The sequence below is a fragment of the Cyanistes caeruleus genome, chromosome 2, assembly GCF_971803275.1.
Source record: "Cyanistes caeruleus chromosome 2, bCyaCae1.hap1.1, whole genome shotgun sequence".
NCBI lineage: Eukaryota > Metazoa > Chordata > Aves > Passeriformes > Paridae > Cyanistes > Cyanistes caeruleus.
The window spans coordinates 103,034,153-103,322,510 of NC_141702.1; the positions used below are offsets into that span (position 1 = coordinate 103,034,153).

The 288,358-nt window shown below is 41.2% G+C and overlaps 7 protein-coding genes and 6 long non-coding RNA genes across 40 annotated transcripts in view; 5 read left to right on the forward strand and 8 right to left on the reverse strand.

Moving 5' to 3' along the window:
* Positions 1-10,857: 10,857 nt before the first annotated feature.
* LBR (lamin B receptor) lies at positions 10,858-28,419 on the reverse strand. Of its 5 annotated transcripts, XM_086878864.1 has the most exons (15): positions 27,286-27,814; positions 26,592-26,756; positions 23,825-24,005; positions 22,136-22,330; positions 20,720-20,803; positions 20,126-20,300; positions 19,361-19,554; positions 18,561-18,615; positions 17,095-17,289; positions 16,448-16,551; positions 15,910-16,035; positions 15,644-15,812; positions 14,431-14,511; positions 14,202-14,324; positions 10,858-13,228 (listed from the first exon to the last, which is right to left on the reverse strand). In XM_086878864.1, exons 3-15 carry the CDS (start codon positions 23,987-23,989, stop codon positions 13,068-13,070), a joined length of 1,827 nt encoding a protein of 608 aa, XP_086734990.1. In that variant the 5' UTR covers positions 23,990-24,005; positions 26,592-26,756; positions 27,286-27,814; the 3' UTR covers positions 10,858-13,067. The 5 variants fall into 5 exon arrangements, with proteins under 5 accessions (XP_086734990.1, XP_086734988.1, XP_086734991.1 ...); XM_086878862.1 differs by lacking the exons at positions 26,592-26,756; positions 27,286-27,814 and adding an exon at positions 28,210-28,419; XM_086878865.1 differs by lacking the exon at positions 26,592-26,756 and having other exon boundaries at positions 27,621-27,913.
* On the forward strand, positions 27,984-32,727 carry LOC147655062 (uncharacterized). Of its 2 annotated transcripts, none has more exons than XR_015283758.1 (3): positions 27,984-28,109; positions 28,760-29,313; positions 31,173-32,727. It is a non-coding gene; the product is annotated as an uncharacterized LOC147655062 (long non-coding RNA). The 2 variants fall into 2 exon arrangements; XR_015283759.1 differs by lacking the exon at positions 27,984-28,109 and adding an exon at positions 28,467-28,540 and having other exon boundaries at positions 31,173-31,605.
* Positions 32,728-38,680: 5,953 nt separating this feature from the next.
* LOC111926263 (uncharacterized) lies at positions 38,681-40,589 on the reverse strand. Its single transcript, XR_002862805.2, has 2 exons — positions 40,131-40,589; positions 38,681-39,537 (listed from the first exon to the last, which is right to left on the reverse strand). It is a non-coding gene; the product is annotated as an uncharacterized LOC111926263 (long non-coding RNA).
* A 520-nt stretch (positions 40,590-41,109) lies between these two features.
* LOC147655063 (uncharacterized) lies at positions 41,110-42,082 on the reverse strand. The gene is made up of 3 exons (XR_015283762.1): positions 41,996-42,082; positions 41,291-41,388; positions 41,110-41,200 (listed from the first exon to the last, which is right to left on the reverse strand). It is a non-coding gene; the product is annotated as an uncharacterized LOC147655063 (long non-coding RNA).
* Positions 42,083-55,097: 13,015 nt separating this feature from the next.
* On the reverse strand, positions 55,098-144,854 carry ENAH (ENAH actin regulator). 8 transcript variants are annotated; one of them, XM_086878874.1, is made up of 15 exons: positions 144,669-144,854; positions 100,628-100,793; positions 99,037-99,214; positions 87,825-87,909; positions 73,527-73,846; positions 71,511-71,621; positions 69,406-69,713; positions 69,023-69,159; positions 68,582-68,636; positions 68,234-68,282; positions 66,064-66,130; positions 63,601-63,663; positions 60,153-60,231; positions 58,906-58,963; positions 55,098-58,136 (listed from the first exon to the last, which is right to left on the reverse strand). In XM_086878874.1, the coding sequence occupies exons 1-15, from the start codon at positions 144,671-144,673 to the stop codon at positions 58,099-58,101; spliced, it is 1,719 nt and encodes a 572-aa protein (XP_086735000.1). In that variant the 5' UTR covers positions 144,674-144,854; the 3' UTR covers positions 55,098-58,098. The 8 variants fall into 8 exon arrangements, with proteins under 8 accessions (XP_086735000.1, XP_086734997.1, XP_086735002.1 ...); XM_086878871.1 differs by having other exon boundaries at positions 71,511-72,311; XM_086878876.1 differs by lacking the exon at positions 71,511-71,621.
* Positions 144,855-148,334: 3,480 nt separating this feature from the next.
* Positions 148,335-178,962, reverse strand: LOC111945443 (uncharacterized). 3 transcript variants are annotated; one of them, XR_015283766.1, is made up of 7 exons: positions 178,853-178,962; positions 177,612-177,709; positions 168,340-168,447; positions 166,830-166,892; positions 163,244-163,299; positions 156,157-156,224; positions 148,335-149,262 (listed from the first exon to the last, which is right to left on the reverse strand). It is a non-coding gene; the product is annotated as an uncharacterized LOC111945443 (long non-coding RNA). The 3 variants fall into 3 exon arrangements; XR_015283765.1 differs by having other exon boundaries at positions 148,335-156,224; XR_002871659.2 differs by lacking the exons at positions 148,335-149,262; positions 156,157-156,224 and having other exon boundaries at positions 157,451-163,299.
* Positions 178,963-179,038: 76 nt separating this feature from the next.
* SRP9 (signal recognition particle 9) lies at positions 179,039-185,532 on the forward strand. 3 transcript variants are annotated; one of them, XM_086870289.1, is made up of 4 exons: positions 179,084-179,252; positions 181,881-181,949; positions 182,274-182,407; positions 183,211-185,532. In XM_086870289.1, exons 1-3 carry the CDS (start codon positions 179,094-179,096, stop codon positions 182,403-182,405), a joined length of 360 nt encoding a protein of 119 aa, XP_086726415.1. In that variant the 5' UTR covers positions 179,084-179,093; the 3' UTR covers positions 182,406-182,407; positions 183,211-185,532. The 3 variants fall into 3 exon arrangements, with proteins under 3 accessions (XP_086726422.1, XP_086726415.1, XP_086726406.1); XM_086870280.1 differs by having other exon boundaries at positions 182,348-182,407; XM_086870296.1 differs by lacking the exon at positions 182,274-182,407 and having other exon boundaries at positions 179,039-179,252.
* Positions 185,533-189,854: 4,322 nt separating this feature from the next.
* On the forward strand, positions 189,855-214,785 carry EPHX1 (epoxide hydrolase 1). 10 transcript variants are annotated; one of them, XM_086870211.1, is made up of 10 exons: positions 192,530-192,724; positions 195,088-195,179; positions 203,178-203,362; positions 204,749-204,929; positions 207,116-207,343; positions 208,132-208,261; positions 208,889-209,103; positions 211,119-211,227; positions 212,194-212,319; positions 213,769-214,785. In XM_086870211.1, the coding sequence occupies exons 3-10, from the start codon at positions 203,183-203,185 to the stop codon at positions 213,992-213,994; spliced, it is 1,395 nt and encodes a 464-aa protein (XP_086726337.1). In that variant the 5' UTR covers positions 192,530-192,724; positions 195,088-195,179; positions 203,178-203,182; the 3' UTR covers positions 213,995-214,785. The 10 variants fall into 10 exon arrangements, with proteins under 10 accessions (XP_023778678.2, XP_086726382.1, XP_086726318.1 ...); XM_023922910.2 differs by lacking the exons at positions 192,530-192,724; positions 195,088-195,179 and adding an exon at positions 189,855-190,482; XM_086870256.1 differs by lacking the exons at positions 192,530-192,724; positions 195,088-195,179 and adding an exon at positions 191,869-192,240.
* On the reverse strand, positions 209,989-218,887 carry LOC111926269 (uncharacterized). Its single transcript, XR_015281275.1, has 3 exons — positions 218,758-218,887; positions 215,721-215,828; positions 209,989-210,092 (listed from the first exon to the last, which is right to left on the reverse strand). It is a non-coding gene; the product is annotated as an uncharacterized LOC111926269 (long non-coding RNA).
* A 3,087-nt stretch (positions 218,888-221,974) lies between these two features.
* On the reverse strand, positions 221,975-254,737 carry TMEM63A (transmembrane protein 63A). Its single transcript, XM_086875217.1, has 25 exons — positions 254,699-254,737; positions 254,265-254,393; positions 253,148-253,670; positions 251,150-251,292; positions 249,151-249,230; positions 247,605-247,671; positions 246,453-246,490; positions 245,116-245,258; positions 242,657-242,708; positions 241,380-241,488; positions 240,917-240,987; positions 240,100-240,180; positions 239,344-239,467; positions 238,867-239,000; positions 236,456-236,593; positions 235,195-235,348; positions 234,331-234,437; positions 231,947-232,033; positions 231,265-231,327; positions 230,212-230,374; positions 229,246-229,351; positions 228,139-228,306; positions 224,690-224,805; positions 223,682-223,744; positions 221,975-223,086 (listed from the first exon to the last, which is right to left on the reverse strand). Exons 1-25 carry the CDS (start codon positions 254,735-254,737, stop codon positions 222,916-222,918), a joined length of 3,069 nt encoding a protein of 1,022 aa, XP_086731343.1. The 3' UTR covers positions 221,975-222,915.
* A 3,067-nt stretch (positions 254,738-257,804) lies between these two features.
* LOC111945593 (left-right determination factor 2-like) lies at positions 257,805-272,011 on the forward strand. Of its 3 annotated transcripts, none has more exons than XM_086870314.1 (9): positions 257,805-257,911; positions 258,446-258,622; positions 260,261-260,955; positions 261,687-262,156; positions 265,065-265,131; positions 267,852-268,358; positions 269,246-269,492; positions 270,272-270,511; positions 270,814-272,011. In XM_086870314.1, the coding sequence occupies exons 6-9, from the start codon at positions 268,094-268,096 to the stop codon at positions 271,151-271,153; spliced, it is 1,092 nt and encodes a 363-aa protein (XP_086726440.1). In that variant the 5' UTR covers positions 257,805-257,911; positions 258,446-258,622; positions 260,261-260,955; positions 261,687-262,156; positions 265,065-265,131; positions 267,852-268,093; the 3' UTR covers positions 271,154-272,011. The 3 variants fall into 3 exon arrangements, with proteins under 3 accessions (XP_086726440.1, XP_086726449.1, XP_023804027.2); XM_086870323.1 differs by lacking the exon at positions 260,261-260,955 and adding an exon at positions 264,653-264,762; XM_023948259.2 differs by lacking the exons at positions 257,805-257,911; positions 258,446-258,622 and adding an exon at positions 264,653-264,762 and having other exon boundaries at positions 260,794-260,955.
* Positions 272,012-278,472: 6,461 nt separating this feature from the next.
* On the reverse strand, positions 278,473-284,565 carry SDE2 (spliceosome associated SDE2). Its single transcript, XM_086870341.1, has 7 exons — positions 284,345-284,565; positions 283,384-283,501; positions 282,697-282,808; positions 281,994-282,163; positions 281,198-281,309; positions 280,204-280,600; positions 278,473-278,761 (listed from the first exon to the last, which is right to left on the reverse strand). Exons 1-7 carry the CDS (start codon positions 284,468-284,470, stop codon positions 278,543-278,545), a joined length of 1,254 nt encoding a protein of 417 aa, XP_086726467.1. The 5' UTR covers positions 284,471-284,565; the 3' UTR covers positions 278,473-278,542.
* LOC147655064 (uncharacterized) overlaps positions 284,518-288,358 on the forward strand; it is a 15,358-nt gene continuing 11,517 nt past the window's right edge. Inside the window, exon 1 of the long non-coding RNA XR_015281277.1 lies at positions 284,518-288,358. This exon is cut by the window's right edge and continues 954 nt beyond it. This is a non-coding gene — a long non-coding RNA (uncharacterized LOC147655064).

Consider the following 288,358-nt stretch of genomic DNA (forward strand, 5'->3'; position numbering starts at 1 on the left):
ACGGGAACTCAAATGCAGATGTGAAAATTGTGTTCCAGAGTTTTCAATTCTTGTGCTTATCTTTTGAAAATCAAATTGTTCAAGTGATGCATATGGAAGGGGGAAAAAATCAGGCTACTATAGAAGAATGCAAATAAACTTTTTTCTCTTTGCATCTTGCCCGTTGAAGAATGTTCTCTGGCCATGCAGTTTTGCGTGTATGATGACAGAAATTTGCTGCAGCTCACTCAAGATTTATGTGAAGAGGAAGCACTGTCTAACTATAATTAACAACTGAAATGCAAAGATTAATATAATTTACTTTGTTATGGTTTGATTTTATGGGGTGTTTTTCTATGCACAGGCTAGAATTAGCAGTCCTAATTATATGATATAACCTTTTCTACCTCCAACAGTTGGTTTTTTTTCCATTTGACAGCTGTAGCACACAAAATGATGGGAAATACTTCTGGCAAGAATGTTGAAATTAGGAATTCAGAAAAATTAAATTTTGTGACTGACTCTTCTAAATAATATTTGCATATTCTGAATTGTACATAGGGTGCTCAGTAACAACATGCCTAAGTGGGACAGACCAAAACTTTTCTGTCTCCGGGTTATGGGGTCCATTGTGACTGCAGGTGGCTCGGTGGTGTTTGAGAATGGCAGAAAAAGGAGCTGTCTCAGGTCTGTGCAGCGTGGGGCAGCGCTGGCAGCACCTGAGAACACCCTTGACAAAGGGCTTGCTCCAAACCTGGACTACCCAGCAGCAAAAACAATAACAGAGCTCCTGATGCCAGGCCATCCGTGCCTTGGTCCCTCCTTTTGTGCTCACAACCATCTGGCAGGAGGCTGCCTGCTGGTATGCTCTGGCTTTGGAAATAGCATCCCTCCTCCAGAAGAGGATGATTTTAGCACTTCTGGGAAGCATAAAGCTGACTGTCTCATAAACTGTGCCCCAAATTTGACAGGTTACCTACTGAGCTCTGTGCCAAATAACTGGATGGCAGATATTGGATCTACGTGAAAATTACTGATATTTTCCTGTTTCCTGCGCTCTCCCCTCACTGTGATTAATAATTGCAGTGAGGGAAAGGGCACAGTCACACAAGAACAGCTCAGGCAACCAAACACACTGGGTTTATTCCTTTGATTTCTTAAGCTCAGACTCGCACGTTATCAAAAGCTTTTTGCCAGATCTAAATTTAATGTCATGACATTTTAAGGTTATATCATTGAGCTCCAGAGACAGCTCTCCTAGCTTCCTGCTCAGCCTCCCTTTTAGGCTGTGATAAATGCTGATTACAGTCTCTTGTGTCTTGGGGGTTCATTCCTTCCTCATTATATCCAGAGAAGCCATCTGGATTTCAGCTCCCCTCGAGTAATCAATATGTCAGCCAGGGTCAGTGCTGTGCTGGGCAAAAGGGCATCAAGGTTTATGTTTGTATAAAGAGTTGCAAGACCTCCCTCTAATTTATTGTGCCTTTATGGCATTTGGTATCACCTAAATAGAGAATGAATATAATAAATATGAGAAGTAAATTTGAGATAATTCATTATAAGGTGTGTTATAAAACTTACTTCTAGCAAAACTAACAAAGTTGGAAAGGAACAAGTATTATTTCAGCAAATGTGTTAATGGACTTTGTCTGGCTCCAACAGCAAACTTTTATAACAATAATGAAGTGAAGCTGAAAAAGTCTGTGACTGAAATATCACATGTACTAAATTTAAAGCTTGAATTCTCTTGTCAAGCAGGAAACCCAGCAGAAGGATTTAATTTGCTTTTAAAAAGCTTTTTCTGACAAGTGCATTTTTAAATTAAAGTCCTGAAACTGTTAAAATGCAGGGTTTTTTCTTTTGATGGAGACAAATACGACATCTTCATTCTATGATGTGTCTCATCTCTCTTAGGACATGACATTCAATTAAAGGCAGTATTAGAAAAAAATGGTTTTCTGTAAAAGAAGCATACTAAAGGCATTCTTTGCTCTGCAAAACTGTGGTTTTCTGTACATTCTTCAAGCCATCAAATAGGTGATTGGTAGGACAGTCATTTTTAGTGTAATCAAAGAATGATTTATAATTTACTTGCAATCCAAATAAGACTGTTAAGTTATAGACAGATGCTGCTGTTTGTGAGCTCTGTGTGTTTATCACATATATTTGTGACATGTGTACCTGCATTTTTAACAATAGGTTATTATTGACATTAAACATTGAAACTGTAGAAATCAACAAAATGTTAGTGTCAAGTAAATTTCTGACTTAATGGGGTTTTCAGGTTTTTATGATTTCCCATTTTGCTCTGACAAATATATGTGGGGTTTTTTTTAAATTTAATAATCTCTTTTTCCACCACAATTTTACACTTGCACATTTCTGTGATTACATTGCTGGGTTGAGCAAAACTATCACCAAATTCAAGAAGGAAGAAGACAAAACTGTCATCCCAGAAATAGCACTGGACAACATGGTCACTCAAGGACATATTTCAGTGCTGCACTCCTGTCCTGCTGTGTCTTTACTGTGAAATGATGCAGCAATTTTATTGTTTACCCCCTATAAAAAATAATCAATATGCCCTGAGGGACAATTAAACGTTGTAGCAAAGAGGTAGCATGATTAAATCTAGTCTTATTCCAATTTTTTTCTTCTATTTAGTGGTTGAAACTACAAAGTAAATATTAATGCAGTGACTTAGAGTAACTGGTGTCTAACTGTTCACTTGTATTTTTTCATGGTCTTTTAGGAATCTATAACAATAAACATTTACTTAAAAGCTTAGCCATATGTATATTTTTACACAGATTGTAAATAAATTCAAAGACACAATGAAAAATATTCAGTACCAAATAGTGAAGGATGGGAACCCTTCACTGTGAAAAGCCTGTTATTAAAAGCTCCAAAGAATTGTTCCACAGGCTTAATAATTTGCTTCAACAAAGTTTGGAAAAGTGACAAAACTTTTTCTATAACCACAAAAAAATTTAAAAAAATAAAAATAAAAATGTTGCAGACATTTCTGTTCCTTAGAGATTGTGAAAAGTCTCTGATGGTGGTGTTGGACAGATTAAGCAAGCAGTAAACATTAAAATGGTGTCTGGTGATTTCAGCTGAGTCAATCTAGTTTTCATTCAAGATTCACCTTCTAGGTAGCCTTGGCTATTTAAAGATTGCAAAGTGTGCTGGGGGATAATCAAGGTGAAGCCCAGATGTAGCTGATGGATTTTCTTTAAGACCCTAAGCCCCCCCATGGAGGTTCAAGAACATCTCTGGAGCTCCTGGATCTCTGCTTATATTTTCCAATGAATGACAGCTTTACAGAAGTTTCAAAATTGGGTTCTGCATGCAGGAAATTGATCCTGTTTGACCTGAAGGCTAATTAATATCATAACCCATGGGTTCCATGCATTTTGAACTTCTGTAGCACGACTGCAAAATTATTTACCCTCTTACTCTTAAAACTGATTTAATGTTTCATATTCCATTTGACTTCTAATATTCCAAAAATACCAGCCAATTACTGTATATTTTTACAAAACCATGTGAACTGTATTGAAAAGTTGTAATGTATTACAACTTTTATTTCTATTAGTTTATTGCAGTGAAATATTTGAAGATTATTGACTTCTTTTCTCCTGTTTTATTAATTGGGGGGGAGGGGACTGGAAAAGTGTCCTGATGAGTTGTAGTCATTATCAGGAAAACTTTGTATCTATTTACATGTACTTTGGCAACTACAGTTGTTTTGGGATGAGAGGATGAGAATGAAGATGATTTTCTGCTTTGCATAAATACTCTGCAAGAAACTCTGACCAAAAAAAAAAAAAAAAAAGCAAGAATAACTTTTAATAATTTTGTGCATGACATATTTGAAGAACTATCCCTTCATATTTATATATATATATGAAACATACTGTATGTCACTCATCAGCATTACTGTGTTTCTGCTATGCTATTCAATTTTTCCAAGACCAAAGCCTTCAATTAATATGTACGATTGGTTCTTAAGGCCTTTCATCTGAAAATGATTTTGTACATTTAAGAAGAAAATCCAATAAGTAATTCTCTCTCTATTTTCAAATCCAGTGTCAGATCATCTTCCACAAACCACATCTGTCATTATAAGGATTAGACACAGTCATATTCAAATTAATAGCATGGTTGAGAATAGGTAGAGAATAGAGAGTATCAACCATGGTTTCTACTCTGATGGATATTTTTTTATGCTTGATGAACATCGTTCTCAAAGCAGGAGATTATTAAATTCTAATAACTTTTCTCCAAGTTGTGTTTAACAACTCACATAGTCCAATATGTCCAAATAAAAAATACTGGTAGTAGAATCTGAAAAACACTTGGATTCTAAATCTGATTTTCAATGAGAATTACAGCTTTTGCTCTCACATTTGCCTTTAGACTTGTATGTAAAATCATGGGGTTATAAATCACTTCACTTCTTTGGGTCTGATCTAAAGATGATCAGTGTCAAAGGGTTACTGCAATGGCACTGTGGTCAAAGTTAGCTGAAGGGATAAAGCAGAAATCATCTGTATTCTGCTTGTTCCTCATCATAAGCAGCTTTTCATATTTATTCATGTGAGCCCCAAGAGCCTCACGGACTCCTGTGTGTTGGAGAAATCCAGGGTTAGCTGGGAGCTTAACTCAGGTCCTTCTCCTTCCTCTCTCTGAGACATGAGAGAGCAAAGGTGTGAAGGCTTTTTCTTTGACCTAACCACAAGGCAGACAAACCAACTGTGTTCTGACCTTCAGCTCCAAAGGCCTCTGAAAGACTCTGCCAGATCTGCTTCTGTCCAACCCTAGAGGGAAAAAAGCAGAAACAATTGCTTTTTGGGGTTTGTGAGTTCTGTTTCTCTAATTTTCAGCAGAGCTTAATAAATATGAGACTAAACAAATATGAGGGGTTGACATGGATCAATTCTTACCTACATACAGAAAAACACAACAGTTTAATGTGAAACTTGGAATCACTAAAATTTCACTCTGTAGCCAGCTGATTCTACAGTACCTCATATTTTATCACAGAATGGTGTATCAGACAGAAATCTTAAGAAATATTGCTTTATGGTCTGCTAAGATAAATCAATGTAGGTGACAATGCAAATGGTAGTGCAAGTGGTTATTTAAAATCTCATTTTTCCTACTTAGCTGTAATTTTGATAACGAATACATTGAAAATGTTTTCTGTTAAAAGCAGTGATAAAAGTTCTTGTCATTTTGGAAACCATAAAAGAATCATAACAGAGCTGAGAAAACAAACTTTGACATCTAGAATTTTTTGACAGTTAGGCAAACGATGGTGGTGGAATGTTACAGATATAATAAAATAATACAGAAAGTCAGAGTGGTGATTTATCAGCTCTATTTTAACTTTTAACTTTGCATGTGGCACAGAAATCAGCACGAAGCTGCCTAAATGGATGTTTTGACAAGTGAAGTTGTTACATAACATCATTAGTTGACTTTAACTTTGGACCTCATGATCAATCTTCATCAGTCTTTTTGAGAGCAATTCTATTTCCTAGAGAAGGAAAATATCAAATCTCTGATCACTGATTTCCTTTACACTGGGTTGTTTTTCTTCCAGGCTGAAATAACTCTCAGGACCCTTCCAAGCACCTTGCATGTGTCTGTATTCCAAGTGAGTCACAAAATTAATTTGTCTGCAATTTCTTCCAAACCCTTATGAATCCACTGCAGGAGCTTTCTGTCATACACTGAGTACCAGCCTTGCTTTATCTTTTTATAGCAACAGGACAAAATCCTTTAAAGGCATTCCTTATCTTTCAGTGTCAGATGGTGGGATGTGCTAAGATTTACATATTTCATTAAAGAGAATTTCTCTGTGGTATAAATGGCTTGTGCAAACACGTTACAAGATCATTAAAAGGAGCCCTCTGCACCAGTCAAGGTTCATTCAGAAGAGCACAGGCAAAAATGGGACTGATACTTTCCTTCAGTGGGGTGCATCTGCAGATGGAAACTGCAAAGAAGCCATTTGAAACTCCACTTATTTGTTAATTCGCAGTGTGCTCCCACCGAGCACATTGCAAATGTGCTAAAAAAACAAGCTAAACCTGAATTCACGGTAATCAGGACTAGTTTTACCCAGTGCTTTGCTCCTGTCAGGCTTGTCCTCAGTGTAAAACCACTCTGTCTCCCTTTTGTGATGTCAAATGCCACAGAGCACCTGGAAAGAAGCCCAAAGTGTAGCTTTAGAAGTGCAGTTATTAAATGGCCACACAGGAGGGTTTTGGGGTGCTTGGGGAGGTCCTTTCACTTCTTGAGCTCTATTTGGGCAACTTAAAATTGGGGCAATTATTCATTAGCTGTGCTAAGTTCATCTCCACCCACATTGCTCAGAACCTGCCTGAAGACGGAAAGAGAGAGACATTTCTGACCTGACCACAGTGAGACCCCCCCTGGGGGTATCCACAGCCAAGGCAAACTGGTTTAGGATCCCTTCTCAGGAAATTCAAATTCACTTCTTCTAGCCATCATGGGGAAACCCTTCATTGTTACTTCACTTGCCAGTGTCCTTTCTTGATGCTGCCTCTTTCAAAGCAGCAACAAAAATCACTCCTCCTGTTGCTGATCTGCTCATTTGGGATAAGATTATTATTAGGATGCATCCTCAGTTTCTCCCTATGGTGGACTCCGAATTTTATCTTAGTCAGGAATGAATTTGCTGTTGTTTTTTCCTGGACAGCTCCAGCTTAATTTAATCTCCTCAACTCCATACACACCCTATAATTGTGTTTAGGAAGTAAAACTCTTTCAGCAGGAACCATTGCTGCTCTTTTTCCACAGAAGATATATTTGGATGTATGTGTCTATGTGAGCAACACATCTTCATCATCCAGGTGCTGACAGCAATTGTTCTCATCCTTATGTCCATTTTCTGTAAAATATGAATATTTTGGTCATCCATTTTTTATCCTGGATCACAAAATCTTGTAGACCTTGATGTTGCTATTAAATGTGTATTGTCCCAGCATGCAACTACTACAGTTATCCAAACCCAGTGACAAACATGTATCCTGTCAGACTGGAGACCAATTTCTTTTTCATGACCATAAAGTACATTCCTGTCCTCTGCTGATGCTTCCCTGATGTAGGAGGAAGGCTGCAGGACACTCCCTGGAACAGCAGCTGAGAATAAACAAATTGCACAAAGCAGGTGTGAAGCACAAAGACCTTTATGAGAAGAGGCAGGCTGGGAGAACCAGATGTAAGATTTCAGCAACTATTTCACAGGTTCTCTGCCTGTTGCTGTTTTAATCTGTTACTACTTAGAAGCTGGTTTTGTTGATGGGATTTTTTTTTTTTTAATGGTGTTTTCTTATTTTCTCACTTATTTCACTTAGAAGAAGCTGTGAAAATCGTGTATTTCTGTAATAGTGCACACACAGGCACAACACATGACTAATTTGATGGAAGAAATTTCAGGCAGGCATATTCGTGGAGGAGCTTATGAATCAATCCCTCATGGAATATTCTGTAGTTTCTCAAAATAGAAATGTATCATGGAGAGACCTGATGCAGTCTTAAATACAGTATAGAAAATGCCACACTGCTGTAATTCAGTAAGTCATGTTACCTATAGCATAATTATCATTTCAATATTAATGAGGAGTTTTTATAATGTCATGAGGAAATACTTTCATTTCATCTGGTTCCATTTGTTAAATGCCATTAAATGGAGCAACACCAGGTACATTTAATAAAATGGTTATAATGGAATAGATTGGATTTTTGTATCACTTCTCTTTTTCCTAATTACATCTGTGAATACAGACATATGTTATCAGAAATAATAATGAATGCAGCAGAATATGTATTTTACACATCTATAAACTATTGGAGCCACGTAGATAAATGGGGACTCTGCATTACAGTAGTATAAAGGTGACAATTTCAGACAGAGAATGCTTGGCTAGCAGACTTTTACAGCTCAGATAATGGCTCTTTATAGGCAAAAATTGCTGTAAATTGTCTGGACCATGAAATATCAATTGGAGAAGAACTGCAGCCAAAAAGAACTTCATAAGGTACAGCTAATGTGGCTCAAATGATATAACCAAGCCCTTTCTTCCAAAGTTAATGAGGTTTGCAGTAAACTACAGCTTAGATTGCTGATGAAAATGAAGAGGATGCTGAGCAATTTTTGTTTCCCAGTGCTCTGTAAAATACCAGCTTCATCAAAGGAACTGAGCACATAAAGACACGAGGTTAAGCAGGGACGTAAGGAGACTGGAAATGTGGGGCTTTGCTATTAAATACAAAAATTATAATTTTTGTCTTAATATTTAAGGAAAGTATCTGTATTTCTTTAGGTCAGTGTGGGAACACTGACATTTATAACAATGTTTTTACTTGATTAGAACAATGTTTTTACCTGAGGTTCAGAGGTGTAAGATCAGCATTTTTGTCTAAAGCTTAGGAGACATTAAAGTTGTTCTTTTTACCTCCTTAACTTAAGCAAGCAAACCCACCAAAGAATCCCTGCAAGTTTCGGGAATGCCCTGTGGGAACAAAACCAAAATTTTTCATTTTGATTTTGTTTAGTTTAGGAAGGGGGTGCGGGGAGGGGGATATGTCACAACTGATCACTTGGGCTGTGATTATTTGTAATAAATTCTCACCAGGCTGAACAAAACCACCAGGCCATGGGTCAGGAGCTCTTATTCTTTACTGTGTAGTCATTCAGCTGCAGCAGCAGCAGCAGCCCACTATTGTGGCTGAGGAGCCCCTAAATTTATACCATAGACTTCCACAAGTTGTGGTTAACAAGCCTTTAATTTTGTACTGTACACTTCCATAAACTCTCAGCTCCTCGCAGGAAACTTCCCAAAGGTTTATTTTGGTTCTCAGCCTGGCTAGGTTCCATTCCCTGAAGGCTGTGATAAGCAGATATAAACACATGCAGAAATTGCTGTATGATTCCAGTGTTCACCTTTTGTCTGCAGGATCAGTTTGCTTTCAGAGTCTTGACAAGATTATAAAATTACACATAGAGAAGAGCGTGAAATAGTTCTGCTTTGGTTTTTTACATCATCATTTGAGCAGTCTTGCATGAGCATCGTCTGCCTTGCCAGTAGAAAGGCTTTTCCATTAATAGTTACAATATGAGGGGGATTTTTGAAGCTGTGTTGCCAAAAGCTAATGGTTTGAATTTGAATGTGGCTTTGAGTTCAACATTTTTCCCTTCCTCTGGGCATTAATTTCTGCTTATATCCCCCAGGATCTACCATTTATTAGAGCTCTTTTCACAGGAATTCACTTCATCTGACTCTAAGCTTTAGGTGGATCCCCTGTCTGGTCAGTTCATTAACATTAAAGTTTCTGCAGTTGGAAATACAGGGGCAAGAAGGGCTTAAGTCAGGCTGACTAAACCTAGTGATATCCAGCTCCAACAGGGAATAAAGGAGGCATCAGGAAGCTCCTGGGAAGCTTTTCCTAGAGGAAGGGCAGAAAAATCTGTGTGATGAGCACAGCACCGAGCCACTTCCATTTGCATTTCCCAGGTCCCCCAAGAGAGTGCTGTCCCCCACTTTATGCACGAGCATCTTTCCCTTCTTCAGCCAAGAGTCAGGAGGGAACTGAAGAGCACAAGGACACAGGGAACTGCTGCCCTCTTCCAGTCCTTTAAGCAGAGGGCGGGGAAACCGATGGTTGCCGTGGAAAAACGCGTTCTTCCCGCAGCAAGGCAGGTGCTGCTCCTTGGGAACACAGAGCTGACAGCGTGCAGCAACAAGTGAATAACCTGCTCCACCCAGCGTCTGCAGGTTGAGATGCAGCACTGGGGGAGACAGGAAAAGGTTTTGCTAGAATCCCTGGCTCTGGCATTCCCTATCCCTACTCAGAGGGCAGGGGAACAGACTACCTCGAGGTACAGAAGGAAAATTACTGGAGACATTTGGCTGCAGCACCAGATCGTGTCCTGTGGAGGAAGATGGATGAGATGTTGACATGATGGGAATATGATAACCACACACACACACTCTTACCTAAAAAACATAAACACCAGTCCAGTTTGGCCAACTTCCAATTTTTCCTTCAAAAGGTTTCCCCACTCTCACGATGGGACACAAAATGTTTCTCATGACATTTGGGAATGCTGTTATTGCTGACACTCACATATACAAAAAGGTAGAGAAGATGTTTGAAAAATATTTGTTTAAAGGTTTGCTGGTTAAGACTTCTTTTTAAAATACTAAAAGAGTAAAAGCTCTATCAAAGTATTTCCTTCTAATTTAAGGGAACTTCCCCAGCAGAAAACAGCTCTGTACAGACAGTGCAATATGTTCTCCATCCACACACAGGAAAGGATTTCCACCCACTCCCCCAAACAGCTTTCACTCCCCAAGAGGCAAGAACTGTGCTTCAGGAAGGTTTTCATGAGCTCTGGTAAATGTAATTTCAGCAAACACTTTTATTACCTAAGGGTAAATATCCTTCTGTAAAGAAAACTATCATTCCTGTTCCACTACAGTCTTGTAGGCCAAACTTATATTTATTTCCCATGCAGTAACACTTTGTGTGGATACAGCCCAATTGGTTTTGGTCTATTTGGTCTATTAGAGGCTGTGGGGGAAAATACAATATCCTATAGGCAAAGTGAGTGTTAATTCTGTATTTTTGCACCTCAGATTCAAGGTTTTTTTGGAGTAGCAGAAGGGAAGAAGAAAAAAATGCCCAGACAAAGAGAAGCACCCCACATGAGCTCTTAACACTCAGCCCACAAGCACAGGTACAATAGGAACTCCAGCAAACTCACACCTGTACTAAATATTAAAAAATCAATGTAATTTTTATCAAATAGCCCCATTAATTGGAAAAAAATTACACTACTTAGTTTTAAGCAAAACCTTTATTTTAGCTCATAGGCTTGTTTGTATTAAAAACAGTTACTTCAAAATCAAATTCACATAAAATTCAGCATGTAAATGAACTGAAGTTGTCATTGGTCAGGATTAGGTTCTGAAAGACAAGTGCTCTGAATGACATCTGAACAACAGCAGATTTTAAAAAACAGCTGCACACCAGGGCCCTTTAATGATTTCTCCATTTCCCATAAATTCACTCAGTGAGGATTGAAAACAGCAATATCCCAGTTTAATCTGCTGCTTCACGCGAGTGAATTCTCTCGAGTCTTGTTAGAGGCACTGCTATTTTCTGCCAGCAATCAAAGTACTTGTCTTAAAATAATTTCCTTACAACACCAACAATCAAGCTACATTATATACACTTCAATTGTACAATTATCTTTAAAAAATGCCCGTGTACAAAATAGGTTATTTTATTTTAAAAAAAAAAAAATCACATGCTAGATTTCAATTACATCAACATTTTAAAATAACTGAAAAAAATGATAAATAACATTCCAATTTATTAGGAACACTCCTGCAAGCAAGTGCAGAAGTATCTGCACTATATTTAATATTCTAATAAGCTGTTTAGGGCAACTTGTGCTATAAACCCCATGTACAAAGTGTGTGAAAAGCTCTTACTTGTGACAACAGAATAAAAGCTAATTAATTAAGCAAGAGTATTTCAGTAAAATTATTCTACTGATGAAGTAAATACCACAAGGGCATCTCATTTACAGCCAGTTAGACAAAGAACACAGCTAGTGACCAGAAGACATACATTAGTTCAAAAGTCAAATATATACAAAAATATATTAGAAAGTGGTTGAGTTTAACCACAGGCTCATGTAAAAAATGTTGTTTTAAATAGCAATAGCAAAAAAATAGCTATTTCTCTATCTGCAACAGTACAAAAGGCAACACCTACATATGAGGTAGCAATGCCAAATTAAAAACAAAAAGAAACCAAAAAAACAACTTTGGATTGAGGAGCATTTCCTATATTTTCATAAGCATATCTGTCAATACAAATATTTAAATGAACACTTCAATTGTTTCAAGAATTAACTACATTAATTTACAAAACCCTTTATTCAATTATTTTTTTTTTAAATTACTGGAAATTTGTTTCGTTACTGATTTCTCCTGTTTCTAAAAAAGCTGTTGCATTTTTCAAATCCAAACACTGTACAGCAAAAAGTTGGAGGCTTTATTATACACACTTGGTAAACACTATGGTACATTAAGACTTAATTTACAAAGATCAGAAGAAGCCAGCTGTGGTCATTTTATCCTTTTGTGCCCAACAGGCAGACACGGCACAATTTTTACCCCATGCTCAGTGCTAAAGGCAAGCTGAAGGTTCACTACTCCCTGCCACAGCCACAGCAAGTGTTTGAAGTGTTTCCCTCCAGGAGTGTGAGCCACAGCACGGCTTCCATCTCTAGGGCCGGGGCACTGCCAGGCAGCAGCTCAGAGCTGCGCCCAGGCTGTGCTGGAACTGCCTCAATGTGGGGTGGGAGAAGGGAACAGCTGTGCCCCTTCTCCCAATTCCATCTCTGTCCTCCTGCAGGTGCAGGGTGGGAGAGGCCAGCTGAGCCTCTCTGACCAAAAAAATGCGATCAATGAAAAGCCAGGAGGGGAACAACCATACAGCTGAGCTGTGCCAGCTCTGGCCATGGGCTGCAAGGCCCCTCACTTGAGTCAAATCCTGTTCCCAGCTCCCCTGACCAAAAAGACCTTGCTGCTCCTCCAATTCAGGCAACTAAATTGGACATTTGAAGTTAGATGGTACAAGTAACACCAAAAAATGAACTGGATGGAATTTCAGCATTTATTGTATTAAGAAAATAATATACTTTACATCACAGTGCTTAATTAAATGCAATAAAAAAATGTAAACTCAGAATTCTAGATAAAATTTAGCTTGAAAAATTAGGGCTCAAAGAGTTTCGAAAATTCACAATTTTTTTAAAATTGAAGTCACAGACAGTCAGTTCACATAACTTACATGTTAAAATTTACTCGTAAATAACACCTTTGACGCACTCCAACATTGGGTCGGGTTTTGTTTGTTTTGTTTTCTTTAAAAGCCTAAATAACAAATGACCAAGTGCAAAGGTAAGAGGTATCTTTTTCTCTGCAAGGAAACTAACTGTAGCAATAATTTGCCCATCAGGCCCCTGGAGTGCTCTAGTAGATGTAAGGGAAGATGCGGTACGGGACGCGCTGGCAATACCTCTCCCAGGCCAAGCCATACTTTTGCTTACAGTGGTGTTCATCACGAGCCTCTCGATGAACAAGCAAGCAGATGAAATAGATCACGTAGAAATAGGGTAAAATGTGATTAAAACCTGCAAAGGGAGAAAGTTAACTTAGATACAGGACAAAAATCTAGAGATGGTAGCTATTAACATGTTTAAAGCTGATGACACTTGTTCAAGGCTGAAGCATTTTATACTCCTAAAGCATCAAATATTCAACAGAACAGTGCAAAGATTGTGAGGTTATGTTCACATGCAGATAGAAAAAGACTCATGAATGCACAGAAAGTAATTCCTAAAATTCAGAGTCACAAAATCTACCAATTTCACCCCCAACGCATGCGAAGCTGGCACACATTTTAAGTTCTTCAGTTGCCAAAACCAGGTTTCCAGTCAAATCTCTGCACCTTCAAACTCCCCCACACAACAGCTTCTCTACTTTGGCTGCGGACATGAGCCCATGGAAACTGGAACTGACCCAGAAACGTGAGACTGCAGCCCAAAAAGCCAGCTGTATTCTGGGCTGCATCAGGAGGAATGTGGCACCAGGTTCTGATTCACTCTGCTCTCCTGAGACCCCACCTGAGAGTTGTGTCCAGCTCCGGGGTCCCCAGTACAAGGAACACTGTATTACTAACAAACACTTTGAAAGATAATTTCACTGTGTTTGACGACCTTTCTTTAAATGCATTTCACTTCAAGTCATCCCTGTATATGGTAGCCTTTGTCTCCAAGCAAATTCCCACTTTTGAGGAATTTCAGCTGAAAACACACTCACTAGCCTAGGAAACTTGCAGAACAGCTGTATAGCAAGTAAGTCCCATGGTTATTGAATGATAAAGTGTCAGAAAGATGAGTAAATCTTTAGTATATGCCAAATCTGCACCAAGTTAGAAAGGGTAAAATGGAAGAGAAAATGCATTGCGTTAGACTTATGACACAGAAATCTGCAGTTCAGTAGGGTTTGCTATCTCAAATAATTACCACTTGGCATTTCAAACCCAGTCAGATACAAAACATAAAAGCATTTTTGCTCAAATCCACTTTAGCCACAGAAACTCACCACAGGGTAGGGACCATGCCAGAGCCATGATGATGTCACCGAGGTAATTAGGGTGACGAACAAAACCCCACCAACCCGTGACAAGAAGCCCTTTTCCAGTTGCAGTGGGTATAAATTTCAGATCTGTGAACAGAACATTGTGGTGAATGCAGCGATTGAAATATGTATTTAAATATTACAAAGAGCCATCAAATAAAATCACAGCCAATGGAATAAAAAATTTACTCACTGGCCAATTTGGGATCTGCTGGATTCCGTCGGAAATTGTTTTTCTGAGAATTTGCACTACGGAATATGTAATACCCAATACCTGAAAATAAACATGATGTATTTTGTATTTTCAGTATTTTCCAGTTCTCTCAGATTCAACAAAAGCACTCACATGCCCTCTGCCACACTTATTCCATCAAAGTTTTCTCCCCAGTGATTCAAATGATATTTTCTGGTTCTCAGAGTTCTAACAAGATAGAAATACCATTGGAAACCTGCATTCCATGTGCTCCTTTTTGTTACTGTCCTGGTTTAGGTCACCCCAGGACAGTTACTAACTTTGAAGAGATTCTGAAGAACCTGAGCTTTTTAATGTAATGCCGACATACGGTGACATACTGAACTTTGTATGGTTACAGCTCTATTTAGCAGCCTAGCACTTTGTTATAGCACCTTCTCCATAAACTGACTACCCATTTACAAGATCATGATAATAAAAGAACCAGGCAATGAATGATCTGGGTCTGAAATTCATATCCCCCATAATTTTCACACAACAGCTTAAAGTTACTTTTGCTAAAGCTGCATTGAAAAAAGATGATCACAACATACTTCAAATAAAGGTGCCATTAAAAAAAAATAAATAGAAACCCAAGAAAAAACATTAGGTGAAGATGAAAATAAATTTTCTGGTTCTCAGTATTGCACATATTAAGTTGTACGTCTTCTCATTTTTTCCAATTCTTTGACATGTCTACAAAATATGAGTGGGTTTTTTTGTGTTTCCTGTGCAGATAATAGAGACAACAAGGCTATGTTGCTGCAAATTTAATGTTGTCTAAAGATGTGAGATCTTTTCTCAAAGCACTCAGCTTTGATAAAAAAAGATGTTTTCTACTGACATGTGTTTGTAACTGTGGTCATCAGGGAAGGAGATGCAAATAGTTACTTTCTCCCTAGGTTCAGTAGAGAGTTGCCAACTAGGTACTATTTTTTTTAAAAGTGAACTCAGAAGTCACTTCTTCAACTCCAGACAGCACCCACCTAGAGCTGCCTCTCACCAGAACAATTAGGTGTTTAGTCTCACCTATCCTTCATTTGCTAAAATGATAATTTATTATATTCTTTGTATTTCACAGGAGCCAGACAATGACTGCTGCATCTGAGCTAAAACTTCACCTCTCACAACTATGTTGTAACCAACAGAAACAATGGCATTTACTGTAACTTACAGTTCAGAACAGTAATTGCAGCAGCAACAGGCCAAGTAATTGTGATGGGATGACCCACTAAGTAGAAGGCCTGCAGGCTGTAGACAAATGGAACCCACACCAAATCTCCAAATGCCAGCATGAATCCAAATCCATCATGGGTAATATCCATTGTAGTCAAAATGGCTTCCTAGAAACAAGGAGAAAAGAATATTAGCATTTCCAAAGCTTCTCTCTCTTAACATTGTAATTAGAAATGGAAACAGTTGAAGGGGATTGACATTTACCTCATTCCAAAGAGCATCCACCACATAGAGAAGCTGGAAGCTGTTGACAAGAATCATGGACAGGGATGGCACACTGAGATTGTGGATCTTCATCTCAGCCAAGAGCATTGCCAAGTTTATAACAACCTAAGTTAGACAATATTTTAATTTTAAAATTACTTGCAAAAGAAGGTGGTCTTTATTATTACACTACAGGCATTTTTGACCAATGTTTAGGCTTAAAAACACTATAAACTATATCACAAATCAGTTTGCAACTAACCACATTTCTGAAGCTGTATAATCTCGACATATTAATACTTTAAAAAGAGTTTCCATTTGCCACAAAACAAAGGTAGAAACTTCCTTCAAGTGAATAAAAATGGTCATTAGAAAACTAGCAAGGTGTAGCTGTTTTTCAGTACTCATTATAAATATATACGGTGTTTATAAATACATACATATGTATTTCCTTAATATCAATTGTATGTGTGTGTGTGTAAAAAAACCCCTCTGTGTCATATTTTAGCAAATAAAATAACTCAGATTACTGACTCACCCAGCCAATTAATCCTGGACGCAACTCACAGAAGTATTTGAGGTCAAAACTGCCAATACGAGGGTTTAATTCATGTCCAGTAAAAAAATCATAAATAAAATATCCTGCAGGTAAGACACAACCTCTGTTAGCAATACTCTTCCTTTTTTTATCTGCCACTACACTCCTCCCCATAAGTAAAATCCCCCTTTCCACTAATGTTCTCTCATTACAAGTTTTTAGAAGTCTTCAGATTGGAAAAAAAAAAAATTTCAAGTGCATGTGCAAAATACAAAATAAAATCTACACAGTTTGTATTTTAAGATGCCCTATTTATTAGGAAGACTAAGCACTTTAAAAGTTCTCCCTGACACTTGTTCCTTCTATTTAATTGCTTTTGTCTGGGAAAAATAATTCCTTTTAGCTGTGACAATTACCCATCCATCAAAAAACGCGAACAAGAAGCAAAATACCATGCCCTGACTTCATGATATGTGGGACTGGAATTGCAATAAAAATAAATAAATATAAATAAATAAAAAGCACTTCACAGAAAAAAGTAAAAGTCACGGTCTTATTATAACCAGCCCTACATCTAGCCTTCAATTTGTAAAAATGAAACTACAACAAACAATTGGAAAGAAATTATCCAGAATGTTCTAACTCACCAGAATTTCCACCTGGTGCTAGTTCTTCCTCAGGTGCTTTCAGGGATCGAACATACAGATAAATGCTCAGTGCCAAAGAAAATGCTGCAGCTGCCACTGCAAACTGCATGAAGTGGTCATACAAATAATGAAGCTCAAATTGAAAGTATAACAAAACTCCAATAGCTGCAGCAGTCAAAATAAAAGCATAAAATCCTAAAGGATGTAGAATAAAGGCATATTAGTCAAAATTTAAAAAAAATAAAAATAAATTGTTCTAATAGGACCTACGCAATCCAACCTTTTTGTATTTTTACTTCTTACAATATTTGTCTATATCCCAGTAACATCTTGGAAATCCCACAGTTCAGACCTCTAGGGCACAGCAATATAACTAAGAGACTCTAAGCCCTGAAACTGCTCATCAACACGACAAGAGGCAAGAGCACTCTGAATACCTGTCAATTTTTTATGCCATAGGATCCAATTTCAGATTTTAGTGGAAACATGGACACTGACACTACAAATGGATAATGATAGCAGGTCACAAAACCTTATCTGTGGGACAGCTGAGACAACCATATTCTCATCTCTGAATCATCTTCATATATACCTTGATACAGATAGCAGTAATTAAAGTACTAAGATGATTTACCAAGTGATAACACAAAACCTTTTGCATATGTTGAGAGTATAAAATCATGCAGAATGTATTGATGCCCAAACAGGAGCAGGTAGTTCTCTGCTGCTCTCAGCTAAGAATTTTCTATAGATCCCTTCACAGGGTCACAGGGGTTGAGGTTAGAAGGAACCTCCAGAGCTCATCTGCTCTAGTTCAGATGGAACCTTTTTGTACTTCACTTTGTATCCCAGTGCCTCCTGTCCTGTCACTGGCCATCTACTTTTCCTCAAAAAAAAAAGCTTCTAAATTTGCTCATAAAATTAGCCTTTGAAGCACCAAGACAATGTAGTTTGTTTTTTTAATAATCCAAATTACATAGCTTATTTCCTCCCTTTACCAGAATGCAGAAAGAATAGCAGCACTATGGCACAACTGAAGACAAAAAAAAAAAAAAAAAAAAAAAAAAGAGAGAAAGACAAAACAAGAAAGAGAGACGTCCAAAACCAAGACAGGTATGAGACAGCCTCAATGAGACTCACTTGCAGGATGTAATTCTCCTTGTTTCTATTACTTACCGCCCTACTCCAACTTGAAAATGGTGCATCTTACCAAACTATGACAAAACTCAGCTTTTTCATGTGGTATTTGGATTCCACTACCACCCCTGTACAGTGTAACATCTTGCTCTTGGGCCACTTAGTTCCTGATGATTACCAAGAAAAGGCTCATCCTATTTTATCCAAGATTTACAACAGATACATTCTCTGGTCAAACCGTATCTATCAACTTTTGTATTTCATGGTGCTGAGCACTGCAAATCACACAGTGGAATCACTTTTAGAATAATCAATTGCAACATGCTTACCATTTATCCGGTACTGCAGTTTCCTTCCACTGGAAAGGGGCAGGCCTTCTACAACCTAGGAAGAATAAAATCTTGATGTTCAACAAAGTATCTTCTGTGGGCCCTTCAGGGGAGGAAAACCAAGCTCAACTCTGCCAGAAAGACATTCAGTCAAAGCAACCATCTGGAAACATTCAAACCTGAATCTCATGCATTGTTCTAAAAAACACTCGGGAAATAAAAGAATAAAAACATTTTAAAAAATAAACCTCTTCCTAACCAGCTTGAAGAAAACAGAACTGCTTCAATCATTGTGAACATGTACAGCAGTAAAACATAATTCATCTACTTCAGAGTGTCCTTTCGGAATCTGCCAGTAACCCTCAAGTCACAAGAGAGGGAAGGAGAGCCTCTGCCTCATATGCATATGGCTAGAATGGTTTATAGCTTCCTGTAAATAAAGATTACATTCCAAAATGCTGGATATATCTATAAGAAACTGAATATTGAAATAGTTCATGAATTTAAAAGTCAGATACCTAAAATTTTTCTAGAATTCTATCAAGCAAAGTTTATCCACACTTTGATCTGAATGCCTATAAAATGCCTTCTGCCTTCTCTACTGAAAGGCTCTGAAACACAAAAATTCTTAAGCAGCTGCACTGTTTTACTTACAGAAGTCTGCAACAGCCATATTCCAGTTTATTATGAAAAACTGATTAAATTGCTTTCAAACTCACTGCATTTAGAACATGCCCCACCTTCCAGCCTAACACACAGTTCAGTTGCACATAAAGACCCCATTTCTCCCAACGGCCTACCTTTCCAATTGGCAGCAAGTAAAACACAGCTTGAAGGAAAAACCACAGAAGAAAGACACCAAACACTCTCCCGTCCCAAAGACTCTCAAGTGCTGGCAGAGGAGGGAAGTTCAGAAGGCTCGGATCATCTTGTTTGCACATCAACAGCAAGTAGAATACAGTAGCAGGCAGGAGAAATATCAGCATGAAAGTCCCTGTAAACAGACATCATGGAATGTTAGAAGGTAAGCACAGAAAATTTAAAAAATTGTTTAAATCCCACTAAAAAAGCTCAATATTAACTTCAGTAACAAAGACAAGGTTGTCATTATCTTCTCCTGAACAAGACAGCAACAATGCCAAAGTCATGTCACAGGACACTGAGACATTGCTCTCACTCCCATACAAGGTCATCTACCGCAGGATCACACTCATTGCATCCCTCAAAAATAATCAAAAAACTGTCGAAAAAATACTTTACTGTCAAGTTTCAAGCAGCTAGGTTTTGAAAGTGTAAAAGCTTTGCTGGCTATTCTTAATTTTAATCTAGAAATATATACATCTTAATGTGCAAAGAAAGGCACAAGATCTTCACTGTACTTCATGCAAGAACTAAGTGCAACAAATGTTCTTTGACTGCCACCAAATCAAGTGAAACACAACAATTTTACTCTGAATTCTGCAGCCAAGGTCCAAAAAGCAGTTGTTGACACAACAGTATGGTCAATAAGTAAAAACCATAAAATAGTACTAATTTTCAACTATTAAGACAATTTGCACACGTACCAATTCTTCCCCCAAATTCCAGCTCCTTTGTTTTTGTTGGTACTTTCTCAATTGGTTTTACAGCCACCAAAGTCTTTTTCTCTGAATAGATCTCTTCTTTTTTGTCATCTTTCCTCGAACGCAAGCTGTACTGCTCAAGCACACGCTTGATTTCCAGGTCTGGTTTTAACTTTTGCTGTGAATGAATAAAATTAATTTACTAAAGAGTTGCTCAGTGATTTTACTTTATTGTAGTTCAATACTGTATATTTCAGAGGACATTACTCACTATAAAGCACCAATGCACAATTATCCATTCATATAAAGAAACTTCTATAACCAGGCACTGTAACCTGTTGGGCCATAATTACAGATCATCAGCAGTTCCAGTACAGACTATCCACTGCCACCCTCCTCCTTTCCCTTCCGCCATATGCCTGGGCAACAATCAGGACGAAGGCAAAAAAAAAAAAAAAATCACTTTCTCTGTAGCAAATTTACTTAACCTCTAAGTTTTCTTTTTGCTTGATTATTGTATTGCCCTTTTCTAGGAATTTCTGAGAGAGCCAAGCTAGGAACATGACAAAAAGCTAAGAGCAAATTCCGTATTCCTACCTCCAAGATGATGCAGGATGTGTCATTTTTTTCTGTACTTTCAGGTTCACCATTGTACCTCTTGGTGTTATTCTCACTCGGTTTCTGGTTAAAGGAAGAAACACAGTTTAAGCTTTCAGGGTCCTGTACACTGCACTGTTCTGCGAAACTGAAATTTTGGTTTTCCATACAGTATCTCTGAAGAAATAAATTCTCTCATAAAAATTCTTCTCACAAGTCTAGCTTACACAGCTCTGGGAAGACATGACTTACATGTTTTATTTCAACCAAAGTTTTGTTGAAGAGAACCCGGTCTTTCTAGTCATACAAGAGCCAACAGATCAATCCAACTCCTCATATAGAATCCAGTACAAGACCATCAAAGATTTTTGAACCCTTTTATCCCAAAAGGTTAAAAGTACAAAAAGTAAACAGCAGCTGCTGGCTAAAAAACTACTTACAACTAGCTTGTGATCCACAGGCACTGGATCACACAGTTCTAAAGGAGTTTACTGCAAAACAAATCCCACAACTGTCCCAGTGCCGAAGAGCAGCAATTTACTAAACCTATCTAGCTAGTTTATATTAATCTGCTTTAGTTTAGCTGAAACCTAAATAAGCTATGATCATTTTCAATAAATCAGCAGAATGCATTTCCATTTCAAGGGACTGTGCCTCAGACAAGCAAGAAGCCATCTCAAGGGCACAAGAGGCAGAAGAAATGCTGTTTGTCTCCTGATAGAGAAACATCACCTCTACTCCTCTTCACATAAAGATCACCAGAACCATTTTTAGCACTCAATCTTCACAAAAATGCTATGAACAAACCTAATGAACTTCAGCTAAATTACCAGATTTTGGTAAATTCAGAAATCCTTACAGTTTTGCATTATTATCCATCAGCAAAACTGTATTTATATTTTCCACACTGCATGTTTTTCACTACTATTGCAATAAACTGTATATGATAATAGAACTCTTTTTATTTCAAATCCAAATACATACCTGCTACATACCAATTAACACACCAAAAAGTAAGCTAATTACCTTTTTCCCCATTTCACATGTGGAAGCAGATGGCTAATGACTTCAATATTAAATATAAAAAAATTTGTGTTTGTTTGGATTCTGAGAAGTTTGCAGTATCACCAAATTCAAGTGGAACTTTATAATCCTGGTTTACCTCTCAAGAATTTCCTCAAACTTTGCAAGCTAGAAACCCTATTTCTAAAGAAAAAAAGGCAGTTATGAGATATATTTTTGCAGGTAATTATGCTGTCCAGGGAGCATGAACTGCAGCTGGCTTTTACAATGATAAACCCAGCCTCCATTAAACCAATCTTACACAAATAGCCAAAGATTCTTTTAATAAAAAAAAAAAAAAAAAAAAAAAATCGAGCAAAACCACACAAAAAAACCAAAAAACAAAAGCAATACCGGTAGAGCTAAGCTGGTCTCCTGAATGGTTTTCTTTTTGTCATCTTTGTGTTCTCTGCTTTGGGAAGCAGAACGACGTCTGCCCCTTGCTGGCCGACCAGGAGACCGAGACCGAGAGCGAGATCTGCTGCTACTTCTTCTGGAGGGAGAACTTGAAGAAGACTGGCTCTTCCTGTGCTTGAATGCTGACTGTGACTAAAAGAAAGATGGAAAGAAAGCAAAATCTTATCCACGTCCTAAAGAACAATTTTAGAAACATGGGGTGTTTTTGTGCTGAGGACTCTGGCATACAGTTCTATAGATCTGTCTCGTATTTCCTCTACTGATGCTCTACAAAGGCTGTTGAGAAAGAGCAACTGCAGAATACTCATTTTGCTGGCAATTCCCAAACAAGCCTGTTCCAAGTCCAACTGCTGCTGGCAATTTCTGTTGAGCTACAGAAAAGAGGATATGGATGTAAACTACCAAAGTGAGCACCAAGCTGTTAAGCACACCACCCTCTCAATCCTGTGCATAGGGAAAGGAATTGAGAGCTGTCTCTTAAGTCCTCAGAGGCTGCTCTCACTTCCACTACTCAGCTTTATTAATACTTTTGAGATAGCAAGGTTCATCATCTGTGTGAGTCAATACAGAGCAAATCAACACTAAAAAAAAACAAGTCATCCTAAGCATTTCACTGTATCTTGTAACTATCTTCATGAACAGCTTACTCCAAAAGCACTGTTTGATTTCTCTGTGAAGTCTACGATGCTGATTTCCCCATGTAGAATTCCCACAATCAAATTTTTATAATGCATAAATGTTTCATGACAAAGAAAGGCATTTTCCCAGCTTGAGTCTGCTAACCTGCATGCAGAAGTAACAAGTCAGAAGGTCTTAAAACAGTGAAAACAGTTGTATACCTCAAGGCAGAAACATTTTGGTCCCAAAAGAGAAGGCCAGTTACTGGGCATGGACACTGCCACCAAGAAGTGACACTGTAGTTCACATAAAGACACACAAGTTGGCTTTGAAACTATGCAGGTTTCAGAACAGGTCATGGAAATGGACTACAGTGAATATTCAGACAGGGTTTTTTCCTCCTGCATTACTCATTTTCAACTGAAACTTCTACCAAGTTTCAAAGGCCTCAATGATATTAAATAATAACAATATGTAAAGAGGAAGGAATGTGTTTATATTACATGAACCCTTCTCAAGGGCTTGTAATTGTAATTAATACAGCAAAATACCTCATGAAGCTTTTGAGGACCTAAACCAATAAAAGCTATTTGCAGATGTTTTAATTATGTGCTTGAAGGGCATGCACTGTTTATATTTACAGCGACCTTTAACTACATCTTCTCATTTGTGACCAAATTTTCTTATTTAGAGATGGAAAACCATCGAATTAGTATCAACCCACTGATTACTACCTTTCTAAGGCACCCAAACCAATTTTTCATGAAAAATCATGCTATAGAGCTCCTGAAGGATCAGATTTGGTTTCCTCAAAAATATTACACTTTTTTTACAGAAACAGAACAACCATGATACTTTAAAGATGGAGTCATTCTGAACTTCTACTTGAGGCGTCACGTAAGAAACTAATTTAGTGCAGATTCCTTGAAGACACAGATAACAAGAATTTGCAAAATAACAACCCAGTCCTAAGTCGAAGTACTGATAATTAAAAACATGTGTACTCACCCTTATATCACTTTCTTTCAGTGCAAGTTCAGTTCCATCTTTGTACTTGACAGTATAAAGATGAGCAACATCATCATAACTGGTCACTTGTACTTCATAGTACAGGACACTTCCCGGCCAACGGCCCATCACCACCTCGCCATCAGCAAACTTCCGGCTTGGCATTTTCCAAACAGAATCCCTAAAAAATAAATCTGTCAGTCCACATGAAAGCTAAACATTAGGCTTCATTTTCCCCTACTCTTTCTGTATCATGTAACTGAAAAGGGGACCCTTACAACAAGTCTCCACTTTAAATAGGGAAAAGGCTGTGTGATAAGAAAACAGCAGTGATCTCTTTTCCAAATCAACAGGAGACAGAAGAAATAAGTCTTAAAACAGAGAGAAGATTGAAGCTGCATGTTCTCAAAAAGCATTGAGATGTATTAGACTAGTACTGAGCTATGATATACAATCTCCAGCATCAGGCAAAGCACATCTTTGACCAAAATTACATAATGAAGCTCATCTTATCTAGAGGGAAATGCAAATTACATGGTATTGAAGTGTCCTCTAACCCTGCCTTCTGTGGTTCTACAGAAATGACAGAAGCAACGATTTCTGAGCATCAAACATCCCCAATCTCTTAAACACAGCCACATTACACACTTTCTTCAATTTATTGTGTCAAACACTCAAAAGTTAGGAAACTTTGGAATTTAAGCTCTTGTCTGGGTTGAATATTTTTCTTTTCCATCTCTTTAGCACAAGGGCATAATGCCTTTTCCAGGGCTCCATGGGAAAACAAAGCACAGCATCAGAGCAATGACAAAGTAACCTGAAAAACTAAATTCTATTCCCCTGTCTGCACCATCAGTTTCCACTTGATATTAACAAAATGTGGTTTAAGTGACTACTACCCTTGGTTCACCCCACCAGGTGCTGGGAAAAAACACAACTATAACTTAAATAAAGTTGGTTTTGAATGTAAAGTCCTGTATAACAACTGTTTGTAAAGTGCTTTGTGTTTTGTCATTGCCTTCTGAAAACAGATATCCAAAGTAGAAAATACTTTTAATCTGAATGTATCAAGTGAGACTACCTCAAAAGTCTAAGGTAAAATGTACACTAACATCTGTACCGGCACCATGTGTACAACCTACACGGGAACTCAGAGGGGACTGCAGGGACAGGGCCAAAATACAAACAACAAAATGTTAGCGTCAAAGCATATCATTTTAACTTGTTTGCTTTATAAATAAGATATGAAGCCACACAAGCTAAGGTAAATACGAGTCTTTAACTAGATAATCATTACATATTAACTAACCTGCAGTGAAAAGTTAAGATTCTCGGGGAAAAAATACTGTTAATATTCAATCACAGACCTTCATCACATGTTGGGGGATGGGGATCAGTGAGGTTCTACAAACAATATTCATTTGATTTCCTGCATTTTCTGATGTTGCTGCTGTTGTTAAATTTTACACCTGTGTAGCTCTCCAAGTCAAAAAAACCCAAAAAACTCATCAGAATTCCCTCATGTGATTTTTATTACTAATACTCCAAACCGCTTCAGAACAGAAACATCTGGCCATCTCCTTTGCTGTATAATATTTGAAGGGGAAAAAAAAAAAGTTTCATAATTTGGTTTCACTGACACTTGCCAGTCAGAAAAATTACGAGTTCCAGTCTGTGCTTGTTAGACATGTGCTATTCCAGCTCTTCTGCCTTCTAACTAGTGTTTCTTGTCCCAGTTTCTTTTTTCTGTCTTATTCTTTCTGGATTCCCACTCCTCCAGCTTTCTTTTATGCCAGTCAGCTTACCCCTTCAAATTCATAGCCCTCTTTCTTGTAACTTCCATATTTTCATTTCAAACTCTCCATTCTCTCCTTATCTCCCCATCTTGTGTGGATTTTCTGCCTTCCCCTTTACCACCTCTGCTTAAATCTGATCTCAATCCCCATTTCTGTCTCCTTGCCCAGTCTTCTCTACCTAAAAGGCACTTTAGGAGATCCACATCTACTACTGCTCTTTCCTAGTCCCTTGCAGCCAGTTTCCTCCTGCTCTTCCATAAATAGTCTGAATACTGGAGCTCCCCCAAGTGCACTCAGAGCTGTCACCAGATGTCATACCCTGACCCATGACTTCATTTCCCCTCTGCCTGCTGCACTTCCTACACCCCAGCTAACTGGTTCTTCTCCTGACCTGCAGCACCTCAGGAATCAGCTGCAAACCTGGAACCTGACCAGGACAAGGCTGGCGGACCCTCAGACAAAGCTGTAAAAATCAGAACCTTTGGAGGATAAATCTTTTTCAAAAACAGTAACATTTTTTCTTAAAGTTGTTACTAAGGACACCTACACTGTTTTTTCCAATTTATAGCAAGTACTTCAAAATTTAGGTGCGATCTCATGAGATAATAAAATGCAATTCTTTGCCACATTTCAAAACCCAGCAGTTCTGTACACAATCACAAAGCCCAAATTAATTATTATGAAAGGCAGAAAGACCTTCTCTTCCTCCAACCTTGTTCTCAAAAGGAGCTGAAGTTAGTTTGAAAAATGTGGTTGAAAGACTGGTAGCTAAATCAGTATCAAGAAGTTCAGCCTGAGGTAGATTTCACCAATATGAGATTCCAAAATAAACAAGTGGAAATATCTTCTGACTTAAAAGTAACATACAATTTTATTAATGGGAAAACTTAGGTATTTTTCAATTTTTTTCTTTAAATATTACAGCTTAATAATAAGCTCAAACATTAAAAGAAGTAAATGCAACTTCTTACCCTATCAAAAATTATCACCTTGTTCTGCACCCCAGTACCTCCTGTGAGGGAAGTTTGCAATCCTCATTCCTTATATCCCACTTCAAAAAGCTGCACCTTTTAAAGGCAGCCTTCATCTGTTCAGATAACCAACACAATTACTGGCATCGAGAAAAGACAGGAAGTCTTAAAAAAAAAAAAATGGTTTAGAGATTACATTTTTAATTTACTGCTGTTTCAAGCTCTACACACCCCTGATCATTTTCATAGTATCAGCTGGCATCAGCCTAATATTCCCAGTAGTTCTGCACAAACTTCTGAATTCCCAGGGCTTCAAAACATGAATCCAAAGAAAATTATCTTATCTGATGAACCCTGCACTGTACAGACACCTGACTGCAAGTTTAGTCACTTATCAGGAAATTAAATTAATGTTTTCTGAACCATTACTATTTTCCTTTAGGAATCTATAGTCTAAGAGAAAGGATCAAAAGGACTTTGTATCCTATACTAAGCCAATTAATGCAAATCTCCCTGAAGCTTAAAAGTTGGTAAAGAATAAAAGTTTCTGCTGACTCAAACAAGAATGAAATAATTAAAAAGAAACTTGGCTGCGAAACATATTGCCCCATGCATGCATTTCTGGTCTTCTTAATGACTCTCTCACTAGATATGTGGGAAGATATTTCAGCGTGGAGAAAGTGATGATTGTTACCTTGTAGCCACAGGGAGAGCACACCCCATCAGCAGAAGTTTGGTACAGTTTTAAGGATAAATAAACACTAAACAAGTTTTCGCGCTTGGAAGAGCAAAGCTCACACACACTCAGTGATTCCATTTCCTAATTCTGACATCTCACCACTGTTAGATAACGTTCTTGATGTCAGAGGAGGGAGCCAGTTGAATGCAAGAAGAAATGCAGGAAAGTAAATGAAATGCTGACAGCCAAGGCTAACAGTACACAGAAAGTTACTACTGAATACACCAAAGAGAGCTTTGCAGGACGTTTTCAGCAACACCGTTACTCTCTCCACATTTCTAGCTCTTCACCTTCAGAACGGTGGAGGCACCTATCCCTATCCAAGCCAACTTAAATTCACCACTTTAAATAAGCGCAAATAAGCCTCGAGGCAAAAATAACAATCCATCAACCCTCGGGCTGGGACTCGAGGATCTTCCCTTCAGCTTTCCAGCAGAAACCCCGTGAGCGGAGGGGACACGGCAGGACCCTGAACTCCCGAGGCAGGGCCCGAGAGCGGCGGGGCGCTGTTGACAGGAAGGGCCCCACGTGCCGGCGGAGGCCCGGCCCCTCGGCCTCGCCCCGCCCGCGGCCCGGGCCTGGCGCGGGGCCTCCGCCGCGGGGGAAGGGAGGGACCGCGCCCCGCCTCGGCGGCCTAACGCCGCTCGGAGGCCGACGCGGAGGAGCCGAACAAAGCGGAGGCGCTCGGCCCCGCCACCTCCGGGGCCCCAAGCGAGAGGCCCGCGCCGCCCGTCCGCCCACCGGGAGCGAGGCCCGAGCGCGGGCGCGGCGATAGGCCGGTGCGCTTCCCGCCCGGAAAGCCGCCAAGGAAAAGCTGGGGGAGGGGAGGGGGTGGGAGGTGGGAGTATCCCGGCCCGCTCGCGCCGCCATTCCCGTTACCTGGAGCCCGCCCGCGCCGGGCCGGGCCGGAGGCGGTTCCGCGGAGCGGCGGGACCGGGGCCCGAGCGCGCGCCGCTCTCCGCTGTGGGGAACAACCGCCCCGCCGAGCGACGGTTACGGCCGCGCGCACGGCCCCGCCCCATCTCCCGCCCGCCAACCGCGCCCATTGGCCGGGACGCGCCGTTTGAATCGCGGGGTGGCCTCGCGCCATTGGCTGCGCGAGCGATGGCGCGGTCCGCCCTCCCCGCCCCGGGGCGCGCGCCCGGCCCCGCCCAGTCCCGGCGTGAAGGGGGGGGGAAGGGATGCGCTCGCCCCCCCGCGCCTCCCAGAGGTGATGGCGGGAGGGGAGCGGAGCGCACGGGAGGGGGAGCGGGGCGGAAAGGTCGCTGTCGTGGCGATGGGGGCAGGCTCAGACCGCCTGCGCCACCCAGGCCCCGCCGCCCGTGTAAACAAAACCGAGGGTTTTGTTTACGGAGCACTCGCGGCGCTGGAGGCGGCGAGACCGCGAGTATTCCTACGCTCTCCGAACAACAACCCGTGTTTCTTCCAGGCCTGCACCTCCAGCGCTCAACAAACCACAAAATGTGGTAAAAATGCAGAAAACAACATCCCCTCTCGCTCAAAAAGAAAAAAAAAAGACGAAAAAGCGGAGGTGGCGAGGCAGCGAGTGCTTCTACACTGACCGAACAACAGGCTGTGCTCCGTCCAGCAGTAAACAAAGGCAAGATGTGGTGAAAACGCATTGAAAACACACGACATTGTCCAAAAGAACAATAAAAACGGGCAAAAAACCAGAGGAGGCTTATGAAGCAGTGGGACGGCAAGTGCTCCTACTCTGACAGAACATCAGGCTGTGCTCCGTCCAGCCCTGCGCCTCAAGCACTCGACAAAGCCAAAATGTGGTAAAAATACGGTAATAAAAGTGCAGTAAAAGCACACCCACTCTCTCCAAAAGGAAAATAAAATGAGGGCTAAAAAACAGCAGCGTGTGGCGTGGTTACCCCTGTGCTTCTGGGGCAACTTTTCCAGAAAGGCCATTCGAGTTCCCGGACAGGTTTTGAAATCAGGAAGTCGAAGCAATACTTGAACAGGCAGAAACAAAATGTATTGTGAAAAAGTTAACAAATCGTTCTTAACATTGAGGTTTGGTGTTCAAATAAGCTGCTTCCAGTGTTGGGATCTTAAAAGGGGTGAAGTGCTTTTAGAGTGAAATACAGATGTGTTTGTGTCTGCACAAGCATATATCTTAATGGATCTCCCAAATTTTCTAAATTTGGCTAACAAGTGATGCTCTGTCCTAATAAAGCTTCCTAAAAGAAGGGAAATTCCCTAAAGACAAGATCACCATTGTCCCATACAGAAAACTGCCAGTGCCATGCAGACACAACAAAAATCTCAGATAAAAAAGAACCCTGAAACAATAGCAATATCACCATGAAATTAAAAAATAAAATAAAATAAAAACCACAGCCAAAATGAACTGACATGAGCAGGCCTCATGGTAGTCATGAGCTGAACTTGTCTGAGACATAATTGCCTATATTTGGGGGTTGTTTTTATGGTTGTTGGTTTGTTTGTTTATTTGTATTGGGGTTTAAGTTTCTAGCTATAATTTTTGAATTAAGAGTAGGGCAAGCTTTTTTCCTCTAAGTGGTTGCAGGAAATGGGAGTTTCTGGGTGAATTATAAAAAATATTTATTTTTTACTATTTATTCTTCTTATGTTCTCCTTGATTTTTTAAATTTTCGCAAGCAATCCTTTTTAAATTACATTTTGTATCTCCCCTATTTTTGTACCACAGAGGTCCAGTTTAGTTTGCCAAGCATTCATTGTATTTTTCACTACATGATGGAGTAAAAGATGTCTAAAGGAGTTTAAAAGTTACTCAGTCAAACCAAAGTCACATGTAAGCATAGACTTTAATAAAAGCAGTCAGGGTAAATTTGGTTTTTAGTTGTGTTAAGGCAATCAGCTTTATCTGAGAGACATTTGATAACTTACTGCACAAAAGAATGCAAGTGAAGCTTAATTTCTGGTTTCAGATAATGAATATTTTGGCTCAAGCTAAGATTTCTGCTTTATTTACTATTGCAAAGTTTACAACTATAATTTTAAGAGCTGTTCAGTCTAAATTACAGCAGGTATTTCTGGGAATGACCCTGCTTCATTTTATTGGCAGCAGAGGCCTACAATTAACATGTTTAAATATGAAGGATTTCAGCTGAAGTCTTGTTTAGAGGATAAACTTGCCTTCAGAAAAATGGTTTGGATTTGGGATTGTTTACTGAAAGTGGATTAGAAACCTCTTGGGACACTAAGAACAGTTTATTGCAGTTCTGTCAGTGATAATTGGTATACATTTAAGAGATTATTTCAGAAATATTTATGGGATCATCACAGGACAACTATAAAAATGGGACAAGTGTGAAATCCAGTCAGCATCACTACCACCAAAATTATCTGCTGCAAATTAGGTCTGAAATTTGCCAAGATCTAATAAAGCATCTCAATCTCACAATGTAAAACTAAGAAAATAATTCTCTAGGCTTTCATTTTAATGAGAATCCCAGAATCATCAAAGTTGGAAGAGCTCTTTAATGTCCCCTAACCCAGTCATCACCCCAGCACCGCCATAATCACCCATAACCCCTAAAAAGTTGCAAAAACCTAAAGCTGCCAACACAAGAAATTTGAGAAACATTCTGATAAATGGCTTTAGCAGAGGCTACAGGGTGGGTGGGGTAATAAGCTTCTGTTTCCTCTCCTGATTAGGCCTTTACTTCAGTGGAAGAAAACACCCATAAGACTCATAACAATGTGGAGGTTTTTATCTCTGTTAAACAACCCATGTATTCATATATATTCATATATATGTGTCTGTGTATATTCTATGTGCATATGTCATATACACACAAATTCATATATATTTATATATATATGCTTCTCTTTCTCCTTCTGTCTAGTATCATATTTGATCAAAGCATCCCAGCCTGTCCATATATGAAAATATATCTACCTTTTGCAAGAGTGGAGGAAAATTTCAGGCTGGCAGCTGTGTTCCTGACATGAAGCCAAGCATTTACCTGCTGCAGCCAAGCTGCTGATGAAGAACACATGCACTGTCACACCACAAAACATAACTGGAAGGGAAGGAAGACTAAATTCTGCATGTGGACAAAACACTTCTCTCTGCTTCTCAAACATTGAAAAGATAATGATCCACTTCTTAAAGGCGTTGTGAGTATGCTCAGGCATTTTGGGGATTATTCCATTAGTATATGTAATCTTCTTCCTATTTTTTCAGTGGTAGAATGCTTCTTATTAAAGGAGAAAGAGATTTGGGATTAACCTGTGAATGTTACCTAACTAAATCAATAAAGGTTTTGTTTGCACAGACCTCAGTAAGGCAGGGATTCCACCCTTGACCACGGAAAAAGTTTCTCATTATATATTCATTGATGGTGTAGCTTGGAACTTCAACCTGCCTATAAAGGAGCAGCCTGCTAACAAACAGTGCTCTGGGCAAATTAAGTTGAACACTTGCATTCTGGGAGGTTTTGCAAAATGTTTATCTTTAGAAACAGCTTTAAAAAAACACTCAAGGCTATCAACCATGCTGGGCTCAGCAAGAAGAAGAAGAGGGACACAGATACATGCAAACTGACTCCAGTTCTCTAAACAGGAGGAGAAAAAAAGCGCATTGAACCTTTGATCTCCACAACAGTGCAACAAGTTTCCTTTCTGTGTTGTATGTGAAATTATAAATAAGACTTGTTATTGACTGAGGGAAGTTGATGCAATTCTCAGAGAAATGGGTCTTGAGATAAGAGTTTTGGCTACTGTATCTTCTGCTGGGCTGCTTACCTTGCCATGTTTGCAGCATGGCTGTTAAATTACTCCAGCAGAAAGCCCTCGGGACAGTCGAGTTTCTGAAGACTTATGGAAAACACAGAATATAGGATTTCCGAGTATTGGAAAGACAGACCCATTTATTTGTGGCAAAGTTATATGCTTAAAAGAGTCGTGAATGTTTAAACAGAAAGTATCTTATTTCCTAGAGAAAGATAGAAAACTTTAAACAGATTATTCTGAATACAAAGGAAAGCCACATTCATCCCCTGGGTACTCACTGACTCACAAGCAGTTTCCCAAAAGTCTTCTGGCTTTTAAACCTGTATTCTTGGTCTTCAGAAAGAGGTTACAGAGCAGAGTGACTTCTGCAGGGATCTCCAAAGGATAGGAGAGACAGAACCTACCTTTTCCTGATTCCTGTGTGACAACCTGCCCTGCATGAGGGGAGAAACTTGGCCTCAATCCCCACTTCTGGCACACTGACAATGTTACATCCCTAAACATGAAGGCACACTGGTACCTGAGGAAAAAGAAACAAATGAAACACGTGGCAAATGCAAAGCAGAGCCCAAATGCTTTGAAGTGCTAACATAAACAAGTATACATGTATGTATGTGCATGTGTATGTGTATATAATGCACATAAATATATGTATAGATAGATAAAGAATGAAGAAAACATTAACTTTCCTGTCTTATTTTTGCAACAAGTGCATGATTTTTATGCCCATGGCTGCGCACAACTCTCTGCAGTAAGATGAAACTAACATTTCAAATGTATTTATTTGAAAAACAGGCTGGAGAGGATGCTGGTCTGAACAGGCATCAGAGCCATGGGACACAGACGGGCAGGGATCAGCAGTGAGGCTGCTGACTGGGCCAGTGGCAAACAAGGCCCTGCATCAAGGCACAATATTGCAACCCCCTCCGGTTTTCTAAATTGTGTTAAAAATTCACTGCAGTGTGGGGGAATATTTAAGGAAAATAACTCGGGTAAATTTGGACACAAAATTTGTAACAAATATTTATAACACCGGGATATGTAGAATAGGTGATAATTCTTACCAGAGTACAGACACCAAAGATATGATTTTATTTAAAATGGCATTCACATTCTGTCTCTTGTATTTGGTGCTACTGCTATCCTCCTACCTCTCATCTTATTCTAGAAAAAAAAATTAATTACTCCAAACATGCAGGCCTAAACCAGAAGTGATAAATGAAGTTATCAGCTCAATGCATCTAGTGAACGATGAGCTCACATACTTTGACTTTAGGAGCTGGTATCACTTAATATCTACTCTCAATAAAATTGACTTCTACTCTGATTAAACCTGTTCAACTGGTCCTGCTTATAATTCTTTAAAATACGTTAATTTAAATATTAATTAACTCTTTGAATTTAAACATGTATCTTTCTAATAACATGTTAAGATATATATACATGTGCTTAATGTATCCACTGTGGTTTATGAAGATGGAAGGTTTAAACTGATTCAGACCTGGTGTTTACTTTTTAGAAGAGATTTCTAAAAACCAAACTAGAATATACGCATCAAGTTCAGCATTTCCAGAAGTATTAGTAATAAATGTTAGAGAAGGGCTTCAGTATGTGTGTGATCTTAGGCATTGTTCATTGCTTAACATTTAAAATCCTTTCTTCAAAAAATATCCACATAGATTTAGTTTTGTTAGAAGCAATTTGAGTAAATGAATCAAGATGCTTCAGGGCAGAATTTGTATGTACAAGCCTACACCTCCCTCATCTCCACAAATCTCTGTTACCTTTCTTCCCTACATTTTACAGTCTACCTGTGTATATTCTGGCTATAGCTTTATATGTGGACCATTTCTAGCACAACAACAAATTTGTGTCCAGATTCTTGATTAAGCACTGAGCATCCAACAGCTGGGACAGAATTGCTGAAAGACACTGTCAGTGTGAAAACTTTCCGTGAGCCGGTACCTGGAGACAGATAAGCAGCAAATAGAGATACTTCAGAGTCTTCTCTTTGTCTCTCTCCCCTGTTTCTCTCCACTGTTCCCATTTACCAGGCAGGACAAACTCAGCCCAAAACATGAGTTATGGCAAACAGCGCCTAATGGCAGACTTCTCATTTAATTAAAGGAGAAATGATAGGATCATTCCTAACCTAAACTATACTAAACACCAAATTCATATTGAATTCTGGCACTAGGAAGGCTGACAGTTTTCAGACACTTCCGTGCTTAATTTTAACTGCAGAACCATCCCTGATGTTATTGCAATAATTATCTGTTCCCACCATGAATACGTCTGTAGTTCTTGAGTTTCACGGTCACAGGCATTCCCAAGGGTCAGTGTTCTGATAAAAAAAAAAAAGTGACTTAGATATTTAAAAAAAAAAAGGATTTCTGTTAGGACCAATTCCCACACAATGTTTGTTTATTCAGCATACAAAAGGAAACTGTACTTTGTTCTCCAAGAAAGCTGGTGGTGCTGCAGACATCATTACACTGACTGAGAGTCCCAGTAGGGAAATTCAGATGGCTCACAGGATATTTTTTCCAACCTGTACAGAGCTGACCAGTCCACCAGTCCCAGAGAGCTTTGATGAGGTTTCTGAGGCCAAAATGAGACTGCTGTGCACACACATCTGGCATTGTCATGAGCAGTAGGTGGCAGGATGCTGGTTTAAGATTCAGTGTAGTTAAATACAGCGTTAAATACAAAAAGCAAAATCTTGGGTGCCTGATACTGAACTGCATGAAATTGTTTCCCCCTGCCAGGTAGGATGGTCAGGCTGCTGGGGCAAGACCTTATTTTGCTAGCCAGAAGTGCACCTCAGTGATAACCTGACCTGAGCCCACTCCCCTGCGCAAAAACAAAGACACTTCCTGCTCCTAAGTACTTTGCATTTGTGCCAACAGGCAACATGACTCACTGCCTTTACTTTTAAATTGTGCTTTCCCTTCAAAATGGCTCTGGCTGACCTGGTCTGGATGGATCCTTCCTTCTACAACAGCCAGGCCTGCGGTGGTGCCCAAGTCCACCTGCTGGAACACCCACAGATCTTAACTGTGCATAACATTGTGCTGCACTGCAGTTATTTACCCTTTTTCTCACTTGTTTCATGAAGAAAAATCCACTGTTGTGTGGCTCAGAGGTTATTCCTGTAAAGCACTGGTGCTACTTGTCTTACACAGCCCTGGTGAAGGCACATGGCAGGAGGGCCTTGTGGTGCAAAGGCGATGGGGCAGGCAGGGCTGAAAACCACAGCAATCGAAAGATACCCAGCTCACTTGGTTACTTCTCCGTTCCCTTCCTCTCTGCTATATATAATGACGTTTCTCAGAGCACATTTCCCCCAGTTACAACCTCTACCGACATTGCACCAGCCTTTGGTGAAGCTGTGGTAGCTGCACATTTCCTGGCCTGGCTGAGCTCAGGCTCTGTGGAGGTGCAGCAGCCACCCCATCTTCACCTGTCACTTCAGCACTGAGACACCACGTGAGCTTTCACCCAAAGGAGGGAGAAAAAGATGAAATCCAGGTGGAATTGTGGAGCAGCTCCTCATGGCCAAAAAAGCTAGGACTGCTTTTGCAGGCTGCAGCAGGCAAGGCTAAACAGAAATCAGGAAATCATCCCTGAATCCTCAAGCCTTGCTTCAAAGCTGGAGTTTTACAGCATTTTCAAGTTTGACATAGAGTTGTTTCAGGTTTTTTTTCTGTGCATAAATCAGCATCACTTGGCTTGAAAATATGTTTTTCAGAAACACCGTAATATTCAGACCACTCATGCCAGTTTGTAGACAGCTATTGATCCAGCATCTCTCGTAGTTCCCCCCTTTCCCTGCAGCCCTCACTTCAGAAAGGTCTGTTTCATAAATGCACAAAGTCAGGGGAGGATTCTCTCATTCCTTCAAAGGAAAACCTTGGGGAAAAGCCTTTCTGTATATCCTTTCTTGCCTACATATTTACATTTCAGTGAAGGAACTGTGCAGGTCACCCAAAATGCAAACTTTGCCAGTGACGCTGCTGCTCTGCTGTTCATTTGGAACCCAGTTTTGCTTTCAAGTTCAAAATGAAATGTTTTTCTCTTCCTGCACACGGCAGCCAAGCACTCCTTGAGCCTTCTGAGGCGTAGCACGTTTCCTTTGCTGGGAGAGGGGAATTTCCTCTTTTCAAAGCATCAAACCCCTCCCCACACTGCAGTCTGTCCCTGGTTACTCTACACACCCTCTAAGAAAACTGAAAAAAAATGTGAAATACAACTTGTTTGACCACTTTGTATTTATTCAGTTGTTTTGCTTGTTAGTTGTATTTGTCTAAACTTTCCTTTCCCAGCAGGGGCATGCAAAAGGAGTTAAAATCATCTCTTTTAAGACCAAAGGGAGCCCAGTTTCTGCTTTGCTTCCCTCCATGCTCCCCAGGTGTCTGTAAGTCAGCACCAAAGATTTCCACTGACTTCCCTTTGCAAAATGAGAGCCCTGCTAGTATTTAGTGACTTATGCCTACTCATCCTCTTTCTTCTCTCTTTCCTCTGCCTTATTTTTATTAGCATGGTAGAGCTGTTTTGGCTTTGCCATAGCTTTTCATGTGCAGGCAAACAGACAAACAGACACAACTCTCAAGGGGCCTGGGAGGAATGGAGTCATACACTGGAGACAAATTGTCTATAACTCAATAGTTAAAACAAATCAGAGCTTACAGGCTTATAAACATGCAAGAAACTGTTTATAAATACATAAGAAATCTGTAGCTGCAAATTTATCTCATTATATAGGTTATATATTGCAAATAATCCCAAATACATTACTGCTACAGAATTCACAACTATACACTTATGCAGAATAATGTGATTCATAACATAAAACCCATGTGTTATACATATGTGTGTGTGCAACAGAAACACTTCTGAAATTTTATAATACAAAATTTATATGATAAAGACAGCTATGAGCCTTCTCTGAAATTCCTGAAAGTACTTTTTACTTGAAATCTGTTCAACCCTCTTAAAACCCAGTTTATAGTTTCAGCACATTCAATGTGTAAGAAGTTTGCCTGTGTTTCCAGAAGCCATGTGTTTGAGCCTTATTGTTTTGTTTCTCAGACAGGAAAAGTATTGTGTCCCTGGCATCCTGAGCAGCTGCTCCAGGGAGAGCAGTTCTGAGTTACAGTCTTCAGCTATGCTGCCTGTCACACCAATTTCTCCTAAGCTCCTGCAATTTACCCCGTTTGAGAACATGGCATAGTGCAAATGTGAAACAAAACACAAAAAGAAAGGGGGTAAAAAAGAAAGAAGAAAAAATAAGAAAAGAGGGGGGGAAAAAGCACTTCAAGCTTATGATTTTAATCTATTTGGTTGCTTTAATTACTTGTTTGCGTATTTCTTCCCAACTCTCATTATCCCATTACAAAGCAGCCAAACTTGCCGAACACCTACGGCAGCAGCACAGTAGCAGAGCTGAGCTTTCATGTTGTGCTCTGGATATATGTAACTCCATGTGAGGAGCAAAACAAACCCTCAGCCATTCCTGCTCCCTCAATTTCATGCTCAGAGTGCGAGCGCTGGGCTGCAGAGCACAGCAGGGGCACAGGGAGGGAAGAGGCAGCACCGTGCCCTTCCCAGAGCAGCATTACTGCAGTGACACCACAACCATACAGTTTCCAACCTGAAGTACTGGGGGGCTTAGATTTGGGACCATCCCCACAAGTTATATCTATATATCTATATATCTATATATCTATATATCTATATATCTATATATCTATATATCTATATATAGATATGTATCTATGTATCTATGTATCTATATATCATACATATATCTTTTTCTTTTTTTTTTTTTTTTTTAATACAAGCTGTTACCTCTCAGTAGAAATAGCTTTTAGAGGTATTCTCAAAGAAACCACAGACAGCAGGATCATGGCGAGCTGCCTCTGGGCTTCACCTTGCGGTCTCAGGGGATGGGTCCTGCAGGACCGTACAGATGGGAGGAAAAATTGGACAAGGCAGAGTGGAGAAACTCTATAATGAATTAGACATCTTTTGCACAAAACGCAGCGTTGGGGGTTGGGTGTCTTTCCTTTTGTTCCTTCTCACCTTTGGAATTTTTTTGCCCATTAGTTGCGGGGAAGCCTGATTGCTGGATCTTGTTGGGTGCCTGAGTAACACTGGGAGTTTGGGCTGGGCCCGGGGGGAAAGGGGAGCAGGGGATGGGGAGGGCGGGGGCAGCTGGGTGTTGGCTGATTTCTTAGGCTTCAAAGCACGATACTATCGGAGATGCTGAGGCTTGGAGAAGGGAATTTGCCATCACCCAGATGGAGCTGCTTCTTTTGCTTCTTCTTTTTCATCTGCGGGCCCCCGCGCCCCCTGTCCTGCGGGGACGTGCGGCAGTGCCAGGCACCGCCGCGGAGCTGCTGCTGCATCTCGCTCGTCCACTCGCCCGGGATTTCTACTCATTCCTGCCGTTCCAGCCGGTTGTTCAGCAGAGCTCCGCAGTGTCCTGTAGGAGCGCCGGGACTGACTGCCCGAGGGGTTTGTGAAGCAAAGCCTCTCCTCCATCCTTTCCCGTCTCGGCCGAGAAGGCTGTCACGGGGTCCCTGGTTCTGTTTTGTTGCTAATGCTGTAGTTATTGTTGTTTGTTTGCCTTGTTACACATACTAGTGAAGAACTGTTATTCTTATCCCCAGATCCCTGCCTGAGAGCCCCTTGATTTCAAAATTACAATAATTCGGAGGAAGGGGGTTTACGCTTTTCACTCCAAGGGAGGCTCCTGCCCTCCCTAGCAAGCACTAGACACTGTGTGTCTTCCAAACCGAGACACACAGCTACTTTATTCACAGCTGTGCTACCCTTGCAGTCTAGTCCATGCAGTCTAATCTAGGCTGTATTAGCTCTCTGGTATACAGGATACAGAACAAAATCATTTTAAAATAGCAGGGGTAAAATTAACACAGATCAGTTAGGAAGAATCTGGTTTTGGCAATGAGAATAAGACCTCCACCTATATTGGAGTACTATGCTGGTAAGAAACACGGGAGCATTATCCATATCCAATAGGACATTAAGACTGTGGGCTACCCCATGCCTCACTAGGATAATTCCTTGTTCCTTTGGAATACATATTTCTGTATGTAGTTTGTGTGTGATTGTCACTGAGCAGATCCCAACAGCCCCCTCACCTGTCTACTTTATGTGCCTACACTGAGGGCCTGCCTGCCTCGGTGACCTAGTGACATTGGCTGCTGCAGGCTGGCAGCTTCTTTTAGGCATGAACAGCCCACACAGTGTTCACTGCTTGGAAGGAAAAGGCATACACAAATTATTCTGGTTTCTTCCCTCTCCTTTCTTCAAAGTTGCACCTCTCAGCTGTCCCCTGCAGGACCAGGTTGTTGGAGGGTCTTGGCTCTGAGCTGCCACTCGCTGGGTTTAGGGGAGGATCCATCTTCCTGCTGCTTCCTCTCCTGGGCTATCTGAGGCCTCTTGGAGAAGCTTTCACAGAGACAAGAAGAAAGAGAGCAACTCTTACACCACAGTTTATTTTTCCCGATATCTGGACAGCCCCAGGAATTGTTGGGACCTTAAAAAAAAAAAAAAAAAAAAAAAGGCTTTGTTTCACTAGCTTGATAAATTATATTTTCCAGGAAACAAAGTTTCCTTTCCATTTTATCTATTGACATTGTAGCAGCAAATTCCATCTGTAACAGCTTCGGTGTCTGTTGCAACTCTCCCTTCAAAGACCTTTCATTACTAAAGCTTTCAGGGAATATTTATCACTGGATAAAATCACACAATTCAGTGACTGCAGAACCAGAATTGGGTAACTTCAGGACATGACTTCTGAACCTGCATCTACTGCTCTCTCAACATATGTATTTATTTTATCTTTTCTTTGAGGAAGCCATCTGAAAGCCACCTCAAGTACAACTTGAGGCAGACAGAGGTAAACCAATTTTTCCACGTTTTACCTAAACAATAGGATTTATTTCTTGTGTACATCTAACAAGCTGATGATACAGCAATGGGATGAGTTGAGAAATTCACTCTGTGCCAGTGCTATTAATATATTATTAACTGAAAGATACCTCCCAGTGTTGAAATGGCCTCACAGTTTTTTCTTTTCAAATGCTCTTGTGGGGATCAGAGATGTTCTCTGGTTGCTTTTGTGTCCAATACCAGCAGTCTGCAATAGCCTCTGGGTCTCACCAAGCAGCAGGTTGGCCAAGGCTGTGCTTCATTCTTGGATCCACTCCCCTCGTTAAAAATCCTTAGGAATCAGCAGTTCACATGTGTGTGCACGAAGCCAGACTAAAGATCAGGGCTGTGGGCAGGGTTTGCATCATTAGCAGCCCTTCCTGATGGAGGACCACACAGTACTGAGAGAGTTCAAGGTAAATTACACTTTTCTCAGCAAAGCCCTCGTCCACAGCGTCTTCACACACAAAACCAGAGGGGCTAACACTCTCAGAGCACAAGAGACTATTTACCAGACCCTGCCTTGCAGGGAGCACGAACCATGAACATGTGGTTTCTGGCTTGACAGGCTGCAATTAGACCGGGGGAAAGCAATCAGTGCAGGCTGTGACCTCTCACACTAGGTGTGTGTTAAACACATCGCAATTAGCATGCTAATTACCTGTGAGGAAAACTGCTGTAAGGCGTCCAGCCCTGCCTTCCCCTGGGAAGGGGAGAAAGTACTCGCTGGACACAAGGTATCTCACGGTATTCAACTTTTTTTTCCTATTTTCAGTGGAAGTGGATGCCACTGCTTGGTAGAGGGAGGACTGAACAAAAGGCTTGAATTTCTTCATTTTCCTCTATGTTTTCTTTAGTCACTGGCAGATCACCGAGGGCTCATCGGCTGAGAAAGGCAATGCTTCCTTGCAAAGCAGTTTGACCTGGCTGCCACCAAGGCATGGCCCAGGTTTCACTCCCTGCAGTGTTCTCCCGATGCACCCCTGGGCTCGATTCCAAAGCCGGGAGCCTGTGAGAGAATGTGTGTGTGTGATGTATTTGGGAGCCAGGGATCGTGCTGTCTTCCCCAGCACACAGCTGTGACCTCGTCCTGGCCTACTTTAGATGTTGTTCTTGGGCTTATGCTTCACTTAGCCAAGTAAAACCGAGTCTGATTTACAAGGTGCTGGTCTTTAACAGGCTGTTCAAAAAAAAAAAAATACCAAGGCTAAGATACTTCTCATCCCTGCTCCTTCTCCCTTCCCACCCTTGTTTGTGGGAAATAACTTACAGTATAAAATCTTGCTCTGATGCTTCTTCCATGGTCTGTTCCTTCCCAACCTGTACTTGATGCTGCTTAAAGGCCTCCAAGAGCAAAGCCTGCATTTGCTGTGCCACAACACCAGTGTGTTATTTACTATATGGTACTTCTGCAACATGGTTTTGATGACCCGAAACACAGAAATATTTGTCTACCACTCTACAAGAGTAATTTCAGCCTGTGGTGATAAAAGGAACCAGTTTTTGTCTGTGATTTCACAGTTGTGAGGTCAACTGTTTGCACATAGGCTAATGCACACGTGAAGATGCTGAACAACACAGAAAGGATTGGTCTTGTGCTTACTGGATCCACCCTCAGCTTCCACGTGGTGCCAAAAGCAGGGAAGGCTGCTTTGGCTGGAAAATTGGAGGAACTAATTGGGCACACTCTTTCATCAGGAAACGGCATCCAGCTCAGAACAGCATGCTTTGAACAAGCAAATGAATTTTTATCTGAAGAGAGTCCATGAAAACACCAGCCTTGAGGACCCCGAGGGATCTCAACAGAAGCTGCAGGTGCCGCACAAATCAAAAGGTACAGCATAAACACACAAGAATCTGCTCCTTTTGAAAGCCCAGGAGACTCCAAGGGAAACAGTTGTTGTAAACCCAGTGCAAACCCCCCTCGGCACCGTCACTGCCCCCACAAAGCGATCCCGACACCGCTGTGACCTACATTGCTCTTCCCAGCCGCGCTCCCGCTCCCAACGCGTTCTGCAGGGTGAGCACGCAGCCCTCGCCTCTCGCAGCACCAACAGCCAACACAGCATCATTAGTGGGTCTGGCAGCCCACAGAGCAATAATTGCAGGCATTATGAAGCAGCCACAGCGATGACAGGCTCAGAGGGCAGTGCCATAATCAAGGGAACGTATAGACGGGAACAATAATAGCATACGGGAACTCGGAGGAAGATAACAAGAGGGTTATTGAAATGTGCTTTGAGGAGTAGAAAGATAACTCAGATAGGAGGGAATCAAGCTGGCATTTATTTTAATTCAAATGCAATCTCAGCTATAATCTATACATTCAGGACTAGCTCTAATCCAGACTACCAACAGACCCATACACACCCCACTCTTTCACGTATGGAATTGAGCTAGATCGCTTCAGACCTCAGCTGCACTAGAAATATTTTAAAATGTGGATTTATATATTCAGGGGTAAATTTATCTCTAGAAGGTTTTTGTGTTGCTAGGCAAAAATGCAGGAAGCATTCTGATCAAACCTTAGACTCAGGGGACAGAATGATTATTTAACTTTCGATTATTGAAATACATAGAAGAGATTTTTAAAGCGTTGACAGTGTTCAGAAAATTAAAAGTTTTAACATACTGGAAGCTACACATGAAAAAACAGTAACATCCCTTTAACATTACACCTGTGGCCTCATCAGCTGCACTTGATAGCAACTTGTGCATATTTTGATTTTGGGGTGAGATACAGCATTTTATGCTACGGTCCAAAGCCTGCCAGGTTTTATTGTATCCCACTCACAGTGGGATACTTCTAGGTAAATATGCAGCAGGGCAGCATCAGTTCTAGAAGAACCTGCCTCAGAAAAAAGGAACAGAGGCTAGTTCCTGTGATTTTCTGGGTGCAGGTACACCCATAGTACGGTCATTTACTGCTTGCTTTCCTCCCGTTCCCCAAAATAAACAGCACACTCTAAAACATCACGTATTTAAATTCCTGTAATTCCAACAACCAGGGCAGGACCTTCCCAAAGCACAGCTAACCCGAGGTACTGGCAGCAGCCGTACCTCCAGGACTCCCCATCCATTCCTCCCCCTGGGCTGCGGGAATTCAGAGCCTCTTCCCCAGCCCTCGGATTATCCAGGAGAGCTTTGCTACCGAAAACCAGAAGAGACGCTGGGTATGGAAAGTGCGGGTGAGGTTGAGAGCGAGTTCACGGCTGGAGTTTGCAGGAGGGGCCAGACCCGGAGCGCGGCTCAGCCCCGCTCTGCAGGAAATGAGTTCCCCGGGGCCGAGCCTCTGCAGCGCCGCTTGCAACTTCATCCGGCCCCTGCTGGCCCCCGGACACCCCCCGGTGGCACCTGAGAGGGGTGTGGCGAGCGGCCAGGGGTTTTGTCCGGGTTTTTATTGGACTTTTTTTTGTTCTGTGGCCGATGAGAGCGCTGGCAGCGGCGGTCCCCGCGTCCCCCCGATGGTTTCCTGAGCGCTGCTCTCGCCCTGCAGCCAGGGGCTTCCCGAACAAAAGGAAGTTTCAAGTAATCTGTCGGGAATCGGCCCCCCAGATGGCAGGGCAAGAGTTTTTAAAAAGGAATATATTGGATTATTTAGGTCAGCCTTAAGCTGCTTTGTGCCTTTTGTTCTTCCGTTCCCGAGCAGATCCTTTGTAGTGTTCCCAGAGTGTAATATACTGTATCAGAACGTCGGTCCTGTTGAGTTGCCTTAATGAAAACCTCAGACACTGCTCAGACAACAATTTCTCTCTATTAAAATAGTCTGAGCTGTGCTGGGTTTATGCTGTTGCAGCTCTGAAATGTAACACTGAAAGCAGTTTGGTTTGCAGTGCACAACAGGCTTCATAAAAGTCCAGCAGTGTTCTGCTGTGTCATTTCTCCTGTGTTTCCTGCCCTAGAGGATAACTTACACATACAAATGGCACCTGAAACTCTGCAGAAAAAGGTAAGCGGTACTGTTATGCACTACAGCAGTAGGCCCATCTAGATAATTTAGTGTTTCACCCTATAATTATAAAACAAAGGTAGATATCTTCTACAGAGATCTGAAACACTGAACCCAAAGAGCATCTGTGCAGGACTACTATGCCAAGTCAAAATTTTCCCAGGGGAAAAAACATGTATTTCAGATGATTGCTTTTCCCCCCCCCACTTTTTTTGTAATTACTTATTTACTACTATAATAATTACTTATTATTTAAAATACATTTAGTGCCATTTTAGATGAAATATGCAGCTTGAAACCAAACATATAATTTGGGCCTTCAAAGACAGCCGTACCAGACTGCTGCTTTGAATTATACAACAAAATGAGCTATGAGGATTTTTAAGTTTCTATTACAACTCTTTCTCATTTGGCAGTGATTTTGCATATAAAGAGGTGTGTTAACTGAACTGAATGCATCAAATGCAGCCTTTTACATCACCTGGAGAACAGAGAGTCCCTTCTGCTTTTAAAGCAAACGCTGTGTTCTTTCACATGACGTGTGAGATTCAGATGACTCCGTATCTTTCCTGGTGGGGAGGCTTGGGGGTGAATAAAGCAGAGTTTTTCTTGTTTAGTTCAAATCACTGAATCTTTGTTTCCAAAGTGACTTCTTTCAGCACTTAGAACAAGGTCTGTCTCTGGTGGTGAAGGACAATTCCCCAGGCTTGCACAGTGTTTGAAGGGTTTTCACAGCAATCTTAATTCGAGCGTGATTTGCATGACATCCGTTCTCTCTTCCACACATGCACATCAGCGACTTAAGGCGACCTCAGAGAGAGCACACATCTGGATGAGTGCCAGGAAAACGCTTACACAGCTGGAGATGTGCTCAGGACCCTTCAGTCCCTCCTCTTGATTACATTGCTCCTCTCCTGGGACATATTCCTTCCTTGGACAGTATCCCAGTGAAGAGCATTGAAATTAACCAGCCTGACTAGGGAAACACATCTGCCATTTCTCATTTGTGGCAGACATCAAAGAAAAGTGGCTTCAGTTGGGCTGAGATGTTCTAGGACTGACATTGATTCAAGGAAAGCAAATTCTTAAAGTAAATAAGAACCAGTGGGTTTAGTCCATGATACTTAAAGCAAAGAATCAAACTCATAAAATGGACTGCAGGGAAGTTCCAGCTGGAATAACCCCAAGCCTCATCTAACCTTCATCTCAAAACAAGGTCAGCTGCTAAGGTCAGGCCTGCTCACTCAGAGATTTAAAGGCCCTTGATATGGCATTTTAAGTAGGTCAGCAGAACACTCCTTAGTGCCCGTGTTAACACCCAGCAGTCCCACCCTGCATCACATCCCTGCAAACGCTGCAGGTGTTAACCTTGCCAGCAGGTGCCACTGCAGGAAATTTGTTATAAAATACACAAAACAGTCAAGATTAAGAGTTTTTGTTACTTGGTACATCACCTACTCAGCAGCTTTCCAGAATTGCTTAAATCAGAAGCTGGTGATTGGAAAAAAAGGCCTAAGTGCCATATCACTGTCCCCCCTGCCAGGGGACTGAATTCTCTTGGGTTTGGTGCAGAAACCACAACATGGCAAAGAGTGAAGGTACAGCAGAAAGGCTGGGCACGACAGATGCTGCTCACTGCATTTAACCCTTTCTGGCAGGTGGACAATGAGTGACAGAAACATTGAGATACAGCCATGTTTGGAGCACCCTTCCTACAGTTTGTGTTGCCTGAATCCTGCGACCTGCTGGTGCTCAGGCAGCCTGAAGTATCCCAGAAGCATGGAATAAGCTGAGCTGGATGGTATCCATCAGGGTCACTGAGTCCAGCTCCTGGTCCTGCACAGGACATCCCAAAAATCCCACCCTGTCTCTTAGCTCCTTCCATAAGGAAGGGACTAGGGAAATGCTTGGGTTTTTTGTTAGCTTCTTTCTGAAGTTTCGCTGTGAACTGTTGGTTCTTGATACAAGAAACCTGGCCAGGCACACACACGGAAATCCAGCAATCAGCAGGCACCAGCAGCCACCTGTGGGGAAGATCAGGCTCCACCTCTGCTGGAGCACTTTCCTGGTGAGGCTCTCAGTCTCTGCACATCCTGACACTGCTCAGAGTAGGAAAGAGCCAGTAAACTGTCCAGACAACGCTTATCTGTCCCTCAAGAGGTGGTGGGAGAGTGGTGGGAGAACCCATCTGCTTTTCTTGGCCTACATTCGCTGGAGACAGACACTCAGTGACAGCAGAAGCCCAGCTGCTGGAACACTCCCGCCTGCTGCCAGCTCAGCAGCCTGAGAAGCCTTGATAAAGTTCAAAACGCCGCATGGGGCTTGGCAGTGTCAGCCTGTGACTTATCCAGGCAGCAGTTCACTCCAGCAGCCAGGCAGGAATCACCACACCCCAGCCACCCCCAGCTGCAGCAGCACCTTGGCTTTGTTTGTAATGAAACTCGTGGGTGTGGAGGTGGTGGTGGGAGATCAGGTGTGGTGGGTCATGTGCTGGCATAAAGGTTGGATGACGTGGAGGCAGACCTGCAAACTGCAGAGCAATAATTAAGGGATTGCTGCTTCTGAGGAGAGTGGTGGTGAGCACAGGAAGGCAAGAAAACCCACCTGAGAAAGGGGAATAGGAACAAGACAGACCCTTAAACAAGGTGTCCACACAGCTCCTGGACATCCTCTGAACTGAGGGAGCTTACCAGCTTCTGAACGAGGTGGAGAGGGACATAGGAGAGAAGCACTCACCTCCCAGCAGAAAATTCTACCCCAGGTTCCTGGATTTTTCAGAAGGGAATTTCTCCACAGGTGCATCCACAGGAGTGCACTCCTTGTGTAATGGAGCCTCTTTCCCTTTGTAATCTCACTAATTTCAAGTTAAATGATTAAAACATCCTTACAAACAGCACCCAGACCACCCACCAGCAGCACAGCAGCCAGGGAATTGGAACAAATTCTTTAGGATAAAATGCAGCCCAAAGGCTCTTCTTGAGCAAATAAGGCCCCCTCTTGTCAAGCCACAGTCAGACAGATGAAGGCTTCATCCTCTGGAGATGCTGTTTCTCTCCAGTGCTTTGTCTAGGCTGGGCAGTTTAGAGTTGGAGGCCTAACCAAGATAGGAAAGCTGAGATGGTGCCAGTCCCTCCTGGAGCTGTAGGTTTCCTTTAGGGCTACCAGCATGACCCTTGGCATCTTTAGCTCATGACTTTTTCCTGTTCCCAAGATGATTTCTTCCAGTCACAGGAAAAGAGGATGTCTCCTTTTCCTCAGCACCACTCCTGAGTTACTCCTTCATCACTCCATGGTCAGAGCAGACTTTCAGGCAGATGTAGATGGCATCTGTTCTGCAGCAAGGTGTAACCCCCCAAACACACCCCACTGTGTAGCAGCACCAACATTCACTTAAAAAGTAGTATTTCCAGGCTCCTGTCAGCAACAACTCTCACTTTATCAACTCCCCAAAGCCTTTTTTCCCTCAAACTCCCCTGGCCATGGGATGGTACCATCTGTACATCTCTGTTCTGAATACATGGGCAGGGTTAGGAGCTCACAAGACCATTTTCTGCTAACTTTGATTAACTCTGTGTTTGTAGCACACAGAGACATTGCCTCATGGCAGGAAATAACTCAAACCGCAAAAACATTTCCTTTTCTTTCTTTTTGTCCTGAAATTTTAGCAGCAGGTTTTGGGGTCAGCCCCTTAGAAATGTAGCAGTATCATTCTCAGGCTCATGCTAGAAGGTAAAATACTTATTTTTTTACTGGGTGATTATTTGAAGGATGGTTATTTTTGCCCTTCAGAAAATTCTACCTGAATGTAACACCAAGAGCTGAGGTCCAGTGCCACTCAGTCACTGGAGTAAAACAAAAGAAGCAGAGGAATCATTTAATAAAATCCCTTAGAAGAATGAATGCACTTGAGCAAAACCATCACTAACATGCACCAACTGCACATTTGGCAGAACTGAAGCAGCAGATGCAGATTTTCCCTTTTCCCCCAACAACTATTGGTGTTTGATTGTGCCCTACCATCACCACTTGACATTTTAACAGTTTTTTTGGAACATGACACAGTATCTGTGCATGCTCAATACAAATTTTGGTCTATGGGCAAAGCACACTAAACACACAGGGTACATCTGGCTGTCCAGAGACAGTAGGTTGTCTCATCTGCATCTTTTTTGCACTCGAGAGAAGTGGAAATTGTTAATTGTGCACTTAAGAGTTCAGATTTATGGATTGAAAGCCTATCATGAATTAAATTGTTTTGCTAGACTAAGAAAAAAGCAGATGCTGATGCAAATAGTGGAAATACCCTAAGTTTCTTGTGAAATCCCCTGTGTAGTTTGCTAGGAATATTTAACCTGAGTATGGAAAATTCCTTTTAAACAGGAGTCCTTGCACAAGCAAAACTTTGGTTTTGAATGAGAACAAAAGGATCAGATCCTCTAATCAAAATCTATTGCCATGATTTACTTTGTGTTCATACATAGATTTTCTTTGGACAAATGTAAGAGAAATGTGGGTATGGATGGATCATGTAGGGAAACTCCACTCATTTCCATTCTTTTCTAAGAAAAACACACCGTAAGACAGAGAGGCTGGGAAACTACAGTGATATCAGTCATTTCTTGTAAGAAAAAAAATAAAGGATGCAATTTTCCTTATTGCTGTCTTGGTCCAACACTGCCAGTGAACCTTTTGTCTCTATCCCACACAAACTGCCATCTCACCAATTCCATTATATCCTGAGACCTTGGAAAGATCTTTGATCAGCTTTTCACTTTAAACAGAATCTTGCGTGTTTGGGAACAGAGGTCATACACAGGAGCATTTTCTCCTAATGGTTCCATTGTATTTTTCTCTGAAGCTGGTATAGTGTAAACACACACACTTCACCATTTGTACCTTGGTTCCCACAGACCTTATTTTCCTTCTTCATCAGCTCCAGCTATTTTATACCTTTCCCATGACACAGCACAATATTGAGCATTGGAGCGGAACCACCCTGCCATTCACTCCTGCTGCTGCCTTTGCAGGGGGATTTCCCAGCAATAATTTACTTCTCAATGCACGATCACCTGAGCAACACTCCAGACTGAGCATTCCAGAGGGGTATTCTGTAGGATTTTATTTTTAAGTTGTATCCTTGATACTGAAGTACTTGGATGTTTGTACTGCTGTGTCCTGAGGCTTGCCAGGTGTTTTTCCTGCTTGTCCAATGGCAAAGAGCATTATGCCAAGCAGCACAGTCCACACCACCTGCCTCCTCTCTCCTTCCCTCCACAGCTCCAGACTATTTTCCATTCATTCCAGCATCACTGTTTTTGGGTAACAACAGAAGAAGACCCTGTTGTGGTGGGAAGAGAATGAACACACCACTAACACAGGTTTGTTAATAAACCCCCAGTAAAATCCCAGGGAGGAATAGGTTTTCTGGAACCTAAACTTTATTACTGATAGCCAATAACCCAAATCACCTTGGTCAAGTGTCATGGTTTAACCTCAGCTGTCAACCAAGTACCACACAGCTGCTTGCTCATTCCTCCCTCGGTGGGATGGGGAGGAGAATCAGGAAAAAAATAAAGAGTAAAAACCACCAAACTCAGAGGCTGAGGTATTGATAGTACTACTACTAATGGAGAGAGAAAAAAACCCCAAGGGAAACAAGTGATGCACAACACAGCTCAGGCTCTGCTGTGAGCTGAGAAGAACCTTCTCAGTGAGTGAGAGGATGCCGAGGGAGAAGATTTAGGAAGTCTGGAGGAAAAACGTCAGTCTATATTCATGTGTCTACCTTTAAAGGTGAATTTAGGCTTTAAAAGACCACAAACAGACTGAACAGTCTCCTCCTGCCTTTTCTGAAGCTGTTTTTAAGACTAAAATCACTTTGTGGAAATTATTCTCCAGAATCAGAAGGAAACAGTTCCATTAACAGTTCAGTGATGCTTCAGCTGCTCCAAAGGGGATTTTCAAGGGGAAGAACTGAAATTAACTGGAACATGAAACCTATATGCAGTTCACAAAATACAAAAACAGTTTTTAAGTCACAGTTTGCAATACAGAATCTCAGTCTGGCTGTGATGCATCTGTGCAGCACTTCAGTGAAGTTTTCCTCTGGGAGCATGAGCTTTGGCAATTAAAAATCCCTTCTGAGATAAATCTGTAATGGGAGAATTTTCATTCCCTTTAAAGCAGGCCTGTAGCCATTTCTGAAATTCTAGTGAGGAACCTCTCCCTAAAAAGGACTTTCCCTTACTTGTTGCAAATTTAGTGCTACTAAAACTCAGTAGCAGAGCTCCAAATTCCCTCAAGGCTTGCAATGGTTGCATCCCTCTGCAACGCCTGTTCCAAACTGCATTAGCTGGAGATGCCATCCAGCTCCTTGCTCAAAAAAGAGCCCTTACTTGTCAGTATCTGTATCTAGAGCTATTCCAGCTCTCCAGCAGATCACCAGTAAAAAAAAAAAAAATTAAAAAAGGTGCCATTTCCTGCAATTCACATATTTTATTGCTTAAATTATTTTTCATAGATGCATAAAAAATGCTGGGCAGTATTTACGGGATTGTAGTAACTACAAGACGATTACATCTGATGGCTGGGAACATTTCAGACTGAAAAATCCCAAACTAGTATTGACTTCAGAGAAGCTGAGAATACTCAGGGCTTGAACATGAGCAATGTTTTTCTTCCTGATAGCTGAGAGCACACAGGGAAACCTTCACGATTTGGGTCCAGTAAACAAAGCACAAACCCTTTTGCCTTTAGAGTAACATAAAAGATAAATTTGGTCCTTTTATTGACTTATTTCTTATTGACTTATTTCTCTAAAGGTTGCAGGTTGACACTGAGGAAGAGCAATGACTTCATGGCAATGAAGCTGTCCTTCAGCAGATACATAAAATTTAATTATTACACAATGAAAAACCCCTGATTTCCTGATGGTGCTCAGGGCTTCAGGGCCAGGCTGTGCTGGATCCTGCAGTGCTCAGCCCGAGTGATGTCCCTGCCAGGCTCTGCCTTCAGACCTGAACTCATCTCCCTTTATGCTAGTCAAATATGTAAAAAGCATGACTATGGTTATGTAGTTCACCTCTAATGAAAAAAAAAAAATCATAAAAGTGAAAAGTAATGCATCAAGAAATTGCAGTAATTTTGATGCATTCCCCTTCTCTTATTCTCCTCTGGCTTTCCCCACACAGTGCTTGGGAACACACGAAACCCAGATGCTCTAATCAACATTAATTGTTTAAACCATGCTAAATGTGCCACCATCTTTGAAGCCTTTTGCAACTCTATTCCTTCCTTTTCAATGAAGGAATTTGCATTTTTGGCTGTCAGAATCCCTCTCTTCTGCAGTCTTCTCATTTGCCTACCACTGCTGTGGACTTGTGACTTCCCTACATACTTGCCCTAAAGGTGCAGCACCCAATTCCTTCCCTAAGTGAACCAATAAATTGTATAACTGTCACATTTTCAGCTTGCAAGTTATTTTGTAAAAGTCCTCCAAGACTGCTTTTGTTTTTATTTTTTTTAAGTAATTTATTTAAAGAGTACTTGAAAGCTGTCACTGGTATGCAATGTGTTCCCCTTCCTTGTATTTTGAGATCTGTGTGGGCAAATCTTCTTGTGAAGATTTCGTGTAATTTTGCCACCACAGATTCACAAATGCTCTCCTGACTCCAGAGTACCTGAGAAGAGCATTGAAATCTCTGAAGGATTTTGTTTTCCCCCCCATGTAACAAAACAACCAAAGCAAATTTTAAGGCCTCACTCAGCAATGCTGCCTCCAAAAATATCTCAAGCACACATGGAGCTGCCAGGATAGGGAGATACCCCAATCTCTAGCTTTGAGTATCACTTACCCATCTCTTTAATAATAGGCTTTAGGGTGAAAACAAAAGAAAAAGGGTGACAAGCAGTGGATTTCCTTTCTCTGCTGGACAAAGGCCTCCTGATCATCAGACAAAGCCTGAACCTTCACATCCACAGTGGACTGCACTGGAGACACAGCATTTATTAGGCACTGCACCTCCCAAGTCCTGAACTTCCAGAGTCCAACAGGATTGAACTCCTGGGCATGGTGGTCACCTCCTCCTCACTTCACCAATCCCAGTTTTCTGAGTGCCTGACTCCAACTTCTCACCTCTGGGAGGTGGAACACATTAACTGGCTCTGTGACTGAGACATTCACTCCCACACAGCTAATAGGATGGAAAGTAAGAGCAGGATATAAAAAAGGTTCTCACCTCTGAGAATCCAAACACTCTGGCCGCATTTCTGTCATCACTCACTCTGAACAAGTGAAGGATTTTTCACTTACCCCATAAACTCCTTGATGAACCAACTCCATCAGCACTGGGCTCCTTGGACCCCTCTCTGCTTCCTACACTGCAGTGTTAGCCTGGCACTGAGAGCCAAGCAGAGCTTCTCTCATTAGTGGAGCAAAGATTACCGAGCAGAATTGGCCTGGCACTGGCAGAGAGAAAGATTTCAGTCTAAAAGCTGTGTACAATTCTGATTCTCAGCTTCTCCAACTACAAGGCTTCCTGGCAGTGACAGACACCCCTAGATCCAGTCAGGATGCATTTTTTTCCTCAGGGGGGCTTTTGGGGCTGGTTCTGCAGTATCACAGGGCTTACTGGGCTGTGTAGAGTCTAACAGGTTTCACAATAACAGGACTGGGGAAAAAATGTCAAATAACAGAAATTTTTAAAAAAAATTTTTAAACTTCCTGTTTAAAAAGTGATGGGCAAGCAGCCTTCAGACTGCCCAGAAAGCCACCCCTCCTGACTATCTCAATTTGTGGATTCCATCAGCATCCAGAGTAGGGTTAAAAGCTGTTTGTGTTTTCAAGCCTCCTGCATCCCTGTTCATTCCAGCAGCATCCTTCCCTGCAGGTAGCCTGAACGCTTCCAGAATCCCTTACACTCCTCTTCCTGTACCCACTTCCTCAGTACTTTTTTTCCCTCTGCCTGTGTCAGCAGGACAATTCCAGAGAGTCTGCAAGGGAAAGCAGTTCAGCATACTTAGAGCACATTAGCACAGACAACTTTATTGCTGAGTTGATGTTGTCAGGGAATAGCTGGAGGCTTAAGTGGCTCCAGCTGGTTGGTGATGAAAAGTTACATTAAAGATGGTAAATATCAGATGATGATGGGAGATCCCTTCCAACTCCACTGTGCTTGAGCAGCTGAGGGAGAGACCTGCAGTCACAAAGAGAAGTGAAAATGTCACACAGGTGACAGCTCTAAAACAGGCTGAGAAAGGTGGTGCCCATCACTGAGTTGCAATGATGGCAAAATTATGCATCTCAGAGAAAGTATCAGCTTGCAGCTGCCACAGCCAGAGCAGCAGCACAGCCCAGCTGCAGCAGCTGCTCCACATCTTCTGCACTGAAGAGTTTATCAGTAGGACATGAGAATAATATTCACTAAGATCCAGGACAACAAGCTCTACAACACAGATGTTAGAAAACACAGTTATATAATGACAGAGTTCAACTGGGATCCAGTTATAAAAGGGAGGCAATTTCCAAAGGTCCTTGACTTTCAGCATCACCGTGACAACCAACAACCCAAGGAAGGCCCTGAGCAATGGAAGGTGCTGAGTACCAGGTATCCTGCAGACTGGGCTGTGACTGTAAGGTTTGCCTGAGCTCTTCCAACATCCAGAACCATCCCTCCTCTGCCATATCTTGGAAAATTACATCAATTTCTATTGCACATGTTTTTAACTAAGATTATATACATAGACTGACTTGAATATATCTCCTGATGTATCAATTTCAACAGTCTCATTGACCATTTCCATAGTGTTTAAATAAATATTAACTCCTGGTAGGTCCTTATAAAGACTGACTTAAAAACATGCTCTTCTGATCATGCAAATACATGTTGTGACAGTATTGATTAAACATACTACTTCCCCCTCCTTTAAGATTCCAAGATAGCATGTAAAAGAAGCCTCATTTCTCAAAACCTAAGAGAAACAATTTAAGTGATCTTTAGCCTGTTTGTCATGAACTTTGAACTGGCCCCACCCAGTTCCTCTAAATCACCCCTTTTTACCCTCTATCCATCACCTCCTACCCAGCAACAGCCTACAGAATCAAGAAATTTACAGCCTTAAAAGGAACTATTAAGTCTTTGGTAAAAAGCCAGTTTGGGAAAAATTTTTCTTGGTTCCCATCTTGTTCACCTACTGAAAACTGAGGGAATCCTCTTGATTTCTCATTTTCTTTGTATAACTAGATATAAAAGACATTGGCAAGAAATACTCAGCATTGGAACTGAGCCAAATTAAACCCTTTCAGAAGAGCCCATGAAAATCCCCACTTTGACCAACCACAGACCATCTCCCTTCTTTTTAATGCACAATTTTAAAAAGTAGCTACTATCCGTATCTTGACACCGATGGACTGAGTTGGTAACACTATTAGGACATTTACATCAGAAATGTTTACACTTGGTGCCTAAACACTGCCCCAAGAACAGCAGACCATTTTAGAATCTAGTGATAATTTAATTTAAAAAATCCCAAACCTTTAAAACTCACTAAGGTTGGTGCCAAACTTGGCACTGGGACCAAGGTTTGCCAAACAACAGCAGCAGCCAAGTCAAGTCAAGGACATCTGAACAGCTCTGCTCAGTATTCTGCTCTAAGACAAATTGAGCAAAACTGTCCTTAGTGCACAGAAGCCTCTGATGATCTGCCATGGTAGGTTTGCTTTATTACAGGTATTGAAAATAAGTCATGAACATAAAAGCAGCAAAAGAAGTCAGACTGACTGCAATTATTTCCCCCCCTTGTCTTTCCTTCTCCCTCCCATGTTCTCTGTGGACACAGAGACCAAAGTGTGTGTATACCATGTGAGAATGTAAATTACATCGTACATTTGAAATGAATTTTAATTTATGTACAGCAGTTACCATTCATGAACGTACACAGTCCCTGCAGTTACATTCTTTATAAGGTTAAGTCTTCACTGCTCTCTACTGGACCTTCTGATGGAGAAACAGAAAGGAGAGGTGGAATCAAAGAGTAAGGAAAGATCACCGTCATTAAAAATTTGGGGACTTTGAGTGGTAAATCTCTGAGGGTCTTATACGAGGTTCCAGAAATAAATGGTGGCAACATGTATATATTGCAATTTTATTTCATTCGCTCAAACAAAACGTTAGCATGTAAGAAATTTAAAATGACACAATATGATAAAAATAGCAGAGAATGAACTGAGAAACTAAAAAGAAGGTAAACCTAAATGCATGAAAAGTCAACATTCATTAGTGAACAGCTTCAGTCTTTGATTGACACTTGATAACTTTAAAACAACGAACTGGAAATCATTATGACTGTCTGAAGAGATTTCAGCACCAGCACTAAGGGTTTTACATTCAGTTGGTTTGCAGTTGACTCGGTAGCCACTTGTCTATAGTGCAGGTTTATCACAGGTCAGATCACAGTGTTGAGGAAAGCAACGCCCTCCTGGCATTAGGAAGGATCCCTTAAACTGCCCTCAGCTTAAGACATCCATTGTACAAAAGCACAGAACCACCACAATATGGTTTTTAAAGAACTTAGTCACCAGTAAGCAAAATAATCGTAGCTTCTGCAGTTCATTTTCAATACTGAAATCTCTGGAAACGGCGCAACTGTCAGTAGGTCAGGAAATGTCTACAGTAATCTTTAATTCAATCAGATTTTCTGGAAAGAACCAGTTCTTCAGACTGGGATTACAGAAAGTATGAATGTAGAAGCAGCACAAAAAGACAACAACTGTTCCTTTTTCTTTTAAACAGAAATCATGTTAATTGTAGACCAAGGCACAAAACGTTTAGTGCATAAGCCAGTTCCTTGCACAATCTAGAAGTTCAGCCTTTAATTTTGGACCACTTATAGCCATCCATGCTATTCCACTATGTAACTCCTGAACCCTCCTAGAAACGAATCAAACGTGATTTCTGACAAGGGTAAACATCCTTACTGCTCAAAAGTCTGTGTAAAACAAAAAGCTACATCAACAAAGATGAAAATGCCTCCTCTTGTTTTGAGAAAAAACAGTACTTGACAAGCTTACTATGGATTTTTTCTTTTGAATGCCTTCAATAAATGCATGCAGAAAAGTGATGTTGTTTCTCCTCTTTATTGAAAAAAAAAGAATAAATGGAGTTAGGCAATATTTCCACTGTCCTCTTCCCTTAAAATCTGAACCTGTAAGATCAGGCAATGTTTGAATGGGAGACAAATTTCCTATTGAAGCCTTTCTGAAGCTGTTAAGTGCTGTTTTGCTTTGGTGCTCAGCACTCTAGACAGTCTGTTATTGAAAACATCTGTGCCACGAATGGAGCTGCCTGTACTCATAAGCAAATCTCTCCACAAATTGTAGGTAAACTTTTCTTCTGGATCAGCACAGATCCCAAAGCAAACACAGCTTGGAAAAAATGGATAGTGCAAAGGTAATGGGAAGATTTTGATCCATATTCTTTGTCCAAAGCACTACAGAGCCAATTTGCAGAATTTCTATCCCACTGAACTTTACCTCATTAAAAAACAAAATTAAAAAAATAAAAATTTACACTTGTAAGATTGAAAACCCTGGGAAAGAGAGAGGTATCACCTCCCCTAAAAATGATTCCCAAATTGTTGAGCAAAATCAATGGCATATCATTGCTGGTTTTTTTTTTTGGGATTTGCATTGTGTGGAGCTGCAGGGGTTTTTCGTTGGTTTTGAGTTTTTTTGGAAAGGAGGGTGGCGGATAAATTAGGAGGAGAAGGGGCCATTTACTGTGACCTGATCGCTGTCAGGTAACTACTGCTGTTCTGTTTGTTCTACATTAAACAACCAAAAAAAAAAAAGTCTCAGAAAAGAGTGAAGCAGAGGGTCATGGTGAAAAGGTGAAGGACAACGCACTTACACAGGGGCACCCTCAGCAAGTCGGATGCCTACAACATTTTTTCTCTCACCGAGAAACGAGTTTGGTTCACCTGGGAGTTTCAGAACCATACTGGAAGTTATTACTGAATTTCAAATAGAAAACTGAAAAAAGATACAAAAGGATCAAGTACCTGGTTCCATTAACATGGTTACTGATAAAAGTCATGTTTTCCTCATTATTACACATGCATGTAAGATGAAGAAAAAGTGTAGAAAGTAATAAAAATGTGTCACCTTCCCCCTCCCTCTTCCCACATCTTTCTGGGCATAAATTAAGCCTTACAAATGAAAAGGCTACTCTGTGACATGCAATTTTTCTTTTAATTAAAAAGCTGGCTGTGTTGTGTTACATTACAAAATGTCCACATGCATAAATCTAAAAAAAGCCCCAAAATCTACTGTAAATCTACAACATACTAATGATTTACATTTGACTGCTGATTCGCTTTATGTCGAAGTCTTAGATTTGGTAAAGCATCGTAACAATGTAGGAAGGCATCTACATCTTTAAACTCTGGACTGTATTTGCTTTTTTTTTATTTTTTATTTTCCTAGAAAATTGCATGAAGGCTAACTAGAGAGGCTTCCTATCATAAAATTCCAAAATCTTGATATGTCATCACCGTCTAGGTCATCCTTACTTACAAATATTGCCCTTTAAAAGCACACATCTCTAATTGTTCCTTGTCTTGTGAACCGAACCTCTACACATCTGATCTCTTAAATTACTCATGGAAATGTCAGATATGATAGGAAGACAAACCTGAGATACATTTGAAGTACAACAGTATAACTTGCTAACTCCTTCATTAATAAAGAAAACCTCTCTGAAAAGCCTTCCCAAGCTTTTCCCTGTTTTTTTTTTTGTCTTGACAACAAATTCTGAAACATGTGCAATTTTATCTTGACATGAGTAGACTTCAAAGCACTGTGATCTTGTCTGATAGATGTAGGAATTTCTGCATAATCATTACAGTAACTTTAAGAGTCTTTTCCACCCCGCTGTAAAGGTCAGAAAAAAGCTGCAAACTAGGAGGGGAATAGCATTATCACCAGAGTGATGTGTCTGAAGCTTTTCAGAATAGGTTGTTCCTCCCTCCTTCCAAGTGTCTGTCTGTCTGTCTCCGTTTTCTTCTAACAGCTCACAAAACGTAATCAGTTTTATATCAAGTTAAAGAGTCACATCGGCTTAGTACGAGTCTTTCTATGCAGTGTTGGACTTGCTGAGCTCCTGCCTGATAGCTGCAGAGAGACAGAGACAGAGTTAGCAAATCAAACAAAGGGCAGGAAGCTGGAACACAACACTGACCCCTCAAAGCAGGCTCATCCTGCTCTTACAGCAGCCCCATGTGGCTTCAGACAAGCTGCATTATCAACCAGGCACTAACTTTTTCTTCCTGTAAAATTTATGTTGGAATCTTAATTTTTAGTTCCCACTTCCACCAAGGTAATACATCATAGACAGAGTTTTATTTCATTCCTGACAGGTGGACCTTTAATATTATGCTTTCTCAATGATTTCCCTTAAGTACAGAAGACTACACAGGAAAGTAGCTTCTGTTAAAATAAAAATGAAAACTGTGAGAATTCTTTTCTTTGACTTTTATGTTACAGATCAAAGAGGTAACTGAAAGCTGGAAACACAATTCTCCTCTGAATGTTACTAGTTTTGAAATACATGCATGCCTCAGCAGCTCTGGATTATTTAAAAATAACCCACCTACCACCACATGATACTAAAGGTAACTTCAAATCACTCGAATACAGCATCACTTCAACCACTCTTCAAAGACACATTGGTGTCAATGTTTCACTAAAACCCCCCAGAGAGAAATCACTGAAGCACATCAATTGGAACAGGTCTGGTACAAGTAGGTTTGCCACCAGATGAAGAACAAAGCTACTTTTACCAATAAATCACTGTCAGGCTACCAATATATTGTATTTACATTTTAGAGCACCTGCAGCTACTCTAAAACTGAGCAGCAGCAGTGAACAGAGCAATACTTACCATCAATGAGTTCTTCCTTTAATTTTGTTAACTCCTTTCTCATTTCATCTAAAATGTCCTAAAATGTGTCAGAGCATAAATAACAGATTAGCAAACAGGTTAGTTTTGCCACCTTTAAATTTCTGCAGAGACAAATCTAGAATTCTCCCACTACAATCCTTCCCATTAATCCTTAACCCTTACAAGAGGCATAGCTTCTGAGTTAATCCTCAAAACCTAAGGCATCCCTACAAGATTATTAGTGCAGGTACAATGCAGAAAAAAACAGTCTCTAGAAGTGCCACAAATTGATTCCTGTAGAATTTATGAAAGGAGAAGGGAGAAGAGTGAGAAAGCTTTGCTAGAGGTGAAATATGATGTGGAATGCAAAGAAAGGTCACTAAACACCACAAGCCAAGGAAGTATTCCAAGGAAAAACAAACAAACAAACAAACAAGAGTAATCAAGGTATCAAGGTCCCAGTCCCTGTGGAATGTGATGGAATGAAGGCAACAGAGGGAAGTGCTGTCCCTGCCTTCTTCTAAGCTCCTCCAGAACTACTCATCAGGCCAGAAGCCACTCTAGAACTACCTGTTCAACCAACCAGAACCAATCCATGGCCCAACCTAAAGCCAACCACTACGTGGGAACACGGTCTAGAAGCAACCAGAAGTTGCTACCCAAGTAAAACTGGCTCTAGAATTACCCAGCAAGCTGCAGCCTGCACCAGAATCTCCCTCCCCCCTTGGGGATGGACCCACTGATCCAAACACTGCTTGGAGATCCTTCACCTCCAACTCTGCAATTCCCACAGGATTCCTCTGCTCTTGAACTGGAGAGTTACACAAAGGACAGCATCCCTGGATGCTTTTCCACCACCAAACTTGTGACCACGGGTGCTCACATCTGATATTAGAACATGGTGACACTTGTTCTGCTGCAGCTGCCCCAAGGTCTTGTTGCTTGTTTGGGTACACAGAAGAGAGGGAGAGGTTTCCAGGCAAACTGATTTCCCAGTTCCATCTCTAATGTCAACACCATCCTGTGTGTGCTGCCTCATGCAAAAGCAGGAACTTTGGCTAAGCCACCATCCTAAGGCTCCAGCTCCTCAGAATACTGACACATGGTCAGGCAAAAATAAAGACTAGTAATTGCTAAATCATTGACTTTAGAACTGGCTAACAAAACAGTTAAAATTTGTATTGGACAGCTGCAAATCCTTATATTCAATTTATATAGCAATCTTTTTTAAAGCATTGTACACATACCTGCTTCAATCTGTCATAATCTAGACCTTCTGACTGTACTCCGTTGGCACTGGGCTGTCCCGTGGGTGTAGATTTTGGTCTGCAGCACAAAAATACATCCATGAGTTACTGGCTGCTCATTAATACAGGATATATAGAACTCCCCCATCAAAACTGATGACATTTGATAACAAAAACATGGTAAAAATCAGAATGGAAAAAAAAAACGTTGGGAGTGGGAGGATGGGAAGAATCAAGCAGACCCAAAATACCACGCAGAATAGAAAACACCACCCAAGAATGTTTTCCACACACTGGGAATATTAATTATCATAAGGGTTATTAGTTCAAAACAAGAACTTTCAAAGCAGCAGACAGATTTCACTGTCAGTGGTTTCTGACTTCTTCATAATGGGCATGAAAAGCTGAATGCCTTCAAATGTCAAGTACTTTCCTTTTTTTAACTGCTTGCTCATTCAAAAGAGGCTCTTCCAAGGAAGCACTCCCACCAGCTAATGACTGCATGTTGATTCTGACTGTATGAGTGCTGAGCAATCACCCTGGGGGATTTTCAACAGTTGACAGACCCAAGCAGTGTTATCCAACTCCTCTGCAACCTCAATTATTCCATCAGTTGCTTTCTAAAGCTACTGAAATCGAATACTGTAACAGTAGCAAGATTCATCAGGTGACACTTGAGAGGAAGTTCTAATGTTTTGGACTATGTCACCTTTGATGTTTGCTTATGAGATGCTCTGTTTTAGACATCAACAACTTGCTTACCCAGATCACCCTGCATTTTTAACACAGATTCCAAAAAAAGGGAGTTTCCTGCCTTTCCACTTCTCTTTCCTGATCCCTGCTTTCATGCAAAGGTAACTCAGACTCATGGACTCACTAGAGCTATGAGCAGAGACAGAGCCTGGATGTTTCACAGCAGGAATACCAAGAGTTCCTCGAAGAGGGAGGAATATTCTTCTGTTCTTAAATACATTTTACATCTTGGCTAGCATTCCCCCTCCCTATAAAACTTCAAGCCAAAAAGGAGCTGTAGATAAAATTTCTGACAATTCATCTCAAGAGGTTTCCCCGATGTTTAGAATTATCACAGTAGGCTAAGCTTAAGGAAGGGCAGAGTATAAAGCAGACTAAGCTGGGTCCTACTTCACTGCCCTTGTACATGGCATCTCTGAACAAAATAGCCTGGCCTACACTCAGTGTGTCCCTTCAAAATTCATACACAGGAGGAATTCATTTAGCACTGCATTTTTCTGCATTTGTTTCATGAGGGTGCAGACTGATTTACTGCAACAAAGGTGGACAGGAACAACAACAACAAAAAACCCACTTTATTTCTTTTTTTGTTTTAAAAAATCACTGCTTTGAGTTTTCACGCATTTTCCCTTACAAGACAGGAGTTTATCCATAGGGAAATGATCCTTTGTTCATTAAGAGCTGAATGAACCTCACACTAGATTGTCTTGTTGATTTTTACAACCTGACAGGACTATTTTCTGACTTGCTAACTGAAGAACAACACTCAGAATGTGACTCCCAACAGAAAAAGGTGCACACATCAAAATGTTGGTTTGATACTTGTTCTTCCCTTGGGATCACAAGCCTCAGCTGTCACAGCTGTAAAGACTGAAGTCCACACAGTTTAAATGTAAGTTATCAGAGAGAAATTGCTAATTACTATTGCTTGAAACACACCAAAGTTAAGCACACAATCCACCGCATTAGACAGAAGATGAAATATTCGATAACTTGATAGAGAAAGAAGCTGGGAAACAGAATTCACCTTGTAACCACCAGAGAACCTACTACTGTGTGCACTAATGCTATGAAGGCAAACCACAGCTTATGATCTTTTACAAAACTCCACATGTTACAGTGCTTTGTTCAGTATGGAAGAATTCCTTGCTCAAAAACATTCATCAGCTGAGATCTTTGGCAATTGCTGTTTCATCAGGTACCTGGTATTTAAAGAGTTACTTGAAGTTTACACCTGAAATTGTGAGCCTTGACCTACTCCAGGCAGAACAGCTGAGTTTTTCAGGTAATTCATATATCATTTCTGATCATTTCCACTGACTCTAGTTCTGTTCTCATACACTATGGCATGACATTTATCCAACATGACTGAAAAAAATCCTCTTAAATGCAGCTTCTGGCAATTGGTAACAGGAACCTTGCCTTAATGGAAAAGCCCAAATAATAGTGTACTTTAATTTTTTTTTAAATTACTTATGAATTTAATGTATTAATAAGATGACTTCAAAGAAAAGCTCTATGGAAACTGTTTCTTCATATTTTTAGAACAAAAAATCAGTTTTACCTACCATAACTATCTACTGCTGCTAAAAATCTCCACAGGAAACCTTCTTTATGAACACTGCCCCTCAGTCTTGACAATGTGTTTGTTCCCTTTTTGTTTTCCAAAATGCAAGACATTCTTAATTCAAATACTGAAATACCATAATTAGAAAAACAGATGATTTCTAATCTCAGGAAAATCCAGCTGTATTCCTCCCCAAATTATGATTTTTTTTTTTTTTTTTTTTTTTCCTTTTTTCAGCCTGAATGCAGTTGTCATTTAACAAAGCATTAACTATTGAAACTTAGTGAACAAAAACTTGCCAGCTATCTGATCCCAATGTGGCTAAAGAGCTCTCCCGTGTGGTTTTTCATAGCATTGCCTCACAGGACAGTGAAGCAACCCTGAGTGCCTAACACACCTTCAATCAAGCATGCAAAGGAAAGATTTTATTCATGCCAACATGCAGAATACACCACCCAAGATAAGCAGCTAAAAGGGGAACTTTTCATACAAAAAAGATTAAGTAATCACCACAACAAGTGTCTTCATGTAAAACAAAGCTGGAATTTGACTCGGTAATTCTGAGGGGCTCTGTAACACAGTTACCTCTGGAAAGGTCTCAAAACCTGAAGGGTTTCAATGTCAGTACTTTATGATCACTAGAGAGTGAAACTTAGATCTCCAGTAAAAATACACATGATGTTAACTAATTTGTGAATATGTTCCAAATAGAAACATTGATTTAAGTTTTGAAAGTCTTTAATCAAAAAGCAGACGTGAAAACACGCCTAGAAAATTAATTCCTGTTCCTCTATATCTAAACTCACAGTTTTGAAAACCGGCTTCTTAAAACACTGCAAATGGTCCACTAAATCCTGGCAAATTCAACAGGAATTTGGACCTTTGTAGGTGGAGACTGCCAGAAAACCAGTATTGTATATTAATTCATACTTGGTTCTTAAGCCATCTCAATTTGCCTTTGACACCATCTGCTTTTAACCAGTCCAAAAATGGGCTCACCTGGACAAACAAAATGTGGAGGAGGAATGTGGTGGTGCATGTGGTGATTACCAACCCATGTAGAAAAAGTCCAACCCTGAACTGGTCAAAGGGGTTATTAGGAAGTCTCAAATCCCAACAGGATGATACCTGTTTAATGAATCATAGAACCTGTTTTCAGAAGCAAGCAGATTTTTCCATGGAGATTCCCGTCTATTAGGGGGAGAAACACTACCTTTAAAAGCTATAATAGGTCTTAATTTTGTTCAGTTTTAGCACCTTTAACACCATGGGGTTTCAGTAGATTCAAGAGTTCTACTTGCATGTTTCAGGAAACAATAAAAGCCTACAGCTTAAGTCTTTTCTGTTTGCTACAAAGAGAAAAGGCCTGATTTTAGGCAGGACACACTTGTTTTAAAATACTTATTGATTCTGAATAACAACAACTGCATCATCTAGCTCTGTGGAAGCTCTGAGGAGAAAATTCTGCTGACTGGCCAGTTTCTAAGTGTGCTTTGCTTAATCCCTGTAAATTATCCCTGACTTCTGCTGGGAGAACTCACACCCTCCCTGCAGAAATCAGGAGCAGGCTCTCCAGTCCTACCAGGTGAAAGAAATCCCATTCTGGCAAACAGAGTACTAGTGTTTCACACAGCAGCTCCCCGTGACTAACTCACTCAAACAAAGCTAGTTTAACAAGCTGCTTGCTGAGAGAGACTTGGCAAATGTAGAGAAGTAGGAAAAAAATCCAAGGCTATTCAAGAGAGACTTCTTCTAACACCTTCTCTTTCTATGAAATTTTCCTCATCCTGGCAGAGCAAGCCATCAACACTGACTAGAAAATTGTATCAGAAGGCCTAAAGTATGTGCTGTGGCACCTTCCAGCAGGTTCTGACAGCACTGGAAAAGAATATTGATGTTAAATAAACACAGGACTCTTATGTTGGAAGTACTTTTACAGTATATACCCAGGGGAGCTCACATCAAATTAAATTCTATCAGCATTTTCCACTGGATGAATGAAGACAAAAGCTTGTTGGAGAGGGTGCCCCAATACATCTAAGAGAAATCTCAAAAATCCTCTGTACTCCTCTAGGTCAGAAAACATTTTTAAACAGACCTCAGCAACCTCTGAATTTCACCATCTGGAAAAAGGTAAGTGAAACTGGATGCATGAAACAGTTTACAAAAACCTACTGCTGTAGGGGCAGGTAGAATCAAGACCTCAGAACAGCCCAGGCTCCCTAAAAGAGTCTGATATTGAGAGATGCTCTACTTATTAATCCCTTTGCCCTATGGATAAGCAATTTGAGGAAAGTATCTATAGCCAAAGGGCCAGATCAGCAACTGTTTTACACAATGTGAACTCTAAAAGTGCTCTTTAGGACTCCTTACATCAATGATATCTGCTCCCCCTCAGTGCCACATTTTGAAGCAGATCAAGGCATCAGCACAAGAGACCTTGGTTAAAGCAGGTCAGACCTACTGGGGAAGAGGGGTGAGAGGGCAGGGGAAAGTCAAGGCCAAAGGTGATGCAGTATTTTGTTACACTGACAGTGTAGCAGAGAACATCACCACCAATGACACCTGCTCTTTGACAAAAATCAAAGCAAGCAACCAGAACCAAGGCTGCAGACACCTCAAAATCCTGGATTTATTCTGAAAGACAAAGATACTCATTGTTTAGGGCTGCATTTTACAGGTGAGAACCTCAAGGGCAACTGCAACTACAAGTGAGGCCACTCAGAGAATAATTGTTTTTAATACTCTGATCACCCCATCTTCTACAGCTGTTTCCAACAGTCAGATTTTAAGGAAAATTCAAGTAATTTCAAACATTCCCAAGCTGAATATGTTCTTTTGTTTTCTCTCAAGAAATTTTGCTAACTTTCTCAAGATTATTGGGGGTCAGAACCCTTTAACCTCTGCGTACACAATACACAGGAATTAAATGAACCACAAACCTTCTGCTTAAAGTAAACAACAATTAAATATACCTCAAAAAAATTGCTAAAGCAGCCATTTCACTTACTGAAAACGCCTACCAAAACACTCTCTGCCTACCAAAGTTCCAGCTGACAAGTTACCAAAGACTGGTTGATGCACTGAAGGATTTAAAATATTGCTACACTTCTTTAGGATGGACTTTCTTAGATTGGTGTGAGAGTTACTGAAAATTGTCACAGAATCAAATCTTAGCAAGATGGCTTAAATATCCACTTAGGCATTTTATGAGCAGCACAGAAACAGAAAGAGCACCTATTCTCTAGATTTACTACTGAACATGTGAACTGCAGCACTGAATTTGGTTTTCCCTTGCACGAAATTTCAGACTACAAAAAAAGAATTAAACATTGCTGTAGGCAAATACACACCTTATTAATTCAGGTTATACACCAGCAATTGTTAAATAAACTTTTGGGTACTACTTTTGATTTTACTGTCAAAAATTTCACTTATTAGCATTGCAGTTTCACAGCAGTAATTTCAAACCCATACATTTTGCTTTTAACAGTATCAAGATGATCTTTACTATTCTAGTCCAGTACCTTTAGCAGCATGTGCAACAAGGACAAATGTAAGGAAAAGACAGCTGGTACAAAAGGGGAGTACCTGGAAATAACAGGTGACTTGCTTCCATTCACTGTATTTGTCCTTTCCCAAGGCTTTCTTGTTAGTTCTGGAAAACAGAGTGAGAAGATAAAAATTTAACTTGTTCTAATAACTGTGCAATTTATGTGAGGAAACTTCAAGCACTTGGCAACTCAAGTTAGCTGCTTGGTGTTTTGCTCTTTTTCCTACATTGCTTTAGCTCTTTCATATTAAGCTTCCTCCTGTTGTATTCATCTGTGAATGCATCAAACAAGAGCATCCTAAAGTCTCACTGATCTCCCAGACACTGTAAATGCCATTTGATTCTTAATCCAGCTGGGAGGTCTGCCTACACTTTATGTATTTGATTGCTTCAGCTATGAAACATGGAATCCTGTAACCAGTCAGCTTCAAATACTTGAGGAAAAGGTTTTTAAGCTAAAGGAGTTTTCCTAAACTGTTAATGATCTAAAACATTATACAATTAAATGCCATTTTCAGTGACATGCCAGCAGACACCTGACACAACTAGAGTATCTTTCAGCAACAAGAAAGAAGAAGGTTCATTCCTTACGATCTGCACAGATTAAAACAGCCTTTCTGTAGTGTGGATTGCTATTACTTGCTACCATTACTTACTCAGGATTTCAGTGTGCCACTGATCAGTCTTCATTTCAGATTTGGAGTTTGTTTGGTCTGCTCTCTTTATTTCATATTGCTTAGCTCTGCTAAGCTGGGCAAGCAGAGAGGCAGAAAGGCCCTTTCAGAGTCTCATACTGACCAGAAGATTCCCTGGGATGCAGCAGGATACTGAGAATATCTAAATTGCAGAAGTCTGCCAGCATAGTCTGCAACTCAACCAAGTACAGGCTACTTATGCTAGTAATAAGCCTTAAACTTAATTTTATACACCAGTCTTCAGGACTTGCCCTGCCATAGGAATTATTTTAGCAGGATTTTAGCTGTGTCTGCAAAATTGAGAAATTTCTGCTATGGTTGCAGTTTGCTCAAGGATGCCAAGCGTTCCTCTTAAAACACTTTAAAGACCTGTTCCAGTGATGGGGCTCAGCATTACCAGAGCATCTCACAGCAAGGAAGGAAGAAAAATTCTCAACTGGAAGGGAATGGTCAAATTCTTAATGCATTTGACATTTTTACCAGGTTTGATGAGGCTTCTTACCATCACCAATTAAAGGAACAACTTCCACTGGCTTTAATTTCTTTGTTTTTGGGCCTGTGTTATCAGAAGTGTTCCAAAAGCAGTCATTTTCCTAAGGCTAATGTCCTTTCTCTTTAACAGAATGTGTTTAACAGAATGAAGCAGACTCTCTTAAAAGAAGAGGAAAAAAAAGGGGTGTGTGTGAAAAACTTGATTTGTGTGATGTCATTTATTTCCTTGCAGTCTGACTTCTCTAGATGAGTGCCTGTGTCTCAATCCTAAGTTTGCCAGTTATTTCCATCTGGACACACAACTCCTAGCACTCCTTTTTATTCCCCAGCCAGGTGTCACCTGGGTTTTGTTCACACTACTACAGCAGTGGTTTTCAATATTATAAAGCCTGCACATCGTCAAGTGGATGAATCATCTAGAGAAGTGCACACATGGGCAAGCAATCAGCAGAGGAAGCTGGAACAGACTGAATGCTGGTATATTCATTATCCAGTTACTTCCCTTCTGCTTCCACTGCTTTTTGGGATGACAAGCTGCAGGGTTATATGGCACAGCCCTCCTTCTTCTGCAGGTATGTACTGAGAGGTGGCCAGGGCCACTGAGGGTACAACAAGGTACTACTGAAGAGCAGGAAAAGAAAGTCTTGAACATCTCTTGAGAGACAACAATTTACAGTATGACTACATATGCCTGCTGACAATACCTCTTGGCCAGCTGCAGAATGTGTAAGTAAGTTCTCCTTACTGAATGCAGCAGAGGTGCTGGCTATGCAGCTCCAAACACTGCCTCTTCAGCAGAGGGATCATGGGCAAAGCATTTCAACACTCTGCATTTAAATTCTTTATTCACTTATGTTCTTTTTATCCATCATCTTCTGAACCAGGACCCATTCTACAGCAAAACCCCAGGGTGTAATCATGGGAGAAGAGGAAGGCTCCAAAATTCAGCAGAGTTGACTGAGATCTGTCATTAGATTTTAGCATGACAGAGTACCAGAGTTCGCAAAACTGAGCTACTTACCAGGTGTGCTTGTTGAAGAAACCTTAGAAGATGAAGACTCTGATTCTTCCTGGTTAAAAGGGAGAAGAGAGGGAATGGGGAGAGAGAAGGAAGGGAGAAAAAAAAATCTTTATAATCTGTTCAATTCACAAGAGTCAATCTCAACTGTTAAAATACTTCAGTTTTTATATATATTTAAAATGGTTCTGCTCAACTGTATATAGAAAATGAGCAAGCATTTCACAAAGCAGTGGTTATATGTGTGTATATTTATACAGTAAAGTATAAATAATCTCTTGTACACCACCGGAATCTATCTGATAATCCTTGTATTGAGTAATGTGAATTAGGTAAATTTTCTCAACTCACAGTTTTATCTTCTTTCTGCTCAGGTTCTGTTGATCCCTTTTCAGCAATTCTTCTCCTGTAAGCAGAGACAAAAGTTACCAAGCTCATCATGGCTTTAAGATGGAAGAATGTTGTTTACTGCAATTAAAGACTTATACAGCCTCATGAAAATTAGTGTTTTAAGAAGTGCTTTCAAAACACCTTCAAAGGCAAAGCCCTCCTGCCAAAGCAACTGTGCAATTTGAAGTCTGTATGCCCTCCCCTACTGCTGCACAAAGGCTTACACAGAAATACTGGGTTACACTCAAATAAAAATGGCTATTCATGAAACACCATCAGCTTCCCAAAGCAACCACGAGCTGCTGTCTATCTGATCCTCAGCCAGCTGCAAGCAGGCAGCCCAAATCCCACCTGTGTGAAGGATGACTAAGCAGCTGGAGCAGAGCAAGAACAGCTCCTCACCTCCTGGCCAGCAGGGCACTCATTTCTTCCATCAACCCACTGCCTCCCAAGGGAAGGGGTCCATTTCCACGGCCACCATCTGTTTTGGATGAAGCAGAGCCTCCTGCTCCTCCACTCGAACTGGAGGAGTCTTCACCCTTCAGAGTGCACAAAAAAACAGCAGATGTGCCAACAGAACGAGAGCTGACTTCATGAAACCAGAGAAGTCCACGTGCAAGAAAGACACAACTGCATAAAGAATGGGATGGGCTGGCAGCACATCCTGCAATGCTTTTTTTTTAATGAATTAAGCCTACCCCAAATGTCTTGATACTGCTATTAACCTTGAACAAAGGTTAGAACCAGGGACAGGAACTGGAAAAAGAAACCAGAGTTATATTTACCCGTGAAACTTTCCTAAGTTTGGCTCCAGCAAGCGCAGCTGCTAGTCCAGTTAAAGGGCGATTATCCTCGGACACGAATCCCGCTGAAAATCCAGAGGCTGGGAGGGGGGGAGCAGGAGGTGGCAGGGGAACGGGAGGAACTTGGCTGGGCAGTGGAGGAGGCGGCGGTGGCGGCGGCGGCGGCCCCGAAGGTGGGAGTGGAGGAGGTGGTGGAGGGCCAGGAGGAGGTGGGGCTGCTACTGAAGACTGAGCTGGGCCAGGGGGCAGGGGAGGTGGAGGAGGAGGTGCAGGTGGTCCTTGGACAACACCTAGTGTCAGAGAGAAAACAAACAGAAGACGTTAAGGATTTAGAAAGCAAAGGTCTTGCTTCCATTGAAATGGTGGTTCTTTTGCTCAATGTATGAGACATTAAAACTGGGAAGATATTGGGCAAGAAAACACTGAATTTCAGCAGGAGAGAAGCATTCTTATTCAATCTACTAAAAATATTACACAATATGCTGTGAGAGATCAGACAGTTCCAGAGACATTTACATGAAACCCCTCCAGTCAGGTTCTGTGCTGCAACCAAGAACAACCTTACACCAGGAAACAGGCAGAGTCAAGTCAGGCATGAGCATTGTAGCAGGAGAACAATAGAGTGTGCTCACATGGTGCTAAACAGTATCTCATTGTATAAAAAAGCACTAACACATCACCCAAATATCTGAACCCTTGAACTGTTAGAGTGCCAATGCTAATTTCTAAGCTGTATGCAAATCTTTCCTTTAAAATAATTCCAGCAATCAACTTTTATAATTTAATACAAACACTAATTAGTGAGTTAGAAGATTGACATATTTTAAGCTGATGGGAAGAAGCTCTTCTATTTTTATTTATCATTCTTTTACTTCTTTAAATTCACATTGTTATCCAAAGTGTGCTTTGAAAAAAGAATATTCTGATGATCATTGTATTATTATTATTATTATTATTATTATTATAAGAGTTGAAGAAATTTTGACTTAGACAACAGCTCCACACGTCCACAGATTCTACCTCTGTCTCACCCAAGCTGCCATAAGGCAGGAAATTGCTGCATAACTACCTTAAACTCTGAAGGCAGGAATTTCACACACCAGCCTTCCTGATTTCCTAATCTGCTAACCACTGCAGAAATTTAAAAGCCTGTTAAACCCTCTTGGCATCACTCACTGTCTGAGTGCACACTTTTATTCCATACTAAAGTGAGGCCATTCACTCTATTTCCACTGCATCCCAAAGCAGCTCAGACCTTCATTTCAGACAGGAGGAGATAAACAGGGTCCATTCTGCATGGCTTGTACCAGGCTGCTTACCCCCTAGGAGCCCCTCTGCCCACACCTTCAGAGCTACTGCAGAGTTCTGTACAAAGACCTACGTCTATTAAAGCAACCTAAATCTGTTAAATCAATATAAAAGCAGGATTCAGGTCAACAAAGACATGTATTGCCATGTAAAACTCATTTCTATCATACTGGTGGAGTGCTCACTGAGGCTGTCACCTGCTTAATCAAATTTTTTGTCTGAAATCATCTTAGCTATGCTGGTAAAATACTGCAGAAAGACCTGTCTCTCTATATCTAAATACACACATACGTACGTATGTGCACACAGCCATGTATCAAAATACAATCACTGTCCAGAAAGAAATGCTGTAGGTGTCATACACTACTTTCTAAATTTGAATTATTCCTCACTGAAGGTCATTTACATGTCCAGAGCCACACATATGCCCTTCTATGTTGGCTGCCATTAGGAAACTAACGATCCTGCCTGGTAACACCACTTTCCAAATAAACCAACAGTGCAGGGTTTACCAAGCAAGAATTTGACAAACTCCACTCTCAACAGGTGAATTCTTAAGAAATTAGAATTTTACTCATGACAGGCCACAGAACATCGGCTCCTAGGCAGAGATCTGTTCCATTTCCCTTACCCCAGTTTTCCAAAGGGCGTTTGGCTGTGGCATTAGGATCGCTGCAGCTTTGGAAGCACTGTGTTAACTCCTGGGGGCAGTTAGGGGCTCTGACACCCACGGGCTCCGCCCTGCTTAGCGCATTAGTAGCAATAACAGAAAGCCTTACCCTGCTGGCTCGGAGGTTCAACCGGCTGAGAGGCTGCCTGCAAGACTGGCTCAGAAGCAGAGGAGTCTCCCAGCACAGAGTTTAGAGAGTTCTCAACAGAGGCAGGGGTAGCTGCAGAGGGAGAAGGGAGAACACTAGGCTTGGATGAGGGAGTCGAGGCATTCGGGGAGTTGGGAGAAGGAGAAGCTTGAGGTCCAGAGAGTGACAGAGGCGGAAAGGAAGGCAGTGGGGGGGGAGGAGGTGGCGGAGGCGGCGTTGGACCTGAGGTAGAAGGTGAAGGAACCGGATAAGCCAGGTTTTCAGGAAGCCCGTTAGGAGCCGTGGGAGACGTGGACATTTGGGTCACCGGATTGGAAGCCGACACTGGGAGGACAGGTCTCGGGCCAGTAGCTTTGCCTGGTGGGCTGCTTATCATGACTGGAGGAGACGGGGGCAGAGGGGCGAAACTGGGCGCGGACCAGGCAGCGGGCTTTGTGTTGGGAGGCAAAGTCGCTGCGGCACTGACGGGAGAAGGGGGCCGAGAACTTTTGTTCAGCGGACGAGGAACCGTAGCGTAATGGGGGAGAACGGGGTGGAAAGCTGAGCCTAAGGATGTAGCAAAACGTGATGCAGAGTGCCTTAGAGGCGGTGTAGGGGGAGTGGAAGTCGGTGGTGCAGAAGTCACTACAGCGTACTCCGGTGTGGCCTCTGCCATTGGTGCTGAGACTGCTTTTGCATATGATGGAGGAGGTGCTGAAGGAGGCTGGCAACTGGAGTATTCAGGAAGTGGAGTGCTATACGGGGAGTTGTCGAAAGATGGAGCTGGACAGAAGATGGAAAGCAGCAGCAAAGGCAGGATAAAAAAAGGAGAAAGAGAAAAAGGGAGCTAATGAAGCAACAAAACCAGCATTCAAACAAAATGTAAAAATGTAGACTACAGTTAGTACCAGAGGATTAGGCACAAGTGAAAATACTGTTAGGAAAGTTTTACATATTATCAACAGCTGCTCTTAAATTTTACCAACTCTTTTTGTGCCAACAATTGAATTTATAAGTACGTTTTAGAGAAAGTTTTCTCAAATCCCATCTGTGAGATGGATTAGATATAGGGCTGAGCAATTGGTCTTTTACCAGCTTTTATCTTCTTGTTTGGTTGCAAACTGCAAGCAAATGTAGTGATCTTAACATTTGTTTCAACTCCACTAATAAAACTCTTACCACAGGCAGCAAGTGTCATCTCTCTATTCCCCAGAAAAAGCTCCATAGCAAATATTGAAAGTACTGGGAATAAAACGACCAATAAAATCCTCTGCTCTAAAATGACTTACACAGTATTCCTTGACTTTCACCATGAGCTGACTTATGCAAATTGAGTTTGAGACCGAAGAACAACCAAGCACTTGTCTAATATTCCATTATATTACCAAAATGAGAAAGCTTTCAGTTATCACTGGATACATTTCCGCAGGCAGTGCATTATCTTATCTACAAATACACACAACACGTTTCACTGAAATGTTACTACAATGATACATTAAGCAAGACCTCAGACTGAAAAGCATTTCTCACACTGTTACTTTGCCTCATAAAGGAACATACCTTCTATGTTAACACACTCAACCTGATACCTTTTAGGGGTCTTTTTCCAACTTATGTAATGACAATACATTTGTTGAATAGAGCAAACAATGATAAGGTATTTAGAAAGTTTAACTCATCATACTTTAACCAATGCTGGAGGTGCCCAAAATGACTCAAGTTCTTCCACGTAATCAGAGTGTGTGGCAACAGAGTGAGCAAACAGTGCAAAAAAATTTATTTCAGAATTAATGGAAAATTATGGCAGGAAAGTCAAAGCTCTTGGACTTCTTGCCATAAAAAAAAAAGGGAAGGAATTCCAGCAAAATGAAGCCTAAAATAGTGACTGTTGCTACACAGCTACACTCACTGCCATTTGTTTGTTCTCTCACACTCCATCACCCAAACACATAAAGAGCAGTCTGATGGTAGAATACGCTCGGGTTTTGAAATTCTTACCAGCATTTGAAATTCTTCTCTCTCTTTCCCATTCCAACTGTTCCCTTTCCAACTGTTCTTGCCGTTCTCTTTCTTGCCTCTCCCGTTCGAGCCGTTCGAGTCTCTCCCGGTCCTGCCTCTCCTTCTCTTGTCTCTCCCTTTCTAGGCGCTCTTGCCGTTCCCTTTCTTGCCGTTCTCTCTCCAGTTGCTCCTGCTCTAGGCGCTCTCTTTCCAGTCTTTCCCTTTCTAGCCTCTCTCTCTCCAGCCTCTCCCGTTCCATTCGTTCACGATCCAGCCTCTCCCGTTCCAGCTCCTTCTGCCTCTGTTGCTCTTGCAACTGTCTACAACAGTGAAAAAAGGAAAGAGACTAAGCTGCAAAGCGAAAACCAAAAATATCAAGCAACTGTTTACAGGACAAAGGAGATAAACTAATCAACAATCTTGGCAGCAGCGAGAACAAAAGCACAGCATTTGTACCTACGTGGAAGTCTTAATTCTAACATGCCATTTTTCTGAGCTGGATAATAGTTTTATTATGTTTACAGCAAAAAGGAATCACATATCCGATTTCCTCTTAACTAATTGAACATTCTGAGAGACAGCCTTCAAGAGGTAAGAATAGAAAGCTGATGCTGCTAATTTTTTACTAACTGATACAATCTTCCCAGTTTGGGATATGGAGTTACATTTGTTCTTTGCATGGTATTTTATACTCGAAGCAGTGAATAGAAGTACAGTGAAATAGCAGTAACACAAATACTCATTTAAAAAAACACCCCAAATAAATTATGTTTTTTGGACTAACTAGTGAGGTAGAATTTACCCAAAATTTACAGAAGCATCAAAATGCACACATGTCCATCCCCACTTGCATAGTAACACACACAGCTGAACTGGCAACAACATGAGAACACCCTGAAGGCACAGAAAAACTGGACATGGTCAAAAAAATCCAGGGTGCAGCAGCCAAAGAAACACTGCAGGGAGCTGGCAGGGTTTCCAGCTCATGGGAGTCTTTGCACAGCAAAGCAGAGAGGGGGAAGACTGAAGAGGAGGAAAACAAGTATAAGCCAGGCTGTGGAAATATCCTAAGGGTAAGAGAAAACCTTCCAAAATTCTCTGCCAAAGCCACTGGCTTGGCTGAAAGGACTTTCCTGGAAAAAAAAAAAAAAAATACAGTGGGAAAAGCTATATACCACCTTTTTGATCCTCTCTTCTCACCTTGTTTTACCTTTTCTTTAGGGTTGTTTAGGGCTTTTAAAAAGCTGTACCTTTCTAGTTGGTTAAAATACAGTTTTTTGATTTTCAAAGCTTTTTCCTCTCTTTGGGATACCTCGCTGCTGAAACAAAAATTAGGCAGATCTTCCTCCCAGCTGTGGCCAGTATGTTCCTGTCAGTACATAATACTGAAAATGTTGGTAGTTGTTGCTCTCTATTTGAATTCTTGTTTCCAAAAAAAAATATAAAATCATAACAGTTGGAAAGAAAATCTTGTCTATAAAGCACAGAGCCATTTCTTCTGCCATGTTTCAGATGCAAACTGATGACAGCTTCTCAACAAACACAAAGCACAGCCAGCTTTTAACTATAAAGTAGAGAGGAGACCTGAATTTTGAAACCTCAAGCTACCAGATGTGTGATTTCTATACTATGCCACTGGGCAATTTTAATTTGGACAGTCATTGGCAATACTCTGCTGTATAAGTAGAGTTGTAAGGACTGAATTCTGAAAAGGAACTTCAGCTGTTTCACTCCTTTTCATGCCCAGAAAATAATGAGCATAACTGCAAACCCCAGCCCATGAACTATTGTTATTGAATTCCAGCTGATGTTTTTCCTTTACAAACAAACAAAAAATTGAAATTTCATAATTTCTTTAACGAAATAAGTTCCAGTTATGCACAACAAAAGGACTTTTTTCACTACTTAGCTCATTACCCATCAAAAGCACAAAACCAGTTCTGCTCCTTTATAGTTTCTTCTCTCAGCCATATAGCAAAGCTGTAAGAGCAGTCACTATGAAATCAGAGCTGCAACTCAGCATGAGTCAATGACTGATTTTTTAGCCTCTGAAGCCCACTAAAAAGTCTGGTGATTGACCAATACACATTTGGAAGCAATGGAAGATTTCTATAAACGTTAAGAGAATATAATATAAACCACATAAATTTAAGCTCCAAAAGGTATTAAAAATATTTTTGACATATTTTTGCTTGTTCTGTACAAAACTGATTTGACTATGTGCTCTTTTTTCCCCCCCATATAAAACCTATTATTAGAGGGAAACAGGGTTTTCATCAAGGCTTACTTCAGCTTGGCCATGCTAAAAATTTTTTTTTTAATGTTTTTTTTGTAAAGGAGAGGTGGATGCACATGTATCTAAAAGGCTATTGAGAGCAGAAGACAACACTGACAGACTCCAAAGCAGCTTTGTTTATTTTTGTCATTCTTTTGCTTTCATTTGCCAGAAATGAGCATATTCTACCTAGAAATGTACACTCTGTTCATACTAAACCTAAAAAGTAGATATGGCATTTGGAATCATAAACATTTCATGTTATATTTAGTTTATAATACTGGAAGGTATCAATTCACTGGGTTTAACAGCACATCAAGCAATTGCCAGAAAATTTCTTCTGCTTAAGTTCTTCATTTCTTCACAGCAATAGAAGCTCAATATAGGTCACTCCTCACACAAGGGCAGCACTGCCAAGGCTGTTTTGCAATAAGCCAAACCAAGAGCTCTCCCATTTCATATTTCCATAAGCAAACTGGAAAAGAAACAACGAGATGCTCATCATAAAGCTCCTCAATAATATTTAGTTATTTAGGGTAGCAAGGATGATGGCTGATTATGAAGAATTACTGATAGATCTTCTAATTCCAACTAAGCTGCGAATAAAAATGGCAAGTAAAACTCCACTCAAGTGAAGCAGGGCAGAGAGAGGGAAATACCTGCTAAATTAGTTTCCAAAGGGCTGGACTTTGAGTTGTCTATGGACTCAGGAATAAGATACTAGGGTTAGAACAGGCAGTTCTACAACAACATCCATTCATTGATGTGTCCTGTTCAAAAACCTCAACCAGATGCTATACATCAAGAAAGGATCACAGAGCAGTTCAGAAATGGCACCATCTTGTCTCACAATCCCTGCATCCCTGCTCCCAGGTCAAAACAGAGAGAACAGCAGAACTGAAAAGATTCAAAGAGGAGCAACCCTTCAAAGGTAGTTCAAATGTAGCCAACACCTTCCATTTAAAAACAGTCCAGAAAGCTGGAACTCTGCATTCTGGGAAAGACAACTGGAGCTGTATGAAATCCTGAGTGATGAGGACACTCCTTCACAACAGCTGGGAGGAAAGATTCGATGCAAATAATGAGAGCAAAGCTCAGAGGAGAAGAGCAGCTCTGCACATCAGGCAGATGAGCTATGGAACTCCTTGCCAGAGTGGTTCAAAGAAAGAGGAGGAAAAAGCCCACAGGAAAAAAAAAAACCCAAAACAATCCAGCAACCATGGGAAATCCTTTAGAAGACAGAAATTGCATCATGCAGAAGCTGTTGAACCAAGGGATGCCCAGAGGATGGGAGAGCAGCAGAGGGAAGTATTCCATGTGTTCAGCCTGGCCCAGAAGGATTTGTGTCGTAACAAAATGCATCTAAGTGTTTAAATTGAAGCAAAAATTATTTCAACTGGCAATGAACACTATCAAATTATATTGGTTAAGTAAGATCTAGATGAGAAACAGTTGAGATACCCATTTTTATCCACACAGGACCTGAATAACAAAGTACTCATTATTTAGTAAATATTGAGTGACACAGTATTAAATCTTTTTTTTTTTTTTTTTGTAAAAGAATCCCCATTTTCCATTTCTTCAGGAAATAAAAGGAATAAACCCAGAATATTTTGCTAAAACAAAGTAAAGCACTTTACTTACAATACAAATGCTCTACCAAGAGAGGGCAGCAAAATACCTTGCAAGCATATCTCATATATATGAGATTAAATACTCCATTGTTGAGAATAATTTCTCATTATATGTCACTGAAGTATCCCTTTGTCAACAAAGAAAAAAAGGAAGCCGAAACAACAAGCAAAAAAAAAAAAACCCAGCCAAAAAACCCACCAAAAAACCCTCACAACTCACTACATTTCTACTGTCATTTTAAAAATTTTAATTAACCTTTTGAATAGCAAACCAAAAGGTGCACAGGTCAGAAGATCAGTAAGCCAGTAATGCAATTAAGCTGCTTTAAGACACTAGATCTCAGCAAGTGTTACAATTGTAGCTAAAAAAGATTAAAACCACATTTGATTATTAAAAAAATTTGCATCAAATCCCTCTGGTTTTGTTTAGCTGGCATTAGATAGCATAATTTTATTTTAAAATTTTGTCAGAGATCAAAATTATATTAGACAAAAGCATCAGTAGATTAAGGAGAGTCATCACACATCAATTAAAGTACATCTGAATGTCAAGACTGGTAGTTCAAGAACCCAGTGAAAGCAATACCTGAAAATCCTTCAGTCTTAGAAAGCACATCTGGCCACCAGGACAACTTCTGAAAAAGCTAAAGAGGTACTCAAAATGCCCCAGAAAGCTGTCTTGTAGAGAAATACTCATTATATTAGACAATGTGATCATTCTAACTATTTTAGAAGTGTGACTTATTAAATTGAAGAGCTAATTACATGAAATAGTTGAGCCTGCTGTAAAACTGCACGTCAGTCACACACCAGGTACTGTTACTCATATTTAGATTCAGAGTCAATTCCAGAATCTCAGAATAGCTGCCAGCTTTATCACAGGGACTGCTCATGACATTTTCTTTGTGGATTTCAATTAGCTTCATGTCAAAAACGTTTTGGGAAACTTCACTTTGGGGTGTTTTGGGGGAGGCTCTTGGTTTTGTTATTTTTTTGTGGTGCTGTTTTTAAATTAGCTTACTTTAATACTGCATCAGCTTTTAAAATTATTTCCCCTCTTGCCCTTATACTTCTGTCCAGTTAAGGAGGTACTGGGAGATGCTGTCTGAGGATAAAGAAAGAATCATATTTACAATACTAACTTGTGACTTAATATGAGCATTAATCCTGCAGTTCTTTGGGCAGCCAAGCAGCAGGAGCATGACTACATTCTTGAAATAACACATGGAGAAAAAAAAAAATGCAATGAGCAGAATTAAGCACACACTGTTGCATCCCTGCTGAAAAAAATCCCCCCACATTCTGTGATGGTGAAAGTGTTTAGAATATCTCCTACACGACAACTGCAAAACAAAATTGCAGTTAATTTACTTACTCAGGTACACACAAAGCCTTCCTGGCTTGCTCTTGATCATAAAAGGAATAACAATTAAGAAGTCCTGCTGTCTCAGCTCCTGTTATTATATGAAATGAGCCAACACCACATGCACATGGAGATCACTTTCCATTTAGCAAGTAACACTACTTCATTCAAAACCCAGTGTGTAAGATGAGTAACTAGGAAGCTATCTCAAATTAATACTATCCATTATTTTTTGATCTGTATTGGGGAGGGGAAAGGGAACAGGTGGGGTTTTAACTTCTGCTCCTGAAGGTGAATGACTGTGAGATCCTGTGATCCTTTTGCTGAAGACCTCAACAATTAAAAGAATTGAGTCCTCAATTAAATCTCTTAAAATATGGCCATTACCATACAGGTTGAAGAGAAGACAAAGATCTCAACTAGATTAAGAAACTTCAGTGTTTACTGGTAAAACAATACTCTGTTTCAGAGCAGACTTAATAGTCAGAGGAAAGCTGTCCTTTTCTGGGACACTTTTCACATTCAAGCCTCGGTATCTTTGTCACCTGCAGCAGAATTACTGTATTTGTGGAAAGACTCCTTTCACCAGAGCAAGGGTGCCTTGAAACATGAAGAAACTCCCACTGTGTCAAAACCCAGAGCTTCTGTCACAAGGCTACCAAGAGAAAAAAAAAAAACTGTGAGTAACAAATCCAGAGTTGAAACAGTTTGCAAAAGCAAAGAGCTGCCTGCTCTGGCAGGTCACCTTGCATCCTCAAGTGGAAGTTGTGCGGTACATTCACATAAATCCTCAGGATTTTAACACTAGCTTGCTTTGCTCTTGGCTGTGAGATCAAGCCATTACATTTTTTCCTAAAAGGATGATAGGAAACTGCACTGGGAAGCCCATATATCAACTTGAATAACAGAGTTCAGCCACGAACCTGCAAGGCTTCTTGTCACAAAGCCAGATACATTAAAAACAGAGGTATTTCCATGAACAGTACAAAGGCATCTTTGTATCACATCCAAATTCGGCAGGCACTGAGCTGACAGACATTCCAAGATGAACAGAAACTTGTTTGAAGTATTTAGTTTTAAAACTCACTGTAGAAAACAAAGATCCAAGACAAAGCCCGCAGAAAACAAAATATCTTGAGGAACAGACCTGACTGAAGTAATTGCTGCATTGAATGAAGAGGTCAGCTGCAGCAGATAATACATAATATTTGACAGCTGTTAGTTGTCATTTATGAATACACCAATTTCATATTTCATTCTTTGCTGCCAGAAAAGCTGTGCATCAAAGCAGGGCATCAAATCATTCAGAAAGGTCAATATGAATAATATGCCCGTTTTGTCTGCTTAAAGATACCCAAAAAAAAGGCAAATGGGGGAGAAAAAAAAATACCACTAACGTACTGAAAGAAGACAGCAGAAACCATCACTTGAGTCATTAAAATACAACATGGTCTTAAAAAACACACAAATGAGGGGAGATTTTCTGTGTCCCACATGATTTTTTTTTGCTTTTTTTGAAAAATGGTTACTTGCTTGTGCTTTACTTTTCTGAAACGACAAGGTGTGGCAGAAGAGAGACGCAAGGATGACACCCAGAAGGCAGCATGAAGCTTGCCAGACTATTTCTGGCTTCAAATATTGCAGTAATATTCTGCGCTTATTGTTCTGAAAGTTACTATTAAGGTATTCAGTGTAAGAAGCCAAATGTGGCTCTAAGAAAGTACTCAACAGAGTATGCATCTTTATTTCTATGCTTCACTAGGGGTTTCTTTATGTTTTAATGAGAAGAAAACTCGGAATAACCACTGTGCTGAAGTTCTCCAAGTAAATGTATCACATCAGCTACGATTAAAGCTGGGCTCATCAATCCAAACCAGCTGAGTTGTTCAGCCTGGAGTGTGTCAGTGTACCCAAGCTTTCGGGGCTGCCCCGAGCTCCTCTAACCCTGCCTCAACTGTGGAGCAACAAACAAGGCAGCAATGTTTTGAGTTTTATTCTCAAACGCTGTTAGCCCCAGCATGTGGGCACAGATAGCATTATCTAATCCAACAGTCACTACTTACTAGAATACATCTCACATGATGCTTCTCCTCCTCCCACCACTGAGTCACTGCAACAAACAGAGCAGCTGGCTGCAGACAGGCTACACAATGTCTGGCTGAGCCACAGGCACCAGCACCAGATGCAGGCTGACCTCAGCTCCATCTGAAGCACGCTGTCCTCTACACAGAAGCAGCTATCTTCTGATCACCAGGAACTCTGGACATCAACAGAAGTAGATACAGACACAGCCAACCTACTTTATTCCTGTTGAAACTATTAACAGGGAGAAAAAGGGCTTTGACACATTATTTTGAACTTAGCTCCTAGCTTGATCTTTAATAGTTTAATCCTCTGATCATCTTCTGCACAAGTTCAGGGAAGTGTGTCTGTTATGGCCCTTCAAATGTGCAGGAATTTATCTGAGTAATCAAAATGGAGTACCAGCATTAAACTTGCTCTTCCATCTTTAATATTAAATATTTATTCACCACTCCAAAATTCAGCATTAACCACAGAGCTTGCTCTCCTGTATGGTCACGCAAACCTACTGAATACATATCCAGTGCCTACACATTATGTACCATGGAATGAACACACACCACCCCCTAAATTTCATAATTCATGTACAATTCTCATCTTAGAAATTTGCAATCTGTATTGACATCAAACAGGCAGCCTCCACAGAGGCTGAGAATCTTCATAAATAAAAAGTACACGGATGCACCAATAACATAAGCTCAGCAGAAGTGATCAATATTTAACCTCTCTCCTAAGCAATCTCAGCTGCATAAACTTCACTTTGCGTTACCTAAACTAAACTCCTGCTCTAAAACTCTTACCAAGTCAGCTTTATTTTCTGTCAAGTGCTTGACAGTCAGGATAGCTTCTACCTGAGCATAATGCACACGGTGTCAGAGAAACCCAGACAAGACTTAGCTTGGTACAATGACCAAGAAACAGGGACTCAGAAGATCTGCCAAGTCTGACTGTTAAAGGCCAGAGGTTTGTAAAGTGAGTTTATGTATATGCTCTGGAACTGACAATTACTGCCACTCTGAACAGTGCTGTGGACCTTTGGTTCTCTAAGCAGCAGTAAGAGGTGAGACTGTTTCAAATTATGGTTGTTTTTTTAAAATTTGTATCAAACACTTTACACAATGTGAAATGATAAAGGCACGTAATTGACTATATGTATCATGATTTCAAAATACTGCAAAAATCTAGGTCCTTACAGCTGTATTTTCCAATGTTCAGGCAGTTTGCTCTTGATCAGTTACCATTACATGTAACACTTCCAATATCTCTTTGATTTTCCTTGTAAACTAATGTGGTCCGCAGGTTGGTGGTTTTCCCCTCTGAAAACAGGACGCCTACTGTGAACTCTCATTCTATTCTGATCATCAAAATCTGCAATATCATCCAACTCCTCCTGTTCTCCTTCATTCTCACGTGTCTCATCAGCAACAAGGACTCGATTAGTTCAGCAAAACACCAAAACAAATTTGATTGTTACAGATCCCACTGATGCCTGTTCTTGTGCTCCTCACACTTCCACAGAAATCCTCCTCTCTTCCACATTAACTAGGAAATTCCCTCTTGGTATCTGTAAAATGCTTTACCAAAACCCAGGAACAGCCTTTCTGCTTTTGCAAATACTGTCTGGGTCCAGTTTACTGTCCTGTGCTTTATCTGTTACCAAAGTCAAATTAACAGGCTTTCATTTCCTTGATCAAAAGGGATTTAAGAAGCTTTTATGTTATAAGCTAAACATGCATTAGCTGGAAATAAAAAGAGCTAGGTTTTATCAGTCAGGCAAAAATAAGTAGCCAGCCACCATGATAAAGACATGAAGAGACAACTAGAAACCTGAAATGTATTAGAGGAATTCTAATAGACTAAGGGATCTGTTAATGTTCTTGGATCAAACCCCATTAAGCCTAACTTTCCTAATCTCCATCTTTTCAATATATTATCTCAAACTAACAGAACATGAACTTTCCTGGCAGAAGCTAGATCACAGAAAGACACCTGTAATAATGGAATTTTAGAAAAAAGAAGGATCTCAGCAGTAGGAAAACCTACTTTAATTGGTGACTTCCTCTCAGTAGCATATTCCACCGAGTACAACTGGAACACAATTTTGTAGAAGGGAACCACAAGACCCAAAAATCTGGGAAAACATAGAGCAGCTTCTAACTCCAATTTCATGTTTTGCATTAAGCAGAAAAAAAGCCACAAAGAACTGAAAGATTTCAAAGACATTCTATCGATGTCATCAGAGTACTGCTTGATGGAAAAATGCTCTTCTCAGTCTTCTGAACAGATCAGTGTTACCAGCATCTACAGTTATGCTTTAACCATACAGCATCTATTACACCTATCCATGAAGCCAGGTGAGTCTCTGAAAACTTTATTACAAGTTGAAAGAAAATGAAACAGGCAAAAAACCCAAACCAAACAACCACACACAATAACGAAATGAACAAAACCAAAAAAGCCAACACAAACAAAAACACAAACAAAACAAAAAAAGCCCCTTTTGATTCCATCTAAACCATGTCTATGCAATTACAAACAATATGATCACATGAGTGGGACCTCTCAAACCCTACATCAAAAAGCCAACAACTCCATCATATTCACATGTATCTCTAGAGCTGTGTGCTCAGTTATAATCTAATCAATCCATATTAAATCCATTTTAAAGAAATCCTACCTCCTTGAAAGAAGCTGTTGGATAAACAGCACAATTTCAGAAGCAAAGGAAAACTGGAAGCTGTACATCTGGCCACTAACTAGGCAAAAGTTACAGGCTGTAGGAAATCAGTAGAAACAAGGCTACCAGGGACACAGCTATGGGCAAACTTTCATTCCTTTAAACTGCAATAGCTACATTGATACTGAATTGCAGGATGCAAATTTTTTTCTCTTAACATTTCTATATACGTTTTCAAAACAGGAGTATGTAATAATTACTAATATGCGGGGGGGGGAAATATAAAATATTTTTTAAAATAAAAATATTATTTTTACTGTAGTTAAAAATTAAGATTAGCAAAATTCAGAAAAAAATTGTTTTAATCTGTAAAATAAGAATTTTGCCTTCGAGCCTCTTAGTAAATAAGAAACTGCTACATCTGACAGTCTCTGAACTTGCACTAAAACTAAGAATCCTTCCACAGGATGTTATGAAAACCACACCATATCAATACTAAATTCTAGCACAGGCACACCCTGCATTCTCTTGAACAGTATCATCATAAACCAAACTAATCCTATAAGCAAATGAAGTATTTAATAACTACAATATCTCTTAATATTCTGCTGTTGCGTTTTGCAAACTTGTAATGTTTTCAAGTACTTACGAAAGAATTCGGTCAAGTTTTGGTCCATGACGTCCCTGAAGGACAGTAGGGGGCTTGTACGTCCTCATCATTCCTTACTATCTGTACAGTTCCTCTGTTCCTGGAGCTCCTGGTCTCTTTATTTATGAAGTGGTGACCATTTTGAAGTTATTTATAAACATTAACTCATTAAATTCCCAAGTGTCATATTAGATACCAACTCAGTGACTCATATTCCTGACAATGTATTTACCACGGCTGGGAGAGAAGGTAAATTTACATGCACGAGTAGCACACGCAGGCATGCCATGAACTAATCTTGTATTTTAAAATGGTCTTTGGCCTTAGGTAACTCTGGAGTTATTAACAAATACGTATGTCAACTGAAGCTGGCTCATTATCAATCAGTGGAATTTGGAAACGCTGCCTGGCCACCATTCTGACAAAATGAAAAAGAACCCACAGAACAAAATACCCCTTCAGTTTTGAGGATCAAAAATGGAAGCTGGAGTGTTTTAAAGCTTGCTATTACTGTACTTACTTGAGTGCAAGTTATGGAAAATTACAGCTAGCTTCAAGTACTCCCTGAGAGGGAAAGCATGTGCCATTTGTTAAGGTTTCTTAAAGGACAGTAACAAAGTTATCAATTCACCAGAAAAATTACTTCATTACACCTTATGTGTAATCTTGGCTTCATAAAAACCTTAGTGTTTCAGATGGCACATCTGGTAGCAGCCTTAGAAACTGTATCACTGCACAGCGAGCAATACAAATATTTAAGTAGGAAGCTCTGCAGCAAAATAAACAAATACTTTAGCACTTTTACCCAAAATGCAAGGGCATCTAAATCCTTTGTAGAATAAAAATCTCTGAACCAAAATAATGTACTTCTGCTGGCAATGAACTAATTTCACTCTTCAACTCCCAATTTTCCCAAGATTCCTGAACACTGGTTATGAAAGCAAAGGCAAACATCATATCGGTTGAAGAGCTCTCTTTGTCACATCACTCCTCACTGGTCAGTCCTTTGGCAAAATATTTCTGAAGAAATGTTTCTATTTCTGCCTAGGAAAACCCTGAAGGTCCAAACCACATAATTTAACTTTGAAATTAGTCCTTCTCTGAGCAGAGGGTTAGACTAGACCTCCACAGGGTCCCTTTTTCAACTTTTAATTTTCATGCAAGCAGATACTTTTCTCCAGCTTAGAATGATTTAAAAGAAATTTTCCTGCACTTAAATGGGAGTCAGTTACACACTACTAAATCCAGGTACACCTAAGAGGAGAGACATGAGAGCAGAACTCAAAGACAACTATTATCAAGCCACATTTTAAAGAAAATCCCCACCCAACAGACACACATTCCACAAGCCATAGACTTGGCAAAGGCTTTCTTCTGATCCATCACAAACCCCATGTTCCTTCCCACGCAGTAACATTTATTCCCATTTCTTGCATTCCCTGTAGTCTTACTGCTCCCCACAGGATTCAAGTCTGCCCACACTGCCTTTACCCTTCACTGAGATTGGAAATGTCACTTGTAGATATGTTAAAAGTAATATATACTTGAACCTTTTCTTTCCAACTATTTACTACTCTCTACATTATGGTAGTAACTCTTGTTCTTACAGTCTGAAAGCTGCAAGAAAGTTACTACAGAAGACAAGTTCTAGCTTAGAGTTCATTGAACTTTATTGTAACCATATAGTTACAGGAGTAATGAGACTGAAGGAGCATTTGTGATATGTTTTAACAAAATTACATGTTCTTCTTAAGCTTAATGACACAGCAGCAATAGTCTTTCCACGGACAATCTGTCTAGCAGCATGAGTAAACACTCACTCCAGTGCTACATCCTTGTTTCAGGGAAAAACAAAACAAACCCAGAACCAGACTTCAAAGAGGACATTGCATTAAATGGAAACAAGTAGAGCATACTGATCAAAAAAGCCAAGCCGTAAGAATGCCATCTGATAGGATGTCCCTCACATACCAAAAATTTCAGGAGACTTTCAGAGCTCTTAATATAGGGCCACACTTTTTTTCTGAGGAGATGCCAATCTACAATGCTTCTCTCAAAAGCATTTCAGCATTATAAATTTCAGATAATGCAGCCTTCTAAAAGAACAGACAGCAAATTAAAATACTAAAAGCCACTAATGTAGGACAGAAAAAAATATCAAAAGAAAAAAGGCTTTTTAAAAGTCTGTCAAAATAAGTGACATAAAAGACTTTTATCATGACAGCAAACTTGCACATAAAAACATCAAACAGACAAATTTGTAATGAGCTTCTTGCTATTTGTTTTTAAACAAGGTAACTTTCGGATAAAGTGATTCCTGCTCAGATTTAAGAACACACAGAAGAAAAGAAAGACAAGTATGACCAATTTTGATGTCAACCCTTTGTGTAACATACATAGCTTGTTTATCAAGTGAATTATTCCTAAATTGGCAATCTAGTTCTGCTCACCTTTTCATGAACAAACTAAACGCTGAATAGCAAAATAGAAAAAAACTTCTAATTAGACCCAGCATGTTTAAGCATTCTTCCAGTTACCAGAAGAAGTTATTGAGTGCATTTACACCATCAGTCTGGACCACCTCCCATTTATTCAAGGCTCCTGGTTCCCTGTATCTGTCCTGCATGTTCCCAGCATCCCTTCAGGAAGGGAACAGCTAATCTCCTCGAAGTATTTCGATGGTAAAATAATCCAGGACAGCACCACAGGCAATGTGCTTGGGACAGCCCAAGGTCTTACTGTTTTCTCTTAGCCCAGTGCAGCACTGTCCTACAAGACTTTGCCACTTCATACACTCATAACCCAAACACTCACCATACAGCACCACCCCATATTGCCACAAAACAAAAGTGGGAATATGGAACCAAAGACAACGTAGAAATTGGGTGCTTCATCAATACATAATGATTATTAAAAGAAATAGGAAAAAAACCCGCATGTTCAAAATGCTACAGGTCTGAAAAAATATCCCACAGGGATAGAAATGGAATGGAACAGCTCAGCTTGGAGGAAGCACCCGCTGGTCAGGGGAACACAGATCAGTCACTGAGGGCAGCACAGATACAACCAGCACTGTTCCAGCTGAAAATTAAACTGTTAAAGGCTCTATCAATTTATATACTAAAAAAGCAGAAAATTAAGTTTTTTTGCTAAAGAATAAGGTGTAAAGGCAAACAAGATTTCCAATAGAATGTTCTGATTTCGTACATCCACACTCAGGACAAAAACCCTGTCATTCATGATGACTCAACTCTCTGCTTCTAAAACTTCCTCTCTTGCTTGCTGCTTTTTTCAGTGTCAAAAACTGAACACACAACAGTCACTGGAAAATTAATTAGCCTGGTTGAAAATGACAACAGTGAGATCTCCCAAGGCTTCCCCTCTGATCTTCAACTATTTCCTGGCATGCCAATTCCAACTGCATTGTTTGAATGGGCAGAGAAGATGAACAAGGGATTCAGAGACAAAGCTTTTACAGAGGGGCGCTAATGAAAACTGTGCACATACAAATGCTGTCCTCATGCAGGACAGCAATACAAAGTCCTTGACATTTATTTTCTCCTCATTAGGAGTTATCACTTCCTTGACCTGAACAGCTGTTTGCTTTTAATACCATACCTTCTCTGGATTTCCATTTCTTCTTGTGATGGACCATTTTGTACTTGAGGGGGAAGCTGTGAATTCTGTCGAGGCAATGTAGGACCTAAGAGCAAAGACAGATCGTAAATTAATGGTTTGAATTTTTACCATGCAAAAAAAAGCACAAAATAAGGAAAAAGGCCAGCCATCACACAGCATTTTAAGAACTGCTCACTTCTGCTTTTTAAGCCAAACAAGCTCAACAACATAATGCAGCAAATAAAAACTGCAACCTCACGCATGTAGAATGTTACCTCACACATCTGCAGAATGAATTCATTTCACATGGATGGAAAAGTCCCACAGAAATGCAAAACAAACTTTCTATATAATGGAATTTGACAAAAGCTTTGAAAAGCACTCCAAGTCTGAATTTTTCTTAAAACAACAAACAAATATTCTTGGAGGAGCAGGAAAGGCTCAAAAAATTAAAACACTCACCTAAATAGAACACTGGAAAAGGGGGAGAAAACAGAACAAGGAAAAAAACACAAAAGAACAGGAGAAAAATCATCAGAACCATATCACCACATTGAGAGAAGGAAGATAAAGTATGCTTCTACAAGTCACACCAAAATTTACTCAGATTTCAGGTCATCAAATTGGATCAAAGACCTTTTTTGCATAGGTAAGTATTGTGTCCAAAGGAATGGGGGAATATAAACAAATGTGCAAACTGTGAATTCTGCTAAGCATAAGAGAGGCAGAAGGAAAAGTCATGTAAAATCATCTTCAGCCTTTACTGATGGGAAATTCTGAACCAAACAACTTCCAAGTAATTGTCTATGTGAGACCTGTATTCTAGGGAAAAAAAAAAAGCGCCTTACCATTTTAATCACAAATGTATTTACAGCACAAAAAAAAAGTGTGAAAAAAAGTGAAGGATGAAGTGTGGAATGGAATGGAATACAGGAGACCATGAATGCATTGCTGCTGTCAGACTGTATCCAGGAAATTATTTAGACTATAGCTATGCTCAAGATTATGGAATTTATAAGAAACAAGAATTAAAATCAATTAAAATGTCAAGTTTTGAAAATGTCCAAGAGCAAGCAGCAATTTCTCACTGAAATTCCACCAAATTAGTTAGAGTTACAGAGTTGTAATGAGATCTTCCCTGTCTGAAATATCAAAACCCAGAATTTTTTCCTATCTGGACTTGTGAAAGTCACCGAAACCCATAAAAAGACCATGTGTAATACACTGACACATCATGGACAGGCAATTTCCTTGAGACACAGCAAACAAGTCCCTTGTTTAAAAGCCATACAAAAAGATTAATTTCCTCAGAATGTCATAGTACTGTGTCCACTGTGATCTTTAATCATGAAAATTATAGAAGTGTACACTATCTATGTACCCTGCAATTACAAAAAGTAATGGAATTTAATTGTGGAAGATAAAAGCAGGCAGTGTACTACAGAGGTGGTGTCTTCCTTTAGTTATTTTTCCAGCAAGCATTAGGCCCTTATACCTAATGGCTTGTTGCTGCTTGGGATGCACTATTTTGGCTTCAAGTATCTCCAAGAGACACCCACAGGTATAAAACCTATAGTATTTTAAATGCAAAACACTGAACTGCAATGATAAATTAATAATTAAATTATCATTATGTAGAAATATCTGCCACGTGGCTCATCTTGAAAATTCTTCTACTTTAAAACTTCCATAAGATGCATGTCCTCCTCTCCTCTCCCCTGTGTGACAGGTGGAAAGCTTTAATGCCCATTAAGCCATGACTGCAGCTCCCAGGCAGCTGGGCTATTTGCTGCACCAGGCTGCAGCCTTTCATGGACTTTTACAAGTAGACACAATCCAGCAGCAGTTAAAGGTGCTATAAGCACCACTGCTGCTGCTTGCCATGCCCAACAGAACACTTGGAGTAAGTCAAGGCTCACACCTTGAGCTGCAAACTGCAAGCAACACTAAGTATCAGGTATGTGAAGAAATTCCCATCCTATTCCTCAGAAGGAAACACACTGATCTAAAAATTAATAATGAAGAACAACAAAAAAAAAAAAAGGTTACAAGGTGTCTGTATACCAACCAGAACCACTTTGTACTAAAAATGCAGTAAAAATGAGAAGTTGAAGCTTCTACCAATTTAATCTTTAAGAGTATCTAAGTTTTTTTTTTGAAGAAGGTATTATCATGCTGCAGTAGCTGGATGCAGACCACCACTCTCCAACCTCTCTACCCTTAGTCCTTCATTATCCAACATTTCCAGAAAGCAAACACCAAGCTTCAGCTGCGCTGGCTATTCCAACATACCTAGCTATGAGAAAACCTGTTCTTGCAGCCTCCAAACTTTGTTCCAGAGCACTGTCCTTCAGAAAACCACATTATCCATCAATTCTACACAAGGCAAACAAGTCAGCTTTAAAATGGCCACCCTACTCCAGTGATGGGCTTCTTTCACAGCTATGCACACAGGAGACAGAACAAAATCACCTGCTGGCAATTAACCTCGTGGTTCCAGTACTTCTTATGCATTTTTGCCACAAGGAAATGCAACCTGAGTATACCAAAGGCTTTCAAGAAAGGAAAGTTCAGCTCCCAAGTCATCCATCCTGTTTTCTTATGAAATTTCCCTCTGCAGCCACCCTGCTAACAAACATTAGAAAATTAAAGGCACATGCCAGGTGGAAAAGTGTGTTTTATCCTGGCAGGTTTATTACAGCAAGCAAAGACTGACTACCACTTCATTACTAAAATACAACTGCCTGGGTAGCAGGACAGGTGGTATATTAAATAAACAGGAACTAGCTAATAAAATCCTCTCTCAGAGGCTTTTGAACACTTCAAGATACTTCAGAAACATCAACCCCCATGAGAAATACTCAGATACTGCCTGGAAAAGAACTCTGATCCTCCTACAGGATCACTTTATCTTCAGAAGCCAATATAAGCCAAGTGAGAGATGAGGCTGAATGGTCTATTCATTCTGAGTTTTAAAGAAAACCTAACATCTCTTTTTTTCTAAAAAAGCACAGATGGTGCACTCTGCAGCACATTCTGACAGACAGAGGATATAATTTCATACTAATTTGTTCAGCAGCCATTCCAGTTTCAGTGCTTTCTGTTTTTCAGCTTATTCTCACCTTTGCATCACCCTTCCTCCTCTATGACAGTTCAGTCAACTGTATGGTGAGAGATGGACTGGAAATCTAACACATTAAAAATCCCAGGGAAAAAAGCCTGCATTGAGCATTCCCACCAGCTAGATGACAGCCAGACCTGGTTCTTCATGTTGTCACACAGACAATTATAGTGGCATCAACATCACACATCAGAACATCAACATTAGACTGCTGGGGACTGCTTGAACCAAACCAAGCATCCCAAACATCACCCTTTTACACCACAACCAGAGTTACAGTTTATCAAACTCCTCAATTTTTCAGCCCTAATCGACTGGTTACCTTGTATCTCTATTCAAAAGCCAAGCCAATTGCAGTTGCACAACCCTATGAAAGCATAACTGGCAATCTGGGGAAAGAAACACATGGTTTGTCCTCCCTCAATGTCTTTTGTTCCTCTGCTGCTTTCCAGTTACCTTGTCTGTTTTGGAGTGTCACACCACACCCTACCCCACTTTTAATGCCAGCTGCATTGTATGTTATCAGTGTTGACACTGGCTGATATTGAAAATAGCACATTCCTATAGCCTTAAAAAACCCCAAGCATCAGCTGTTCAAGATTGGCACAACACATGTCCTGCAAGTCATACACTGAGCTACAGTTTGTGCTTTCATTTGGCTGGACAGCCTTACATGGGAGCTGGTAACATAAGGATGGGTGAAATGGGGTTTGGGGGGGACCAGTGGGGCAGTCAGATCATGGGAAATCTTCCTCAGAATGCCACATGCTCCAATTCAAGAAGGCAAAACCACAGAAAACCTCACTCCTGCAATTACTGTATTTCAGAGTACAGCAGAAAAAGACAAGCCCTAATTTCTGAATAAATCTAGAAAAGCTGGTCAACTATCCATGTAAGAATTTTAGTTTGAGGTGAAGACCTCCATTTTCTCCCCAGAGAAACAGTTTATATAAACAACTCAGTAACTAAGAATTTCCACTTGTTCACTTCTCAGTATGTTAGTGCCAAAACTAAGCAGTGTTCCAATTATACAGCCTGACATCCAAATCGAAGTATGACTTTTTTTGACTGAGATATGTCTTTTAGAAGTCTTTTCAAAGACTGAAAGTGGACAGCAAATTTATTTGTACACGTATATGGTATAAACATAAGGGAACCGGCTAATCACAATCTTTAGAAAATATTTTCTTTAAGGACAGATTGAATACTTCTATTAATCAAAGCCCACACCTCAGGCAAGAGTTCAAAGCTACAGCAAAAAAATATGTTTTTTTTCTTAGGGTATATAAGCTTATTTTTTTAAAAAGTGTTTTACTAAATGGTAAAATGTATTCTGAATGAATGGAAAGCAGGCTTTTCAGAGATCTGTGTAAGAAGCAATAGGAACAATGGCGAAGTATCCCTCTTTCATGTGTTTCCAGCTCCTTCTCCCACTCAGAGCCTGTCCTGCTCTAGGCCATGCCAGAACAAAGTCTGGGCTGATTTGCTAACCAGCCTCAAGCAGAACCAAAACCACGTCACTCCTGGAGCCCTGGAAGTGTGTTACGGGTTCACGTGCAAGACTACGATGGCCAAAAACAAGGGCATTAACTAGTGACAAAACTTTCTCTCGTATTTCTGTCTGGGTGAATCATCTTCCAGCCAAGACTTCCCTTCAAACTTCCTCACTCACAGTTATCACTCTGGAAATACCTTCAGCTGAGTTAATTCAATCATCACTCCAAACCTGAAAGTAAACTCTTTCCACTCCACAAGCTGTTTTAACTTGATCAAGGTAATAAAAGGCAATGAGAATAACAAAACTATGCATTAAAACACACATGAATTTAAGTGGAGGTAAGCCTTCTATCAGTGCCAGCAGAACCCCCTATCAGTGCCAGCAGTGCCTTGGAAGGCAGGCACTGATAACCTGGGAGCCAGGCTTGGCTCAGCACCAGTGTGCTGGGGGACCTCAGCAGCTTCCAGCTTCCCTCTGCCACCCTTTCATGCTGGGGGACATAAAGCTCCACCAGCAGGCAACTACTGCTGCATAATGAGACTACAGTACCACAAACTTAAAGGAGCGAGTACTGAAGTTAAACATCTCAACACTATCTACTGTGGGATATTTATAGCTTCTCCTCCACCCTTAGCCCTGTCAAAATTTGTTTAAATAGCAATGTTATAGGTGATGACTGTCACTATTGGTAGATACTGTATAATACTAGAGAAATGAGCCTAACCAAGGTATATTTCACAACTATCTTCATGACTTTTATGAAAACACCCTGCTCCCAAAAGGCAGATTTAATCTATCTACAACTTCTACTGATATCATTTTTAAAGACAACACTATAAACCCTCAACAGTAAAACATGCTGATATTCCTCTATGTTTAGTAAACAAAATTTTATTCATAAATTAATGTACTTCTATTTATATTTGCCATTCAGTTTAGACCAGCTACCAGATTTTAATTAAACTCTTCACCTAAAACTTAATGCTTTCACACAATGCACCACTAATTCTGAAGAACCAAAAAAAAAAAAAACCCAAAAATCTAGAAACACCATACAGGCAACCCTAAAAGGTCTGTATAACTCTGAAAACCTAGCAACCCTCCCTTCATTTCCAAACACCACAACTAACACTTAAGATGCTTTCAATAATCTTATGTGCAATTACAATGAAGAGGAAGTACTCTGTCCAATGAACAGGTAGAACGTCCTGTAAGGTCAACATTTTGCTGCATAAATCAGGATTACCTAAATCAGTATTAGCTATTATAAACAAGTAGTAACAACCCAAAAATATTTTTAATCAATCCCACATTTAAAAGGAAGGGGAAAATCTTGCTAGCAAGACCAGAGATATTATCCAACTTTTGACAACACAGGTAATAAAAATACCATCATGTTACTCCTGTTCTGACAGGGAGTGCTGACAGCCTGTTCCAGAGGCTTGCTAAGAGTGCAGGTATAGCATAATTACTTCATTGCTGTAGAATTTTTCTTCTCCCAAAACAAGTTTTAGCATGACATGAACCAAAACAGTACAAAGAAAAGCACCCCCCAAGCTCCACATACACTTTTCTTATTTCAGTCTTCTGTATTCTCTCTATATATTCCAATTAGGCAACCCCAATTTTTGTTTCAGTTTGCATTTCCCAAAGATATTAAATTATTCAATCCATGATTCGACTGCATTCCCCTATCAGCAAGGATTTAATTACCTATCTCTGCTGGAAGAGAAAGGACTGCACATCAATATACAGCTGTGAATAAAGATTTGTTTATTTAATAACTGGACAACCTAACTTCTAGAGTTACTCATTCAAGAGGAATTCAAAAACCTTGAACCACAGGGGCTTTTTCCCCTCCAGGGTCAGAAAAACAAAATAATGACACCTTGGAAACAAAAAAACTCCTCTGTTTCCTAAGTTTTCCTCTGAATTAAACTGTGGTCTAAGGCAATACTAGACCAGATTCACTGAAGCTCTTCCTGACCTTGCCTTCATATCCAGAACAATTAAGAACTTCTACAAATTAGTACAAAAAACATCTCAAATCTTACATCTATGTAATTCTATAGAAAGAATTAAAATAGACTTATTTACTGTTGTGACATCCTTTCTTCAGTTCTTTTGCCGCTTTCATCTTCTGCAACAAACAACTCCGAGGACCTCCCCAGACGTAAATTACACATCTATAAACCTCACACTTGGTTTCCTATTCTCTTAGCAAGGCTTTCCTGAGGCTGAAGATAGATGCCAGACAAAGCAACACCAATTCCAGCTGAACTAGAAGGTGCCTTTTGCAGCAAAACTGAGTATGATACTCCTTTGTTCCTCCCAACACAAGCTTCCCTTACATGACCTTATTCCTTCAAAGAAATAATCCATTGTCTCACATATCAGAGAATTCTCAGCCGTCTAATTTCCTTTCATTGAAGCTTTTCTCTTATTCCAGAGCTACTTTGATTGCAACAATGAGCCCTACTTAATGCAGATATGAAAATTTTCTTTGTAATGCAATGTAAAACCTTTGCAGCAAGCTGTCATCTCCAGACAAGACCAATTACTGAATAACACTGCACACAGCCTTAGAGCCAGAAACCCTCCTCATCTGACCTCTTATTAAACTTGATGACATGCACTTGTCATTTGATGAAGGTGTCACTTCTGACCACGATGAACAGTTATTTAACTTAACGAGCACTAAGTCTTTCAAAATTTTCCCAAATGAGTGCCAGAAAAAAACCTTGGTTCACTTTCAATGCATTTCTGAAACAGTGTGGGGCAGGAATCTGCAGTATTTAATTCTTTAAAATTCCAGGACAAAGTCCTGTGTCGTCCCTTCTCTTCCGGATTTGCAGGTTGCCTATAATCTGCCCAACTAGCTAGCAGGAAAATAGGGTTTGCTAATGCAATCATTCAAACCAGAATGGAGCTAAAACACTTTGACATTTAAATAACTAAACAGAGTTCAACCATTCGAGAAGTTAGGACATTCATTTTATCAGTCCTATAATTCAGGGGGAAGATAAAATCCTAAATCTGCAGCACATTTGGAGCAGTTTCACTGATAAGGCAGCCATTGCTTCTGAGTCCTTTGAGACAAACCTGCACTGTTTTTTTAGCAGAAAGCTGCCATTTGCAGTAAAGCCTTTACTCTTAACTTCAGAGATTTTTACTCTGCATTCTGAACTCATCAGAAGGACAAAAAGCCCGTCCCTGTGAGCTCAGCAGTGCCTTGACTCCAGCAGATCCACTAGAGGGAGATCCTAAATTAAACAACCTCCAATTTTGCCAGCAGCCAGCAGAACAGCTGAGGATGCCAACTAAAAGATCAATGACATTTTTCAAATATATGCAAGAGAAGGAGACCATGATTTAATTTTATTTTAAAAAGTGCAAGAGAGCCATATCCAACAGCTGACTTGCAAACCAAAAGGATGTACACAACTTAATCTTTAATATCCCTCAGAAGTCCTTTAAGACTTCTATGAACCCTCGCTTAAAATTTAAAATTCATCTACAGCTTTATGAATTTCTGAATAGTATGCTCAGCTAACATTAAAACTGCTTTCCTTTTATGAATAAAATACAACGCAAAATAAGCAAGCTGATGAAATAAATTGCTAAAATGAGAAAGCACAGCAGAAAATAAGGATACTGCAAGAATCTAACCTTAACTGGATTTAATTCTAGAATAAAAGGGAAGCTATCTATGTAGGATTCCTTTATTTTATTTGAGTTGGAGATTCTAGATGCCATTTTGGATACAGTAGAAAACAAAGGAATTTATTTAAACTAGTAGAGACAAGTTGTCATCTTCAAGTACAGATTTTTGAAGCAGTATCAGCAAAATACCAACGAGAACTGCATGTGTTGGACATTTTTAAAAGCCAAGCAGATACAATGAAAGAAACAAAACTAACCACATATAATGTATTGATCATCACATATCAGTGTAAGTTTATTTTATGACACATACCCTCCCAACACCTTTTCAGAAAGAGTAATTTGTTTATAAAAGGGAGGCAGTTGCAATCCATTTCCTAAAATGAAGAGCAAATATTAAGAGCCTCAGAGCCAGTGACCCATCTAAGTAAATATTCATCTATTTCAGAGATGCTGGGGGCGGGAAGAACCCTAACACCAAGGATTCATTTCTAGCTGCACTTTTGGGAAATTATACCAATTACAGAGAAACAAAATTTATTGAACTTTGAGCATGGAGCACAATTAGTTTGTTTCTAAACTGCAAGCCACTTAGCAACCTATTTCCATTATTGAAGCAGCATGTTCAGAAAGATACTTGATCTTTTTTACTTCTTACACTGATATGGGTCAGAAAAGTAACATCTAGATTATTGACAAACTTACCAGCTGATAAACTTAGGAGCACTTGTTGACAGTACTCTAACACAGAAACATTATGAACATTTATCTTTAAACACTGGACATGATATGAGGCTGAGAGAGCAATTCCATGTGCCTTATTAGGATTTTTGTCTTTTTTTTTTTTTAAAGCAGCAGTGCAAAACCACTCCTGCTGAAACAATGCTGATAATGTTAAGGTTTGGTTTTATTTCATCTTGATGGAAGCTAGGGCACCTATCTGTCTGTCACACAGATGACAGCTGATCTTAAACCGCTATAGCCCTTGGCTGACAGGAGCCAGGGAAGAACAATTATCTCCTGTGCTCACCATTAGCTTGTGATGCAGCTAATTAATGCATTTTGACTTGTGCCTGCTGCTACCAAATCAAATTCACAAGAAGGAGAAACAAAGTGACTACCCTGTAATTCAAAAAACTTAAAGGTTACACCCAGGCACTTTCAAACTTTCATAGTTACAAAGCTTAATTCATTTCCATCTCAGAATTGTTGAGAACAAACCAGAGGACAACAGCACTGTAGTCAGCACCCAGGCTGTGACAAATCATATACAGTTATGAAATTTAACAGTAGTAAAATTTTGGTTTTATCCAAGTCTTTACAAACTGAAGTGGCATCTCTGTTTAGTAAAGTTTCTACTACTAAACAATATAACGATGCAGCAGCCCACAAACACCTTGCATAAAGTAGCAAGAGAAAGAGTCATTAGACAAATTACAAGCCAGAAAAACCAAAAAAGGACACATTGTCTAACTAAAAAATGAGCAATGCCATCCCTGCCTATGTCATTTCAGCCTCTCTAGCAGCTCAGGTTTAGCGTTATGAAGAGTTAAACTAAGCTACGAAGGTATGGATATGCATATATACACACTGAAACACATAACAAATTCTTCAAGTACAGGTAATGGGAAAGAACTTAAACCCTTCAAACCTGTGGTAATTACCATTAATCAGGCCTTTTCATCAGAAGGGTACAAACCAACACTTCACGTGTTCCCAAATGTTGGTCGGGAGACAGGAGATGAACAGTCAGAATACATGAAAAGTTTACACCTGAGTAACCCTTAGGGAAAGCAGAACTGAGGAATTTAGAAGAGAAAACACCCAGCTGAGAGGTAGGAGACTGGGAATCACAACTGGGTTATTTTAGCAGGCAAAAAGAAACCTCCTAACTCTAGCTATCAAAATTTCTATTTTGGCCTCCTAAGTTGCATAACAGTGTAAGCACCGCAGAATGTACCATCCACAGTCTAGACAGCTTAGTTTCAAAAGGTAAGTCTTGAAATGACTACCAGAATAAAAACCAACTTGATAAAGCCACCTTTTTTGCTGTAGTTGAGACAGCCCTAGTATAGTTATCTATAGCCTCTCTTCTACACAGGAGAAAGAAAACTGGCACACAAGTACTATCTCTTGTTACATGGGCAATCTTTAAAGTTTAATAAGGACAAAAGAATTCTATTTGGTTACAAGAACACAAAAGACTCTTAGTCTTTTAAAAGAAACTCTCTGTGTGTGTGTCACAGTGTTACACTGATCATTTTGCTGTGGAGCTTACCTAGAATATGTTATAGATATCAGCAGAAGACTGAAAGCCAGGCATTTTTCCACCACTGTTTTATAAACCTATGCCAACCTGGTCTTCAAACAAATGAAATTACAGACCAGGTGTTTAAATAGTATGTGCTCATCTGAATGTTAACCCTGGATTCAAGGCCTCTGAGCTAGAAAACTCTGTATGGTAAGAACTGCCAGAGAAGATTACCTGAATTCCAAAGTTTGGAAGGAAAAAACTTCACATTTTTATAATAAACCAGTAATCAGTGAGAAGCAAAAATACTAACACACAGTAGGAACCTGGATGTCTCTAGAAATCCTGAAAAGCATCCTTGTTACAAGGTACATGCTTCTTGGGCAGGTCTTTTTGTTTTGCTTCCTTAAAAAAAAGGCAAAGACAGCAGTTTCTGTATCTAATACAGAAACATAAAAATTGATTTGCTTGCTAGAAAGTGCAATTACAGGGATGTCAGTTGAGTTGAGAAGCACAGTTAAGAAATAGTCATTAGTTAGACAAAACACCCAAATAATTAAAACACCTAGAAGCTTAATCATGATTAGAAACCAGACTTACAGACTTTCATGCATAAACATTTGAATTTTTCTGTATTTGAACAATCTTAGGAGAAAAAAACTATTGAAGAGACTCTTACCAGCTTCCTGTGAATTTAATACTTCTAAGGCATGCATCATGGCACTTGCGAAGACATTGGCATCTTCTTTGCTGCCAAAATTCAGACCATACACCTGCCTAGCATCACGCCACTGGTGGAAGGTCTGTGTAGCCTGATTGTACTTCAGCCCTTTTGGAATGGCACAATTTATGACCACCTATAATCATTTAAAAAAAAAAATACATAAAATTACTTATGTTCAAAATTGCTGTTCCAACAGAAGTTTCAGCTTTGTGTAGATTTTAATTCCTTCACCACACGTGTTAATTCACAACCCATAATCTGTGAAACACAATGCTGAAAACACACAACCATTTCAATTTTCAAATTCCAACCCTGTCTGTAATCAGTGATGGGAATACAGAAGGGGACTAATGAGATATTTTCTATCAACTTTTGTAGTTTAAGTGTCCTCACTTCAAAAGATGCAGTGATGTTTCCTAACAGCGACGTAGTAACATCAACAGCTCTGACTTCCAGCAACAGACTACTTGATGTCAAATACACATCTGAAATTCAGGAACTCAATTTCCCATGAGTTTCACAGGGTATTTGTTAGGTTTCTTTTTTAACCAAGTTATCACTTTCTCCCTGTGGCTGCTGCACCCTTTGGCCTGCAGGGCTTTCAGCAGCAGTTTACTGAATTTGTACCAGGACCATAGGGTATCATCTTGCAAGATTGTTGTAACTCACAGAAAAGATGATAAATTTGAGCTATTAGGGCAACCATTCACTACAAGCCATCCACTAAGAGGATCCCATTGCACTTGGATAACTCACCTCTCACCTTTTTCTGCTGAATAATGGGAGAAAAAAACCCACATTTGGTATCAGATGAATGCACAGAGAGCGTTTATTACTTGGAGTAAGTGTTTAATAACAAATCACACAGGAGATTACCAGTCTAGGCTTCAGGTATGTGATAAATGACCAAGAACAGACCAAAAGAATTCTATGAAATGCTGGGAGGGAGGGAAACAAATAAAAGAAGCTTGCCTCAAACAAAAGATTAGTTTTTTAACCCCATCCCAAGTATCATATGGCAGAGCACCTTTACAGACGGAGCACTAATTTGCCATTTAATCATGATCCAGTAATTTCATCAAGGAAATTAAGATGCAATCCCTGTTACTCCCTTCTCACTCCCTTAAAGTGGTAGATAATCAGCATTACCAAGTATCAGAAGATTTTTTTGAACAAGATGATCTGGGGAAATGAGATACCATGCATCCAAGTTTGGATGAGATAGGAAGAGCTAAAAGAACTGCTGGTGTCTACACAGGCTGCAGCTCATGGAGTAGAGTGGGGGAGAAAAGCTTTCAGGTTGCCACTTTGCCTTAAAAAGAACCAGATGACTTCTGTGTACACCACTAGCCTTTATAAATAGATATCTGTAGGAAGGAATGGCAAAAGAACTATTGCCTAGGGGGTATGCAAAGTGCTTAGTTCACAGGGAAAAAGCAATAAAAGTTCTGCTACTTCAGTTAAAAAAAAAAAATCAATTTATTTTTCATTGGTCCCATAATTTTGCTGAAGACTTAATATTCCATATTTTTATAGATTTCCTCACCTGATGATCCTGAATCTTCCTGCCCACTACTCTGAATGTGTTGTTGCCTGTGTGATGATATATGTGAACTCTGCTGAATCCAGTTGATCCACCAGCTGGTACCCATTTCTTATTGGCATCATCGTAGACCATCACAGCAGCTCGTGCTTGGCAGATACTCTGTTCACTGTTAATATACAAAGTGGAGAAGAAAATAAAATTACTTGTGGCAAAGCATCATCTTTCTGGTTGACTTGTTGGGTTGTTTTTTACTCAAAATCTTAAAGCAGTACTCCTTGCAAGCTGCTGAAACCTCCACCTTTCTGAATACAAAACCACCAGGCCTTTGACATTTTGCTTACATGCATTCATTCTGAAAAGCTGTGGTCCAGGCAGACAGGCCTAACAACTAATAAAAGAGATCAAGAAGGTATTCACTTGTTCTTTTTGCACTTTTTTCCCCTTACAGTTTTTTTTCCCCTCCTTTTTCCTCACCACCAGCCACAAATTTTAAGTAAATGCCATAACCATACACAAAGCTTTCTGTGAAGACCAAAGAGGAAAGATCTGGAGTTGCACTAGCTTCATAAAATCTACACTTTCCCAGTGGAAACTACTTCTACAAGAAGTGAGAACTGGAAGGCTCTTGCACCTTTTAACATACAGAGAAGAAAACAAACATACAGAATAAAGTCCAGCACAAAAATTTCACTGGCTCATAAATGAAACACATTTTGGTTTTGACACATTTTACAACAGTTGACACACAGATGTAACATTTTCTCCCTGAGAAAAGGTTCTACTGATCACCAAAAAGTACAAACTCATCAGGAGACTGCCATCAGTAGCTAATCCCGATTATGCCAGTCATCTGGAAGCTGAGCTACAGCCTGAAGTTAAAAAGGAGCATATCATGAATGTCATCATATAAGAAACACATGAAATCAGGCCATACCAAAACCAGACTATTTATTAGGAGAGGAAAGGGTGATACCATGCAGGCTTGTCTTTGCGGGAAATGTCCCACAGATGCAGACAGGAAATAAAAATAGAAAGGAATGATTTCTTATCAGTAAGTCAGACTCTCTGAACATACCAGCCCAGCACATCCAACATTATAGAAAGCACATGATGCCTGCCTTGCAAGGAATGTGGCCTGCCATTTGGAAAACTGAGAAGGCTGAAGAGACATATATCCCTTAAGGAAAGTAAAGGAGCATTTCTTCATCTTTTATGGAAGAGGGAAAGGATGTCTCCTATGGCCACCCATCTGTCTTGGGGTTTTTTGTGGTTTTTATTGGTTAGTTGGTTGGTTGGGGAAGGGGTGTGTGTGTTTGTTTGGTTTTTTTTTTCCTCAAAGACCATGTTGAATTTCCTAGTATCTTATTCACATCTCCCAACACATGAAAATTCTGAAGTACATCCAGCTGTTTTGTTAACTTTTAATACTGACATTTTTGAGAAAACAGACTCAATTTCTATTACACTTTCCATGGCATTCTAATAATTAGAAAAGTACTCAACACTGGGATGCTTTTCAAGGCTCATGGAGAAGAGAGAATACTGAGACCACGTCTTTCATGCACGTGGGAGATTCATGATCAAATGAGGAAATAGGTTCTTAATTTTAAAAATGCACGTGTTCTAATCCCATCCCCTATTCAACAGCTAGATCAGAATGGGATTACAACCTCTAATTAGACCACCCTTTTTCTAGTTCCATTTAGGGATATTTAAGTCCTAATATACATAACTAAAGTGCTTCTTTTCTAAGCATATTTTATAGTTTAGAGTGGAAGGACCACATCTGAACCAGGAAGAAAGATATAATGCAAAGAAAATAAATTTTGGTAGAACTTTTAGGCATTTCACAGTCCCATTAAATATATGCCACAGTGAAATACGGTTCCTTCACTTGAGGACAGTGCAAGAACCTACTGGATTTCTTTATTTTTAGATGTTTTGGCACACATCTTAAAGTTCAAACCTAGAAACATTCTGTACCGTTCACAAAGTACATCACAAACAGCAGTGGTTTTTCTAAAATGCTTGACAGTAAACTTGGAAAACTTCATAATAAATTTTTGCTGTATTTCAATTTGGATCAATCACAAGCATGATAAACCATAGGTGACAGGACCTAGATACTGATTTGGAAGCAGAGCCATGTGGTTTGCAGAGTTCTTGCCAAAAAGTAACTTCTACTCAGTCATGTGCCAGACTAAAAAAAAAAAAAAAAAAGATTCTGTTAAAAATTGAGACTATGATTCTAAGCTAACATGTTCCAATTACTGCAAAGGTAGAACCAGAGAGGGACTGAGTAATGGTACAGTGAGCAAGAGACTTAATTAATAGACAGACCATCAAATTTCAGGTGCTCTTATTCAGCCTAAATTTATAAAACTTTTTACATGTTTTTATTTAAAATACTAAAAACATAAAGAAATAAAGAGTAAGGAAAACCTATTCATTTTAGAACTATTCGGTATTCAAGTGGCACTCTTCACAAGTGCAAATAAGATGACCTTGAACCGAATTTCTAGCTTTTCTTTAACAACTGCTAAACTATTTTTAGTTCCACTTCTCAGGCCATGTCTTATAACTGGAAGTATTAACCAAGTCTAGATCTCAAGTACTTCATGCTCTATTTAAAACAAAACAATTTTCATAACAGGGAATTATTCTTATTCATATAAAAATATGAGATGATTCACAAACTTTTAAAAATGACAAATACAAACAATTTCCAGCTGACCTTTTCAATCACTACACAATAAACCTTCTGCCTTCATTCCATACAAATCCTATGACTAAAATTTCAGTGTTCCAGGTGTGTAATTTTGATGTCCAGGTATCAATTTGAAGGTGACGTACTCCTCTCCTGCCAACAGCTCCCACCACACAAGCACTTTGTTTATCAGACTGCAAGAGTAAGATGGAAAAATGAAAGAAAAGATCTCTAGCAGAAAGAAATTAAACCATCACAGGATGCTAGCCTATTTTCAGGGTTCAACAATGATACATAGGTAGGTAAAGGAGATATTTATTCAATTACTCTCTCTTATTAATAAGGTCTCTAAAGTGACTACAATTCCTTCTGAAGAAAAGCATGGAGGCATGAGTTTAGCTCTGCTCTTCAATGGCCATTTGATAGCTTAGCATCTGAACATAGTATAGTATATTATATACCCCCCAAAACGCCCCCCCCCCCCCCCCCAAAAAATATAAAATGCATACTAGAAATCCATTAACTTCAAAGGGTTACACCAAAGCAAAAATTGACACTGTTAGCTCGTGACTATCTTTGACAGGTCTAATGAAAAATAAGGTTTATGTTTTTCATGAAGATTCACCTTTTTCTAGGAAAATTCTGATTTTAGCATACACAGTGTTACTAGAACCTGAACCAGTCTCTTGTATGCTACAAATATATATGAACTTAAACTTCAGTGCAAAAGAACAAGAGCCAAGTGAATCAGAATGATACCAGAAATGGTATCATTTATTGTATTTCATGCTTTTCACGCTTATGACACTTTCCTGCTGTACTTCTAAGAGCAAACAGGTCTTCACCCATCTCAGTATTTATATATGAGCTCTTCCCAGTCCCCAGGGTTTGCTGTAACATGTGTGTCCCTCACATGACCTGTGCTAGGATGGTTTCCTCCATTCACTTCACCAGCATCACTTTGGCCTGATCACAAATGCGGATTTTTTACATATTACCTTACGCTGGTGGCAAATAAATTGTCTCCAGTCATGTTATAAGAGAAAAAAAGGGTCTTCATCTCTTTGCCATGTCATTAGGCCTTCAAAAGCATCCTACTGGGTCTACTTGCCTATCTACAAATTTTCCTCTTCCTGGTGGGGTGTAATGATTCCAGAAACCATTAGACTTGGATTAGCCTGCACCTTTTCAATATGTGAGTTGATTAGGGGATGTGGGAGATTGAGCATCTCCAGCTTCACATGCTACTGCCAAAATGCACAGCTGCTCCAAGAACTGACTGCTAAATTATCACGGCAGTGCATTGAGGAACTACGGTAAAATATTAACAAAGGAAAACTGAGAAATCCTATGTTCCCAAGTAAACTTAGTAAACTAAGTATATGAAATTATTTGCAGAAAACAGAAAATTCATACGAGGGAACATTCATGCAAAAAAGTGCTTACCAAACCTTAGGAGACAAAGTGTACAAATCTCTCTTCCCAAAATGTAAAGCTTGATAAATAGCTGGATAAATATATGTTAGGAGGAGTTATTCTCCAGACAAAGATGTAAGGCTCTGATTGTTAAAGCCAGCCATTATTCTGGTTAAGTCCACCTACATCAATACCATATAAAGCCAACGACAGGGTGGCTGGTTTTTATTTGGGGTGGAAGAGTGGGGGGAGGTCTGGCACTCAAAAGGCTCACACAAAAAACCACAGTAGTAATGAATCATAAGTATAAGATTATTCTTATGGGAGAATATACTTTCCTCCTCCAGTGATGAGATCATACAAAAAGCTCAAAAACCATAGCAAACTGAACCCTAGCAGACATCATTCTTCTGCCCAGATGGAATGTGTTCATTCTTTCACATCCCAAGTTCTTAAGCTCAATGCACAGTGACACCAATCCAGTCTGCTGACCTAAGCCATTTTTTTTTTTCTCCTCTCCACAAGAAGTGGATACTTGGTTTTCCTCTCTCAAGAACTAAAAAGGATAAACACACTTCAAGGATCAAACTCTTATGTAAAACAGCACAATTGCAGCCAAGAAAAGATCATTTAAAAATACTAACAAAAGCAAGGAAAAGCTGTGATTGATCTGATTTTCAACCTTTAGTATTTTCATCAGTAATGTAACAATGAAGGTTTTGAAAAATAATATCCCATTACCACTGCTTCTGATGATTCAGGGTTTTTTTCTATGTTCTCAATTTACAGAGACATAACAACATGTTCTTAAAATGTGCAGTCTTTGCGGGGCAGAAGGAATGGAAAGAGACACTGATTCATCAAACGCCTGTTTAGGATTTTCAAACCATGTGGCACAAAGCTAGAAAGAAACTCTAAACATTTCCAATTCTAAAATCTTAAAAATACACATTTTTGAAAAGCAGCTAAATGCTGGTCCAGATATAAAGTTCTATATCTTAGTGGTGGTGGTTTGCAATGTAATTTTTCCTGCTTGTTCCTGAACCCCAACTGGCACATCACAGTGAAAATGTATGTTCTCTGTTTTGCTTTTAAAGAGTTAAAACCAATCAAAACCAAAACAAAATCCCACATATACTGTACCATTACTTTCTATTAACTAAAACAGACACTGTAGACAAAGTTATCATGTATGCCAAGCTGCTCATCTGGCTTAACAGTTAAGCTACTTCTTAGCATCTTGAAGTTAACACAAAAATGTTTCCTATGCCCTCAAATATGCTCCAGATTGACCTCAATTACATAGCTTAATATTTATTTTTGGGAGTAGGGGAAGGAGCTTGGATTTGTTGACAGGGGAGATGTGAGTGAGGAGACAGGGAGAACTTTGGGTTACTTTAGGTTTTAACTCTTAATCAGCTGCTTTAATTTTATTCATTTCTTCAACTTTAGCACTTCAGCCAGAAGGGCATCTCAGAGGAGGCTGAGTGTAACAGTTATCACCTTCTCTTGCCAACAAGACATCCATGCCATCAACAGGACACCATGGAAAAACAGAAACCATTAGGGCTCTGCAGAGGTTAACACAGCCATTCAGTAAGTTCAGTAAGTTAAGTTTCTCTAATACATCCTCAGCTGAAAAGCAAGAATCTCAATGTTCCCTGCATTACTAAAAGCCAGTTAAACATGCTGCTGGCAAGGGAACATCACATGTTTGGTACAGCAGAAGGAATTAAGCTGTGCTGTGCCACTTGTACCCAACTCCAAATGATGCAGCTTGCCCACTCCAACACTTCAGCCAGTACAGAATTTACTTGCTATTTAGGTTTTAAAAATAGGACTCCATTAGGAGCAGCTGATTAATCTGACCTGTTTCCATGTGGATTCTTCTTCAGACTCTACAACCCCCCACAGGACAAGAGTCCTTGTTGATTCCTTCCAGCCTATCCAACTCAAACAAGAGTGGCTGCTAAAACAGGAGGTGAATGCGGAGGGAGAAATCCCAGATTGCTTCACTAACAGCTCTCCTGTACTTGCCTGTGCCTAGAAAACTTTTGATTGATAACTGAGAGCTTCATTCATTCATCTCTCCCACTTTTCCGTCTCTGATAACTGAGAGATTCATTCATCTCTCCCACTTTTTCTTCTCATGAATTACTCAGAATACAGATTAGATGTACCATCAGAAACCAGCAGAAAATCCTGCATGGGAAAGTCCCAGCTAGAAATAAAACTAGTACTGCCGAGAAGCAAGGGAAACTGAATCGTTGGGATTAATAGCTGGCAAAGGAAAGGTGCTTTGCTTTTGGCACAGGATTCTTCAACACTCCAGAGTTTTAGCTGGTACACAGTTTGCTGAGGACAAACTTTCTTTGCTCAGTGAGCACCTTCCACTGAAAGAAAATTGGTTTTCATCTTGTGCATAAAAGCATTTAACATTAATTTAGGAGAAGTCTGCTCTCGGAGCCAGAAAATCCTCATAAATTTCTCTTGTTGCTATAAATCTGTTCCTTGATGATTCTGCATTTGTAGCTTGTTCCACAGCAGCAGGTGAATATCAAACAGTTGAAAGAAATCATTACAGGACATTCAGGCAGATAGAGAAATATTATTTAGAACAGCAGGTTGATGTCAAATGAAGGCCTACTTTTCACACAGAATTCTCAATTTAAAACCCAAAGAAATTTTATCTATCCAAACATTTCACATGCCATTATTTCACATTTCATGCAATGGACAAATTCTGTGTTGGCAATTAGATATTGTCTCTAGGTTTGTCATATGCTGGTTCACATAAAAATTCACCTATTTCCCCAAAGGAAATCAGGAATATCTAGGAGAGAATATGACAAGTCAAACCAACAAATACTGACACTACAGAGACAAACCTTAAAAAACCCAGAAGTATTAATAGGAACTAAAAACAGCAGACTGAAAAAACACAGATTTTGAATAGCAGGAAACCGGCTGTGTTAAAAATGGCTAACTGTATATGCAATAACATAATATTAATAAAATATACATATGTGACTAATTTTATCTACCCTTAAATTCATAAATAATCCCTGAACTCCAACTAAAGATCATATTAAGACACCTCAGTTCTCTCAGTTTAAATAGACTGTGTAATTACCCAAAACCAGATACCAGTTTTTTAAGAGAAACAGACACTAAAATCCTTACATACACAAAGGTAGGGGGTGTTTTTTAAGCAATTCCTTCAGCAGACACAAGGAACGACCATTTGCTGTCTTGTTCCTTTAAAAGGTATAGAATACTGAACTTTCATTATCCATCATTCCAAGCTTGAGACAGAGAAGAACATGGATATGTTGCAGTTTTATACACAGATTTGGTCTTCACCTTGTATGGAAACTTAGTGATAACTTCATGGAAATACTTTGTTAGAAGCCTTCATTATTTTAGCTTGGAGGTAAGATTTTTAATGAAACAACCTGCAAGGGACAAGAGCAACATTTTTCCACTGTCCTTCACTATTTTCTAGATATTTTCATCCCACAGAGTATCATGAAGATTTTTTTTTTTTTCAATAAATGTTTCCAACAGATGCTTTGAAAAAAATTCAGGACTACACAGAGGCCAACAATTTCATTATAACACATTTACAATGACAGGAGACATCTTTCTAGCCATTATTTTTATACTGGTAAAATAAAGTCCTGCATTTAGACTCCACAGAACCATGAAATAAGATAATTCCGTTTACGCTTGCTCCATGCACTCATCCATATTCTTGTTTTCTTTTATCCTCTTACACAGGGGTGTTCCCTTAGACATGGCATCTTTAGTAATTTATCCTGATTTTTTTTCTGAAAATATTACATTGTTATAATCAAATCCATTTTTCCACTGATTCTTCAAACATGTTTCTTCAGGGCATTTACTACTTTGCTTACACTAAAAGGATGTGCAGAAACCATGCAGTAATTGAAGTAGATTCCATTTCCTCAAAGCAGATTCAATACAGTGGCATCACAAGCCAAAGGTTTTGTCACAGTAAAGGCTAATTCTGCCTGGGTAGTGATTTTACTCAACAATAAAACAGGAGCAGAAGATTCCAACCATGATCTTTCACCCATCTCAAGACAGATTTTTATCAAAAATCAATTTCTTGGTTTGTCTCTGTTGTCAAACTTAATGGAAAAAAATCTCTACAGCAAAATCTGGGAATTAACCAATCTGCAAGCACCAGGGTACCCTGTAATTGAACAAAGCCATCAACCATAAAATCAGTATCTTTACTGAATAGGAACAATCATGACAGATTGAAAAGTTCGAAGCTTTTAACCTGAAGGTCTTAAAAGGCCAGGATCAAAAGCTAGCCAGACACATTAGTTCTTTCCTACAAATAGTCTATTTTTCGAGGGCTTGTTGCTTTCTTTGCTTTTCTTTGATTTCATGAATCTGAGCCCAACATACTGCGGAAAGCCTTTTTAAGCAGTCATGAAAAACAACATCTCCAACAACTAGACTGATATCTGATGACTTCCTGTGAAAAGCCACTTAACATACATGCATACATTTCCTATTTACTATACATATCTTAACAAAAAGTGACTTTCTTCTGTTATTTCCTAAGTTTTCAACACATGGTACAACAAATCACAGCTTTCAGAGCCCAGACTCCCCAGGCAATCCAAGTTCCCGAATGTGCTGCAACAGAATCCATCATTAAATTACCTGCACCACAGATCATGTAACTTATTTTACTTTCAGATAACCAATGCCCAGCTCCTCTTGGAAGAGCAAGAGAGCAGCGTTTTTACATTACCTGTTTAGTACAGGGGCAGACTCTGATGTAGAGAGTTGTGTAAAGGAAAGGTAGTGGCTAATCTTTGAGTGACACATTCTATCCCACGTTAACATCAACATATGAATATGCAATTCATGGTTCATTACAAGAAAGATTCATTACAAGAAGGAATTGTCTTGCTAAAACTTAATTTCACCTGAAACAAAACCCAAAACACCACCATATTTTGTTAATTTAACTCCTATTTTTAAACACCAGGTTGACGTTGACATTAATTAAAACTAGGCCAGGTTGGATGGGGCTCTGAGCAATCTGGTCTAGTGGAAAGACCATGGCACAGGAGTTGGAACTGGGTGATCTTCAGGGTCCCTCCCAACCCAAGCTTTCTAATTTTTATGGATTAATCATGCAAATGTGAGCAGCGGAAGTCCAAGAAAAAGCCTTGGTCTTAAAACAGAATTTTGCTCTCGGAGTTTCCAAGTCTGCACGAGTACTGCATGCAATAGAGGGAAACAAAGTTAGGGGCTCCAGTTTGATGAACTGCATACAGAGGGTCCATCAAACTGAACAGCATGCACCCAACACAGGTGAAGGTACCAGATGGTGACAGCATGAGGCCACTCTAACAGCTTTATGGGGTCATCAAGGTAAGTTCCTGACAGCCTGAAAAAGACAAATGTCATGACCATCTCCCAGCACCAAGAACCAAGCTATGGTTGCAGAGGCTCAAAGGGCTGCAGGGAGCAGTTTGACATCTACCTGGTAAGCTGTTACTAGTGCATTTCTCAGGGGGGGCAATACCAGCTATGATGCTGTTTAATGTGCTTGTTGATCAACAGGAAAATGGGATGTAATGAAACTTTGGCAAGTCTGTGGATGCATTTCTGTAAACTGGGGTAGACTGGCATGCTGAGCTGCTGTTCAGAGGTTTCTCAGCAGGCTGGAGAAATCAGGTGACAGAAACCTCAAGAAATCTGGAGGCAAGGGCTAAAACTTGCACCTGGGACAAAATAACCTCAATGATTTAGAAAGTGATTATTCCCCTCTATTCAGACTGCATCTGGCATATTGTGCCCAGTTTGGGGCTCCTCAGTGGGAAGAAAGACTTTGACAAATTAGAGCAAATCAAAGAGAAAACTATTAATGGGGTGAGAGGAAAAGATGCACCAGGAGTGGCTTCACAGCTGTGCTTGTTCAGTCTCTAGCTAAGGCAAGAACATAATGGCCACTCTCAACTACTCAACAGGGAATTGCAGGGAACAAGAGTCACAATCTTCTCAGAAGTGCACTACAGAAAGGTAAGAGGTAATCAAAAAGTGCAGAAAGGAGCTTTTAACCAGGAAAGGAAAAGTTGCACCAAGAAATCAGTGGGAGAGGCTGCCCAGAGGAGCTGTGGACCATCCTTTGAGACTTCAGAATTCAACCCAGCCAAGGTGATGGGAGCAGATGAACCCCAAGAGCTCCCACCTTGACTAAGACAGTATGTGGCTCTAGAAAAAATAAAATTCTTTGAGAACATGCCACTGAAGTTCAGATATACAAGTATCTTATTTTTGATGATTTCTGCCTTAGGACCTCATTTTATTGGCATGCTCTTCCCAAAAATAACAGCATGCATTTCACACTTGAAGTTTCAAGCAGCCTCTCCTTCTGTAGCCTTTAAATCAAGATCTTAAAGACTGCTGGTAGAATATTCAAAGTCTAAAAGTAAGAGGTTTAAATAAACAACATAGTAGTTCTATCACTGACGTGTACTACCAAATAAATGTCTGAATATTTAATAATAAGCAATAAACCTTATTTCTTGCATGCTCTCCTCCCAGCAAAACACCTAAGACTGATTCATGAATTTCTGACATCTCTTAACAAGTCTGTACTACAAAATACTTCAAATATAAACAGAGCTCTTGACAATCTTGTCCTCATTTCCAAGGGCACTAGGATAAGGCAAAGTTCTGGGCCTTATTCAAGCAGCTCTAAACAAATGAATTCTTAAGCAATCCAAGATCTGTCACAGTGTAGTAGGCAGACACTGATGTGTAAAAATTAGCCCAGTTACAACTGATTCCTTGTACACGAAAATCTAATGAGCATTCTTACGTTGTGCATTCAGTAGAGACATTTATGATAATGTGTAAAACAAAGGAATACTAAAATTCCACTTAAATGCCTCTCTGCAGTACAACTCTGTTCTCCTCTTTGAGCACAGGTTTCCACATACAAATTTTACAAATCAAGGGGAGGTTACCATCATCAAGTTGACACAATCTGGAAGCATTCTGCTTTCACTTCAATTATGGGTTATTTACATTTGCTATTGAATGCAGTAAAAGTTATCACCCATATCGAAATATGGATTCAATTTTCATGCCAAACTGCTGCAGTTACTCATGGAACAGCACATTTTTCTTGCACTCTTCTCTTCTTTGATCCAAATTACTTTTTGGCAAGGCTATGTCAGTCTTATTTTGAATAACTATGATTTCTTTCCAACATCATTTTATCTCTCAATATCACTTTTTCAACCACTATTTTTTCACTCCTCCTATACCCTACATATTAGCAATATCCTTCCTGAAGTGGCTACTCACACAGCTACTTCAGAAGCTCTTTTTCCAAGTCTCATTGCAAGTCAGTCAAGATTTTAACTTGAACAAATTCCTGATTCCAACTCGTACACCACCCCCCAAATTCCTCACTTCTTCCAGCAATGCTCACTAATACACTTCCCTCAAGGTACTAAGGCTTGTCATTAAATTCTAGTCCCTTAAGTATAATCCCAACTACTCACCCTTTTCTAATAAATGCCGTTTAAATTAACCTATAATCATTCAAACCTGTGATCAGTTTTTCCTCTGAATATTCTTCATACAGTGCTATTTCACAACTAACAGTAAAAAATTCTGCATTTCCCCAAGTCTGCGTCTTTATTTCATCAGTTATGACTTTGATAACACCAAGGTGGTAAAGGTAATGTGAACTAAAAAATTCTACCACTATGCAGATGTTATTTATAAATGAAATCCTTTTTCTGGAGCTGGCAGAGGGATTCAGAGGAATTGTCCTGCCGTGTATGTGCTACTGTAATTCTAACGGAAGGGACACGTTACTTGTACAAGCAAAAGGCTTGAAGTGCTCTACTCTTCCTCTCCAGACTTGAAGGCAAAGAACATCTCAAGGAAAAATTGGAAAATCAATGCTAGAATTCAGTGCAAAAGTATTTTGAGACTCAGTGACCCACTTTGAACAGCAACAGATGACTGCAGTAACTAATTCAATCTAGTTAATAATTAACATTTGTGCATTCATTATATCTAACGTTCTGTCCTAGAAAATTGGATGATCTAGATGCACCATGAAACACTGAGTAGAAGCTGTTTGATTTTCCCACAATGTCAGCTATTTCAAGCATCTCTTGCAATAAAAATCAAGGAGCTAGAGTGCAGTGACAGTAAGCACACAGCCCTCGAACAGAAGTGTACCAACGCAGATGTGTGCTTGAAACACTTGCTTGGAGGGGTTTTACCCACACAGAGCAGCCAGCTCAAATGGGCATTTGCACCATCATCTCAATGAATAAAAACAAAAACTATTTTTTGACGTCTCTCACCTCTCTGAAATAGGTCTGTATCAAAATTCTAGCAAAATGGTTACACAGTGAAAAAAAGAAAGAGCAGTCTCACTCTAGAGCAGACAACACCCATATATTAAAAAAAATACTAAATTATTATGCAAGGTCATAAAAGTTACTATATTGATCAACATCTTTATCATGAATTACACACTGGGTTTTCCTCTAGAGAGCAGCTCTTCTACTATTTCAAACCCCTTGGCAAAGTAATTATTGCTTCAGACTGCAATACTTTGTTTCCCCCATTTTAGGATGCTTTGCTTGTTCGCTTCTTAAATGTTGTCACTGAGATCTGCCTTCACACCAGAAAAACAGTTACCAAGTTAAACAGTGAGAAACTGTGTTTGCCTTGCTTTCCTGGTCCCAATTCCTAAGCAGTTCAGCTGTCTCTCCAGTTGTTCTCTTTGCTTTGCAAATGCTCATGTTTAGAGACAAAACCTCGATTTTAAGACTCAAAAGGCAACTCTCTTTCACATTTACTTTAATCTTGAATGTGCGTCCCAGCTGGAAAACCGGAAAACTTGCTAATCTGTTAAACAGCAGGATCTACAGTAACAGGGACACATCCACGTTCTGATCCATTAAAATACCACCTACCTCTACCCCCAAGTTTTAGAACAAATTGCATCACATCTATTGGTGATAGCAAAAGGAGATTATATTTCCCAAGAGTCCTTTCATTTTAAACTTTCCCAGACATGACAAATCACACTTTCAAGTACATCTGCATGAACAAATACAAATAATTATTCAACAAATCCAAAACCTCTGCATGTGAATTTCTATCTGTACTTGGGCACAAGACTTGACTCCAGAACAGCCAAAATTTGATTAAAACATCACACAGAAGAAAAAAGTCTACAGATTTTTATATTTTCGTATATTTTACACATAATGCATTATTTTACAAAAAAATGCCACTGGGCAAGTTCTTTATAACTCAGTGGTATTACCAGGTCGGGAAGTCCCTTAAAGTCCTGATAAAAATATTTTTTTCCTTTAGGGCAAGGACAAAAGTAGTTACTGGCTTCCTTTACTAGAAAAACAGGAAAATAAAGTTTTCAAAATAGCAATCAGATCCAAAAAACCCCTGATTTAGCAAGAGTACATTTATTACATTACTATCAAAACTGGAAGATATGTTTAGACACTTTCTTCTAATATTAGTTAGAATTGGATGTCAGCTATTCTATTTCCTCCTTTTCAAGGAGCATAACTGACTACACCTTATCTCACCCTGAGACGCCAGTATTTAAACTGAAAATACTATTACTTTGTACTTAATTTTACTGCTTATCATTTCTTACCCAAGTTTATTCAGTGAATCATTACATATAAGGAAGTAATTCTCACTAAACTGGAATTAGAAATTCAATTTACAAAGTAGGAATACAAACATCCCAAACAGAACAGCAGCTCTAGCCAGTTCAGGCTTTTATTCTGTGGTTTTAAGTATTAAAAATACATCAGAAGAATAAAAAGATAGAGGCCTATACTAACCACTATACATTCCAAATGAAAAAAAAAAAACAAAACAAAAACTTGCAAACTCCAACTGGGAAAAGAGTATTTAAAAGCAAAGTTATATATTCATTGATTATTTGCACTAATAAATTATTTAGAGGAGAAACTACAACGCAAAGGTGAGCTGAAGAACAATTTTGCTCACACTAGGAAATTAAGACTCCTTATCAGCATATCCATTGTTTAGGTTTGTGCTAGCTGCAAGTGCCAGAAAGCTTTATCTGAACAGGGATTTTCACTAGTTCAGCTAATCCAGCAGTAATTATCGGAAAACGCTATTTTAACGCATAAAGGCAGCACAATCCAGCTGGCATCCCAGGGGCCTCTCTCATTGTACAAGATGGCTGTTGCTGGGCTCCAAATGGAACGTGCTTTTCATCACTCCACATCAACACTCCAACCATTGTATTATCTTCCCTCTCCAGCTTCATTTTAGAAACCACCTTTTCCATGCAACCTTGCCTTGCTTTAACCAGCATTTTATGATGTTACTGTCTCTCGTACTCGTTTCGGTGCTAAGATAACTTAAGCTTCATGCCAGAGAACATTTGACTGCTATTTACAGCCCTTACTACTGGGCTGGGCTTTTCCAGCGTCTCGACACTCTTTTCACGGCTAAGCTCAAAGGTTTCATCTTTAAACCGCACAGGGAGTGTTCTGCATCTTCCCTCTTCACAGAAGCTTTGGGAATCCTACTCTCCAACCAGGGCCTTCAGGTCTGCTTGCAAACAAGGACTTCTGAGGCAGTCTGGGTGGGGTTTTTCTGGTTTGGTTTGGTTTTTTCTGGTGTGTTGATGGGTGGTTTTTTGTTTTTTAACTCAAGAATACTTCCATGCTGTAGCACACGTGTCAGTTTGGTAACATCAGCTACACACACTTAAGATTTAGTTCTCTTCAGCTGTTACCTGCATCTAATGAAAGCTCTCTTTTAGGCCAATGATACACAAGACAAGGGGATCAACAACAGACAGCATTTTCAGACTATTTCAGAATACATTATGAGATCAGCTGCTAACCTGAGGTAAGCAAACAGACTGCATGGCCAACCCTAAATAGGTTTTTTGCAGGGAGACAGAGAGAAAAGAGAAGTTTTATTACCAGCTTTATGCCATATGTGGTCATATGTTAAAACCACGGTTTAATTAGCTGGTCCCTGATAAAGTCTAATCCAGTTTCCATTTCTGCATATCCAATTGTCCAAATTCATTTCTTAAAAAGCAGACAACGAAATATAACCATAAAATTTGGTTAATGTAATGTGACACAAAGTCAACAGAACTAAGTTTACACATCTTCGTGCATAAAATGAACAGGTAATGTTCCAGAAAACACTAACAACCTTAATTAGGCTGCAAAAAATCACATACTTTCAACTTTTTTTCCATTGTGACCTTTTTCCTCCCCTACATCAGCATATTAGTTGTGAGGGTTGTTTTGTTTATAGGGTTTATCTTTAAAAGTAAAAAAGGTAAACTGCTTGCTCTCCCTCCTCCCATGTACAAAGAACAGCATTCACTGCCTCTATGAAGGACCTAAGGGCTGTGAGTCATTTGTTTTGGAAAAAAGCTCCCAAAGGCTATCAAGCAAGACTGTTGAGATAAAGCCTTTCAAGACTTACATCAGGGTTTCCCAGACACTACGTGTACCAGTAAGTGCAGACTAATCATATTTTGTCAGACTGCACACTACTTCTGAATCCATCTACCAGCATGCCAGCGAGGATAATGTAACCATAAACTATTAGAAGCACATGCTACCCCATGTAAGAGTCCTGCTTCTGCATCCTCATGCAAGTTGCTTCAGAAGTGCTTCGGGGCTTTTTACAAAGCTGAGACAAATAGGAAGCAAAACCAAACGGGGGACTCGAGGTTCCTACTGCCAGCAATGACAAAAAGAAGTAGAAAGCTGCAGAAAGGCTGTTCCAGGCCAAAGGAGAAAAGAAGCCCCAGCAAACTGGTTAGCTTCCCCACCAGCACAATGCTCTGAATTAGCCAAAGTTCTGGTTTGGTTTAGAAACTTTTATTCCAGGCATCTAAGGCTGCCAGCAACCTAGGCAGTCTAATCAAATCCAGGCCTTGTTAGAAGCAGTAGTTTGGATGTCAGTAGCTGTTTTCCTTATGGTTCTGTGTCAGAACTACAGCAGCATTTGCACTCAAAGCAGGACAGAGATTATTTAAATCCAGTTATGGCAACACATCTCCCTCCACCAGCTGGGACATCAGGCAGTGTTTTTGAACAGCTAATATCTACTAAATTAAGTGGACACACGCAGATGTCCACAGGAGCAAGACTTGTCAAAAATTAACCCAAAACCAACACAAAAAGCACAGGCATTTTGAAGAAAATATTCAAATGAAAAAATACAATAACAAGTGCCAGCATGCAGTCTTACCTCTTCCTGCCTAACAATGGTCAGAAAAGTAGCCAACACATTATAAGGCAGCATTCAAAGCAAATTGGAAAGTCTGGGAGCAGACTGAATACTATTCACAATTCCTCACAAAATACAGCATACAGCAAGACCCACCATGAAGGTTTTTCCTTCACCTCAACAGCTAAAGAAACAGTTAGAAAAGCCTTCAAAGGGGTAAAGCAGCACCCTGAAACACCTAAAAATAGTGCTGCATCACATGAAGACAGTTTATGGAAGAGCCTCAAGAAAAAACATGCATGACTTACATAGAGCAGTGTAAGCCCCTAGGGATACCGTCGTACAAATTTAAGAAAAAAAAAAAGATAAATAATTGTACAAAGTGCAGATGTATAAAACAATTTCCTCACCTCCATTAAGTAACCAGCATTCACACTGCAAGATCTACTTAGATTAACAATGGCTTGGCCAAAACAATCCAAATAGTATCGTTACTGCCAAGAGCAGAGACTTCCTGCTGAGAGGCAAATCCACCTCCAAGTATGAAAACCATGCTCATAAAAACTAAGATTCCCAGTTACCTGTGGAATGTATGATTTGCCACTTTATAACCTTTTCTGTGACAAATCCATTGATGAGTAGTTTGTCATGAAATAGTGTATGTAGTGGGGGAAAAAAGCTGTAACTACTAGTGGTCATTTGTTTGTAATAATTTGGCTCAGGTAATGTGGCCATATACAAAACTACCACCAAAAATACCACCTTCCTACCAGGAAGGACAAAAGATCACACAGAAGTGACAGGCACTGCATTTCATCATTAACCGACTTTTTTAGGGCAGGGGGAAGCACTGCATGCTAAGTATATGGTATTGATACCTATTCACATAATGAAAGATCTAAAGCGTGAGGAAAAAGTAAGTTAAATTTGCTTTCTTCAAACATGAGCACAAAGTAGCACACTTTGGACTACAGCAGACATACAAATGGAAAAACACTTGGCAAGGTAAAAGTGCATAAAAAAAGGAGTTACAGGCTTACAAAATAAAAAATAAAACCATTCCACACAGAGGAAAAAAACCTGAAGATGTACTAACAACATCCTCCATAAACAAGAATAACAGGAATATTCCTCTAACAGTAACAGCAGTGAAATACTATGTAAAAATATTGTGAAATATCATCAAAGATTCTGAAAAAAAAGTTATACATGTCAAGATAAGTATTGGACTCTTTATTCTCAAGCTGCTATTTTTGGAGCACCCTTGTGCACACACAGACATCCCTTGACCTCACAGCCAGCAGAGCACACTTTGCAGGCAGAAGGTGCCAGCACCCCCTTCTGACACTGTGGTGGGGAGGGACAGACCCCCATGACATGAAACCCCCCAGGCAGTGATGCAATTCCACAGGTATCCATCACAGGTGAACCCTGCCACAAGAGAGAGCAGCCCTGGATCCATGCAGAACAAGGTCAAGATCCAGCAGCAGAGTTACAAAATGTATTGCAGCACTTAGGTGCTGGTTTTATCGCTCCCACAGCGGCAGGAGGCTGTCTCAGAAGGTACAGAGTAAGAATCAATCAGCCAAATCAATCTGGCTCAGATGTTCCCAGACCATGGCTCCGCTCCCACATCTGAGAAACACCCAAGGAGCATGCATAACTTTATTAGGATCTGAAGCTACAGCTCAACTAATTTGCAATTACAGCACCAGCTGGTGGCCTAAAGCACCGTGCTGTGTCATTTGAGCCTCTCTATGTCTGTGGCAGTAAAAAAACCCCGATGCCTACAGTATCCCAACTTCCTTTAACATTTGAGAGACAAAGTTACGTGTAGGAAATCAACTGAGCAAGGATCTAAATACTCACTTATGATAGTTTAGGAAATGAGAAGTCTTCTCTGAATTCAAAATACCTCATCAACATAAGCGAGACACAGCTCAGCAGTGTTCCTACTGTTTTTACTCACACTTCTCCAAGTGATTTGTATTTTGACTTATCTGCCCAGTATAAACAGTCCCTCAAATGCAGCAGTGTCTAGAAATGATCCTGGTAAATTATGAGCAGGCATCTGATTAATTCAGAGTCCCAGGATAACAGATTACAGAACAAACTCCTCATGGTTAGAGCAGAACGTTCTGCCTCCTTACACGTGTGACTTCCACAAGATACACCAAAGACTTTCAGGTTGCTGACAAAGGAACAAACAACCCCTTCCCACCAAAAAAAGAGGACAGTGCTTGCATAATAATGATTTTAACTCAAGTGTTTCCCATACACTGGCAGAGACACTAAATTGTCTGTTTTCAAGCTCAAAAAGCAGCATTTGTCCTAAATATTTCAGACAAGGTATAAGAGACAAATATTCCAAGTTTCAAATATTACACATGACAGCACATGCAGAGAGAACTTTTTGGGCAGGGGGGAAGAAAAAGAACAGAAGTTCTTCCTTTACCATCATAGGAGGCATTTACTATTCTGAGAACCAGAAACCTGGTCCTCATAAACAATGAGGGAGTGTGAAAAGTAAGGCTGGAGTTACCCGTTTTCATTGTTTCTGGAACCTATTAGCCTTTAGCAATAACTTGCCTTAAAATGAAACAAAATGAAACTAAATTAATCCCAAAATTAAACAAAATTAATCCCTAAACAGTCTAGAAACAGACTCCTGGTTGTAGTTCCCAACAATTTTTAATACAGTGAAATCATAATTTTGTTTTTAGTATAATTCCATGTAAGTTTCAGTGGCTTCAATTATTAAGGTGCCTAGTGAAACTCATTCCACTGTGGTTACTCAAATGGTATTTGTTCCAGCTGATAAGAATATGCAAAACTTTTGGTCAATCAGTCTGGATCTTTATCTGCTTCTTTTAAAAATTCTGGATTACAGATGGCTTTTAATAAGTCCTGAGCACGTACAGCTTCTTTTCATGTATTGTGCCCCGTCAACTTTGCTGTCTGGAGCTTCTCCCTTCTGAGAAAAGGCTGAGAGAGCTGGACCTGTTCAGCCTTGAGAAGAGACGATGCAGAGGTGACCTCATCAATCATTTCTGTCAGCACCTGAAGGGAAGGTGCCAAGAGGAAGGATCCAGCTCTTCTCAGCAATGCCAGGCAATAGGACAAGAGTCAACGGGCAGAAACAGAGGCACAGAAAGTTTCACCTGAATATGAGGAAAAACTTTTCCTGTGCAGTGACCAAGCACTGGAACAGGTTGTCCAGAGAGGTTGTGAACTCTCCCTCACTGGGGGCATACAAGAACCATCTGGACACAATCCTGTGCCATGTGCTCTGGGATGACCCTGCTTGAGCAGGGAGGTCGGACCAGACGACCCACTGAGGTCCCTCCTGACCTGAGCCATGGAGTGAAACATGCTGTGGCACTGAAGTTGTTCTAGAAACCCAAGGATGTCAGGCACCACAAACATCTGCAAGTGCCTGGTAATTCCAGCCATGGCAATTTGTGTCTGTTCACCACCCCCAGACATGCATTAGCTTCTCAGATGCTGCAGTCCATATTTAAGCCTAATTTAACTTCAATTATCAACCACTTCAGATGTTTATCCTCCAGCTGCTACTACTTCTGTCAGAGCAGTAAGTGACAACAAATGCCCGAGCCATCAATCTTACCAATGTCCCTGAGAAACCTGGTATCAGTTGTCCTGTGTAATTCTAGTGTCTGGATAAATTCTTCTAACACCGTGGGACAACTCTGACAATTATATTCAAATAACTGACCACTGAAGGCTGAACAATTATTAAATCACTCTTCCCAAAAAGAGAGCTTGAGAATTTTGGGCTTGTGGTATTTGGTAGTGGTCCTGAAATCAGCTATTGTTCTCCAAAGATCCAGGCCCTATGAGTGGCCTTTCGTACCAGGTGTATAAATAAGTATAAAGGATGAAGAGGAGCGGTTGAACCTTCTCTTCTGCTTTCTGTAACAGAGTGGTCTGAATCTGTCTGCAAAAAAGCAGAGAAGAAAATTGTGTAGCAAAGTTTGCACAGATGTTCTCTGTGCTAGAATTAGGTCGGTGCTATCCATGCTCTGCTTTCACATACGAAGTGGCATTTTTAGAAATACTGGCTAATGGAAACTTAGAGTTAAAACTTGCACATATCAGCAAATTTGTATTTTTGAAAGTTTTTACTTCAGCATATATGGAGAAGCTATATTTTTAACAAATTGAATTTAAAAAAAAAAAATTGTCAGACGGTACACAAGGTCTGTTTGCAGAATGACTGCACAAATTCCTGCTCCGTGCATGCCATTTGACTCAAAGTGCAATCCCAAAGACAACAGGTCCCTGTTTTTCACATACCAATTGTTGGCTTGAATCAGTGAATTCATTGTCTGAGTCTGCATGACCATAGCTGTAATGTAATTTAAATGAAGTTCTTGTTCCCCAAACTTTTAAAAGTACTTCAAATACCTTCTGGTATCATAACATCACTTACTATTCTAAAGCAGTCTCCAGACTTGAAAACTAGATAACTTTGGGAGGAAACAAAAGGCACCCAACAAAGCCCCACACACTTGATAATGAGGCCATTTAAAGAGCTTTCTATCAAGTCCTACACCTTAAGAGACTTGCACTCTGTTTCTGAAGGTTCTTTACAACCAGAAGGCAAAGCACTGACTTCTCCCACTGTGCCACATTTCAGGTGGTGCCTGCTGGAACAGTGGCTCACTGCAGAACCTGCCAGGGCCTCTCCTGGCAGCCAGGTAAGCACCAGGGTGTGGCACAGCACCCGGGACAAAAAGCTCCTTCCAGATCCTTCTCCAGTTGATAACAAGCCTGCTGGATGCTTACAAAGGAGAATTGCAATACACCAGCCCTTCCTCCAAAGAGAAAGCCATAGCACTGAATTAATACATCCTGTAGTAGTAACTGTATTCTAAGTTTAATTTATATGATGCAGCCTAGATATAACTTACCCAAAATCTCTATGCATACGTTTAACTAACAATCCCATTCCAGCATTTCGATTTTCAATGGAAAAAAAAAAATCTTTCTTCTTGCTTAACACTTTTTCTTCGACTCCTTTGCTGTACGCGGTGTAGAATCCCAACAGCTAAAAATGCTGTTCTTTGCAAAATTTATGCTGCAACAACATCCAGAATCATGCCTACCCTTCATCAATATTCAGTTCTGGATACTCCAGTGATAAAACTTAAACCAAGTGATTCTGTTATAATAGCAAGTGCCTCTAGACAGCATTTCATTATCAATTTGCTGTCACTACAGTTTGAGTAGGAATCCAAATTTATTGGAGTACTTTTTTTATTTTAATCTAGGTTATGGTATTATCCCCCTATAAAAACAATTAGCAGAAAAACTATTCATTAATTAAAAGGCCCCAAACAAACAGTGAACACCCTTTCAGTCAGAGTTCCATTTCCCAGGACAAAAAAAGAAGAAAAAAAGGCATGTGAAAGTAAGTCATGTTCAAAACACCTAAGTACACTGATTTTTGCAGCTAGCCATCAGCAACAATACTACAGAGAAATAAAACAGCTAAATACAAAGTTGGGCCTCTTAATTGGATCAGAGACGTAATGAATTAAGTTCACAACTGCTTTTAAAGGAAACAAAAGGCAGAGGTTTTCTGTATTAAGAATTACCCACCTTAAAATGGGAGCTCATTTCTAAAGGCAACTCACTGTGGTCAGCAAATATCCTCACTAGGTGTTATCCCTCTGTAATTCTAAGAGACAAGACAAGTAAGGCTTCCTGCATCATTCACTGTTCCATTTTACAATCTGAAAGAACCTAATTTGGCCTAAAGTTAAATTACATAACCTCCGCTCCTTTCAATGGGAGCTTTACAACCGTAAATAAAGACAGCTTTTGGTCCTGACATGGAAACATAATTGAATTTTGAATTAACTAGAACACAACCACATTTTCTTGTACACAGTTACACTCTTTACAGCCAGCATCAAACAGGCAAAAAAATAAGAAATCTGCTGTAACTAACTGCACCTTCTGAGTGTTTATTATCTGTGAAGATTTTAAATAGCATTTCAGATTCCCCAGAACAAATAAGGAACTCATCAGCTTCTTGCCTGTACTTCAACATTAGATTGTTAACCTCCTCAATATCCAAAGCCCACAAATTTCCATTTTTCATCACTGAAGAATTACTCCTACTTCTGATCATGACAAGCAAGGATGTAAGAGAAATCAAGCCAAAAACCTTCATTAGTATCAGATTAAGACTTAAAAACATCCAGAAATGCTATGAGAAAATTCCTGAAGTAATCCTAACATTTACAATACATGGACTATGCCAATCTACAGACATAAGCAGTAAGAATGAAATGGCCAGCATACAACTTAAAAGAGGAGTAAATTCAAACATTTCACTGGACTTTACCAAATCACAGATGTTGGGGGTTTTCTTCAGTCAATATATCTCTTACACTGAAAAACTCAAGTGTCAAGGAGAGCACTTCCATCAAAGTCACAGTATATAGAGTGCTGCCACCGTAACTATCTTCTGAGGTCACCATGCTTCAGTTTTACAACTCTCATATCAAGGAGATAAAGGGAAGGCAGGTTAAAGAGCCAGCCAACGACACTATTACACCATAAAAATCTACTGACTTTTCTCCTGACATACAAGGGTCCTGGGAATTTAAAGTTTAAGGACTTAGTACTCACATTCCTGCATTACAGGTTCTAAGCTTGCAAATTTAATATTCCATTATGCCACAGGATTTCTGTTCAGTTTTCTGTGCTTTGTTCTAAACACAGCTACATAGGGATAGCTGAAAAAAAGAAAAAGGGGGGGTGGGGGGAGGGAGAAGAAAAACCAAGCAAAACTGACCTGTAATCTGAGCAATGAACCAGGTTCAGCAGCAGGACAGTGACCTGATGCAAGAGCTGCAAGGAATAGCTGCAGGAAAGCCCTGTTCTTGCTCAGGGTAAATCATACACAGGAGCTGTGCAAGTTTCAGGCTCTTCCCTCCAGCCATAAAAATTACGCAACATGCACTGCCTCAGTGCTAGACACACAAAGAACACTTTTATAGAAACAGTGCCATAAAAATATTACAGACTGCTAGAGCAATCACCAAAGTAACCTGTCAAAAAATTGTCAAAATGTTTAGAAAGATCTTCCCTTACTAGTGCAGACCTTTATTTGCTAAAAGGAATAAATTGGAAGGTGCTGTTTGGATACTCTAAACCCCTTCATCTGCATATCAACTTAATCCACACTGAGGAAAATTAAAAATGCCCTTTTGGTCTTAGGGTAGCACAAGCAACATGATTGCTCCTCCTTTTCATTTTACTTGCAAAGAAATGCATTTACTGTACTGTACTGCATACCATGAACCAGGCTGCTTCACAGAAGCAGAATTCACAGAATGACAGGGCAAAGAGAAGCAGTTGCAAATCTGAACTTGTGATTTGACTTCATGTAAATAAACCCCTACCATCCTAAAGGTTAAAAAATTCCATACAAAGATAGTGAATTTCTGGACTTTGTTGTTACAGGAAGTTATGGCAAGAGATAAGATCAGCAAGCTACAAAGGAATTAGAGGAATTCATGGGTAACAGGTTCTTTTAAAAATATAATAAAAGGAACCTATAGGCATGTTCCAAAACATCTCAAAGTAGACAATGGATTCTAGATTGCTGGCAGAGGGACAGGAAAGGGGATCCCCAAGGGGCTGCTGGCAATTTCTTCCAAGCAGCTTCTCCTATTGCTACTCTCCAGGATGGTGTATGGGCCTACACTGATCAGTGGTTTGTCCCAGCAGGGCACTTCTCCAATTTTAATGCTACTCTAGTACTGAAATCTTTGCAGTTCACACAAAACCTCACTCCTTCCATAGGCAGGGAATCACAGAATCTTGGTATCTGTCTTGTTTAAATTACACATCCTGTTTTCTTTGTTTTGTTATCAAGGCAGTTAAATCTAAGATAGGAAGCAAAGTCTTTTAGTTAAAAAGTCATTTTCTATTGTTTTAAGTAGTCAGAAGGAAGTCCCAGTTTAAATAAACAGCCACTCTGCTCAGGGATCACCACTGGGGATGCGATTTTTGGGCAAGCTTTTTGAATCTGACATTAATTTTAGATGTAACAGCTCTCAAAGCCATTTGCATTATTTCATAAGTAATCTACTGATACACTACTTTTGATATATTTTTATCTAATATTCCATAACCAACCAATCAACCTCAATCCAGTCCCTACAAGCCCTGTTCTCTGTTTATCAGGTAACACCATAAAAGCCTTGCTCCGTGCTCCTCCAAGAGCAGGCTATCAGATGTAAGAAATTCAGAAAGCTCAATGCAGAGTAAGACTGAATTTGAGACAACTAACAGATCTGTGAACTTTGTGAAGAAACTGTGAGGAGTTCAATATCCAAATTTTATGCTGAAGAGAAAATAAAAGAAAAAAGAGATGATGATTTCAGCAGCAAAGGAGCACATGTATGTGTGCTAGTGAGGCTGGTGTGTTTACAGGCGAGATGTGACAATGTTGCCCTCATTACTATCACACACACAGTGTTTAATCTCTGTGGTAAGGAATTATCCAGGAAAAGCGCTTAGACTTCCAAGAGACACTAAACCCAACAGGAAAGCTGAACACAGTGAACTTTACAGGCTGGCACAGAGATACTGTCTGCAGTCCTCTGAAGAATTTTAAAGCAATCCCAACTACCTAAGGTATGATCTCCCACATCTCAGCTCCCCCAAGGCTACTAAAAGGATGGGAAGTTTGCCAATCCCATCACCTTTAACTACTCAAGACTGATACAGCAACGTCTGGCCAGACCTGCTGCAATGTCAAAAGAGAAAAACAACTCCAGCTCTTGCTTCAGCTGGAGAGCTAACAATAGATGCAGTGCATTCCACGGATCAAATAGAGCTGCAAATAATCCCAGCATTTTTTGCCATGGTCACATGGAGTACACAGGCTGTCACCAAAGTTCTCCCCAAACTGGGGAAATACGGGGGGAAGTCTTGGGGCTTCTGCAGCCGGCAGACACTTTTTAAAATGGCTTTTTATACCATTATCTCTGAAGATGAGCAAATAGATTCTGAAGTGGTTTGAGCTGACCAAGCCTCATGTAAACCATAGAGCAAGACATTCTAAAGCCAGGAAACAAAAATTCTCATTTTTAGACAATAACCTGTTTTGCAAACAGGGCATATGAAAGATCTTTTAAAATGCAAACTAAATTTAGGATTGATACTTCAGTTGCAGTTTGTCCAGTTAGTCCCAATCACAGAAAAAAACCCTAAAGATCTCTAGAGGAATAAAATGCTTTTTAAATTGTTTTAATTAACATTAGAAAAACTGTTCCATTAACTTCAAAATTTTTAGGAAAAGAATGGCAAAAAAACCAGAACAGCTTCACAAAAAAATTCTGCTTCTAATTTCTACAAAGCTTGCAATGAAATACAATTTTAGCAAGTGCTAGACATCATTTATCAGCACTTAGTGAAGCTTAGACAAAGCACTAATCAGGTAAGCCCTCATAGCAACATTTATTTTGACCAAGCATAATTAAATTCCAAAATTTAAGTTTGGAAGTTAAGCTAAGTTATAGGTAAAACACAGAAAACAAGGAGGATGGCTATATGCATCATACAAGCTTGTTAAACACCACTACCAATGAATTCCTCTTTGCCCTATTATATTTTTTGGTAGCAGCTCCACAACAGCTGGGCTGTAAAGATGGCCCTGAGGACGTTCTTCTGATCATCCCATCAACAGGTACCTGCAACTCTACAATAATCACCTGGAAAGCATCCTTGGCAGAAAGCTGACAGAAAGACACTCCCTGCCAAATGAACATATGCTTCGTTAAGAATACCACTGAGAGAGGTTTAAAATGCAAGTATCTATTTCAGGTTTTCACTTGTGCCTTTGATGGCCCCCCTGGTTAAGATGTGTGGCTGGGAGCAAAAGGCAGTGCTCGTTTTTGAAAGGTACGCGATGCTCCTGATACAAAAAATGGCCACTTACCTCACACATCTGGATTTTACGTACAACAGTAAGTTAAGCTCTCTCTGTACGTGGAATTAGCTGGATAAAAAGCTTGGGCACTCTCCCCACTCCAACTCCACTTCTGATTTCTTCTTTCATAAGGTTTATGAAGCCTTTTAAACCCAACATCCAATAGGGAGACAACCAGCATGAAGTCACTCACTTAAGCCTAAAGATACTCAGCGGTGTACAGGAGATGAAAGGAATCCCATGAAAAGCCCATAACTACACATAGTAGCTTCTTGCAACACAAAAGGGAAGCAAAATGAGAAGGTTCTCACATGTGCAGGCTATTTTGCAGACACAAGTGGTCATATTGTCACTTTTTAATAAAAATTCAAATAGTTTCAAATAGAAGTAAATAATCCGTGATTACCAGTTTAAAAGCTTATCCCCTAAGTGTACCAAGTAGCTACACAGAAAATTAGTATTTGATAACACAGTCTAACAGTATTTCCAACACTTTCAGACAATTATGAAACACAAATAAGCCATGTACAAAGGAGACAAACCACCTATCTCTTCAGGTAGCATTTTTGCTAGGTGCAGAAGCCAGGAGTACTGCTACTTAAATCTCAGCAAAACTATCTCTCATTGTACAAAGCTTCTCCAAGCAGAAATTTATTTTCACGTAAAACATTTTTTTTTAAAAAAAATTATACTTACAAACTTTATACTACAGAAGAACATAGTATAAATCACAAACCACTCCATAATGCATTAGACTTCCTTATACGTTTCTAAACGATGCAGATTCCTGTTATGACAATATACCTCATTCTGATGAAAACATGGAATTTCAGCTGAAAGTCGGAGCAAATTTAAGATTCAGTACAGAACTCTGCTACAATCCACTGCAGCAAACAACAACCTGAACCAGACTGAAAGGATTTTAATCAGGTGCCTGCAACACACTGGTACCACGGTAAGGGAACAAAATCAGAGGCATAGTGCAGTTGTGTAACTACAGCAGGAAGAGTTCACAGTAAAAAGAGGGTTATTCCTACAAAACCAACCTCCTCCCCCTCTTTCAGGCTATCTTACCCCATAAAGATAGCAGGTTGTCTTACCCCATTAACTGGTCCACCCTGCTTGGATCCCAAGAGGGTAATCCTTTGCAAAAGAATCCCTGAGCATTACCAGGGGAGCTCACACCATTCTCTTTACGCTTTAGTCTTTTCTCTGCAGTACTATCAGTGGTACCAGCAACAGATTGCTCCACACTGCTTTTTACAAAGCTCATTTTCTCAACTGTGGAAAAATTTGCAAGCTTCAACCACGATTGATGACTTTTTTTGTATCTGCACTTACTATGTACCTTCTTCCCATGAGAAAATCCTGAATGTCATAGCTACAAGCCTCAGTTTTCAGGAGACTGCAGTTGTCAGGCTTACACTGAACAGATAGAATTCCAAGCTGAGAAACTCAGCAACGTTTTCCACAAAACTACTGTATTTCAGTTGGTGTTGAGAACCTCAGCCCCTGGAGGGATGTCAATCAGGTCTGCAGAAGCCCATGGCCCAGATTTACACGCAGAGCAGATGTGAGGTTTTGAATGGGGAAGGAAACAGGCTGTCATGTCTATAAAGAACCTATGTTTAACTTCAATCACAAGAAAAACATCAGCATAAACTATTAGTAAAAACCTGCTAAAAGATAACAAATGCATCTTCAATGCCACTTTATGAACTAATGATGTAAAATAAGTTTAATTTCCTCCAGTTCTTCTGGAGTCCTACACTAATTGGCACAGAGGGCAGATGCCGTCGAATGACTTTGTTCTTGACTGCATTCACAGGGCATTTATGTAAGAGATGTATACACAAAATTACTGTAAGGAGAGCAGAAAGGAGATGTGGAAACCTTATTCAGACACCAGATGCTACACTCAGAGAAAATATATCAAGTGCAGCTTTGCAATGCCTGTGTTGCAGCACAACCATAAAGAGATGGATGAGTATTCTTGCTTTCAGAGAGGACAGGAGCCCAGAAGAAGATGCAAGCAGGGTAGGAATTCTGACTAATATTGGCATACTGGAAGAGTGACAGAAAAAACAACTTCAGGTCTACATTTAGATACATTCCAGTGAATAGATGCAAATCAGTATATGACAGACTGGACAACAATCAGCGTTAGCTTCCAAATGAGGTGGACCTAGTAGAGAGTAACAACTGGCAGGAGGTCTTAGAAACAGACCACAGTGAGAGATGAATGAAATTGGTGGGCTAAATCTTGAAAAGACTCAGGAGAAACACAAAGCCTCACATACACTAGAGCTAGCTTCAGAGAGAATAAGCTGGTCTGTACTGTGCACAGTTAGTGAGTATGGAAGCCTTAATATACAGAAGGAACATTTAAATAATGTAGTGAGACAATACCTCCAAGGATAATTCAGAATATGGAAAAGTTTCCCAATAGCGGTGATACCATCTCAGATTAAAGATACATTTAAATGAGGTGCTGAAACTCCAACCTACAAACCAGAGTCTACAGGAAAAATCTGTGTGCCTGGATGGTCTCTGGCATAATTTTTCTCTAGAGCCTCCAAAGATTTAGGCAGAGAACGTGTACAGTTATTCTGAAAAGCTGTTCCTTGCCACTTAGGGGGTACCACAACAACTCCTTCCTTAATAACCCAGCCTACATTTGCCATGTAGCCAAAACTCACAAAAGTGATCCATCTCATCATTTACTATAGACCAGGTGCACTTCCAATTATCTAAAAGGAGTCACTAGAGTGTCCCACTCAGTTGAACATTACCCATCTTTTAGTTGTATGGTAAAGGAGAGATCAATTTAGTCCAATCCAAAGCATCTTCGGAGAAAGCCACCAGGTCTAACCTACACAAAACATTAGGACAATGAACAAAGTGTTCCAGTCCTGTCTTAAAAGCTGACAGATAACTACTGATGGATGTTAATTGGCTTAAGTTAGCAATTCTGATTAAGCACCGTACAAGGAGACCACAGATCCCTGGAGTTTGGGTTCCTCCCTGGCAAGCACACCTTGTTGTGATCACAGTTTCCTTCATGTGCATGCTCATCTAACAGCACCAAGAACTACCGAGGGTTACAGTGATTTTAGGGAGCACATACAGCTGACAATCTACCTGTTCCAAATTTATGAGTCTTTCAAATATCATGGCACATTATGTTTGGCCTATTTCAATTTTTAAAAAACATGAAAAATTACACTGTATTCTGGTTAAAAAAATAAACTTCAAAGTTAAAAAAAAAGTACAAGAGTAAAGAGCGTCTCAAAGTTTTGGTTGCTTATATATGAAGGAAGGAGTGACTTGCAGTTGTAAAACCATTAAAAAGTCTTAGTTACATACTTACTCCTCTCACCCCTCCCACCTTTTTTCTCAGACTGCCTCTGACTTTGGATAGATGAACTGAGGAGTAAACGAACAGCTAGTAGGTTTCTTCATTATTCAATGTGTAGTGACGTTTTTTGCACATTAATCAAGACTTGTTCTGAATACCAAATTCAGAAGTTATTCACAGTTTAAGCACAGTGTCATAAAATACAGCATTTGAGAGCTTCAAACTTGAGTTCAGCTTCTTTTAAAGAAATTAGCAGAAGTTGGAAAGAAAAGGAAGAACTGACAGGAAGTTGTTTCCTCCATGGGAGAGCTGAAGCACAACAACAACTGGTGCACCCAATCTTCTGATGTTGCTCATTTAATCCAAGATGATCTAGGGGCCTTTGTCTTCAGTGGCCATCTAAGAATCTCTCTGCTTTGAAGGACTAAGGTAGATGCTGAATAATTTAATGTTTTGACAGATCAGGCCCACAGTCTTAAGTTAGTAAGAAAACAAGCCAGGACACAGCTAATGAACACCCCTGACAACTCTCAACCAGCACCAAAGGACAGAAATTCTTTGAAAAATAAGAAGCAGTCAGTGCTTGCAGAAAACACTGAGCTGAGTGCATGAAATCATCTTATCTTCAAGCAATTCCCTACCTCATTCATTACAGACTTTCCAACCTCCAAAACAAAGACAAACTAAACAAAACCCAAAAAAAAGCAGGCTTCAAACCACCATCTATTTCTATCTGCAAACCAGAATCCAGGCTCTATTTTAGGGGAGGAAAAAATCAGTGCAAAATCATTCACATGCTCCAACATCCATTTTGAGATAATTCTGCATCTGCTGTATGCATACAGGTATTAATTAATGATTAAGAACTAGCACGGTGTTGTTACTGCTCACATATACAGAAAGACTGTACGGATTTATTTTCAACAGCCAAACTTTGGACCACTGGTATCAAATCTACAAGATCTGCCCCAACTTAATTTCAATTTGGGGGGAAAGATGAGGTATATGAAAAGGTGACTGTTTTGCCACAGCCCTATTTATAGAAGTGTAGCACCTGAACTTAACTTTTAAATGCTCTTTGTGCTACAACCAGAGTGTTTCTAGAACATTCACTTTCTACTCTGAGTTAATTTAAGATTTACCTAAGCAGCCTACCTGCACACTACATAAAACTTACAGCTCAGATTTCCCAATTTCCTGGGTATATTCTAGAACTTCTCCATCTACACACTAAAATAAGTTCATTTCATCCAAGTTACAAATGAAAATGCTATCTTCACAATTAAATTACATCCTGCCTCCCCTTCTCAAGAAGTGGAGACATTTTTACAAATTCCTACTGTTTCCTGTGCCAAAAGATAGAATTAAAACAAGCCATCATAGCATTGAAAGTCACAAGCAGTTTTCTCATTCTCCCCAAACAGTTGTGCAACAGAAACAGAGATCCCTCTTCTCAAAACAGAAAGCAAAAAGTCCCTGAGCATCCCTGGCCACGTATTTAAATAATTTCTGTGACATAGCTCAAGCTTGATCTCACCAAATGCCTAAGAATTTTTTAGGTTGCATCAAGTTCTTTGTGTACACAAACGTTTTTTATTGGGCCTGTTTGAGAACCACTCTCTGGCACTGAGGTTTGAATTAAGCATCAGACTACGAGAAAGGCATTTGTGTTACTAAAGGCTGCTTGCTCAATGATGCTTTATAGATTAGAGCCACCCCCTTGGCAAAACAAGCAAAAGAACAGTACTGAGAGGTGTTTTGAATCTTTTCCTAGCTTTACTTCAACTCTTTCTTTCGGTTTCTGCTTTATTAAGAAGCTGTACATAAGTATATTTACTATATTTTTTTTTAAAAAAAGCTACTTTCAAATCTTTCAAATTTAAAGAGATGTCAGGCAGTTTTAAGAGCAAGAAAGTGACAGTATTTGACCTGCTAATTTAAGTATCTACTTTAATTCCAGCTTAGATTTTGTGAATTGTCTTTCAAAACCCACTTGAAAATTCAGAAAACTGACTAAAATAAGGTCGATTATTACGTAGTATAAACATCATGCCACCTGAGACACAACGCATACGTTACAAAACCACAGTATTACAAATCCTCAGCTTCCCAATTTCTGTTTCAGATATCTATATTGCTTGACAGACTTTGAAGTAAAGATCAAATTAACATCCTTCTAAATTTCAAATATTACTTTTGCCTTGTTTTCCACTACAGAAGACTAACTAGATAATAAAATAATGCCTCAGCAGATGTTGTCATTTGTCCATTACTTAATTACTGGTTCCAGAGCCACAGAGGGTAATTTTCCCAAATACACTCTAAACACTTATTCCAGAATCCACTGAGAGTAAATGTACAAAATTTAAATGCTGAGACTGGTTTGGTTTAGCACTGGGGGAATGGGGAGGTAGGCAGAGGAGGCATGAACATATTCAAATATTATTGTTAAATCTAATAATTAAAAATTAAACAGATATTTCGGTTTAAAGATTCAGATAGTGCCATCTGCATTAACCTTCTCTGCATCACGTATAAAGGTTTTCACAATTCACAGCCTGGTATTTTTCCCATGTAACAAATTTCTCCCTTTTGAAGTGTTAACATGTTGCTTGGCAATGCCATCCCACCTCGGGGAAGATAACCACCACCCCTTTTTGTCTGGTTGGAAGCCTGATTCTGTTGCACAGGTGTCCCATCCATCAGAAAACAAAGAGAGGCTCTGCAAGTGCACTGACGTCACCGCAGCTCCAGCGAGCCCCAGAATAGCAGCTCAAATACATACTTCATACTCCAGTGCTACAGGAAGCCAGAACCATACCCCCCTGCTAAAGTATAAAATGAACGGGCAGAGATATGTGCCGGGAATACCAATTTAATATATCCTGTACTAAGTGACATTCTGTTTGTTGCATAGCAACAGGAATCTACTGCGGAAAAACAATATGGAACTTTTTTTTCTTTTTTTTTTTTTTTTTTTTTTTTTACTTGCCAAGCTACAATTAACCCCAGTCTTCCTGAGAAACAGAACATCACCTTTGTCACCAGTCCACCACAGATGCTATCTCCAGCATTTACTCTGTTCCACGCTAAAATGTGCATTTAAGTGGCTGGAGGGTATGGTGCTGCCAAGAGAAAATTCCCTGCTGCAGTGCATACGGCCAGCACGATTTTTAATTCTACAGTAATGACCAAGAAAAAGTTCTCAGATGCACAGAACTTCCATTCTTAAGCATGACATGCTTTAGTCATTTTATAATATTTCTGTCATACTATGCAAAAAAAAAAAATAAATAAGGTACTCAAATTCTGAAAGAAAAGCCTATGACTTTATTCCTAAATGCTTTTGCTTTGTTTTGTTTGGGGGATTGGTTTTGTCTTACTAAATATTAAAGATGAGCACCTACCCAAACTACTCTGAATTTAAAATCAATTTATCTTCAGATTTCACAACAATGTATGTACACCTAAACTCTGCCTCTTCATGGGAAAGTTTTCTGTAGAACAGTATGAACTGCGTAAGATTTCTCCATGTTCCCAAAAGAACAAGAAAATGGCAATCACTCAAATGGCTGGGAAATTGATACATCATAAATTATATAAAAATATGCACCAGCAAATTGGAGAGAACCCGCTCTCAGGTGTTTGTTTCTTTGCTGGTTCTTGTTTAAACACCCTCCCCGCTCCCAGACAAGACCAGGGTAAGCTCCCTGAGAGTTACAACCAAAATACCTGATGAGTGGGCTTTGGGGTGAGTCTACTCACCCTGTACCCACCCCAAGCACTGACATACTCAAGGACCTGGAGGTTAGTTCAATCCAGGAGGAAAAAATGTGAGATTTCAAATACATGGATTCAAAATCTGTTGAATTCTGAGACTGGTACTACACAAACCACCAAACCCACAAGCATTCCTCACAGTTACATGAACAGTCTTTATATCAAGGTTTTCTTTTTATTGTTGGGTCATGAAGCACTGCAAGAGGAGAGGTTGCTTGCTTTGCATCCATCTGCCCTAAGAAAAGGAGGCATGGAAATTCAAGGCAAGATATCCAGAGTACCCAGAATTGTCTTAACAGTACACTCCTCTATCCTGTGTTAACTGGGGATCTCAACAGGGAAAAAATAAAATCCTACTATTAAGTATTATTAAGCATTAGTCATGTCTAAAGATGCAACCCTTGCAATGCAATCCACTTCTACCTGCATCTTACAGATTGACTATACAGAAGTCACACCAGTGACCAAGACCATCGCTTGACATGAGATGGGCTCTAAAAAAGGCATTCCAAGCATCCTTTTCCCCCAGTTATTTCCAGTAGTCAGATGCTTCAAAGGAAAATAGATCTTCATGTTTCACATGGAAACAGTAACATTTGAAAAGTATTTTCACGGGTTTACTTTCTGACATTGCTCTCTGCAATGCAATCTCCACTTCCTTTATGCAGACAGCATCTTTGTAATACAATAATTGTAGAGTAATACAAAAACAAATAGCAATTTAAATAGATCCTACAGCTGCTAACCTGTTTTCAAACACCCAATTCCTTAACCTCAGAAATAAGAATTACACCAAATATTGCTGTGAGGTCAGACATCAAAACTATGAGCTTCCTATAAAAAAATAAACCACACAGTAAATTTACCTGTACCTGCAATGTACCTGCAACAATCCACACAGTACAAAATTTCCACTTGGTGTCTCCAAAGAATTGAGCAACTTTCTGAGGAACTCAGCCCTTGGATGTGTGAAATTGCCCGTGACCTGCTCCCCACCACTGCAGCAGGTGATCTAATAGAAGATACTGCCTCTCTTTCTAAAACCTTTGTCATGTTTATAAGCTTAGAGCAACACAGCTACAGCTACAGTATTCATAACCTGCAAGACAACCTTTCTGTTTGTCTTACTGCCAGCCATTTGTGGATTTAGCTACTGTTGGAAACAGTGACAATTACAGGAACACAGACCTATCAGCGAATAAGAAAGGTACACAAAATCAAAGGAATACCCTGTGGTTTCAAAGTCACCTTTATAGTATGCCGAAGAAGTAGCCTGAAACCACCCTATTCCTCCAAACTTTAGGAACAGACTACTCGAAGAGACTGCCAGAATACAACATCAAGTCCCTGAGAGCAGCAGTCCGGATTTCTTCACCTCACAGCTTAGATGCAAGGTCAGATGTAAAATGCAACAGTAATCATTCTGAGGATAATCCATATATGATGCAGTTAACACAGCTGATGGCCAAACTAAAGGCTACTGGACTCAGCACACCACACTGTGGAAACTAGAATGGTACCACCACAATCCTTCAGACTGCCACATGAAATCTTTAAGATGCAAAATCTGTTTGACTGACTTCTTTTATGTATTTACTGCTTTGGTCTTCTTCCTCAATCTCAAAGTAAAAAATTTTATCCAAAAGCTACTACTGCACTTCCACTCAGTAGCTAAAAACCCAAGGAAACCATTGAAATGGTACAAAACCTCATTCTCAATTACTCTCCAAAGCATGTAACACTAAAGAAGCAGCTGAGCTACTGGATTCAACTTGTGCTTAAGTTCAAACACTTATTACAGAAGTAAGCTCTGATCATTCATCTCATCTTCCTACTCATGATTAGACACAGGTTCCCTGCTAGCTTTCCAAAATGGACCTCTCTCCTCAGCCTTCTCCTGGTCAGAACAGCAATGAACTGGAAAGGTCTTCTACGTCTTCCCTCAGACAGTAAGCTCTAATTAAGGGGAAAAAAGCACTGACTACCAGAGACAGATCTACTGTCCCCAGATTCAGCTTCAGACCAGATGGTTCATACCTGACTAGGAAAGCAGTCCTGTGTTACAAATATGTTTATTTCACATACATACATCAGACACTTCCTGCACCATCCTCCTGTTCTACTCACACTAATGTGATTCAACTAAGTAGATCAGTGTATAACAATACATTAAAACATAATCTCTGACTACATTCAGAGATTTCTATCAAAGCAGAAATATTCTGAACTAGGAAAAAGGTACTTCTAAACCTAATTTTAAAAAGAATACATCAGTATTTCTGGTGGAGTAGTACATAAACCAAAAAGTACTTGTTCTTAAGTAGTATGTTCATATACAAATGTGAAACTTCAATACTGATCATTTAACCAGTGCTGTCATTCACTATTTTGATTCATTATCTCTGCCAAAATTAGGCTCACTTGGATTAGGTTTCACTGTTCTGTGAGTCTGGCCACACCATCTATTTTAAATAATAGGTAACTATGTTTATTCTAAAGTTGTGAAGTCCACTTACCATCCACAGAAGCCAATTGCAGATTTCTAAAAACAGGCTTTGCAAATGTGTTTGAGAATCCAAGTTTTCTAGGAAAGCTTCACTGTGTCCAGTTTTAAATACAAATCCAGCAAGTTGGGTTTTTTTTTAAATCTGTTTTATTAAACTTAGCCTGGGCACTCTTAAATAACAGCATTGTTTAATGGACTAAGGCTTGCCAAAAGGATCATACACTTTCCTCAAATATCAACAAGTGTCCAACACAGGAGATATAATAAAAGGTGCACACATCACTATGCACTGTTTATAGAAGATTCCAAGCTTTTAAAGGAAAGCAAAGGGCAATGAGATTTTTATAGAACAGGAAAATACAGGGAGAAAACAAGTTTTCAAAACAAGTAGCAATGTGTAGTGTTCATTGTAACACATTATTGACATGAACAACATACACTAGCTAGAAAAGGAAAATTCTTGCTCACCTGGAGCTGGAAGATTGGAACCTGAAAAAATACACATATTCAACGTAAGTTATTTGAAGAACTAGTGTTTTTAGGCAGCAATACTACCAGGTTCAATGCCCAGATTTACTCAGAGCATATGCTTAAGTCACATTGGCAAAGCCAACGAGAAAGCTGAAAGGAACCTAGAACTACCAACCACCTCTTTCCATCAATGCCAGTAAAAATACCACTAGTGCAGCAGTATTGAAAAGTTTGTTGGGAATGCATGAACTACAACAGAATCTTAAATCACCTTTCCACTTAGTACTTCCATTTTCAATCCCATATGACAGGGAAAAAATGCAACTTCAATGGAAATCTCCACAAAATATAAACTTCTAGGAGACATGACCACAAATGAAGATATACTGGTCTACACAACTGAAATAGAAAAGTGTTCACCAGGAGCCAGATGGGACCACAATAAAACACTATCTTATCTACATGCCTTTGCAACTTTGCAGCTACTATGCCCTTGAAAGCTCTTCAGTTTAAAAGCTGCTTTCACTGTATAGTAACCAGTAATAAACTGACAGCTGTCAATGACCTAAAAAAAAATTTTAGGCATTAAACTACATTTTAGGAAATTTAAGGGCATACATAGAAACTGATTTCCTCTAAAAAGAAAATTTAAATATTTCTTTACTTGCTATAAAACTGCAACTAATATAATATAGGTGTATAATAAAGGTTTTAGCTATACCAGTGATTACTCTTGCTCTTTTATCATTCTGCTTAATTCCAGGCTTTAAAAGCTCTTCTGTTTTGAACTAGGGTGGCAAGTATACTAGAGCAAACGACAACCTCGCCTCACCTTCAGTATGGAATTTGCAGTAAGTATAGATTACTTTGTAATCCAGTTCAGGAAACAAATTTCAAATTTGTGAAGGAAAGACAGTGAAAAAACAATTTCAAACAAAATCCTTCCAACTGCGTTTGTGTTGCAAACTAGAAGTTTAGAGTTATTTCTGGCAGCTCACCAGTCCAGCAAAGTAGCATTTTTGTATCACCCTCTGGAGTAAAATCAGCTTCCACCTCTTTATCCCATACTTCACCTGGTGTCAGCACCTTTCTTTACCATAATTTAAAAAAACAAAAAAGAAAAAGCCCACAACACCAACCCACAGACTTTGCAAAGCAGCAGACCAATTTTGGACTGAACTGAAAGCATTTTTACTATTCTTCTTTTACATAAAACAGCTTTGCCTGGGCAATTTTCAATATGTGAAACTAAGAGCAAATTTATTTATTTTTTTTTTCCCAGAATATTGACAGTGTTTTTTTTTTTAATGAGCCTTGCCTTAAGATTACTCACAGAGACAAGAGAGTTGTACTTCAATTCCTCACATTAACTTGTGCATGGAGTCCCAAAACATGTGCTTATTACAAGCAGTTCAACTGGAAAGACTAATCTGAAGCGGATTGACACATCATCTCACATCCCACTGAAGAGTCCCATTTTCTCCGCCAGGCTGTCACCAGCATTTGGGCAGGAGACCCAGAAAGATGTCACATCACCTCCCCAGCAGCAGTTCCATAAGGCTCCCATACGTGCCTTCAGAACCATAACATTAGGAGCGGCACACACCACCACATAGCACCATCAGAGGCTGGTAAGCACAACATCCACATTCTCTTCTGGAACATTTTTAACATTAGTCATGAAATAGCTAGAGTGAAGGAGACTTGCAATACATGAGAGCAGGGGAGAGGTTTAGCAACTAGGAGAACAATTTATTAGGAGTATTTAAAGTAAAATTCAACATTTTCCTCTACAACCAGTATTGGTAGGGAATATTTTCAAATCCGACTCAATTACTTAGATATACGTTTTTATTTCTCATGTTAGAAAATTTGAAAGTTAAAATAAGGTGGTGCAGCTACTTCTAAAAGGGGGAAAAGTTTATGTTATTTATTCAACGAAAAAAGCTCCATACAAGCCATGTTCTTTTCCAGGTTTGTGAGAACCCATGGGAAGTTAGGGTGGGAGAGGCACAGCAGGGACATAAGAGTGGCTCCTCACCTGGCAGGTTCAAATACAGGCAGATACAAAAGCAGCTTCACTCCCACATTAATCCCAAGGGAGATTCTAACAGCCCAAGAACATAAAGTAGTTGTATTGAATTCCCGAGGACTGGTAGGGCACGGTGGGGTGGCAGAGTGAGGTAGGAACCAACAAATATCACAGCTGATAGTTCAGCAAGGCTGATGTGACTTCAGTCTTGGCTACATTTAATTTGAGCTACTACTAGAAGTCAAATTTTTTTGAATCAAACACAAAAAGCACATATCTTCTGCTCTTTCTCACCACTACAGCACTCTTAAAACCTAAACATGCCTGGATGTTTGAAGAGCTGGCACATGTATTTCTCCACTGCTGAGTGGAAGCAGGCATGAACTGTCAAAAGCAATTCTAGATGAAAGGTCAAAGCAAAGAAGGGAATAATATCTGTTTCACAAAATACATTTGCTCTCTCTAGTAACAAAAGCAAATGACTCTATCCAGTGGTTCAATAACCTACTTCTATAATAGTTCCACATGAGCTGCCCTGGCATGGCAAGAAGCAGCCCTCATTACAAAGTATTTCCAATCACATGCCTAAGGCAGCGCCGAGAGACGTCACTTAGGGCAAAGCATCCACTGAAACAGGTGCTGGGAGAAAAATGTTTCTGCTTTTTATGGAAGTGGAGAAAAAAGGCTCTTAGGCTATAGGGGCCCGAAGCAGGATGCCAACTAACTCGCTCTTGTTTTCTGACCTCCAACAGCAAACATGAAACCCTGAATCAGAGTCAAGAAAAAACTTGTACATGCCCTTCCAGAGAGCATTCCTGAATTATACACACTCCCAGACTGTTTCTAATTTTTAGAGGCTGACAACATAATTGCTAAGATGGTCATAAATAGCTTTGTCTAAAAAAACTGTATTCTCATTGCTGCACTCTCCATTCACATGGTAATTTTTTAAAGATTTATACTTTAACAATCAAAATAATTCACTAAACTATCCAGAGGCCTTGAGGGCAAAACAGCTGTCATATCCCATATCAGGTGGGAAGAAACAGCCTGTCCAAAAATTACTTGCAACTGTCACAAATAAAGTGCAAACTAAAGACCACACTTCTATCAGACAGATGACTCAGTCCATCTGTTAGTTTACTTAAGAACAAGGAAAGTAACCTGAATTCTTGTATCCACCTGAAAAAAAAAACCTGCCCACACCACCAATTTTTCTCTTGAGATACAAGCAATTTTAGGAACTGTATTGCTTGCAGTTATGCATATCCAGTCTAATTTAACTGCGTGCTTGCACTTCCAACATTTTGTCAAATATTTCTCAACTAAATTAAGCTTCCTATTTCAAATACACCATTCGGGCAAGTATTAAAACTAAAGGCACAATTCCAGAGAGTTACCTTATGTATCCAACAATAACTTAATGTCATCATCAAATTTATGGCCTTGCTGCTGTGCTGTTTCACCACCCTAAGTAACTGCAGTTATTGCAGCAAACTGAACTGTACTATTGTCACTAATAATGCTCTTGTATACCCACCTTCCTGGAAACCCCAGGAAATGCGTGTGGGTTCCTTCAAGAATTCCTATTCCTAATGAAGGTACATGTTTTCTTACTTCTGCTGTGAGCTTTCACTCAGTAAACAGTGAGTATGGTATTAGCTTTCTTAGCACAGCACTTAAAAATATAATGAAGGCTTACCAATCCAGGCATAAAATATGCTGACTTTTAAATAATAACATGAAGTGCATTCTGTAGCAACATATTTGAGCAGAAATGCTGCTGATTGTAAATAAATAGAAATTTCAGTGTGGCTTAGAGACCACAAATTTAGCTACTGTTTAAGCTTAAAAACACAAGTGAGAATATAACATGACTTTTCAGAAAAGGCAAAATCTATAATAATTTAGCTGATTGCCCTATCTAAACATAGAATAAAATTCATATATATATGGAATTCATAGTAGCCCATCATAAACACAAATTATTATACTGGGCTCTGGAAATAATCGAATTTCAAATTTCTTAAAAATACTGTTTCTTTCTCAGTTCTTGGAAACTTGGGTAATGAAACACAACTAAGCAGTCTGCTTTCTGACCAGCACACTAATGAAAAACAATTCTTTCCCACACAAAGAAATGGATGTAGTAATCCCAAGGGAAGGCTGTACAGTTTGATTTTTAAAAAGTCAGTATCTTGTAAAGCTCATTTATTTTTATTGCAGTTAACACTCAATATGAGCCTGATATGAAAGAAAAAAAAAAAAAAGAGGGTAATTCAGTTAACCTTCACTGTAGAATCCCAGCTCTAGCAGCAGAGTTGTGTTTACCAGCTTCCGTAATACAGACTTCAACATATGCTACAATAAAAGTCTGTTCACACACGTTCTTCTTGTACAAATACGATGGGAAGTCATGCTATTACTAGAACAGGGACACCAAACTCTGCTGTTACCTACATCTTCACCACCTCTTCCCCCCACCACGTTCCAGTCAGCTGGTGAATGGAAACCTCACTGAATATGCCCATCTCTGGATACCTATTATAATATAAAGTGCTTTCAGGAAACTGTATTAGGGGCAGCACTTCTGTCAGCTAACCAGAGTACAAAGAGAGCAACAGGTGTTCATGGGAATCAGCTGTTTACCTAGGGCAGGAGACACAGATACACACAGCCCTATTCAAGCTGGCTCCTGAACCAAGTAACTTCATACTTAGGCTAGACCATTTAACTGGGATATTTAATATTCAGAGTTTCTCTGCAACCTAAAACCCCTAACAGATGTTATTCAAATAGCATATCATTTCAATTTGAATACAAAGCAGACTTCTGCAAGAATTAATTCTTGTGTAGTGGTGGTGTTTGTGTCTTACAGAATTGCTGATTGTTTTAACATTCAAAGATGCTCTTCACAACAATGTTTAGTATTATTTGACAGAAGGAAAACCAGTTTGCTCTTTGGTAACTGACCAGCTAATCACACAGACAAGACTCAAGATCTTAACACAAAATCATCAGAATTAGTTCAGGCTCATGATGCCTGAAGAATAGCCAATGCTTCAGGAAAAAAACAGCTTACAGGAAAAAAGTGAGGATGCTTTTGCCCCACCCCCCCACAGTCTCAATTCATCTATTTATTTTTTTATTCTTTGGAGCACCAACTGCCTACTTACCTGCCCAACAGCAATGACAAATTGCAGTTTACTCATTCCACGAGCCCATCAATATTGTGCCAAAAGTATATTTTTAGTATAAACTGCTAAGACTTAACAGAACCTGCAAACAGAGGAGCTGTATATGAAAAGCTGGTCGCTTGTCCCATCTATCCTGTCACTCCTCACCCATCAGACCTTGCCTTGACCAGCAAATGCACATTAAAAGGCATTGCCTGAACAAAATACAGCATGAAGATATTGTTTAAACATGTTTCAGAAATATACCATCAACCATAGTCTAAACAAGTCCAAAGAGAGAGCGTGCAGTGAAAGCTTGCCATTGTACTGGAGTCGGACCAATTAAACAAAACTAAGTAAATTTAATAGTGCCTCTATAGAGAGAAAATACTTCTTTAACCACATCATTTTTTTAGCCTGTGTAGTTTAATTGGTACAGCTTGTTTCTTTTTTTCCAGAGGGTTGGAACCAAGTGTTCTGACAGTCAGTTTCCTTTGAAACACCGCGTGACCGCTCACCAGAGTGACCCTCCAAATCACAACTGCGTGTCCCCCTTACCAGCTTGATGCTCTGCAGGCACGAGCAGGTAGCAAGCTTCAAGGCCAGTAACATATTCATTTACCTACATTTACTCACTGCTGCAAGTCAACTAATCAAACATCTAAATAAGCGACCTAAGGGTAGGTTCAACCTAGACACTTTCCTGTCGTGCTGGTTAAGAGAAATACTTGTGCTCCCTCCAAGCTGGCACAAGTCCTAGCACACATACAGTTACATCAGTGAACAGTGAGCAGCCCTGCTGCCATAGCTCACTTCACTCGGCATCACCCGCACAATTCAAGCACTTTTTGCCAGCACGAAACCCAAACTTACACGGGGCTTCCCAAGGTATTTATGCCAAGTCTTGCTCGGTTCATTGTGCTAAAGGCTGTCAAGATAATTAAAAAGAACACCTCTGCTTAAAAGATCTGGATACTAACTGTAGGTTTTCCAAGCAGTAACTTTTCATTTGCAGGGTATCTGACTTCTACGTGAGCAACATGAATAACTGAAAATAAATTATCACAAGACAAAACAAAGCTTAAAATAACGTAGGACATAAATACCTACAGTTAACAAAGAAAACTAGAGGGAAATACAGGAACACAATTCTAAACAAAACAGCAGGGAGATTGTTCCCATGCTTCCCACTGCAATGCTATTCTTTCCATTGAAGGTGCACTGAAAGAGGGAACCTTCATAGTACAAAAAATTTTATTAGGATTTTCCTGCAATTTACAGGGAATTCTAATGGCTCGTCAGTTTTATGCAGCAGAGGAATTTGCCGACTTTGATCACGCAAATCTTGCCGGACCTCTACTCCAAAGGACCTCACGACTTACAGTCGTGTCTTTAAGACAAAGAAGGTTCATATCCAACTGCAAGGCAGACAATAACTTCCAGGCGAAAAAAAAAAAAAAAGGAAGGCATGAGTAACTGGTTTCCCCAGCTGTCTGAGTGAGGGGCAGGCCTGCAGGGAGCACGGCGTCCCCGAGCAGCCGGACCAGCGCTCGGCCACCGAGCCGCATTTCTCACCGGGTCCTGCACCAATCCAGAAAGGAGATTATGGAAACAGAACAGGCGCTAAAAGCGAGCTGGGGGGAGGATGGCGGGGGAAAGGGGGGGACGGGCCGGGGAGGCAGAAAATCGCCTTCAAATGAATGAGCCGGCGGGGAGCGGGAGTTCCCGGCGGGAAGGCAGCAGGCACCCACCTCCCTCCCTGCCGCCCCCAGCCGCGGCCACCTCTGTGTTTACATCCCAAACCTCCAAACGCGACACTTTCTCGGCTGCCGAGAGGGGGATCCCCCCCTCCCTCCTTCCCCCCCGGCGCCTCTTTATTGATTACCGAGGGAAAAGCCCAGCTGCTGCTGCAATGCAACACGCGCAGGGTAAGGCGGAGGGGAAGGGGGGGAAAAAAATCACCACCGGCAGAGAAAGAAAGGAGACGGGCAAGCGGGGCTCACGCCGTGCCCGGCCCGGGGGAGGCGCCGGAGCGGAGCCGCCCCCCGCCCCGGCCCGGGCCCCGCCGCCGCCTCCCGATCGCAACTTCGCCGCCGCCGCGGGGGGACGGGGACGGCGGGCCGCCCTTCCCCCGCCGCCACTAACAATGGGCCCTTCCCCCACCGCGGGGCTCCCCTCGGCCCGGCCCCCTCCCCCGCCGCCGGCCGATCCCCCCCCAGCTCCCATTCCCGTTCCCGGCTGTGCGCCGCCCGAGCCGGCGGGCGCGGAGCATCGCCCCCCACCCCGCGCCCGCCGCCCGCTCCGGAGCCGGCCGCTCACCTCATGGTGCTGCCCGCGGTCGGGGAGCCGCTCCCGCTGCCTCGCTCGCTGCGCTGTCTCCCCCGCCCCGCTCCGCTGCTCGCCGCGTCTCCGCAGAGCGAGACCCCCGGAGAGCGAGACCCCCGCCCGGCAGCGCCGCCCGCCCGCCCGCTCCGCCGCTCCCTCCGCCGCCGGGCCGGGCCAGACCACCGCGGGGAGCCGGGGGTGGGAGGGGACGGGAGAGGTGGGGGAAAGGGGCGGGGAGGAGCGAACCACCGCGCGGGAAGGGCGGGGGGAAAGGAGGAGGAGGAGGAGAACGAGCGGGCGGCGGGGGGAGCGCGGGGGCGGCCGGAGACACCGGCGGGGCCGCGGGAGCGGCGGCGGGCGGGGGGCGCGGGAGCGGCGGGCGGGAGGGCGGGAGGGAGGGAGGGAGGGAGGGAGGAAGGAGGGAGGGAGGGAGGGAGGGAGGAAGGAGGGAGGGAGGGAGGAAGGGGCGGGCGGCGGAGGCCGCGCCCACCGCCGCGCCGTGCCCGGGCGGCTCGCTGGGGCTCGGCGGCCCCGGCGCGGGGTGGCGGGGGTGGAGGGACGGGGCGGCCGCAGGTGAGGCGGCGGCTCCTCGGGAGGACAGCCCGCCCGCCCGCGGCTGCTTCGCCCCCGGCGGCCTCGGGAGTCGCCCCGGAGCGGACGGGCGGGATGTGCTCCCGGAGATCCGCGTCCCGGCCGGCGGAGCCCGACGCCTCCCGGCGGGTGAACACCTCCAGCCATCCGCAGACCCTTCCCCACCCGGCCCGACGCCGTCTGCACCGGGCTCTGTCCGGCCGGGAATCCTCGCCCGGGGCAGCGGCGCCGGTGCGGGAGGGAACGCGCAGCCCCCCGGCCCCCCTGCCCGAGCTCGGCAGGTACCGACAGGCGACAGCACTGCGGGCAGTGGCCCCGCCGTGCCCCCGGAAGCCAGTGGCCTAAGCCTTTTGCAGGAATACAGGAATGTTATTTCTGCCTCCTTCGGTAGCCCTGCGCCGTCCTAAATGCAGGTTTACGTTCTGCTTTCGGTACCCGCAGCGGACCCAGCACACCGTACAAGTAACTTCAACCCAGCTCGTGTTCGGCTCCCTTCTGTCAGCTAACGAGTTCTCTTTCGTTCTCTTTCGTCTCGGTTAAAAGAAGTGATGAGCAAGTGTCTTAGCAATTCCCAGTGCCGTTAAGCCATCTTGGTGCTTTTGCACCTCCAATTTCATTTTTCACTAATGAATACCAGTGTTTTCTAGGGTCTAGGAGTAAAAATATGCATGAGAAACAAATGTGTAAGAAGCATCTCCTTTATAAGTGTCTAGACTTTTAGATATAGAAAGTGAAGAATTTTAAAAATACGTATTTCTGATGTAGGTTCCACACATTTGAGGGGTTCATTTGACCATGAACCTTAGCTATTTGACGCCACCTTCTCCTTGATCAGTGAGGCAGAGTCACTCACTGTCAATTAAAAGTGTCAGTAGCACAGCAAGAGATGAACTAATCAATGAAAAAAAAATGGCCAGTTGTTAGAAAACACTAACTCGGGAACAAGGACAGGCTCTGAAACTGAAGCTAATGAAGATTAGTTTAGTAAGAAAACATGTTTTTACTGGCATAGGGATGATGTCAATGAAAATGTTGCAGTAGAGGTGAATCACAAAATGCAGATGAGTAATCAGAAGAAAGGCGACATCGTGATCTTAAAAATTGTGTACCTTTGTCAACAATGTAAAGACAGTCTGAAAAAGGCACACAATTGCACCTGGTAAATAAAATTGCTTTCAGCAAATGCTGAGGACTCTAATGACTGGCAGTGGACCTCAATTCTTAAGGCATAATGAATTTTCTAAGATGTGGGCTTCCTGTCACCAGAACATCCTCCAAATAAAAGGTTTGGAAAGAAAGCCATTCTGGCAGTGAAAAGTCTCTTGAAGGCAGCCAAGCAGAACTGTTAAAATCTGTATCTAAATATCTCTGTATCTATATGGATACATCTAAGCTATATGTCTAATGGGCTTCAGCAGGTCTATCAGCAGAAGGAATGGCAGAGACAGTCAGAACAAGGAAGATTTTGTTCAAATATACCAGTTGTTCTATAACAGAAAAAATCAGGATCATAATGTGACTGTCCTGATGCAACTGCCTGGTCTTATTAGTCAAACCTAAAAGAATTCTGACTGTGACAGGTATAGAAAACACTGAAAGTATGCCTGGGTTCCAGGTCTGCCTGAGAGGGAATGAAAATAGCCAGAAGCTGTTACTCCTGCAAAATAACTATTATCGCTATTTGTGTTATATTACTTGGTGTTCTTAGCCAAATCAGATACGGTCATAGCTGGATTTCTCAAGACCTACTCAGTGGTACAATATAATTTGTAAGAATGCCAGAAGAATCATTTTGCATGCTGGTATCGCAGATGTCACCAAGTGCAAAGTCATTTTGGACGCTAGCTTAGTCAAAAATCCCATTGAATTAATCTGTAACAAAATACTAAATCTGCAGTAACTCATATTAGCAGCTACATGAGAAGGAGGCGAGCCAAAATTATATAGGGCAGAAATCAAATTATAAACATTGAATGCCTCTTTCTTTCCAGGTCAGTTTAGTGGGGTTATTGTCAAGAAATTAAAGTAGTCTAGTAGAAGAATGAGTTAGTGTCGTGAACATGTTTATGGCACTGAATTATGCATAGAGAAATCTGCCCGCTCTCATAGCGGACTGCGTGCTCCCAAGCTGTAATAAGTCAGTATGTCTTGTGTCCAAGTCACTTGGTGCAACTCTGCTGTCACCTTTCTCGCTGACAGGATCCTCCAGCAGCACAGCATGGGTGTCAATGCCCTCTGCATCCTCTCCCACTGCTCTCCCTTCTTCTGGCAATGACAAAACCGATGTAGCAGAAAGCCTTCTTAGCTGGTGGTGTCACACTAATAACCTGAGGCCCATGACAACCTACGAGGCAGAGCCACATAATGGTTCTTCTAATCAGTGTTCAAGGATTGTGTTCATGTCCTTCTTCCCCTGGATCCAAGCAGCTCAGAATACCCCAAGACCACTTTGGATTCTTCCCTCTTGCATTTTTTGCTGCTCAGCTGCAACTGAGGACTGGAATTCAGATGCTTCCAAAAGCTAAGCCAGCTCAGGTTGAGCAGTATGGTGTGCCTCCTCTCCAAACAGCCTGACTAATGAAGGCTTCTGAATGCTACAGAAATGGCTCACCCAGGCATAAACCAGAAGAGAATGTGTTCCTATTTCATATCAGCCAAACGCAAGGGGCTTGGCAAGCTACTCCCAAGTAAACCCAGCGGATCCCATCGCATCTCATCAGTGTGGATCAACCTTGACACAGGGTCATGAGGAGGATGCATAATGTTCTAATGTTCTGGAGATATTCAGGGAATCTAAGAGCTTCAAAAAGCAGAGTAATCCTTTCTCTCACAGTGAAATTTCCCCCATCTTCTCTTGAACAATCTCCCACTTTCCAGTCTTTGTTTCTTTAGAAAGGAAAAAGTAGCTGAGATCTTCATACGTCTTACAAAAGTCAGTGTCCTAGGACAGCAGCTCATATGCAAGATTATTTTGGCCTTCTTCGATGACTGTAAATAACATAATGCAGGATACAGTCAAAGAAGTTTCTGGAGCAGGGGAAAGTGTGTTTTTTTTCTGGTGGTTTTGGCTTTTTCAGGGTTATTATTCTTTTAACTTAATACATCCAAAATTTGGTTTTTGAGTATGTAAGAAAAGATATTTTATTTCACTTGTTTGGATTATTTTCTATAGAGCTAGTATAGAAAGAAAACACAATTTGCTATATAATAGAAGTGAGAGAGTTGCAACAACAAAGCATGAGCTTTCTCTCCAGAGATAGTGAAGGGCTTTCCAAAAATGGTGGACTAAAAGAAAATAGTTCTGACAGTGTGCTTCTGGTATCATTGAAGATTATCAAAACAGAAGTGAATTAAGTAATTGAACACATTATCCTCATCAGTGACTATGTTAATCTAATTTATAAATACATCTTTTGCTCTGGATCAGACACAGAGCTGACACCTGAACCAATTCTGTGAGGTCATGGTTAGTTGAACAAAATGAAGATCCAGCTATTATATAGATAGTTAAAGTATAGTGGCTAGTATAATTCTTCCTGTCCTCTTCTTGCTTTCCCTCAACTCCAAGTCGTTTTCAATTTCAGGTTGCCATGATTCAGCCAACTACTGAAGTGTTGCATAGCAGACCATTAAAGGAAATGCTTTCAACTAAAAACTCCTCAGTTTTATTTTATTTATGAAATTACACAGTTTTTCCTAACTGCTTTCTGGGGAAGGGGAAGTAAATGATCTCTAAAATTCTCTAGGAATGCTAAAATAAACAGTTATTGGCATGATTCAGCAGATAACAACAACAATAGCCAAGAAGGTCTTTTCTTAAAGGAATAGTATTTTTATTCTGCTGTAAAAAAGGCAAACAACATCACTAGCAAAGGAAGCAAATCTTTTGCTATCAAACACAGTTCTTTGACTCCAAAAGGTGAAACTTGATCTTCCTAGCAGCATACCCTGCTCCTTGTTATACAAGTAAGCAACTCCTAGATCTTCCATCAGGCACCTCCAAAGAAGAATGAAAAGAGCAGCTGCAGCTTTCCATTGTGCTACTTTCCACCAAGGTTCCTAGAAGTGCCCCCCACACTGTCAAATAGCATCAGCACATCAAACCATGAGCTTTCTGTAGATGTGAGCTGGGAATATGGTATGTGTCTTCCAGGCTGTTCCCAGTAGACTCAAATATTTAAATGAAAATTCTTTGTATAAAAAGGGATTTTTTTTCCCCCCTAGGTTTACCATGAAAAGAATTTGTATTGTGCTGCAGGCTATTCAGTGAGGGTTGAAGTATCTTTTTGTGTAAGTAGTCTATCAAGTGTAAATCAATGTGTTGTGTACTTAGTGTAAAAATGCTTTTCTGGCACTCAGATAAACTATGATTGTTGTTTTGACCCTTGTCTTTCATTCACCTCCACTCAGCTGCTGACTTCTGTGGTTTCTGTGATGAAATGTTGTTTTAGGACCAGTGCAATTGACCAATCTCATCTCTTCCTTTCCATCTAATTTTATACTCTTATTCCCTAATAGTCTTATTTGCCACCACTCTGCATTCTTCATATGCATTACCAATAAAACGAATTCATTATGTCCGTCTCTCTCTCTTGCTAATATCTTAGAACAAATTGTACTCTGCTGCTTTGTCTTTTGCTGGAGCAAAGTCCAGGCACAAAGCTGGCCCTGGATTTGGTTAAGATTGTTTTGAGCTATCTTTTCTTACAGCTCTAGATGAGTTATTCTCTGAGGTCTTTAATCACAGCCAAAGATTTGGGCCATCATTAATTAGTTATTATTAATAATTGTTAAGTGCCTACAGTGCTCTGGTAGCTTAAAAAAGGGCAGGCTTTTTGCCTAGGAGAGCTATATATGGGATGTCTACACTGCAGTCTCCCATGTTTAAGCCAGCTTTCAAATACTCAGGTATATACTCAGGTATTATCTGGTGCTCAGTGCACTCTACCCAAAAGTTCACTGAGCTCTGCAAGCAGCTTCTACAACCCCAGCAGAGGTTTGATTTCACCAGAGCACATTCACTGCACTGTACCCCTCCATCCTGCCAGAGATTAGGCAGGCAGATGCCAAAGGAAATGGTGTAGCCTTTCAGTTGGAAGCCTGTACTGAATTTCACCAACTTAATGCTACCTTGCACTACCTTGGGGTTATTTCACTCAGACTCCGTTGCAAATATGTTCTGTATTTTGTCCATCTTTCTCCTTTCTCCTCCCTTCTATTTTAGATGAATGACAACACACTTACTATTGCTGGTAAGTTTTCATTCACTACAAAGTTGGAATAACTTACGATGGAAGTACTGTCCCAGTTATAGATGAATGACAACACTTTTACTATAGCTGGTTACTTTCCATTGACTGCAAAGTCGGAATAACTTGCAGTAAAAATAATGTCCTGATTATAGATGAATTACAACACTTTTGCTATTGTGAGTGAGCACCTGTGGATTGCAAAGCTGTTAGTAACCTACAATACAAATATTGTTCCAAGAAAGGTTGCAGCTTAGTCAGATGATAACCTTTTTCGTCCTTTTCCAGCACTGCAGATTCTGCTTTCTGGCAATAGCTATAGCCAGTTCCATAATTTGGATTTCAAATTTAGTAAGTGATAAATCATGCATGAGACCCAAAATATACAAAGCAGCAGTTGCAAAAATATTCTTCCTCAGTATTTTAGAAAGAACATCACTTTTTTTTTTTTTTGCCAAAAGAATTAATGTTTCTATAAAAAGACATGTGAAGAAATAAGCTCTTAAGAGATTACAACACTAACACATGCCATTATTATTACTATAACTAGTTAGAAACTATTTCAGAATGTAGGTATACTCTTTAAAATCAATGAAAAGGAATTCCTTTTCTGGCCCTAAGTCATGTTTCCAGATCTAGGGATCTGTATCTTAACCATAATCACTCTCTCTGCTGAGTATTTATTTATTCTTCACTTCCTCTGTTAGTTCAGCTCCCATGTGTCACAAATACAACCACATAAACAGTGATGGATTTTCTCCAGCTCCTTCCACCCTCAGATGGCAGAGAACCACCTCATACCCTATTTCCTGTGTTACATTGATGGTTTATTTCTAACCAACTCATCCTGAGTGTTGGACACAGACTGGTGTGCTGCAGTCAGGAATTCAGCTACTACGGTCAACTGACTGCTTTCCAAGAATACTCATTAAAAAGTAACGTTGTACACTCTACATTCAAATCCTTACTGAATGCTGGGCTTTCTTACTGGTTAATAAGAAAGGATTCATCTTCTGGAGAATGTAAATGAGTAGAGGTAGGAAAAAACCCAATAAAAATTCCCCACTCTGGCTTTTTCCAGAGTTTTCAAAAAACAATCTTCTACTATCTAGAATACATTTTAATATCAGAAGTTCTTTGTACAACTTCCCTTGTTTCTCTTAGGCTTACTATGTCTAGGTAATTCTATCTTCACTGTTTTTTTTTCTCTTCTAAACAGCTACAAATTTTATCACAGGCTTCTTCAGACATCAACTATCCCAAAAATATCAACTGCTCTCTGTCACTAAACAAAATTTTCCATTGTTCCCATAGCTCAGTTTCTTGAAAGTTTTCACCAACATTTTGTGGTTTTGCTCTAAGCTCCCTCCCATGTCTCTAGTCCTGGGCACAAAAATAACATCTTTACTCAAGGTACAAACAACTGCTCTTTGCTTCTGAACACGGAAACAGAAATCATATTTCATGAGACTGTTTCCACTAGAGTTGTTGTCAGTCTTAAATATTCTGTGGATTTATAATAAAGGACAGGTAGCACCAGCTGGAGATTGAATGATTTGTAACCCTAAGGGATGCTCAGACAATCATTTTATTTAATTGTCATGACTGGTTGAACATTTCTAACCTTCCAGTTGTGAATAGAGGTGGCTTTGTGCAGGGAAATGACTCTTTTAACAATGACCCATTCATTCTGCTGTGACCAAACCAGTGGGTGAAGGGGAAATGCCAGCTTTGCAATGTTTTAAATTATTATTATTATTATTAAAACAACTGTACTAGGGTATTGGCATATCTGCAAAGAAATAAAACCCTTCCATTTCTTACCTGTTCATGGTTCAATCATCCTAAACTGGTAGCAGCCATAACCACTAACATCTGATAGGGTTGGTCTATTCATAAAATCATCAGTAAAACCCTCCAGGAGGTCCTGGACAAACTCAAACAGAAAAAGGAAGCCTACAGAGGGTGGAAGCAGGAACAGGTAGCCTGGGAGGAATATAGACAAAATTGTAACCAGGGATCAGATTATGGAAGCCAAAACCCTGATGGAATTAAACTGGCCAGGGACATCAAGGAGAACAAGAAAAGCTTCATTTGGTACATTGATAAAAGAAAAACCAAGGGAAATGTGGGCCATCTCCAGGAAAGGAGATGAAGGAAAGGAAATGGAAGACTTGGTTACCCAGGTGGGACATGGAGAAGGGTTAGGTCTCAATGATGTTTTTGCCTCCACTTTGACCAGCAGGGGCTCCAGCTATACCAACCAAGTCACAGAAGGCAAAGGCAGTGACTGGGGGAATGAAGAGCCACACAATGTAAGGGAAGAACAGGTACCAGAGCACCTAGAGAATGTGAAAGTGTACAAATCCATGGAACCTGATGAGATGCACCCATGGGTCCTTAGGGCACCAGTGGATGCAGTGGCTAAGCCACTATCCACCGTATTTGAGAAATCGTGGCAGTCTGGTGAAGTTCGCAGTTGGTGGACAAGGAATTGGCTGGATGGTCACTCTCCAAAAGTTGTGGTCTGCAGCTCAATGTCCACATGGAAACCAGTGATGAGTGGTGCTCCTCAGGGGTCAGTATGGAGGCTGATGTTGTCTAACACCTCCGTCAGTGACAGGGACTGTGGATGGAATGCAGCCTCAGCACGTTTGCTGGGGACAAGAGCTGAGTGGTGCTGTCAATGTGGTGGAGGGAAGAGACGCCACCTTGACAGGCTTGGCCCACATGAATCTTATGAAGCTCAACAAGGCCAATGTAAGGTCCTGCACCTGGATTTTGGTATCCATCCCTGGAAGTGTTCAAGGCCAGTTTAGGTGGGCCTTTGAGTAACCTGGTGTAGTGGAAGGTGTCCCTGCCTAAGGCAAAGGGCTGGAACTAGATGGTCTTTAAGGTCCCTCTCAACCCAAACCATCCTAGGATTCTGTGATTCTACAAATATGAGCTGATGTGTTGGTAAAAATATGTTCAGTCAAAAAATGCTAGGAAGATAAGACACCCATCTCTTTCCACAAGAGGTGACAGATAAGGTGAAAAATGCACAACTGAACGAGAATCTATGGAAGCTTGCAAGCCTGTTTCTAAAACCCAGCAGCAAAGCAACCTTTGTGTGCTCCTTTGGAGCAATGGCTGAGAACAAGAGCTGGAAAAGAAATGGGGCTTTAGCAAGAAGGTGGTAAGGTTTTAATGCTAAAGAATTGATAAAACCCTGTATGAATTCATCAGCATTTGTCCTGAGAAAAGAACAAGTCATTGATCTACAAAGGCAGAGAATGTATTTTTTTTTAAAGGAATTACCATATAATGTTTCATAGACCATTATTCTAAACCAAATCCAGAGAAAATACAATACTGAAGTCAGTCTGCCATTGTAGAAGTGGGCTTTGCGTTTAGCAGTTTAGTTTTGGCTTTAAAACCAAAGGAGGCCAGTTACTTATTCTAACAAAGCCGCTTTGCATTGCCCTTCCATCTCTTAACTTCATCATGAAAACTCAAAAGGAGTTTTGAAACAGACACATTACAAGATTCATTTGACAAAATGAATCATTAACTTCATATTCTTCTCCAAAATCTGGAACCGATGGAGTGTCCAGAGGACAGCTGAAGGCAGATATGTGCCTCCTATCCCACCAAAGCACAGGAATTCCTGCCTCATAATGGTCCTTTTGGGTTGACCACACTTGTGGTAACTCCAAGCAGGCTGGAAGCTGCTGCAGGCTTTGCTTGGGAAGGGAGAGGAGTTAGGTAAAGCTCAGAAGATGAACTAGCCCAGGGAATTACAGGGGGATTTCAGGCATGAATCAGATCATGTTAGGTCAAAGCACACCACAAGAAGTGATGCCTTCAAACCAGAACAAAATGGGACTAAAAGCATTGCTTTGGAATCCTGGTCTGTGACTTGTACATAGATGTAGGAAATTTCACCCTATTAAACAAATTCTGGTTGCATTCATATGTTAACTAAGAAAGAGGTGTTCTTGCCTCCATTCAGATCACATTCAGATCATTGAGGAAAGCCCAAAGCTGCTGATTTTTTGGGGAAGATCAGCCTGGTACAGGCTGCAGGAAGGTTTTGGACACAGCAGTTCTGCTTGCGCACAGCTAAATCCATGAGCTTTCCCTACAAAGCTCTTAATTTGTAGCATTTCCAGGCAATTTTTGGAATGGACCTTTCAAGTCACAAAAATAAGCAAGTTACCCTCATTATCACTGCATTACAGCCTCACCCAGGACAGCAATGCTGGTTCACGTGCTACACAAGTAGGTGAGCGTGTTCTCTCTGTGTGAGTTAACCTTTAACATAAATCAGCTGAGACTCCGACCCACATAAACTGTGACCTAACAACAGGGCATTTCTTCTTCCCTTCAGTTTCAAACACAGCAGCTTGTCTTTTCATTTACATGAAGATCTTTTACATCAATTGCATCTGAATTTTACGCTATAATTAAGATCCCTTTGCACCAAAAAAAATTGGTTCAAAATGCATTAATTAACTACATTAAATAAGCACACAAGAGACTGCCTTGTATTTTTTGTTCCTCATCTAAGAATTCTGTGAAGCCAGATGCAATTCACAAAATTTCTCAGCTTCACAAGCATTTCTCCTTCAAATTCTTAGACCTTTTGGACATGTTACTGGCTTCTGTGAGGGCTCTCAAGCAGCCAAAAATGTGTTTCTCTTCCTATATCCTGCTGTGTGTACCTTTGCTAAATCCTTCACAACAGGTTTTCCTCAAAAGCTGAGAACTTTCCACAGCTAAGGTTTTACCTACAAAGTTCTGCAGACAGACTCTCCTGAGATGCTGACCTCACTTGTTTAATGATTTCTCTCCAGCTACTGCATTCTTACAGCAACTGTACACAGGAGTTCTGGCTGGTTGTAAGAACCAGGGAAAGGCTTGTCCAAGTGTATTCAGGGGACTTAAATGTAACAGCAGAGACAATCCTGTTAATCCACAAGGCAATTAAAAGAATTTGTCTTAAGCATCCAGGATTTTATCTTCATTGTCTCTTCTCCTGTTATTATGTAAAGCAAATTTTTGTTTCATTTAAATTCCTTATTATGGCTGTGACAGATGGGTATAGAAACTATGGAGTAATTGCAGAAGGGTAGTCGTTAGTAGGGAAAGACAGAAAGGAATGCTTAGTTGGAAACAGTGATCTTCCATAATTCATCAAAATGCCAAGATTGCTGAATACTCACTTCAAACACTGAGTCTTTGCTGCTATTTCACTTTACAATGGGTTTGTCCAAATGAGAGTATTGTGCAGAATTCTGTTTTACTGGTTTCTGGTGTCTTTAGCACAGAGGAAATAAATGATGAAGAATTCCCCATGCTCATCAAAAAAAGGCCCTTTGCAAAGCTTACTGGGAATCTTTGTGCAAGAAAAGGGAAGGGTTGGAAGCTACGACCACATGAAACACAAATCATAATCCATGTTCAGAATACCTGGCTGGCAGCACCCAAAATGCTGGAGGGATAGATCTGTTAATGCCATATAGTGTGTTCTCCCTCTGCACTGTCTGCTTAGCTCCTCTGGGATGGAAGGAAAGATAATGGCAGCCTTTGGCTTCATGCCTGTCATTGCCATGACATTACCATACGTTCCCTTCAGCATTGTGTATGTCTCCCTTTACCTCCCAGCAGCAGCAGCATCAATTACTCAACAGGAAACGTCTTGAAATAAGCCTCTCATTTGAGGAGTCTGCCAAAATGAAAACACTTTTAGAAAGAGAAAACTGATCTCATAAACAGAAATAAATCTGAAATTAACTGAAACCAAAATCACATGTTTCCCCCCTACGCCCCCACCCAGGTCTCTGGATGTTGGGAACCTTAAGCTCCATTCTCAAACTAAATTAGACTCGCAGTCTGAAAACTGACCTCAGACTCAAACTTTGGTGGAGTGGCTTCAGATGATATGTTCTGTACTTAGATATAAATGCACAGCTTTAGATCCCCTGTACTCACAAGTTGTTTCCTAGAAACAAAACCTTATGATTTTCCATTCAATTAGATTGTGTATTTTAATTAATTCTCTAGTCTTTCTCTGGAAACAAATCATCAAATAGAAGAGACATCTGCACTGTTCTAATTGACTTAAAGAGAAATTATGAATGTACAACCTTTGGGTTGATTTGACACCTGGATTATTTCTCACTGAGAAAAATAATTCATCTGTCCACAAGCAAATTTTGGGAAGAGAGAGTGTGATAATTTCATCAAATAAGCATTAGGAAAAAAAGCGGGCCGGAATTACACACATTTACTGAGTAGAGCCTCTACTACATCCACTGTTAGGGCTTCACTTTGAAGAGTGAAACAAAACAGCAACAGATTATTTATTTCTGAGGTTTCCATAATAGAGAAGGGAGGATCCTGGTCCATGTATTTAGCTATAGACCATCTAGGAATTCTTCTGAGTAAAATACACCAGGATTTGCAGTTGCCACCTTTACTCCTTCTGACAGAAATAATTCCATTGAATTTTTTTTTCCCCCAAGACATTGGGTTTACATTTTATTAAAAGGATAAAGCTGTTATATCTAGAAAGCAAGAAGCCTTTTCAAAAAAAGAGTACCTTGAACTAATTTTTACAGAATACAGACCATTTACTTCACAAAATTAAACTCTTGTACTTGGAATTTCATGTACAAAACACAAACCTTGAGAACAATTCCCATAAGGATTCATTTAACAGGCTTCATTATGTGGAAAGGGTATAAAGCAACCAAAAACTTAAAATGGCTGCTCGGCATTATACTGTTCTGTGGCTGCAAGTGTGATTTAGAGCTATGCATTTTCTGCCCTTGTTTCTTTAGCTTAGTTCTGAATTATAAATGAACAACTGGATCCTGGCATTCTTCTTCGGGTTCGAAAATAAAATTAACCTGTTTGAGGGAAACTTTTTAAACACATTCAGCCAATGAATTCTTTATAAGGAAATGCTTTATTTGAAGAAAAAAGACCCCAACCCATCTCAGACCTTTCAATTTTGCTTTTAAGCAAAGAGTAAAGATAGGTAGATGTAAAACGAGGCCAAACAGTTCCATGTCAGCTTGTTTGATGCAGTTCAAGTAACTGTAGATAACCAATTCACAATGCTTTGTGTGAACAAATATTTACGCAATGAAAAGGCAACTGGTTTGCTTTGGCTTGATTTGAATTTAGACATGCAGTAATCCACACTTATCCACACATGTTAGGTATTTGACAACATGTGAAGTCTTTAAAATCACTTTCTGTCTGCCTGACAACATAAATCTTTTTGTCTGCTCAACACTTGCGGTCCATATCTGTTATTAAATAATGTACGCAAATGCTGCAACAAACGAATCATAAATAATTACTGAGTTTTTTTTTTAATAGATGACGCAAGTCCCTGCCTCAGGGGCTTGCTGTCTACCTCAAAAATGGGCTAAAAATATGGAAAATTATACACAACACCAGAAATTAGCAGGGGTCTGGCACTGCTCAGTACTAAAGGCTTGAGAGATGATGTTGGTATGAAGGAAGAGGAGACAGAACTGTGAAGTTCAAAGCCAAGAGCACATTAACACCAAAAAGTCATCTAAGTTTGACTTTCACACTGGGTGTGATCTCAAGACCTGCTGGAGGGAGAATCACCAGGTAGCCAGTCCTTGCTGTATTTCGAGCTCTGTCACTGCTAGACCTGAATGTTTATCATTAAACAGATGCATATCTAGAAGGTGTGACCAATCTGAGAGATGCTGTTGTGCTTCGTGTTTGCAGGCCCCCAGCTGAGCATGGAGCTTGTCCTAGTGCCTTTCCAAAAGCCCCAGCATGTGGCCATTTGTGACTCCATGGGGCATTCCCAAGGATTAAGGCAGACTGGTGGAGATGACTGTCCAGGGACTTTGCATCCTCTGACCACAGCCACCAAAATAGCTCTCGAGCTGTCAACCACAGTCCTGGAGAACAGGGAAGGTTCTTCAGCTCTCTCCTTGTATTACAGGCCTGGATTAGGCTGATTTAGCCCTTTTTTTTTTTTTTTTTAGTAAATAAGGCATCAGGATCTGCCAACAACATTCCTCTCATTTTATCTGATCTCATAAGAATTATTTTTAGTAAGAACTGGTTTGCCCTGAAAGAAAGCTATTCTCTAAAAAAAGCTTTGTACACTTAAGACATATGGGACAGAAGGAAGCCTGCATCTAGCATTACTTTTTTCTTTCAGTCACCAGAAAAACCCTGAAATTGCCCTTTTTAGCAAAGAGAAAAGATAAATGGGTTCGTTCTGAATCAAAAATAATAGATATGTCTTGTGCCATTCTTGACAACCATTTCTGAAGCCTCATTAGCTCACAGAACATGTGCACAACTCCTACCTCTAAGAAATTTACACAGGTGTAATTCCACCGAAATAACAGCTGAATAGCTGTAGTAGAGTGAGAACTATTTTTGTCACTTCTCTCACAAGAATTAATTGAAATAGATACTTAACAGAGGTAGCAGGCAGCCAGTCCCCCTTTCTGGCAATCTTACAAGCACTGGAGACATTGCTTGGGGTCATCATACTCTGTATTTTGGTGCACAGACTTAGTGAATGGCATGCATGTTATGCTTACTAAGCTACTTTGGATAAACATGGAAAAAATCTAGTGATGTAGTTGTCACAGACCAAAATGGTTTCATGTGCTATGTGATTTGAAGGGAGATTCCTTTGCTGTGTGTCATTTACCTTTTATACATTGCTGCTGTGCAGTATTTCATAACCATTCATTCTCTGGATGCCCACACTGACATTGTTATATACATAAAGCATAAAAAAATGGAAACTCCGTGTTCTTATTCGACGTCACATTATAGTCCACAAACAGCTTTATTGCTCTTTACCATGTTTGGGAACAAAGGCAAAGGGATGACGTATGTCTCACTGTAGAACAATTTCCTCCTCACACTAGGAAAACAGAGCTCCTCTCTTTTACATATGGTTTAAGTACACATGCATAGCCTTGGGACATCAGGATCTAAGGAGAAAAACCTCTCATGTTTCATATGTAAATCAGTGACAGCCGTGGTCATGTGCTATATGATAAATAAGCTGGCATGGTGGAGTCAGCAAAAAACTTTAATGCTATAACATCATTTCTCAAGCCATGATCCTGCAAGTCATAAGGATTTTTGAGTAGGATAGGCCCTGTCGTGAATTAACTGTTGGCATAAGTGATACAACAGCAAACAGCTTCCTAGATAATGAACTTTTTTGGGAAAAGGAGTGCTTGTGTTTCTCTGGCATACAGCATAAGACCATCTCACTGATTGCTGCCTTCTCTGGCACACCTGGAGTGCACTCCCTATGCCTCAGTCACTGTGAATTCCTTGAATCCACTGACACCGTGGGGAGATAATTACGATATTTAGGTTACAACAGGAATTGAAGGTAATGTGAGATCTGTTTCTCCCTCCTGCCCCCCGTGGCACTCTGAAAACACCATGCCATGCCTCTATGTCTCCATTTCTGCCTTCATGGTGATAATTTCCCCATCCTAGGAAGTCTGAGAGCCTGTAAACGTGTTTAATGTGAACTGAGGTCTTCGGTTGCAATTTTCAAAGCAGATGTAGCCACTTTGTAAAGGAGGTTGTTACATTATGGATAATAAAGATAAGGTTTCCTGTAGCTGAAGTTTTTGCACTCTCCATTTAATTCACTGTTTTCTTACTGAATTACAGTATTCCAACTTTAGCAAGTACTAACGATGACAGCTAAAAGTTACACTTTTGTAGATGTTCATCTCATCTCAGTACTCTGGGATAATTCTAGCCCAAGTAACCCAAGGAAAAATGAAGGATACTTTTTTTTTGCCTTAAAAACATTCACATCCTTACCCTGAAGGAGGGACGGATAACAAATGCTGATATCAAGGAGGCAACTTTTGCTATTCCTTTCACAAGCCTCTCATTTTGACCAAACCTCTGACAATTTCTTTTCAGTCATTCAGTAAAGAATGGGCAGGCTTGGATTAAACTTGTGTGCTGTGACAGAGAGCAGGGTGAAAATGCAAGGGAAGCAGCCCTGTGACAAGATATTTGGGGTACCTGAAATATCACAGAGCTTGGAAGCAAGGGAGCCTAGGATGAGGAGTAGAAGAAGGAGCTCCTGGCAGCTGGAATATGGCAATGGTGGGGACTAAAACCTGAAGCTGAAAGGAGACTGAGAAACAAGGATAGAGACAAGGAGATGTAAGGCTGAAAGTGCTAAATCAGGAGTGTAAGAAGGAAAAGCTAGAGTAACTAGGAGTTGAACACTTCAGAGTTGTGTTAAGAGCTGACACTGTGTCTAGATGGGTTCCTCTCAGAATCTGGAATAGAACCCAAAATTTCTGACTTGCACATTTTTCAATTTTTCCTACTGAGATCTACTAAAAAATAATAGACACCTTTTCTCCTTGCAGCCTGCACAGGGATGATACACTGCTGCACAGTGAGAGTTGTCTGTGAACCTCTGCTTCAATCTGTGGATCTGGAATTCCTTCCAATAAAACAAATGGAACTGAATATAGTAACGTGAAAGGAAATCAACTTTCTTTCCTTAAAAAGCTAAGAAATTCTTTGATATGCATGTGTTTGTGTATATATATACACACATAAAGTAGTGTGAAGGGAACTTGTAATGTCACTGCCTTCAGAAAGCAGGAAATACAGGAATGCAACAATCAGAGCTCAACCATTTCTCATCTGCCCTGAGCAATTCCATTTTTATCCAGTCTATTTCTTACACCTAGTGCAGAGATTCCTCCAAGTCCTCTGGTGCTCCACAGTTACCTCAGCCTTTAAGTTCTTGGGAAGTGTTTGAGTAGTGATAGTCCCTAAGTCAGAGATCCAGTCTCTTCACAATTTGAAGAATCTGGACTATAATTCCATAGCTGGAACTTTTCACCACAGTGCTCAAATAGAATTCAACCAACCCCCAGCTTATCTTGCTGTTCTTCCTACTCTTCCTCTTCTTATTTTTTCTTTGCTTCTTGGGCTTTTATTTCTATTTTTTTTTCACACGTTTTCAACAAAATTGAAAGCATTCTATATTTCTTCATCACTCTTTTTCTTTCCACCTCTTCTGTTTCTGTGCTTCTTTTCCACAATTAGCTCTTTTTTTTCCTTCTTAATTTTTATTTCTCTCTCTTGTAACAAGAAATGAAGCTTGGATCTTAATTAATTAATCAATTATCTTAATAATTATTTAAACCTCTATTACGTCTTCAGACCACCATGACAGTCACAAGAGTTAATTTTTTTTTTCCCCTATAAAAACTGATCCTAGGCAGCCTTCCAATTATGATATCAGTCTTGTAACGTTTGCCTGAATTTGCTGACATCCTGAAAGAATGATCTCAAGAGGTGTATTCTCCTGGCTGAAAGGGCCAGCAATGACACATCACAGTCAGTTGTTAGCCTGCCCACAGCTGATTATTTTGGGGGTTGGAATGGTGCAAGTAGAGAGAATGGAGCCCCCCAAGAGGAGAGATCTGGAAACAGCTGGAATAAAGATGTGCAGGAAAGATGAGGGGTTAGGAAAAGAAAATCCAAGGAGAAAAAGGAGGATCTTGAGAGCCCAGAGGCAGAAGCAGCAATAGCCTAGAGCAGAGATTTTCTGAGTGTGATGGAGAACAGGAAAACAAGAACTGATTAACTTTTAGTTATAACGCAATTTTAATCCACAAAAAAGCCTCCTGGTGGTATCAGTATGACAGCCAGTGATAACTGAGGAGATTATAATGAAACAACATAGCCTGCTTTCTTTTCTCCTCAGCTCTGCTCCACCATCTTCCTTATCCATCCCTATTTTCCATGCCTAGACCTGTCCAGCTCCTAGAGGAGTTAACAAGAGCTTTGCCATCAATTCCAGGAGGAGCTGTGAATTTATATTGTAAATTGAGGCCAGCCTTGGCAACAGGCTCACAGAAGGGCCAGTTCCACAGCAGGAAGCAGAGGATGTGTCACGGACAGTGTTAATGCACTGTCGAGCAATAAAACCACTGGTTTCTGGCATATTATGGAGCAACATGACAAAAAATTGCAGAATCCACAATATTATCCTACCCACAGTTTTCTACTGACCCTAATTACAGTTCTGTTGCTCAAACTATATAATTTGATTTTCAACAGCACAACAAAAAGGCAGGAGCTCAGCAGTTCCCAGAGCGATTGCACAGTTTGCTGGACAAATGTGTTTTGCTTATGGTCAGGCCTTAGGTGAATAATTAATTAGATAATTAGATGTCCAAACATGTCTCCAGTAGGTCTACAGGGTAAGAACAGTTAGTTAGGGCTGGCATGCCTGGATGCCACTCCAAATGTTGAAAGTTGCTGGTAGCTCTTTTCTCTAATGGCAGGCGGTAGATCCAGTGGAGGCCACATTCATTCCAAGAGTAATTTTCTTGTCTTTAGAGCTAACCAAAGGCCTGAGTACCACTGGCATGGTGGCACTTGGCCCTCATGCATATGACAACAAAAATATCTGCTGGAAAAGGAAGATGTCATTTTACTCACCATGTGTATCTTGTTTGGACCTTAATGCATTTTGCCTTTCTCTTATTACCATACAGGTGCATTTTTGTTTATTTTGCCACTGAAGTCCCTAATTTTTTTAATTTTTTTTTTTTTGTCTAATTGCTGTTTACACACAGCTGTCATACACCATGAGCTGACTCTGCCAGATGAGCACTGCTGTGGTACAGTCAAGAGCTGCCACCCTCAGCTAACCTGTTCTTCTGAAGGAGGTTTCCACTTGAGGCAGCAGGAAGTCTTTTCTTCCACCCCTGCAGAGACATCAATGCAAACCCAGTCAAAAATTCAGCTAAGGCGAATGTGAGTAGACAATCAGGCTTTCCATGAGGAAACTGAGGTGTGACACGCTCTTTACACCCAAGGTTGCCTGGTGGCAATAACCTCCAGCAAAGCAGCAGGTGGGAAGCCAAGGCAGCCACTTCTGTAGCTGCTGCAGCAAAATCCACCAGAGCTCAGCATGGAATAATGTTCTTGGCATTAGTGGGAATCAGGCTTCCTCTGACTGAAGTAAAAAGTAGCAAGGGACATGATTTTAGATTGTTACTGATTTTGTTTCGCTTTCAAAGGCAGCAAGATTAAAATTTGAATTCTAATTATGTGCCTTTTCTCTAAGTCACAGCAGCTAACTAATTCCCATCAGTGCTTTCCCTAAGATCAGAAGCAAAGTTGTTACTAAAATATATTTTTGTCAATTCCAAGCCAGTCATATAAGTACATTGACTAAGATGAATCAGTTCCATGGTGCTCTCGTTCTGTGTTTAATAATAAAATAAAACCAAAAATTACTAATGAAATCCCAAATCCTGCAGTGTATTGAAAATTGCAGACTGTTGTGTGAGCTTGACCCCAGCTTATGTTTGCTGAAGCACAGTAAGCACACATAGATATTATAGAGCAAATAAGACACACAATTAAGGCAATACATTCAGCAAGATAAAACTAATAAAAGGTTTAGCTCTTCTCAAAAAAAAATGTGTTCAGTAGAAGACAATCTCTTGAAGCATGTGGAATGACTTAACATAATACATTTCCATGCTTAGATTTTCAAAACTGCAAAATACAGACATTTATAGGTATGTGTCTCAAATGTAAAATAATCTTTTAGGAAGGAGAAGACAGTATCTTTTTCTGACACACTGAAGGGGAATAATGTTCATTGTTTATGCATTTGCTCAAGCAGTGGAATTTTACATGGCTAAACTTCACTTTGTCAGATGTATATCAGTTTAAATTAGCTCAAAATCCAACTCAACATTCATTTTTAGATCACAGTCTTCAGAGGAACTGATTTACCAGGGTGCCTAAATCCAGATGCACTACAAATAAGCCAGGAAAGATAAATAAGCCTCTTGGCATAAAACAAATGAGCCAGGGGGAAAAAGAAATGTGAAAAAAGGAATAGCTTAGGGAAAGTAAGAAAAAACCTGCCAGTGGGAAGAATGCACAGTTTCAGATTCCAGACACTACCCCACTTGGATTTCCTCATGTTCCACCTTCCCTCCAGCCCTTCCTTTTTTTTTATTTTTATTCTTTTTCCTTTTTTTACCATTGCCTTCTGGACCGCCTTCCCTGCTCAAATCCATCAGCTCTCCAGTTTTGTATTTGCATTCCTTTTAAAACCACATCTCTTTAACAAACCTTATAAACCATTTGGAGTGCCTGAATGAGAATAGTTTGGAAGGACCAAAGAGCTTTGGGCATTGTGTGAGCAATGGTAGCTGCCTGGGTATGCTTCAAGCTCCCAACAAATACAAAAACAATCACCCCAAGAATAGGATCTTAAAATGAAAGGCAGTTAAAAGCAGACCCTTATCAGTCTTCTGTCAGGTATGCTGGTTTGCTGATCGTGGAGCTGTGATGACTTTGTAGAAGAGGAAAGTTTATAAAAGAGGAAAAAGTGAAGGAAAATTGAAATGTTTGTATTATACTAGTCCTATCAAGAAACAGTGGTCAAGTGTTAGAATAACTACCCTTTAAGAAATTTTAATAAAATGGTAAAATACTACTGGGCAGAGACTAGGTCTCCTTAGCTGGAGACAACAGAGAAGCCCAACAGAGAGAAATCCTTCTTCCTGCACAAACTTTCCATTAATGGTGGCTAATTAATCTGGTACTTGGTTAAAATTTTTAACATATTTGTCAGGTCTGACTCAGTTCTTATTCATCACTATTTAAGAACACAATAGTGTCTCATTTCCATCCATGTTCATGTAGTCTGGCTTGTATAGGGAGGTAAATTAACTCAGAGAAGTTAGATCTCTTAGATCATGGAGAAGAAAGAGTTTTATCAGGTAGCCCTGAGTGTAAGACAGTGCCACATATATTACCATTATACACTGTATTTCATTTTGCTCCTTGTTTTTTCTATCAGACTCCCTAGAGGCCTTAGTTTGTATTCATTCACTCTCTCAAACGTCTTCCCAGATGCTCAAATCCCACTTCTGTTATTGCAGTTTCTTTTAAATTTGTCTGGATCCCTTGTGCAGAGTCAGGACTTTACTGTTCCTTAGCTCAGCATTCTCTTGGCTGGACTCCAGCTCAGGTAATTATATCCAGGGTACTCTCAGACTTCTCTCTTTAGCTGCCTTTGGAGAAGTTATTCTTCCTTTTCTTTTTCAAGCTGCTTTATAGCACTGCAGATCCTGGGACCTGATGGGATGTGTATTTTGGAGAGGCTGTGCATTATGCATTAGGGGTGAACCAACACCTTCCGCAGTGGGACTGAAAGTACTGACACAGCTTCCTTTCTTTCTCATTTCAACGCTATTTTAAGTGGGCAGTTGTCACACCAAGCAGAAGCTGAAGGACAAAAATTTGGTCCAGATGAATCTGTTGCTGCTATTTGCATGTGGAGACTTCACCCTCTAATTTCCTATTCTGAATCTAGCCTGGATTTGTTCAATAGCTGTTCAGTGGCTTATGTCACTTGAGCCGGTTGTCACAAGATGCTTGCAAAAATAGATTCCTCACTTATTGGGAGAAATATCAATACAGAAGCTAAAGAGAGAACAAGTACTGCTAGAGGTAATGCTGCTACATCAACCAGCAGGAAAATTACAAAGAAAAGCAATAGAAAACTTAATTTTGCAATGCCTGTGTTGCAATGCCTTGTTAACCAGCAGCTTGTTAACCAGTTGTCTCTTTCTTCTATTTATCTTATGCTAGACCAAAGACAGTTCAGGGTATCCTTCCCAATGAAAAGGATTCATATAGAATCACCAGGAGTCTAAAACATGTAAGAGAGAAAAAATATTTTCCTTCTTAACTTAGAAGCATGAACCATAAAGTTAAGCAAATTTCTGAAAGGAAAAGAGATATATAGTAAAAAACAAAATAAAGAATCATAATTGATCTACTTACTAGACGCTGCTCATTTCCTTCAGGATATGGGCATGGGAACTGGCTGCAAGTACTTATGCAAGCTCATGTAACTGCTCACTGCTGTGTAGTTCTTCCAAGGCAAAGAAAAGGATCTTCACACATCAAACAAGTAAACTCTGATCAATTCTCACTCCCTCACTTTGGAGGAATTTGAGTTGTTGCTATCAGCAGAATTTTAAGCTGTTCCCTAGTCTGGGAAGAACTGCTGCACTCAGAAAAATCTTGGGAAGACAAATTATTCAGGAGAGGTCAATCTGAGCTCACAAGAAGCTTAAAAACTGCTTTCCTAATCTAAACTTGAAGGTTTTACTTTCACCATGGGCAATCTCTCAGGGAAGGATCATCAGAGAACAACCTCATCTACATGGCCTCACTTGGAATGGAGATAGGACCAAATTACCTCCAGAGGGCCTTTCATGCCCAGTCTGCGCCCACGGGGAAATCCTTCACACCATGGAAATTCCTACCAAGGAAAAACAATAAAAGAAACAGCCATCAGATGCAAAATAATATAGACTATATTCAATATATTTTTGTTTTCTTTCCCCCCCAAATCTACAAATTTTAAAAGCTGCCAGCTCCAGCTCAGGTTTCATGTTAAAAAATACCATTTATACCCAGTGAGGCCATGACTGAACTTGGATCATTTGCTGAATTAGGTTCTCCAGAGGAGTCACAACCATCACAGCCTTCATGTGACGATGTCCAGCCAGCTGAGATGGTTTCTGCACTTGTCCCAGAAGTGAATAGAGGGGAAGGGAAGGAGCAGGGGTCTGTAGAAGTGTACATCTGGAAGTTTAACTTGACCCTGCTGCAGAGTTAAGTTAGCACAACCATTGTACAGTTTTGATGGCAGGACTTGGCCAGTGCAAAAATAGCTGGCACCAGGTTCACTTTCCTCCCCCCCTGCTAAACAGCCCTTTCATGCAAAAAGAAATTGACCCCACTGTACTCAGTAACATTTTTATCCTCCCTCCCCTGCAGTTCAGGGGTAAGTGAGCAGTCATAAATCCATATTTAAAGTTCTGTTGACTGCTTTAGAACTTGGGCAGTAAAGGAAATAAAGTAAGCACATAAGCATTTAGCCCTTGCACTGTTAAACGTGGCATCTAGTGCTGGGGATAACTAAAAGCATGGTTGACTAAGGAACCTAAATAAAACTGTAAGGCACTACTATATGATTTATATCACATCGGTTTTTCTGTAATTTTTTTAAGTGGAAACCAGGATTGGGTGCAGGACATATTTGCATAAGACAACAAGAAAAAACTTATTTTAGGATTCTTACTGTAATCAAAACATTGGAGACAGGGAAAGAGTGAAAGTATAGAAACATACTTGAGCATTTTTATGAATTTTTATGAAGGAGAAATATTCAGTCTATACTGGCATCCATGTAGAATGGGTGCTGTTGGCTTACATTATACTAGATGATTGATGATGGTGCAACATAAATAGCTAATGAGCAATGTAATCTGTATTATTTCACGCTTGTTTATTTTCAGGAGGTGATACAAGAATAAAGCAAATTCACAGCTTCATAAACTTCAGCATCTGTTTCTTTTTCTGTTTGCAAACTTTAAACATCAAGCAGGTTTTGGGACCTGCAAGCAGGCAAGTATAAATTGCTTCCTCGTGTCCAACTCAGGATTTTCTTTTCAGTCATTACGAGTAATGTCTAATGTAAGAACAGCAACGGTTTAATCTTCCACAGAACCCAAATATTGCAAGTACATTACCAATATTACCAGGTGATTTGCATTGAACAGTGATATGGATTTTATCAAAGAGAAGCAAAGGCACTAATTGTCTTTATGGAAGCTATGGATCAAATTTTCAAGAGCGCTGACCATGTTATTTGCTGCAGGGTCTTTACACACAGGGGAAGCTCATCATGCTATAATCCTCACCTTATTTTAGTCCTTTGGTAAAAGAGCCTCAAACTGCTCCTGTACATTTCTGCAAATGCAGTGACAATCTCCTGTTCCCAAAATTCATTAGGACAGCTGTGTATTTTCCTAAAGAAAATGTTGTCAGAGAAACAAAATGAATGCTTGAACTCTACAAGAAAGTCCTTTTTGGCTGCATGATTGCAAATGTTTGTAGATGAGCAAAACTGTTTTGAGTCAAACTTAAAAAAGAACGTGGAAATAACCATCAGCAAGCCAGAGGTGTCTGTGGAGATCATAGAGGATATATTGAGGGATATTAAGAGAGTGCTTCGATTCAACTGGGAAAGATCAAAGAGAGCCAGATAACAGCCAGGGGACATCAGAGTACCATGAAAGTTGCTGAGGATGTAGGAAAAGCCTGTGTAGTGCTGTGGGACAGAAGAGAAGCTGAATAAGGTATGTATGTCAAGAAACATCCCAGGGTGATACAGAAAATCAGAGGACACATCATCATGGCAGAGTTCTCTGAGAAGACCTCACACTGGTGTGAGATGCAAGCCTCAGGATGATGAAGAAAACCAGAGAAGGCTGAGAATTTCTGGGGACACGAAAACCAGTCAGCTAACCTGAGGGAATGTTACTGAATGCAATCACATCTAAAAGGGTTACAGCTGCTGGGTAGAGCTACAAGGATGTTTGAAATAAAGTCAGAGCATCCCTGTTTTATGGTGAATAACACATGATGCTGCACATCAGGGACCCATAAAGGTAAATGAAGAACAATTAGAAATATGCCAAAGAAAAACACATCCTATCACAAAATAAAAAAACAAAAACAAAAAACAAAAACAACCAAACAACTCATTGCTAGAGAGCATAAGGGAGAATCTGGAAAATGCTTTCAGAAAAAAGCTCCCCAGCCTTAGGAACCTTCTTGGAGCAGCTGCTGAGCTTGAAGAAGGCTATAGCATGTTAGGGAATGAGAGAGCAACTGTAAGGTGCCAGAAACAGTGAAGCAGATTGTGAGCTGAATGACAAATGTGTAAGCTGCTGGTTGCTATAAGGGGCTGCAGTGTCAGGAAATGTTGGAGCCTGCTGTGCTGCTTCTGGAGGCATCCAGGAAGGATGCAAGTTGAAAGAACACAGGTTGAATAGCATCAAGAAACATCAGAGAAAACCAATAATACCTTTAAGACTGTTCAGCAGAGGGATCCAGACTAAGGCAGTGAGTTATTGGGAGTGGCTAGCTAAGCAAACCAAGGCAAGGCTGTGATCTCTCAAGGGCTCAAAATACCAGGAAAAAGCTTGAGAAAGAATGCAGATTGCCAGGGGGACTGAAGAATCCTGCATATAAACTAGGGACAACTGAAAGCTGTGAGATCTGTCAGGAAGCACAGGGTAAGGTCACAGACTGAAACAACTCAGATGTCTGGTTTCACCATTTGACTAACAGAAGAAAGATGTGACCCAAGATAATCCTGCCTGCTTCTCTTTTGGAGAGCAGAACAGAACCCCTTTCAGTACTGTCTTAAAGCAATGAATGCTTCCTGCTGAACAACCATACAAGGCCATGTATGGAAAATAGCTATCCATCCTATGTCATTGTATGTGTTTAAACTGGGCCTTGGAAACCACACGAGACCAGGAGAGAAAAATAATCTCTTTGGGACAAGGGAAAATCTTAAAGGACTAAATTATGCTTAGGTCTGTGTGCTGGTACAGGGAGCCCTTCTGCCCTCCTCAGCAGTTACAAGCAGGTAAATATCCCCAGTCTTTATCATGAGTTTACAAAATACTGAGAGAGAGAAAAGCAGTGTGTTGGAAAATATGTTTTATTCATGCATTTATCTAACTCCAGAGCACTGGTCCTAAATAGAGTAACATGGCCAATGTATTTATAATTCACAGTGCCAACTGGCTCTGGAGCAATGCCTTGCTGGAGCCTGGGCAGAGCGAGGCCCTCAGCCCCCATCTGGCAACCCAGTTTTACAGAGGAGACACTCTGTTTGAAACCTGCTCCTTGCTGCACATCTTCCCTAGGGAATGCCAGTGCACACCAGGACTGGAGCAGCACAGCTCCTCCCTCCCTCTAGCACAGCTCAGCCCCAGGAGAGACATTCTGCAGTCTGAGTTTGGATGGGGAGGTGCAAGGGGAAAGAAGACAAAGAGTTATTTTTCATCAGATCTGCTGTGGAAGGCTGAAAACAGCCAGGTTTCCAACCTCTTTCCTTTGTTTGCCTTAGGTCTCTCAGTTTCTATATCGGGCTCTGGTTCAGCTTCCATTAGCACTTCCCCATCAACATCACTAACAATGGTTTCCTCACTGAGGGTATCACTAGGATTATAGTTACTGCCAGAATCCTCTGGCACAAAATCACTGTCTGAGTCAGAGCAGAGAAATAATTAACCCTCATGATACTTCTCTGAAGAATGAACAGAATACCTAATAAGATTTATGGGGCCTCAAACTTATCCTGCTCCTAGGGAGAAAAGCATCCGCTCGCTGAAGTTCTCATTGCCACCACGGAGTGAGGATGTCCCTGAGCAGACCCAGGAGACATCTTCACCTCACCTTAAGGCAACCTGCATTCCTTAATTGAGGTAGTTACCTTACATGTCCAAACACCAAACCACTTGTTTACTGCTCTGGCCCTGGATTAGATCATGGTTTCATTGCCCAAAAAAAAACAATTGGAGTCAATGGATTCTCTGCTTCTGTGAAACTGGCCAGGCTGGAGGCAAGTAGGGAAAGACTATCTTACCTGAAATTACCAGCATTTGATTTGCAAATGGCCTTCAAATACTCCTGATCATAGTCTTGTTATGTAAGATTAGATTTATCATTCAACCTACAATTTCAGAACTGAAATAGAAGAGTTGAAAAATTTTCCCCATCTACGGAGAAGAGTGTTGCCCCACAGAAGAGAAATAAGCACAAAAATATATACAAATTTGCAGGCTTTTGCTGTTTTTAACTATAGAGACAAGACTTTTCCTTCCCTCCAAAAAGTAATCAGTCACTTCAGTGGCAGGCATTTTCAAGTAAAACTGATTAACTTTCTAGGTCCAGAATAATCCCCTCCCAAAAGCTAGTAATATGTCTCAGTGGGATAGCAGAAGGATAGTACAGTCCTAGCTGGCTGGGAAGGCTCTCTGGAGAAGTACATATGATACAGATTTCTGTCTGAAAAAAAAACAGTAGTCTGCTAAGATCTGGAAGTCTCAAAATCCTTTCACTTCTGCTGGGAATTTAGTTCAAAGCAGCTGCATGTAAATGTTGCATAGCAAATGCTACACTGGCAAATCTTTCTCATGATTCTTGTTTTTAAATCCACAAGAATAAACTAAACTCTATAGAAGAAGAGCTAGCTTTAGGGCAGCCAGTTTTACTCTGTTTTAAACTAAAGTGAAAACAACCCTAAGGAAAAAAAAGAAAATATTTTAAATATGTATGAACAACTGCACTGCCCACCCTCATCTCTTTGTGCTGCATAAAGGGGACACAGATTGGCTGAATCTTTTATACAGAGAGATCTGGCCAGAGATTCATCAGAAAGCAAGCTGCTACCATTCCCAGCTCCTGTCCCTCCCAGCCAGGAGTGGGTAAGAGGCAGGGAGACAAAGCAGGAGGATCAGTAGCAGGCTGGGAATCGCCTGAAGGCTTGTCATCTTTCTCCAGGCCCTAAAACAATGAGTGCAGTGAGTATTTCCTCCTCATTCACATCCCTTGCATAAGTTTTTCTGGTTTCTGTTCGACCTCTACACTTCTGCCTCATCTAAAAGAAAAAGGAACTTTGTCAGTAATTCCTGAGGGAGGTAGATCACTTCAACCTTTGACTGACTTACTACTCATTAAAAAAAATGAGATCAGTACAATGCTAATGGAGAGAGAAAAACACCTCAGCACAAATGCAATGGTTAGGGCACACTGCAAATCTTGTTAGGAGCTATCTCTTCAACAAAAAGTTACAGCCCTGGCATGGAATTTATGCAGATATTCTTCCTGCCCCCACTCCTAAACACCACCTAGATCTCCTTTCATATATTTAATCTAATCCAAATCTTATGAAAACACTAACCTTAGAGATTTGAGGTTAAAATTCCTCAGCAGACCCAAGACAACTAAAGGGCCAGGTAAATCCTTGCAACCTCCATGACAAGGGTCTTAACAGCAGCACTGTATTGGAAGTAAGGAAGCCCTTCCCAGCACTGATCCCAGCTCTAGTGTCTGCTTTATGCGGGTCTGTGAGCCCAGTACTACTCAAGCTCTGGATCAGACACCCCTTAGAGGAAGCTGCCATACTGCAGACATCCAAGGAATCTGTGTGCTTGCAGTTGTTCCAGGAATTCACAACACAAATATCAAGCATCCATTTTGATGCTAATTTGACCATAATTTGGACCACTACCCTCACCAGGCTTGACCAAGGACAAAACTTGAACAAGGGAGCTTGAGGAGCTTGCAGAGTCTTTATTCTGCTGGCATTCTTGGCCACAGCTGCTCAGCACAAAGTTCTTCTCCTGCTCTAAGTCTGGGAGGGGGTATATGGGGAAACAGCTGCTCTGCTGCAGCTTCCCGAGCTGTGCCAGACAGGGGGGCTGTGCCTGTCGAGTGGGCCCATGTGCTGGAGTCCTCCTCTGCCTGCAGCCCAGGGGATGGGAGAAGCTGCTGATTCAGATCCATCCCCCTGCTCAGCCCGTCCTACTTCTTGTGGAAATTACCACCTCTTGAGATCTGCCTGCAGAGTAGGCTCCTGTGGACACCCCCTCAGCTACTTCGGTCAACCTGGGCCAGACTTAAATGGATTAAGTAGGAGGTTTTTGCTAGCCCAGTTTGATTGAAGTGGGTTGAGGGGTACTTATACATGCATTTCTGCAAACACATCCTGAGAGGGCATTAATTCCTGGGAAAAGGCAATGACAAGTAGCTGGGACTACCAGCTCTTGTACTGCCACAGCTAAATCAAGAGTCTACTCAAGTGAGGCTGTGCAGACTCAGGGACAGGCATGAATTTTCTTTGCAAACAGTGAAAGCTACTATTTCCCACCAGCTGCAGTTGCTGCTCTCACAGCAGCACAGAGGGAAGGGGAAGTTACTCTCACTTGAGCAGAAAGTCAGCAGGGTTCACCTGCCAGGAAAGTTCAGGCCTTAGCTTTACAGCTGCTCTGTCTCTCTTTCTATAGGCTGAACTGAGGAGGAGGCAATTTCTATCTGATCCAAGCTCAAACATGTAGTTCAGAGTTAGAACTCAAGTTAACTTAAAAATTCAGAAGGCTCTTCTACCCCAGCTGCAGTTACACAGCTCCAGAGGACTTGGGAAGGTATCACTGTGAGCATCTAATCTCTCTTGCCTCTTCTGGTGCTTTGTACTCCTCAATTACATCAGCCACGGCAGCATGAACAGCACAGGTAAACCAGCCCTAAGTCATGCCTATCAAATAAAAAGCTTTGCTGCTTAAAGATTAATGTAAGAAATCAATGTGCTTGCAGCATGTGCCAACAGATGATCTAAGCCCATCTTAAGCAGGCTCAGAAACTTCACGTAATGGTGATACAAAATCTATGAGCAGTTAATGCTGAGAGTGTCTGTCTGCTTCCAGAGTGCTTCAAATGCTGGTTCATGAGCTGGCTACCAGATGTGCTCCTCTTTTCCCTGAAGGCCATCACGAGGACTGCTATTTCATTCTCAGATCTCAGCAGCCAGGGTGGTGACAGCAGAGGCTGCTCTCTAACACATGTCTCCTGCATGACAGCACATTCATTTGAATACCTTGCTACGCTGAAGGAACTGAAGTGACCACTTAACAGGAAGGGATGAATCTTTCCAGCTATCAAAACCGAGCAGCTTAACAAGAACACTGTCAGAACAGCATCCAAAAATGAAAGGGCAGTTTCTGTTCAGGATAGAACACGGCCATAGGCAGGGATGACTCTCTTGCCAGAGTAATGGCTATTACTATTTACATACATACACTCCCTTAAAAAGCAAGATTAGACCATATTAAAGGACATTGTCTCTTCTGATGGTTAAAGCAAACTAGGAAACAATGCTGCCTTGGGCAAGGTCATAGCTGAAATATCTGGCAAGTGTAGATCACGGTGTGACCTGATCAGAGCCATGTTTGGAGTGTGCTCCTTTCACAGGAGCAGGGGCACTGAGGAAAAGGAATGAAGATAGTAACAGGCATCCGGGTTTCACCCGCCCTGAAGCTGTGACTCAGCTGTGACAGGCACCAGGACAGGGCCCTGGAATCCTGCTGCCCACAATACAGCCTTAACTGCCATGAACTGTCTTTTAACAACAAAGTGTCACAAATATTTAATTATCTTGTTAGGACAATATAGCCTGAATCACTCTCTAAGATGCTTGTGTCCAAAAGAATAGAAAACCGGCATCGATGTAATTAACTGTGTATGGCTCAACCTGGCAAAACCTTCAGCCAAGCTGTGTAATACATAAAACCTCTAGAAAAGAGCCACGTGCTTTGTGCTCCTTCAGGAGCTGTGGAGTGAAACCTGTGGCTCAGTCTGGCGTGTTATAACCCGTCCAGGAGCACAAACTGCTTCTCACTGCAGGCTCGGTTCTCATGGGCACGGAGACTCAGAAGACAGTGAGATGTCAAGACCTCGGATCTCAGTGTATTCGAGATTTATCTGCATCCCTATGCACATAAATGCCCTTTCAAAGGAAAAAAATAGCCCCGTGTGATTAAAGTCTGCATCAGTACAAATCCCAGGCTGGTTTAGACCATACACACAAGAATGGAATGTATAATCACAATGCCTGGGATTCTCCTTAACTTTGCTAAGGGCTGGGTTGAAGGTATTTTGAAAGAAGCAACTGTATCTCCTTTAAGCATTAAGCATTCTTGGCAGTAATAATTGCCTCGTAACTAACTCCTCATTAGCACTCTCTCAGACCTGAATTACTGTGCTGACTTTATGTTGCTCCCGGTCCAAGAACAGGATTATCATCGCAGCACCAAAGTCTGTGCTTAATTATACTGTTACAGATTAAAAAAAAAAAAAATTCCAATGAAATAAGTGGAATGACTCTAGATTTAGAGCAGCATAACTGAGATCAGTTTGTCCCACTGTTTCCCATCTAATCCACAAATTAGCATGATAAAGCACAGTGTTCTATACAAAGCTTCTTTTAGCTGGAAAGACCATCTTGTGTTACCCACCGGTAGTATGTCATGGTGACAGATAACTATTTTAATGAATTTAATACTCTTATCTGAATTCTTTATCCAGAGAAGGAAAATAGTTTCAAAAAACAAACAAACAAAAAAAAAAAGAGCACCTGCTTTAGGTAGAATAAAAGCATTAATGTGAAGAACAGGAAACCAAATGTCTGACCCTGAGTGATGCTAAGAAGATGCAACTTCCATGAACTTTGTAGAGTTGTAAGATCTCTGTGGATGATATTTTAAGATCTAATGCAAAGTTTTCTCTACTATTTTATTTCAGTTTGTCATTAATTCAAAGGAAGACACTAGATAAAACACCTGAAGAAATCACCACGTGCAATCCAGATGCCTGAACACAACTTTACGAAGCAGAACTTGCAGTGGTAATGCATGTAGGAGCTTGATCAAAGAGAGATCATTAATCATGTACATACAGGTTGATGAGGGGAAAGGGCCTGAGGAAAAACCACATGAAAAGTCTTCATCACACAAGTACTTACATTATTGCTTCATAGCTTTTTACGGCCTTAAATCCAAGCAAAAAAAGACCTTATCTAAGGTGGTCTAGGGAATACAGCAAGGATACACAAAGACAGACCGAGGAAAGGGTAAATGAGGTTTTACAGCATCCCAGATTTCACTTGCAAGTGATGGAATGGGCCGTTAAGACCGTTGGAATGATTTCTTGCAGGGCAGAAAGCAGGAACTCAAGAAAAGAAAGCAAGATAAGTATGTATGTTTTAGCAGAATTCTTACTAACTACTAAATTATTATTGGCTGCATACCAAACACTCTACACAGTGATAAACAACTGTTCATTTTATTTCACTAAACAAAAAGCCCATTGAAGGATTTCTACTATTACTGCACTCACTGGAACTCACTTGAAAAATACAGTTTTGGACATACATCAAATACAACTTACAGCTGAATAGCTGCACTGGTCTGACTTACTTTCCAAACATGTCAAGAAAATGTTCTGTTCTCCAGGCAAAAGGAGAACAACAGAGCACAGCAGTGCACTAACTACAGGTATCAGACATTCCCTGAGGCTCAGAAATAGCTTCTCTTAATTGTGGAGAGTTCAGCAACTGGCCCTGCTTTCAGGGGAACTGGGGGCAGGGGTGATTTCATATACAGCCCCTCATTTTGGTGACAATCCAACAAAACCAGTAGGAATTCCCATATTCTTTCTTGCCACCAAAAAAGGTACATTTTCAACAGCTGTGTCAGCATAAGAGTACATAAGGCCACACAGTAAACTAGAAAACCAAATTCATCTCAGTAAAAAAAAGCATTACTAAAAATGGTGTTGCTTTTAATCCCAGCATTGGTTTGATCCCCAGTGCAGAGTTACAAACAGCTGTGGCAGCACAATGTGGTGCCATAGGTGGTGGTGGCAATGGCAGGGATGACAAAATCCTTAAGATCTGCAGCCAGGAACAGGATATGCAGAGCTGTGTATCAGGCTGTATAGAACTGTCATTGTGACACATCCCATTTCTCTCAGAGGCAAGGCCAGTTACGAAATCACTCCCTTCTTTGCCCTGACTGCTGCAGTTTGTCACTTCCAAAATTGTGCCTATTGGAAGCTGCATCCCAAAATGGATCGTGGAAATCATCTAAGTTATGGGGGAAAAAATACCACAACGGGTTTGTTTTTCAGTCTTGCTCTATTACATTACCTCAACTGCAGGGCTAATGACTGGGCATTGGCAAGCTCCTAAACACTTCTGTGTCAAGGAACACATATAAGATCCTGAACAGCGGACTCAAAACTAAAATAGTCTCAAAAGTGTTAATGACTGGGCAGCCCAAAACTGAGGCTCTTTCATATCCCACTCGAAAACCTGGGTCCAAATTTGGTGAACAATGGTTCTGCAAAATGTTGTATGTGTTACAGGGTTTGTGCTCCCCACACCTTTCCTTACCATGTGTTTACATCCCCTACATATCTGTACAACACTACCAAATGCAATTCCTACTCTACTGTTATAAACAGTTACCCAAACCCAAGCAGAGTAGAGAACCATTCAGTCCAGGTTAGGTTCTGTGTTTGGGATGATTGCTTTAGGCTCTGTCCATATATCTATCACCTGATAATCTGTTGATTCTCAGCACCTCTGAAAGACAATTCTTGTAGTTCTGGAGCTGGGTTCTGTGACACATCAGCACCTAAACCCTGTGAGCAGCTCTAGAAAACAAAAATAAAATAAAATAAAATAAAACCAAATCCTTAAATCTTTCCACCCTGCATTGCCCCCATTCATTGGTGCAAAGCCCTTTACCAGAATTGTTTAGATCACATAACACCCAGAAACTGCAATTTATGAAGTCTGTCAGCCTAATCACTGTAGACTTTTTCAGAGTAGATCCCCACCGTAACAATTATTTTCCGCTTTACTGACTCAGGGAATTTTATTCTAGTTTTTCTCCCCTTACCTCCCATCCACCCTTTTATTTCTATGCCACATTTCTTCTTTCTCTCTTGCACGTATTGTGCCTTTTGTGGCCAAAAAAAGCCTGCAGCTATAGTATTTCCCCATGTTGCTAGTGGAGACTGCAACAGCCTGCATAATTTGTCCCCTCAAATGCAGTTCTGCCCTAAACCTTCCAGTTTGTTTGGCCACGCTGGTGAGCTTTGAGTTGTTCAGTAAAACTTGGAGCTATGAATCATTATCAGGAGCTTTGGGTTTTCAGTGAGTCCCTGTGAAATAGGGAATAGAGACTGCAAGTTTTACGTGCTTGTTGTCACTGCAGCCCTTGCACAAGCTGTGTGACATGAGCAGAGCTTAGCTCTGGGTCTGGCTACAAGCTTTGTGCTAGAAAGACACAAAAATCATTGCAGGGAATGGGATTTTAAAACATAATGCTAGAAATCTCGGATCGCCTTTTTCCTCCCTCATTTCATTTTTGAGGGGAATTTTTAAGTTGGCTTTATGTAAAAGCTTTACACACGCAGGACTGAAAAGCAGAGTTCCCCAACGTATTTCATGATTCTGTCCTATGTTATTCAGCCTCTCCCCCCAAAAGAGCAGCTTTAGTTTAACAATGCCTCAGCACCCCTCAGCAAGGCAGACCAGGGAAGGCAGCGAAGGGCTCCCACACATCCTTTTTGTTCCACGCGAAGCCAGCCTACACCAGCTTAACACAGGCCCTTCCAGCCTGGGAAAACCTGGGAATTGCTTCAGCTGTGAGGACCGGCCGAGCAAACAATACCTCAGGTGCACGGCCTGGGCCCTGCCCTCACCTCCCGCCGGACCCCCAGGCTCCCCGCTGGCCCACCCGCGTCCCCAGTAGCCTCAGGGCGTGAAGTTGCCGCGGAGACAGCCCGTACCTGGCCTGGCAGAGCCCCGCAGGTGCCAGCCCCGGGCGGGTGGGCGCTCCGCCGGGGCTCGAACCCGTCACCCCCGGGCTCCCAGCCCGGGCCGCCACTCCCTCCCTGCGCGGCGGGCGGGGAGCGCCGGCCGCCATCCCGCCGCGCCTCCAGGGGTCGCTGTGGCGGGAGCGGGCGGCTGGCGGGCCCGGGAGCCCTGAGTTACGCGCCCCGCGATTGGGCGGCGCTGTCCCGCGGGCCAATGGCAGGCGGCGTCTCAGCGGCACACCCGCCCGCCCGCCCCCGGCGCCATCTTGCCGCGGCCGCGGGGAGCCGACCGGGCCCGGCCATGCCGCACTTCCAGGCCTGGGAGGAGTTCACCCGCGCCGCCGAGAAGCTCTACCTCGCCGACCCCATGAAGGTGGGACAGCCTGGGCCGGGAGGGCAGGATGCGCGGCTCGGCCGTGGGAGCGGCGCTCTGGAGGCGGCTCCAGCTGCGCGCAGCTCGGCGGGGGCGGCGGGCGGTGTCGGGCTAGAGAGGGTTCGCTGATGACTGCACGGGGGAGGCGAGAATCACAGAATCACAGAATCGATTAGTTTGGAAAAGACCTCCGAGGTCATCGAGTCCAGCCTATGACCAAATGCAGCCACGTTAAGTACACCATAGATAGCACTGAGTGCCACGTCTAGTTATTTTTTGAACACTTCCGGCGATGGTGACTCCGCTACCTCTCTGGGCAGCCCATTCCAATGTCTAATCGCCCTTTCTAGGAAGACATTTCTTCTAATGTCCAACCTAAATCTCCCCTAGCACAGCTTAAGCCTGTGCGGAGGTTGCATGAGAGGGGAGGCCGATCCCCACCTGGCTACACCCTCCTGTCAGGCACTTCTGGGGAATGATAAGGGCACTCCTGAGCCTCCTCTTCCCCAGGCTGAGCACCCCCAGCTCCATCGCCCCTCTCTCGACTCTCTCCAGCACCTCCCTGTCCTTCCTGAAGTGAGGGGCCCAGAACTGAAGTGTACCCAGAACTGAAGTGTACCTCACGTGGGTGAGGCCTCACCAGTACTCATCGACTACAGGGGAAAAGGAAAACTCGTTGGTGTTGCACCATCCTTTCCTATGGAACGGGAGGAAGCTCTCTTTTATAGCCCCAACAACATCTCGAGGGAACGGTGTTGTTGGCAGCTGGGATAAACCTCAAGAACCGAACTTCAAAGACGTTGTACCTGTGCATTAGAAACCGAGGTTAAGTGTTCTGCTGAAGTATCAAGAATTGGTTTATTTTATGAGTTTATAGCGTTTATAACCTGTATAAATTGAATTTGTCCTTTCATTAGCTCTTATGTTGCAGTGCTGCTTGCAGTAATGTTTCAGACTGGATGGTGTTTATATCCTAAAGAATAATTCCTCAAGGACTTAACGTCTCGGTTTATGATTATTTCTTGATTCCAGTGACTTTTTTTGGGAATGTGGTTTATGCAAATATTAAAATTAACTTCAGTCTTCAGAAAAAAGCATTATAGATTGCCTAAAAAGCAGCACAAAAATGTGATGTGGCACTCACACCTGAGAAAACTACTGTAAAAAAGGCCTAGTCTTCACCAAAAATAGGGGAACTGGCAAAACCTTCACAAGATTAAATTAATATCCAATTATTTAAAGTAGATTAGTGTCTGCCTTTTAATTAGCACAGAGGCACCATATGTGATTGCTGCTGATAATAAAATTGCCCAGTTTTGCCTTCCTAGGCTCTGTGACATTCAATTAAATGAAAGAGGAGGGATGTCACTGCAGCCAGGAGTTGCTCTCCCCCTTTCCTTACAGGACCTCCAAAGGTAATCTCTTACCATCCATGGCAGTGAATTTGTCTGGTTACTGAGGGGTTTATATAGACCCTGTTGTCTACACAAGTACCTTCCTGTTAATTTGGCAAGAATTAGCCCCAGCAATTTTGTAATTGGGCTTGCTGGGAAGCTGAAGAAAGAGCAAGAACTGTAGGAGATGGGTGTGTGTTCTCCAGGCAGGTACTGAGAGGTCTTGCCCTTTGCAAGAACAGGTTATTGATACATTGGATGTGTACCTGCTCCCTCTGGCAGCCTCTGGTGTGCTTTTGGGGCTGTATCTACACAAGGAGATGTGCTGTTACACTGCTGCTGTGGTCAGAAGGTGGCAGTTTGTTAAACAAAAAGGGTCAGTCTGTGATGAGATCCATTGTGGAACACGAATTTCAAAATAGCAAAGGAAGTTGTTGACCATTAGCATAAATCACCGTAGAATAAAAACTTTGCAGTGTGAGTTCAGAATGTTCTCAAATGCCACCTTTCTTTGTTTCCAGTTACTGAAGTTAGCTGAGGCTGCAAACAGAGCCTCTGTGGCTGGTTCTGTGCTCAGGAGGAATCCTTTAATGCTCAGTCACTGAGGATGTGGATTTTTATTAGTGTGGCTCTGAGAACTTCGGTGATTTGAGGGTCCAGAGGGGCTGGATGGGTTAGAGCTCAGGGCAGGTGACTGCAGGAGTAACTGTGATAACAATTCAGGTGCCACAGAAGAAAAAATGGTGATGTTTAGCCTACCCCACTCAGCTGATCCCTTTCAAGTCTTCATGTAGAGCTACTCTTTTTTGAAGTGTTTTATGCATACAAACACAGGCTTTAATTTTTTTTTTTCTGGGGTGTGATACACAGCCAGGGGGTGTCTCATCTCAACATGACTCTCATGATATATCCTGCTGTCTCCAAGGTCTCTGCAACTGTTGTTGCTGTATTTGCAAGGTTTTTGAACGTGCCTAGTGTTGACCTTGCTGATGCTGCTGGAAGACCAGTCTACAGTGTTAGGGAAAGTGGTGGGTCAACTTCTACACCACTTTGGCTATGGGATTACAGCTCCCACAGCACCAGAGCTGAGTGAGCACTGCCACAGAGGTGCTTGAAAACATGGAGCAGTACATAACTATGATAAAGGGTAGTCTGAATGTGGGCAGATTCCCTTCAGTATATTCTGAGAATTGTTATCTGTAAGTGCTAATTCTTAAAATGTTTGTCGTTTCAGGTGCGTGTTGTTCTCAAATACCGACACTGTGATGGGAACCTCTGTATCAAAGTCACAGATGATGTGGCTGTAAGTACTGAACATGTTCCCCTTTTAGAGCTTGTACCACTCACAGACTTGTGTTTTGATGTCAGGCAGCTTGGGAGATCTTGGTTACTACCTTGAGGGAGTACCTGACAGTTTTCTAAACATTTGTGCTTAGCCTTCCCTCGTTGCGGTGTCTGTGATTGACACTGACCAGTTCAAGAGCATTTTCAAGCAGGTGTTTACTAGTGTGAGTGTGGTCCTTTTTCTTTTCTCAGAAAGAGAGGTTAACCATAGGTTAAGTTCCTTCTTTGTGATTATGAGACTGAATGACAGCAATGTTACAGCTAAGGCGTTCTTTTTCTGCAGTCCAGGGTGAGCAGCAGTATTCTGCCCCACTCTTGTCTCCAGACTTGGAAAAGAGTCAAATTTCTTCTTTCCAGGAAAAGCAGTCTGCCATTGGAATTTCAAGTGCCTGGAAGGGATGTGAAACTCCAGTAAAGGCAGGTCTTGATAGAGTAATAGGGCTTAACATGGGTGAGATGTTGAATATGGGGCACTTAATAATGGGGAATTTAAGGGTAATTTTGTTGAAATATCCCATAGGGGAAGTTGGAGTCATATGATTCACAAGTGAGAACTCTTCTGGGGTACAGGCTGCCTTACCTGCTTTTAGTCACAGGAAGATCTTACACCATTTTGGGGAAAATGAGGACTGGTTTCAGGGTTTTGATTGGGTTATTTTAGTGCTTGGGATTTTTGTGTTTGTTTGGGTGTTTTTTGATTTTAATCAGTTGCTGTGTTCCCTATTTAGAGCTGTCTTGGAAAAACAGGTTTTGCTTAGGATAGAGATCCCCTTCAATGGGAAATACAGAATTTTATGTCCCTGGCAGTGTAACATCGAGGACTGTGAAAGGCAAAATAAACTTGCTTTCAGAATATAAAGAATTAGAAAATAACTTCAGGTTTAAAATCTGGTTCTATGTTTAGACAACACAAAAAAAGGACAGCTTTAAAACCCTAGCTTTTTGGAGCTAGAAGAAACTAGGATAAATTATGAGTTTCCCTGTTTTCAATATGGGAGGCATGAGCATTAAGGAGAAGCTTAAAAGCAAACACAGGTATGTTTGTGCTTGGAAACACAAGGTAGATGTGTTTGTGCTGTCTCCTGGTAACTAATGAGCATTTCAGTGCTCTCCTCATTTTGTGTGTTCCAAGCACACATGCATAGCTGCTGTAAACAAGATAAAGTGAAGTTGAGTTCACAGTTGAAGTGAAATCTGATATCAGGAACTTTGTCTTGCAGTGTTTGCTGTACAGAACAGACCAAGCACAAGACGTGAAGAAGATTGAGAAATTCCACAGTCAGCTCATGCGACTCATGGTGGCGAAGGAATCCCGCAGTGCTGCCATGGAAACAGACTGAAGTGCTGTGAATAAAATCAGCGCTCCAGTCATATTTCACTGGAAGCAAATCTTTTGGATTTGAACGAAAAACTGGGTCAGGAGATGCTTTTATGTACTGAAGTGGACTGATGACAAGTCTGAAGCATTTTCACCCCTCAGACTCCACTTTGGAAATCTAGGAAAATAAGTGCTTTCAATTGAAAGCTTATATTTATTTTTGGGTATTAAGCAACTATTCTTACACATTAGGTATGCTAAGAAGACAAGTAAATATTTTAAATCTGCAATATGTTAGTCCAAATTTGATAGGCCACAGGCATACTTCTGGAAGGTTACTGTAAAATTTCATATAGATTTCATTGTGTTCATACCTTATGCTGGTGTATTCTCAAAATGAGAGGGTTTATTACCCTAATACTGTAGAATGGTGACTGGGTCTAATAAATATTTACATACATTATATAAATCTGTTGGGTTTAGAATAACATGTTTTCTGAACTGAAATATTGAAATTGCCAATTTGTATTACCACTGTCACTGGCAGCACTCTAGCTTTTGGTATTGCTCTTAGTCATAAGATGTACAACATTATCCATGATACAGTTTGTAGAACTCTTATACTGGCTAAGTCATTAAACTTCTGTATTTTAAAAATTAAAATAGAACTTAACTTGAATATTGCTAGAGATCTGTGAGAAACTGGGAGGGTTTTTTTTCTGCTTGTGCAAATACTGTTACTAAAAAGCAGTCAGTGGCTTTTTTACAAACTTGAACTATTTTGTACCAGCAGGGGTTTCTTTTCCCATCCTTGCTTCAGGCAGAGTTGAAGTATATCAACAGGACAAATTCTAGAAGCTCTTACCTATTATGTTAATAGAAAATATCCAACCAAACACTATCCAGATTCCTTATTCTAACAGCTTGTTAACTGCATTTTCAAATGCTGCATGTGGCAGGTGGATGTCAGCCAAATGAATAAATGGATGAAAATAGCTTAATAAATCCTTATATACCACTGTCAGAAATAGACCAATGCTCCTGTGTCTTAGATGTGTTTCTCACAGTAATCTCTGGTAGGCTGATGGAAGCCTTAATTGTCTCTTGTAAAAAAGCTTTTTGTTTGGAAATCCAGTAGCTAAAATTGATACTTGCTTTGACTAGGTCTTGCATACTTGAAAACAGATGAACATTTTCATGTAATTAGGCTATTGGTATGACTAGGTGCTTTCAGAACTGATTTTTTTGGGGTTAAATCAAGCCACAAAAGTAAAGCAGGACCGTACTTGTAGTGGCATTTATATATAACAAAACAATCTACTTAAGTAGCTACTTGCTGCCACTTACATAAAAATAATGGAGCTACTGGGAAGCAGTGGACTTGCCACATTTGCCAAAAGCTTGGAAAAAAACTACCAGGCTTGAATATTGCATTAGAGTACCCTTTCAGCTGAATATAGAATGTTGCATAGAAAGTTGTTGGAAAATGCTGCAGCACCAAATTCCTGGTGACTGCTCAGAATTCTAGTCTGCAACAGTGACTGGTATGTGTGTAACATTTTTGTATTGGCTTTTGAAATATAAATAAAGCCAGAGAGAAGGCTAGACTCTGTTCATTGTTAAACTTTCATGAGATACTGTAATACTGAAATTTTTTTTTGGTGCTCCAAATAACTTTCCTAATATTTGCAATATAGTGGTAGAGAGACTGGGTGTACCAAGTGGCTGAAAGGCTTCAGCTTTATACTCCAGTAGGTTTTGGAGGAGGAGCAGTTACAGCACTATATCAGAGCAACTGTTTTCAAGCAAAATAGTCAAGGGAACACATTCCTACTTTTCTAAATTCAGAAATTGCTTCCCTAAAACCCTGGGGAAATACTATTGCTACTTTTGTTAAGAGTATGTGTTGTTACGCTTGTTCTTCATATACTCAGAAAAAAACTAGAGTGGTTCTGTGCAGGCAGAATACAAAAGAAAATATTATAAAGCTGCTGCTTAAAAAAATTAAATTGTATGGAAACTTTAGAAAAACATAGGTGCTTCATAACTTTGTCCTGGAATTTTCAGCCATGTCCATACAGTGTTCATGGGGAAGCAGAGAAGCTCTGAATTTCAAGCTCTGTTTCTCTCATGCCTGTACTCTTGCTGAGAGTATGTGTGCTTATGTACACTGATCACTTCCCTAATAAACATTCACTGAGTTGGTCTATCATGTTGCCAGCTACTCGAATGTGTCTTCTGGTTTGTGATTAAAAAATCAGTTTATTGTGGCTGCTGCAGCAGAGGGGTGCTCACAGTACCCGAGTTTTGGTTTTTTGTTGTTTTTTTTTAATTTAGAGGAAACTAGTCTATGAAGAACTACATCTAATTCCTTGCTTATGTTAATAGTGATTGGCTTTTCAAGACATGCGGGTGTCTATTCTGAAATGCCGATACTACTTTAAAGGTAGATGCTGTGTGACTCAACACAACTTTCGTTTACAGAGATCTTATCTGTTAAAAGAGCTTTGAGAGTTCAAGGATTGGTATTTAAATACAAGCAACGGTTGAATTGTCTTTGTTGCTGAGGATGACATAAAAACATTCCTTTCATCTCCAATTACTTTCACATAAGCAGATCTTTAGACTAAGTAGACTCTTCAGGCTGGCTTTCAGATAAGCCTCCCCACCCTGATGCTGGGCTGAAGTGTTTGAGTCACTACAGATTAGAGACAGATGTGGGCTTTTTAGTCTGTAGAAATGTTATTTTTGAGATGAGAATGATGCCACAGTATTTTAGCTGCAGATTAGTTACTCAGCAGAATGCAAAGCCTGGTAGTTAACCCCTGCTTATTATGCAAGCCTGTGTGTGTGCCCAGTATGGCTCCACCAGAATAAATGCTCTTGGGAGAATGTGGGCTTAAACTGGACCATGTAAAGCTGAACTCTGTGGGAACTGAGCAAATAAAATCATGGTCATGGCATGATAGCAGAGTTGAATGCCTTCGTGCAAGTCCAGGCCCATGTTGTTGAACTTAATCTTTGTTTCTGGTGAAGGTAAGTTCTTATGTCCTGTGCCAAGGTAGATGCAGGGGTGTGTTCTTGGAGTCCTGTGATGGGAATGCAATTACTTTTTGCCATTCTAAAAGCATCTTAAGCCCTGAGTACCATCTCTGAGTGCTCTTGTGTGGAAGTGCCTGGTCTTCTAGCAGGAGCCAGTGTGCTCGACCCATTATGACTCCTCAAACAGACAGTTCCTGGGTGTTGTGAATGTTTGGATTACAAAACCAAGAGTAGAGAGTTTCTCATAAACTGTAGTGCTGGTATGTATGGAAGTCCTTTCCATTTAAATCAAGACCAGCTCTGAGGATAATGTGCTTTGTTTAGCAAGTTTTGGTTTTGTGCGACATTCTTTTGTTGCCTTTTTGGTGACAATTCTTAGTAATTTTTTTTAGGACTTAAAATATCAGTCATACCGAGAGGCCTGGGATAGCTTGATTTTTGTAAAAAAATAATTTTTTGAAATTTCTTTTGAAGCTGTGTATGTGTGTTGGGTTTTTTTTTGTCTAGAAGTCATGTCTTTCTGTTCGTGAAAAGACTGGTCTGCACCTTTACTGAGAACCTTCTTGAGTTACAGGCGTGTGTTTCCAGCAAGATTCCAAAGACTGGCTCCTTGCAGATGGGTTCAGTTTTCTGGACACCTCCTGAATGGCTGTGCCGGCTGGTAGTGAGCAAATGAGAGTTCCTGTAGCTGAAATATGCATTTTAACTGGGTTGCTCATGCATGTAAATACAGCCACCTCTACTGCAGCTCTGCTATCATTGTGTGGCTGGGAGATGAAAGGCTCGCCTCGGGGCGCTGACAAATGAGCTCTGGCAAACTGTGTGCGGCTCAAAATGTTACTTTCCAAAGGCATCTGCTCCGGTAAGGAGTCAGCAAGGCAGAGGGATGAACTAATGCCTCAGACACGTCCGTGTGAAGTTCAGTGTCCTGCTTTCAATTGCCCTAAAAGATAGCTTTTCAATTTGGGGGCAGGAGGGAAACTGACCTTTCTGTGATCGACAGTTCAGGGTGAGGTTTTTTTTAAACGCATTTTCTGTGGCAGTGCTCCCATATAGCTGAGGTCAGGAACCAAAGGAATAAACAAATTTCATCAGGGATTGTTGGTTTGTGCCCAGAGGCGAACCTTCTGTGCTTGGTCACACAGCAGAGCCGGGTGACACGTGAGTAAAACCCTGCAAAGAAGCAGCCGTGGTTTTAGCAGAGCAAACAGCTGCTTTGCAGATAGCTCCTTACCCACCACAGATATTGATGGTCCCATGAATGTGCAGGCTGGGATTCCACAGCAGCCTTGGTCTGAGCAGCTGCCTGCTGATCCCTCTTGCCTCTAGCACCGATTCCAGTGTATCTGAGCCTGAGCTGAGCTGTTCCCATTCACCAGTGCATCAGAAAACTCCTTGATGTTCTGGAGAGCTGCCGGTGTGGTGCTCTGCCCTGTTTCTGTGCCGAGGTGGCCTCACAAAGGGTCAGCTGAGTGCTACAGGGAGTGAAATGGAAGGGTTGGAGCTCCTGAGAGGGGTCAGGAGAGCAATGGGAGTGAAAGAACCAGTTAGATGGGCTTGGGTTGCCATGGAACCACAGCCTAAAAAACTCTTACCTTGGAATTTCCTTGACTTGCTTGTAAAAACCTCCTCTCTGTCACATTATATACCCTGTGATGTGCATGCTATACAATAGTTACCTAAAAACTAGATATATCTGAATTTGTTTCTGCATTCTTCTAGTTAGTATGGATTGCATAGGAAGGGTGGAACCAAGGCCTGTAGATGATATTCTTCCTAGAAGTCTGTAACACTCTGGTAGTCTCTCAGAACAGCCAGACCTGAACACACGGTACAAGGTGTAAATTATACCATGGATTTATAAACCTGTGTTGTAATTCCTAGCATTCTTGAAGTGCCCATGTTGGGGCAGGGATCATGTTAAGGGCTTACTCCAGCAGTGATGGTTCAGCTGTAGCTGCTCCAAACCAATAAATTCTTAAGATGGCTCCAGAATGCATCCAGGTGGCTGACCCTCGAAACACAAATACTGAAATACCTCCTGGATGTGATTTCACTGGTGGTGAAAATGGACTATTTTGATTTTGGGGAGAAGAGTTTTCTTTCCACATTCTTCTGACTCCTGTATTAAGCTTCCTTCTTTTCTGACTCTTCAGTCCCTTCTTCTTTTTCATTTGTTTTAAACTTACTCTTTCTCTTTAGATCTTTCATGCTCCCCTTAGTTTCCTCTTTATAGTTGATCATGGTGATGTTATAGTTGTTATAGGGGAAGAGGATTGTTATACAGTTGTAGCTTTAACTTCTACTTGTAGGTGTTAATAAAGGATTTTGTTCTCAAAGTTGAGCTTCAGTAGAGGGACATTCTGCATTGTCACACTTGGGAAGAGCACGTGTGTAGGTGTCACTGAAGCGTTAATATTAAGCTGCATGGCCACCTTCCTCAGCCAGTAACGGTAGAAAATGGTTTTACTGGATATAAACAAATTATACTTGGACTTTAGCAAATAAAAAGATCTTTCAGCTCATCCTCTGTGTTGCTGTATCTACATAGATTGCACAGATTGCATAGATTACAGCAATTCATTGGCTTTCCTATAGTCCAAATTACAATCTTCTTGGCATTATTTTATTTGGCTGATGACTGTCTGACAGCCTACAACTTGTAAAGGATGAGATATCAGCAATTCTCTGTAATAATATTTATCAATACCTGTCTTACAATATAAAGAGTGATTTTTAAAGATAAAATTAATTGTTTTATCTGCTGTTGTCAATTTATCTGTGCTTATATGAATTTTTGTTTGAACTCTGCAGTTCCCCTCCCACCAGTAGTCCCAGAAGTTTCTATTGTGGCCACATCCTCCCCTTAATTTCTGTAACAAGCTCCAGCTGCTTTGAAGGTGGATATTGTGTGTATTGTTCCTTTTTGCTGTGTGTTGTTCCTCTACCTCAGCCTGATGCTGAAGCAAAAATTACTTCTAGGAATGCCAGACCATGGAGTTGCTAATGTTTTCCATTTGTCTTACTTAGAATCACAGTATATCTCAAGCTGGAAGGAATCTTCAAGGATCATCAGTTCCAACTCCCTGCTCCTCACAGGACTACCTAAAACTAAACCATATGATTAAGATCATTGTGCAGATGAATCTTGATATTTGACAGGCTGAATGCCATGAGCACTTCCCTGTAGCCTGGTCCAGTGACCCACCTAGTGAACCTTTTCCTAATACCTAATCTGAATTTCCTCTGGTGCAGCTTCATTCCATTTTCTTGTGTCCTGCTGCTGATCACCAGAGAGAGGAGCTCAGCACCTCCTGTGTGAGGAAGCTGCTGGGCTGTGTTGAGTTCACCTCTCAGACTTCTCCAAGCTGAATAAACCAAGTGACTTCAGCTGCTCCTACTGAGTCTTCCCCCTGAGGCCTTTCACCAGGTTGGCCACCCTCCTCTGAACACACTTAAATAGTTTATTGTCCTTCTTATATTGTGGTGCCCAAAAGTGCTAACAGGACTCGAGGTGAGGCTGACCAGCACAGAGCAGAATAGGTCAATCCCCTCCCTTGACCAGCTGGAGATGCTGTGCCTGATGCACCTCAGGACATGGCTGGCCTTTTGCCTTTAGTGGTATTTGCATCTCTGTGTTGTCCTCAGCTAGGCTGTGGGAGTTGTATGATTTTCACAATAAACAGCCAAACCAGTTCCAGTCAGGAGGGATCCATGTAAAGCACTAAACCTGGTGTAATCTTCCTCTGTCCCGTGTCTGTTTGAGGTACCTACTTTACACACTGACCTTTACTGCTGCTACTGCTGAAGGAATCATGCTTAGGCTGGAAAAGAGCCTCTCAGGTCATCAAGGCCAACCATTAACCCAGCACTGCCAACCCTGCCACTAAACTGTGTCTCCTGAGTGTTCACTGCTGCCAAAGCACAGAGGAAAAGCTACTGTTAAGTGAATTGTCTGTTTAAGAATGTGAACACCCACAAGAAAACACCTGTGCCACAAGGGTATCTCAACAACAGGGACTTTGTATTACCCTGTCCACTTCAAGAAAAGGAAGAAAGGAAAAAGTGGTAATAGGGTGCTTTCCTGGATGACTGAGCACACGTTTTCAGAACATGGGACAGCCTGCATAAGGTATGGCACCACCTCTTCAGCAAGTTACAGAGGCTGGAGTTACTAACTAGGGGTTGGAATTGGCATCTTTATAACAAAAAGAGTACAGAAGAAATGCAAATTTTTATTAGTTAAAATAGTCAAATAGAGAGTTGTGCTGGCTTTGGCTGGGGTAATTTTCTTTGCAGTAGCTGGAATGGAGCTGTTTTGGATTTGTGCTGAAACCAGTGCTGATAGCAGAGAGATGTTTTTGTTATTGTTCAGCAGTGCTTGCACACAGTCGAGGCCTTTTCTGCTCCTCACCCCAGCCAGCAGTGAGGGGCTGGGGGTGCACAAGGAGCTGGGAGGGGACAGAGATCTGGAGTTACTGATTTCCCCAGTAACTGCTGTGTGTGATGGAACCTCTCTTTCCAGGAGGTGGCTGAACACCTGCCTGCCCTTGGGAAGCAGGGAATTCATTCCTTGTTTTGCTTTTCTTGTGTGTGCATCTTTTGCTTTACCTATTAAAGTGTCTATTTCTATCATGAGTTTGCTGACTTCTACTCCTCTGATTTTCACCCCGATCCTGCTGGTGGGGGAGTGAGTGAGTGAGTGACTGTGTGGTGCTTGGCTGCCAGCTGGGGTTAAGCTGTGACAAGTATCTGTGTGGTAGCTGTAATCGAGGGTTATGACCTTGGCACATAACACAGTTGCATTTTTAACTTTCATCCTATAGAAGTTATGTTTACTATGAAATTCAACAACATCTTATTTGTATGGAAGTGAAATCCCTGTAGTCCTACAGAAGGAAGATGGACTGCTACTAATGCTTTTGGTGTCTCAAGAAAAATAGTGCAGAGCAGTTTGTAAAGATAAATGCCCCAAAAGGGGCAGGATTCAGCCAGCACGGTTGGTGTGGAAGAAAAAAACGACAAAAAAGTACTAAACTAACTTACAGAACAGTTTATGGACATGTTGCTTTAAAGAAGACTACCTTTTAATTTAGGTACTATTTTTGCTCATAACAAAATAGACAATTTTGTTTGGACAAAATAACAATGAGAGCTGCACCAAAGGCTCTGAGCAAAGAGCTGTTTGAGCAGACTGTGATGATTGGGCTGAAGAGGTTGAAAGATGTGAAAGGAATCATTATCTGTGATCACAAGTCTGTCTCTTGAGACCCCAACAATCCAAACAGGAGCTGAGATGGCATGGAGGTGATGAAAAAAGAAGATTGGATCTTAAGAGTGAAGTGAAAGGTGAAAACTGAGATTGAATGGAAAAACCTCAGAGACAATCAAGAATTTGCTATTTCCTTGTTATGTTTTTCCTGGTGGGATGAGTTGCTACAACCTGACCTCTTGGGGCTTGTTTAGATCTCTGCGGCCAAGTTTGGAAGACCGGCCTTGGAGAACACGGGTTCAGAGAACGAGCAGCCCCGCTGGGTGCATTTTCGGCTCGTTCCCTCTGCTGGGCACGAGTCTGTGTTTCTCTTGAGCTCTACTAGGGAGCGGCGAGCGCCGCTGAGCCCGGCTAGCAGCCCTTGGGAGCTCCCAGGTGCTGGTTCCACGCAGCGGCTGCCCGGCCGTGCCCTGATTCTGGCAGGGCAGCTGGGAGCCAGCGCTCGCCGCCTGGGGCGCCCGGCGGGCTGTGCGGGGACAGAGCTGCGGAGCCGCAGTGGCCCGGAGCCCCTGTGCCCCGGCCCCGGGCAGAACTCCATCTCCCTGCGGGCTGCGGAGCGAGGCCGGGGCCGGGGGCTCGGGGGGCTCCGGGAGCGCGGTGCCCTCTCCGGGCCGGCAGGTGAGAGCGGCGGGGCGCGGTCCCGGGAGGGTGCGGCGGGACGGGCTCGGCTTGGGAAGTTCCCTGGCGGGATGCGAGCGGAGAGAGGAGCTTCATCTTCCCATGCGCTGAAGGAAAGCGCTTTTCCAAGCGATTCCGTGTGTCCAAACCCGCGGGCGCTGCGCCGAAGGTCCGTACGTGCCAGAGACTGAAGGGGTGCGCGGTGCTCCGCAGCTGGCGCTCCACGGATTCCTAACAATGGGAATTGTTCGAGTGTCAATAACGCCGTGGGTCGGCTGGAGATTTTTTTGTTGATTTCGGGGACAGGAGGGACCTAATGTGCATTCCTGGGATGGGAGCGTATGTGGCATTCCCAACTGGATTGCTGGAGCCAGGGGTGCTTCTCCAGAGTGAGGTCCCTGATAAGCGGGACTTACCAGTGCTTAAACACCAATTTTATTTAGCGTTCCTCGGGAATGTGGCCAGGTTTTCCTGCTTAGTTAGAGTAAGTGGCTTGAACTATTGGCATGTAAATGGTTTTGGTTTGGTTTATTTGCTCATTTCTAAATGGGGATATGAAACTGAAGTTTTATTTATTTATGGATAATTTTGTCAGACATGAAAATGTTTTGATTGAGTACTTTATGCATAAGTCCCTTTGCTGAACAAGCATTTTAGGCGTGAGAAGAAAACCTCGTAAGTTTAATTCCTGTATTTTGTTGCATAACTGAACAATCTGCAAAGACTAAGGAAATTATGCACTCTCCGCTCAGGCTGGGTTCAGTTTGTCAGAATTCAGTTGGAATTTTGATTGCCCAGGAGTTAAAACATGCCATTCTCAAATGCATTGCTTAGTTTTCTAACTCTATTGAGTTAGGCTGCTTTCCCTTCCCTTCTTTTCCTAGCCTAGCTTTATCTAAAATAAGTTGTCTAGTGATTTTAGGTGAACCTACAAGATAGGATCGGTCTTAGAAGCCAATGTTTCAAAGTTACTCGGAGAGCCACAAATGCAGGGTTCATGTTTGATTGGCACTACTCTTTGGAGATGCTGTGCTTCTCCCCTGAAGCAGATATTGCTCCTGTTTGAAGTAAGCTAAAGCTGAGGCTTGAGTGCACAGATTGCTAATGCTTACTGAAAATCGATGGAAGATAGGCCCCAAAAGCAATTAAGCAGCTTTGAAAATCAATCCACAGTTGAAGTTGTCCAAGGACAGGGATTAGATCTTTGTCAGAGCTGAAGTCTTTGTGGGGAAGGTCCTGGCACAGTGTCAAGTTCATGGCTCTTTGTTCTACATCTTTTCCAGTCTGTATTAATGTAAAAACTTGTGTATGATTTGCTTAAACTCTGGTGGCTTGTTATTTTTCCCAGAATTTGTTATTTTATTTCATGTAATCATAGCCTTGAAGTAAATAATTTGAAATAGAGCACAGTTGGTAATAACCAGTGCAGCCAGAATCCACCTGCAATTTGTCTGTATGAATTGCCCAAAATAGGTATTGGATTTCTGCGTGCTTTAAAAGGCTTTTCCCCCCCCTGTTGATTTACTGTACTTTAGGTATTTGGTCATTCTGTAGGGCAATACCATTCTTTTCAGCCTTTTTGTTTATCCAGGGTTTCAACAAATCTTTCAGACCTACCCAGTATTTTTAGGCATGAAATGGCAATGTTTTAATCTTGTAAGCACTGTGAAACAAACTCAGGCTCCTTAGTGGAAGGACCAATTTGTTCTGAGTAATTACAACAGGTAAATTAAACTGTTTGGGGTAATAATTCTGGAATGGTAATGCTCCCAGAAATTCTTGTTGCTTCAGTAATAGTTTGTCAAGTAATTTGTCAGTGGAGAAGTAGCAAAGCAGGGCTGGGTAAAGTATAACTTATAGCTCTAGGCAAGGTAAATCGATTATCTTACATGTTCCTATGCACATTTCTTGCATTATAGTCAGAGTATTCAAATTCTGTGGCCAGATGAGCAGAGGTAAAGCCTTACCCATGTGGTAGAGTGTGCACTATTTCATTGAGCCTGCAAGAGTATTTTCTTTGTGCCATGCACAATCCCAGAATCAGGGCAGTCTTCTTTAAAGTGCAAGCTCCAAATGTGGCAAATAGATCTCTAATTACTGTGTAAGTCCCCAAAGAAAAGTCACTTGGAAAGTAGAGCGTCTTGCTTCTCTCTGAAGAGCTTTGGTCTGCTTGTAATTAATGTTGAAAATACTTTTTTCCCTTCTGAATACTACTGCTGAAAAAGTCCTGGATTCTTCCTCTGAACACATTATTTTTAATTAAAAGTATCATTGTGTGTGTAAACGGGTATTTACATAAATAGTAAAGCACAAAACATCTTCTTCTAAAGCAGCATTTGCTTTAATATTTTGGTCATGCTAGACATGGCAGGATGGCTGACAGTGATTTGAATATACCCTGGGGTTTATGGTTGGTTTTTTTGAAGCAGCATTCTCAGTTTTTATATATATTTAAGCACATTGTTATTGATTAAATTGTTTCTGATTGGCAGGGCTGGGAATATTTTTGTGGGAATTGTTGCCATTCTTTGTTAGTTGTTCTTTCTTTTTTTCAATAGCGCATTTGCCAGAATGAAGAAATTACCTGTGATTGTGTTTATGGAGGGATCCTGCTGGATTAAATAACAGGAGCTGTTTGCTAGGTTTTCTCTCTGAAAAGTGAATTGTTACCCAACATTCCTCCAGCTTTTTTTTGAAACATCTCTGCAGGAGATTATTGGATGTAATCCTTGGGACAGGAAAGTGCTCAGCAAATTTTTGCGTTTTGTTCTTTCTTTGTCTCAAGCAATTCTCCTCACATTTATTGCACCCAGCAGTCAAATTTTGTCCATCTTGTGAATTTTGCAGTGAAGACACACAACTCTTGCTCTCCCTGTTTGTCCTGTGTCTGCAGCCTCGGTGTGTTTTGCTGTCTGATAGAAGACAAGTCTTCCTCTCAGGTAAAACACCCATGTAAGATTAGTCAAAACCCAAGCTCTGTTGGAGGACCTGTCCCTCTTGGGTGCTTCATCAAGAGTGTTAATTGCTCTAATCTGGTGGGTACAGAGAGTGCACTTTTCTAGATAAAGGCCATGGAATCCAAACAGAACTTAAATATTGTTATTAAGAGAGAGATAAAGTAACAAGAATTGTTCTTGTTACATGTTTACTCTGGCACATCCTTTTGGTGTTGCAGTTATTTGACAGAAAATGATGACTACCATCTGTTCCCCTCCTCTGGCATCATTCAAAGTTCCTTTCCTCTTTGGAAATGAAGTCTTTGTAGAGAGATAACAAGTTTCAATCTCTTCCTGTTTCCATAGTCACATTTAATATTCTTCTTTCCTTTTACACTTATAGCTCTAGGCAAAGTGAATTGATTATCTTATATGTTATTTTGCACATTTCTTGCATTGTTCTTGGAGCATTCACATTTTGTGGCCAGGGAATCTGGTGTCCTAGAAAAAGAAGGAAATCTGAAATCATGGATGAAGTAAGGAGTCTCATCACAGAGGTAAGAGGGAGTCAGACATCATTGAGGAAGGAGGAGTGGTGGAATCATAGAAAAGGAGGAAATGTCAAAAAGTTGAGCACCACAGAGGATTGAAGTCATTTCACATTGAGGAAGGAGAGAGTCTTGGATACAGGGAAGAGCCAATCTGGTCTGGCATCACAGAGGTGTGATGGATTTGGACATCTCAGAGGTAAGAGGTAGTGTGGCATCAAGGAAGGAAGGAGTGTGTGTGTGTGTGTGTGTTGCACAGAGGTAAGAGTGAGACTGGCATCAGGAAGGAAGAAGGAAGTGTCCTTACTGAGGAAGGAAGAGAGAAGTCTGGCATCAGAGAGGTATGACAGAGTTGGACATCGTAGAGGTAAAAGGGAATGTGGTGTCCTATAGAAAGGAGGGAGTCTGGTATCAAAGATAAAGGAGGGAGTCTGCCATCACTGAGAAAGGAAGAAATGGTTACAGAGATAAGAGTCTGACATCACAGAGGAAAGAAATAATCTGATGTCACAGAAAAAAGCAGGAAATCTTCACTAATGGAGGATGGAGTCTCATCCTAAAGGTAAGAGGGAGGCTGGTGTCACAGAGGTTAAGAGGAGGTCTGGCATCACAGAAGATGGAGGTCACCTTGCATCCCAGAGGAAGGAGGGAGTTTGGCCCCACAGAGGTTAGACTGTGCATGTCATAGGAGCAGGAGCACGAGCACATTTTCATTCATGCTGCCCCTACTACTTGGAGTCATGATCCTAATTTAAATTCACAATGTGCAGTCTGCCAGAAAATTCCCCCGGCAGTCTTTATATTCATCATTTCTATCTCCACACCTTCTTTTAATGGAATGGTTGTCATGTACTTTGTTCTTACATACCTCAAACTGCTTGCACTCTTTTTTTTCCCTCTAAAGCACCACATATACGTCAATTTTGCATGTTTTAATAATTAAAGGTTTCAGTAACACAGTTTTCTAACAGTGCCAATACAAAAAGCTTGTAAATCTGCTAGCTGAAAAGATCTTTCCGTCCCTGATTCCATGGAAGAATCTTAAGAGACTTAGACCAATGGAAGATCCTGCAGTGAATAGAAGGAGACATGTGTGCTGTTCCACCAAGCAGTTTGGGATGAAAACAAGTCCTGTCTGGAGATCAGGGCAGGCAAAACATTGGCAATAACACCACAGTATGGAAGGAAGGTAACCTTTTACTCTTCACAACAGGAGGATTTGGTAAAGCTAAAAATAGAGCCCAAATTTTCCTTAAGGCCAGAGGAACAATTACCTCAATCTCATTTCCTTATCTGTAATATCTCAATTTTTTTGGTTCATTTCCACCTCCTCTGTAAAATGCAGCTGCTGGCATGGGATGAGGAGGTGAACCTCATTATTGCTAGAAACTGGTGGAAGGCAAAACAGAACCATGTGCCATTCATAATTTCTTTTCAGACGCTAGGAATGAAAAGTTGAAGTAAAGCTCAAGGTGTTGTTTGGACTCTTTTGGACTGTGTAATTTAGTTGGTTGGATAGTGGCTAAGAACTGTTTTAAAAAAAAACTTGTTACTGGCATGGTATCCTTCCCTCTTTAAACTGGAAGATGCGATTTGAGAGAGCTTTCAGCTGTGTTCACCCTCCATTGTATGCCAGGCTATTGTCACTTCTCTGCACCTCTGCAAAAAATCTGTTCTTGATGGGATTTGAGGGTCATTAAATAAATGCTGGATAGGATAAATAAATCTTTGTATGATCTAACCTTAATGCATTATTATGGTAGTTTGAACAGTTCTTTCACTCTTAATTATCATGACTGAATGATGCTGATTTAAGAATCCTTTTGTGGCTTTTCTGTCTGCAGAATCTTAAACAGAAATTATTGCAGATGGGGAGTGCATCTCCTTTCTCCTAAATCATGCATACAGTCATTAGATCACAATAATGGGCATTACACAGATCCCAAGCTGGATTCTGTCAGTTTGAGTTTATGTAGCCCAAAGGCTTTTTTCAGACTCTTGAAAGGGAGTGGGTTTGTTCAAGCATAATAGAAGCAAAACAAGGAAAATTGAGATAAACAAATCATGTTTTTAAGCAGCACAGAAGAATGTGTGGGGCATGGCTTTGAAAGAGCAAGTCATGTTGCTTAAATATGTGTTCTTGTAAATTGAGTTTTTTCCTCTTTAGAAGGTGGTATGCAGTATTTTAAATAATGATTGGGATATGAACTTTGACTGGCCAGTGGTTACATAATCAAGCTGCCCCTGGGTGAGGCAAAGTGGAAAACAGTGAACTTACTCCCATACTACTTTTTTCCTTTATGCTTAGCTAGACTTGGCTCTTAGTGCCCGTGGGCTTTCAGTGTACTACTGGAGAGTTAACAACAGATTATAATTGTAGGAGAAAGTTAGGTGGGAGTGTGTTGTGTAAGGTGCTCAACCACTCCCCTGGAATAATGTGGCTTGAAGGATAAGTGCTGTAAGTGCAACTTCTGGGAGATGCATGGGGGCACCCCCAGAGCCTAAACTGGCCCTGTTGCTTGTTCCTGCAGGTGAAGAGCTGCACAGGAGCAGTGCCTCAGTGCTGTAGGTGTGGGGTGTTCCTCAGCAGGGTACTCCTGACCCTGTCTTGAGAGCAGCATGCCCCACTCCTGAGAGAGGCCTGAGGGAATGTGGTTTCACTGCTTCTGGGACGTGACCTCCCTCCTTGCTTGTAGCCTTCTAATTAAGTTCCTTCTGTACTGGCTAATTTCTGATTGTGAACAGTCTAGAGAAAAAAAAAGACCTGTAAAATAGGATGATATCATCTCTTCCTGCTGTTTTGGAGATAGCATTGTGTGCCACCTCCCTGTGGCAATAAAAAATGTAAATGCTAAATTTCTTATCGAGACAAGCCAGAAACTCTATTGGATTTGTATTTCCTGTCTTTGATTTTCTTTCCTGCGTAGGATGCTTTATTTCATCTGATGCCTGCCTCTCCTCCTCCCCTACAACGTTAATGTATCATTTCATGCTCACCTGGGAGATGATATCCCTTGTAGGCAAAGCAATTTCTGCGTTGCTAAGCTATTTTCAAGCTTGTCATAATGCTCCATAAACTACAGAAATAGGAAGATTTTCTTCTCTGAGAGACTTAATGGTTTTCTGTCTGTTTTTGTTGCTACGTGATGGCAAAAATGTGATGCCTGGAGATGGTAGGACATAGACTGAGGGTGAAGCTGTGGGGCCTGTGCCATGTCTTGGTCCCTTTTAGGCAGTGCTCAGGGACTCTGTTACAAGTGCTGTGAGTTTTTTATTGCTGTGCAGTGACAGTTCTTCAGTGGGGTTGTTTTTCCTTCAGGTCTCTAGGGGAAGAGTAACCTGCAATTGTGCTCTTTGAGCAAACTGACATGTAAACAGAGATGCTGCAGCAAAGAGGTGCCTTCTTGGTAAAGCCTGATGTGGGACTTTATGTAGGAGAACAAAAATAAACAGAAAAATCACTTCTAAATTGAGCTGTTATTTCACCTGCAGAGTAATTATTAATCAATAAACCTTGTATCTCTCAGAGTGTGCCAAGTGCTCTGAGCTCCCTTGCAGTGTGCTGGTAAACCAGTCTTGTAGAGAAAATGTTACTAACCCTAAGCCATGATTAACTCTGGAAGCAGCAGAGTCTCACAGTTCTTGCTTCAGCCACGCAGCATTAGTTTTGCACTGACAGGGTTTGGTAGCATCCTCAAATCTGTGGGTGTTGCACGTCATTCATGGCAGCTGGGCTGTGTTTGGGCCAGAACGCATTTCCAGCATTATGGTGAAGGTCTGCACAGTTGCTTATTTCTCCAAAAACATGTTTCAGATGGATTCTAATGCTGCAATGCTGAAATGGATGGGCAATTGTAGAAGGAGAGGGGGATTTTACCATTAAGCTGTTGCATAGATGACCTCTCTGAAAATAAAGAGCACTGTGCTCTGGGGCATCTCTTCCTGCGTATTGATGAAGACAAAGCAAGAGACAGGACATAGCTTTGATGTAAATAATAATTGCTCTATTCCTGTGGACCCCTTAGTTCTGATGTTAATGCACAGACAGAGGACAAATGAAAATGCAAAAAGGTGCTGAAAACCAGGAGTGTTTCCAACAGGGAGCTGTAAGACACTGTAAGGAAGTTTTGGGGTTTTCTTGCAAACATACTTCTCAAGATGTGCTTGGCCTTCTTCAAGGAGGAGCTTGTTTTTAGGCTATTTACTGGGCCCATTGCATTTCAACATTTTTCTTTCAAAACATGTTTTTAAAGCAACAAACCAAAAGCATTCCTCCTTGAACTCTTTAGGATAAAAGTACTGTCTAAGGTATTTAAGTGTTGTCTGTAAACAATATCCACCCTGGAGAACAGCAAAGTCTCAGAGGACCATGGAATAAATATAAATATTTCTTTCCGAGATCTTGCCTTTGGTCACATAAAAAGAGGAAAAAGCCAAACCAAAACATGGATTCCCTTTGAAGCACTCATTTATAAAGGCAGTGTGCCAGTGTGGTTGCATCAAGAGACTTCACACAATAAAATCCACCAGCACTTGTGCTGGTGACATCTCTGAAAACTGAGGGTAGAAAACTGTTATTGTACCTGTTTGTCCTTCCACATTCGTGGTGCCTTATTGCTGCTTGGTGGAACAAGTGTTAAGGAGCTGATACCTTCCATTTCACCACAGATCTCAGTAATGATTAGCTGAGGAAGTTCTGGTGCAGATGCCTCACAACTGAGGCTGCTCTGTGCTGCTCAAACAGCACACAAGGGTTCCAGGGAAGCAACTTGAATAGTGAACTTGGGAAATCACTGCTCTGAGCAGCCTCCTCTGGGCCCAGGCTGGAGCTGTTGGTAGGGAACATGCTGCATCCCAGCAGCTCAACCCTCACAAAACAATCCTGTTGAGTGAACTGCTGCAAGTTAAAATACTGGTGACACACTTGGTCCTTCCCTTCCTGGGCACTCACCAGAAAATGTGACACAGTTGGAGCTTTGGGACCCTTGATCATTATTATCAGGAATTTTACAGGCAGTTTCAAAGGAACTGGGAGAGATTGAATACAGAGTATCTCTGTTAGCAAAAAATAACCCAGCCCGTATCAGAGGCAGCTTCTTCCAAGTCAGGATGACATCTCTTGCAAATCAATTTGTCACCAGCCTCAGCTATCTGCAATAGAAGATAGGATTCTTGTGAGATGTGAAGCTGCACTCAATCCCTCCCCAGGTCTCCTGCTGCAAAAATTCTGTGTTCTCAAGTGTCCTTGAGAGCAGATATGGGGGAGCAGAAATGGTTCTCTAGCTCTGGGCACTCCAGTGCCTTAGGACACGGGGGTTTCTCTCTGAGGAGCGGGCTGAGGTTGTGTTCCTGGGCAGAGCAGCTCCGTGTTGGGTGCTGTGCCTCGGTCACGGTGCTGGCAGGGGCTGCGGTGCTGATGCAGCAGGAGCAGGAGAAAGGGAGCTCTGTTTTGGGAGGTAGCCCAGCCTGAACAACAGGGCTGGTGCTGACAGCAGCGCTTCTGTTTGCTGGGGGGCTCTGGAAACAGATTGGAGTTGGCCAAGAGTTTGGATTTTTCTGTGTGGTGTTTACATAGTTATGGTGGTGAACCTTGCTAGTCTAGACACGGCCCAAGCTGTGTTGTGATTTCGGGGAAGTTGCTGTTTTTCTCCATGAAGGCTTAGGAGTAGAAATGTTATAAAATGCTGTGGTAGGTATAATTTCTATGTAAAGTGCTCTGAGGTTTCTAGAAGCCCCTCCAGTTCTGCTTTGCAGTAAAATTTAATTGTGCTCAGGATGCTCCTAAACTGCATTTGTCTGTGTGCTGAGGCAAGCTGAAATTGGATAAACTTTATAATTCTGGGCTGAGTTATGGCCTGGGTGTTGTAAAGGTGGGGAAAGAGTGTTGTCTTGCACTCCAGATAACATTGTGAAGAAAAACAAGTGGCAGAAATTACGGAAGCACCAGTGAAACAAATGAACAAATCTTTTCAGTGCCTGTCATTCCCAATAGCTTCAGCTTCTGAGGATTCCAGCACTTTCAAGGCTGTAGCACTTGTATGTGTGAAAAATAGTTGGGGGGTTTTGGTGGTTTTTTTGGTTTTTATTCTGTAGCTTGCTCAATCTGCAGAGTGCCCGGCTTCTGTACAAGTGTTTTATGGGTGCTTACCTTGACTTACATACTTATTTATTTATTGTCAGCCACCAGAAAATTAAACTCAAGAAACTGACTAAAACCTGTCCTGTCACATAAAGGCACTTAAATGATTCCATTCAATTTAATTCCTGCTCTAATCCTGTGAATTCCTGTTAACTTGTGTTAAAATTCCTGTTTTGATACAGGAGTAAATTTGGTCTATTCTAATGACTCTTTGAGCCATTCCAGAGCATCAAATTACTCTGCAGCAGCAAAACCAACAAAACCTTCTGGGTCTAGAGAGAATAAAGACATTCTGGGTCATAAACAATCCTTGCCCTACAGAAGTTTTGAAATACTTGATGTCTTAGCAATTCCCCAGCAAATGAGTGTTTGAAGCACAACATACTTTAAAATTATGCATTAAAATGATGACACTACTGTTCCCCAAACCATCTTACAAATGTTTCTTACACTTACAGGCATGCTTGAAAATGTTAATTATTAAATACAAGTCTTAGTGGTTTTTTTTTGTACTTGCAGCACAAAACAGTCCAAATCTATTCAAAATGGATTTTTTTTTTTGTTATTGTTGGGATGCACCGTTTGACTGAAGCACAGCAGCCCTGCAGCTGGGTTATGCAGATGTGCTGTGAAATCAGGTTGTTCTGCACCTTGACAGAATTTTATCACTTGGGAATGTGATCACATTTTAGAGTATGGGCTTCTGTTTTCTCTTTAAAACAGTTGACAGGGAGAAGGAAAGGGAGGGTGTGACTACCCTTTGCACTGCTGTTCAAGGGTTGTGCAAATATATCCCTGCTCCACTTCCTGGCTGACTCGGAGGTACAAGGTGGCTGCCCTCACACTGTTCACCTTTTATTCTGTATATATATGTCTTGTTTTTCTTTCCCTCCGAATCTATAGCAGTAGAAGTGTATAAGCCTTGCTGCAGAGAAGCTCTGCCATGGGATTTGTGGGGAATCTAGAGCTTCAGAGGAAGAGAAAGCATCAAATGTGAATTATATCATTGCAATTATTAAGTTATATTTATGTTATATCTACATTATAATGACTATTTAATTGCCACATTGTCTCTTTACTTGCTTTGAGTTCTGTTTTTATTACGCGTTTTTTATTTAAAACATTTTTTCCTCATTTGGCCAGGTTAAAACATTTTATTTCAGAAATTTCACAGAAGTATCAATATCATGTGAGTGCCAGGACATCCTGTAGCTGGAATCCTGTCTAAAATGGGAAAACCTCTGTAGTCTTGACAAAGAATGTGTGTCTCTCTGAGCTGATCGGGCTCACCAGAATTCTGTTCCTCTCTTGCAGGCATCATGCTGCTCGAGGTGTTCCTGGTCCTGGGGACACTCCTCATCTACTTCTTATTTTCCAAGAAGAAGGAAGAGATGCTGCCCTTCAAAGATGGCTGGTGGGGCAAGGGACAAAAACCTGTGACTAAAGAAGACTCAAGTATTAGGCCATTTAAGGTGGAGACTACAGAGGAAGAGCTGAGTGTAAGCAAATCTCTGTGCTGGGGGAGGGAAGGAAGAAATGGCCAAATAAATGCAGAATGTATTTGGAAGTAATTTTTAAACTGAACCAACAGAGTGCCAGTGATGTCCAGGCCTTGGGGGAAGGGATTTTTCAGTACTTCAGAAGATAGGTACAAATAGGCAGATCTCACTGTATAATTTTGTTCTCAGCTGGTTCTTGCATGATTGCTGGTAAATAAACCTACTCTGCAAAGCCTAATAAACATAAAAATCATATTACAGATTATTCAACTCTGTTTTTCTGTTTGTGCATTTTCCTCAGTTTGTGTAGACCAGAATAAGAACAATGTCTTTTTTTTTTTTTCCCTTTCTTTCCAAAGCAATTACAAATACCTCATTTTCTTGACTGCTTTATGTTTGCAGCTGTGTTGGATGCTGATTCTTCTGTAATTAATAGTCTACTTTGGTCAACACTAAATTACCGTGGTAATTACAGTAAACACATACGTTGCAGAATTTGTTGGATAGAAAGATTTTGATTGTGTGTGTTTAAGCCAGGGATTGAACGATTTCATAGATCTTTGTGGAGTCATGGTTCAAACAATACTCATGGGATTGCTCATATTATTAATTTATAATAGATTCCTAATTTCTCAGCAAGGCCTGGGTTTTTTAACTCTTTGCTTGCCCTTCTTAGTAGTATCGAGGGACACTGGTCTCCGTTATGTTTTCCCCTTACACTGCAGACACTAAGATGGATAATTTCTAACTTAGGTTGAGCAGGATTAGATTTCCAGATCGGCCTTTCAGCTACTCTGTGGTTCTGTTGGCAGTAGGAAGGGGCTCTTGGCTGTCCTTCCCTGCTGAGTGATCTTGCAGTATCACCAGCATCCCCTGTATTCCTGAAGTGCAGTGGGAAGGTGACTGTCATTGTTATTCCAGATTGGCAAACTTTAATTTCAGTCTGATTTCTCCAAATTTCTGTTTATGCAAAATCCTTCTGAATGTTTCCTGGTGAAGACCTCCTACCCCTGGGTTTGGGTAGGAAAGCAAAAGGTTTGGGCCAGATCATGCATTGTCTGTGAGGAAAGTGCCCTGGAAAGGCTCTTTGAAGCCACAGCAGTGCCAGCAGAGCATCTCGCCCTCTGTGGTTCTCAGCCTGGCAGACAGGTTAGGCAGCCCTGCAGAACAAAGGCTGAGAACAGCTGTGAATGGAAGAGGAAGGAGGCCATCTGGAGGAGGAAAAGAACTGGAACAGTGACGGAGCATCAGCAAAAGGCACAGGTGTCTAATTAGAGACGTTATATCCATTGCTCTCATTTCATGGGGGAATAACTAGAAATCATACACAGCCCAAGACAGCAGACACAAGTGCTTTTAATGTCTCTTCTCTCTTTTTTGCTGTAGGATTTATTTAGGAGACTTGACCAGGCTCGATTCACTGAGCCACTGGAGAACAGTTGCTTCCATTATGGAACTAACTCAGTGCATCTCAGGAAGGTTGTGTCTTACTGGAAAAACCAGTTCAATTGGAAGAAACAAGTTGAAGTCCTCAACAAGTACCCACAATTCAAAACAAAGATTCAAGGTGTGTAGTTTTTCCCCTTAAAATATAAACAACAATAGATAAATTTGTCTGCAAGGGAACTTGGTGGGAAGAAGGCTGTGGTTGTGTCACAGGGCCTTCCCTCCCTGGCTGCCATAGTCTGGATCTCTGGCATCACTGCTGAAGGAGCTGGGATCTCCTTGTAACTGAAGCCTTTAGGACAAGGAATGACAAGTGGAATTTCCTGTGCATGAGCGGGCTGTCAGCTGGTGTTAACAGGAGCCAAGCATGGGTGTTTGGAAGCAGAAGTGGATCTTAAGATGTACACATGTTCCCTGCCTCGCATGCAGTCGTGCAAAAATTCCCACAGATGTCTCCTCCTGCTCCTTGGAGCTGCCCAGCTGCCGCTGTCACAGTGAGGCCATCAGCCTGGCAGCCCTCCTCAGCTGGGCAGGTTGTCCCTGCCTGGCAGGGCAGATGTGCTCTGCTGCACTTCTTCAGGCATTCCCAGGCCTAGGAATGCACAATGCCTTTCCCCTTGGGTTGATGTGCTGCCAGGTGTGAGGGAATGGTTTCTCTTCAATCAGAGCACACTGCACCTCTCCAGAGTTCATTCAAGCCAAGGTCTGCTGGTGCTGGAGCTTGGTCAGACTGGGCTTTTTAAAATGCCTGATTTAGGATGGTGCTTGGGGTCATTTGTGGCTGCAGTCCTAGATCTAGAGCACAGCAGGCAATTGTCTCACAAGATGGCAAAATTTAACCTTAACAGAGCATTTTGCTCCATTTTTACTTGCACCCATAACTGTGTGTTATTTCAAATGGTGTGGTTTGCCATAATATTTTAAATGGATTTGGGATAAACGGTGCTACATAATGGTTAGAGCACAAAGCATTTATTTAAATGCTTAAATGGTTAGTGCTGAAAAAGATAAAAACAGAAAGTCTTCCCTTAAAAAAGAAGAAAAAAGCACCATCTGAGACAAGAAAGGGAGAAGCAGCTAAGGACAATGCTCTATGTATAGCAACGGGAAGGGAAATTTCTGCGTTGGGAAAGATTACAGAGAGGAGATATGAAAAGACAAGGTCAAACAGGCTGTGTATCAGATTTCTACCTTCTGTCATCACTTGAAAGCTTTTCAGAGAATTCAGAGATTCACAGAAGTGTCAAGGATGGGGAAATCTCAAGTCAGTGAAAGACAGTGGGATCACTGGTAGAGTTGATGTGAGTAAAATATACTTAAATACATCAAGAAATGAGGCATTCAGGCTCTGCTGAGAACAAATTCCTGTTTCCTGGAAAACAAAGCCCTGAGTTAGTTTGAGAAAGAGCAGCTCACCTGAAGCAGGTAGTGCAGTGCTGTGTGAAGCTTTCCTGCTGGAAAAAAGTCACAATGGAAACCACATTGCAGATTTTACCTTTTACTGAACAAGCAGGAGACTAGAACACAGGTCCCTGTTTACTCACTTAAAGAGATACTGAAAGCATAGGCTAACAGGTAGGAAAGAACTACAAAAATGAACACTTTAACTCTCTTTTAGCTCAGCTTGATTGGTTTATCAGCAGATAAGATGTGTGACTTGATTACAGGAAGCTTCCACAGACAGAGAATACTTAGTGAAGGCTTTTCAAATTCCTTTTGTGTAGCATTTAGGGTCAGTGGCTGGGGACAGAAGCCAGACACGTTCAAATGGAAAGTAAGGCATGCGCAAAATGAGGAAAGTGATTCATGCCCCCAAACAAACAGCTGCAAGTTGTGATGGATTCCCTATCTCTTGGTGCCTTCAAGCTGCAATTGTAGGCCTTTCAGGAAGAAAAATCTGTGGCTGACTGAAGCCTATCCTGTGCCATGTAGGGACATTTGGGTAAAATTTAAGGGCACTTGGACTAAATGATGTAATTGTCTCCTCTGCCTGTAAGCTGTGTGAGTCACTGTGTTACTGTTGGTAGATTGCTTCGCTGCTGTGTCTCAATTTGCCAAACTATTTTAAAACAGAAGTAGCCAACCTCATTTGGCTGCTGTGACGCTTAATTGCCCATTATAAAGTACTTTAAGGTCCTTGGATAAATGCATCCAGAGAGATGCAGTGTCTTTGCACACTCACCAAGAAAAAGGACTGGAGAAAAGCTTTATTTGTAATCTGTTCTGTGATTGCTTTCAGTGTTGTGATGTAATTCAGTGATGTGACAGTAAATTTGGGCATGCTAATTATTGATTTTATTTTTACAGGCATTGATATCCATTTTGTTCATGTAAAGCCTCCTCGTTTGCCTGAAGGCCGGGCTGCAAAGCCACTATTAATGGTTCATGGTTGGCCTGGCTCATTTTACGAGTTTTACAAAATTATCCCTCTCCTGACGGATCCTGCAAGCCACGGTCTCGCTGATGAGCACATTTTTGAAGTCATTTGCCCATCTATCCCTGGTTATGGTTTCTCAGAAGCACCCCACAAAAAAGGTATGACACAGGAGAAGAAAATGAACCCCCACAAGCTCAGTCTCACAGCGAGGCAGCCTCTGTTAGCAGAACAGCAGCTCCTGGTACATACTTCTTGTTTTCCCAGTGAGGAAACAGAAATCCTGTGTGTGGTGTGGGAGGAGGGAGATAAGGGGGTGACTTTGGGTGACATCACTGGCTGGTTTCTGGAGCAATGTGTAGGTAATTTGAAAAGAACCATAAAAAGCTATGAAGTGACAACTCAAGAGTTGTAATTGCATCCATGAATTGTCTGTGAGTGAGCAGGCAGGGTAAATTCAATTTGTTACTCTTCCTTTTGGGTGTTTTGCATCCACATTCGACAGCATTGTACAAGTAGGTGAGAAGGAAGAGTTGAAACAAAGCAGTTCATGCATCCACATGGCAGATTGCAGCCAAATACCTGCTTGCCCAGCTTGTGCTCTGAGTTTAAAGTGGTACTGAATTTAGTATTTAATTGCATGTGCAGGTGAATGACGTGGGCAAGGTTGGGTTTGCTTTTCTCTGCTTCCCTGCTTACAATTTTCATGGTCAGTGTTCAGAGCAGTGGAGAGGTCTGTAACAAAGGCTGGAGTTTGTTCTCCTCATGGTTTCTGCTTGTTCTCTATGCTTGAATGCTGAGCAAGGGCTTCCACAGAGTCAGGCAAGGAGACATGGACTTGCAGCTTTTGAGGAACTTGAACGTTGCCTCAATGTGGAGAATCAGTGCTGCAGGGTCAGAAGTTTGGGTGGAATTAATGCAACAAAAGTGTTCTGTTCTTTTAATGCAGACTTCAACTCTGTGAGTGCTGCTTCTGTTTTTTATGAACTGATGCTCAGACTGGGATTCAATGAGTTCTACACCCAGGGTGGTGACTGTGGCTGGCTCATCTGCACCAACCTGGCTCAGATAGCTCCCAAGTGAGTACCCCCTTGGCCCTGCTGTTTTATTCTGTGAATAGTTATTTCCTGTGCACTTGGGAGTTCCTGTCCACGTCCTTGCTGTGTGGTTTCTCTCTTTGGTGCTTAGTGTTAAGCAAAGATCCAGAATTACATACTCTAGTTTATATTTAATGTTTTTTTCTTTCAAATAGTTGTGCAGTAGTTTTGTCATGGCCTTGCTGAGGTCTGGAGTAGGACAAGTACTTGTAAAGAAAAAAAAAGGAGGATTTGTGTCTTAGTGCCTTGGAGTGTGTGCTGATTACTGACAGTTGTCCTTTTGACTTGTCATTTTTCTTTGAAAAGCCACACTACAACAGGCAGCTGAGGTCATGATGTCATTTACAGGCTGGAATTCAAGCATGTCCATTTTTGTTAATAACATTTTAAATGTTACAGGTCACAGCACCAAGCCTGCCAGAGTTCAAGAAGCATTTGGACAATGCTCTCAGGCACATGGGGTGATTTTTGGGGCTGTCATGTGAAGGGCCAGGAGTTGGGCTTTGATGATCCTTGTGGGTTCCTTCCAACTCAGGATGGTTTATGATTCTAAACACAACAACTTTAAACTTTTATTAACTTGTGGGGTTTTTCTGTTTTTGTCTTTAGCCATGTGAAAGGTCTCCATTTAAATATGGTCTTAGTTTCGAAGCTGGGACTCACTCAGCTGCTCTCAGTCCTGCTGGGCTGGTACTTCCCAGGGCTCTTCGGATTCCAGGATGAAGATGTCAGGAGGATGTTCCCCTTCTTGAAAAAAGGGCTCTACAAGATCTTGTCTGAGTTTGGCTACGCTCACATCCAGGCTACAAAGCCGGATACTGTTGGTAAAACAAACAAAAAAAAGCCCCACAACCTTTTTTTGAGCTCAGAATACTTAAGTCTCTTCCCTTTAGTTGTACTTTCATAGAAACAAAATGTACTGCTTAAAATATGCATAAAAGAATTTTTTTTGCAGGATATCTGCACACCCAAACTGAGTGTGCTCCAAGTGCCACTGACCTCATTTTCCAGTTTTCATAAATAAAATAGATTGTTTAATATTTTTCCACTTCTGCTATCACTGGGGACTCTAATTCCATTTCAAATGCAGCTCTGCTGAGAGCAAAAGATAATTTTTTCTCAGAGAATGGATCACATTCAAATAATGTAAACTACAAGAAGCTTTTAGCTGTAGCAGCACACAATGTAGCTTATTTATTATAGAGATAAGTAATACCTGAGAAATAAAATCAAATTTCATTTTCACTCATTGTTCTGAATCACTTGCAGACTTTCACGGAAAAAAAATTGTAGCTATGAATGTTCTTTCTAGATGAGCTAGTCACTCAGATGGTTTAACTCTGAGAATTAAGTGTTTCCATTTCAATAACATCTTTTGTGACTGAATTGGACAACTGAGTCAAGAGTACTGACTACATTTGAGTTTGGTGCAGCAGCAATTCACTGATGGATTTTATTTAAAACATAACTCAGGGAAATATTTCTTAATGGTTTTCCATAAGCTTACCTACAGAGGCAGAGGTATGTTCTAAAAATGTGTAGGCAAAAGGATAATTGTATAGATTTAAGATAATTTTGTTTCCGTTGAGTTTTGGTTTCTAAAAATTGCCAGTCTTCTGTGCTTTAGGAAAGAGAGGGAAGCTGATATCTGGAAGATGCCTAAGCCATGCTCCTGCTCAGTCAGAATTCTGACTGATTCTTGTCCTTACCAGTCATGTGTGGTCTGTGCAGAGCAGTCTGTGCTGGGAACCAGCAGCCAGTCCATGATTTGGGAGCTGGAGCATTTCTGCAGGATCAGGGCAGTGGCAGGTTCCTGAAAGGAGAAAAACACTCTGAAGAAATTTCTGACAGAAATGCCTGCATTCCAAGTGCTCTGAGGACCAGTGTCCATTTTTCTCTATGTAAAACAGATGCACTCTACTCACAGTGAGTAGATGAGAACAGGCAATTGCTTGTCATGTCCAGCACATCTGGAAAGTGCTCAACAGAACTTTTTCAAACACTTGCTTTTTCAGTCATCAATAGTAGTTGCTTAATAACTGAAATTCCACTGTCATTTTTAAATAGCAATTACTGATGAAATTGTGCCAGCTGCAGTGTTAGGCACCTTCCTGGAAAGCTGGGTTTCATGGGTGGAACTTCAAATATGTTGTTGGTCCTTGGGAACAGCTTTTTCTCATATTTTACTGAGAAGCTGGGACAGTTTACAGTCCCTTGTATTTCACAGCTCTAGGATGTGTGATCAGAGTTCCAAGTGCAGGTGTGTTCTTTCTGTCCAAGAAAAGCAAACTATAAAATCTATATGGAGGCTTGTTCTACATGAAGGCAGTTTGCTACTGCTACTTCAGAAGATGGACCATTTAGTAGAGCCTTGCTGTTCCTTAATGACTTTCTAATAATCCTTAAAATGTTTCTGCTCTTAGATAATGCTGCAAATCCTCCTGGTCATGTGTAGGCATGCGGGGTTTGGCTCTGTAATGCTGTTTAATACATGACAACTTCCAGATTAATGGAAGCAAACCCTCCTTGGCACATAGAGCTTAATCTTATTAGCTTACCAGAAAAAAAGAAAAGCCAGCAGAAATCCAATACTGTTACATCAGTTTGAAAAACGCTCAGTGTGAACTAATGTGGAGCCTGCTTGTTTGCAGATACTTTCAGTTTATGATTTGGCATTAAATGGCTCCAACTCGCTGTACTATTTTCTTTATTTAAGAAAGCAGATGATGGAACAGCTTTGTAAAGTTACATCCCCTGTATTATAAAAGGCAGCTTCTCTAACACTCTGAGTTTAGTAGTTGGATATCAGTTACAGTTAAATTTTCCTCCTCCTTTACAGGCTGTGGTTTGAATGACTCTCCTGTGGGACTGGCTGCATACATCTTGGAGAAGTTTTCTTCGTGGACTGATATGGAATTCCAGAATCTAGAGGATGGAGGACTAGAGAGGTAAGCCCTTTCTCTCCTGCCATGTTGGATGAGGTGACTAAGCCCAGAGTCACAGCTGAAGAGTTCTGTCTGAAGTGGTCACCTCACACCTCTGGGAATCTGTAGTGACCACAGCTGGTGCAGGGCTGCACTCCGGCACACACAGACAAACAGGCCATGGAGGCTGATGGATTCCCTTCCCACTTCAATCTCCTAGAAAAGAAACACACCCTGCAACTCCTGGATATTAAAAACTGACTTATGGGGAAGAATCACATTAGGAAGCAAAATCTGAAAGTTTAACCCACATTAAGATGCTGGCAACTCATGATTCATTGTAATACTGACAGTTAACTCTCTGTGAATTTGCTTTGGATTGATTGTTACTGCTTCATCTACCTACCACTTGCTAATAAAGGATTATGTTCAGTGTGCAGCAGAAATCAGAGCTGAAACCCCCTTTGAGAGCTACCTGTCAGGAATGGAGAGAGGGGCCATGCTATGGAAAGACCCAGTTGCAGCAGATTTCCATGGAATGTTTGCACAGCTAATAATTTTATATGAAACATGCACTGTTTACAGCACATGTTGGTGTGTGAGGCCTCTGTTGAAGGCTCATGGTAGTATTTCAGATTGTCATTAATAAATGGCACAAGCTGTTCATGTGCTGCTCTGCTCCCACCCTCCCAGTCTGTGGACAGGAGAGACTGCCATGCTGGAGCATAAGGTGCTTGTTGAAATCTGTCTTCCATGTAGGAGTTAAAAGGTCACTTCCCAGTTTGTGTCTGAAAGCCTTTACCATCCTTAATTGGTCACTGGCAGACAGAGAGAGAATAATAACTCCACCTCTTCTCTCTTAACCAAATTAACTATTTTTTCCCTATAATTTTTTTTTCCTTAAAACCAAACCAAAGTCAAGCCCCTGCTAAAGTGATGCAAGTAAGTTTTCAGTTCTATTTAAGCAGTCTCTTGTGCTTGCCTCTTCAGGAAGTTCAGCCTGGATGATCTGCTCACCAATATCATGATTTACTGGGTGTCAGGCTGCATTGTCTCCTCCATGCGTTTCTACAAAGAAAACTTGGGGAAGGGGATAGGCACACAGAAGCACGAAAAGTAAGTGTGGCTTTCTTCTCTTAAAGTACTTTGCCCTGAGCTTAATTTTATCGTTGCATGCCTTATAGATTTCTGAATGCTGAGGAAAAACACTGCACTATCACAGTATTCCTCAGTTATTTGGTGTGCTGTGCTGTGCTTGGGAAACACGGTGCTTAGGTGGGAATCCTGAGCCATCAGTGAGGAGATCTGACTGGAGGCACTGCTTGAGGGCCTCCCATTCATGGTATATCCATGTACTTCCAGATTTTATTTCAGTAACTAAATCAGCCTGTGACTGAGTCATGCAGTCAGTTTTTTTTAGTGTAGTTGGTTTAGTTTTAGTACTTTTCTGGACATGCTGTTTCTGCAAAAGGCCTGAGTCCTTCCTTTGGAAGCAACTTCAGCCTGCTGACAAACTGCATCACTGAGGAGTCAGTGAGACTGATGTGCCTGCTGCTGCTCAGACAGCAGCTTGGTTGCATGTACTTGTGTCAGCTTGAGTATGAGTGAAGGCTTAAACCTGCCCTGAGGTGTTTACAGCCACAGCTTAGTGCCATGGTATTTATTTAGCTGTGAAATGATGCTCCCAGGAAGCTGACTCAGTTCCTGAAGCCGTTGTGGCTACGCTGTGGGCAGTATCTTGCTCTGGTTCTGCCTGCATGAGATGAGCCATGTGAGCTTCTATGTGCCTAGAGGACAGTCTCAAAGTCTTGTGTAAAGTTCTGACCTCAGGCTTCCAGTGGCTACGTACCCAACACTTCTTGTATCTACATTTTAAAGTCTTTCACTTCTGACAGTGCAGTTTATGTGTATGGGATATTTAAACCTGGAAAATGTGGCTCTTAGAACAAGCACAATCATTCACACCCCCCAAATCCAGTTACTTCCTTACACTTCCTAATGTGCAGAATGTTTTGTAGTGTGCCTTTGGGCCAGTTAAAAGCAAGAGCTATTTTACAAGGTAGAGTCTCACATATAGCAATGTTGCTTCTGAACTAGTCTAAATTATTAGCATTCCTCTCTTCTCTCCCCATATGAAGTAATTGTTCTTCTGCCTACCCTCCAGTTGTCCTGCCAGGCTTAGCATATTTGGGTGGTTATCTTCTCTGTAAATCTCTCTCCAGCTCTAATCAAATTGTGTGCCTGCCCCTCAATTTGAGCCCTGTGTACAGCAAGAGGAAGTTTGCTGCTCTCCACCTCCTAGGGCTCTCCTCTCCCTTTCCATGCACCTGAGCCTCATGTCCTGGAGCCCTTGCAAAATTGCTTTATAATATCATTGTATGCAAAAAAAAAATTTAAAAAAATCTCAGGAATTAGAGGGTTGTCTTCAGTTTTACGATCTGGAAGTTAAATTTTTAATGCTTAACGAGAGTGTGCCCAACTGTTTAGGAACATTTCCTCGGGACTTTTGATTTGTTACAAATTTAAGTGTTTGGAAGATGACAGTGATTCTCTCTCCTCTCTCAGGCTCACAGTACAGGTACCCACTGGCATTGCCTCCTTCCCTAATGAAATCCTGCACACACCTCAGGCTTGGGCCAAGAAGAAGTACACCAACATCGTCTCCTTCCACTTCATGCCTCGAGGTGGCCATTTCGCAGCCTTCGAGGAACCTGAACTTCTTGCTAAAGATATTCTGCAATTTGTTGACAAAGTAGAGAAAGAACAACTCTGGAAAAAGAAAGGGGAATAACTTCCCTAAGAAACAGCAGGGTAATTACTTTTAGCTTAGCACATGTACAGGGCTTACTAAGTCTACTGTAATTAGATCTTACTGTTGACCAGATGTGAGCAAGGACAGAAAGAAAAATGCAGTGTATCTCCAAAATCCCAATGGATTTTGGGTTGGGCTTTTTTTTTTGTTTTGTTTTTTTGTTCAGCTAGGCTAAGAAAGTAGCATGAAGAGTATTTGGGTATCTTCTAAAACACTCTGTAGTATTCTTGACTCTTTTTTGAGATTGAAAAATAGACCTCACAACTACTAATGTACCTAGTAACAGTTTAACTGTTATGAAAGGCTTTTTTTTTTTCATGGCAGCAGTAAAATTTGAGTTGCTGTGAGTATGAGGTTCCTCACAAAAAGAGTGGGGAGCAGCCTGGCAGGACCTAACTTGCATGAGTGCATGAATCAGCATTGAATCTTTAAACTGCCTTCTGCTGGCTGCCTTTCTCTTCCAGCCTGGGCTGTAAAGCAGCTTGCTGGCTGTGAAGAAGCTGGACTGCCCTGTGCCATGCTCCTGGGATATGTGAGGAGCAGCTGAAACACGCAGGTGCCTGTAGCTCAGTCCAGGAGGAGGGGCTGGGTAGGAGTAACTACAGCCCCAGCTACCTCTGCACTGAATTTGTACTCTTAAACCATAGCCCTAGATAGGCTCAACACACTGTGGCTTTGTACTGCTATGGCAGGGTATTGTAAATACCTCTTGCTAAAGAATAAAAATATGGCTGATTCAAAAGTAAAAGTGCATTAAATATTTGAATAACTCCTGTGTGATTCTTTTAATTCTTTTAACAACTGAGATTTTGCAGATACCAGCTAAGAGAAGCATCAGAACCTGTCAATTCTGTACTGCATCTGCCACAAAGGTCAGATTGAAGGCAAACTGCTCAAAGCAAATTGAAAGGCTGTAGGCCTTTACCAGTTCCTGTCCCTAGTGTGTACAGCTGAGCTTCAAACAGGTCTGAAACCATCTCCAGATGACTGATTTCTGTGTGATTTTATTCTCCAGTCACTTCTGATGTCCTTCTTTACTCTCAAAGCACAAAGAAATACAATCTATCAATAACAGTTGTATGGATTAGTATTATTTCACGATATTGAGATGGAAGCTAAGATCAGAAGCTCAGCAGATCCATACTCCATCCCACAAGACATTAGACATAAGCATACCACGTAGTTTGTTTCACAGAAGGCAAGTGGATTCTCCTGCTGAGCACATTCAAATCCTAGTGCTGAAAGCCACCAGCAACCCTGACAGAAAACTGTTAGGGCAGATGGGCTGTGGACCAGCCTGGATCAGTTTTCTGAGCAGAGATGAGACCTCTTTCTCCCTCTGCCTGCTGCATCTGGGTGCCAATAGAGTAAGGCAGGGGACTCTCAGGTCTTCCTACTAGATATGATCCTCAAGTTGTTCCTCGAGTTCTTTAAGACAGCTACTTGCTTCCAGAATAGCAGTGAACACTAATTCCATGCTTACTTGTAAATGCTTTCGTTTAGTCAAAATTTGTGTTCACAATTTTCAATTGATGCAGATTTTGAATTGATGCACAATTTTGAAGTGATGCAGGCCAGTCACTCAGGAGAAAAACACAGAATCATTCCCTTTGAAACAGACTCTCTGAGGAGAAGACCCTCCCCAGACTTGTTTCAGGAGCAGTGAAGTGAAAGAGGGCTCCTTATTCAGGAGGAATTGGCTCACCTCTGGCAAGAACAGCTGCTACAGGCACCACTACACACCCTCCTGCAGGAGTCTGTCCTGTTCTGCTCTGCACACCAGGCTACTCTTCACGGTTTGATAAGCTACTGTCTGAAAGAGAGACAAATCTGTACCTAAAAGGTCTAGATTTTAAGAGTTTGAAAATTATAACTAAACACCTGATATACAGCACAGTTCTGAATTTTGATGTCACACTTCTCAAACCTTAAGCCCAGAGCTATCAGCAGCTGTTGCTTATCACCTACTTACCTACAGTTAGATAAAAATGCAGTGAAATACTATACAAAGTGAAAAAGTACGAAATTAGCTGTACAGCAGCTGTAAAACCTGCCCTCAGTTCCTCTTCCCCTTTCAAAATAACCCTCTGGTTTTAGCAAAACACAGCCAACCCAGCACCTGTAGGGCAAGGTTTAATACTAATGAAGTGTCTGTGAGCCATGGTAGCATCTGCATCTCATCCTGAAGCAAGGAACTCCCCCAGGACCCTGAGATCTGTATTTGACAAGCACCTTGAGTGAATCCAGATTCACTTTGGATACTCTCTGGTACTGGCTACAAGCAAATATTCAGTACAGATAACCAGAAATAGTTTTAACATTGCTGTTAGCAGGTAACTGCATATCAGACTATTGTAATAACAATAAGCAGTACAAAAGGACTCCCTGCTCTGTTACAATTGTTCTTATTTATGTCAGCCAGGACTTGCCATTCAGCCAGGGAATTTTCTCTAAAAAGGCCAAATGTGATGCTCTTGGGCTGGCTCAGCTGCTTCTTGGGATTAAGGCTCTGAAAGAGTAGCTACAGCCTTCAGGGTAACACAGAATCTGGTGGCACTTGGATGCTCAAAACATTCTATTTTCCTCCAGGGCCATTTCTTAGTGAAGCTTCAGTTTCTGGCCCAAAGTTGCCCCAAAGTCCCTGTTCAAAGAAACTGCTGCCCTAAAAGCCATGCCATATTAAGTTATTCCAAAACATGCATTTATCCCACGCTGAAACCAGAAGTAGCTGACCTAAACCCTGCTTTTTAATTATCCAGTTATAGCTCATTAAGAGTCTCGATAAGGGGTTTGGAACCATGGAGATGCCACTGAAAATAAACAACTTGCACTCTTCCTCCCCAGCTGAAGTGCTTTGGAAAGTGTCTGCTTCTGGTATGGAAAAATACAAGTAAGGTCATAATCTTCTCATACAGCTCCAGCTAAACAAACTCCCACTACAACCAAATTTGACTTCTGATTTTTAAACTGCAAACTATAATGTCCTGAAAAACCCAAGTCACCATATGCAGCCTTTGGACATTTTACACAACAAGACAGGACTTTATATACATTAAACAAAAAAGTCAGGCATTACTCAGGTCGTGAATGGAAAAAAATATGATTAGAAATCACACTTTTGCAAGAAAAAGGAAGCAAAACCATCATTTAATGATTTTAACAATTCTGTTTTACAGCAGGTGCAATATATAATATGCACTAAATGAAGATACATTTTTGTCAAAGAGAAGTGGAAAGCTCCTTCTGGGTGCTGTGGAAAGAGACAAGGAATAAATCCATATTGATTTCGGTGTAGCTTATTTTAAAACACTGAGAAATGATGCTGCTTGTTTTACTTGCTGTAATAGCACTTCAAGGAACATAAGTCACACTAAAACTGTCTTGCTCAGGATTAGTTTTCTTTCATGGAAGAAATACCCTGTGCAGTGCCAGACAGCCCTGATGGTGTTATGCCAGTGCTGCTAGAAGAATTAGCCCCATTACAATTGTCAGTTGTCTTCTGGAGAGCAGATATTTATAAACAGTTCTGTGCTGAGTGACAGCTCCTTCCCCTGGCTAGGTGTAGTCCAAACCCCAGGCTTCCAAATACCTTCCTGACTGGATTTAAAGATGTTGAGGGTGATTGTACCCTCCCCGTGTTTAATAACTGAATGTTGCGGTTTTGAGGATATGATGAACAATAAAAGATATTTAAATTATGAGTTTCATCATCTTCTTAAATGAAAGATAATCCTTTGCAGCAGTAGTTCAAACCACTGCAGGTGATCAGAGGGAGTGCAGCACAGGGAAGAGATGAGCAGAAACATGAAGGGACAAATTCCAGTCAAGCACCCAGTCAAAGAACCAACAGTTGCAGAACACAGATTATGTCATTCTCCTACCTTCTCCACTCTTTTTCTTTTTGAAGATAAATAACTTAAATTATTCCTGTTAAAGGTGCGTTCAAGTGATTTATTTCTCCATTTTTGCCCTTTTCTTGCCAGCAGATTCTGATTCCTCATCTCAAAAGGGAATTAATTCCTCCTAATTTAGGAATATTTTTGAAGTTACAGATTTAAAATATAAAAGGACAAGAAAACCCTACTTCATTCTCTAAATCTAGAACTCTATCATAAAGAATTTCAATGCCTGCAACCAAATTATGGTACTTAGCAATTCTTTAAATCACTTGGGTTTTTTTTTTTCCATTTTTATCTGTAGAGATAGCTGCTGATTTTATTTCTCTGTGTCTGTAGATGGAGGGGAAAAAATACTGATAATTTGCCTTAGGGGAAAAAGCCTATTTAGAATTCCAAATAAGTTTTGACATGGATCATCTTCACTTGAAAGAAGAAACTCAGTGCCTTACATTTCAGGAGAGCAGGCTATAAAAAAGCCAGTCAGTCTGAAAATCCAAGCACAAACCAGCACCAAATGCATTAAGGATTTTCATGCAGAAGGAAGGCCAGCTGTGCACAAAAATACATCTCTCTTATATTTCCTCAGCTCTCAGTCTTCCTCCTGTACTGCAATTTTTTTTATTTTTTTTATTTCTATGAACATCTAAGAAACACAACAGATAGGTACCTTTCAAAACCAGCCCCTAATTTCTATCACACACTTTCACCCTTTTGTGCCACTGCATAAAAATGGGAGATTCACAATCACACAGCAGTAATGATGAGACAGCAACAAAATCTGGCTCCTGTTTTATTTAGGAGCACCTTATGACATACCATACATTGGATTTCTAGAACTCTTACCTTCAACATCACTTCTGAGAAGAGTGCTTTCATTAATTATTAACCAGCACTTAGTTAACCACTCAGTCTGGGAGCAGATACAAACATTTCTCTCTCTCCTTCTTGGCTATTTACAGTCCCACCCATTTCCACTTGAAATTGTATTGGCTGCAGCTGAGATGCTCTGTTCTAACCAACAGGATGTGGGATACAGAACAAATGCCATGACTTCACTCAAGATCCAAAAAATTATAGGGAAGAATGTTCCATTATCATGACCCAGTCTTCAGTCTCTCCAATTTTAGTTGCTTCCTTTCTGTTTTTATCCTTCAGACAGCTGTCCTCAGAAAGAAAAAAAACAAATTCTGTACTTCTGAAATATCTGAAACAGGAACTTGCAGCTGTTACAGACAGGTGACAAGCAGACTCCTTCAAGAAGTCTTGTCTAGATAAGACAAAGAAGGAATTTGCAAGACCACTGTCAGATAAGATACCTGACCCTGGCCATCATTTGGAATTAAAAGTGTGCATTTCATTATATTGTTGGAGTTTTGAGACAATAAAGGGTGTCTTTTCTTTGTAATCAATAGACTTGGGATAAAACTCTTCTCCCCAAATCTTCTGCCTCTCACCTCACTTTTGCTAAAAGCCAGGTGAAAACTCTGTAGCCTGTTGCTTCTGGGACAAGCCCACCTTCTTGAAGAGAAGGCTTCAAAAAGTAAAAGGCTTTCAAACACTCAGAACCAGATTATCTGTAGAACAGATACAAGAAAGCTTCAGTTGTGCTGCCAGCATGTGTGGGCAAGCAGAGCTGGGAACTGGACCTCTGTAAAGAGCCAGAAAGAACATGGCCTACTGCTACACTGGAGCACTTGTAAAAACTTAGCCAGCACAAAGATCTGCTTTTGGCTCAGGATATGGGAAAAGCCCAGAGGAAAACAAAGCATGAACGTGTGCACCTAATGCAAATGAGAAATTGCAATAATCTGTGTGTTGAGGATGTGTTGTAAGAGGGCTGGAGGTGAGCCAGATGGGCCTGGCACACAGAATCCTGGCACAGGGCTCCATGTATTCAAGCAAGCCAAGGATTCTGAGCTTCAGCAAACCATGCAGCATTTTCCTCACTCTGGAAAAAATTCATCTTCCCTGAAGTCTTTGCAGAGGTGTGCCCTGTACAGTATCAAATGAGCTCCATCCTTCAAAATGTCAGAGGCTGCCCCCCTCAGCTGTGTCACAGAGAATCCCATCACAGACCACGCTCTGGGGCTTCCTCCTGTGGAGGGAGAGTGTCAGATTGTTCGGGATTCCTGCAGCCGGGAGCACTGCTGGAGGTGGCTGCTGGAATGTCGGGAAGGACTTAGCAAGGAGCAGGGTGGGGGAGGCACTGCTCCAACTGAGCAATGCAAGGCAAGCAGCAGGCGCTGGATCTCAACAAATATGGCTTCTGGGAGCCACAATCAGCAACTCCAGCTGGGCCATTTGCTTAGGCTGCCTGCCAAAAGGTTTATAAAAAGAACAGTAAAGAATGTGCCACGGCTTTAAATATGAATTTCAAATACAGTGCAGCCAATATCCACATTTGTTGAGGCTTCCATCCCTCAGCTTTTCTCTAAGGCTCAGTCAGGAATGCAAGGAGTTTCTCCTGCTGATCTAATTTTATCCCCTCCCAGATATCCACCAGCATGAAGGAATGAAGTAGAGCCAGGGCAGTTTCCTAATTACTTCCAGTTCTCAGAGAGGAACCCAAAAGATAATAGTGAAGCAAGCACAATACAGCAAAGATGCTAAACCAGCCTATAATTTGTGTGTTGCTGTACACAGATCTTGTGATAATTTACTAATAGGTGACCCTGAACTTTTCTCCAACTGGTGCCTGCCCTAATACCATAGACATTTTTATGAGTTTAACTGCAACAGAGCACAGTGACAAAGAGGAATTGCTGCTACACAGTAAGTGAAATATGCAGGTGATTTCCCCATCAGACACATGAATTGGTTCCTCAAATGCCAACAATGACTTTTTAGCAAGATGTAACTTTCCATTACTTTGGAGGTTTTCTATATTCTATATGCGAAGCACCTCAGCATGACTGGAGGTGGGTTTATTCAAGTTCACAGGAGAGATTGCCCTGCCTATGCTGAACTTCTGCCAGCCACAAGGAATGTCACCACCCAGGTTCAACAACCTCCCAGGCATAAAAAGGAAATCAAATCATTAAAGGAGTTTTGTCCTCAATATAACACATAGAACCTCACAGTGATTATCAAAAGTCATCTGTCCAAAAAAGTGCATTATATCACAGAGCAGAAAACCCCCAGAGCACCAGCACAGTAAACAGGTCAAGTGTGGTAGCTGAATGATTTATTTGATTCTTCAATAAGCACGCACATAAGCATCCACTGCTGCTGCAGACACCTGGATGAGATGGGGTAGTGCAGCTAGAAATGAGTCAGAACAATCACAGGCTTCTGATCTAATTAACACAACAAACTGCCTCCTCCTTGTGTCCTCACATCTGCATGAGACTCACAGATGAGTAAAATACGTGGAGTCTGTTGGGTTCTTCTGGCTTTTTGGTTTGAACACCAACCTGGAATGGCAGTGTGTGCACAAGGTACACACCACATCATAATGCCATGATTGCTAAAAATCAAAATGCATAAACACACACATGCACAAAACCCTGACTAAACTGCACCACTGAAGTGAGAGTATAAAATAGTCTGACAAATTCATGCCCCCCTCACTAGACAAGGCTTCTCACCTGCCTTTTAAGAACCAGAAGGTGCATCTTCAGCTAACAGGGTGGGAATGGGGCTCAGAGGTCCACAGGATCCTCTTGCAGCGGGCAGGTCTCATGCTCAGCACTTGTCTGAGTGCTGTTCTTGGGAAGCTGGAGGCAGTCCTGCAAGACACTGAACATCTGCACACACTTATGGCACAAGGTCTCCTTCAATCTCAAGATTGCTGCTTACAGACATGTTAGAAAAGGTCAAATTCAGGAAATAACAGTTTAACAACAAGCAAAGAAACAGAGGACCAAAAGCTTCTCCTACCCATAGGTCACGAAGATTCATCCCCTAGAGAAATCCAAAAGTATTCAAATTCCTCATACTGTCATTCTAAGGCTTGTGGCAGTGCTTTTATGAAGAGTTCATGACCATGCTGTGAGGCAGCCAGCAAAAGTACTGTTTCAACACACAAGGAAAAGAATAAATAAATCAAGACAGCCTGATATTTTTCTAAACTCAGTATTTTATTGCTCCATGATTATTAGTTACACTTTCGCACATTGCACTTCAGAATAGATTAGCACCTACTACATAATTTAAAAACTTAGTATCTTACAACTCATATAATTGGCACTATAGAGAAAACCCAGATACCTGTCATTTTAACCCAAGACTAAAAGAGATAAAATGTTTACATCCTTTATTGTTGGCAGGTGAACTTTCACTGTGGAAGGCCCTTAAAAATAGTGAACAGAAACTAACAACCTAAATGCCCTCCAAAAACATATAAAAACAGTATCAGATAAATCACGCCCTTCTTTACACCAGTCTTTTTGCTTTGGTACTTTTAGTACCCGAGTGCACAGTAATTCCCTCATCTCTTTCAAGGAAAAAAAAAAAAAGTAACATGATCAAAACTATGCTGACTACTTTGGGTGAAAAGAGGAGAGACTCCCACACACCATTCTCAGCACCCACACAAACAGTATTTTCATCAAAAGTGGCATTGTCTCAGGATTTAACACATCCCAAGAGGTTTATAAATAATAAATGTTGGGGATTTTTAAAAAGGGAAGAATTATTTTGAATAAATAAATGACAGCTCTAATAGTTGCATTGGCTTTGGTGACTAGTTATCTGTATGCAGCATAAGTTATCTTCATAAGGCAAGTGATGAGATAGCAAAAGTGAAGTCCCTGAGGATCAACATCTCCACGTTCAAATTGTTTGTTTCACAATGTGTGTAGACAGCCTGGAAAACAATCAGTCCCAAGGCATCTGCTTTTTAATCTCCCAGCACAGCTGCAGACCACACAATGAATTATTTCTGTACCTCTTCTGCAGGCAGGAATACATAGGTAACACCGAATACTTAGTAGGAGGTGGCAGGGAATTAGTTCTGCTAAACCTGGGCCAAGTGCTCCACCTTGTGTTCGTCCTCGGCACTCAGGGCGAAGCTCCCCCTGCCTGCTCCACAACTGCAGATCCAGTGGCGTAGCTTCTGATTCCTTCTGCCTGGGAACAAGTGTTGTCCATGGTGCCATATGACTGCTGCTCCGTGGGGGCCAGCACCGTCCTTTCAGTAGGATGAGGACGTAAAACCTGAGGGACGTACATCTGAAATCACAAGTGAAGGGTTTTAGTGTCTCTCAAAGCACAGTGCTGGGATAACTCACCCAGGAGAATTTTTCCCCTTGTCACTCTTCATCCTTTTCCCATTCTTCACCTTAACACCTCAGGCCTTTTGCACCCTGCTGGAGGCTTCCTGGTGCAACACCCACCTGCACCTCTTGACTGTGGCACGAAGGCCAAAGGCTTTTCCTTCTACCTCCATCCCACATCCTTCTCGGTGACATGGCAAGCAAGACCTGCTACACGTCACAACTTTCAGAATCGAAGCAGTGGCAACTGTGTTTGGCAGCTGTCCAGATGTGAGGCCCTGTCTGGGGCAGGGCACAGAACACAGTGCACAGAGCTGCTGGAAGCAGTGTGTCTCAGCTACTCCTAAAACGGCAGCCGAAGGTACCTCTGGAACACCACCTGGGAGCAGTCAAGGAGCCCAGCTGCAGAACTCTCTGGTCCCACATGCACGTGGGAAATCCCACAGTCCATTCAGACTAGTATGTCCTACACAAGCTCTTTGGTAAGCGGAGTGAGAAATTAAGTTTTTCTAGTTAGCATAAGGGAATATTAGTAACTCTTAGCTTCTTACAGAAGATGTTGGGACTGTTGGTACATCTGTGTCTTTTCCTCTTTCACCTTGTGTGTCTTCAATCTGTAACCAGCAATAGGTGGGGAAAGAGAGAGAGAAAACATCAAACTGGTGAGTGAAGACAACACACACAGATCATGAGCACCCAAAACCTGCACAGACAGATCTCAGTGCTGTGCTGACACTCTCCACAAATCCTTCTAACACAGAATCATAGAAAGGTCTGGCTTGGAAGGGACCTTAAAGATCATCTAGTTCCAAGCTGTCCCATGGGCAGGGACAGCTTCCACTAAGACCAGGTTTCTCCAAGTTCCATCCACCTTGAACACTTTCAGGCATGGGGCATCCACAGCTTCTCTGGGTAACCTGTGCCAGTGCCTCAGCAACCCCACAGTGAAGAATTTCTTACTATTACCTAATCTAAACCTACTGTCAGTTTAAAGCCATTTCCCCTTGTCCTCTCACTACATGCTCTTGTAAAAAGTCTTCATCTTTTTTTGTAGGCTCCCTTCAGGTACTGGAAGGCCCCAGTTAGGTCAACCCAAAGCTTTTTTTTCTCCAGGCTGAACACCCCCAATTCTCTCAGACTGGCCTCATAGCAGAGGTGCTCCTTCTGTCTGATCATCTTGGTTGTCTTCTCTGGACTCACTCCAATAGGTCTATGTCCTTCCTGTGCTGGGAGCCCAGAGCTGGATGCAGCACTGCAGGTGGGGTCTCTCCAGAGCAGAGGAACAGAATCCCCTCCCTCAACCAGCCATACGGCTGGGGATGCAGCCCAGGATACTTTTTCCATACTGCCCTTTTTTCTCAAATTCAGTTCCTGTGGACACAGATTTTCCACTCTGCCAAGCAGCCTACCTGTACTACAGGCCCTCTTCAGCCATCTTACCATGAACCTTTGTGAACAAACACTACAAGCAGGAAGGCAGGGACAACCCAGCAGGAATAGCTGGTGCTCCATCATCAAGCACACTGGTAGGTGCTGAAAATCAGGTGTCCATCACTTACCCTATAATTCAGTGGACTCAGGTACTTGAAACAGCCAAAACAAGTGTAAGCCAAGCAAATAACAATAGTGATGTTGACAACCAGCAAGGTAAACATGGTTGTAGGTGCTTTAAAACCTAGAAAAATATCCAGAGAATACAATATAAAAATGCTTTGCAGAAAAACCCAACAAAACCAAAAGAAGTCTTTGTCCTCCTCATTTTCAGAAGCCTCATGGATTTTTTTTCCTTAGAGGAATGGGCAGCCCAGTTCCAGCCACAAACAGGATAATGTCATCATATACCAAGTTCTCCCACTTTTCCTAGAGGCCAAAAAATGCTGCTGTAATACTTAAATGAGACAAGACTCAGAGTGATGCTTCTCCTCCCTCATTCATCCATTCTGAACCCACTTATTAAATACTTTCATTAATCATCTGTGAAATACAATATTAATTACATTGATTAATTATGATGATGGCACAAAATTGGATGGTTTGCCATCAGCTCAAAGGGATGGAGGTGGGGGAGAGGAGAATCAAAATGATCTTGGTAGATTAGACCACCCCACCTGCTTTAAAGGATCAAAACAAAAAAACCCAAACCAACAAACAAACAAACAAAAAACACCCAAAAGCAACAGCAAGATAAAACTGTACGTAGAAAACAGAAAATAAGTACAATTTGGAAGGAAGAATAAAATGCAGATATGAGAATAACAGTAGCACTGCTGCTTACAACTTCTGAAAAGCAGTCAGTAGTGGGATGGTATCAAGGAACATGGGAAAAGGGGAAAATGGAAAAAAAAAAAGACAAGTCTCTGGCACCTACACAAAATAATTCAGTGCTACTAAGCCTTCAGCTGGGTAGCCTTGTGTACAATAAAATACGGACAGAACTGGGAAGAATCCAAGGAAAAAGATCAAGAGAAGAAAATGTAAATATGAACTAGGCTGACAGGTAAGTTTTAGTTCAGAGAGAGTGCAATAAACTATAGGAAAGGACATGGTTGCCTAGTATGGAAAAGGTATTAAAGATTATAGTGACTTCTTCTTTTCCAGACCCACTAGGGAAATATTCTAAAGAAATTAATCTCATTTTGCAGTAAGGATTACTTGAATAGGATATTAGGAAAAAGTAAACGCCATTGCAACCCCTAGCTGTTTCCAAGCTTCTCCAGACAAAAGAGGCAACACCAACCCTCAGACATTTTTATGGTAACCCCAGCACGTGCAGTGGCACAGAATAGAGAAGTTTTACACTTTAGCAGGTTATAGAAGCCCTGCACAGGTCTGTTCACAAGGGGAAAAACACCTCACACATGCAAAAAACAAAACCAAAAAAGCCCTATAAATACATCACTGTTCAAACCAAGAAATGAAGTGAAAAAACCTCCCTAGGGGTACTCTGGAGTGTCCTTCAGAGGAGGTTGTTTTTCTAAGCACAGGTTACATGAGTATTTGCCAGATGGTAAGGTGTGTCTACACCAGTGCCAATGTATGGTGCAAACCACAAGGCAAACAGCAGAGATTTGGGAAGGAAAAGTCTCCTATACCAGTTTCCCCTGCACTGTGTCCTCTGAACTCCCGCCTGCCAACAGCTCTGAAGAACACGGGATTTAAGTGACTGTCCCAGGAGATGCGGGATTGAACTGCAGATAGAACCTCACCTCCTCTGTGGTGAGAGGCCCAGTGGTGCTGGAGGTGTAGGATGGATGGATGGATGCATGGATGGATGCATGGATGCATGGATGGCACAAGAGTTGAGAAAGAACACAGAAGGAAAAAGATGAGTACAACCTCCCACCTTCTATATGTAGTAAGGTGATTTTTGATCCTGACTGAGAATTGGGGGAGAGGTCTTTCCTGCCTTACATTAATATGTGAGGAATGAGAAGCCAAAATATTGTATATTGGACTCTGCAACCAGACTGAAACATCCATATCAAGCAAACTGTACAAGACAATAACCAAGCAACCAAGCTTTACACCATAAACTGATCTATTTTGCAGATAAGGAAGCAAAGCACTCTTACTCTTCCTTCCTTCTTTTTGGCACAAGAAGCAGCTATGAAATCAATGGGAATGAAATCAAAGTATGAAATCCCTACCTCTCAGACTGCCCTGTACACTGACAAACCACTGAACAAGATCCTGTAAAGAGGATCCTCTACACTGACCAAGCCAAACACAGCAATCTGGTCTGTGTTTTCCATTATTAAGGTCCCTGACAAATGATGGTTTTACCATGCAAAACTAGAAAACATTATAATACAGATTTAATTTTTACTTCACTAGGATTTCCTTCCTAACAATTAAAGAGGTGCATCAGATGCCAAGTGCTTGGAGTTGATTTTTCTAAAGCATGTTCTGGAAATTCTCCTGATAATTTAGAGGACCCAGATTTGTTGGTCTTCCTGGTTAAGAAAACAGCTCGCAAAACAAAGGAAAAAACCAAATTCTTAAACATACAAGTAATGCAGGAGCATCAATGCAAATCCAAGGACAAAGTGAAGTTCTAAAGCAACAGTTCCAAGTGCCTCTTGCATCTACAGGGAGCTTTCCTTATAACTTTATCTCTCCCTGAAGTTGGATGACAGCCAGCCAACAATCCCTTTCTGACGATTGGTACACTAGGAAATACAATGCAAACATGGTCATTTGCCATGAGGGCACGATTGAGTTAGCTATCAGGAGCTTCCTTCCAAAGAAGGGGAACCCAACCCTTCCAGCATCAGTGAAATCCCCATTCCATGTCATATGCCTCCTCCTGTATTGATAAAAATCTATAAGCTGTTGCCTACCTTTTCTGGCATCAAAGCTGTTAGTACAGCACAGCTGATATTATAAATGCCAATTATTTGCTAAACACAGAATGTCCCTGTTTTAAAGATAAATTACATACAAAACATGAGGTTTTAAACTACAGTGTGTGGAAGAGGGTCACCAGCTCACTGCAGTCTTCCATGTAAAATTTGATGGATGATGTAGAATACACAAGGACTAGCATCAGCCAACATTTTAGCATTTTTCCCTAAGTGATGGCAGTATAACAGAGACAGCAGCCAATTCACCCAGGTAAATTAAACTTATGCCCAGGCTACATGAATGCAGGTAGTGAAGCCAGTGACCATCTTAATACAAATAGATTTCTGTTTTATGCAATGATCTTCACTGTCTGTCACTTTGCAGCCCAGCTGGCCAATTCCAGGTATACTGATTTGAGGAATTCACAATCTCTTTGAAATGAAGGAATATGGAGCCCCACGCTAATAGTTTACTATATCAGCCATCTCTGTCAAAGGCTCTTGTGCAAATCTTGTGTAGTTCAGTGCCACAGGCAACCACCATGATCTCCTCTTTAGAGAAGGAAAAATAAAAGCCCAAAAAGCTTATGAAAATTCACATCTAATTCAGGGAAGCTGGCAAGAGCATTGGGAGCAGCTTCCAGGTTAAAACAGGTAATACTTACCCAGCCGCACAAATGAGTAAAAATAGAGCCAGAAAAGGCAGAGGATAGGAGCTGCCAGAGCCTGGTTGACAGCTGCAAAGTGCATCTTCTTCTCCAGCTTGGCAGGAAGATAGGCATAGTAGAGGTTGTGACGGTCCACCATGTGCTTCAGGAGGATGTAGATCAAACCTGGCAGGGAAAACAGGAGAGCCACGCAGAGGCTGTCAGAGGTTTGATAAAAAGCAGCAAAACTCTGTGAGATCTACACTAGCCAGGTGAGTACTCACCCCCCAGACATGAGGCGGGTACAGCTGCAAGACAGCGCCTGCTCCTAAGCTTGTTGCACCTCCATCCCTCCCCTCTCCACACACTTCTCTCTGGTGCCTCTAGTGCTCCCAGGGAGAGCCCAGAGCTCCTTCTGGGTGCTGGCACATGAGGCCAAGCCAGTAGAGAAGGCTTCCCAACTCCCCTTCCACTGTGCTGGTAAGGAAGACCTGACAGTGGCTTAACATCTCTGTCTTAGCCTTCACCAGATTCATGACTGGATTTCAAGTCAGCTATTCCTTATCCAAACGAACAGCCAGCAACTGTTGTGGCAGCTATGAATTGCAACAGCTCTGGGATGCAGCGGCACATTCAGATATTTACAACTGCACACAAACAGAATGTAAGTAAATATCAATTACATTGTTACATAAAAATTGGCCACATTCTCCCAATAATAAGGTTGTTGATTAAACCAGTTCTGAACAATATCTAATTTAGATAATTATCTTGTATCTAGCTCTGTAAAGTTTTGGATTAGAAAATGAAAATACCAACTATATAAAATTACTTATTACTACTTATGTCTGATCTAAACCCCTCACCACTAAAGCCAGTTATCAAATTTGAGAAATAAAATAAACATCTAATAGACATTAAATGTACTTTCAATCTCTAAAGGCAGTACAAGAGCTAAGTAATTAATAATATTTTTCACTGTTCTTCCGCAAGAAGGGAAGGAAAAACTTGGATCCAAGTCCTAAGGATTATCAGCATTTGAACAGGAATAAGAATGCAGAGCTGGGCCTTCCAAACTTTCCACATACCCCATCTCACTCCCACAGTGCTCACTGGAAAACTCACCAAAAGGGACAATGATGGGGCACGTGATGCTATAGGCCATGATGACAGTGAACACACACAGCATCCAGGCATACATTGCTCCAAATTCATATTCAAATGCCTGTTGCTAGGAACAAAAACAAAACACCCAAAACTCTCAAGTCATCCATCAATATGTCAGGAGTTAAGAATAGATTCACTAAAGCAACAATTCATCTTCTCTTATTCACTCCCCCTGAGAGATCAGTTATTTCCCTAAGAGGCAGAAATTATGTAATTAGATGAAGCATTTTGTGTATTTATTACTTGGACATACAGAAAAGATGCTGTTTCTTTCCTAGGCTTAAAGTAATTTCTCAGGGAATCTGCATCTGTAAGAAGCAGCTCCTTAAAATCCAAAGACAGAAAATAATTGTGCCATCTCAGAATCTTCACCTCACTGTGGGAGCTGTATACAGGCTTAAGATCCCATTGTAACACCTGGAATTTCAAGCTATAGGATGACACTTCACCTGGAAGTGAAGTCCTGTTCTTAAAATAGAATATAGGCAAAAATATATATTTTGCTAGGTGCATGTTCAGTTTAAAGCAAGTTCTACACACCTGATGGCTGACAGACAAAACTAACTCTAGACAGATTTGAATAAAAACCCCCCTGAAGTTCAGAGTGTAAGATAAAATCAGACCTATTCTATAAAATCCAAATCATAAAACTCTGACTTAGAGCTATGAAGAGATTGATACCTGAAGCTCAGAGCTTGGGTTTTGATTTTTGACTGTCTCTGACTGGAATAAATCCCTCCCTGTTATCTGTGCTGTGAATGAAGGGAATATGAACCTGTCATGGACAAGCGAAACAAAGGCTAAAAAAAAAAAAAAACAAAACATCAGAAAATTATAGTTAATGGTATGAAGGATGGTTGCTCCCACTGTTTCTCACAAGGATCAGTCATCGAAATGCCTCCTGCTAAGGAGGGGCTCCAATACCTGTTTGATGTTTTTCCTCTCTGCTGTGGACTTGGCCATGATCATGCGTATAGTGTAAAGGATGAGGCCTGGCAGGCGCAGCAGCTCCATCCCATTGCCCACAAAAGCAGAGGCAATCACATAGTTCACAAAGAAGGCTCCCTGGTCAGGCAGGAAGACACATCTGCCAGGAAAGACACCAAACACTGACCGGGAGGAAGGCAAGCAAACATTGGAGGTATACAATTCATCTCTATTGCCTTTGGAAATCTCTTACCGTAAGAATAAGCACTATATATGTTAAGAAGTGGCCAGAACTTCTGCTGACCTTGTTGTAAAACAATAGTGCACAGCTATGAATGCAGCCAGGGTAGTATGTAAGAGTCTGAGTTGCAATTCAGATGAGGAATAAACTGCTCACAAAAAGATGCAGCAGCCTGATGGGTGGCTGAGAGCAGACAAGAGCATCATCTAATGTCTGCAACAGCAACCTGACACAAGATGAGATAAGACTGCAATAGAATAATAATCTTTTCTAATTTGGTAACTTCTAATTGTCTTCCTATTACTGATTTCGAAACAGCATTTGGAAATCTATGTCCTAATAATTGCATTCTATTCTTTCCTTCAAGGCACAGGCACAAGAGCTTAAAATAAGCAATATGTGCAAATTTGCAATGTAATGTGTGTAAAAACATACATTTTTCTTAAAATCAGGATTCACTGGATTACAGAAAGAGAACTGCTACAGCTCTTTGGTCTCACTGTAATCCTTGTGAAGATCCCCTGTCCATGATATGCAACAATCCTCATCCAATTCCAATATCTTGTCATCCTCTCTGTAAAGAAATTCTTTCTAGTGTCCAACCTTATTGTCTCCTCCCCTTATTCAGAAGCTCAACATCATCCTAGAGTAGCAACCCTGAGAAAACTTTAATAAACACTAACCAATGACAGTAAACAGCAAAAAACATTTTAAGTCCTAAGTATTCCTTTACAAAGGAATAGCAATTAAATAGAAATTATTAGCAAAAATATTAATAGCAAAAATAGAATTATTTAGCTGATACTTACTCCAGCCTAACTGCAGAATCAGATGATTCTCTGTCAAACAGCCAGCGGAAAAAAAAATCAAGGCTGAAAGGAAGATGGTGAATGCAATTCAGTCTCCCACACCTTAGTACTGCCTAAAATTGCTTCTCTTTTTAAGCAGCTTAAATCAAGACAGTGGATAGAGAGAATTTAATCAAATAATCTGAACATTTTATCAAAGTTACGGATAGCTAGAAATAAGAAAAATGGTACAAAATGAAACAGAACAAAAACATCTACTTCATATTAAAGTTTTAATGATTCATTTTTAGCAATTATTATACAAATAGGACAAATACATGACACCCAGGGAAACAACCAAAAACTGTAAAGGTGCAAAAAAAAAAAAGGACAACTCCAACTGAAGTGTAAGACACAGGAAACTTGGTTCTCAGCTAAAATGGTGAGTATGGGTAACTTTTAATGAGCCATTGATCTCACAAGGTCTTAACTTTTTTGTTAAAAGAAAAGACAGGCTTCAGAAACTTTTAAGGGCTCTGAGGTTCCCAGATGTAAAATGAACATTGAAATCTAATGTAATGATAACATAACCACACACACTGGAGAGAGGGTACATGGACTATATGTCACAACTAGAAAACACAATATTATGTCTCATTATAGAAGTACTCAGCCATTATTTCATTAAACTATAATTCTTTACCTGGTCAGACCAAGGGAAGGCAGAATCAATACCATGAAGATCAAAAATATGTAGACTTTATGCATCATTATTCTGTTCTCTGCAGATCTATCAACATAAAAAGGCACTGAGTAAGAAACTCACACAAAAAGCTGCCACATATGAAGGCTCTTTCCTGGACAATGCCAGCACCTGTCAGACTTCCAGCTTTCCCTATTGTATCACACTGCTACCAGATAAAAACCAAACAACTTTGAGATATTCACCAATATGGACCAAGCAGACTTTCAGTGTCTTCTTGGGCAACAAAAATATTGCTGAATGTTAATCCAGACTCTGGATGAGCATCACTACAGGTCTGCACAACATGCACGGGGATGTGCGACCAGCACAGCTGGTCTTTCACCCAAAGACACTCAATCTTGCAACAGCTTGTAAACAAACAGCTCTCCAAGTGTCATGCCAGGAAGGATTAAGCAGTTCAGAAAAGGGCACTGCTGCCAGGAAATCAGATACTTAGACAACCTCCCTGTCAAGTGTCGACTCTTGGGGAACAACATGACACTACTAATGCTATACCCCTACTACAGTAGCAGGGACACGGATCCAGTGACACTCTGTTGCCAGAAAAAGGCAGCACTATGAACACTTCAGACTCTTAGAGGTGGTATCTGATAGGGCTTTAAAATCACAGGGGTTTTATTACAGGAACACTTGGGCACTACGAGACCTATCAGTGTAACTACACCGAGGCTTGAAATCAGACCTGTGATCTCTAGTGACTTCAGAAAATTACTTTAACTGATTGAGAAGGGGTCAAAGCTCATGTGTGTAGCACAGCTACCAAAACAGAGTTGATGCAAAGCATACAACTGTAACAAATAAACAGCAGACTCTGGACACGGTGTCTTAGGAAGGAATTGTACAAAAATTCAAAAGGAAAACCACCAAAATTACTTCAGAATATAAAAACAATGACTACAAGCTTTATGGATAAAGACTGAGAGAAGTTGAGTGAAGATGGGATTGAATGTGAACTACCACACTTTTATCTGTGATCAGGTAAACAGGGCATCAAATCTGGTACTCCAAACCAAGCTGTGCTGAGTTCTGAGTTCTCTCTCAAGTCAGCAGCGCATTAGTGGGCTTGACATCTCTAGGGTGCACCAGTTCAGTGTGAAAACCTTGCATCAACACATCTACTGGACCTTTGGCCACATAGATCTTCTCAGATCACCACTGTTTACTGTTAGATATTTACTATTATTAGATATTTATCTGTTGTTAGGTATTCATTTACTATTACATATTTATCTATTGTTAGATGTTTATTACAATCTACTATTGTTAGATACTCATCTATTATCTGTTCTGAATTATTAATTATTAATTATTACTACCTATTATTAGTAGATATTTAGGATAGAGACTTGACAAGGTAAAGGACTTGTCAAGCCTCTAAAGGGGGGAAAAGATGCCTTAAGTTTTAGCTTTCGTATTTTCAAGATTCTGTGCTGCCTTGGTGTGAAACTCTGAACTTCATATGAAGTGTTATTAAGATCTCTTCATGGGGTAGGTAGACAAAACAATCCTTTTCCAGCTTGAGAACCAAGGACAACTGTTGCAGCCTGGGGCCCAAAAAGTATAAACAAAGGGGAATTGAGGAGAGCAAACAAAGAGGATGGGACTTCATAACCTGAAGCTGTAATTGGACAATTAACCCCAATATGTAAGTGAACCAAAACTTTTATGAAAGTGCCAAAACTTGGGACTGGTCGTCCATCTTGCAACCATCTTGGTCCGTGCTGGGTGCAGCCCTGGCCAGGCTCTTGTACTGCCCAAGGTGTAACTTTTAAGGTCTTTTAATAAATACCTACTTTATTCCTCTCACTCTGCCTAGCTGCTGTTCCAGATCAGCCTCTCTAGGCATCATATCCAACAGATCTGAGCTGTGCACCAGGAGTTACATCCATTACATTTTGTAATGTCAAACAACAAAAAGATGGATGCCCTTTTTATAAGCTGTCAGCCTGGAGAAGATCCAAACCACATGGACTGTCTTCCCAGGGAGCAAGTTAATTATGGGATTAGAGGCACTACCCATGCTCTTGTTGAAGCTACACCTGAACCTGCTCATACACCTTTTTTTCTGATTAAACACAAAGAGGAGTGAGGTGGGAAGCAGGGGAAAGCATAAGCAAATCATGTGGTCATATTACACTTGCTGTGTGGGTTACAAATTACCCAACCCCTGAAGTGTGGTTATAAAACCAGAAAGAGACAAGAACAGGAAATTCCCTGCTATGAAAAGTCTGCGGATTTGAGAGCTCTATGAAAGATCAGCACTTTCATTTATTTTAGTAGCTCAGCTGATAAGGTAAAAAACAGAGGAAAATGTTGCTTACTTTGTCCAGTGGGACTCCAGCAAAGTTGAGTAATAGACAATTGTTGGTAGCAAAGCTGAGAAGGACCAGAGCAAGAGTGTTGGGAAAAACTGACTGATGACAGGATTCTAGTGGGGGAAAAAATAAGAATAAATATTAAGAACACTTTAATGCAGTTGTGGTGGAACACAGATGCTAATATTTTCTTTTTGTAAATTATAGCAGGATGAACTGGAGAAACTATATTCAGACAGTCTTAAATTAAGTAGTGAGTGTTTAGCACTGGCATGCAAGACAAAAAAGTAAGACTGGGAATTAAATTCCATGAGAGTTCAGTCTCACAAGTAGTTTTTATGTAGTTCACACTAGCTTGGGGAAATATTTAAAAAGAACTGCTTGCAAGTTGCTTTAGCTGCAGTCAAACTAGGATCAGATAAATAAGTCATCTTGCTTTGAACCCTATAAGCAAAATAAAAACAGCATTTTACCTTAGAGTTAAAAATCTGATTCTCCCCTTCTTATCATAAAAATCAAAATACAAGTTGGACTTAAAATTCCATTTTTTGCAAAGATTTTTTTGATTATACAATTTCGAATTACGTAAGTTTGGATTGCAAATTTTTACCACAAACACATAAATACATTATAATAATATAAAGCCTCAGATAAAAATTACTTCAGATTATTATCCAGGAAAAAAAAGATGGTTAAAGACCTGATTCTGGACTTATGGTTTTAATCAGTAGCTACATAAAACAGTCCTGAGAATTTCAACTGAAGGTGTCAGGTAGGAATTTAAACTGAAGGTATTACAATGAAACACTACCAGTTTACCAAAATTTTGCCCTGATTCACAGCTACATCCAAACATATGGCAATACTCACATTAAGGTAGTGAATAGGTTTAGTGACATTGAACTTGTCCATGGTTGAGATGATTATGGAAGGAGTAGTAAGAAAAAAGAGCACAATAAAAAGCAGCAGATTAATGCAAGCCCATCTAAACCACCATTTCAATCCATGCACTGAAAGATTCTTCCTGGAGAAAGAAGTAAAAATAAAAAAGACATTAAAACAAGCAGCAAGCATTTGCTGTTAAAAGAAGATATATACACTATCTGTCAAGTAACAGGTGGCATTGCTTTTTCTAAACTGAGCTTTCAAAGTTATATAACAAAGCACTACACAAGTTTCAGTTGCTATTACAAATGAAGAGAACTGTGCAACCTCTTTTGTATGATAACATAAATTGCACTTGCAGAAGAACATACTTAATCTTTCACTACACAAACATAACGTCTAATCTAGTTAAGGTTTCAGATGAAACACTTCCATTGCTCAATAACACAGAAATACTAAACAGAAATGGAACAAGAAGAGACAGAGATAGAAGACACAGAATTTCTGCAAGAAGAACACCTATCAGAGGCATAATCTACAAAAAAAACTGTGATTTGAAATAAAATTTCAAATTTGTAAACACTGCATCCCTTCCTGCTATGTTAAAAGAGCAATTATAGATTTTAAACAAGTTCTTAAATGTTACTTGAGATGGTTGCCAAAAGGACTGGAATGATTTGAATGCCAGGAAAAGCCAAATAATCAGAACAAACAAAACAGGGATGCAGAGGCTCAGTAACATCCCAAATTATGACAAGTCTTCTTGTGAACTTGGCATATCCCTGTGGTCCTTCTTCTTCAAGGTAGCAGGGGAGAAAAGGAAAAGAACAGGAAGAAGACAGACCAGAGTTTACAGAGTGGATCAAGTTATGCTCATCATGTGGTAACCCAGAAAAATATATACATATTCTGAGGATACTCAGCACTAATAGCAAGTTGCTTTCCTCAGATCTCAAGAGTAGGTATACACTAGCCTCAAGAAATGGAAGCACTGAGGGACAGACATAAACAGGATTAGGTTTACTTTTAAATTTTGGGGTGGAGAAACTCTAGTCCATTACCCCAAGTAATGTGCACACATCCCAAGGTCAATGAAGAACACCAGTAATGAAAATAAAGAGGCAGATCAGCCACATTCCAACACTACATAAAACTTTAGTTTTAGTTTAGTCTCGTCCCTATTTGTCCTGGGCCCATTTTAAACCTACATTATCACCAAGAAATGGATGTAAAACAGGAATCTTACCAACAGATATTCTCAGGATAAGGAGCATATGTAACCTCCCAGTTGGATACACACAGCTCCCTGCTGTAGGGTGATGGCTGGGGTTCTCCTTTACACTTAATGCTCTGACATTTGCAAGCATTGAAGTCCTTAAGGATGCTGTAAGGAAAAAGAAGAAGATTTTTCCAATTTTTTTTACACCAGAAAATGTTAAATATGTAAGGAGAAAATCTGGGAATAGTGATAAAGGTTTTGGGTTTTTTTCCTTAATTTTAGTAACCTGTGATCAAGCTAGAACTTAAACAATAATGTAACATATTATGCAATAATGACCATTATATAAACAGTTGCTACCACAGGCTTGAGCTCTGTTTAGCTGGAAATAAAAGCAACCTTGGTTTAAATTGTTTACTGCTTCTACCAACATGAACAACAGCAATGAGTCATATTAAAAAAAAAAATCAGAGCCTGAGAGCATTGGGAAAAAAATTAAAGACAGACAGTTTCCTAAACACGTTTTTACATAATACAGCTGTTTTCAAATCAAAGTAGACTAATGAAATGAGACTGCAGACTAATGCTTTACACTGGTATCAAAACCAGCCAATTTTGCCTTGAGTACCAATTCTCAGAAGAATTTTTAGCATGCTGGTATTCCCACAATTCAAAATATTAGCCTCTTTCACCCACTCCTAAAATAATCACAGTGCTTAATTCTATCTTCCAATATTATGAGTTTACTGACATTCAAAATATTTAAAGAAAATTTAAACATGCCCAAAATAAATGCTTTCAAAGATCTCTCAAAGGACAGCAGTAAAAGGGCAAGGCACACATTCAGAGACTATTTTATTACAGTAGCATAGAAACAATATATATTTTATTTAAATGGGGAGATTCTAAAATCTGTAAACATGCTTGTTTCTCAGTTGTGGTCTTAACACAAAGACGACAGAGAACCACACACACACAAAGACCAAACTAACAAACATAACCCTCAACCCCCCAGATCTTTTCCTTACCAGAATTCAAGCAGCGATGTCAGATTGCCAGCATCTTGCAGCAGCAAGCATTTAAGACAGTTGATTATTCTTAGATAGTTTATTTTTTAAAATACATACAGAGCAAGTTTTAGCCATCATTAAAAAGCTTCTACAACCACCTAAGTCCCCAGAACCTCACTTATGACATCCTATTTCTCTCATCCTATTTCAGGGCTCTGCAGAGCAGAGCATCCTAAGGCCACCAAATAACTTTCTAATTTGATGGGAGCCTCAGCTTCACACATAATTTAATCTAATTTCCCAGGGAGTGGAGTCTACCATATTAATTCCAAGCTAAACAAACTAAAATATTTTAAGATCTTGATGATTCAACTCAGAAATGCCTGCAGTGTAACTCAGAATGCTTGCTCAAGGAGGAACTATCCCATCAAAATTGTACGCAACACATCAGTAGCTAGGGAAGGAACTTCAGTGGTCGTTCCTTCTTCCATTTTCACATCTCAAAATGTTATTTCACGACAAAATTGGGAAAGGAGGCAGATTTCATCACAGTCACTACTCAGTGAAAGAGCAGCAAGCAAAACTTTCTCCAATATACCAAACTCTTGCAAGAAATCCTACATCCTGGACTTCCTTGAAAAATGGTCTGAAAAACTGTCTCTCTAACATGACTTGAAGGTCAAAAGAATGTAGATGATTTAAACCACAGAGGCTCAGAACAAAGCATGATGTATTATGTTGTAATATGAATATTATTCTTCTTCTTCTATTATATTCTATAATAGAATAATATATAATATTATATAATATTCTTCTATAATATATTCTATTCTTCTATTATAATTTGTGTTAGCAAAAGATGCTCACAAAGTGCCAACAGAACATGAGAGGCTGCACACATTTTTCTCTGCAAATGACTGAATCAAAGCACAGAAAACCTTCTATTAGGCCCACACATATATCTATAACAACAAGTAAGAGATATACAGAATATGTGTATCTATCACCTGTGGCCAGGTCCCTACACTGCTGAGATGACTTAATTGGCAGTGTAATTTCTACCCACTCTGACCAGTTGGTAATTGGACCATTTGCACAGTAGGAAATGGAGATGTCAGTAACTGATATTCAAGAACCAGTTAGTCTGGCCTCCTTAACCCACACTGATGGATCCCACACAGAAGAGAAAGGCTCTTTATCCCATTAACTGTCCCAAGCCTTTTAGTCCCTTAGATAATTTCTTCATTCAAACCAAAGAGGCTAAAACACATTTATGGGAAAACTTACCAGAAAGCAAAGCAGAGCAAATCCAGAATGGTGAAAAAGAAGAAAGGAAGAACCAACATAAGCAAACAAGAGACACAAACAAGAGATCAGCTGTACTATTTTAGTAAAAAAAGAACAAACAAGACAACAGACAAAACTTACTAGGTTGCCATGGATTTCTCTTGAAATGTTACAAAAGCCATTCCCAGTGGGTTATTATGAACAGCTTGTTCCTCTTTCAAATATTCTTCCTCAAGTTCATTTCTAACTTTGGTATAATAATCTACAGCATCCTCCTGTGGGGAAATTGATGGTTGTTACATGCAGGTACCAGATGGCCAATATCCTCATTAACACACAGCTTACACAAACCATAATCACCCTTTCTCCTGCCACTCCCACAAATTACAAATCATGTCACAAAGCAAAGACAAACAAGATTTTCTTGTACTTCAGCTAGTGCGCTAAGATTACATTCCAAAAGTTTCAGGGAATTCCTTTTCTATGCAGTATAAGAACATGGCAGATGAGCTATGGGCAATGAAGAATCTTCTGAAGGTCAATAAAACATGACACAAAAACTGTTTTCTACTCTAATAACCTACTTAGCCATAACTAAAAAAGAACACAACCTCTTACCCTTTCACATCCTCCCATTTCGCAGCAGCAGAATTGACCACATGGTTTAGGGTTGATTTTGACCCTCTTGCCATACTTCTGATGCAGGTGTTCATAGTAAATCAGGCTTTTTTCTGCCTGTTTTCTGCACAGAAAAATGCATCCATAAATTTTTTCAAGAAAACAGTATCAACATCAAGCTTAAAAAGATTATAATCCCTGAGAGGAAAAAATTATGCCAAGGACTGATAGCAAATTAATCAGTCATCAAAGATATTTACATGCAGTTTATTTTGGTTACTTATATAATTTACTTGCAAGTCCATAATATCATTATACAGCCTACACTTGTAAAAAGGTTCTAGGAAAAGAACAACCCAACGTTATTCTTGAGAGCCCAGAAGATAACATTTGTCTCTCCTGTGATCAGCACCTCTGGCCAAAGAAGCAGGGTTAACAGAGTTATTAATTCAATAGCTCAGTTTTTCACTTTGCACTGCCTGTCTAGAAATAACTAAGTATATATATACATAAATAATCAGCAAGTCAAAACTTAACTTAGGCAAAACACAACATATCACACCAACAAGAGATGGGCTGAACCCTATAAACCGCTTTAAAACACAGCTGAATCTAACTGAAGTCCAGACCAGAACTTGAAGAGCAGAATCCATCCTTAGGATGCACCAGGTTAGTACCACAGGTACATGTTGATTAAGGACTAGCAAAACATCCATAAAATTAAGCTAAACTCATGTAGGTAACAAAAGCAAGTACCTTTTTTTGAACAGGTTAATAAGCTTGGCTACATCGTAACACAGCTGGACCTCCAGCACAGTGCAGGTTGGGTAGGCATCCCTGAAACCAAGCAGCACATAAGAACAGTAAGAACAGAAAGTACAATGAAGAAATTGTTTCAAAGAGAAGCAAGAAGAAACTGTTTCAAAGAGCAGCACTGGTATCTAACTGACATCTCATCACTCATTTAATTTCTGAATAAATTATCAGAGAGCAGAGACTTCCACAGACAGTTGTTGGAAGTTATTTTAATACGACATGCACAGCTTTATTCCGAGTAAATGCAGTATGGGGGCATGAATGGAAAGTGCGGATACACAGGCACTTTCTTAAACTCTGATTTTAAGATCAGCTAACTAACTTCATTGAAATCTAGTGTTTTCTATATTTTAAACAGCACAAAATTCAAAATACTTATCTACTTGGGCAGGGAGAACTACCAGGAAAATTTTACATCTCCTATTCCTAAACAAAGATGGAAAGAAACTTTTTACAAGGGCCTGTAGTGACAGAATAAGGGGGAATGACTTCAAACTGAAAGAGCATAGGTTTAGATATTAGGAGAAACTTCTTTACTGTGAGGGTGGTGAGGCACTGGCACAGGTTGCCCAGAGAAGCTGTGGATGCCCCATACTTGGAAGTGTTCAGGGTTATGTTGGATGGAGCTCTAAGAAACCTGCTGTAGAGGAAGGTGTTCTTGCCCATGGCAGGGAATTGGAACTGGATGATCTTTAAGGTCCCTTCCAACACAAACCATTCTATGACTCTAATATTATTTCTCAAGTATGGAACTTACGTGAAATGGTTTTGTACTGTCTCTTCACTTGCATTTTTTGGAAGACCAGTTATGAACAATGTGCATTTAACCTAGGAAAGAAAACACAAATTACATTTTGATAAACCACCTTACAAAAGAGAAAACAAGAATATAAAGAAGGCCAAAATACATCACAATTAGCTGTGCAGTAGAGCAGGAAAAAAGGTAGGTAATTTTGATTTTGGTGGAAGCTCATCTATTTAAGACAGAACTTTCTACACTGGTAACCGGTTACAGCAAAATTTTACAAATCCCTCCCCAACCCCCTTATCTCCATCCATTTTCATAATTCACTCAGTAAAGCATTGCTTTCAGTCAATTCCTTCACATTTATGTCACTAGCATTCATGCCATTCTAGCATGCAGGAGGCATCTTAGCAATTTGCTTTTTTAGCATTATGCATTGGCAAATACACTTTTTCTCTCCAATACAGACACTTACTATGTTTTCTTCTTTATATGTGACATACTTCATGTGATGTCTCATGAAGACAACAGTCAGAATCAGGTAAACAACAGCAAAAACTGTGTGCAGCCAAAGAAGATTATTGCTGTCAGACAAAACGTTAGGAATATGAGAAACAGGAAGAACCAATTGTCCAACTGATACAAACAGCTATCAAATGATCAGATCAAAACCTCTCACTGAACACAAAACAAGAAAAAAGGCAATCACTGGTAGTCAGTCACACCTATGCAGATGCCTTGGACAGCCAACAGGATTATTTGCTCTCATTCATGAAATGAATCAATCATAAAATTCTATGGGTCATATAGCTGAAAAGAAAAAGATACTCTATGACATGGACATATTTAGGCAGTGATTGGCTCTCACCTTCTCATTCAGGCAACCTACAGCACATATGATGCTACTTGCTAAAATGTTTGTTATTTACTTTATTATTTATTGTGCTGAATGCATAATTGAACTCTCCTTGATTGCAATCATTATTCAAATTGAAAACAGTCTCATACAGGGAGTAAATTCTGCTTTTCTAGCAGCTCCTTCTTCAAAGCTTACCGAAGTTCTGTTCTGTGAAGAGCTCTTCAATTTTGTAAAGGGCATTAATAATTGCAATTGAACTAAAATTCAGAACAAGAACCTATTTTGCAGATAAAAAAATCCAACAAAGTAAAAAAAATCCCCATTAGTTAATTGGTTTCATAACATGGTTAAGCAAAACAGAAATTCTACTGGACACAGCGTCAGGGATGGATGTGGATTGATCAAGAAAAAAATCAGAAGATCTGTGCAGCTTTGTACTTCAACTATTTTACAGACTTTTTAAAACACATAGAAGTATTTTTAATTGTAATCTAGATGGGAGAGATATGCAGACACATAAGTCTAACGTAAGGGAATTTAAATCACCCCAGCTACACATTCCAGTAAAGCTATCAGCTTTACCTTCCTTCTGAAGCATGGTTTCCCTTAATGGGGAAATTTCTGAAAATAATATCACTGGGTGTACAGTCATTAGCCAAGAGAAACATGTGGTGTAAGAAGTGAGAGCTGAGAGAGTAGAAGCCCAGTCTCAGGATTTCTTATCAGCACTGTAAGTGCACAGCCTGAAGCAGAACACATCCCAGTTGCAGTTGATGTACAGGGATTAAGTTACTCCAACCCCACGAGTCATGCTGCAAATATCAATTCTTGTGTTTAGAGACCATGGCAGGAAACAGACATCAGCACAGAGGGACTCTGCAAGACTGACTTACCTAGTCTGTAAGTTTACTATAGTTGTTCTTCCAAAACTATAGGGATCTTTATCTAGGAAGAATAATAACAAGTAGGAAAATTAACTGGTGCAACACTTACTGCCAGAAAGTCAGCTTTTACTCTACTTTTTAAAGAAGTTGTTACATTTCTTTTTAATATTGAGCAAGTTAATTGATAAAAAGATTTAGAATCATAATCAATGCTGGTTTACTCTGTCCTGCATTTTAAAGTTGGAAAAAAACCACCCCTAGATTATACCACATTCAAGTAATCAAGAAAAACAGTAAAGTGTTTTGAAAATCTAAACACTAGATCTTTGAAGCAGTTCCCTTTCACCCTCCAATCTCCCATCATGTCCATTAACAACACTGATTAGGGATTGAACATAATTTCCTTCACATTTTTCTTTCATCTTAATTGATTTCTTATCTCAGGCTTTTAAGCTGCATTAATTCAGTGTTGACAAAACAGTGTTGACTGCAAGTGAGGGAAAATTGAGTAAATGATCACAAAGGAAAAGGAGTTAAGTGTATCTAGAAAGCTAAGCAATCCTTCTAGCCCAGACTGTTAAACCACATTGCAAGTTAAGTCATCACAACTGAAAGAACTTCAAATGCACAAAATCAGCTTACAGCGCAAGAGGAGGAAGAAGGGGAGAGAATACTAAAGGTTTGGTTTCTGCTGTATTTCCTACACTCACAAAGGCTAATGCAGAAAACCAGAAGCTATATTGTCCTGCTTTAATAAAAAGCTGATATTAATATATACAGAGAATTGCCAAGAAAGCACCCATAAAAAGGAGGTCAGAGATGGAAGTTCCACCAGCGAAACAATACAAAAAGGTACAGTGTATCCTATTACAGACAAGAGCTATGTCACAATGTTCTTAAAACCATGAAAATACTTTAAACATGATCTTGAAGAGACTGATACAAAGCCAGGTACAAAATGGGATTGTAAGCACTCATAATCAAAAATGGATGAATTTATAAATGGAAGAATTCATAAGAATTTATAAAAATGGAAGAATTTATAGTGAGATCTCACTCAAAGAACTCAGGTTTCCCACCAGCAAACTGAATAGCAGACTAGAGGACATCATTATTGTATTTGTAGGTGCCACACTGGAAGACATAATCAGGACTAGACTGCAAGAAACATGAAATGAACTTTATCTACTCAGCATTGACAAAGTCTCTGCAAGATATGTCCAATTTTGAGACACAAACCAAGACATAAAGGAACAATCAGAGACAGTGTAGCTAGATTAAAACAAAAATTCAAGGCATGGCTGATGATTTTATGATCAGCCAAATGCAGAACATTTCTCATTAAAGACCAAATTAACTGGTTTGTTTATAAGAGGAAAAAGCAGAAAAAAATGTTTATTATTCTTAAGCAGCTACAAGGATTTTGTAAAGAGGAAAAGAATAATCTATAATCTCCAGTGACAGATCAAAAATATTGATTTTAAATTAATTGAAGCAAAAGAGATTCAGACTGGATACTAGAAAAATATTTCTCAGCTGTGAAGATGTTTTCCATTGACAATCACCACCAATAAAAAACATAGTGATCAATACCAGGTAAGAGGGCATGGATAAAGTTAATCCCGCCTTAAGCCTTTTAAGTCTTGTCATCTGTGTCTGCAGGTCTGCAATCTTGTTTCTGACAACAGTTTAAAGAGCCCGCTACAATCACACAAATTTGACATCAGACTGAGGGGCTGTGTTGGGTTTGTGTGGCCAGGTTTAGGTAACGGAGGGGTACAGGGGTAGATTCTGTGAGAAGCTACCAACTTCCCCCATGTCCAAGACAGTCAATTCCAGCCAGCTCCAGGACAGACGACTGCTGGCCAAGACCAAGGCAATTAGGAATGATAGTAACACTTCCATAACATATTTTAGAAGGAGAGAAAAGTTATTGTGGAGATCTAACTGCAGAGAGAGAAGAGCAGAGTGAGAATATGAGAGAAACAACTCTGCAGACACCAAGGTCGGTACAGAAGGAGGGGCAGGAGGTGCTTCAGGCACCAGAGCTGATGTTCTCCTGCAGCCCATGGTGGAGGACCATGGGGATGCAGAGATCCACCTGCAGCCTGTGGAGAAGACCCACACTGGAGAAGGTGGATGCCTGGGAGGAGGCTGTAATCTTGTGGGAGGCTTGTGCTAGAGGAGGTCCTGGCAGAGACCTGTGGGCCCATGGAGAGAGGAGCCCATGCTGGAGAGGGTGGGACTTGTGACCCTTTGGGGGACCCACGCTGTGCATGAGGGACTGCATCCTGTAGAAGAGTGACTTATGGTGCAGCAGTTTGTGAAGATGGTATCCAGCCAGAGTCAACCCACTACAGTGGTTAAAACATCACCTTATAAGCTTTAAAAAAAAAAAAAGTCTGAAGAGTTTTAGTATTATATAAACTAAAGAATTCTTCTAAGAATACAAGAAAATAAATTCTTACCAAGCAGATCACCTGATAGATTGACAGGCAATATCACACACACGGACAAAATGCTGATAGCAATCAGCAAGCAGATGATGTGACGCTGGAAGGCGAGGTAATGTATAGCATCTTCACCACACCTCTCATGAATCTCATCATCACTGCATCAGACAGAAAAGCACATGTCTTTTAGTCTTCTTGGAAGTGGTTTATGAACACACATTAACTCCTCAGTCTACTCGGTGACATCCTCTGAAAGGATTTTGAAAGGATTCCTTTTGAAAAGGAATTTCAAAAGGATTTCCTTTTGAAAGCCCTACTGGCTTTCAAAATGGCTGTGTTCTTTCACGTGTAAATGCCAGTAATAAAAGTGTATTTTTTTGTGCAATACCACCATACAAAACTTAACACTAGGGAATTTAGGATTGCAACAATAATCTGAAAAGCAAATATGAATCCAAATCCTTTTGGACTAGAAGATGACAAAGTCTTTTGCTGAGACCTGCTTTATGCCAGTCACAAGCCTAGCTCTCCAAATTTAAGATCAGTGACAGTATTCGCTCATCTCCATAAAGGCTCCCTGTGAGGCAAATTACAACAAAACCACCTCACTCTTTATGACACCCAGGTAAAAGGAAATAAAAGGCTTTGGAATAAAGTCTCACCATTTCTCCACTTTCAGCAGATTAGATCCTTAGAATAGGAGAACTTGGAAAAGGAAAGAACTGAACTAGCAAAACTGGAGAAACACAGGCTTAAAACCCCCACCTCCTTCATGTTTCAGTGTATCCAAGCTAGACATTTATTTTCAAAGTCATGAGCTACTAAGCCCCAAGACACATAAAGAACACACACCACATGTCTAACATTCTGTTTCTGGGAAACACTGGGATGGACTTCCCCTAGTTAGTCAATTCCAGCCCCAGCTAAACCACTCGTTCTCCACAGAAACCCTTGCAGAGAAATCCCAGTGCCTGCCTGGGGCCTTACTGGCTTCAAACAAGGGAACACCCACAAGGTACTCTTTGAAGAGTAAAATCCTAGAGTGTAATTATTAGCTCTGAATCCATATAAATGCTATAGATTCACTCAGATTCACACATTGTCCTAAGACTGGGAAGTCCCTGAGCTGCTAGCAGGACAACTGTATCCTGAAAAAGTACTCCTGTAAATTGACCTTGTTTTCACTTCCTTTTTTCAGCCAACCAGAGACACCTGTATCAGTGCTTGTATTAAAATTCTATCTGCTCAAAGGTGAAAATAACCCCCAACATTTTTGAATGAAAACCACCTTTCTACATTAAAAAAGATCTAAGCAAACCACAGCTCTTGCTATTTCTGTTTCATATACTTACTGCATCCGAAAAGCAGCTGTAATCCAAGAACAAAACCCCTATAAATAAAAAAAATGAAGTTTTTAGGAGCTAACATACAAAAATCCAATTAAGACAAGTATTTCTCTTAGCTAAAAAACTGGTAGTTTGTTGCTCTGAAATACAAGGGTCTAATACAAGTTAATCAGGTAAATGCTTGCTGAAAACACTGCTGAGATTACATTAACAGAAAGGCTTCTTACGTAGGATTACAAATCTCCCAATGAAACTGGATAGCAGAATTCACATCTCACTGAGCATTCTGCTATGGTTCAAAAAACCCTTCTCTCTCAAAAGGGCTCTTCTTTCAAGTGAACATTATCCAACTAAATAGATACGTGTTACTCAATGGCTAAAGTTGCTTTAGGGTTTTAAAAAGATGAAGTACACAAATAGCAGAGCAATCCTGATCAAACACTAGTATGCTTTTGATGCTCACACAAATAATTCATCTGTAAATCTAAAAAAGGCTAGATATTAAGTTGATGCATGCATATATAAAATGATGAAAACTTAGGATGCCACTATGGGATAACTTTTGCATGGTTCCTTCTGAAGTTGCAACACAAAATTATAGAGGTGTACCAATTCAAGGACTTCAGAAAGACCATGGAGGGAGCCAGTTAAAAGTCTGGCCAAAATATTACCCTCCACTCCAAACCAACTTGATTATTAAGAGTGCATAACACTATTATTAGCCTCACACTTGCATCCAGTTTTCTCAACACTGTGAGGAAAACAATGTACTGTAAAGAGCAACCAGGTATTATTTGCAATGTGAACACAATGTAACTTTTTGAACTATTATTCCAGCACAAATTATTTACCAGTCTTTTTTTCACTCGCCCTTCTCATTTTGTAACACTAACATAGTCCCTCTTTAAATTAAAAAAAAAAACAAAAACCAAACCAGACTTAGAAATGATGACACAAGATACTGGTTTTATGGTATGACAATAGCTTGTCAGGAAACAGAGATTGTGCATTGTTCTATAAAAACACAGTTAACAATGCATTATTGATTTTTGCATAGAGATGAACCTCCAGTTTAATGACGGTTCATTGGACTATATGGAATGGCAAATTACAGCAGATTCCATTCAGAAAGTATTATCAGAACTCTAGAATACTTACTTTATCATATTCAAGATCTTCAGGTACTGATGATGATGATGATGACAACCGGTTATATCTTGATTCACTAAAACACATTAAATGATGCTTTTGAGTATCTTTAACAACAGATGATGGAGTTCTACAGAATTATTTCATCTTTAACAGTTCTGACTAAGGGATGTAGTAGAAGCACACTTTTTCACTTATGTGATTTTCACCCTGTAGCACATGTCTGATTATAGTAACTTGTGTATGTCTCATGTTGAACAGAGAGGACACATGAGTTCCCAACAGGAGAGCACACAACTGAACTTGAAAGAAAATAACATTTTATCAGACTATTAAAACCACAGTGATCTAACAGAATGCAACACCGGTTTGGAAGCCTAGGCAGGATCAGATTTGCAAGCTGGCTTCCTGTTTGGATATTCCCCACAAGACATCACTTCTTTTCTTTGCATCTTTCTTCCTTTATTGTATAGTCACTGCTCAGAATATCCCCTCACAACTAAATCCCTGCAAAGTCACCTTCACACACAAACAGTCCTGTAGCAAGGCTAGAAATATTTAGAAACTCTGTAGCCCTCAAATATAGCAGAGTGCCTATATTCAGTTTGTCCCTAAAAAGAAATGTTGCAATGGTAATTAGAGGAAGACACCTGTTAGAATGAAGTGTGTTCCTAGGTGTCTCTGTAATTTTGGCCAGCATGCTCAGCTCACAGTCCAGCAGGGCAAAAACATAGGCTCCTGGATGTCTGACTGCTCTAGCCTGTTGGCCCCATGAGTCCACAGCCCAGTCCCAGAGCACCTTCATGACTGCTGCCTCAGCCAGCTGGATTAAAGCCTTCTCATTACTGCCCATTTTATTTTACATCATCTATCTTTCACAACTGTCCATAGATTACACCTAAAAACAGGATTTGAGTTCTTTCTCATTGCTCATTTGTGAATTTACCATAACTTGATTGCACCAGGAAGGGGTTCACTGTTAAAGTTCCCCCATTTCACATACAGACAGCTTAGATTTTAAACATCCCAACACATCATCCTACAGAAAAAAAAAAAATAAAAAAAAATCAAAAGCTCATTTGAAATACTACTAAAAACCAGTGAAGAATTTTAGAAACCTGTGACAATAAGTTTTCATTTTTGAACCCTTGGGAACTTCTGTGGCACAGGCTGTGCAGGGAGCTCTGGGAATACACTGGGTTTGAGCCAAGATAAACAAAATGGTTAATATCCCTCTGTACAGAAGCACACTGCAAACATCAGTGTGCAGCATGTCAGAGACAAGCAGCCTATTTCCTTACCTCCACTTCCTTAACTCACAGCTGTAAGATGAAATTCACAGCAATGGAAACACAGGACTTACGGCTGAAACCACAGTAACTCTCTGAGGGGGATGTATTTCACACAAAGCAGTGTGCGAGCATTTTTAACACACAAGTGCATGTGATAACAAACGTATCTAATTGATACAAATTCACCTTATAAAAGCCACATTTACTGTACTTTTCTCCCCACATGGTTTCAACAAGTCAGTCTGATTGCATATCTTTTTTACCTTTCAACTTCTGACACCAGAGCAACACGACCATAGTCCCAGAATCTCTTTCTTATAATGGAAAACAGTAATATTAAAATCTAGAAAAGAAAAAAGAAGATATTAAAATATTTATTTTTCCCATTTCATAATAATCATTCTTAGGTGTTTAAGAACTGACAAAAAATGCTGTCTGAGCTCCTAAATCAGTTATCATTGTATCATAATATAAACTCAGTGGTGGCCATACCACAGACCAACACTACCTATCTCTGATCTCTGCAATGTATTTTTAATCTGCCCCCTGTATTTTCCCTTTTTGAAGGAGTAGAAGAAAACAAGAAAAAAGCTCCATCACTGAGTATTTCATAGATTAATTTTTTTATTTTTTTTTTAAAGAAACAAGTTGCTCTACAGAAAGCAATGATGTATCAAGGCCTGTTTTCTATGCATATGTAACGATACACCCTCACCTCCCAGTTCCTCCTCCATCCCATACCTGTTTGGCTGGAAAGTGGTGTTAGTACTGGGATCAAATACTGACTAGCCAGCCAGGATACATATCCAGATTATCTCTGTGTCAAGATTACACAGCCAATTTCCACATTTCACAATGAATATAACATTCTTATGAGAGCCTTCCTCCTAACTGGGATGATTAATTTAGATCTTTCTCCTTCATCTGGTCAGTAAACTTGGTGCAAGCAGGAAAGTTCTCTACATTCTTCACAACTTTGGCTGAAATTGGCTACAGTATTCTACAGCTATTAGGAATGACTGCCAGATAAAAATGGGAAGACAAATACATAAAACTCACTTTCTTTGGAAACCAGCCTAGGAATAACATATCAGAAACGCATCAACTGACAGTCAGTAAAAGGATATGCAGTAAAAATATATTAAAAAAAGTCAAAGCTAAGAATACAGGAGTTGATAAATCATTGTATAAATAATTTTCAGCTCTTGGATTTGAAGAAGAGAGGAGCCTCCTGCACTGCACCCAACTCTCTACCTAACCCTCCTTGAGTGTAGAGTTCAACAGCAAGGAACTCAAAAGCAAACTCAGTGTCTTAAAACTGAGCCACAGTTTTAAAAAAAAAAGGCAAACACTTCAACTAAATCTTATTAAATTCTGTGCCATTGGTCACAGAGAGCTGTAAATACCTTACATCCTCAGGAAAATGGATTTATGGTAGCATACACCAAATCAACAGCAAAGAATGCCACTACCTAACTTTGAGGAGTATCCTCTACATTCCTACAGAACGACCAGCTCAGACCACAGGTACTTCAAGTTTCTTTACAGCAGATTTCTAGAACTCAGAAACTCTTACCCCTTTAGTCTATTTTACTACCACATACCCTATTCTCAGGCCAATTTGCAGGTCTGCAGCCCTGTTTCTGGTGGCTGAAGACCACACTAGACCAAGCTTACAAAAATAACCACAAGTTTTAGTGCAGTTTCAGGCCTGTACTGCAGCCCCCAGGTAGCAACTTATCATATTAGTTCCTATCAACCTAACCTACCTGCTAACCACCTTTTGTCAGGACTGGTCAGTACATTATTCCATCTTCATCTACAGCTTCAGGAAATCTAATTTTTAAAAAGTTGGTTTTTCAAAAGGCAATACAACATGGAAAACCTGTCATTTCACAACCGAGTTAGTAATGGTGTCCCCTTCCTGAAAATGTACCCAGTACTTACACCCAAACATTCTTGCAGTTAAGATAAAATATGAAAATTTGAGCTACAACAACAAAATTCACTAATTTCATACACAGAACCTTTAAAACTGCACTCTCCCTACATCTACACATCCAACATAAAGTGACTCCACCATCCCATCTGTATGCAAACACTTATCGACACTTGAAAAGAGAAGGATGGCCTCAACTCATTTCTTATTCTGAACACTCCCAGAAATCAAATTCCAACCCAAAAAAAAAGAGAATTCTGAACAATCTAACTTTTGAGAGGCCAGAACAACTTTCAATATAAGAAACAGAAAACTGGGCTTACAAAAAAGAAGGTTACGTCGAGCAGCAGGACAGTTGGGATTCCACCAAAAGTTACTCCTTGGAGCACTGTGCTGCCCTGAGCAGTACTGTAGCAATAAGTTTCATTTGTTCTGTTGAAAGGTCCACTCCTGTTCCCGAAGAAGCCTAGATGAGAATGTCCAAAACCCAGAAAATAGAAAGGATTCATTTTGTCTATCCCTTTAAAAGACAAAAAAAAAAAAAAAAAAAAAAGGAAAAGGTGAAACCAACTTGTGAAAAGCCTGGTTGGTATTTGTGAGCTATACTAATTTACAAGTATAAAAGTGCAGGAAGATGCAATCAGAAAACTGCTGTGGAAAAGAAGGTGCCTTTGGCAATCTCTTCCCTTCACATGTGAAATATTTTGCAATAACTGGCAGGTTCAGCTAGCAGCAGTGCCCAGACAAGAATTCCAGACATCTAGTGAACTCTACAGAGATCTACAGAAGACCCCACCCCCCAAAAAAAAACCTTCCCTATCATTTAATCTATGACATCAAACTACATATTCCTGGACTGTGATTCTAGGAATCACACAGGGCATTACATATTCCAACAACAGCAGATTGAAGACTTTTTTCCTAGTTGATGAGCATGTGTGAACACTCCAGCTTGTGAACTTCATATTTAAATGTCACAATCTTGAGATCATTAACAAATTCACCATTAATTCCACAGAAAAGAACTACTACACAAATACACACACTCCCTTCTCTTCTTGGAATATTGTGTGAATTTCCTTTTTCAAAATAATTCAGCTGAAAGTCTGGCACAGCAATTATCATGTGTCATAAACAAGAAAAAACAAAGAGCTTCTCAGAGAACAGATATCTACTTCATTTTAGTCAACTGACCTGAGCAGATAACGTAGTACCATACAAGAATGTACGAGATTTGGCTATTGATACAAAGTTCTTTTTATCAGTGCAGGCAATTGCTCGTTTATTTTCGGGCTTTCCACTTCAAACATTTCCATTCATGGATCTTACTAACTTGCTGATTCCCAAGTACTTCTGCTTCATGCAGAACACACTTCTGACTGATAAATTCACAAAGAAACCACTCCCCGGAAAAAAAAAATTCTTCAAAAGCAAATATTGTAGGTCCTCATCACAGAGGTCCAGGGACACTACTTTTGGGATGTCGTGCCTCTAAGAGGAATGCACATGTCTCTGATGACAGCACTACTCTGGTTGCTGAAAAAAAAAAACAAACAAAAAAACCAAATAATTAAATATTCTCCTTTTAAGCAGCGGGAAAACAGCATGGAGAATTCTCCTCCCACAACAGCATTTGCTAAATGTTGGACAGCGTGACACGGTGAGGAAGAAATTTAGTGTCAGCTGATTTGTTTAATCACAGGGAAGAAAAAAAAAAAAAAAAAGAGAAAGAAAAAAACGACCCAACAACGCCCACAAAAGTTGGCCGTGACTCTATCCTTGCTTTCTACGGACTGAAATTTAGTGCTGACGGAAAATAAAGCACATTTGAAGAGCCTTCGGGAATCTTCAGCACAAGCCTGCACTCTAAACTCTAAGCAACACACTGGAGTTTATCAGACACTGCTGCTAGCTCTCCAAAGCTGTTCTTTTTAAACAAGCCAGCTGCCAGGAAGATAAAGGGCAGGGGAAGATCTCCCACGGGTGGGGCTGCGCCGCAGGAACCCAGGAAGCTCCGGGCTCCAGAAATGGGAGCCCGGCTGCGCTCCCGGCTCCGGCAGGGACCAGGAGCCACGGCGGGCGGGGCCGGCTTCCCCAGGAGCACATTGGAAAGCGCCAGGCTCTCCCCTGTCCCTCGGGTCCCTCCGCTCCAGAGCAGGGTGGGCTGGCTCAGCTCCCGGCGGGGAGGGGACGCTGCTCCCGGCGCTGCCCGCCCCGACCCGCTGAGGCGGGGGTCCCGCTGAGAGGGGGGGCCACGCTCACCTCACCGCTCCGCTCCCCTCCCCGCGGCCCCGCACGGCGCGGCTCCCGCCCACCCTTACCTGCGCAGAGGCGGCTTCTCCTACCCCCTCCCTTCCCTTCTCTGCCTTTCCCTCCCTTGCCCTCTCGCTTCGTCACCTCACGGGCAGTCCCGGCCCCGGCGTTACGAGCGCCGGCAACAAGTCTCGGGGCCTGCGCATGCGCGGGCGGCCCGCGATCAGCTCCCCCTCCGCCCCTGGAGCGCGCTCCTCGCTTCCCGCGGCGGCGCGGCCCCACAGGGCTGCCCCGCCGGGACAGGGCCGCTCCGGCCGGGACAGGGCCGCCCCCGCCGGGACAGGGCCGCCCCCGCCGGGACAGGGCCGCTCCGGCCGGGACAGGGTCGCTCCGGCCGGGACAGGGCCGCCCCCGCCGGGACAGGGCCGCTCCGGCCGGGACAGGGCCGCTCCGGCCGGGACAGGGTCGCCCCTGCCGGGATAGTGTCTGCCCCGCGCCTCCCCTCAGGGAACCGAGGGGGAAAGCTGCTTCTACTCTCCATCCTGGAGAAGGCTCCGGGGAGACCTTGTAGCGCCTACTGGTGTCTAGAACCTAGAAGAACATTTTATAGCACAGGAAAAAAAATCAAACCAACCCCCAAGAAATGTGAGATACGATTTCCAGAGAAATTTCACAATTTCAGGTCTGGTGAAGTGGGCAAGCGCGCAGGTGGAAGTGGAGCAGGCCACACACTGAGCTTATGGAATCATGGAATGGAGTGGTTTGGAAGGAACCTGAAATTCCATCCCTTTCAACCCCCCACCATAGGCAGGGATACCTCCTATGAGAGCAGGTTGCTCAGAGCCCCATCCGACCTGGTTTTGAACACTTCCAGGTATGGGACAGCCACAGCTTCTCTGGGCAACCTCTGCCAGTGCCTCACCACCCTCAGGGTGAAAAGTTTTTTCCTATTATCGAATTTAAACCTACCCTCTTTCAGTTTAAATCCATTCACTTTTGTCCTATCACTATATGCCCTTGTAAAAGTCCCTCTCCAGCTCTCCTGTAGCCCCCTTCAGGTACTGGAAGGTGCTCTAAGGTCTCTATGGAGCCTTCTCTGGGTTGAATAATCCCAGCCCTCTCAGCCTGCCTTTGTAGGAGGTGCTCCTGTCCTTTAAGCATCTCCATGGTCTCCTCTGGACTCACTCCAACAGCTCCACGTCTTTCTTGTTCTGGGGGCCCCGGACTCCACACTCTGAGTGGGGTCTCAAGAGGGCAGAGTAGAGGGGGAGAATCACCTTCATTGCCCTGCTGGCCAAACCTCTTCAGGTAGCTCTGAAATAAATTAATAAATTAATGGTAGTAATATGAATGTTTCATAGCCTCTTGTCTCCACATGCTCCACACACTCATATGTTGTGAATTGGAAAAAACCCAACCCCAAGACCTAGGAAGTTTAAGTTAATGAGTCTATGACAGAGCTGGGATGAGACCAATTCCCAGATATCCATAAAGACATCCTATCTTTTAAGGGGTTCATTGCTTCTAGACTACAGGCCAGGAACACTGTACAGCAGGTCCCTGCTCTCCACCTCTTCTCTACCCTTTATGTTAGTGTTCCCTCCACAGCCATTTGATACCCAGAATTGCCAACCATCCTCATCCTCCTGTGCCTTCATCCTTTGCCCCTGACTGGCAGGACAGACCTCAATGAGCAGCAGGCATATGAGGAAGTAGATGATTATGGTAATGATGAAAACTTAACTGTTCAAAGGGAGTCAGGGACCACTTGCCTTCAATGGTTTGCACCCCTACCAGCAATCTCATGGATGAAGCAGCAGTGATGTCTTAGAACAGCAACCCACTGTATAACCAACTAAAAATAATTAGGATATTGCAAGGTTCACTCTGGTGTTACATTGATCAAAACATTGGTTATCTGGTGACTTTTATGTTTAAAAGGAATTAATGTCCCAGCTGCCGAGAAGCCACTATCTGCTCCATTTGCCAGTCCTGATCCTGCCTCTCCACCTTTAACTCCTTGTATTCCTGGGTATTCAGACTCTGTGGATTACTTATGGCCCTGCATGCATAGCTGCTGTCCGGCTCCCTGCCATTTTATTCACCCACAATTGTTTTGCTCTGCCAAATCCTTGATTCACTTTTCAGAAGTGCCTGTTCAGCAGAGAGCAGCATCTGGTTGTACATGTGCTATCTGCCTTCTCCCAGCTCATCCCACAAAAAGAGAAAAGTCCTGGTCATCTGCAGTCACTGAGACATTTCAAGACAGAATGTCATCATTTACCTAGAAGATGCATTGTAGATAATCTGTGATTTTAAATTTGCTGTAACAATTATGCTAGTTAGAAAATGACATAAAAATTCTCAGTTCAGAGCGGTTCAGATTCACTGCTGGAATAAAGAAATCCTACTGTTGTTGAAGGAAGTTACTTGTTTTACCTTTAAAAACACTCTCCTCTCTAGGGCTGTGTTGGTGGGAAAGTTGTTTGGCATGAGTGTCTCAGAGTTTTTGTTCCATCCTGCCTTTTCTGGAACAACTCTCCCTGTGGACAACTTACTTCAGAACAGGATTTCACAGTGGAATAATTATAATCACTTTCTTTTAAATTAAGTTTTACTGATGTAGGTGCAGCAGAGTAGATCTACCATGTAGGTGAAGCCTCAATGTATGCTTGCAGTTCTTGCACTTCTAGGATAAAAATTTGTTTTGTTGGTTTTCTCAGTGATTTCCTAAGATGTTTGTACTCTTGATTCTTGCCAGGTTTTTCAAAATTAAGATGGCCTTGCTCTGGTTTGATTATCTTATTCTGTAGTGTAAAATAGGTAATATTTAGTGATCTCAGCATTGTAGTCTTGACATTCTTCAGTGTGATGACTTTTGCCTAGCTACAAAATAATTTTCCCTCTCTCGCAAGAATAACATCGAGCTTTTGTCATTTGTTTTTGTTCTTCCTCTGTCTAGACAGGCTCTTTAGCTAAGTGGTGTGATTTTGTTTATCTCTAATTTCAACATCAGAGTCACATTTCCCTCCTCCCTACCTCTTGTAAATAGGGTTTTGTTTACCACTGTCTGTTCTTTTGGTGACAAAAGCCACATACTGTCATTAGTTCACAAACGTTTAATTATGTTGCTAGAGCAGATGGGAAACCACCCTCAGGACCTAGGGAGCAGGTCAATAGACTCTGAAATCCTTCCGTCTTTCTTTCATTTTGCTTTCTCCATATCTACTTCAACAGCTCTTTAGCACCAGGTTGAACAAGTGTGCAAGGTATTTACACTTCCACGTGTGACTCTTCCCTTACTTTATTAAATGATTATTCTTAAGCCATTATTATGGCTGAAGAACTCCCTAGTCACTTTAGTTTGATTTATCACAGCAGGACATCCCTTGATGGGTGAACTCCCAACAGGACTTCAATAGTCTCTGGAGGTGAGTAGCAGGTGGCCTGAGCTTTGCCATGCGTGGCAACTCCCGCCGTGGTTTCTTCTCTCTGAAGAAACTCATCAGCCCAGCTTGCTGTTCCTTACTTATCTGCCTATTCAAATACACCTTAATGGATTTAATTCAGGCTTCCAGCCTGGCAGCCCTTTGCTATCTTTTAATCTTCGCCTTCATTTGGCAATCTGTTTATGAGCCTCAATACTCCACAGGACGCAGTGTGGGCATTATGGGATTTTCCTTTGTAAGGTCTGAGCATTAAAATGTTTATAATAAAAACAAACAGAAAAATCTAGACAGATACACAGATTTAAATATCATAGTACAAATCAGCAAGCAGCAAGCCTTGATTTAAATTCACAATTTATCCTTCTTTTCTCTCTATTCTTTTAATTGTTTTTGTCATGCTGCTTCTCATTCATAGGTAATATGTTGACTTTCAAGGTAGAAATATCCTTGCATTAAAGTTGGAATGTATTTTCATTAATCAATACAGCAGATTATTATACAATGTATTTAACCAAATACATCTAATGGTATTTGATAGAAATTTTCTTTTCTTTTCCTTTCCTTTTTATGTCAGATAGGAAATGGTGAATGTAGCATTGGTATTGATGCTTGAGCATGATTCATTTTTCTTGTCATCTTCATCAAGTTATACTTGGATGAAAACTGGATTTTATTAAAACACACAGGAAACTGCAGTCTAAAATAGCAATGCTGAAAAGTATGGGAGGAAAAAGTAGGCTTATTGCAACATACTTTGCATAACTTGATTTATGAAGTGGTGAACCCATGAGGTTCCTCATCACTCGCCTCTGGGCAAGGTGAGGTTTTAAACCTTGGGTTTTTTTTGAGTAGTCGCAGGTGTGGAGAATCGCTTGCTGATGTATAGGATTGTTAGGTTATTGTTAGCTTGTCGCAATGCAACCGCTGTTAGTGTGACACAGTTTGCTACAAAAGCAGGGCAAGGTGGCCTGCAACGTGAGTGACTTCATTGTTACCTGAATGTACACATTATCTTAATGCTTATCCGTGCATTAACCCCCTGTGTATAGAAGCTGAAGGGACTTAATGCATAGGTGGCACAGCACTAACCATAATTAAGTCAGCTTGCTGAGAGAAAGAGGGAGATGGAGAAACCATCTGGCACAATCTGGTTTGTCCCACTGAAGAGGAGGGCACCTGGCCACACGAGCTATTGGATTTATCAGGCACCAGGTGTGCTTGTTACCAGTATGAAATATCAAACCATTCAGAGCTTGTAAAGTTTTCCCATTTCCAGGTACAACACACATTGGTTTTACTGAACAACTCCAGTGTCCTCGAGAGCCTCTCTGCTCCACAGGTGTCCTCATTGTACACAGTGACTCCTTTTGCAACAGTACTAAGGTGAGCCCTGGACAAAATTTAGTATCCTTGCCTCAGGTTCTGCTTTCCCTGGAGCACAAAGGTGAGTAGTTGTTTGTGCAGGAGCCACAAAATGCTCCAGGAGATCTTGCAGTCTAAACCATTGGTGGGTCAATTAACTGGGTTTGCTGCAGCCTTTGATTGAGACTAAATATTTGTGAAGCAAGATCTGAAATCCTGGTTTTAATCCAAATGGGTCAGAAGAAGAACACTAGTTTTTCCCTTTTTTATTTTTGTGTTCCAAACACCACTCAGTTTGACAGCTTTGAAGAAACTACTCATGGCTGATCTGCTGTGTCCACACTCTTTGCAAAGAGTCCAGGGAGATTCCCAGCTTTTAGACATAAAAACCCTGTTCCAAGGCCTTGGTGACAACACTTCCTGGTTTACTGGCTTGATTTCCCTTAAAATGTCAGCATCAAACACACTGCTTGATAATTTATAAATTTATAGATTAAATAGTTTTTTCAAGGACTTTCATAATGAACAGTCATTTTTTTTTCTTCTGTTGGGCAGGAATTCCCCCTTTCCACTTCTGGATTTACAGATGAAAAGAATTCAGTGTTCAAACTGTGGGGTTTTCAAAGAGCTGACAAGGTCTGAGTTACAATTCCCACAGCAGCAGTGACTTGACTCCTTTGCAGACAGAGCAGGAGAGCACGGGGGGCCACTAATGACAGCAGGATGATCCTGGTGAGCCCAAGCAGGGGGTCAGGTGCCAGGGATGCAGGGCAAGTGGCTGGGGTGACTTGGTGTCAGGATGCAAAGTGACTTACACAGGAAGATGTGAAGAGCTGTGGCCATAGCAAACAGCCACGACCAAGGGCAGTGAGGCCTTTTCCAGCAAGGAAGCTCCTGAACCTGATGGAGCATGACTTTAGTAAAACACAACTGGAAATTGTGGGGACCAGCAGCATCCAACCAGTTCCAAGTGCATGACTGCTGCTTGAGGCACACCACAGACATGTGGATCCTTGCTTTCTGGCACCTCCACTTTGGGGAAGCAGAGTTGCTTCTGTTCATTCCTTAGTGTGTGATTACCCATTGGACATATTATCACCATACATTCTGATATTCCCATTCCTGTCCCTCCCTGTCCACTCTTTCCTCCCTCTATCTGTAGTATTTTATTTCCTCCCCCCATTCATCCTTTTGCATACTTCCTTTCCTGTGGTTTTGTTTTTTTTTTTTTTAGTCTCTCTAAATCACTTTTGTTTCTGTTTCATCTTTCTCCTTTCAAAGGTATGCAAAGGATATAAAGGTATTTCCTCACATCTCTTCTAGCTGGACTTGGCATGTTTGACATGGCCTCATGATTGTGGCCTAATCTGTGTAAAAAGGGAAAGTAATGTAGTCACTGCAAACTGAGCAGCTTAGACACAGGTGATCTATGGATCAATGGAGAACTTTCTTCCTTGTAACAGATGGCAAGAGGGACATGCCTTGTTTTACTAAGATACTTTAAGTACAGTAATCGTTAGAGTTAGTAGAGGTGATTAGAGTTTTGTTGATAGAAGCTGTGCTTGGCTGGTGCCTTTGAAAATCAGCTTATTTATTTTCATGTCTAAATACAGACTTGAAAATTTTGGCCAAGGCAGTTTGCTCAAGGTCATAGTCCTGACTCAGGGACAGAACTGGGAAGAGAGCCCAGATGTTTTCAGCTCTCCTTTCCTACTGATATTATGTACAGTTTCAGTAAAGCAGATGTTTATATTTAGATTCACTGAATTAGTTGTTTATATATTCAGTTATATATTAGATAGTGATAGAGTGAGTGGTCAGAATTAATCAGGGAGAAGAGCAGGTCCTGTAAAGTGGTATGGTTTTTGGAATGAGATAAAGTCAAGGACAGAAGAAAGGATCAGTGTTACATGGGAGCACCTAGGCAAACTTTTCCTGCCTTCACAACATGGTGCACCTTTTCTTTTACACCCTGTCTGGGTCAGCTCCTGGGGCTGTACAGGCACAGCTAAGAGAGTAGATGCTGTATGCAGAGCCCTGGTATGAGCAGAACTGAGGTTTAAGGCCCCAAATTGCCAACTGGTCAGGGCAACAGTGAGCCAGGGTGATTGTAAATTCTTTGCACCATAGTTCCTGCGAAGATTACAAGAGTTTCATACATCAGTGTAAGAACTTGAACTTATTATTCAAATTATCATAGTGAGAGTCTTTCTCAATGGACATGGAATTGTGTTAAGGAACCACTTCCACTTAGGAAACAAGACCACTGTGTTCTGTCATTGCTGTGGTTTCTAGCTCAGTTTCAAGGCAACCCAAGCAACAGTATATTTTCATATTCTGTTATGAATCACAGGATTTTCTCATTCACAGCAAATGTTCAACAGTTTACCAGCCTGGAAACACGGTGAAGACCAGAGTTAAGCTTTCCTACCATAAGGGACTGAAAACAAATCAAACAGTGAAGCCTCCAAAGAGTTTTACGAGACAGTTTTCCAAAACTGCTTCATGTAATGATTTTCAGATTCCTCCCATTGGATTTGCAGAAACTGAACTTCCTTGAAAACATTGTTTTCCTGTACTCTGCTTCCTAGGTTTTCCAACAGAGCTGGTCAAAATGATCAAGCATTTCAAATTTATTCTCAGCTTATCTATGCCTCTGCTCAAATTGTAGTAATTATTTCTAGCTTTGCTGTCACAAGTCAAAATATTCCTTGCTCTATTTTAAAATCAGAGCACCCAAGTTTTGCTCAGTGAGAAATGGACTCTAAATTCCTTCTCATACCTTTGAAAAATCTTCTCTATGTGTATGATTTTTTCAAAAGACCCTGGATTCTGCACTGGCAACTGCTGAAGCTAAGAGCCATGCTGCATAGATAAAATAAATTTTAGTACACATGTCTTTAGTTATTCAGCCTGGAAAGCTGACAGATGCCAGCTTCAAATTCATGGCATTTCCTGCAGAATCACATGTCAAAGCCAAAATCAAGGTTCAGAAATGTGTTTGGTTGCTATGTGGAAATGTTTGCCATTCCTGGATTAATGGTTTTGAATAAGCAAATGGTAAGGTAAGAAAAAGAAAAAAAAAACACCAAACAACTGAAGTTTGTGTTTCACGCTTCAAGTGACCTGACCAAGTGTGGCTAAATTCCCTTTTAAAATCAAATGACCATGATGCATCTCCCATGGTGCTGCAGTATGAATGCTAAAAGGATTAAAACTGGTCAGATCACAGAGCTTTATGTTTTGCTCTTTTAAGGGCCGTGTTATATCCGAGACCTTATATTCCTTTTTTTACATAGATATGAGTGCATGGCAGGAAATTACATAATTTCCTGTGCCATGAAGTAAAATATCCTTTTATGTTTTGTTTTGGAGTCAACTACACAAAAAAAAAGGTGTTTTTATCAGTCCTTTTCTTCTGAATTCTTTTTAATTAAATAGCAATAACATTCAAAAATGTTAAAAATCAATACCATGGTAATATAAATAAGTGAAAACAGCTTCATTGTAACTGCTTGAGTAGGAGCAGTCTATCCACACATCCTTCTTTCTGAACGTTGCAGCATTATTTGAAAACAAAAGTAAATTAGGCTGCTATTTTGATATTTGTTGTTGTGCAATTCTCAAAGGTATGACAAACTACCCAATCTAGACAGAAGGGGAATGGAATGAAGAGGATAAATAATAAATCACCAGTAATAGTAACCAGCTCACTATATTTTAAAAATGAGTTAATGATTTGAAATTTTATTAACAGATCTAAAATCTTTTACAATGCATTTCAAATAATCTACAGGCCTTTAAGACCATCCTCAGAAGAGACATCAGCATTCTGAAGACAAAGAAAATCTTCCTGCAAAAGTTCAGTGAAATGCTTACAGCCTCTTTCTGTTTAAAACTAATGAGCATCAAACACCAGGATGAGGGAGTTTAGTCTGATCCAGATCATGATTTCCAAGATGGTTTTGTACCTCTTGAAACTCCCAGCTTCCTGGAAGCCTCTCAGACATGTTCTCCCTGTATGAGCCCAGCTTGCCCAGAGCTCAGACAGCCAGGCCTGGTGTTGTTGCTGGACCCATTCCGAGCTCTACCTCACCATTCTTTTGACCACAGCACTAATGTGCTGTTAACATCAAGGACAAAAGCCATGTGCAAGTAATTATTTTTGAAACTGAATACATTTAAGTTCCATGGTGTAAAGCCCACAGACATGCAATACACCCAGAGTCACTTCAACAGCAGAGGTGACAGATGGAAAACAGCCACGTGAGTAGTTTAGCTCATTTTTCTATTGTTGCAGGTACCTTTTTGCCAATCAGTAGATTTGCTAAGGCACTGCCCAAGCTAATTTTGAATATCTCAGTGAGGACTAGCAGAAGCCTTTGGGCAGCTGCTCTTTGCTCTGTGGTGTACCAGAAGTCTAAACTATCAGTTCTGTCTTGTCATCTGTGTGTTGTCACTTAATTTTGCCTTCTACAATCTTGCATTAGGTTTTGTGATTTTCTGTACAAGTAGCAGCCCTTTTTAGAGTTTTTTTACACTCCACTAACAAATTACTGTTTTGCACAGCAACTCATCATTTTTATCAGAAGAGGTTGCTTTTTAGCTCTCACTCATCTTGGCCTTTTATCTTTATTTTTGGCCTGTAGAAAAAAAATCTTCCAGCAAAGTTAGTAATGCAAATTATTCAAATTACATTAACATGTATTTCATAATCTTTCTGCCTTTACAGCTTCTCCTGGTAATAGAAATAAACTACAGCTGCTAGAATATAGTGTTATTCTTTCTCTATCTAAGTTGGGGAAAAGTGATTCATTTTCTCTCTTTCTTAGCAAAAGAGGACACTCTGTTCAGTGAAGCGAAAGTTATTAGAGCTAAAATTAACTGGAGGAAATACAATCCATAATTAAGCCAGGTTACTCAGTGCCACAGATGCAGTAGGAATAGTATTCCAACTGTATTAGCATGAGAGGAAAATGGGGACATCACTTGGTTTTTGGAATGTCAAATGACACACAAACTTGGCACAGAATCAGTAAGGGTTATGGGACATTGATTCTGCACATTAAGGCAGAAAAAACATACTTTAAAAAAAAGCTGATAAATTTCTACACTATATATACAGTTGCAAGGGAAAAGCAGCATTTTAACTAGCTGATAAATGGGGTCTGATTAGAAATTAAGTGATGCTCCTACAGAATTCAGTATTTCTCAGTAATTAGAATATTCCTTAATGTAGTGGACTGTGATGTAAAGCAAGCAGTTCAGGGCTGTATGCTTATTTATCTGATTCAACTACATTAGCTAAATGTCAGTGTTTTTGCCAGCAGCCTATGCTGCAGCCATCAGAGGGGTGATGAGTCCTGCTTCCTCAGCTACAAACAAGGAGCAGACTGGGGCGGTGGGGAGGAGACTGCTGAAGGCATAGAAAATTCTGTATTTAAACAGTTGTGTTTGCTTTTCTGTTAAAAAAAAAAAAAAAACTCTTGAAGATCTCCTTTCTGCAAGAACACTGGCACTTTGCAAACACTGCCAACACAAACCCCTTTGGGCGAGCCAGCTGACATCAGCTGACCAAGGACATGGGAGAACTTTGGACATTTTATCCATTGCTCCTCAGACAGACAGCCTATTGTCCTGGCCATCTGACCAAAACAAGCTCATGAGTAAAAGCAGAAGCTGCCTATGGAAGATGTGCTTATGTCAGTGCAATCTGAGAAACACAGCACCAGAAGAGAATAACCCAATAGGATGTGATCTTTCAGATATTTCCATTGGAAATGGTCAGCTCAGTCTGGTGATGAGGTGATGAGGAAAAACAGTCTCATGTCCTTGCCTAGATTAAATGAGTTGGACAACTTCTGTATAGCTGAAGCAGGTGTTTGTTTGGACCACAAAAGTTGCTACAGAAACTGGCTCCTCAGCAGGAGAGTAAACACTAGGGACTGAGGCTGAGGTTACAGCATCTTTAGAACGAGATCTGTGCACTCAGATTCATCTCAGACATGGGACAGGAAGTTCTGTTTCCCAGAGTCAAGTTAGCCAGAGCTCACAACACAAATCTAATGTCCCTTTTATGACTTTATACCAAATGGAAGGGAAAAGGGAATACATGGGGGGCGGGTAAGTCAGGTGATAGCTGACTGAAAACAAAGCCTTTTGGTACAAAAATTAACAAGGCCAAATTTTTACAACAAATCATGATCAGCAGAAAGATCAATACAACTGCATTGAGCAGCTCTGCTGTTTTCAGTCTAGCCCTGGGAGACATCCAGATGTCTTGTGTTATCAGGCCTTACCTTCTGGAAACTTTTCCATGTCAGATACTTGCAAAACAAGCTGAGGTCACAGGGAGCAAACTCCAGTGAGCTGTACTGGCTTACAGAAGTCCTGGGTGCTTCTATTCTGTCTTTGTATACTGAGCAAGCTATTCATGCTCTCCTATGAAGGCTGAGAGATAGGGCTGTTCAGCCTAGAGAAGGGAAAGGCTCTGCAAACACCTTAGAGCACCTTCCAGTACCTAAAGGGGGCTTACAAGGGAGCTGGAGAGGGCATGCAGTGACAGGACAAGGGGGAATAGCTTCAAAGTGACAGAAGAGAGGCTTAGCTTAGATGCTAAGAGGAAATCCTTTACTGTGAGGATGGTGAGGCACTGAAACAGGTTGCCCAGAGAAGCTCTGGCTGCCCCATCCCCAGAAGTGTTCAAGACCAGGTTGAGCAGGGCTTTGAGCAGGTTTGGTGAGCTCCACACTCTCTTTCTAGACCTGTTTGGTTCAGGGCCAGTCCCTGCAGAGGAATAGAGGCCCCACCACCAGCACAGGCCATGACAACCGGGAAAGAAGCTAAAGATTCCTGTGAAATCACACTTTAAGGTGTGTAGCCTGGGTTTGCTGCTGGGAATATTCAGTTTGCAGCACTGTTGGGTGACTGGTGGGTGCATTGGTGAGGCAGTTTGAGGGGGGAATGCCTTCATTCATAGCCTGCAGTTTACTTCCAATTTTGAAGCCTCTAAACATGACCAGCCTCTTCTGCAGTGTTTTGTTAGCTGTGTAAAACTTGGTGTGTTTGAAGCTGAAAAAGCATGTGAAACAGAACTTGTACTTGAATTCTTTTTTAACTTGTCATATATATACACCTGCATCTTAACCACTATTTTTTACTTCTGTACTCCTAGATTCAGAAGGCTCTGACTTTATGGAAAAACAGAGCAAAAATCTACCCAGAGCTGTATTCCCATCTCGGTAAGGCAAACATATTGCACAAACATGGGCACTTCTTGGAGCACACAAAAACTGTTGCCTTTCCCATCACTCAAGCAAGAGCTGTTTTAATATGGGCCCAGCTGTAATACAAAAGGGTTATGTCCGTGGCAATTAAATCTTCAGTAGTTTAATATTCAGATCCTCAAATACTGCAAATACATTTCAGACAGTCTTGTTCCCCAGGATAATAGCTACATAATTAGGGTAAGCCTTTCACACTTTCTCTTTGATCCCATTGGACTTATTTACCAAAAATCATTGCATGGATGTGCCCAGCAAATGTCTTACAGAAGTGCTTGTAAGAAAATTAAAAGCTTAAATATAGCGATTCTCTCTCCACTAAGTACTGATTTTTATTAAAACTGGGAGTTGCTCATACTTCACCCCTTGCAGCCTCTTTGAATCCTCTGTTTGACATTTCAAAAGTGCCATGCAGGTTCTAATACACATTACACAGAAAGAGCCATTATAAAATTCCTGACTTTTTCTTGTTTGCACGACAAAGGGGGAATGGCAAATCCTCCAATTGGACCAGATAATCACTCCCCTGTGAAAAGCCTGCAATACACATCCTCTGTTTTCTTCTTAGCTGAGCTTCAAGTGTGTTTGGTCAATAATTTTATTTTGGGTGTGAAGCCCATAAATCACCTTCCAATACACACTGGACAGTGGAGAGTCCGGGTGGATTTGGCTTCAGCCACAGGAGAAATCACATCTGGATACAGGAAAGCTGGGTGCTGCTGGAGCAATCAGACATTTTCATTTCATGTTGTCATGGTCTTTTGAAGAACACTCACTGCAGAATAGGACCACACTCTGGAGCCAAGATTAATTGGATGGATAAATAACTGTGGGATCACGTCTTCTGACGTAAGAGAGAGACCATTACAAATCCATGCAGTTTTATCCAGGTGGCCATATAAAACCTAACAAATTCCCTGCCGGAATTGAGCTGGCCAACACTTAGCCCATCTGCAGAAAACTTTGTCAGGCATCTGAACATTGCTCAGGTGGTTTCCAAGCCTCTGACACATCTCATTGTGTGACAGTTCTTTTGCCCTGGCCTCTGGGAATCAGTAATGTGCCATTTGACTGGAGAGTCCTGAGGGAAGAGCTGGGTGTATGGAGCTCTCCTAAAGGGCTGAGGGGGTCTCAAAGATTTCAGGAAAAACCTTCCCTCTTATTTGCAAGTGTGGGAGTATTTGACATGAGCTGAACTTGAAGCTGACAAATGAAGTGGATATTTTTCAGTGCCGTTTTTGTCTTGGGAATGGATGTATTTTGAATTAATATACAAATGCATGTCTGAAATTCTTCTCTGGAGAAAGATGCTACACAAAGTGCAGGATTAAAGAATGCACTGCCTTAGGCCATGCACAGGCTGTTACTTTGTAGTCTGTTCCATTTTCCTCTTAAAACTCAATTTAGCTAAGTAAGGTGCCCTTTTAACATCTAACAGAGGCTTTATCATGTTTAAGTAGACAAGTTTCTTAAAAGGTTGTCAAGACAAAGTGAGCAGTAACAGAAATGTTGAGTGGGGCTCTTTCAGACAGCTTTATTGCCTTCCCCTGAGTACAAAACAGGCTGCCTCCCTCAGCTAACACTTGTTTTAATGAGGGATGAGCCACAGGGGTGATTTTGTACAAGTTCATTACATTGCATCCTCCAGCCAGACTGTCCTCAGGGCACACCATTCAGCCTGGGCATTGGATGAAATTGGACCAATTTTAAATCATTTACAGAGGCATATAAAATCCAAAGGGCCTTTGATGCTGAAGGCATTTGTATGTAGGCTCAGGTATGTGGCTGCTGGAGGGGATGAGAATCTGGCCCAAGTGCCATGCTCCTTCATGCTTTTATCAATCACATTTTACTTTTTCAACTCATTTCTCCTGAGATTGGTGCCAAAAATAGATTTCCACATCTTACGCTAGCAAAGGCCAGGGAAGAAAATGGGTGTAAGTTTCCAGTTTAAATGTTACAAGGTAAACATCCAGCCTCCTCACCCCAGCCTTCAGATCAGCTTCACTGTCTAGAGCCAGGGCTCTATTGTGGTTGTTAACAGCATTCAAAATACTGATATTCTTTATCCATGCTGGGGAACAGTGAAGTGGTTTCTCATGTTCACTGGGAAGTGATCTGCCTTTACATAAAGCCTTCTTCTTCTAAGCATGAGTGTTATGAAATCCACAGGAATCCATAAAGAGTGATGGGACATTTTTCTAAAATGTCACACCCGTACATCTTCCACCTTCTGTGATTCAGAAGCAGCATAAAAGGTCATAAATCATTCAACTGCTGTGATTCACTGCCCTGATTCATACACTTGATACAAATACTTAGAGATCAAAGTGGAACCTAACCCCCACCACACTCCAAGGATTTAAATTATTTTTCAATGCTTGCTATAAAGATGGACTTCCAGCTAAAACTAAAGCTTCTCCTGATTGATATTGGCTGTTTAAAGTAGCAAGTTCCCTGCAGTTAAGAGTGGTGCTGCCTTTAAGAGTCATATGGGGTAGTATATGCAGCAATGTGTTCTGCATCCGTGCTTCCTCCCTAGCAATGCTGAACAGGGGACACTTGTGGCTCACGGGGCTTCTGGGCAAATATTTACAGGGAATTAAAAAAACATCGGAAATTTTTTACCCGTTAAGGAATCTGGGAGCCCCCTAAACCCTCTTGTATTAACTTTGCAGTGGATGAAGGTGTTAAACTGGCATGTGTCTACCAAGAGGGGAGTGATCCTTTTAAGTCCTTTGCTTCATCCCCACTTGTGAAATTTGTTGTGCCAGTGGGACGAGGCTGGCTATAAAACCCCAGCACTGCGGACATCCCTCCAGCTCGGGCAGCCTGCCAGCACATCTCTGCTGAGAGCAGCCCCAGGGAGATCCCCCCTTCATCTCTGCCCGGCAGGGAACTGCTTCGCTGACGGGGGAGGATGGACCTGAGGTGTGCCTGGATGCTCTGCGTGCTCTGCCTCGTCCTCACGGTGCAAGCGTTTACCCAGGAAGGGTTCAAGGAGGTGGTGCTGAAGCAGCTGGGGCTGTCCGAGGTCCCTAAACTTCATAAGAGAGACTTGGTGGATGTGGTTATCCCAGACCACGTGAAGAACAAGTACATGTCCATGCTGAAGCGGCAGAGGGTGAAGCGCCGAGCTTTGCCGAGCCTGGCTGGCATCCTCAGAGGGATCCCGGGACACACAGGTAACCTTTCTGCTGCTGGCAGCATCCCAAGCACCCTGCTGGGCCAGCGGAATCTGCCGGGGCTCTCCCGGCCGGCCGCAGAATGGGCAGGGGCAAAGCCCCGAGGGGAAAGGGGAATGAGGGTCGGGTTTGGCTCCAAAGCTCAGCTGGGCAGAGGAGATGCATGCGACAGCATCGGAAAGATTGACAAGCACTCTTTGCACCTGGAGAGGGGGTCCCACAGTCCTTCCAAAGGACAGGATGCTGCTGGAGCATGATAGAAGCCTTGGTACCCTGGGAACAGTCTGGACAGGTAGGTGGGGGGGAAAAAAGTGCAGGCCACGTAGGTTTTGGGTGAAATCTACAGCAAGTCCTCTAATAGGAATCACACGTCTTGGAGGATGTTTCACTCTCTCTCATCTCTTTCTTGTTTAAGTTTGTTTTTTACAGGAAAAATTATCAAGGAGGAAAATAGCCATACAGATACAATAGTGGCTGTACAAGGGCACTTAGAGCTTACTGTGCTTTCAAAGGACATACACAGCACCCGGGGCAGCAAATGAAAATACTTTGTCATTCGAAGTGGTGCAGTTTCCTGCTCTCATGCCCAGCACTGGCACAGAGGTGCACACTTTTTGAGGTGTGCTCAATTTGAGGTTATATTATGTGAGAGATTTAGTTCTTCCAGACTGCAGAGACTCAGACACAGGAGAATAATTAGGGCATTTGCAAGACACTGATTTAAGTATACATTAGAAAAGCTGTGTTTAGCAGCTGTCTCTGCTACACATGGGCTCGACTGGGAGCATGGAAGGAGTGTGTTGTGATGATAATTGTGCATGAAATGTGGTGGCTTTGCTCAGCAGGATGGCAGTGACAGGCTATCTTTTTTGTCCCCAACTGCACAGGTATGACAGGAGAAGTCCTCTACTCTGACACAACCTCACACCAGAAGCTGATGTTTGACATGGAGGGCAGAATACCTAAAAACAGTGAAGTCACAATGGCTGAACTGAAACTCTTCAAAAAGCCTCTGGACAGAGCAAACCTTCCTGCCAAGCAGTCTCACAGGCCTGTCTCCAACGCCAGAGTCAGCGTATACTGGGTGCAGCAGCATCATGATGGTACCAACAGGACCTCCCTGATAGATTCCAGGTAAGAAAGGGGCTTCTGCTGGAATTACAGTGTTTGGGTCCTCTGGGGTGCATTTGGGTATCATGTGGTTGTGCCTCAGCTCAGTCTGATGGGGTTTACATCTGAAGGGAAGTAAATGTGATGTGATGTGAGTTTATATGGCCTCTAAACCCAGAATGAGCTTGTAAGAGATATTATGCTAAGATAGCAATATATGATGATGCTTTGAAATAATCTATTAAATGATGCCATGTACTGCTACATCTTCCCTGCTAAAATCCTCCTCCTGGTCCAATTCTCTGTCACTAACTCAAGTGGGTTACTGGCTGATGGTATTCTTTCCACTCGACATTTTATTAGCTGGTTTAAACAAATAAATTTTGCAAAAAGCATTTGATTCTGCAATGGTGAGCTCTGTGGAAGTTTTGCAACCCTTGAAGGCAGAACTAGACTAGACTAGAAACTTATGGCTCTAATGCAGCTCAGACAGGAGCAGGTGGGAGCCTGGTGTTTACCAGGCTATTGTCACCAATACTGAGGCTGCACATGATCCTGCAACACTTAGTTTTTTGTACGAGCATGTAGAGAGGGTTTTTTCTGTCTCTTCAGTGTCTGTTAGATCTGCATGCTTCTTTTTGAGGTGGCAATTAACTGCTGTGGGTGCTCACCCAGAGCAAAAATGATCGTGTAATCAAGGCCTGTGGTAATCTATAGAAAGTAAATTATTCTGCTGCAATAACAGCACTGCCAGCCCAGGATTTATCTGGTAGGCTTTTCTAATGCCAGCCCTTGTCATACAGGCTGGTTGCTATTCATGATTCGGGCTGGAAGAGCTTTGATGTGACCCAGGCCGTGCATTACTGGCTGCGAAACAAGAGGCGGGAGCCGATGTTCCTGGAGGTGTGGATCGAAGGGGAAAGGATGGGCAGCTATGCCTCGGAAATGGCCAAAGCCGTGCGCTTCACCTCGCAGGACCCCAAGGATAAAGCCCTAGGCAAGCCTGAGCTGGTGCTTTACACTCTCAACTTGGATGACTATGGGTATGTATGAAACCTAAATCTGTACTGTCTCCGGTGTAATTTTGCCCCTGAATTATTGTGGCAGGGGGGCAAACCCAGGGTAGGCAGCTCTTACCCTCACAAGTGTTTACCAGCTGTGAATGGAGTAGTTAGCTACTGCTGAATCCCACCTCTCCTCTTCCCTAAATCTGTTGTCTGAATACTCAAACCGGCCCGGGTTTCATGTCTCAGAGCCCACCTGTGCCATTAGCAGCAGGGCTGATTTCCCCCACTTCCCACTTTGCAGTTATAGCACCCATTCCTGTTTCTCCCTTGGTGTCCAGGAGCCCTGGGGACTGCAGGGAGGAGTCGGCGATGGGGAAATCCACCTGCTGCCGGCAGAAACACTACATCAGCTTCCGCGAGCTGCCGTGGGCTCAGCACTGGATCCTGGAGCCGGCGGGGTTCCAGGCGTTCCGCTGCTCCGGGAGCTGCCTGCAGCCGCCCCGCGCCCTGCGCCGCCTCGGCTCCGGGCAGCGCTCCTGCGCCGTGGCCGGCAGCTCCGCGCTGCCCATCATCTACCTCGTCAAGAGGGGTAACCGCACCGAGATTGAGGCGGCCGAGTTCCCCAACATGATCGTGGAGCGGTGCAGCTGCGTGACGGACGGCGTGGCGCTGGTGTGACGAGTGGGTGGCCTGGGGTGTCATCCATTCCCACCAGCCCTGCCAAGAGCCACCCCGGCCCCCGGCCCCGGGGCCAGTGATGAAGGTCCCTGCAAGGGAGTTCCTGCCTGCAAGGGTCAGCAGCACTGGGGCCCTGCTGGCCTGCAGAGAGAGTGCACTTAGAGGCACTGTCCGTCTAGATGGGCTCAGAGGAACATGCATTTCACATATGGGAGGAGTGCCTAAGGAGCCTAGTGCTTCTTGAGGTCCCCTTGGTGCCAGCTAAATTTCACTGAATTTGTTTCAGCCCCCACCCTGGAGTATTGCAAACAGCTCCAGGCAAAAGAAGAGTGCCCATCACCAGGTGAAGAAGAAATGCGTGGGCTCGGCTTTTCATTCTTAGGCTGCTGGGTCTGGTCCTTGTCTGTGCAAGCTGTGTTTTTAGTGAGCTGCAGAGCAGAAGCACTTACATGTATATAATCTGTACATGCACACAAGTACAGAGAGTATGAATAAATGTGTTATTGTCTACATGCTGAGTATCTACATATTGATTACAGACATATATATAGGTACATCAAATATTGCCTAGAATTTATGTGCATATGTATTGCATGTACATATACATATCTACATGTACATAAAATATTATCTGAAACTCAAAGATTTATATTTTTTGCCTCTGCACCACGGGATTAACAGTTTTAAGCAGAATTTAGAATCCTGGAATCAACTGGAATATTAGGACTTAGGTTTGCTTCCATGAGTAACAGTTTGTTTTTCTGATTCTGTATTACAGTTATTTCAATTTAGGGATATTTTTCAAGATGTGTGTGCTTTCAAAATCAAGGAAACAATAAAACACAAGTATTAAAGTTGCCATGTGTTTCCTTATATTTATTCTTAGCTCTAAAAGTGGAGGGGAAAAGATCTGTCATACTTCCGTGAGTATCCGGTGCCCAGCTCCTATAAACATACACGCTGTAACAGCTCTTAGCTACCTGTGTGATCCCACCTTCTCCGGTGAAGCTTATCTGCTCCCCCAGGGACTGGGCTGAATTAGCAGGCAGAGCAGAGCCTGCACTGCCAGCGCTTCATCCCGAGCTGCTGCGGAGTTTAAGCCAGCACTTTCTTAAGGAGAAAACCTAGACTCTGATCTGCCAGCAGGAGGTGGTGCTCTCCCCGTGAGCCGCAGCCGTGGCAGAACCTGCAGGGAGGGGTCAGCTGAAGCTGCAGTGCAGGAAGGGATGAGCTGCCTCCCATTTTAACCCCATCCCGTCCTGTTGGACATCTGACCAGCACATACCCTGGAGACACGCTATGATAACGTGGTTTAACCCCTACGTGAACTGTTCTGAACTGCTGGCCAGGGTGCCAGGTAATGCTAACCATTTCCACCTTCATGTCAGACTCTTCCCCTCGGCTCATGTAACCCATTGAGATGGCAGTGGCTCTGGGGATGAAGCATTTGCTGCTGACTATTTCTCTTAGAGGGTGGGATGTGATCCCTGAGGCTCTGGTTGAACCTGCTGCTGGTGCAAGGACTCTGAAATGTGTTTGTCTGGCTAGACAGGGTGCCCATGGACCACAGGAAAAGAGGGACCTGTCTGCAGCGGTTCTGTATCGTATCATCCATCAGGAAGATATGAGTGTTCCTGCTGCTCTGCAGGACCCCGGCTCTGAGGTCACCCAGGCATCTCTGCCATCACCTCATGGGTAGGCTGGCACCTCTCACTTGTGTTAATACGTGGCAAAAGAGCTTTAAGGGGAGGAAAAAAGGCAAAAGTACAGACTCACCATTCACCAGCTCTGGGCTACAGGACTATGCGTCTCTGGAGTCAGAATTGGATGAGCTGGAATGATCTCTGGCCATTCCCTTCTCATGACTATGTAGTATCTATCTTAATGGCATTGGCATTCAGCCCCAGGTCCTCTCCACCCAGCTCGGGGCAGGGCGTTGCCTGAAGGCCAGGAGCTATCACCACGAAGAACAAAGGCGATGATCTAGCCACACACTGAGCCTGGGGAAAAAAGTGTTTGAGCTGGTTGCTGCCTGAGAATGAAGAGCATTAACCCTGGCTTCCCTCCAGCCTCCAGCACTTGCACTTCAGACATCATTCATCCTCCATCCCAGGAGAAATTCCATGCCGTGCAGTTTGGGGCAGGCTGTTGTGGGAAATGGGGAACAGAGCATCGCAGGAGCGGCGGGGCGGACAGGGCTCCTCCTCTCCACCAGGATCCTGTGCTGTGTCCGGCACCCCTCGCTTTGTCTGGCTGTCTTTGCCCGGGTGTCCTGTGGACAGGAGGTGCACAGAAGCGAGCGGTGGGTCTGTGTGCATGTGTGTGACACCTGGAGGGCGGGGAGGGGGAGGTGATGGCCAAGGAGACCTGGTGTTAGTGTGGGGAGAACTGTGGGTATTGCAGGGTGCAAATCCGTGAGCTGTAAAGCCCTGCCTGCCCTGCTGCCTGCATGGACACTTGGATTTATCGCTAGGACAGCTGCACAGATGTCACAGCATCTCTGCTGGGGCTGGTTTTGAGCTTACATTTGCACTGAAGCTCCTCACTTTTGCGGAAACAGGACACTGCTCCTCTAAACTCCAGACAGCTTTGCAACGAAAACGTTGCAGACTTGGAGGCTCGGCTGATTTGGAGAAGGCTCCAGAGACTTCTACACTGTAAACTCCTGGGCAGAAGGCTGTGGATGAAATACTGCCGCACCTGGGGCTTTTTCAGACATCAGCCCGTGCTACAGGTAATTATCTCCCAGTCTGTCATCTTCAATCCAGGCTGTATTTGCTGTGACACCTTCTGTGTGCTACTTGCATGGGTACAACTTGTAATGCACACAAAAGCTGCCAAGCTGTCATGTTCTCCTTTCCATCTGAGCGGCATCACAGTCTCTGAGGAAAGGCAGAACATCTCAGATACCTGGCAGCAACGTGGTTCAGCATTGTCATTGATGCTGTGCTGTTATAAAATAAAAAAGAACAGCAGTGAAGGGGCATAATGAACCACATAGAGCCAGAAACAATTTTAAAAAATTGAAAAGTGCTTTAAGGCAAAACCAGCGTTAAGCTGTCAGGCATCCTCCTGCACTGCTGAAAGCACAGAGCACCCAAGTGCTGCTCAAGGAGCAGGAGGTGTGTGCTCTTCACGTGGAGGACTTCAACAGCCCTGTTAGTCCCACACTCCAGGTTAGGTCCTTGTGTGAGTATTCGCGTGGCAGCGCCTTAACTAAATCTTGTCAGAAGTATGAGCTTATCATGAGTGTGAGCTCTGGCTGGCTGACATGGCACTGCTCACAGGGTGACCTTTAAGGGCCTGCAGTAGTTAATGGAACGGGACACAGGGTCTGGAGCTGGTCCTATCAGTCTCAAGAGAGCTTTCCTTAAGAGAGAGGCCTGGGCATGCCAGCAGCACTCTCACTGTTATCTCTACCCATTATCTCCATTCTAGGAGAGAGAACAAAAGTTTCAAGCCACATTAAATGCTGCTGCTAGCTGGACTACATTACCCTGTGTGATCTCTCCATGGTTTCACTTAAAACAAGGCTGCTTTACCATTTTCTTTCAAAATCTGTGAGAAGTTGCAGCTTTTCCCAGCTGGTGAGGCCTTATTTCCTCTCTCTCTTGTTTTTTTCCCCATTTGTACTTCACAGACTCCTACCAAGGGTGTCTGACACTTTGCCTTTCAGGGCAGCCTTCTAATTGCCTGTGTAAGTGGAAAGTCAGATGCCCAATCCACATCCCAGCAAAGGTGATAATCAGGGAGCTCCTCTGGCTTTGGCTGGCAACAGCTGCAGTCTGGGAAAGGGGAACCCAGGGCAGATGAGGGGTGGGGAGGTGATGGGAGTGGCAGGGAGTGTGACAGAGATCCTGCAGGACTTTGATGTTTTTAGAGGACTTGGCGCTCCTCTGTCCACTCCTGGAGCAGGTGTAGGAGAGCAGTGCGAACAACATCAGCACATTTAAGAATAAAATAGAATAAAAAGCTCATCATGGCTACTGCCTTTGCCCTGTGCTCTGGAGATGCTTGGGCACTCCAGAGCTGCTGGGGTGCCTTGGTTTCCTGTGGTAAAACCAGCAGGTGCAGCATGGCCAAGAAAGATTCTTTAACCATGGCAGGAGATAATAGATTATCTGGAGATGCTGGACCCTGGAAAGTCATGTAAACAACCCACATATCTCAGTATTCTTTTTTAGATAATTGTTAAATCAGGGTGAGTTTTTGTTTGCTTTTTCCAAGCTATTTATTAATTTTGTTTTAAAGCTTTCCTAAAGTTTATTTATGGGTTTTCTATTTACATTTTCCTTCTGATTTTACTCATGACGAATTTGCCTCTTTGGAAGCCTGGGATGCCTCTATCCCCTTTGAAAACCTGTTTTCTGGTTGCTGAAAATGAATGCAATCAGTTCATAATTATTACTTCCCAGGTGACCACCAACTTCCTGCCCAGTGGTCCCTTGGGTGGTGCCAGGTGGTTACCAGATGCTGGGTACAGCATCTCACTGGCCATAAAGTGCCATCTATTACCACCAGACCTCAGAGTATTGTTCAGGCTGAAAAAAACCTCCAGGATTATCGAATCCAACCATTAAACCAGCACTGCCAAGCCCCCCACTAAACTATGGCCCACATCTACCCAGCTTTGAAGTACTTCTAGGGATGGTGATTCAATCACCTCCCTGGGCAGCCCATTCATGTCTTCACTGAGATGTGCAATATTCCCAGCAGATGTTTCACAAGCTGGTTGGCTCATTATAAACACTCCCTTCCATACAGCCCAGACAGGTCTTTCAAGAGCTCCTTTCTGCCCTGCAAGTTTTGTGCAAATTCCTGCTTCCTTGTGCCTGGTTAGAGGCACCCTGCAAAGGCAGCAGGGAGAAGCAGGACAGGCAGCTCGTGTATTCAGGCCACCGGGACACTTTCCAAGCCTGCACAGCTGCTGGCTCTAAACCCAGACTAACTCCCCTGGATTAGCCCAGCCTCTAGCAGGGCTGGAAAGCAGTGGTGCCTGTCCAGCCCCTCCTCTACAGCTGGGTGAGATCAGAGTTGTCACCTCCCTCCCTTCAGGCGTCATTATTAGGCACGTTAATCTGCAAAGCCACCCTAATTGCTCAGCTCTAAGCAAAGCCAAGCCAGCTGAGGTGGCAGTGCTAACAGGGGTGCAGGCAGTACCACTTCCAGTTAAATGTCTTGGAGAAAGCTTTAGGATTTAAAAATAGCACCTTCCCGAGAATAGGCATCGCTGAAAACAAACCTTTCAAATGCCAACATTCTCCAGAAAGCAAAACGTTGTGTAAGAATGAGCTGCGGAGGGATCAGGGGGATTGATTGTGACTATTTCAGGAACAGGCAGAGCGGTGTAAAGGTGACCCGATGTCCCCGCTGCTCAGCAGCACCCGCGGGACTCGGCTCAGGTGCCCTGTGCTGAGGGACAAGGCTTTGTCAGCGCTGCTGGAAGCGGACACATCCTCCGCGTCAGTCCAGTGCCACCTACAGCAGCGAGAGCAGAAGCTGCAGCGCTCGGCAAAGCAGTGGCAGCAATTCCAGCACGCTCCAGCAAGGGGTGTTTACGTGAGTGGCTTTTGAGGAACTTGTTTATTAGGACCGTGCAGGTGAGTGCAATGGAATGGAGCCCTTTGGCTGAAGGCCAGCAGCTGTTGTTGTGTCTGCTGGTGGTGGTATTTCTAAACCTGTGCCAGTTCCTTCCCTCTATGACCTGTCCAGTTCCCTGCTGCTTTGTGCATTAGATGTACTTACCTTGCCTTCCAGGGAAGAGATGGATCTGTATCAAGTGAAGGAAAGCCCTCCCTCAGGTCTGTGCCAGTGTTTTCACTCATTGCTTTTTTCAGTCACTAACTCTGAAAGGCCAGTGAAACACGAGGCATGCTCAGGTGTTTGAAACAAATGCATTTAAAATGACACTTCAGAAGTGTGACTTCTGTAAATCGCACCACTTGCTTTTTGGGGACGTGATTCCATCGGAGAATGAACCTTTTCTCTGGGAAGATATTCACACTTTTGGTGCATTTACAACCAGAAAATCCTTGAAATCTAAAGCTACATAAATACTCAGGAAAAGACAGACACCGGCTGCAAACTGCATTATTCTCTGGCCCTGGACTAGAAAGATCACCTCTGTTCTGAGGCCATTCTCTCCTACAGAAATAGCCCATATAACGCTGAAACTTGTTCAATTTATGTATAGATCTATATATATTCAACTTTCGACTTTTCTTTCTTGTCCAAAATCTTAAAAAGCTTCAAGCACTTCACCTACTTATTTCTCTTCTGTTGAAGGATCAGTCCAAGTCCTGTTATACAGCTGTTTTCAAAAGGATACTCTTTCAATGTGTGAAAGTCCTGAATTGCCAGTGAGCACCCCTCTGGCTCTCCAGACACAATAATGCTCTAGGCTAATCCTCAATGTGGGAATATCCTAGAGCAAGTGCTTGTTCCTCTTTAACTCAGCAGGAGCTAAACAGTTCCCAAATAAATCTGCCAAACTGTAGAGCTGGTTCAAGATAGGGCATTTCTTTTAATTCTGGCACTACTGAAGATGAAGTTGGTCAATAGTGTTTGGTGCTACTGGTGGTTTAAAATATTCCAGTCCTTCACCAACCAGTGTTTTTATATAATCCTGCCTCTGTTGTGCTGGCACAAATTTGTTAAAGCCACATCAGGGAACTGGTTTGGTGTAACAAGGAACCCACAACACTAAAGGCAAATAGGTGATATAGAGGGTAGCCTAGGAAGTGGCTACATCAGTACAACTAAAGCAAGAGAGCAATTGCAGTGAGGAGAAATAACTTGGGTAGGAGTTGTTGCCAAAACACAGCATTAACATGGTCAATTCACTTTTGTCCCACACTACCCTTCCTGTACTAGAGAGGAGCTTCAGTGTGCTCAACGAGCTGAAGGCTTTCCTGTCCCACACACTGTCCCTGCCTTTTAGAGAGCTGGTGACATCAAAGGTTTGCCACCCAGTCAGGAACTGCCAGCATCTAACATCCCCACCTAATGGATTTACACCAGCAAAACTTCAGCATACTAAGGTGGCCTCCCAAGCACCCTCCATCCCAAGTTTCCTAACAAAACATGCAGTAAACACACCCATTTCCTTTCTACACAGAGTCCACTTGTCCTGTAACAACCTCCATGAGATGTGATTTGCAGAGCCTCAATGTTTCTCTTCTCCCTCCAATACACTGTGGAACAGATCCCCAAGCACTGTGTCTATGATGATATCCTTTCCACCTGTCCATCCTTTCTGTAACTCCTTGGCATGCTAACAAAGTTTGTGGATGTGAGTTCAAAAGCTGGGGATACTCAGCTGAAAGGATACCAAGAGCTTTTATTTAATGACATCAAATACACATGCAAAAAAGGTAAATATTCCCAAATCTAACCAGAGGTTTTCCCCTTAGGGGGCTTTGCAAATAGGGATGGCTTGATCTGGTCTCTAGACAGACCTCTCACTGAAAAAAGCCTTGCTGCTCTTTCCTTCAAAGTGCCTCCACACTTCAGTCCCAAAGACATCAATCCCATCTTCAGTTTCTCTAAACCCAGGGCTTCCAGTTCAGCAGCAGAGTTGAATGCCAGCAGGTCTATTGGTTCTAGCTCCTGAAAAGAGAAAAACATTTGAGAAAAATATTCAAGAAAAACAGTTCAAGAAGCATTTGGACAATGGTCTCAGGCACAGAGCGTGCTTCTTGGAGCTGTCCAGTGCAGGACCAGGAGCTGGACTTTGACTCTTTTGAGTCCCTTAGATCTCAAAAGATTCTATGATTATCCCCAGGGAAGCTCAATACTCCCAAGAAAACGGAATGAAAAACAACAGTTCACCATCTTGCCCAGCAGTTCAGTACTTTAACCACGGCTCCCAGAGGCACAGAAAGCTGACAGCCCCTTTTTAGCCTGATGCACAATATAACCAATATACCTCCAGTAGGAACAGGAAGGAGGATGAAAAGTTATTTCTAATGCAGTTAAGCTGTAATTAAAGATATCAATTTTAAAGCATCTCTTTTTAATAAGATTAACCCCAAAAAACAAGTTATGAAGTTTACATGTCATCCTGCCACTAGAAGAAAATATGGACTAAAATTTCATCTTCAAAGTAAATTCGCATATTTGCAAATTGACTGAGGGTAAAAAGGACCCCTACAGATTTTTTAGTGCAATCCCAGGGCCTTGTCTACAAAAACACAACTGGAACAGATGGGATAATTCAAATGCTGGAATTTACTAACACACTATAAAGGACACCAAAATCTAAGCCTATTTTGTTCAATATTTAGATGCACATACTGGTCTTATAGTCTGTACCAAAGAGACTCCAGAGCAAGTAATAACAGCAGTGAGAAGGAGAGCACTTCCCTTATGCACTCAGCAAAAACAATTCTTGCCAGCAGAATCAGAACCTTTGTCCTGCTAAGCATACAAAACCCCAACTGGTTGCCTCATTATTCTCACCCTTCTTCTAAAAAAAAAAAATTATCAAGAACTACTATAAAAATATTTCCACCTGGAATAACAATCTGCCACAGCATTGGTGGAGTTTCCTGTTCTAGGAATAGAAAGTCTTGCAAATACTGAGCAAAAGGTAAACAGTGAAGAATGGTAAACATCCTGTTTAAAACTTGCCAGCTCTAATAGTACAGTAGATGACAAAGTTCTAATTGATCAGATTACATCCTTGGTATTTTCCCCACTTAACTGTAATAAACTTTCATACATCAGAGTTCAGTTGTTTCCAGTGGCAGACTTTCCACCCAAGCTGAAAAAAGGCAGAAAATCCCAGTAACTCCTTAGCTTGAAAAATAGACCTACACTTTGTTTTATTGCTAAAGTAAGCTCAGATTCATTACCCCCAGAAATCTTTGACAGTAGTATTATCCAAGGACCCTTTCTATTAAAGTGGAAATACTGGCACCTTTTGCTGCCAAGTATCAGTTGGGCTTTCATCAATCCAGTGGGAAAAGCTACATTGCTGGAGCTTGTTTGTTCCTTCAGCTCTAAAAGCAGCTAAAGACACATCACGTTTTGTACTGTTTCATACTTACTGTGCTCTGTGACTGGTTTGTTTCCTGTGCCTTAGCAGGAACATTTTCTTGCTCTTCTTTCTGAGCTTGAGTCACTCCATTCTTTCCTTGGGCCTCTTCCTTTGGGGGCTCTGTCATTTTGCTGTTTTCTTCAGACACAATTCCAGCCTCCCCACTTGAGCACAGCTCTCCTTGCAGATCTCTTCCAGGACCTTCTGGCTGCTCCAGTGGTTTCTCACTTGCACTGGTAGATGGACTGTCCTCTGCTGAAGCCACAGAGCTGCTTGAACACTCATCTGAATTTCCAACACTTTCATTAGATCTGCTGCCTGATGGATAACTTCCGTCAGATGCACAAGGGGAGTCATCCTTATTGTCATCCTCACAGCCTGAGCCTGTGGCCTCATCCAATCCCGGCCTGGTACAGGGAATGTTACAAATCAACATGCATCTATCTTAACTTTTTTTTTATTATAAATAATTTTTTTTTAATTGCCATATTTCTCTCTCCAAAACCCACTTCAGAGAGATTTAAAGAGCTACTCTAAGAGCTATTAAGGTCAGTTTAGTTAATGAAGAGCTGTCGATATTGACAAGGATATACAAATGCCCAAAACAGGTATTGCAGCACTCCCAGTACAAAAATGACTGGAATCTTTGACTTCCCTTTCCTGTTACAGTAGCTGAAAGATGCCAGGGGAGAAAAATTATCTTTTAAAGTTCATTGTAAATATAATTAATGAAGAAAAGGACAATAGGAAGCAGTAAAATATAATAATTTAAAAGGGGTGGGGGAAAAAAAGTCTCTATTTTTGCAAATGAAATTTGTCCACTCCATCTGGGACAGAATTACAGGAATGCAGGAAAGTTCACTTTCAGTTCTTTGATTTAATCAGTTTCATTATTTCTATCTCTGTCTACACCTCAGACAAGACTCTGCTTACTTGTATGTATCTAATTTCTCATCCTTTCTAAGGTTTAAGACTGAAGTATAAAAACAAGGTATAACTCTTACCAAGGACATTTTCTTTTTTCAGATTTTGTTTCACTCTTTCCAAGCTCACCCAGACGCTTCCGACTCTTGCCACTTTCTGACGACACTGCTTTGCTGGCAATAACCTGCAAGCCTTCAAAACAAATTTGAAATAGAACTTCATCAGGAGACAATTCATGTATGTTGTAAATTCTACTTATTTTTTCACTTCAGATGCAATTTAAAACACTAATGGAAAGAATCACTATTGGTGGTATAGACTGAAAGCTTGAACATAAACTGAGGAGCAGCAAAAGCTTTCCTACATGGATTTACTAAGACACAGAGTCAATTAAATATGGATTCCTGAACTGAACTATCCAGTTCTTCATCCCATTCAGCCTCAAGTTTCACTATCTAGCTGACAGCAAGAGAACAATATAAATAAAGTAACTATAAAGACCAGGAAGTGAAACAAGGTATTCTGCAGTTGGATCCAATGTCTAGCTTTTATGTACAATCCCTTTATAGTTTCACTGTGTAACTCTTACAGCTCAACTAGCAACACCACCTTCACAGAATCTGGCTCTTATTACGAGGTGATCTAGCAAAGCAAGGTGAAGGAAGCATCACTTTTATCATGTCACACTATTCAATGGAATTTAACAGACACTGCAGACAAAGAGGAAAAATTAAATCAAGCAAATTTCACTGAAATTTAAGATTTCGTTCAATTGAAAGAAACCAAATCTTTTTTAAATTTTCCAACTGGAGCAAGGCTGGAGAGGCCTCTGATGTGCTGTGTGTTCTGAGGGCAGAGGAGGCCGGGCTGCAGTACCGATGCGCAGGGACTCCTCCTGGCGCTCGGCCATCTCGCGGTACTGCCGCTCGTACTCGGGGTCGGTGAACGTGTGCCGCGGCTCCGCCAGCTTCCGCTGCAGCCTCTCCAGGCGCCGCTGCTCCTTCTCCGCCTCCCGCTCCGCCTGCTTCTTCACCCACTCTGCCATCCTGCACACAACAAACCACCAAAGTCAGGGGTTACAGTGTTTGCTGTAACAGCTGCTCCTTGCTTTGCCGCTACAGAATGCTTCCACCACCTGCTAGGATGGGAGACAACGGGAAAAGGCAACAGCACCCAGCGGAATTACTGAGGAAACAGACTGAGATTCTGCTACAGAGCAGAGAGTAGCATTTATTCTGAAAGCCAGAAACAGCAGTTAAGTTCATGCATCCCCAAGACTGCGGTCTTGCAGCTTCAGAGAGAACTGTGAGAATTCCACACGAGGAATCCAAGAGGTGCAGAACAGTCTCTCAGACTTGGGCTGCAGTAATATCACATCTATTTTTGCAATAATAGAATTACAGTCAGGAAAGCCCTGTTGGCTTCTACTCCATCTGCACTTAAGATTTCATTTTCACTCTTTTTAGTATTCAAAATACCATTTCATTGCTACAATTGGCTGTCACTTGACCTCTTTTGTTAAGAGTGACCTACAGGATCAGGTTATTTTATAATATCAGCTTCTGAGAAAATGCCTTACGCTTTCTCGTGATTGACATCCCGAAGTCGCCTTCCACTGAGATCTCGACAAGCCTCTCTGTTTGTTGTCTTCTCAATCTGAGCACCAAGGGCTCGCAGCATCGACCCAAACCCTTCCAGAGCAAAAAAGTAATTAGGAATTAGCTAAACAGAAACATCTCATCAATATAAGGAGTCCAGCTTAGGTTGAATTCTTTAGTTCTTTGGCTTCTGATATTTTGGCATTTATATGTTTGGTTTTACTTTTAAGTAAGAGAAGATAAAGTCAATTAGGTCACATAACACACTGAAATCACAGACTATTTGTACCTGAAATATTTGTCCTAAGTGCCCCCTGAATTAAACTTGGCAGTCTAAGATGACAAGTCGCTTTTAACACAACTTCAACTCTGAAGTCACTTTGGTGCTTGTTACAAACTTCTACTAACAGAGATAAGCTGAAAAGGGATGTGAGGAAGTTCTGGAAAGCTGAAAAGGGCTGTGAGGAAGATCTGGACTTCAGCTTCCCTGGTCAGTCCTCAGCTTTGCACAAACACTTTGCTTTTAGCTCATAGCCTTTGTATCAATCATATACACAACAAGATATCTGCCAGTATCTGAGGACTCCTGCTATCAGGATAGACTATGGCACAGCAAAAGTTTTTTAACCTAAGAATCTAATCACTGACAAGCAGATTAAACAACAAACCTCCTTTTCCACCATAAAGTCTTGCCTCCAGGCTATACACAACTCCACTCTGCAACTCATCTTCATCGCTGGCCAGTCGCCCATTACACTTCACATACAAGCTTTCTTCTGGGATGTTCTAAAATCGCAGCAAAATTGAGTCAGATCATTGAGACAGAGAAAACGAAACACTGTGACAAAGAAAATCACTAAGCAGTTGTGTTTACTTCCTTCCAGAGAAGAGTAAAAAAAAAAAATCAATCTAAACAGCATGAACATTCTCTACGGTGCTTGATTTAATTTCTGGTTACCAAAGGATTAAATACAGTCTAAATCAGCTTGTAAACATGAACGGGGAAAAGCTGTACTATTGGAAAAATTCAGAAACAACCTGTGATGACCTGACCATAACCTTCATTCTCTGTCCTCCAGTGCCACTGGTGGGAAGGAGATAGAGCGTGGGAAATAGGGAGGGAAGGTGTTTTTAGGATTTCTTTCACCTCTCATAATCCTACCCTGATTTTGACTGGTAATAAATGTAGTTGATTTCCTCAAGTCAAGTCTGTTTTTTGCCCCTGACGGTGACTGCTGAGAGATCTCCCCACCCTTATCTGGACTTTTGACCCCTTTTGCTACATTTTCTCTCCCCTGTCCAGCTGAGGAGGGATAGAGCGGCTTTGGGATGTGGAGTCCTGCCAGGGTCAGCCCATCACAATGTATAAATTTATTTTTATATAAACATAGATAAGAAGCTACAAAGCTCTCTTACAGCAAACCCTCCTGCTCAGCTAAGCGACAGCAGCCAAAGCAAGGTGCGCACAGGTGGGCATCGCGACCGCCCGTCCGCGGCTGCCGGAGCGGCCTCACGGCGGGCAGAGGCCGCGGGCGGCCTGCGCAGCGCCGCCGACACCGGAAGCACAGCGCCTCCCGAGGCCGGAGGGCCCCACACACACCTGCGGTCCCCCGCTCCCCCGGCACTCACCAGCTCCCGGGCGCGGGCGCGGCGGAGGCAGAGCACGGAGCCGCCCCCGGGGGGCAGCGGCAGCAGCCGCGCCCGCGGCGCCAGCGGGTCCCGCACCCACAGCGGGCCCGACCCTACCGCCGCCATCGCTCCGGCCCGCGCGGTCACGTGACGCGGAAGTGGGCGGGGCGATTGGGCCGCGCCCTCAGCCCCGCCCCGTCCCCGCCCGGCGCCTGTGGGCCGCTTTTTATCTCGTTTTATAGTCTGGGGTTCCTTATGTAAATGGTTAAAGGCGAATCCAGGGAGCCCTGCCGTTCCAGTTCGCGGAATTCGTGCGGCCCGCCAGGGTGCGCAGCCTTTCCAGAGCCCGTCACGGACGGAGCAGCGGGGAACGCGCGCCGTGGCTCCCGCTGGCGGCGGCAGCGGGAGAGCGGGAAGGGGAGCGCTCGTGCCCCCTCAGGGAAGGAAGGGGGCGATGGCAGCGCCGAGCACCGCGAGTGTAGGAAATGCAGCGGAAATGGGCAGCCCTGCGTTGTCCGAACTTCGCGCGAGGATTTGCAGGGCGATGGAATCCATCTCTGTGGATTCTTCCTTCTTTTTTACTCCCGCATGTGGTTTTTTTGCATAGGGTTGGGGAACAGGCCCAGAACTCTGATATCTGGGGGCAATGGGCCTGGGTCGGGGCGATCTCAGACATGAGGACAGACTGGGAGATCAATTCATAGGGGGCTGCCCAGTGGAGAAGGATTGAGGGTTCTTGTGGGTGAAAATCTGGACACGAGCCAGCAGTGTGTACTTCCAGTCCAGAAACGCAAACACATCCTGGCCTGCATCAGAAGAACAGCTTGCAGGTCGAGGGAGGCGTTTCACCCCCTTTCTCCTCATGACACCGCACCTGGAGGGCTGTGCCCGGCTCATCCTCAGCACAAGAAAGGCATCCAGTTGGCGCGGATCCAGAGGAGAGCCAGGAAGATGCTCAGTGGAGCTGGAGCACCTCAGCTACACGGACAGGCTGAGACAGCTGGGGTAGTTCAGCCTGAAGAGGAGCCAGCTCTGGGGAGGCCACGTTTCAAACCTTCCAGTACTTAAAGGAGGCTTTATACTAAAGGGGCAGAGACAGATAGTGATAGGACAAGGGAGAATGGTTTTAAACTAACAGAGCAGAGATTTAGATTGAATGTTAGGAGGGAGTTCTTTACACTAAGGGTGGTGAGGCACTGGCACAGGTTGCCCAGAGAAGCTGTGGATGCCCATTCCTGGAAGTGTTCAAAGCCTGGTTGGATGGGGCTCTGAGCAACCTGGCCTAGTGGGTGGCATCCCTGCCCATTCAGGGGCTGGGAACAAGGTGATCTTTAAGGTCCCTTCCAACTCAAGCCTTTCCATGGTTCTATAATTCAATTACATAGTTGCATAAAATGTATTTAAATCAGAGTGAAAGTTGATCTGGAGCAGGACTCCACAATCAGGTCTTCATGGCGTGTAGTAACTACCTGTAAGCAGGAAACGGAAGAATTGGTTAGGGAAAAATTAAAATCACACTTCTACCTGTTCAGGAAAGTATGTGCACAGAGGTATGATGGATATCCAGGCAGTGTAACCATTGCATTCTTTGGTGGTTTCAGATCCCTTCTATGTCTTCAATATAACCATCCAGATAGAGGATATTTGAAGGCAGGTTACTCCTAGATGTCTATGGTGGGAATTATTTCAAACACTAGTAAAGATTTGGTTGGACTGCCCTGAGACCTGCAGTGTGTTTCACCTGTCACTTTGTCTCCAAATAACAATGTTACCTGCAGTGTCTTTTTGTTTAATAGCAGCATGGGCAAGCACTATTGTTCACGGTGTCATCTGCCCACTTCAGTTGTGTCCCCACCCGAGGTGAGAGCTTCCCTGCCAGGGTGGCACCTGGCACCCTGAAGATCCCTGTTAGCAAGCAAGATAGGCTCCTGTGCTGGAGCCTGCTGCTGAATCCAGCTCTTAAGCATGGTGCTGTTTTGGAAAGGTGGGGGTTGTGTCTGAGCTGCTTGGCTGCTCCCAGAAGTTTGGCTGTCCCACCCTTTCAGCCTGCTGAAGAGCTGTGCTGCTTGGCCAGGCCTGTGCCAGCATGGATAAGTGCCTCTCATGCCCAGCTGTCTTAAACTGATGTGATAAAGAAGGAGGAAGCTGGGAAACAAAGAGACAGAGAGGTGACTTGAAGTGGAGACTTCAAAATGTAAACAAATGAGTAATAACTTAATTAAGGGGATCTCGTGATGGGTTTGTCTTGGCCTACTCACAAATCAAACATCACCCACCATTTCTTACACTATAATTTTAGCTAAAATACTTTTGTAAAGGATTCTGACCAAGTCCAGACAATCCCTTACTGTCTTTATTTGCTACAACAAGTTGATATTTCTGAATTATGTGTCACGTTGACACAGTGGAGCCATTCAAACCCTATGTGTCTGTAGCCTGCAAAAGCTGTGGTTATTTCTTGCTGGATCAGGCCCAAATTCAGCTGGCATTGTATTTTATGTCACGTGGTACTTCTTGTTTCATGCCGTATCTGTGGTATGCCACCTGATCTTAAATTCCACTGGATTTGGGGTATTTTTATTCATTTGCGGATCTGATTGAAATGTAATTGGCGAACATGAGGTATGCATGTATACATATGTAGATGATAAGTATTTTCTTCAATCTGTGGGATTTCACTTGCATTCTGAGGGCATGAATCATTTCCTTCTCTGAAACTCCTGTTCTTGGCATGGAGGGTGTGTAGCTTGCCAGTACAGGCCAAATAGGTGGAGCTGTCCAGAAAAGAGCTGGACCACAGACCTGCCCTGTGGATGTTCTGAATCAGTGTAATCCACAGGTTGTTTGAGCCATGTCTTTTCAGAATGTTTCAGTCTACTCTTTTATCTCTGGGGTTTTGTATCATCACACTGAAAAGTGTACCTTAAAAGAGGCCCCACTGCATCCTGAGAGACATCCATCCATGACAGCAACCTGTCATTCCTAACTCTGACACCTGGATTCTGACTGCCAGTTAGAGCTGTGATTCCCTGAGAGGAGAGCTGACGGCAGCAGTCGTGCTGACATAGATCAGGCCCTTTGCAGGTCCTACATCACCACCTTGCAGGTGGTTTAGGGCTACTGATGCCATTCTCTGTCCAGTGCTGGGGTCTTTGGTTGGGTGTTTGCGTCTATGAGACTTGCCCAGATCCATGCACATAGACTACAAGCAAGCAACATTTAACTAGCAGAGGAGTGGTTTTCTCTCAGCTCAGCCCTACAGCAGACCCCACTCTCAGGATTTATGCAGCGTCGTTTAGCTGGTTCATGTCAGTGGGCATGTTCCTGTGTCTCTTGTTCTTGATTATGCTTCTATTCCTAGAACTCATCAAAAGTCTATTGCCTTGCTCCTCACAGAAAAGTCTAAATAAGTCAAAAGGGCTGTTATTATAATTTCCCATTTGAAATGTATTTTATGAGAAGTATTATTCTCTTGGTAAAACAATGAACACTCTCTGATTCTGCAGTGGTGCTTTAGACTTAGTTAATAAATCATGCTTGCCACTTTTCATTTAGAAAGGATTTCACAGACATAATTAATTCAATCTGACAGTATCCTTGTGGGATAAGTAAGTACTCTGGCTATTTCAGTGGTGACACTCAGGCAAACTGGTTATTCTACCTTATCAAATCAGTCTAGATTAGATCAAGTCTAGAATTTAAAACTTCCTGCTATCTTGACATAATTTAGGAGACGAGACCACCCATCCTTTTTGTATTTCATCCTGATATCCATGTGTGTGATGCCTGAGATAGCAGGTGGAGTTTTGTGGCCAGCAGGATGCACTGTGGGATACCAGGCTGTGATCTCCTTCAAATCTATTACTTGATTTGCCATGGAACACAGATTTTTCAGTCTATCTGGAACCATCAGATGTGTTACTGTCATAACACTGCTATTCATTCACTTGTTCATTCATTCACCCTCGTGCTTTCCAGTGTTTTCTAACGGTCTGTCAAGACCAGGATCACATT

Excerpts from the sequence above, each read along its gene's own strand:
- LBR (XM_086878862.1), bottom strand. The coding sequence starts at position 28,376 with ATGGGCGCGGTTGGCGGGCGGGAGATGGGGCGGGGCCGTGCGCGCGGC. Across the intron at positions 17,290-18,560 it reads ACTGCAGTACCGGATAAATG|GATTTTATGCTTTTATTTTG; the intron begins GTAAGCATGTTG and ends TACATCCTTTAG. Across the intron at positions 14,512-15,643 it reads TGCAATTACTGTTCTGAACT|GTATTGGGTATTACATATTC; the intron begins GTAAGTTACAGT and ends GTTTATTTTCAG.
- ENAH (XM_086878871.1), bottom strand. Across the intron at positions 87,910-99,036 it reads ATTAAATTCACAGGAAGCTG|GTCCTACATTGCCTCGACAG; the intron begins GTAAGAGTCTCT and ends CTTTGCTCTTAG. Across the intron at positions 66,131-68,233 it reads TTCTTCAACAAGCACACCTG|AACTAACAAGAAAGCCTTGG; the intron begins GTAAGTAGCTCA and ends TCTGTTTTCCAG.
- SRP9 (XM_086870280.1), top strand. The coding sequence starts at position 179,094 with ATGGCAGGCGGCGTCTCAGCGGCACACCCGCCCGCCCGCCCCCGGCGC. Across the intron at positions 179,253-181,880 it reads ACCTCGCCGACCCCATGAAG|GTGCGTGTTGTTCTCAAATA; the intron begins GTGGGACAGCCT and ends TTGTCGTTTCAG. Across the intron at positions 182,408-183,210 it reads GATGTGAAACTCCAGTAAAG|TGTTTGCTGTACAGAACAGA; the intron begins GCAGGTCTTGAT and ends TTTGTCTTGCAG.
- EPHX1 (XM_023922910.2), top strand. The coding sequence starts at position 203,183 with ATGCTGCTCGAGGTGTTCCTGGTCCTGGGGACACTCCTCATCTACTTC. Across the intron at positions 203,363-204,748 it reads CTACAGAGGAAGAGCTGAGT|GATTTATTTAGGAGACTTGA; the intron begins GTAAGCAAATCT and ends TTTTTGCTGTAG. Across the intron at positions 207,344-208,131 it reads AGAAGCACCCCACAAAAAAG|ACTTCAACTCTGTGAGTGCT; the intron begins GTATGACACAGG and ends CTTTTAATGCAG.
- TMEM63A (XM_086875217.1), bottom strand. The coding sequence starts at position 254,737 with ATGAAGGCACAGGAGGATGAGGATGGTTGGCAATTCTGG. Across the intron at positions 241,489-242,656 it reads ATAGTAAACTTACAGACTAG|CAATAATCTTCTTTGGCTGC; the intron begins GTAAGTCAGTCT and ends TTTGTCTGACAG. Across the intron at positions 240,988-241,379 it reads CATATAAAGAAGAAAACATA|GTTAAATGCACATTGTTCAT; the intron begins GTAAGTGTCTGT and ends TTTCTTTCCTAG.
- LOC111945593 (XM_086870314.1), top strand. The coding sequence starts at position 268,094 with ATGGACCTGAGGTGTGCCTGGATGCTCTGCGTGCTCTGCCTCGTCCTC. Across the intron at positions 268,359-269,245 it reads AGGGATCCCGGGACACACAG|GTATGACAGGAGAAGTCCTC; the intron begins GTAACCTTTCTG and ends CCAACTGCACAG. Across the intron at positions 270,512-270,813 it reads CTCAACTTGGATGACTATGG|GAGCCCTGGGGACTGCAGGG; the intron begins GTATGTATGAAA and ends CTTGGTGTCCAG.
- SDE2 (XM_086870341.1), bottom strand. The coding sequence starts at position 284,470 with ATGGCGGCGGTAGGGTCGGGCCCGCTGTGGGTGCGGGACCCGCTGGCG. Across the intron at positions 283,502-284,344 it reads GCGCCCGCGCCCGGGAGCTG|AACATCCCAGAAGAAAGCTT; the intron begins GTGAGTGCCGGG and ends CTGCGATTTTAG. Across the intron at positions 278,762-280,203 it reads CAAACCAGTCACAGAGCACA|GAGCTAGAACCAATAGACCT; the intron begins GTAAGTATGAAA and ends TTCTCTTTTCAG.